General features: G+C 32.2%; 8 protein-coding genes across 11 annotated transcripts; 4 read left to right on the top strand and 4 right to left on the bottom strand.

Moving 5' to 3' along the window:
* The first annotated feature begins 13,088 nt into the window (after positions 1–13,088).
* LOC139489195 (zinc finger CCHC domain-containing protein 24-like) lies at positions 13,089–26,105 on the top strand. Its single transcript, XM_071275381.1, has 4 exons — positions 13,089–13,617; positions 17,148–17,312; positions 18,561–18,725; positions 20,557–26,105. The coding sequence occupies exons 1-4, from the start codon at positions 13,372–13,374 to the stop codon at positions 20,665–20,667; spliced, it is 687 nt and encodes a 228-aa protein (XP_071131482.1). The 5' UTR covers positions 13,089–13,371; the 3' UTR covers positions 20,668–26,105.
* A 1,049-nt stretch (positions 26,106–27,154) lies between these two features.
* Positions 27,155–52,566, bottom strand: LOC139489201 (microsomal triglyceride transfer protein large subunit-like). 3 transcript variants are annotated; one of them, XM_071275389.1, is made up of 20 exons: positions 51,983–52,186; positions 50,732–50,779; positions 49,455–49,627; positions 47,566–47,775; positions 47,040–47,156; positions 46,453–46,592; positions 45,599–45,687; positions 44,401–44,477; positions 43,806–43,966; positions 42,819–42,987; positions 42,102–42,212; positions 41,350–41,565; positions 40,510–40,727; positions 39,633–39,730; positions 39,107–39,228; positions 38,327–38,527; positions 37,608–37,762; positions 36,470–36,640; positions 33,849–33,999; positions 27,155–28,175 (listed from the first exon to the last, which is right to left on the bottom strand). In XM_071275389.1, the coding sequence occupies exons 1-19, from the start codon at positions 52,053–52,055 to the stop codon at positions 33,852–33,854; spliced, it is 2,697 nt and encodes an 898-aa protein (XP_071131490.1). In that variant the 5' UTR covers positions 52,056–52,186; the 3' UTR covers positions 27,155–28,175; positions 33,849–33,851. The 3 variants fall into 3 exon arrangements, with proteins under 3 accessions (XP_071131490.1, XP_071131493.1, XP_071131491.1); XM_071275392.1 differs by lacking the exons at positions 50,732–50,779; positions 51,983–52,186 and adding an exon at positions 52,469–52,566; XM_071275390.1 differs by lacking the exon at positions 50,732–50,779 and having other exon boundaries at positions 51,983–52,337.
* Positions 52,242–119,112, top strand: LOC139489205 (tRNA methyltransferase 10 homolog A-like). 2 transcript variants are annotated; one of them, XM_071275401.1, is made up of 6 exons: positions 52,242–52,872; positions 55,942–56,107; positions 56,639–56,782; positions 116,577–116,723; positions 117,789–117,894; positions 118,505–119,112. In XM_071275401.1, exons 1-6 carry the CDS (start codon positions 52,685–52,687, stop codon positions 119,008–119,010), a joined length of 1,257 nt encoding a protein of 418 aa, XP_071131502.1. In that variant the 5' UTR covers positions 52,242–52,684; the 3' UTR covers positions 119,011–119,112. The 2 variants fall into 2 exon arrangements, with proteins under 2 accessions (XP_071131502.1, XP_071131500.1); XM_071275399.1 differs by lacking the exons at positions 116,577–116,723; positions 117,789–117,894; positions 118,505–119,112 and adding exons at positions 97,132–97,278; positions 97,804–97,909; positions 98,526–99,159 and having other exon boundaries at positions 52,567–52,872.
* Positions 88,274–90,113, bottom strand: LOC139489202 (uncharacterized). Its single transcript, XM_071275393.1, has one exon. The coding sequence runs from the start codon at positions 90,107–90,109 to the stop codon at positions 88,403–88,405; it is 1,707 nt and encodes a 568-aa protein (XP_071131494.1). The 5' UTR covers positions 90,110–90,113; the 3' UTR covers positions 88,274–88,402.
* Positions 105,543–106,899, top strand: LOC139489208 (tRNA methyltransferase 10 homolog A-like). Its single transcript, XM_071275408.1, has 2 exons — positions 105,543–105,649; positions 106,266–106,899. The coding sequence occupies exons 1-2, from the start codon at positions 105,547–105,549 to the stop codon at positions 106,802–106,804; spliced, it is 642 nt and encodes a 213-aa protein (XP_071131509.1). The 5' UTR covers positions 105,543–105,546; the 3' UTR covers positions 106,805–106,899.
* LOC139489203 (uncharacterized) lies at positions 113,357–115,206 on the bottom strand. The gene has a single exon (XM_071275394.1). It carries the CDS (start codon positions 115,178–115,180, stop codon positions 113,477–113,479), a length of 1,704 nt encoding a protein of 567 aa, XP_071131495.1. The 5' UTR covers positions 115,181–115,206; the 3' UTR covers positions 113,357–113,476.
* A 2,014-nt stretch (positions 119,113–121,126) lies between the features above and the next one.
* LOC139489199 (dynein beta chain, ciliary-like) lies at positions 121,127–176,749 on the bottom strand. Its single transcript, XM_071275385.1, has 47 exons — positions 176,240–176,749; positions 173,546–173,730; positions 172,640–172,829; positions 171,950–172,049; positions 170,870–171,081; positions 169,738–169,971; positions 169,113–169,280; positions 166,754–166,870; positions 166,052–166,317; positions 165,301–165,369; positions 164,425–164,807; positions 163,497–163,741; positions 162,638–163,225; positions 162,062–162,231; positions 161,447–161,669; positions 160,456–160,659; positions 159,501–159,902; positions 158,645–158,890; positions 157,910–158,134; positions 156,726–156,944; positions 155,585–155,737; positions 154,175–154,408; positions 152,852–153,144; positions 152,249–152,405; positions 151,345–151,607; positions 150,665–150,896; positions 149,510–149,704; positions 147,915–148,125; positions 146,002–146,278; positions 143,954–144,236; positions 143,467–143,640; positions 142,262–142,735; positions 141,607–141,846; positions 140,287–141,072; positions 138,742–138,903; positions 136,083–136,577; positions 135,420–135,566; positions 132,988–134,448; positions 131,561–131,731; positions 129,742–129,864; positions 128,953–129,146; positions 127,511–127,787; positions 126,978–127,205; positions 125,844–126,155; positions 124,523–124,765; positions 123,185–123,373; positions 121,127–122,495 (listed from the first exon to the last, which is right to left on the bottom strand). The coding sequence occupies exons 1-47, from the start codon at positions 176,597–176,599 to the stop codon at positions 121,878–121,880; spliced, it is 13,398 nt and encodes a 4,465-aa protein (XP_071131486.1). The 5' UTR covers positions 176,600–176,749; the 3' UTR covers positions 121,127–121,877.
* A 12,774-nt stretch (positions 176,750–189,523) lies between these two features.
* Positions 189,524–228,932, top strand: LOC139489194 (CDP-diacylglycerol--glycerol-3-phosphate 3-phosphatidyltransferase, mitochondrial-like). The gene is made up of 9 exons (XM_071275380.1): positions 189,524–189,714; positions 195,369–195,549; positions 196,603–196,680; positions 222,047–222,336; positions 223,405–223,586; positions 224,961–225,370; positions 225,842–226,067; positions 226,502–226,584; positions 227,478–228,932. Exons 1-9 carry the CDS (start codon positions 189,644–189,646, stop codon positions 227,595–227,597), a joined length of 1,641 nt encoding a protein of 546 aa, XP_071131481.1. The 5' UTR covers positions 189,524–189,643; the 3' UTR covers positions 227,598–228,932.
* Positions 228,933–230,769: the final 1,837 nt, after the last annotated feature.

Raw genomic sequence — 230,769 nt, 5'->3', positions numbered from 1 at the left:
AATTGTGTCAGTGTATATAGCTTTTATTGTGTCCATCTTTTTTAAGATTGCCTTCCATTTACATTATAATAGGTGTTCAGACAGCATTTGTTGTACCTGCATATTTAAAGTAATAGTTTGTTGATGTTGTTGTTAGCTCACCTGGCCTAAAAGGCCATGTGAGCTTTTCTCATCACTTGGCGTCCGTCGTCGTCGTCGTCGTCGTCGACGTCGTCGTCGTCGTCGTCGTCTGTCGTCGTTAACAATTTTTCAAACATCTTCTCCTCTGAAACTACTGAATGGATTTGAATGAAACTTAACATGATTGTTCCTTAGTATATCCTGCACAAAATGTGCGCTTCGATTTTTGATCCGTCAAAAAACATGGCCGCCGTTACTTAAAATAGAACATAGGGGTCAAATGCAGTTTTTGGCTTATATCTCAAAAACGAAAGCATTTAGAGCAAATCTGACATGGGGTAAAAATGTTCATTAGGTCAACATCTATCAGCCCTGAAATTTTCAGATGAATCAAACAAACCATTGTTGGGTTGCTGCCACTTAATTGGTAATTTTAAGGAAATTTTGCAGTTTTTGGTCATTATCTTGAATATTATTATAGATAAAGATAAACTGTAAACAGCAAAAAAGATCAGCAAAGTAAGATCTACAAATAAGTTAATATGACCAAAATTGTCAATTGACCCCTTAAGGGGTTATTGTCCTTTAATGACAATTTTTCACAATTTGTTCATCATATTTGCTAACTTTAAAAAATCTTCTCCTCTGAAACTACTGAATGGATTTGGTTAAAACTTAGCATGGTTGTTCCTTAGATTATCCTGCACAAAGTGTGTGCTTTGATTTTTGATCCGTCAAAAAACATGGCCGCCGTTACTTAAAATAGAACATAGGGGTCAAATGCAGTTTTTGGCTTATATCTCAAAAACGAAAGCATTAAGAGCAAATCTGACATGGAGTAAAAATGTTCATTAGGTCAATATCTATCAGCCCTGAAATTTTCAGATGAATCAAACATCCAATTGTTTGGTTGCTGCCACTTAATTGGTAATTTTAAGGAAATTTTGCAGTTTTTGGTCATTATCTTGAATATTATTATAGATAAAGATAAACTGTAAACAGCAAAAAAGATCAGCAAAGTAAGATCTACAAATAAGTTAATATGACCAAAATTGTCAATTGACCCCTTAAGGGGTTATTGTCCTTTAATGACAATTTTTCACAATTTGTTCATCATGTTGACTTACTTTAAAAAATCTTCTCTTATGAAACTGCTGTATCAATTTCAGCCAAACTTAGGCTAATGAGTTTCAGAGTTTCAGATTATCTAGTATAAATTTTATATTTCATTTCCTTGTATGTCAAGAAACATAGCTCCTATGGCTAAAATAGAACATAGGCGAAAATGATTTTTTTTTGCTTTTGAAGAAAATAGGACGATTCAAAGAACATTTAAATAAATTGAAAAGCCAAAATAATCATTGATGAGAGATCAAACCAAAAAAATTCAGGTGAGCGATTCAGGCTCTTGAGAGCCTCTTGTTTCAAAACGTTACAAGTTGATTGTGCATGTTGTTCTGGTTGACCCACTTTTGATAGAGTTATTGCCCTTGTCCATATCATATGACACATTTTTGACCGATTTATTGTACTTGTCCATATCATATATACTGCAAGCAGATACTATTGTGTTGTTCTTAAACCATAAGAAGTTTTCAAGCCAAGCTTCTAACTATGAACTTGCCATCAACTGATTGGTTAATTGTCTGTAAGGCTTCCGAGTTTACATATTTGTTAATTGTAGAAGTTAAGTGTTACCTAGATCACAGGCCTACGGTTAAGTGAGATATAGTTTTTATTTTGTGGTAATTTTAGGTGCCAGTTAAAGCTGGCCTCTTATTTTGTGGTAATTTTAGGTGCCAGTTAAAGCTGGCCTCTGGGTACAAAATTGCACGTTGGGTTGAAGACCAACTGGTGACCGTAGGCTGTTTTCTGCTGTTTGGTCAGGTTGTTTTCTATTTGGCATATTCACAGTTTCCATTTTTCATTTCATTCTTTCCTAAATAAATAATTTTTGATTGGAAAAGAGGAAAAAATATTTCAACTGGAAACATATCACAATTCAACTTAGTCAATTATCAAATTTCTTTTGAACTAGATTTTATAAATGATCTTCATTGCCAACCAAGTATTTATTTGCGGTGAAATTTGTCACAAAACACTTAGAAAATTTGTTTATGATATTATATTTTTTTCCCGTTATTAATTAACATATAGTGATAGGTTCGATATTTTACACAGGAAATTCAATGATTAGGCTTATGTGCGTACTTTAATGTGAGTTTTATAAGAACAAAATGCTTTATTATCCAAATGTATTTCTTAAGGTATTTTAGTTAATCAATAATCTTAAGTGCAAGTCTGTGATTTTTAAAATTTTTAAGCATACTGGTAGTTTTAAGAAAGTAGTTGTTAGTACAAATGTATTTACTATTAGTGTTGTAATTTATTTATTTTATGATATTATATTTCACTTTTTATTGTTATATTATGCACATTATAAAGGGCTTTCTATTTATATTTCTGTCTCTCATGTTGACACTTTCTTTATGTTTATTTTTTTATATTATCAAATTATATTGGTATTGTATTAGTGGCATAATGTATATTTAATTTTATTGGTATTGTAATAGCGGCATAATGTTAAAATTTAAAAAAAATATAAAGCATAATGCTGATTAAAATTGGATGTTGTGCTATAGGGAGAACACTGGAAGTTGGTTGTTTACAAATACTGGCATATTTTTCACCTTAGATTTGGCATTACAGGATGCTTGTATTACTTTTCAGGAAGGGAGATAACTTCTATCAATTATAATAACAAAGCTAATACAGAATTAAGGAAATTACTTTGTAAAAAGAGCTTTTTAGAAAATAATGTAATAAATAATATATTTTAATATATTATCAAAGACATTTTAAAGCTTTATTTAATTCACTATAACTAACTAATTTTATTTTGGAATTATATTTTTCATATTCTTAATTGGAAATTATCCGCTTTTTCAGTTAAGTATTTAAATTTTAATACTTATTCAACTAGTGGAGTGCTCCAATAAAACCAAGGAGAGAACAGAATAAAGAAAATGCAAATGTTATATAAGATCTTGCTATCAAAAACATAAATTAAGGTGTAACATCTGCATATCTTTCCTCATATAGAGAATTCTTATAAATTGTCAAAATACAGATTTACCAATGCTTTTTTCAAAATTATAATTCAAAGTATGGGTACAAGTTGTGCAAAACTGCTCCAAATTGTATAGATTATTCATGAAAAACACTTTTTTGTGAACATATGAAAATCTAGAGAAAAGAAAAAGAAAAAATTGTGTCATCGAACTTGTTTTCTTACTAATATTAAAATGTTTATCATTCCTTTAATAAAAAAAAAAAACTATTTAAGTTATCTCCGCTTAAATGGCTAGATTGAAAATTTGATTTGAACAAACACAAATATTTGATATTTGTTAAAACAGTCTGAATAATGCATAAATCAATTGTTTTCTTTTTGAAATAAACAGTCTCACACATTCATCGCCAACTGTATCAATATTTGCAGATTTATACATAATAGGTTATAATGTTCTAATGTTCTAATTGAAGTATTTTGCATTTGTTCTTCTCATGTACATCCAGTCTCTTTTGCTCTACCAATATTTTGGGCAAGGTTGGCTTTCTCCTTCTACAGATTGTTGTTTTTTGATTGCATAGGCTAAAGTATATGGTAACAGTGTTCAAAATAAGTGCCCTTAAGATTAAATCAAGTTTATGGTGTTTGTAATTGAAAATCAGATGTTTTGTCAATTGAAAGGACAAGGAAATAAAAGATGGTATTTATAAACCTTATGTATTTTTTTGAAGATTTGTAGCATTGCAAAGAGTAAGAAGTCATTTCTTATCACTGGTCAAGAAAGGTTGTAATTTTACCATTTATTTTGAACATTTCTTTACTGAGCCATCTACATGTTTAAAGCTTATTTACTTTTTATCAACACTGCTTTTTGGTATTGGTGTAATATTTTATATACATATCGCCCTTAGTGTTTTATTAATACCCGGTAGTGTTGGGGTTATACTGTACGTACATATGTGTGATCCTATAAATAGATTTTACAAATATTTACTCATGTTAATTGTGTTCAGTTGTTTTGCTTAAATAAAAATATTGCCTTCAAAGTTATTATTTATTTTTTTGTCAAAGGAGCAAACTTTAAAAAAACAAGATGTGTCAAAACGACACGAATGGCCCGTTCCCAAAAAATTAGAAAAATCTGCAACTTTAACAACACATGCTGACACAAACAAGATAGTAGTCTCACATATACTAAATCTGCTCAAATCTTAAGGCCTTATTTTAAGTTAAAAAATCCATATAACTGTGATTTTCAACAATTTCTCAAAAGTCCAAAGCCCGTAATTTCGACAAAAACTAGTGAAGCAGAACGAAACTCAAATTTGATCTGTAACTCATCATGGTTAACTCACATATCAAAAATCAGTCCAATATCTAAAGCCATTTAGAAGGAAAAAAACGTAAAATGGTTTGTTGCAGAATTACGGAATTACGTAATTTGGACAAGGGTAAAACTATATGTCCCCGAAAACTTTGTAGCAGGGCCATAAGAATAATAGGGAAAGTGGAGTAAGGATCAACAAGACAGCAATACAAATACCGCAATCAAACTAAAATAGACACCTAGTGGAAAATATGACAGGACACACGCAAATACCTTATGACAAACTCTAATATAAGTAGGTGTACTGTGAATTCATTATTTTTTGTTTGATACCAATTCTTGTTGAAATCATTGGTATAGGTGAATCACACATTCAAATTTTCAACAAAGTACAAAATTTCTAAAGCCAGTAAAGGCTGATATGAACACTCTGGCTAAAGGACGAAAATTGGTACCCAAGAAAATTGATGGTATTTTCGCCAATATGCATGAAACAATTGTCACTGGACATAAAGCAAGCATCAAACCATAATCAGAATCCTCAGTAAATAAATATGGTAGCTTCATTTTCACATTGTTGGAGATGCTACCTCAACTTTTCACTACAAATGAAAGGACATGTTGTGTATTAGTCAATGAAACTGTAATAAGTTGATAAGGTAAGTCAGGAAATTGTATTTATTATTTAGATTGTTAGAACAATGGACATATGACCCTGACTTCATTTTCATTGTTCAGTGGATAGTTTCTCAGATACTTCAACAAACAGTGCCTTTATATTAGGTATTGTTTATGAATGATTATAAGGTGTACATGTCTGACTGGCAGGATTCATGGTTCGAGACCAGAATGAGTTTAAATGTTTTATTTTTTTTATAGAAGAATTTGTTATCAGGTCTTCTTTGTCACTTATGTTCTATCAATTTCTTGTGAAAGTGTCGTGTTACTCTTTCTACAAAGTAAAAATGTTTGTTTTATTAATCAAAGTTTAAAGTATATGCACGGCAGCAGCTGCAGTGTTCAAAATAAGTACCCACACAATATATGTTGGACTAATAATCCTCTATAGATTTTTTCCCACTGTATACACTGAGTTCGAAAATAACATTGACATTTCATTTCAGACCTGTGTGTACCAGCAGTTCTTAACAGTGTTCTCACCCATTACCACCATCAGATTAAATAGTTCATTTTCAAAGATGACACCTCATAAATACTCAGTTTGGTATTGTCTAATAACCTTAGAATATGACCACCTAACTCAAAAATAAGAAGCTATGATATGTTTGCCAATGAGACAACTCTCCACCAGAGACCAAATCATAATGACATACAAGTATTCAACCCTTGTTTGCCAATGAGACAACTCTCCACCAGATACCAAATGACATATACAAGTATTCAACCCTTGTTTGCCAATGAGACAACTCTCCACCAAATACCAAATGACATATACAAGTATTCAACCCTTGTTTGCCAATGAGACAACTCTCCACCAGATACCAAATGATATATACAAGTATTCAACCCTTGTTTGCCAATGAGACAACTCTCCACCAGAGACCAAATGATATATACAAATATTCAACCCTTGTTTGCCAATGAGACAACTCTCCACCAGAGACCAAATGACATATACAAGTATTCAACCCTTGTTTGCCAATGAGACAACTCTCCACCAGAGACCAAATCATAATGACATATACAAGTATTCAACCCTTGTTTGCCAATGAGACAACTCTCCACCAGAGACCAAATGATATATACAAATATTCAACCCTTGTTTGCCAATGAGACAATTCTCCACCAGAGACCAAATGATATATACAAATATTCAACCCTTGTTTGCCAATGAGACAACTCTCCACCAGATACCAAATGACATATACAAGTATTCAACCCTTGTTTGCCAATGAGACAACTCTCCACCAGAGACCAAATGACATATACAAGTATTCAACCCTTGTTTGCCAATGAGACAACTCTCCACCAGAGACCAAATGACATATACAAGTATTCAACCCTTGTTTGCCAATGAGACAACTCTCCACCAGAGACCAAATCATAATGACATATACAAGTATTCAACCCTTGTTTGCCAATGAGACAACTCTCCACTAGAGACCAAATTACATATACAAGTATTCAATAAAATTGAGAATGGAAATGGGGAATGTGCCAAAGGGACAACAACCCGACCATAGAGCAGACAACAGCAGAAGGTTACCAACAGGTCTTCAATGCAACGAGAAATTCCCGCAACTGGAGGCGTCCTTCAGCTGGCCCCTAAACAAATATATACTAGTTCAGTGATAATGAACGCCATGCTTAACTCCAAATTGTACACAAGAAACTAAAAGTTAAAATAATACAAGACTAACAAAGGCCAGAGGCTCCTGACTTGGGACAGGCGCAAAAATGCGGCGGGGTTAAACATGTTTGTGAGATCTCAACCTTCCCCCTATACCTCTAGCCAATGCAGAAAAGTAAACGCATAACAATACGCACATTAAAATTCAGTTCAAGAGAAGTCCAAGTCTGATGTCAGAAGATGTAACGAAAGAAAATAAACAAAATGACAATAATACATAAATAACATCAGACTACTAGCAGTTAACTGACATGCCAGCTCCAGACTTCAATAAAACTGATTGAAAAATTATGTCTTCATCATATGAATATCAGTCACAATCCTCCCGGTGAGGGGTTTAGTATCATACCATCATAAAATATATGAGAAGAACATAACCTGTGTCATGCCAACAACTGGTTTATTAATAATAAATGTGTTTAGTTCCGATGCAAAGACCCTATAAGTGAATCAATATTAACACCAAAATATGCAATCTTTAATGAACTGACAACAGTATCATAACTATATCCCTTCTTAATAAGTCTATTTAAAGGTTTTGTTAGCTTCTGAGGTGAATACTGACATTTTTGTGCTTTATAAGGAATATTTCCATAAAATATTGGCTGTGAAATACCTGAACGTATAAGAAGTCTGCATGTTGAGCTATATTTCCCAATGATGTCCTTATACTGATGATAAAATTTAGTAAATGTTTTGACTAGTCTGTGATATCGAAAACCCTGGTGTAATAATTTTTCAGTAATACATAAATTTCTCTCGTTAAAATCGTCACCATCTAAAAATGGATAATTAACGATAGGAAATGAAAAATCATCTCTTTTATCATAAATTTTAGTATTAAGCTTTCCGTTAATGATATATATATATCAAGATCGAGGAAAGGGCAGTGGTCATTGTTAGTACATGTATTAGCTTTATTTAAAGTAAGTTCAACAGGATAAATTTCTTTAGTATACATACTGAAGTCGTCATTATTGAGAGCCAAAATATTATCCAAATATCTAAAAGTATTATTAAATTTATGTATCAGATGTTGTTTCGATGGGTCTTTGCTGATTTTTGTCATAAATTGTAACTCATAGCAATACAAAAACAGGTCTGCAATAAGTGGCACACAGTTAGTCCCCATTGGAATTCCGATAACCTGACGATATACGGAATCTCCAAAGCGAACAAAAATGTTATCTAGTAAAAATTCAAGGGCAGATATAGTATCAAAGCATGTCCAATTGACATAGTTTTTTTGTTTATTGCTACTAAAATATGACCTAAAAGAGTTTGAACATATATATTCACATTCTGACTTTTAAATGCCCATTTAATTAGGTGTGTGGATTTTTTCTTAATGAGAATGTGAGGCAATGTGGTATTTAGGGTAGAAAAGTCAAAACTTTGAACAGATTCAAAATCACCAATATAAGCATGCAATTTATCAAGTACTTCCAACGAGTTTTTGACACTCCACCAGTAATTAATTCCACTATTTTCGAAGGCCTTATTTGAACAATTTATTATCAGGTTTTTGATTGTACCAAGTGTACTGGTAAGAAGAATAGATAATTTAATAGTGGAACAATGGCTTGAAGACGAAAAAAATCTATATTTGTAAGGTGTTATGTGTAGTTTCGGAAGCCAATACATAGTTGGGACTTTCATTGTTTTTGGTTCTGCTTGTAAAGCCCTTGTTGTCCAATGAGACAACTCTCCACCAGAGACCAAATGACATATACAAGTATTCAACCCTTGTTTGCCAATGAGACAACTCTCCACCATAGACCAAATCATAATGACATATAAAAGTATTCAACCCTTGTTTGCCAATGAGACAACTCTCCACCATAGACCAAATCATAATGACATATACAAGTATTCAATTCTTGTTTGCCAATGAGACAAGTCTCCACCATAGACCAAATCATAATGACATATACAAGTATTCAACCCTTGTTTGCCAATGAGACAACTCTCCACCATAGACCAAATCATAATGACATATACAAGTATTCAATTCGTGTTTGCCAATGAGACAACTCTCCACCAGAGACCAAATGACATATACAAGTATTCAACCCTTGTTTGCCAATGAGACAACTCTCCACCATAGACCAAATCATAATGACATATACAAGTATTCAACCCTTGCTTGCCAATGAGACAACTCTCCACCATAGACCAAATCATAATGACATATACAAGTATTCAATTCTTGTTTGCCAATGAGACAAGTCTCCACCATAGACCAAATCATAATGACATATACAAGTATTCAACCCTTGTTTGCCAATGAGACAACTCTCCACCATAGACCAAATCATAATGACATATACAAGTATTCAATTCTTGTTTGCCAATGAGACAAGTCTCCACCATAGACCAAATCATAATGACATATACAAGTATTCAACCCTTGTTTGCCAATGAGACAACTCTCCACCATAGACCAAATCATAATGACATATACAAGTATTCAACCCTTGTTTGCCAATGAGACAAGTCTCCACCATAGACCAAATCATAATGACATATAAAAGTATTCAACCCTTGTTTGCCAATGAGACAAGTCTCCACCAGAGACCAAATCATAATGACATATACAAGTATTCAACCCTTGTTTGCCAATGAGACAACTCTCCACCAGAGACCAAATCATAATGACATATACAAGTATTCAATTCTTGTTTGCCAATGAGACAACTCTTCGCCAGAGACCAAATGATATATACAAGTATTCAACCCTTGTTTGCCAATGAGACAACTCTCCACCAGAGACCAAATGATATATACAAATATTCAACCCTTGTTTGCCAATGAGACAACTCTCCACCAGAGACCAAATGACATATACAAGTATTCAACCCTTGTTTGCCAATGAGACAACTCTCCACCAGAGACCAAATCATAATGACATATACAAGTATTCAACCCTTGTTTGCCAATGAGACAACTCTCCACCAGAGACCAAATGATATATACAAATATTCAACCCTTGTTTGCCAATGAGACAACTCTCCACCAGAGACCAAATGATATATACAAATATTCAACCCTTGTTTGCCAATGAGACAACTCTCCACCAGATACCAAATGACATATACAAGTATTCAACCCTTGTTTGCCAATGAGACAACTCTCCACCAGAGACCAAATGACATATACAAGTATTCAACCCTTGTTTGCCAATGAGACAACTCTCCACCAGAGACCAAATCATAATGACATATACAAGTATTCAACCCTTGTTTGCCAATGAGACAACTCTCCACTAGAGACCAAATTACATATACAAGTATTCAATAAAATTGAGAATGGAAATGGGGAATGTACCAAAGGGACAACAACCCGACCATAGAGCAGACAACAGCAGAAGGTTACCAACAGGTCTTCAATGCAACGAGAAATTCCCGCAACTGGAGGCGTCCTTCAGCTGGCCCCTAAACAAATATATACTAGTTCAGTGATAATGAACGCCATGCTTAACTCCAAATTGTACACAAGAAACTAAAAGTTAAAATAATACAAGACTAACAAAGGCCAGAGGCTCCTGACTTGGGACAGGCGCAAAAATGCGGCGGGGTTAAACATGTTTGTGAGATCTCAACCTTCCCCCTATACCTCTAGCCAATGCAGAAAAGTAAACGCATAACAATACGCACATTAAAATTCAGTTCAAGAGAAGTCCAAGTCTGATGTCAGAAGATGTAACGAAAGAAAATAAACAAAATGACAATAATACATAAATAACATCAGACTACTAGCAGTTAACTGACATGCCAGCTCCAGACTTCAATAAAACTGATTGAAAAATTATGTCTTCATCATATGAATATCAGTCACAATCCTCCCGGTGAGGGGTTTAGTATCATACCATCATAAAATATATGAGAAGAACATAACCTGTGTCATGCCAACAACTGGTTTATTAATAATAAATGTGTTTAGTTCCGATGCAAAGACCCTATAAGTGAATCAATATTAACACCAAAATATGCAATCTTTAATGACCTGACAACAGTATCATAACTATATCCCTTCTTAATAAGTCTATTTAAAGGTTTTGTTAGCTTCTGAGGTGAATACTGACATTTTTGTGCTTTATAAGGAATATTTCCATAAAATATTGGCTGTGAAATACCTGAACGTATAAGAAGTCTGCATGTTGAGCTATATTTCCCAATGATGTCCTTATACTGATGATAAAATTTAGTAAATGTTTTGACTAGTCTGTGATATCGAAAACCCTGGTGTAATAATTTTTCAGTAATACATAAATTTCTCTCGTTAAAATCGTCACCATCTAAAAATGGATAATTAACGATAGGAAATGAAAAATCATCAAATATTCAACCCTTGTTGGCCAATGAGACAACTCTCTACCAGAGACCAAATGACATATACACGTATTCAATTCTTGATTGCCAATGAGACAACTCTCCACCAGAGACCAAATGACATATACAAGTATTTAACCCTTGTTACCTTTAGGTCCGACTATAATCTATGATCCGTATATCATACCTGAAATTAACTTGCACTATACTTATTGCTTCCCTAATTCGCGAGAAATCTCTTGAAACAATAACTGATGAATCAATTGCCGATTAAAAATTCCAGTGCTAACTTTGAACATGTATTTTTTAAGATAACATGATAGTAGTTACACGTGCTATACTCAAACCGCCTCTTGTATTTTTTCTTTTTAATTTCGATGTGAATTTGGAAAAAACGAGCTCTGAGTCAGATTTGCATGACGTTTACAATGTAACTAGTTTCTACTGATCGGTTGTAAAATAATGTGTTATGTGTAACTTGGGCATTTGTTTGGATGTGAAGCAAAGTTGACAAGGATAAGTGGTTTGATTGCCAAAAACAGGCACATACAGAATATGGCGGGCTTTGTTTTTAAAGAAACATTACGTGAAATTTGTATAGGCGGTTACCGTAAATTAATCAAAGTAAACTTTTGCTGAAACATTAATAGACGTAGAAAAATTTAAAATCATGGAAGTATTACGTTGACATGACTTCCAGTGTTTAAAAGGTGTTACCGTATTAAAATCTAATTCGTGTTGGGACAATCCCCATTTATTTAGGTCACTTAATTCCATGAACAAATACAAGTCATGGTCCGAGGAATATAGCAATTATGCTTATAATTCATAAAAAAAGATATTGAAATGTAAATACATAATTGCTAGGATCATTGGGAAACCTTTGCATTTCATACCTAAATTCCATTGCACTGAAAAGTTAACTCTTTTTGGTAAATCATATCATTGACAATCTTTTCGGGGCAATATCTCCTATCATGGAGTCAACGGTGCTTGACATAGTTCTCTTTCATTCACAACGAAAGAAACAACAAACTAGCTTTTAGTTACTTGGTTGTCGATATTGGTGTGTTTCTTATATAAATTTCAGATGAGTAACACTGTGATATACGACTGATGAGGACATTGAAATATTTGGCTGGAGTTTTTGATTGACACATTGCTACATTGTTGAATCGATCTAGTATCAAATTTGTTGTTCATTTGTTTATTTGTTTACTCCAAATTTTGTCTTTGGTATTTCAATCATAGAAAACTATGAATTGACAAAGACCACATTTAATATTTATATTTTTAAAAATTAAATTAATAAGTTCAAAAAAGCCGGGCTAAACAAATAATAAAAATTGTGGAGGAATTCTTCTGGAATTTTCGAGGCGAAAATAACATAGTCTTGTCATTATATTAACCAGTTTCTATTCAATCTTTTTTTTTTTCTCAAATCAATGAGGGGAGTTCATATAGGCAGGCGCTGTTTACAAAAAGAAGTTTTAATTTGTCCTCTTTCGTCGGTTTTTTGTTTTTATTTCTGTCTGTTTTACCTTCTTAAACTATTACTTCTTTAATTCAATTATCTATATTTTAATAAGTTTTTAATGCTTTTTATTTTCAATATATCTTCTTTCTGGCGTTTCTTAAAATATTTATATTGTTTCTTTCAATTTGTTAATTAAATTTAATTCACTTTCATAACTTTTTTTCTCAATCAACCGAAAAAGTTTGTATTTTTACTATTTTGAGTTTTTTTTTTGTGTTACATATCGGATCAACTTGATACAGTCCTCGGTGACTGTCACACAGTCAAACAACTTAGTATAAACTTGTAAAAGTATCATATTACTAAATCTTACGATATCTTAAACATGTATTAATTATTTCGATAAGTAGCCTATTTGTTGTGATTATGGTGAGAATGTCATAAACCAGATGTTGGAAAACTTTTCAACAGTTGGATCCGACATCACGGGGTTACTTATCGTCTGCTGAAACAGACTTGTCGCTCGTAGCAACGGTACCTCCCTCTCTGCCGAATTTAGAAAGTTCAAAGCTGTAATGGAACTTGATTGGCAGGCGTGTAATATTTTGGTATTTGATAAGTTGACTCGTTGGCCTCAGACTCCCAGAACAGGGGAACATCGGGGAAGGAAAGATGACAGGCATGATCGAGACCAATTATCAATATCCCCAGATGGTTATGAACTGGGGTGTGTACCTTACTATGCCCGACGGGCAGGGTGGGGTACCACAGGCTGGACAAAGCCTCTATAGTGATCCATGGTCAAGCCCAGTTTCGACAGTAAACAGCGTTAACACCGTAACTTCGCTGTTAAAAACTGGACAAAATTATTTCGGAACCGACGCCTGGTCATCGATGCAACTGAATGGAATAAATCCGGTAAGAAATCTTTATCATCATCCTCCCCCATCTTGTTATTTTCTTTTATTTCCGTTGGTGAGTCATATGATTTATATATATCGCTTGTCTTACGAGAATGAACCAGATATTTTTCCTAAATTCTAATATTTTTCCTGGACTAGAAAATAATGAAGTTCGGGATTTTGTGTTCAATTTTTTCTCTCTTTCAATTTTATAAAACCTGAAAGAAATGTATGTTTAGATTATTTTATTCATGATTGTACAACAGTGTTTTAAAATTAAAACGTATAAACAAGTTTGAAACTTTCAATTCGACAAAAAATCAGTGCGCACATATATATGGTTTAAGTCTTTAGAAGATAGCAATCGTCTATGCACTACATACATGACATAATGAAACACTGTGATGAAAAAAATGAAGACATTCATATCTTTCTCGAGTGTTTGATTTGCTGTTGCAATTATATTGTCGATTCGTTAGAGTTGGTTCTGTGATCTGATAGATATAGTGTCGATCATTGGTATGTAACAATCTTTTATGCAAAAAACAAAACAAAAACAACAAAAAGACGCTGTGAAGAAAAAATTAAAGACATTTATATAATTTATTACTTTTCTTGCAATTTGGTTTCTCTCGTTATTGTGTTACTGCCTGAGGTTACTGCTGCATTTCAACATCATCCAATTTTGCATTTTATACTAGAAGCATTAAATAATATAAGTTTTTAAACGAAAAATAGTAAACAGTTAATTATGCAAATTAATTTTCAGATTTGTCGTATTTATTTTAAGACAACATATTTGTCTTATCTTTTGCCCTCGTAGTGTTTTATCAGCGGGATACATATCATTATAATAATCATACAGTTACACACAACTCAGTCTCTCATCTGGTATTCATTAACTGAAGATAAACATGACCCACTCTTTTGACGGAAGTGTTAGCGGGGGATTAATTCAAGTTCGTCACCCTGTAGTGACAACTTATGTCATGGTATTTGTCCTTATAATCCGACCCTCGGGATCTAACCACACAAATTTGCATTTTATATCATCTGGGGTTCAAAATATCAACAATTTTCAGGGTTGCGACACTCTACGTCTCATCAGTTCCATGATAGTACTAAGTTTACAATAGAGTCAATAATATAATTACTTCCATGTCGTGTACCTATTCCCTTCAGGCTTGTAAGATGTAACAATTCTTTTTAAATTCAAATCAGCATGGTTGTTTATCTGTTAATTCTACTGTATCTCAAATTAATAAAAAAAATATTTAAACATTTTGAAAACTATGTATATATACTTGTATTCTTCACAACAAATCTAGAAGAAATGTTACAAGAGTCAACAACTTCCGCTCAAGGGGATGTAGAACCTTTTTAAAAAGATATCTAGTATGAGTACCGATGAGACAATTATACCAAACGACAAAGATGTACACTGTCACAAGTCACTGAAAAGCATTCAACCTCACCTTCAACAATTAGACATTTGTTAAAATTAATAAGTTCAACACAAACTGAACTTCTAAACAGTTGTCATGTCAGTATTGAAACTTACATCCGATGACATCCAGTATTGAAGTTACATCCGATGACATCCAGTATTGAAGTTACATCCGATGACATCCAGTATTGAAGTTACATCCGATGACATCCAGTATTGAAGTTACATCCGATGACATCCAGTATTGAAGTTACATCCGATGACATCCAGTATTGAAGTTACATCCGATGACATCCAGTATTGAAGTTACATCCGATGACATCCAGTATTGAAGTTATTCATAAACATAATAAATGTAAACAATATTTAAAAAAAAAAAGGATTTTATGTTTGGACTAAAGGCTTCTTCGTTTTGTAATAAATAACTTTTCTTTTTAAATTTAAAACCATACTCATTATTAAAAACGAATATGTAATAGCTGCTATTTTGAGGGAAATATTTTTAATAAGCATTTGGTAGATAAATAATTTCTAATGGCACCAGATTTTTTATGCAAAAAAAAAGAGCTATAAAGGTTCATGGGTTGATAATTTAGAAGATTAATTCCTGTCAAAACAGGATTTTTGTTTAAAAAAGCAATCAGCAACTATAGGCGAAAGTCATTCCCTGTTATCTGTATGGATATACACTAGAAAGTAAGAAGACGTAAGAAAACGCGTCTTAAAAAAGAGAACAGTTTGCACTTATTTTATAATTGCTCTTTATCGTACTGATTTTACATTTCTATATGATCTCCTTTATCTTTTTACAACATATTTTGTTAAATGTAATCAAACATGTCTTTATTACACAAATTTTACTTTACTTTTAAATTCTAACATATAACGTATCTCCAAATCTTTATTTACGGCTGTTCAAATCAGAAAATAGCAAAATTCTGAGAGCATTTATCCGAAGTGTGATCTCACAGGCACTTTTGTCTCAGAAAAAAATTCCTATATACGTTAAGATGTGCTAAGTGCTGTTTATTTTCTATGAGAGCAGTCTGAATAATGAAGTAGTGAAATATAAAGTATAGCAAAAAATACGTAAAATTTATAAAGAATAAAACAAAGTGCTTAAAAAATTAGAATATACAGAATCGAAGGACCGTAATAAAAGGGGTTAATTGTTGCATCTTAATGTTAAACTGTCAGCAATGAAAATGTCACCGTTGTAATTTGTGATCTTCTCTAACTTTTTAATGGGAAAAACATTCGAATACAGTTCATATGGGGAATCTCTAGGTCGTTATTTATTTGAAAGAAAACAGTCGTAACGGGCCATCACCTGCCGTGATCCATAATGAGTGCCACATCTTTCACCGCAGGGACTCTTTTCTCCTGGTGTTGCGGTTTGCTTGCGTTGTCCTAAACACTCACGGCTAATATTTTCTTCTTCTAAATAAATATTAACAGAATATTTAGATTTTTCGCAAACCAAACAGTCCAAATAGGCTGCTTTAGCGGCCTTTTCATCGAAACATGCACATGAAAAACTGCCAGGAAAACGTTCTTTATGCCAAGGTAACTGAATCATGTGTGGTGATACAAGAAAAAGGAGCAATTCAGCACTCTGAATCTCTAAAGTAATGATAAATTTATTTCCCATCTTTGTATTTTTAATCTTTTTCTGTTTTGGTAAAAAGGCAGACATATTGGAGGTTGATCTTACAGGGGCGGATCCAGCCATTTTAAAAAGGGGGGGGGGGGGGGGTCCCAACCCAGGACAAAGGATGGTAACAGCTATATGTCCCCATTCAGATGCATTGATCGGCCAAAAGGGGGGGGGGGGGGGGGTTCCAACAATGTCTTATTAAAGAAGAGAATCAAAGAAGTGCAATGTTAACATCCAAAACATGTATGTCAAAATATAGGTTTTATATGGCATGGGAAGTGCCTTATAATAAAAATAAAACAATGGTATGCAATTATATGAAATTAAGTGTGTAATCGAAGAGGTAAGCATAGACGAATGAAGCATTTATAATTATATATGTAAAGTGCATTAACATAAGATTAAAGTTTTAGTATATATTTTATCTTCTTTTATTTTCTAGGCACCATTCCACACACACCAGCTTTCACCTTATGGGTCTATAAACGATCTAGTGGACCATTTCAGTGACCTAACATTAGACCGCAAACCAAACAAAAGACCACCATCTACATATTTGTGTCATCTCTGCTTTACAAAGGGACACTACATCAAAGACTGTCCTCAGGTAAGTGATATAATCCAATAAGAATTAGCACAACACATGGTAATGTCATAACGGATCCAGGGGGATGCTGGTGGCCCCGGCCCCCTCCTGTGTTGGATTTGATTGTTTGATTATATAGGAAACCATTGAAGCCTGACTGGGGCGGCCCATCTCTTAAGGTCAGTAAGTGGGTCCCCTTTTAAAAAAGTTTTAGATTCACCACTGAATGTTAGTAAGATGGTGTTGCAGTCTTGTAGTCCATACTAAAATATAGTATATGTTACTTTAGTGTGGCTTGGTTGTATAGAAATTTTGCCATAGCTTCCTAAGTGAGCCTAAATATAAACCTGCTTTCGAATTATTTCTGTGCGACACATTGCAAGTCGTTATCAGTGAGTAAGAATATTTACAATGTGATATAAATATTACATTTGATGACAATGTTTAAAATTGCAATGATAATGTTTTTAAATTCAGTCAATTAATGACATTGTTATTAAATATACCAGTAACCGCTGGCTGTGGATAGAAAAACGCGAAAATAACAAGTAAATTAATAGAAAAAATAAGATAAAATAACGGATTTTGGAAAAAGGTGATTGGCTACAAAATTGTCCTTCCTTAAATACTGATGTACCTTCATAGTCTGTTGGACCATTAGTTCCAATTATGAGTTTACAGCATTTTTTATTCAATCAGAATAATTTGAAGAATTTTGTAAACATTTATTGCCATAGATATATTATATATGGAGGTGGCTTATTTGGAAAAGTCTTTATAAGTCTTTAAGATTTTAATTCATTGTAAAGAAAATGACAAAATTAATTATGTTCTCTCTACTCTCTCGAACTCCAAAGAAGTAGTATGTAAGCGTTAGACTGAGGACAGAGGACGCTAAGTTTATTTATCTAATATATCTATATATATTTTTTATTTCGTTCTGTGCATATTAAGTTTTCCATTAGTGTTTGAGAGATTTTGTTGATTTTGTTTTTTTTAATAATAATACATTCATTTTGTCACAAGCTTCTATGATTTATATGGTAATAAAGGGTTTGAATTTATAAATGTCATCACATTATGTTAACATTAGCAATATGGAATTTATTTTTTAAATAAAAAAAATAACAACCTAAAATATTCGGCAAATTACTACAATCCAATTATTTTGATTCATATCTAACAATGTCTAATAAATTCATTACTTTAAAATGACTTTTTAATTTCAAATATCGATTTTTGTGTAGTTTTAGTACATTTCTATTGCAGGCTAGGCCTAAGGGCGAAGGATTGACTCCATATCAGGGTAAAAAGAGATGCTTCGGAGAGTACAAATGTACTAAGTGCAAGAGGAAATGGATGAGTGGTAATTCGTGGGCAAACATGGGCCAAGAATGTATAAAGTGTCATATTCTGGTGTATCCCCATAAACAGGTTAGTATGGACAAACATAGACCAAAAATGTATAAAGTGTCATATTCTGGTGTATCCCCATAAACAGGTTAGTATGGACAAACATAGACCAAGAATGTATAAAGTGTCATACTCTGGTGTATCCCCATAAACAGGTTAGTATGGACAAACATAGACCAAGAATGTATAAAGTGTCATATTCTGGTGTATCCCCATAAACAGGTTAGTATGGACAAACATAGACCAAGAATGTATAAAGTGTCATATTCTGGTGTATCCCCATAAACAGGCTAGTATGGGCAAATATAAGCCATTAACATATCCTCATATTCTGGTTTATCCCTATTTACAGTTAGTATAGGAAAACATGGGCAAAGAATATGTAAAGTGTCATATTCTGGTGTATACACATAAACAGGTTAGTATGGGCAATCATTGACCAAGAATGTATAAAGTGTCAAATTCTGGTGTATACACATAAACAGGTTAGTATGCGCAATCATTGACCAAGAATGTATAAAGTGTCATATTCTGGTGTATCCCCAAAAACAGGCTAGTATGGGCAAATATAAGCCATTAACATATCCTCATATTCTGGTTTATCCCTATTTACAGTTAGTATAGGAAAACATGGGCAAAGAATATGTAAAGTGTCATATTCTGGTGTATCCCCATAAACAGGTTAGTATGGACAAACATAGACCAAGAATGTGTAAAGTGTCATATTCTGGTGTATCCCCATAAACAGGTTAGTATGGACAAACATAGACCAGGAATGTATAAAGTGTCATAACTGGTGTATCCCCAAAAACAGGTTAGTATGGACAAACATGGGCAAAAATGTATAAAGTGTCATATTCTCGTGTATCCCCATAAACAGGTTAGTATGGACAAACATAGACCAAGAATGTATATAAAGTGTCATATTCTGGTGTTTCCCCATAAACAGGTTAGTATTGACAAACATAGACCAAGAATGTATAAAGTGTCATATTCTAGTGTATCCTCATAAACAGGCTAGTATGGGCAAATATAGGCCATTGACATATCCTCATATTCTGGTGTAACCCCATAAACAGGTTAGTATGGGCAAATATAGGCCATTAACATTTCTTCATATTCTGGTGTATCCCCATAAACAGGTTAGTATGGACAAACATGGGCCAATAATATATAAAGTGTCATATTGTGTATCCCCATAAACAGATTTATGTTTAGGAAACATTATGGTGTACCCCAATAAACCAATTTTCTCGTTTATATATTAAGGGCCTTGTTGGTGTCCTATTTAGTTTTTCTTCTGGGACCAATACATATATTTACTAATTCCTGGCTTTCTAGAACGCATTTAAGCTTTTATGTATCATCATGATAATCTACTCATTGAAAAAATATAATTATATCTGTGAATAGAAGACATTTACACCACAAATGTAATAAAACAAAAGTAGTATTGAAGTAAATTAAACATACACAATGTATGTGGTTTAATGGTAATTGTTCAAGATAACTTTTATACTAGGGTATGGATGGGAGTTTCAGAAAAGACAATAATGGGCAAAAATGTAAAGAATAGTAAAAATGGACCAAAAAATAATGAATAGAGAAAATTGGGATGATAAATATTAAAGCATAGAGAATAAAAACAAAAAGACAAATCTAAAGAGTAGAGAAAAATGTGGTGCTTAAATATAAAAGAATAAAACATAATGGGTAAACAAAATGGCCTATTGAATTAAAGATATGAAGACCTCATCGTCCATAAACACCATCTTACTTACATAATAGCTATACAGACAGTATAATAATACAGTTGCAGATAACCTGATTCATTTCATTATTTATTTTGTAGAGACCCCTAGAGAAGCCTGACGGATTAGACGTTAGTGATCAGAGTAAGGTGCATCCCCAACATCTCTGTGAGAAATGCAAGATGTTAGGTTTCTATTGTAGAAGAAATTAACACTATAAAAAATAGAAGCAAAGAAGATATTTTTCTTGAGGAAATTGGATTAAATCAACATGTTCAATATAGAAATGTGTATGGAATATATGACTTCAGGTATATTGTCATTTTGTTAGTCCACAGTGAACACATTGAAGATGAATTTCATGTATTTATAGGATGTTCTATGATAGTATGGTATGTCAGGATCTTGTATTCCCCTTATGATTTTTTCTTTGTCAACCTTCATGAAGCTAATATAAAGATGAGAAAGTTAGATTATATATTAATATCTAATAACTTAAAAATTTTACAAACTAACAAGTCAGAATAAAAAATATGAGACAGGTTTACCAACCTTTCTTTGAAGATTTATTTATAATTAAAAAGGTGTTGGAAATATATGGGAAGACTAGTACATATAAGTATATTTTTCTTTATAGTTTATAAAAGAAAAAATGTATTATACATGGGTTTCATTGAAGGAAGTGACAAAATAGATGTTTTTCAAATGTAAGTGTGTCAAGTACTATCAGTTCATAAGTTTATGTTGAGAGCTAAAACCTTGATTATATATGCAGTCTGAAATGACATAAGTGTGTGTTATACATGCAAACACAGTGCAGTTGTCCTGCCTGTAATGATCTATCATATTTGTTAATGGAAAAGGGTATCTGTGGTTGTGTCCAATGATTAAATTTAATGTAAAAATTCAGAAACTATATAGATCTCTTCACATGTTATATACTTTATGTAAATTCATAAAGTTTTGTCAATCTTCTTAATGTAGGGACAACAATTTTACATAAATTGGTGTAATTTAAGGAAAAAACAATGTACAACAGTATTTATCCTGTCACTTATTTGCTCTATTTGAAAAATTACAAAATGTATCTGATTTTACAGTATGTAAATCATAGGTACATGAAAAGCCAAAAAACACATGTCTGTTTATATTGTTTATGCAACCTACCATAATAATTTTAATTGAACATTTGTGGTTGTAAAGGTTACATAGAGTGTTTATATTGTTTGCCCTTTGTACTGACAATGTCAAATATTTCTGAAAAATCCAATTATTCTGTATCCCTCTCTAATTTTGATAATAATTGAATATGCATAGGTTATAATCTGCAATTGCAAAATTTTAGTTGAAATTAAAATCTTAACAAATCATTTTGCGGAACCAATTAAAACTGATGATAAATTTTGAGATTCTTTGTCTCTCAGTGGCGGATCCAGAGGGGGGGGGGGGGGTTTCCAGGGTTTAAACCCTCCTTTTTTTGGACAATCAATTCATTTGAATGAGGACATATAATTTGAAACCCCCCTTTACCATGGGTTGGGAACCCCCCTTTATCATGGGTTGGGAACCCCCTTTTAAAATGACTGGATCTGCCCTTCTGATAGCCTGCCCTAAACTATAAGCAGACATGTCTTTTTGTTGTTGTGGCCTTAATGAACCTGGTTGTGAAGAGCTGATTAATATTTCATATTATTATCATACATTGAAATACAGATGGTTTTAGAATCAGTTTACTATCCATATGGGAATTACATAAACATTATAAGCATGTTAAAATATGAAGATATATTGCTCAAAGATAATTTACATGACTGTGTCTCTGTTTTGTACTGATGTGGTGTTGATGTGCAAGTTGGGGGTCCTTGTTAGCAGGAGGTTTTTTTTTAAATTTCCAATTAAGGTCCAAAAGAGCATAAACATTTGACATGGTAATATATATATAGAGAGGGTTCAGGCAAGTAATAAGTAAATAAATAAGTCAAGTATATAACATTCAATAAAATCTTGTGATAGTAATGTCCAAAGTTCAAATAACATAAGAGGACATTAGACATGGCAAATTATTCATAGGTCTAATGTTTCACACAGACAGAAGTGTTTTTCTTTGAAATTTTACTGATAGCTTTAAAATATCATCATTCTACTATTTCATTGAATCTGTGATGGACAGAAAAATAAATTTGCTAACACCTCCCCAAGTCTAACAGTACAGTGGCGGATCCAGAACTTTTCCTTAGGGGGGGGGGCTCCAGTCATGCTTCAATGATTCCCTATATAATCAACCAAATTTTTCCCATGAAAGGGGGGCCTGGGCCCCCAGGCCCCCCCTGGATCCTCCTATGCAGTAATGTTTTTATCAACTCATCATACAAAATCAGTACAAAACCGTGACAAGTATATATGTGTATAAACTGGAAAAGGACCAAACTAAATCACCTTAATATAAGTGATTAGTTACATGGGAAAGTCAACATTCATTATATCACTAGCATTTATACATATGGTGCAAATATATATATTATCTACCCAAAGACTGAGGCTCAGTAGGGGGTAGAAATGTTATAGGGTTCTATTTAGGGGATATTTTATTGTAATTAAATGTCCTACATCTCAACCAAAAAAATTCAAAAAAATTATTAAATTGTGTTTATTTTAATGCACTCTTATTACAGATTCAGTTTATCAAATTAATGGTCTGTGTTTGAGGTAAAAGAAGGTAATGTTTTCTTTGAATCTATAGCTTACTGATTTACAAGATAAGAAATATTAGTCATAGGCATACAAACTCCTTCCATTAACATATGTTATATTTAGATGGATAACAAAGAAAAGTCATCCATTTCAATTTTCTACAGCATCTTTCAGTATGCAGTGAAACTATGTCAGTCTCTTATCTTTAATCAGCAAAAAAATCAAAACAGAATGATTTAGGGGGAGGATTATATCTTGTTGTTTACTTCAATCATCAAAGAATCCACCACTTAAAAAAACTATTTTATCTTAAAACTCACTAAAGTGACCTGGGTATATGATTTAACCAAACAAAATATTTTGGTATAGTTATGATATTTGAGGAGATATAATATTGACTAGTTTTGTATTTACATGGGTTGACCTTAAATGTAAGTAAAATGACCTGGGATGTGCTTTACAAGTACTTCAATGTTGTGATGGATTCATACAATAATTAGGTCATTAACATCGTCTGATGAAGACTGACTTTCCTATGTAACAAAGGGGAATAACTCTAAAGATTCCATCGATATATCAAGAAAGAATTTTTTATCTGTAAATTTATGAAATCAGTGATCATGGTTATTATTTGTAAATTTATGAGAAAGAAGAGAAGGAAATTTTATAGTATTTTATGTATATCATATATAAGAAATGTTGTATTTTGAATGTATTTTGTGTATATGATGGGAAAAGATTTTTTAATATAAAGAGAAGGTCAGAACTATCTTTGTAAATTTTGGTACCATTTGAACATTTTTATACCAAGGAAAAATTTTATTATTATTTATTAAATGAAATATAATCTTGAAGGGAATATTTGTATATATTTATAGTTTTTATTTTAAATGTTGAATATTTCAGGTTTTTGTTGCAAATATTTGTTCTGCTTTGTTTTGTGGTTGCCATTTTTTATATTAAATTGCATACCTCACTTGTGTTGTTTCAAATCATTTAAAGCACTTTTTTTTAATCAATTTTTGAAAAGTTTTATGCATTTTCTGTAAAAAGTCATTTTATTTTTAACATTTTTATTAAATAACTTATGATCAAAGCTTTTTTTCATTCTAAGCTAATTCTTATCTATGTATTAGAAAAAAGTTAAAATACAGTATAAATTTGGCGGTCAATCTAAATTTAAGGCTCAATCTGTTGTTGAAAATTTCAAGTGAATTTTACAGAAATCTGGGCCTCTGACTTATGAGCTGAAATAAATTTTAAGCACAGTCTAAACATGCTTGTAGTTTTCGTTAAAACAAATTTATTAAAATTCTGGTTTTGTAGAAAAATTTATTCAAATGGTTATATTTATCATCAATTATGTATGTATGTTATTTTGATATTCTCACAAAAAAGTATATATCTATATAATGAGTTTATGCATGTTTTGTATATATTTGAACTTTAACATGTTTAATATTATTGCCTTTGTGATATGTGTGTTACATTTTATTTAAATGGTTGTCAATGTCAAACTTAATTTAAAAAAGTTTAAGTCTTTCTTTTGCTTGTATATTTTAATACAATGGTATTTTTGTTACAAAAACAACCCAAGTTTAAAACTGTGATTTAAAAAAAAAAAATGTAGCATTTATTTCTAAAAGGTTGTAAGAAAAAGGGACTAGAATAATTGTAACAATTCATATTTACATAAAATATTGTGATATAAAAAATATGTAGAAACAAGGTTGAAATTATTCTAATTTGATCATTAGAATACTTTTATTATAACTTGGACATATTTTCAAACTTAATTTGTTCTTTTGTTGTTCAGTGTATTGAATGATTATTTAAAATTGGATATATAAAGGAGTGAGGGGTGAAAAAGGGGGGATTTCATATTTTCTTTTAATAAATTAAAATTTCCACATTTTTATTTAATAACAATTAATATTGATAAACATATATGAATTTATATTAATTCATGGTCATTTTCAAACTACAAATCAGTCGTCAATGAAAACCATAAAGGAATCTACAAGTCAAATTTGGTTAATAACCTAACAAGAGATAAAGGACAAGAAGTTTAAAGATGTTTACTTTTTGAAGAATTTGTTTTTAAATAGTATTAACAAAAATGTCAAATAAGACTTAGTTATACATTGCATATTGTTTTCAAATTAATTCTGTCAATATATTATCATTATAAGTTTAGACAACAGACATCTGAAAATAAACATCATAAACAAATTCATTCTAAAACATTCTTTATAAATTTAAATTTATATTAGGTCAATTTTTTTATTCCTGTCTGTCCTTTTCAGTAGAAATGAGACTTGTCAGACAGACTCTGCCTTTACTGGAACCAGTCCCACGGCAATGGAATTTATTAATTATTTGAAAAGAAAAGTCTGTGACCTTTTGTCTAACCCATGTCAATGTTTAAATTCACAAGTGATGAAATTTTAATAATTTTTGTTGAAAATACTGGATTCAATTTGTCAATGAAAGAATGTGCGAACATTTTTCCTTTTAGTCGCATGCTGTAATTAATGAAAAATGACGGAAAATGCTGTTACAAAATTCATAAGATGCTATTTTGATCATCATTGAAAAAAACTTTTTTTTTAAACACTTTAAACCATTTAGTGTTTCAATCATTCAACTTGTATAGATCAGAAATGTTAAATACATGTCATTTTTTTTTAAATCATACATGATTATCTTTTCTTTAGTATCAGTATTTCAGAAACAATTTATAATTGATTCATAGTTGTAAAATAAGTTTTTTTGATACTATATCACTTTGTTCATATAAGGTTGTATTTGTATATATGCCTATAATCCTGTGTTATTGAGTGTAAACTCTAGTCAGATACTCCACAGTGCCAAACTGATGTAAAATACTCTTTTCTACTATAATATATTTTATGCATGGTTTAGCTTTAGTGTGATACAATAAATTTATCAGAACAAGTGTTTCTGTTATCTGTTATTTAATGTGAGTGTTTAGAGGTGTGTACTCTAAAAACTTGATTCATCCCGCCCCTGTCCAGAAAATTCACCAGTTGTTGCCTCTGTTATAACTTAGTTTTCTACAATCTTTATAACCAATTTTGTGTTGGTCAGAGATCTAAGATAGTTTAAGCAATGGTGGAGAAATGTAAAATGTGAGACTGAGTTGATATTTTTTAGAGTGTTTTAACATATCCTGTCCCTTTGTTGCCATAATAAAAACGTGGCAAAATAAATCATAATTTATAGTTTGACCTCAGGGTGATTTACTACTTACCATATGATAGGATTAAGACATTAATATATTGTAATAATGTATGAGGCTGCAGTAGTTGACCAATGTTTTAAACTCTTAAAACCATTCTAGAGAAAAGCCAGAGGAATTTACATTAACTCCTAACATAGCTAGAATGTATGAAAATGTCACAGATTAGGCCACAGTAAAAAAATGTTCAATTAGGTAACTATTGAAGACAGTATGCTGCCCTCACTCTGATGTCGTTCTGTTTTACTGTTTTCATTGCTGTATACATTATTGTTAGGGGCCAGCTGAAGCCCTCTCTTGTGTGCTGGATTTTCTGGCTCCATTGGTAGCTTTGAGCTGTTTTCTGCTTGCTGATCAGGCTGTTGCTCGTTGACACATTCCCCATTCTTAATTCAATACCTAAACTGAGCTTTATTAGTAAACCATGAGAATGAGGTCAGATCAGATGAATCTTACCAGACAGATATAAACACCTTACAGTCATTCCATATAGTTGTCTTATATTATCTGAGAAAGACATGAAAAAGGTCAAGGTCAGGTGACTGATGGACATGTATACCTTGTTAAGATTATACCCACCAAATGTACTGGTGTAGTTCCCCTATTACTCATAAGTAAGCAAATTATGTGATAAAAAAATATACCTTTTTTCCAAGCAGTTGCTAAAACATGAAAAAAGTGGCATTTCTGGAATTAAAACCACCATATACTAGGACTATCTTTGCAGACAAACAATAACACAAGTATTCATATAATTGTAAATATACAAAATTCAACAATTTATTGCAAAACATGATTATTTTTGGCACATTATTTCATAAAAATACAATATTTTATAACAAAGAGTATTTGAACAGTTATTGCAAGTTGTCATGACAATCAAAGAAAACAACAAAAGTATACATTATGGACTCATATTTTATATAAAAAAAGAAAAACTTAAATGGAGTGTCCAATTATTGCTATTGAAAAGTTTTAGTTATACATGTATAAGTTTATTAACACGATTTTATTATTTACTTTTTCTCTGATTTCTTGTTCATTCACTTCATACAAGTTGTATGTTTACTGTATGTTTATGTAAAAACTCAAGTTAAGCAAAACAAACCATTGAACAATCTAACATGACATTATTGTCTCAAGAATAAACAAAAACAAAACTATTCTAAGATCGAAGCAGTGTCAAATGATGAAGACAAATATATATTTTAACAATAACAGACCTTCAGAAGTCTGTAAAACAAAATAAAAAATGCAGAAGGTTTAAGTTTTGTTTTGTTCCTTGGATCCCAAAATTCCAAAATACTATAAATCTATGAAATGATGTCACCAAGGCGTTTGCAAGTCATCATTTTAGTATTTCAGATATTAGTTGTTACAACCCTGATCTAATCAAAGATATTTGTATTAAAAACTGCTATTTTTTGTCAAATATGCCGACTGTGTTTTCGTATTAACTAAATAAAAACCATAACTGCACTAAAAAAATGGAACTTCAACTAACATAACATGAAGAGATTGAAGATTCCCCATCCCCTGAAATAAAAAAGCAAACATAATCCTTAACATTTAAAAAACCACAACATGTCATTAATAAGTAATGTAATGGCAGCCCATGTTTTAAAAATATTTCTTATTTTAAAAAAAAATGACTAAAAGATAATTTTAAAACAAAGATGTAACATAAAAATAAAATTTGAGAGAATTCTGCCAAGAAAGTGGTGTTCCTCATAAACTGGAATGACTTCTCTGGTTTAGGACTTTTGCCTGAAAAAGAAAGATAGAAACAATTTTAAAGCTGTAAATAATTACAAAATGTATATGAACTCACAAATGACTAATAATTTAAAGATTGAATAGACAAATCTCAAAATATTTGTAGTGGTTGTTCATGTAGTAGCTGATAAAACTTTTCCCCTACTCAGCTTTGCTAGCAAAAGGTTACAATTCAGTCCCCTCCATCCACCCTTGGCAGATTAAGCAAACATTTGTGATAACAATGTTGCACCATCTATTGTTTGATATAAGTCACCCCCAATGGGAATACATTATTCTTGACCAATGGTAGCACTTGAAATCTTTTCTGTGTGGAGGTGTAAAAATGCAAAAATGGTAGTGTCTAGAATTTACAAACTTTGTGAAGCAGGAACCAACAAGAGGCTGTCACAACGACAGCAAACCGGATTTATTAACATTTATTTGTGTCCTGGCAATATCACAAGAACCATTACTGATGAATGGTGAAAGTGAAAATCGTCAATATCAAATTTGACCTCCATTTTGTCATCAGTATCAACATATTAAAATTTGAAAAGCTTAGATTGAATGGTTCATGAGTAAATGCAACAACCTGAATGGAAACGCCATTTTACGATCTTTCAAGAACCATAACTCCTGAACGGTAAAAGTCAAAATCGTCATTATTGAACTTGACCTCTATTTTGTCATCAGTAACAACATATTAAAATTTCAAAAGCTTTGGTTGAATGGTTCATGAGAAAATGCATGGACACGACGGTAAAAACCATTTTTCAATCTTTCAAGAACCATAACTCCTGAACGGTAAAAGTCAAAATCGTCATTATTGAACTTGACCTCCATTTTGTCATCAGTAACAGCATATTAAAATTTCGGAAGCTTTGGTAGAACAGTTCATGCATAAATGCACGGACACGACTGGAAACTCCATTTTTCAATCTTTCAAGAACCATAACTCCTGAACGGTAAAAGTCAAATTCGTCATTATTGAACTTGACCTCCATTCTTTCATTAGTAACAACATATTAAAATTTGGGAAGCTTTGGTAGAACAGTTCATGCGTAAATGCACGGACAACTCCATTTTTCAATCTTTCAAGAACCATAACTCCTGAACGGTAAAAGTCAAAATCGCCATTATTGAACTTGACCTTCATTTAGTTGTCAGTAACAACATATTAAAATTTTAAAAGCTTTGGTTGAACGGTTCATGAGTTAATGCACGGACAACATTTGATTGCCGCCCGCCCGCCCGCCCGCCCGCCCGCCCGCCCGCCGTACATCCCCAAATCAATAACCGACATTTTTGTCACAAAAATCTGTTTAAAAACGTAAGTTGACATTCGACATTTGTGCAAGAAACATAGATCACCTTAGCTGTATTTGGCAAAACTTTAAGGAATTTTGGTTCTCAATGCTCTTCAACTTTGTACTTTATTTGGCCTTTTTAACTTTTTAGGAATCGAGCGTCACTGATGAGTCTTTTGTAGACGAAACGCGCGTCTGGCGTATATACTAAATTTAGTCCTGGTATCTATGATGAGTTTATATACTATTATGTAAACAGCATGAAATAGGTTATTGTATTTATTACTGCCTGTGTTTGGCAGATAATTAACTTGAAATTACAAAACAAATGCACTGCAATTCATTGGGTTATTTCCCTTTACAGTATTTTCTTTGTGCATTCCAAATAATAAATGTAACTCATATTTCCAGTGAAATAAACAATGTCTTATGATGTTACTTTGCATTCTGCCTTTCCAAGTTCCAACAATGTATCACCTATTACTTGATTTTAAGTTACATTATAAGTTTTGGTACATTAGTGTCACAAAAAATTGTCAAAAACAAAAAGATTGTAGTAAAATATTTTAATATATTAATATTCAACAAAAGAGTTTGGGACTTTGGGTAAATATCTAATTTCTGAAATATTGTAAATTAAAATAAATTAAAGTGTATAAAAAGAGAACATGAAAATGTTAAAATTAACACACAAAAAACAACATTGAAGTTTTGATAAGCAAAAGAACTGTCAGCCACATATAATTTCCTGTCAAAAAGTTACATAAATGAGATAAAATGTGGCCATTACTGGTGTAAGTCACCCAGCCTTTATCAGCACCCTGTCTCTCTGTATTATCATCTCAGACATCTGGATAAACAGTCTGTATACAATATCTGTCATTGACATGGGAGTCTGTTAATTATCCATAACAAGATAAATGGAGTTTGTTTCTCAACATGTGACCTCTAGGAAAAGGTGTTATATCAAGTGTGTGTTATGATAATTTTAAGGCAGAGGAGTTATAACTTGTGTCCAATCCCTTTTGCTACTTTTGCAAATAAAATATGTTTTATCCAAAACTCCTAATAGGTAAAATTTATGATTATCAATATCAAACTTGACTTCATGAGCAAATGCACGGACACAACATTTTTTAAACTTTCAAGAACTGTAACTCCTAAAAGGTAAAAGTCAAAATCGTCATTATTGAACTTGACCTCCATTTTGTTGTCAGTAACAACATATTTAAATTTTAAAAGGTTTGGTTGAACGGTTCATGAGTAAATGCACGGACACAACATTTTTAAAACTTTCAAGAACCGTAATTCCTGAAAGGTAAAAGTCAAAATCGTCATTATTGAACTTGACCTCCATTTTGTTGTCAGTAACAACATATCAAAATTTTAAAAGGTTTGGTTGACTGGTTCATGAGTAAATGCACGGACACGACATTTTTTAAACTTTCAAGAACTGTAACTCCTGAACGCTAAAAGTAAAAATCGTCATTATTGAACTTGACCTCTGTTATGTTGTCAGTAACAGCATATTAAAATTTTAAAAGGTTTGGTTGAATGGTTCATGAGTAAATGCACGGACACAACATTTTTTAAACTTTCAAGAACCGTAACTCCTGAACGGTAAAAGTCAAAATCGTCATTATTGAACTTGACCTCCATTTTGTTGTCAGTAACAGCATATTAAAATTTTAAAAGGTTTGATTGAACACTTCATGAGTAAATGCACGGACAACATTTGGTTGTCGCCCGCCCGCCGTACATCCCCAAATCAATAACCGACATTTTTGACACAAAGATCCGGTTAAAAAATGATTTGAAAGTTATGTTTACTCTTTTAATTTTTCAGCAGGTTTTTGATTTGACATTATTCTTTAGCAGTGGCTCATACAGAACATATAATTAAACAAGTTTTGAATTTTTTACCTTCTTTCCTTAAAAAATAAAAATTATATATGATAAATCAATAAACTCCACAGATAATGTGCCTAATATTTCTAAGAGCTGTCACAATGGCACAAAATGAAGATTCAAGCAAATTTTATTTGAACAATGAGTGATATTTGCTATTTGTAAAATAAAGAACCTCATTCAAAATTCTGAAAATATAACCAGTCTGTTAATACTTCATACAGAGTACAATGTATTTAAATTCTCAATTGACATATTCACATAGGGTAATTTTTTTGAGCCAAAATAACTTCAATTAGACACATGTGAAAACTTTCCCTATATAAGGTACTAGTACATTCATATTCACCAACCGTGCGATGGCTGAATAGGCAGTCAAGCTCGTTAAAAACTTCCATCCACATCATATGACAAGAAAATATTATTGTTTAATATACATTATGCTGAATAGGCTTTGCTCATTGTTAAGAACATACAGTTACATGTAGTTGCTATATTCTGTGTCATTTGGTCTCTTGTGAAGAGTTGTATCATTAGCAATCATACCACATCTTTATTTCATTAGTAATATTTCCTGCTGGACATAAGTATACATCAACAAATTAATGTATGAATAAAACAGACATGGGATCTATATCAATACACCACAACTCAATGATACACACATTAAACAATATCTAATGATCCACATATTGTCTTTAACTGTCAAGCTAAATGCTACTTTACTTTCTGGTTTTGTGCATTATATATATTATATGCTCATCAGTGGGGTGTTGAGCAATTTCTATGAAGTTGATATTTAATTAGTGAAAGGTCTGGCCTAATTAGAATGAAAGAACATTATTTTTCCAGTTCAATTCTTAGACAATTTAAACAACAAATTTTAGAAGGCTATGTTTAATAGTTTATGTTTAGAATGATTTCGAGTATATATAAAAACAAGTTGCAAAATAGTTTCAACATTTAAAATGAGTACTGTTAAACATTGTTTTATATCAGTTGCTAAACATTTCTGATTCTATTGCTTGTCGTAGTTTTTCTGATGAAATATCAAAACAATGAAAAATGAACATAACATTTTCCTGCCATTCTTGACTTGATGAGGTGAAAATTACATCTTTTCTTCGCTTTCTTTCCATTTACAACCTTGAATGTCTTTACAAATATTTATTCTTTATAATCCTTACTTTTTTTTGGTAGCAGCTTAAAATACTGTTAAAAGAATTACTTTTTTAAGAATTCATTACTAAGGCAATACTTCTTTTTTGTATTGAACTAATGAGCAGAAATCCCATATAACTTTGAGTTGAAGGACATAATGGTTGTGAGGTAGATGCCACTATTTTTTTATTTATTAAAAAATCAAATGTTAGCTTGTTCATCAAGGGGAAGTAATTCAAAACTTATTTGAAGAGAAAGGCTGAATTATCTCCCATTATTACATTGGTTGTAATGAATCATACTGATTTCCTATTGAAATAAAAACTCACATATGAAATAAATCAGCTAATTTTACTCCTCTGACGACAAAACATCACAAAATATACAAAATTTTCAATACTCAATAATAGAGATAGTTATAATAAAATAATAAGGTTCCCTCATAAATTGCCTTTTTTCTGTAATTTCAATTTTTTAAACTCCTGAAATTGGGTTCATCATGAATTTTAAATGTACAAAACATAAAATAAATAAATTGATTTTGTCCGAATTTTGAAATCACTATCATTATCAAACAGCAACCTTTGGATGTATGAAAAACTTTAGTAGCCAAAAATTGGATAGGGCACAAAAAAGTAAGGGTCAGCAATATTACATCAAAACATTGAATATTTTATTTTTATTATTGGATTATTTTGATGGAAACAAGAGTTTTAGTCTCAATAAAATTTTATTCTGTAAACTTGGTCAAGATAATAGAAAATTCATCAGCTCTAACTCAACATATGGACTGTTTTATATTAAGGGGTCTTAAAATCATTTGACAGCTTACGAAATGCTAATTTTTAACATTTTTTCAGCTGGACCAAATCAATACTTTACTTTAAAATTCATGTTGAAACTTTTTTTAGTAAAAATACATCAAATATGAAGTAAAATTACAGTTTTGTTACTTTTTTAGCATTATGATAAAGTAATGTCGATGCTGTTAAGATTGAAATAAACAATTAATTGGCGATAATGATAGCCTTTTTCGAGATACAGATGTTAGAAAACTGATTTTTTTTTAACAAAACCTTGCTAGAATCAAAGAAAAATGTTTTAGACAGTATTTTTTGGTCCCAAAAATACAGGTTCCTGTGGCTTTTCTTAAGTAATTGGAACTTATCTCCCATGTCTACCGATTTTGCACTTAAAAAATATGTGTCTAATCTTAGCGTTGAAAAGACATCTCAGTTCTAATATAAGGGAGATAATTTAACTGTATACTACTGCAAATTGACAATATTTTCCACATAAATCTTACCTTTTATTCATTAGCAAACATTCCTGTACACATTTCTGAATTTTTCTCATTTATAAAGAATGACTGTGGTGATATTCTCGTAGATCTTCTAACTTTGTGTCGATATCTTTTCTTCAAAAATCTGGATTTTTCAAATTTTTCTAAATTATATCTGCAAAGAAATATTTTATGTAATACAGAGTTGAATGACTTCATTTCTCAAATCATGGAAGTAATATTTAGAAGGAATAACAACGACTAATAAGCATGTATTTATAGCATGCTGAGCTCTGTACTAAAGTCATACGATTTCATCCAATTATAGTCTCAGCGGTAAGACGCCTTTGGTTACTATCTGCGTTACCGCGGTTGTAAAAGGCATCTGGAATTTCTTATCAGTCACGTGGTTTTATCGAGTCCGGTAATTATAGCGCACCTGTGGGAAATCCCTAGTTTATTAATAACAAGGTAGCGCTGTATCACATAGAATATCTACCTTTAGAAAGAAATCGAATGGTGAAAAAAACTTGAAAAACGGACGAGAATTGTTCAAACTACAGCAGTTTAACATGGAAAATTGTATTTAATTTAGCATATTTTTGCTTTTTACCGTTTGTTTTAAACTGTTCTAAAAGTATTTTCCGGTTAAAAGCGGATCCCGAGTTAAACAGTTAAATACCGATGAATCGATCAGGTTTCACATGATGTTTAACAAAATAATGTAGGCAAATGTAGGCATAGATTTTTTTACTGTTGAAATGTGCAAAGTTTATCGAGATTGAATGAAATAATATTTACTTTCAAGTATTCTAAATTTATGTATGTGTCATAAATGTCATTGATTGCATTATTGAAACTGGACAACTAAAACGGGGATAATATTTTCGTAAATATATATTTAAAAAGTGTTTATTGTGGAATGCTTGTATTAATATAATAAGCTATACAGCAAAAAATATAACAAACCGACGAAATGGGCTTGCATCTATCTGTCTTACGGTAAATTCATTTTTACACAAATTAGTTTATGTATCAAGAACTTAAATTGAAGGATAGAACCGTTTAGAATTGTTAATAATTTAATTGACTATAAATACACGAGAGATTTAGATTTTTCATATTTAATAAAGGGTGTCCAAACGTATTTTTTGTACAGTCATCTTCTTAACTTTATACGGAAATGGTTTTTTAATTGTCTGTAAATTTTAAAATTGAAATGACACAACTTTGTTCTCCAATTTCGTATGTGATAGCTGTCGGTTTTAACTATTAAGTTCAAACTAACCAAAAATAGGGAAAAATTGGACTAAAATAAAAATTGAACGAATGACTCTTTTCGGCAGCGTACATCAACGGAATGTAACGAATGGACTATTCGGGTTACTTCGCATGTATATTCGACAAAAACTTGTCTGTTCGTAGTTCTCCGTGAACACGAAAATGACCGATAAGTGTCAGTGATTTGATCAATCACATGCGGAGAATAAACTTCCATGCCAGATATTGAACCAATTAACGAGTTATTGAAAGATGGGCGGTAACGCAGATGAAACCTTTGAAGTGACGACGATGTTATTCCTTCCAATATTACTTCCATGCTCAAATTAACTAGTATTCAGCTTTTTAATTGTGTGTTTTGCTTTTAAGACTGAGGTCAAGATAAGCAAACAGGGAGGTTTGTGTTCGCACATTTCTGGCTCATGCATTGTTTGTATTAATCACAAATACATCATTGGTGGTGCACCTGACATTGGCAGAACTTACAGATTAGCTAACATATAACAGATGTTGTATGTGTATCTATTTAATTTTCAAGGAGTCAGTAGGTTGGTCTGTTGTATTGTCCAATATTGGTAATTCATGATAAGGAAGATTCCAAAAGAAGCAGAGCTATCTTCAACAATATTATTTATAGCTTAAAATGAACCAAAATCAAAGAATTTAGTATGCAAACTATGCAAAAAATTAATGGAAAATATGTTTGATAACCTTTAGTTAACTTGCTACAGCATTTGGTCTTTTAAGGGAGCTGTTGCATTACAGCTTCTTATTTCTACAATGACTGACAAGGATGGGCTAAATAACCTCCATGGAAATCCGGGGGATACCGGGGGGGGGGGGGGGGTTGGAACCCCCCTTTTTTTTGGCCGATCAATGCATTTAAATGGGAGCATATAGTTGGAACCCCCCCTTTACTCTGGGTTGGGAACCCCTCTTTTTCAGATGGCTGGATCTGCCCCTGAAATCAGATGACCTAATCACAAACAATGTATTATGTAATCAGAATGTTGATGGAGTTCATGCCGATGATAGTATGCATAACTTCATAGACTTAAAAACAGACAAGAGAAAAATTGAACTAAATAAAACACAGAACTGTAAATTCAGAAATTGTTGCGATGTTTTTATTATTGTGAAAAAAGTGACATGATTATAATCACAATAATTTAAACTCGAATTTTGAAATTTTTGATATGAATTAAATACAGTACATGGGGGCTATTTGAAATTATTAAACTCTTGGTGTGGTATTTTCCCAATGTGTTGAAGACCCATTGGTAGCCAAGAGCTGTTATCTGCTCTTTGGTAGGGTTGTCTCTTTGACACATTTCCCTATTTCAATTCTCTATTTTATCACTTACTTGTATTGTAATGGAGGTCTCATCATTTGTAAACACATTTTAAAAGGCATATTTGAGAAATCTACATCTGTTTTAAAGTCTATAACTGCTTCTGATTCTGCTGTAAAGTTCATTCCTCCTTGTAAAACTTCAGATTCTAACTTCATCCAGCCATTTATAATCATAGCACCACTGGAAAAAACATATTTGTTAAAAAATATAACAATAAAACATTTTGGGACAGTAAACAATGTTAATAGGACAATAATCATAGCAGAGGCACAATTTTTTCACTATTTTTCTGAATCTGAAACAACCAAGCTAGAAATATAAAGTCAGTTCACATTAGAGTTTTATCTCTATTTTTGCTAATTTTGTTTTATTAAATATGTAACAACTAGACTAGAAATCCAAACTGTTTTTTCAAAATGTTCATTGTTTCACTATAAAATATATATCAAATCATACTTTTTCAAAAATCATATTGTCATTTCTAGTTGAATTTTCATTATGTAAAAACTCAGAAAAGTTTACAATTTACATTGCTACTGCTATTTATGTCCTGATAGAACTAGTCAACATTTTTCAATTTTTATAAAAGCTGATTTATGGCTAATTTAAAACAGTAAGGGCTGTTCCAGAATTTTTATGAATGGTTGTTATTTTGAGAAAATTGCTTGAACTAATATCCAATCAAAAATTTATACAGGGTGGGGTCAAATAAGAAGTGCCTTCTGACATCCCCCCTTCCCCCCATACAATTTTTTTTTGGAACAGCTCTAATATATAATTTGTTTTTATATGATTTTACAGAAAAAAGCCTGATTCTTTACATTCTAAATCATCATGTTCTTACATTTCTACCTAAATACATAGCTCATAATTTTGAAAATAATATTAACAGTCAATTCCGATTCAGTATTATTTGTTGGATACCAATTTTTTTGATTTCCATACAGGGGAACCACAAATTAAAATTTTAAACAAATTATCAATTTGTTCATAGGAATATATGCAGACTTTTAAAAAAATTGCAAAAATCCCATATCCATGAAAATGCAATTTCCCCCCTAATTCAAGGTAATTGGTAACCATGAGAAAAAAAGAAACCAGAGTAATACAGTTATGATTAGAATCAAGTACTGTCCAATACACTTACCTTGTTTTAATTAATGAGTTTGAGTTTTTATACCATAAACTAATACTAATGCTGCCGGAGAGATCAATGGAGGCTACACCAGTCACTTGTACATCTATTATTAATCCATTTGATAAATGTAGTTTCTGGGAATGGTCATGTAGTAAAAGATTTGCCTGAAAAAACAAAAATTGAAAGTCGCTACAGAATTTTTTTTATTCATTTTGTAAGGAAAAGATTTTGAAATGTATTTTAACTGTCAACTAAAAAATTCTCAAAAATTCTGAAAAACTAGAAGCATCTCCTATAAACAAAGAACTTGGAAAGTTTTATCTTTTTTTTTTATTTCCTAAAGTCAATGAGAATTCAATAATGGTACAACACTATCTATTCTAATAATCAGTGATATCTTGGTTTACATTGGTAACAGTAGGATATAGTAGAACTATTAATATACTCACAAAAGAATTCTCTGTTTTTTTAATATGGTAGATTATTAACAAATAATGGAATATTGAAATAAGTAAATTCGATTATCTCCCTTTAATATGAAGTGTAAGGCTTGTATTCAGGCATGAACACCAGCAATAGGTAATCTGTAAATGTGAAATGTTTCATCGATAACATGCAAGCAGTTAAGAAAAGTATTTTCTCACAGGAAAATAAACTGATTCTTATATACCTTCGTAAACTTTTGTTTTGTGGGGGTCATAAAATCACCAATATTAATTTTCCTGTACCTGTAATGCTGAGATTGGTTCAGAGGGTGCATTCCATACAGCCGACATAAGTCCTCCAGATCCACGGAAAAATTCTATTGGTCTTAATAATACATCCATCAAAGACAAAGTCATGCCTGCTGTAGCCTCAGGTCCTCCTTCTGGTACCTCCTCATCTCCCCCTCCTATCAACGCTTCTAATCCTTCTGCATACAGTTCAAACTACAATATAAAGGCATATAGAGTTTAGACATGATATCAAAACTCTGTATTGTAATCATGTTTTGAATCATGAAAACAGTTAATTCAAAAATTTGTGTGCTTTTATTATTGCAATTTTTAATCTGCCAACCTCTGAAACCTTGAAAGAGGTTGACCACTGAGAGGCAGATTTTGGGGAAACCACATTTTCAAGCTAAATATATTACCTGTACACTTATTTTTCTACAAAACACCAATAAGAGTTAATAAATATATATTATTTCTTTAATTCATGGTTGTAATCTATACAAGTCCCCCCCTCCCCCTTTTCTGCAGAAATGATTTTCAATTACAAATAAATCGAACATAAAGACAACTGATCATTGATTATTAAATTACTTTTTATTATTGGGAGATTCTATACTCTTTATTTATGAAGTAACTCTGTTTTGTAGTTAGTGAGAAAAATGTGTGAAAACATTTTGTTGGGAGGATAGTATGTATATATAGACTGAATAAGACAAGGTGATGGCAAAATAGCTCCCACTTTTATGGCGGCAATATATTATGCATCTAGCGCCAGTATATACAGCTACTTACATTAAATACAGGCTGTATCATGACATCATTGTATACTCCCACATCCATACCACTTCTCTTCATCACACCAGTTCTGGCTGTCTCTTGATGGAGGTAGTAGGAGGAATTCATATCTTTCATAGCTGAAAAATAAGTTTAGCAATTCAGGCTGAAATGTGTGTAATAACCTTAGGCTATGTAACAGTATTTGTCCTTACCAATTGTTATTTTCAGAATTTAAACTTTTAATTGTTGTCTTTAAATTGTTTCATGATGTTTAAAATTTGTGGCTTATATATAGACACTTTCAAACTAGAATATAGTTAAAATGGCAAGGTGGCAGGCTTTTATTGTGTATTGTACCATTCAAATGAATTAGAATATAGTTAAAATGGCAAGGTGGCAGGCTTTTATTGTGTATTGTACCATTCAAATGAACTAGAATATAGTTAAAATGGCAAGGTGGCAGGCTTTTATTGTGTATTGTACCATTCAAATGAACTGTGATTCAGTCTATTTTCAGAAGTAACAAGCATTTCATCTTTACCTGCCATTAGTCCTGTATATGCACTTGATTTTCCTCTGTGACCAAAGAAGTTATAGTTGTTTATATCATATCTCTTCAAAGCTGTTAAGAATGATTCCCTGTAGATACAAAGTAACTTATTACAGCAGAGACCAGAACAAATGTTCTTGTAAGCTGTCAAATCTATCTAGACTGTTACTGAAGCTTTTAAAAAATGTGTGTGTTTATTGTGAGATTTTGGGTAATTTGCATCAGGTTTTCAGATTCCTGTAGAAATCAGTTTAGTATTTAAAAGATCTTGTAATATTTTTGAACAGATATTACTACTTATAATAAAAAAATACATTAAAAAATCTGTGAACATGTATATTATATAACTTCTTTTGTTTTAAATGACTACTTATAATAAAAATTTACATTAATAAATCTGTTATCTTTTTTTTGTTATTTCTGACGTTGAGGATGTATACTTCAATTTTGTAAAAATATTAAAACATTTTGTGGCATTAAAATTAAAGGAATTCTCAGCTTTTTATTTCCATGCAAAATTTTACAAGGAACAATCCTATTTTAATACAAAACCTTCTTATGAAAACAAGAATGTGTCCTCAGTACACGAATGCCCCACTCGCACTATCATTTTCTATGTTCAGTGGACCATGAAATTGGGGTAAAATCTCTAATTTGGCAATAAAATTAGAAAGATCATATCATAGGGAACATGTGTACCAAGTTTGAAGTCGATTGGACTTCAACTTCATCAAAAACTACCTCGACCAAAAACTTTAACCTGAAGCGGGACAGACGGACGGACGAACGAACGGACGCACAGACCAGAAAACATAATGCCCCTCTACTATCGTAGGTGGGGCATAATAAATATTTACAATATGCATACCTGACATTGTTATTAGAGTTAACCATATCTAAAACTCTTTTCATGGTATATAAAGACAACTCAAACTCCTTTCTATTGTCTAATGCTGATTTTAATATACTATAGACTTCTTCTGGAGTAGGACTAAGCTGTACCAATAATTCAAGGGCAGCAACTCTGACACTGGAATCATATTCTCTGGTAATTTGTAGATACATCTTAACCAATCTAACTTTTGCCTAAAATGGGAAAGCAGTTTACTATTCATGGAGGAATTTAAATATTGTGTACCAACCTTAGGTCAAGGGTAAAATCTGAGTTGAAATTATGTTAGAACACATGGTATCATCCAAAGGAAGATATGCCACCTGCTGAACATATCATTCAGATTGCCAATTTAAACTCTAAAATACAGCGTTCTTGGAGCAGAACACTAACTTTAAAGTCTGCCTTCAATGGATTGTCCCAAAAACTTTCTTGAGAAGATACTATCAACATACAATGAGACCCCATGGTAATTCAGTCCTAATGAATGTTTAGATAGGAAGTAAAAATTATGACATCAAAGCTCATATTAATAATTTGTGATCAGTTACATATTGTATACCAACTAAGTTTTAATATCACTTCCTTTAATATAAACTTTTAAATATGTTTAACTGTCATCTTCTTTTATATGACGACATCATTTTAGTTAAAAAATATTGAAAATGAATTTTAGTAAACATGGTTCAAAGAGTTCACTGAGGAAAAAAATCTGTAAAAATAAAAGGTCTTCATTTATTTTCATTTTGCTTTTTGCCAGGTTGCTGTAATGTTAATATCTGTATCTATTTTTTATTCCTAGACAAACATTGTTACCTGATCTTTAAGAAAATCTTTGTCCATCCTTCTCAAGGCTTGTACAGCAGCCAATGATATGGCTGGGTTTTTATTGTTTTGAGCAATAGTAAGTAACTCTGGTAAGAACTCAGCTAACCCTGCATTCCCTACAGATCTAAGGTGTCTCAATGTACAAGTGTCGTCATCACAATCCTTTAACATCTTCCTAATTAATTGTTTGTATTCTTTAACTATCTGTGAAGAAAATATAAATGATATACCTGAGGGTCACATGGCGTAAACAACATTGATCATTGGAAAATTGGTTCTTACTGTGAGATAATATCAGAAGCAATTTGACGTAGGAAACTTATTATGGGAAGGTTGTCTGTGTTGCATGGACATTTTTTAATTCAAAGCTTAATCAAAGTAAAGAACTTTGGTAAAGTGATGGCTTGAGAGCTATGTTATCCCTGACACGTATGTCTTTGTCCATTCTGATTTTTGTTGTCTTTGGTTATCTTGTCTGTATATGCACTTGATTTTCCTCTATTTTCATATTCTCATCCCAGGGCTTTTTAGTGCTTATCATATACAGTACAGGTTTTACTTATTGTTTAAGAGTGTACATTGACCTTCAATCTTTCTCCCTCTTTTTATACAAATTTATGATATTTTCACGGAAAAAATATGGAACCAGTAATCTTAAGCTGACTTTTACAAATCTCTTATTTATAAGTTACAGATTCAGAAGTCTGACACAAGTCTCTTAAAACTATAGACTATATTACCTCATGCTGACATTGATCTGGGTATTGACAGTATGTATGTATAACAGCTCCAGTTGCCATGGCAACAGATTCTTGAATATTAACATTTGGTAGTTTCTTCTTCATTAAATTCTGAAAAGACAAAATTTATAAAAAATCAAAAGGGACTTTACCTCAATAGATATGAACAATTCACCAAATTTACATGAAAACTGCTGGAAATATTTTTTAGTAATTGTCCGAAAACTGCAAATTGTGGAAAACCCCCCTTTTCTAATAAAACCCCATAACTCGGAAATTTCAAATCTAAAATTTAGTAACTCACATTAATAGATTAGTTCACCAAAGTTTCATGCAAATTAATTAAAAGCATTTTTGAGTTATTGTCCTGACATGTTGGCAACAGAAAAACAGACAGAGGGACAAACAGACAACGGTATACCATAATATGTTCCATAATGGACATATAAAAACTGCTGTATTTTAGGACGTGATTAATTAAAATGCATAAAATCTAGTAATCAGTTAATCAGTATACAGCATACTTTTATACACTACAGCACAAATAGCTTAACCTCATGTCTAGTGATACAGACCACTTAACCACATCTGATACATAAAAATATAGTAAAGTTAAGTCATTGGAATTAAGCTGTGATCAGGTATTGATTATAAAATAAAAATATTGCTATTTTCTGCATAATCTGAACAAAAGTGTTTCCATATTTGATTACATACAATTAAATCCTTTAAGAGGTATTCCCCCGGATGAGTGCTGTAAGCCAGAGCCAGTAACAATCTCTCTGGGTATTCTGTAGAATAGTCCTGTTCAAACTGGACCAGGTCCATCATAGCTCTCTGTGCAAATGGGGTCTGGGTAGCTGCTCCTACATCTATTAACTGAGGACTAATAAAGAATAAAGACATAAAATGAATGAAGTCAAATATTAGTTATTTATCTAATTTATTGCAAAGCTTTAAATACTCCTCAAAATAAGTCTTTGTGAAAACTGCTCTTCGTGTAAAAATGGTCAGCAATATACAGTGAACTAAAAATCAATAAGCATTTGTTGTTTTAAATTTTTTGAAGTATTTACTATTGTTCATTAGATGAAATTTGAGGAACATGTATTATAATTGCTCAGTACTGTAAAAAATCAACATAACTTTAGATGTATTTGCTTTTTAATTGATCCTTCTGAAACTTACACTTTTAAATGTGTACATTAGTGTCCTTAATCAGAAACCTCATGCTAAAGCAATTGCCTAATGTTTAATGTCATTTGGATATTTGTATTGATTGCAGATATTGGATTGTCTCCCTTAGTCTGGGAATGATTTATAACTTTGCATATTGTATAAACACTTATCTAATGATTAAGACCCCAAAAGATGTGGCCCTTTAGTGTGGTTTTTGTATCTTTTAGTTGATGTCTCATAAATGTACACCCCACATTGTTTTTGTATTGTTTTTTATTTAAACATGCATGAAATATTTGCCACTGGACATAACATAAACTACAATTCATCAATCAAGTATACTCCAAACCTCCTTTTATTCAATCAAAAAGAAGATAAAAATATTCTTGGTCGTGTAAGATGTTATTCTGTTGTTTTATGTTTCTACTGGAACCAATGTAAACATTGATCATCTATAAACAATGGTCATCTATAAACTTGTTAGTACTTACACAATATAATAGCTATAAACTTGTTAGTACTTACACAATATAATAGCTATCAGTGTTGGTGAGAATCTCTTCAATAGTTAACTTCCCTGTGTTTCTAAAGGTTCTCAACAGTTCTATAAACGCTTTGCCAGATTCAGCTGTAGCTAATTTGTCACTTACTAAGCTTTCTTTTAAATTTCTTAAAACATCTATAGGCTGTAAAATAAAAATATCTCAGCTAAAAATAATTTTATAATCGTGGAATTTTCTTGTAAAATCTGAGATATAAGGATTTAAGACATAAAAAATATGAACAGAAGGAGAGGTGTTGAAGAAAAAAAGATATCCACATGAGGAGAAAAAAATCTGATGTAGGTTGTTATTTTATGTGACATACCTCTGACATCTTAGTTGATTTAATGTTTGTTGTATATGATTCTGCTATTAGGTTATCAAATATATTTCTTTAATTAACAAAACAGTCAAAGTAAGTCATTTCATTAACAAGTGTTAAAAACTATAATTTTGCTTTTTTTTCTGCATAATCAATGTAAACTAAATCATAGCAGGCTTTTGAAAGTAATCACAATATATTAAATAATAAAAAAAAACAACATTACAAATCTACTTGAGTATAAAGAGATTCAAACCTTCTGACAGTTATCTAAACATGTTTGTACTTCTGTACCACTTGGTAGTAGTGTTGATGTAAGACTCAGACCTAAATCTGAAAAAAAAAGAAATTTTCTCATGAAACAAACAACTTTGTAATTTATCAATGGACCTGGGTTATATGATCATAATGGGTATTACCGGTAATCAATCTTGCAAATATTTTATTCACATGAATACTAGTATTTTTTCAAATTCTTCAGTAAATGACAAGAGACTGAGTAGCTTAGTGGTAATCCTAGCCTTCTTATTTGCAAGGAAGTGGTCTATCTGAACCTTTGCCATGTCAATTAAACAACTTTGAAACTTGTATTTGTTGATTTCTTAACTAAGTATGCTGTATTTTTTGGAATCGGGAACAAACAAAAAAAACATAACCACTGATGTTAATTTTTTTTCCATTCAAAGTAACTTTTGATAAAATATATAAAAACTTAAAATAAAATGTGTTTTCAACCAAAACTGCTTAATTTAAATTTGAATTATATAATTTGTTTCATATTCCTATAAAAATTTAAATTTATTTTTGCTAATATACATAACATGATGTTTTATTGCATAATCTTATCCATACTTAAAGTCATATGAAACAAGTGACTGGTGAAAAATAATGTTAATCTATTTCTTGAACCAATGCATACAATCATCATAAACTTATTCTTCCCTGCACAATTTTATCATTTTTTTCACATAAATTATGTATAATTGTCAAAAAATATTTAAATCAGTCAGTGTTGTTGTGAAAATATGGCAGCTAACTAATGGTCGTGTTTTAAAGCCAAAGTATAATGATTGTCACCTGTTTGTAAACAATCAACAAAGAAGCATGGATATTCAGGTAAGCACATGTATAACAGGTACAATAAGATGTAGTTTATCTTGATGACAGAGAATGTACTTTTGGTTTTCCATTCGCGTATTGCGATCACCAGATTCTTACGAGAAAAGTTACGCTGTATACAGAAAACATATCGGCAAATTGTTTGCTGAAAGCAAGCAAATTTAAAAAAAGTAAACTTCTCCTAAATTTGGACAAATTATAGAGTTTTCTTGAGAAGAAAGTGAATCTACATAAGTTTTATTATAAAAGCTAGCCATTTAGTTATAAAAAACATATGCATAATTTTTTTTAATTTGAAGTTTCATTTAAACAAAGAATTTTTATATATAATTTACCTTTACCAAGATGGGTGACCTTATCATCTATAGATGAACCTTGTTCAGTTGGCTTCCCAACCAGTGAACTTATATGTTGTAATGATTGTCTACAATAGAAAAGAAACAATCAGTACTGTTGTTTTTCCAAGTAAATAAGAGTTATTTCCCTTGAGGCATTCATTTTTCTTAAAGCTTTACACATCATTTTTCAAAATTAAAATTTTTAAGCTTTTGGCTTCACTTTCTCATCAAATTATTATATCATCAACATGGCTACAATGAAAAATGTAATTACTAAGACAAATATAACCAATATTTCAAATATTAAGTGAATCTAGATATTTAATTCTTCTGTCTTGTACAACAAGTTTTGTCAAGAATTTGTCAATGGCAATGCATCAAAAAGAAATGTGAAAGCATAGAAAAAGATAAAGTTCCTTGTATTTTCAATATTCTTTACAAAAAGGTCAATGGAATAAAAAGACTAAATACAAGAATACAAATTTAGAAAACCATTCAAAGAGTGATAATTCTGAGTGTTATTTCTGCTGTGACTTCCTAATATTGAACTTATTTGTTAAATAAGTTACTAACTCAATTTGTATTTTGTTCTTGTTTAAAAGTGTTTTTCATGTGTCCATCGTCTAGGAATTTGAGTTGAGCCTCCACTAAAAAAAAACATAAATTTCTACTTAGTTTTCAGAGTAACAGACTTGTGCGCAAAAAGCCGAATCCAGTATTTTTATTTTATTTATTTCTGAGTCCGAGTACAATAAATCTTACACAACAGTGTTATTAATGTAAGTCTTGAATTAGTGGTAAATAGAAATTATTTAGTTTGTGATCATGTTACAGTATCAATTGTATCTTACTGAGCTGTAGCTGCCGTGTTTATAGATGACTTGATGTTTACTGTAGCTACACTGTGATGTATGCCTTGAGCTGTCTGTATAACAGTGCCTAACATTTCATACTGTGTTGTGGAGGTGCTTGAAACTGATACTCCAAATAGCTGAAATTTAATCACAAACAAAACTATTTTAATTTCTGGAAATCATGGAGACCTGGGATGATATCACAAAAATTAAGGTTTACATTTTGAATTAAATAACTTGAATTAAATGCAAAAATAGAAGTAAAATGAAACAAATTTTCTGACATTTTCTATTATTTTGAAAATTATACAATAACTTCCACACTAGGTACTTCTGCTACTAATATAAACAAACAAAGCGTGCTATGGGGTACAAGTTTTTGTTCATTGCTGAAGGTTGTACAGTGAACTGTAATTGCTATTATCGCTATTTTACAAAATTTTCCTTAGATCTTGCTGACTAATAATTTCCCTTAACGTATTTCTGAATGCAAATTTTCATAAGAAGGCATTAAATAATCTTAAATTTTGTCCATATTTTAAAAGTAAAAATGAAATGCACACAACAATTTCCAATCAGTATACCTTATTAGGATTTATATACTGTCCAGCGATCTCTAGATTCTGACAGCCATGTTTGGTCTTTGTAACTGTGGACCCTGTTTTTACATAGGAAACTTTGCAATCTCCTGACACATCAAGCTGAAACAAAAACATTTAAGACTTTATTATTAACTTAATAAGTATGTTTCATGTTTTGTAAAAGGTCATCATATACAACTGTAGTTGTTTTCTTTTTTTCTTTTGGTGAATAGTTGTCCAATTGGCAATCATACCTCCTCTCCACATTTCTATAAGGGCTGCTCCAAAAATAAATAATATATGGGGGATCAGAAGGCACTTTTTATTTGACCCCACCATGCACAATTTTTTAATTGGATATTTCCTTTAAATGCTTGATTAAATAACCATCACCCATCAAATTAATTCTAATAATAATGCCTTTGCCTTCTGCCCCCCCCCCCTACATTTAGTTCATCTATTGTAATTCAATGGTAAATTATAAAGCATTGAGGGTAAAAATCCCTGATTTAGCTTTTTCAATAATTACCTCCTCTCTATTCCCATCTTTATTTTGCATTTGAAATAAAGAAATTATTCCTTTCTTCAAGTTGCTGCAGAAGACACTTTCTTTCTCCGGCCCAAATACTCTTCCCACAGTACCATCAGATACTTCAAAGTATACTGGGTACTTCAGTAGGGTGGCTAAGGCATTTGTAAGATCTGGTCTAGATACACTTGACAATACTGCACTAGTAACCTGTGGACGAAATATATTACAAGGTAAGACTCCATCAACATACACATACAATGTTTTCCATCAACATACATATACAATGTTTATCAAATTCAAAAGAAGTGTGAAAAAAGTATTATAAGTAGCTAATATTTCATTGGCAATTATACAACATCTCCTTATTTCATTTTTATGAAATTTTCTTACAATAAAAAAATCAGAGTTATCTCCCCTTGGCTGTAAAAATTTGATGAAAATTCACCATAAATATTTCAGCAAAAATTAGACTCTAGGGTTATCACAGTCAATAAGCATAGTTTACCCTGGCAAACATTTTACTTGACCAATTGTGGAATTCTGGGATAAATTAAATCCAATTAAAATACATTTTAGTCTTGTTCGGTATAGTATATATATATATAGAATAACCATACATTGTCTCGAAATATCAATGTTATTTGTACAAGGCTTAAAAACAGGTAGAAAGCAAGGCTGTGCCGAGCATTTCTACCTGTTTCTAGCCGAGTACAAATAACAGATTGATATTTCAAGACGGTAAAAACCGTCATTCCATAATTGTAGGCGGACAACGTAAAATTGCTGTGAACCTGTATGTTTTATTGACGTCATAAATAAAACTCTACGGAAACACATTGTCAACGTCATAAACAAGGTGATATCAGTCAGTGACTGTATATCACATATGAATATACGGTGAATGCAATTTGACTGCTCAAATAGCACAGCTGCAGTATATATATATATATATATATATATATATATGCAACTCGTCTAAACATCAACCCAACAATGTTAGATCTGTAAATTTGCTTTCGCAAATTTTTGGTTCTTCCCTCGCCGGGATTCGAACCCATGCTACTGTGATATCGTGACACCAAATCGCCTGCACTGCAGCCGTCCCGCTAGACCACAAGACCACCTGGGCTCTCAAAAAAAAAGCTTTCGCTGGCCGTGTGTTACCTTTCCTCGTCAGTTTTAATCTAGCGGCGTACTACAGTACATGATATATAAGGCATGAAGATGTTATTGTTACAGATCAGCTAAATTATCTATAGATCTGTAACAATAACATCTTCATGCCTTATATATCATGTACTGTAGTACGCCGCTAGATTAAAACTGACGAGGAAAGGTAACACACGGCCAGCGAAAGCTCTTTTTTTAAGAGCCCAGGTGGTCGTGTGGTCTAGCGGGACGGCTGCAGTGCAGGCGATTTGGTGTCACGATTTCACAGTAGCATGGGTTCGAATCCCGGCGAGGGAAGAACCAAAAATTTGCGAAAGCAAATTTACAGATCTAACATTGTTGGGTTGATGTTTAGACGAGTTAAATATACATTATGTACACAGCCATGTATCACCATCATTGATGGCGATCCGATGGATACATCTGTTGTAGAGTTGTCACTGACTCAGACGTACTTATATATATATATATATATGCTATGCTACCTTGTAAAACATTTTACAAATTATTTTTTTTAGAGAAAATCCAAATGATCAGAAGTTATACACAATAGTCAATATCATTCAAACTTGTCAAGTCAAGCTTATTCAAATATCAGATACAATTCAGAAGTCAAAATATAATCTATTTATGTCTTTTGTCAAGTTTTGGAAACAGCATCCTCATGTTTAAGTTTCTGTTGTTTGGACATATAAATTTCAAGATTCCATTCTTACCTGTAGTTTCATCAGCTGTTCATCACCTGCTTGGAAGACAGGTGACAGATCAAATTCTGTACTTAAGTAATATCCAACATCTTTCTTCCCTCCTGAGTTAGCTTCATTGAACACAACATTGGTGGAGTATGAGTATTTATGAGTTTTTCCATTTTCAAATGATTGTGAATGACCTGCAAAAAAAGAAACATTTTTCTACTTCTCAAATATAAAATAACACTTACAGAATATGAAAAGAAGCAACAATTTTTATTCTATTAAAAAAACTTAAGCCACACCAAAATATTATGGTTGTTGTTCTTATTTGATAAAACAAAATCTGATGACAGTCTGAAATAAGATGAGGATATGACATATTCATTTGTTTTTTTGTTTTTGTTTTTAGTTGGTATATTTTTTAGGACTTTATAGGGCAAGAACTTTCTTTTTTAATTCTAATTTCAAATTTGATAAAAACTTAGTTAAAAAGTCACAATGAGGACTGAGGTAAACTTTTGCATCAACATATCTAATTCAAAGAAAAACAAGCTAATGCACGTGGTGTGACCTAACTTTAAATCCAGATATTTCCTAAATGTTAATAAAAAAAGGAAAAAACTGGGCTACTTGGCATTCAGAGTTAAATATATAATAAATTATTATAATTTGAAGACAAAAACAATAAATAACATTTTGCACCATATTATGTAAGCTGTAACAAGGACATATAACTAGCATACATCCTTGGCTTTAACAAATATAAAAAGATTAAGTTCTAATATGTTTTAAAAAGTCTGAAAATGAGTTTATACAATGATGAAAAATATTTTGCAGTTCTTCTGTCCATGCATACATGTATCATTTTTTTGTATGTAATTAACCTGCAAGAAAATCAAGTGCAGTGAACCAGGAAGAAACTGTGCAAGGAGTCTTTTTAAGTTTGAGTAAATATATTAGTTATCACAGTAACAGTGGTTCCCAAGGCTCTGAGAAATCATCTGGACATTTGGTCCTGTAAATAATTCATCTTGACTGGATCAGACTTTTTTTACAGGATATTTACACAAACGATTGGGACAAAATAGAACATTTCTCTGGTCATTCGGTCCAGTAATGCATATCATTTAGCTGATCAAAACCATTTTTTACTGGACTTTGCAAAATGTCCTGCGACCTTGGGAATGACTGTATCATGCTTATGGATTGGAATAATATTTATCCTGGTTAAAACTTAAAAGAGATTCATGTGAAGGCCTTGCAAGTATACATGTTTGTATTTTGAATGGTGCCCTACCTACCTACTGGCCTAGTACCCAATTTTGGCATAATACCCCGACTCAGTACACCTTTAAAAATAACCAAAATACATTCATGTGTATTTTCATAATAAAAATTTTGTTGTTTTGACAGCTTTTTAAATCTAATCTTTGCTTTTTGAAATTTTTCAAGACATCTTGTTATTCTGGCAAATAATAACATTTTAGCTTTAACATTAGTCGTCATCATTTTATCACAGTATTCAGTTATCATAATTATACTAACTCCTTTTTTAAATCTTTAATTTTGAACAAACTCTTCTTATTGTATAGCACACGGCTTTTGATATCAGTATTTACATTGATATAGCAAGCATAAAACTTCTCAAATTTGTCTAAATACATGTTCTTAAATCATTATCAAGGATCATGCCATAAACAAAAAAAGAATGTCCAATGTCAAAATAACAATACATTTGAATTGTTAGAGCTGAAAATAGACTGTTTATTTTACATCATTTAATGTTTTCTCATAAGCAAAGGCAAAATATAAGAAGTGGGACAGAAAGCACAAGGGTTGTCAATTATAACACCACAATCCATAAATTAAGAATGAGAGTCCATTACACGTTTTTGTTAATTAATAAAATTTCTAATAAAAATAACCATTTAACAATGTCAATGAATGTTTAAATATTTAATTAAAAAAAAAAGACCTTATGTTTTAGTATTGTTTTCTATCATATCTTTATATGTATCAATATTTATTTTCTACATTAAATCAAATAATTTGATTAAATCATGAATATCTGAATTCTTTAAAACCACAAAACAGTGATGCAGAAATATTTTTGTCATGACCGAGTCCTAAGATATTTATCCTGAGCATCTATATACATGATATTTAAGTGTATGACATGCTTAATTATAACTCCGCTATCTATAAAATTAAGTTTGAATAAATTTTTTTTTTATCATTTTATTATTTATTTGTTTAGGATATTCAAATCAAAGGATGTAATTTAAAAAAAAAAAAGGGGGGAATGACCGAATAAATTTCATGATTTTTACACCAAAAATATCATAAACTATTTGATGTCAGCATACTTAAACTGTCCATTGGACTATTTAATACACACATATTTCAAACTATTAGTAAGTACTAAACAATGGCATGCAAGTTAATCAAGTATACATGGATGTTGTGTGTGCCAGCATCATCATCAAACATGTGCATCAAAGTTTTAGTGTACTGTGTATTTTTGGAGAAAAAAATATTTTGTTTATACTCACAGTGTAATGTTAATAACAAAAGAAGTAGAATTACTCTTATATCCACTAAATTTCTACCAGCCATAATTAACATTAATTTAAAGTGCACAGGGAAATAATTGTGTAAAATATGAGTGAACTTTTATAAAAGTCCTCAAGTCCACGACTGTGTGTTCCAAAGTTCATGAGGAGATTAAGCCAACCCCGAATCTACACGTTATTTGTTAATCATCCCTGATAACACGACTGTCAAACAATCAAATGTTTTGACAGGGCTGTTAATTGTGTTATATAACAAAGCCATAAAACTGATATCAAATTGATCCGATTGGAAACCATTGGGGTACTGATCTGGCGGCGTGATCTTTTTTTTTTTATCTCTCGCTCAGTTGTAATGCTATATCAAAATTAAAACTTTTTGATGGGATCAAAATGAAACATTCCCAAGATTTCATGCCTTAAATAAATGTTCATGTAGTCCTTAACAATTGAAATCAATTATATTACAAAATTTATGTCTGCTGTTTCTCTAAAATCATCTTGTAATCTCTTTGATGTACATGCATCTTTTTCATGCAGACGAATTTTGCTTTCAGTTTCGATATGAGATCTCACGAGAGTTGACGCGATCAAAGATGTCAGCCTCCATGAAATAACTCAGAAAACACAATTTCATAATATTTCATCACAAATCTGTGTCTATTTGTGATTAAAGACGCAAGGATGGATGCTGTAGATAGCAACTCTAGTGACGATGACTATGATGACAGCAGTCAGCATTTAGACTCTCAGGAAAACAATACTGATCAAAATAACGAAGCAGCTACCAACTCTCTTGGACACTTATCAAAAAGACAACTTAGAAAATTAAAGAAACATGAAACATGGCTCGAAAAGAAACCCGAAAAAAGGTATTATAATGATATGTCATATGTTTCTTTGATTTTGATTACTAGCAATAATGTAGAAATGAGAAGCCTACCAAAAATTTGATTTTGTAAAACATTGGACCATATGGCTTTCATATGGTATCATAAACATCTGTCTGGACTCATCATTATCAAAATTAGTGAGCCCATATATACAAGAAGATTGTAAAATCTTGTTTCAACTGAGCACATATATCATCATTTTGACATTTTAAAGCAAGAGTTAATATTAGATTGAGAAAAAAAATCTAAATTTTATGTAATTTCCTGGGTAACACGAATGACCAAATAACACTGTACTGTTATTATCCAAATAACACTTGTAATGACCAAATAACACTTTAGATTTTAATATTAGCACATATTGGTAACTTTTAAACATTGATTATTAAATAATAATATATTAAGGATGCAGTGGTCTCGCTAGCCCAAAATAGAAGGGCGCCGCGCCCTGGGTGCCCTCAGCCGCGCCCTGGGTGCCTTCATCCGCGCCCTTCTGCCCTGACGTCTTTTCCCCAAATTATCTTGTGCCGTTTTTGGCGTATGACACCTGTGTGATTGCCCCCAGGTTAATCATGTCATTACAATCAATTACAATGATAAAGACTTCAAAGGTGTTAATAACTAGGTAATTTAATTAGGACAATGTATCTTTTTGTCATACTTTTGATGAATGTGTCAGCGAGTGTGTTTAGCTTGGGTCGGCATTTTCGATCTCCAAGTCACAATGGAAGAGCGTATATAAATGAAGACTTTCATGACTTTAGAATTGAATTTAAGTCATCAAAATAAAACTATGCCTTTACTGAAATGCCTTCCATCTCAACTTGTTAGCGACAAGCACAGTTTTTAAATAACCCAAACGTGGTGGAAATTGATTTTGGAGTTACTTCCCCTGTTTTAGCTTATTACAAATTTGTGCTCTAAAAATATTATCTAGTATCAAAAAAAGGAATAAATTACCAATTGAATATATAATAACATAATAATGTTACCTTAAAGATATTAACTGTCTTTGAACATATTAAAAAATATATATTGCAATTTCTACTTGATAATTATACTTTTAGCAATCCATGTTCTAAACATTATTAAATTAGTAATGCTCTCAGTTTCGGTTCTTTTAAGATGTATTAAAAGCTACAATTCCTAAATAGATAAAAAAACACAAAAAAACTCACATATTCTTTGATAATGGGTAGAGTGAAGTTAAACTGTAAAAACATAATATGTTGATGACGATGTACTATATCATTCATAACTACACAAACAAAGAACATGATGAAATAAAGACTATAGTTGAAAAGCATCTTTATTTAAAAAAAAAACCATATACAGTAAAAAAAAAAAAAAAAAGATTCGTTAACTCGTGATACACACGGAAACATAGACAAAAAAATGAGCAGTGCCTTTTCTTATCATAAAAAGTGCCCTGCCCTCCACTGGCACCCTGCCCCTTTTGATTTCTAGCTAGAGCACTGAGGATGTATTTAATAACTTAAAATGATTTACAGAAAGCGGATAAGTTCATAAAGATCATTTTAAATATAGCGTGTAAATCAAACATGGCGGCCATTGTGATTTCCGTGGTCACCATATTGGATGTACACGCTAAATTTTTAAAGTTTTTTACGAGCTTATCTTCTTTCTGTAAATCATTTATAAGTTATAAAATACATCGATAATATACTATTATCTAATAATCAATGTTTAAAAGTCACCAATATGTGCTAATATTAAAATTTCAAGTGTTATTCGGACATTACAAGTGTTATTCGGACATTACAAGTGTTATTCGGATATTAACAGTGTTATTCAGTCATTCAAGGTACCGTAATTTCCTTGCTATATTTATATATCATGGCGATTGAACTAATGTGAGACAGGCATTACCTGTCGAAGGGGATGAAGTCTGTATTAATTATTTTTTGAAATTCAAACATTTTAATGTTTAAAAAGAAACAGAAATACCGTAATGTTTTCGATGTTGGTCCTTTTGTTCATTGTTGTTACGGATTTTAGATTTTATGTCATTTTAGTCATTACATCATTTTCAATGTAAACAAAGAAATCAGGTAACGTTTATATTTCATATCAAAGAATAATTAAAATGAAATTAATAGGCTATTATTTGAACTTGGAATTATTTTTAATTATGGAATTCGCATAATTTCTTGTGTTTAATTTTTTTTATAAATTCCATGTTTATTTTGTATTATGATCTTTTAAGCGGTTAATAACACTTTCCACACATCATGCACATGTTCCATACAATGTATTTTGGTTAGATAGTGTTGTGCGCAGCACAGTACATTCTATTGAAAATATACTATTTTCTTTGTAATAGAAAGTGTTGTGCGCAGCACAGAACATTTCAGGTAGAATTATCATGGAATTTATTACAAATTTCAATAACAAGAAATCAAGAAAATTCTATAGTTAAAAATAATTCCAAGTTCAAATAATAGACTGTTAATTGTTATTGTGCTCATTCCTATATCATGTATATATATATATATATATATAACTCACTGTCACACTTAGCATGCTTTTAAATGTTGTACAGACAACCAGAAGCATTCAAAAAGTTGATTGGACATAATATGCACAATAAACATTCATTGTGCTTAGTGAACTTGGTTGCTAAAATTGACAGTAAAGGAAACTCCTGTAAAATATGAATGCAAGGGGATTTCCAAAATATTGTCGTATTTGTGGGAGACTCCTGCTCAAAACATGATGATGAGTCTTTGCACTATCCCTCTAAAAGTTTAGTGGCATTGTATCTTCTCCCCCTTTATTAGTATTTATAAGAAAAATTGACAAAGAAACTGTGTGGTAAGATACTCAACTTTCTACATGTTTTAAAACAGTTTGCGTTTGTCTCACTAGAAAGTCACAGGAACCACATGCATCGATCGACATATTTTATTACAAATTAAGTTATACTTAGAAGTTAATACATATTATTTAATTATATTAAGACCTACTAATTAACCTTATACTCATTCCCTGTAAGAAATATTTCCTTGTTTACATTATTTTTTTTAGAGCCAAAGAAAAATTGAAGAAGAAGCAAAGAAGACAAGAGGCTAGAGATAGAGGAGAAACCCTTGGTCCAACTCGTAAAATGTTAAAGCTGAACAGTATGGAGAAATCTACATGTAAAGTTAAGGTTGTACTGGATTGTTCATTTGATGAGTATATGAATGATAAGGTAACTAATTATGAGTTAAACTATCTAGTGTGTGTAATACATGTACATGTTTTGAGTCATACATGATCATGATGATATAGGACAATGTAGAAACCAATCTTCACACAAATAAAAAATCATCAATTGTTCAGATTCAGCACACTTTGAAAGAATAACTTCTTCAAACTTTACAAAAGCAGTAATTTACAGTTATTGAGTTTCAGTAACATTTTCTGCCTTTTTTTTATTGATTTGAAAAAAAATAATGTAAAAGTTATTTCCATATTAGACAAATCCATGAGTCATATGAAAAAATGTCTTGACATCATTTTTACAACTGGTGAGTCCAAAGATGCTTTAAAATTGAAAAAAAAAACTGAGCACATATAGAAAGGCATGTCTGGGGTACCCAGTTGCAATCCTGATATCTTTCAGATGAGTTTATATGATTATATCAACCATAACCATGATAACCAAGATTGAACTATGCTTGACTTACATGTACCAATGCGTTTAAAATTCTGTTGTAAAGGCCCTATCCTCTTATTTCAGGATATAATGAAACTAACAAAACAAGTAGGATTTTGTTACTCAGCCAATAGAAGAGCAGAAAATCCTCTACAGTTCTATGTATGTGGTTTACATGGTCAGATGCAGCAGAGGTTAGAATCTATAGGAGATTATAAAAACTGGGATGTAAGTTACTTTAGAATTGTTTTAGGTCCTTGTTTATCTTTCTACTACAAGATCAGTAAAAAATTCTCTTTCTATTAAATAAGGCAATTTCAAAAGAAAGTTCACCACTGTGGAGTTTTTGTTGAGCCTGTGACTTTTGGCGCAGAAAGCTCAACATAGGGATAGTGATGCGGCGGTGTTAGCTAACTTCTTAAAAACTTTATATTTTAGAAGGTGGAAGACCTGGATGCTTCATTATTTGTAAATAGATGCCTCATAATACAAAGTTTCTCTCTGTCACATGTCCATTGACTTTGACCTCATTTTCATGATTCAGTGACTACTTGAAAAAAAAGTTAAGATTTTTCGTAATGTTAATTTCTTTCTTATAACAAGTGATAGGATAACTATATTTGGTGCATACCTGTCAATGTCCTTATGCCCGTCACAGTTTTCACCTTACCTCGACCTCATTTCATGGATCAGTGAACAAGGTTAAGTTTTGGTGGTCAAGTCCATATCTCCATTACTATAAGCAATAGGTCTAGTATATTTGGTGTATGGAAAGACTGTAAGGTTTACATGTCCAACTGGCAGGTGTCATCTGATCTTAACCTTATTTTCATGATTCTGTGGTTATAGTTCAGTTTTTGTCGAGCCTGCAACTTTTGTTGCAGAAAGCTCGACATAGGGATAGTGATCCGGCGGCGGCAGCAGCGTTAGCTAACTTCTTAAAAGCTTTATATTTTAAAAGATGGAAGACCTGGATGCTTCATACTTTGTATATAGATGCCGCATGTTACGAAGTTTCTGTCTGTCACATGTCCAATGTCCTTGACCTCATTTTCATGGTTCAGTGACCACTTGAAAAAAAAGTTCAGAATTTTTGTAATGTTGAATTCTCTCTTGTTATAAGTAATAGGATAACTATATTTGGAATGTGCGTACCTTGCAAGGTCCTCATGCCTGTCAGACAGTTTTCACTTGACCTCGACCTCATTTCATGGATCGGTGAACAAGGTTAAGTTTTGGTGGTCAAGTCCATATCTCAGATACTATAAGCAATAGGGCTAGTATATTTGGTGTATGGAAGGACTGTAAGGTGTACATGTCCAACTGGCAGGTGTCATTCATCTGACCTTGACCTCATTTTCATGGTTCAGTGGTTATAGTTAAGTTTTTGTGTTTTGGTCAGTTTTTCTCATACTTTATGCAATAAGTCTACTATATTTGTTGTATGGAATGATTGTAAGGTGTACATGTCTAGCAGGCAGATGTCATCTGACCTTGACCTCATTTTCATGGTTCAGTGGTCAAAGTTAAGTTTTTGAATTTTGGTCTTTTTATCTAATATTATATGCCAAAGGTCAACTATATTTGGTGTATGTAAATATTTTATGATCTTTATGCAAGTTCCACAGGTTTTATTTGACCATGACCTCAATTTCACGGTCCATTGCACTGTGTTAAGTTTTTGTGTTTTGGTCTGTTTTTCTTTAAACTATAAGTAATAGGTCAACTATATTTGTTGTATGGAAGCATTGTTAGCTGTACATGTCTGCCTGGCATGGTTCATCTGACCTTGACCTCTTTTTCATGGTTCATTGGTCTTTGTTTAGCTATCTTGGTTAATGTTAAGTTTATGTGGCAGTTGTAATAAGCTTTATACTTAGGACTATCAACGTAATATCAATGATTAGTAAAGAAGGCGAGACATTTCAGTGTGTGCACTCTTGTTAAATGATTGCAAACATTTTTTGGGGTTCTTATAATGCTATGTTGTTGTCAATTCACAAGAGCAGAGTGTATTGTATGAAAGCAAAAAAAGGGGGGTTGTTTTTTCATTTTTTTTCAGGGGGGGGTCAATTTGTAACAGCATTGTGTATTGCACAAAAGCAAAAAATTGAATATAAATTCAAGTCTTATAAAATTGAGAATGGAAACCAATTCTAAGTTCTTTGACTACAGTTATTCTGTGTCAGAAACCTACTATGTGTCAAATATTTAAGGTCAAATAAAAAAGATGTGTGATTCCAGTTACATACCTTTATAAAATAGGGTCTGTAGGTTGGCAATTTCTTTTTTGTGTCCTTTTTTGCCCCAACTGTTCAGGGTTTGACCTTTGGGGTCATATCAAGCTGCTCTTGGTGAAGCAATTTATTGTGTTTTGGTCTGTTTTTCTCATACTGTATGCAATAGGTCTACTATATTTGGTGTTTAGAACAATTGTTAGGTGTACATGTCTAGCTGGCAGGTGTCATCTGATCTTTACCTCATTTTCATGGTTCAGAGGTCAAAGTTAAGTTTTTGTGTTTTGGACTTTTTTCTTATACTATTTGCAATAGGTGTATGGAAATATTTTATGATGTACATGTCAGTCTCGCTGGTTTTATTTGACCCTGACCAATTTCATGGTTCATTGCTCAGTGTCAAGTTTTTCAACTACATTTAGTGTATTGAATGATTGTAAGATGTACAGGTATTTCTTGTTTGGTTTATATTAGCTTGACCTCTTTTTCTTGTATCATGTTTATTTTTATATGATATAGTTGTAGTAAAGCTTTATATTCATGTGATATTTAAGACTATCAACATAATATCAATGATTAGTAAATAAGGCGAGTCATTTCAGTGTGTGCACTCTTGTTATGCCCCCTAAAGTTGTAGTTTTATTTGTTGTTTGTGGCTGTGTTATGATATGATGATGTCCTCCTCTAGTTACTTGACTATGATTTAAGAATAAGTCATTTGATCAGTATCAAGCTTGAAAATTGTGTCCAAATCAAACATGCCCCAACTGTTCATGGTTCAAACTTTGCTGTCTTATCAGGATTTGGGAATTAGTGGGATTCTTTAATATGCTCAATCTAACCATGTATTTATGTTTTTGATTTTGGGCCTCATTTTCAAATTGGTCCATATGATTGTCCTAAGGGTCCAAAATTAAAAGCTTTTTATTTGTTTTCAAAGTCTTGGTATTTTTTTATATGCTAAATCTGACTGTGCATACAGATATTTGATTTAATTTAATATTGGTTTAGGTTGTTCTCATTGTTGAAAGCCAGACCGTGGTCTTAAATTGCAAAATACCAGTCTTATTGGCAATCATACCACTACTCCTTTTTGTCTACTTTCATCACTATTTAATATTGATGTGATCAAGGATATATATAATTTACAAATCCTTGCTGTGATAGAGTCTTTTACCACTTATGCGCTGTCAAATAAACATCAACCAAACTTCTGATGTAAATAGATAAATTAAGATCAGTCTGTCAATTCTAATTTTATTAAAAAAATACTAACTACTTATGTTAATATACAAAGTAAATAAGACATTATTTCCAATTGGTAACTAAATTAACAGACATGAACAAATTTTACATTATAAATGTATAAACCAACCTTCCAGAGAGTAAAACAAAACTTGAAAGAGTATTATACAGAGCAATCTGGGTGTCAATTCTGGAAGGATTGAATTGTAGTATAAAGCAATTCAATTGTAGTCAGCAATACTTTAAAAGCATAATGCACTAACATAAATAATGCACCTTGTTGATAAAAAATCTGCTTATAATATGATTATTCAAGATTAACAATAATTTTAGCTAAAGATTTCATGAAATGCAATCAAAACCCAATATAGGCATAAAATATAAAGAAATAAATGTGGTAGGTGTTTGCAAGTTATACATTATCAACATGCTAAATATTATATATTTTAAAATGATCACTTTACTGCACTATTTTAATACTGAGTCAGTACTATTGGGTAAGACATAAGACATAAACAGACCTGCCAACTATCCCGATTTTCGCGGTATCATCCCGATTTTTATCCCTCAACCCGAATCCCGATATCGGGATCGTAAAACTAGTCAAAATCCCGATTTTCACCATATACCCGAAAAAATTATTGTTTACCGATTTTGAAGTTTTTCTGATCAATTTTAAAAAATCTATAATTTTACCTGGGGAGAAATTATGACAAGTTATAACGACCCTACGCTAATCAACAGTCACAACAGGTGTCATAATTAGTGGTTGTATGTAATCAGATTACCTAATGGGTCGTAACAGTCCTCAAAATTAATTTGTATACACAAATTTGGTAAAACAGCCTTTCAATTTTAATCAATTTATCATACAAGCACAATTTGCAACATTTGCCGTAGTTCCACAACAAAATCATAATTAATAGAAAGATGAGAATTGTAATGAACTCATCAAGAAAACATCGTTGATCTTGAAATCCGTTTAATTTTTGAAACCAGACGTCGTGTGTCTGTTGATTTAAAATCGACGCCATTTTGTATTCACTTCTACTGTGTTACTGTATCACTAAATTTTAATCACTAAATTTAGAATAAGTGATCACTCCCGCTTGATTGAAAAGGGGAGATATTTTAAAATCCCAAGAGAGGAACGTCTTTGCCATAAATGTAAAATACTAGAGGATGAGAAACATTTTTTACTATATTGTGAGTATAATAAAACTCTAAGAAATGACTTTTTTCATCACATATGTACAGAAAAAAATAACTTTAATAATTTAAATGAAGATGAAAAAATTCATTATTTACTAAATCCATCATCGCCTTTACAAACAAATAAGTTAGGATCCTTCTTGAAAAAGTCATTAGAACTGAGGGCAGGGGACTCTTAACAACTTGTTTGTTGTTATAAATTTTAATGCTGTTGATATTTTGTATGTTTAATATGTATGTATATATGTTTATTGTGTTTATTGTATTAATATATGTTGGTCACAAACTGTAAAGTTTATATGACAATAAAATATTTGATTAATTGATTGTATAAGCCTCCCCCGGTAAGAGCACCTCTGAATACAAAGAAAGATAACTCAAAGGAGTAGGGGCAATAAGGCCCTTATTTGGCCCAAAAATTACTGCAAATTTAAAAGTTATCATACATATTTTTTAATTACTGTACATTATCTATGGTACAAGGTATTCAGAAAAACAAAACAATTTTGGACATTGAACAAGTTACCATGGCAACAAATTATGACTTAATTTGCATATTTTGTAAAATTTCGCGATTTTCTTTGTTTTTCATCAAATTTTTAAGTATATTTTAGATTGAAAAAGTATGTGCGCACCCAAGAAACAACTTGATATTTAGTGAGATTTTGTCAATAGTTATAATAAAGCTACTGTTAAATTATTTTGTTGTTTCTTGGCTGCGCACGATGTTTCCACAACAGAATCGAAGATAGAAAACTGCATAAATTCTGTATTTTTCATCATTTTTGTGAAACAGTACATATTATGACGTAATTGTGACGTCATCACATAACAATCTTAATGTTTTTCATTGATATTTCTTGACCCTATGCATTTCTAAACATTATGTACTAATTTGAGAAAGTTATCAAACATTTTATTTTCTTGGGCCAAAACCAGGCCTTAATGCCCCTACTCCTTTTATCTATTTTCTCATTGATACTGATAAGACCATAAGTAAGACTAAATCAAAATCTGTCTTCATCCTTCTAACTTTAGGACATGTAGTTTTAAGTTCTTTTGAGTCAAGGTTCATAGATAAGAAGGTCTTTGGAGGGGGAAAAGGGGGGGGTCTCTACTTTGAATCCTTTATTTTTAATGCCATTTTTCTCTATTCTTCAGTTATTTTGTCAATTTTTTAATTTAATAATACAAGAATCATGCAAATAAAAGAAATCAAGGCCTACAAGCTCATCATTAGAATACTAAAAGAAAAAAGAAGAGAACTTAGACTATTTTAGGAGTAAAAAACAATGCACACAGAAAAGTCGCTAAAATTATAACCCTTAAAAATCTGGTCGCGCGCTAAATCCCCCATGGAGATTTTCAAAAGTTGGCAGGTCTGCATAAAGCTTTATTTAGAGTCGGTTTGTAATTGCTTGCTTATACTGACTCTAAATAAAGCTTTATGTCTTATGTATGTCTTATGTCTTACCCAATAGTACTGACTCAGTATTAAAATAGTGCAGTAAAGTGATCATTTTAAAATATATAATATTTAGCATGTTTAGATCTTGGTCCTGGGACATAGTGGTTGTCCTTTGATTTTTCATTGTCTACAAATAGAGTCCCTAATGTTGATAATGTATCTAACTTGCAAACACCTACCAAATTTATTTATTTATATTTTATGCCTATACATGTAATAGTAAGTAGGGGGATATGTAAAAAAAGAATGGCATGAATTTTTAGGGAAAGTAGTTATTTGGTCCAGTTTGAAAAGGTAAAAATTAATATGTTTGAAGCTGTCCAAATGAATAACATAAAATAATAGACTTTTCTATGATTTTGATACAATTTTTCCTAACATAGTGTTTTCTGGTCTGCTATTCAGTTGTGATCAATGTCATGCAAATTATTGATGATATTTGATAGTATAATGGTGTGTATTTGAAATATGGTCATGACAGTACTTGTCATTTTTTTTTTTTTTTTTATTGACAATTACATAATTTTTGCATAGTGTGTGAATCTGTTATAAAAATAGGTTCAACTTCAAATGGACAATCATGAACAAAGGAAGATAACTCAAACTCAATTTTTAATTTGCCAGAGCAAAATATAATCAATAATTGATTTACAGCAGAATGCATTGAGTATGTAGCTTTGGTTAGCTTGCCTTGTTAGCTGAATGGTGAACTAATTGCAATAACAAGTTTAAATGTAGATAGGATAGGAGCTTTTATATCATTTGTTTAATTTTTTGGTTGAGGAGGGGGGAATTATTGCGTAAACCCCTGAGGGTTTACGCAGTATATATTGGACGAGTGATGTAGTCTTTCGGAACACCGGATGTTAGTCGGAACACTTCTGGTCTTTCTATGACCACCTTTCAAATACATGCGCAATAGCTATGACCACCTTTCAAAGGCATGCGCAATAGCTTACTAATCTGTTGAATATGCATTAGCATCTGAAGTTGCTATAGAGATATTTTACGTATGATCTGAAATTTATTATGATATAATATTTTCTTGCACACGATTACAAGCTGCTAATATTAACCTACATGCGTAGTATTTTAATTAGTCAAACGATGTAACCAGCTGTGTTTAGATATGAGATAAGATTTCATGTAAACAATGCGCTTTATATTCTGAACGAGAATAATTAAAAATAAAATCTTTAGAAAGAGTTTTAGTAGCATTTTATTTTAGATTTTACGTTTAGTGAAGATGTACATGTTGTAAAAAGCAAGCTATTTATTTTTTTATACTGAAATTAAAGGGAAGTCTTTCTTGCATATGATTAAATTACAGTTATTTTTTTTTGGTTAAATATTGCAACTTTAATAAAAAAAAAAATGGTTATTAAAAATAAAATTAAATAGATATTGAATATGAAAAAATAAAATATTTTGAACTAGAACAATTAAAAATAATATCTTTAAAAAAATGTATTAGCACTTTTTGAAATTTTACGTCTAGGATAGACCAAGGACATGGAAATATAATCATAAATACGTGCCTCAAATAGGTGTAAAAACGAGGATTTAACAAAAAAAATCGTTTATTGAAAATAACGTTAAAATTAATTATGAAAGTTATGTCCGTATTTATTTTCATTAATATTGCAAATTTAAAGTTATTTTCTTTGTTTAAATATTGCAACATTATTTACTTTTTTTAATAACCTCTGAATCCTTTTCGTCATTAAAATGCGACTGATAAGTATAGATATTCAATATGAAGGGGGAAAAAATAACCGTGACTGAAATCTAAATCTAAAATTTATTTTAAAAAAAATACACATTTGACCATGCAGATGTAAGAAATGATACTTCAAGCAATGAATCAACGAATTACATGTGCCACTTTAATTACGACTGATAACCTAAAAATGAATCATGCATGCATTTTTGGCAGACTTAACCAGGTCGGCGATAAGATATGAATATAAAAAAAGAAGATATCGGGTTTGGTGTTAATGAGACAACTATCTATAAGAAACCAAAATAACACAGAAATACAAACTATGGGCCACCGTACGGCCTTCAACAACAGGCAAAGCACGTACCGCATAGTCTGCTATAAAAGGCCCCGAAATGACAATGTAAAACAATCAGTCAAAAAAGAAAATTAACAAAGTCCGTATCATCGTATGCGTAACTAAGTTGCTCACCAGAGGAACTCTACGCAAGCGTTTAAACATGCGTTAAAGTATGAAGTACGTCGAAATGCAAAGGTATACGCTTGGTGAACGCTTTTACTTCAGGAAAATTTTAATGGAACATAAAAAAAATCATTCAGCTCAAGCGTTTGTCAAACGTATATACCTGTAAACTACATGCACATAATATACACGCTACACGAGCGTTGAAAACGCTACAGATAAGTTTTAGACACGTTAAGGGCACATTGCATACAAAAATACTCGTCGCCTTAAAGCTTTCATTTAGGAAAAGAAGTCCGATACGGGTGAAACTTCATCAAACCTACAGAAGATATTACACCCTCTCCAACCATGCAACATGGGACTAGACATAGAAGTACAGGAACTACTCACATTAGTTTGAGCTGTACAAGATCTTCAAAAATATCCCGCCTGCCTCAAAGGTGCATATAGGATCGACCATGGTCCAGCACTAATGATACAAATACCAACCAGAGTTACAATGACGTGGTAGTAAGTCTTTAAAGGCCACCGAGCGGCCTCCAAAAATGAAAAAAAAACACTATTTAGTCGGCGATTAAATGCCCCGACCATTAAGATTTAAAAACAAAAATCAAACAAAACTAGATTTGCCATTGCAAGCAATAGCTGAGGATGTCACCCCGTTCTGGACATTGTCACAGTAGCAGCAACCAGTTTGAGTGTACAAAAGTCAGATGACACGTCCAGTATACATGCCTTTGACACCCCCCCCCCCCCCCCCCCCCCCCCCCCCCCCCCCTTTTCTCTTTTCGTAGACTAAGAGTGATGTCTATATATAGTTAGGGAACTCTTTAAAATCTTAAATTAGACAAACGCGCGAGGAAGATAGGTGGTGTCACGTGATACTGAAGTATATTATCGTGGACTTAGAACATTACTATTCTTTTTAGAGGGGACCTTGGACAGACAACATGTGTATAGATTGACGGAGCGGCATACTAACTGTTCATTTTATTCTTCAATTACTCGCGCATCACACGATACATGTATCTTATCTTGTACAATTTAATTACACGCTTATCGATTGATTTTTAGCTCATGTGTATATAGTAGCAGGTGTTCGATTAACGGATGTGTACTTTAGTGCAAGTGCAGAAATGTCACTTATGTGTACTCTTCGTGTTTCTCTCTCTCTCAGTGGCGATTCTTTCTTCAAAGCACGATTTATGTATAGAATAGAAGCACGTTAAATTCTATATTAGTTTTCTTCTAGCATATTCTAGAAAATGTTTTGCAGTACAGATTTGTATTTGATCGTATGCACACAGTCATGATTACAGAATTTTGCCTGAAAGTTGCGATTTTTTTTTTTTTTTTTTTTTTGCTGTTTCCATGACAACGACGGCCATTTTGAAAATTTCAAGGACAGATGACGTTTCAATAGCATTTTACCGGGAATGAGCTTAAAATTTGCAAGAAAATGATACTTTGACGTTTTTTCCTATATGGGTCAATATTGCACTTTTAGCCTTTTCTCCATGGTAACAGCAGCAATCTCAAAAATTCCAACGGCAATGAATTCTACAGTTCATACTCTTGTTACAAAGGGGGAGTATTAGGGGTCGTATCTGTAACGGTTGATTTACTATGAATTAATTAAGGAATTATTTTCGTTTTTTTCACGTTTGGACTGTTTCCATGGCAACGGTAGCCATTTTGAAAGTTTTTAAGATGGATTTCACGCTTTCGCCTGACCAGTTACAATGTCTGAAAGTTTCGTTTATTTTGGACCATTTTTTCGGTTTTTCACATTTTTGCCGTTTCCATGGTAACGGCGGCCATCTTGAAAATTCCAGACCCTAACTGCACATCTGTACATGGGGATTGTCATTATGGTACAGTTTTATCAATGTATGTCAAGTCATCTCCGAGAACTAAGCTGGACAAAAAGTGTGGAAGAAAAATTCGGAACAATAACAATATATCACCCCTATTTCCATAGGGGTGACATAATAATACGCAAAAGTCGATTGTTCAACAGAGAATTAGGGCAGCAACCATTTGATTTTCTGGGGGGGGCTATGGTTTTTTTGGGAAAAAAAAGTTTGTTTCCAGGTTTTGGTGAAAAAAATAATTTGTTTTGGACCCTGAGTAAAAAAAATTGTTTGTTTCACCCTCAGCTGCCACTATATGTAATGCTAAAATTGAAAGAAAAAAATTGTCTTCGGTTTGTCGCTAAAAAAATAGATTGTTCTTCGCCGAAGGCGAAAAAAAAAGTTTGCACAGAAAAAAAAACCATAGCCCCCCCCAGAAAATCAAATGGTTGCTGCCTAAAGGTATTTTCTTTCATAAACTCAACGTAAACGATATGTGGATTGGTTGATTGATGGTTTGTGATCATGATTGATCAATCATTGATTGATTAATCATTTGATTGATTGACTGATTGACTGATTGGCAGTTTGAAAAATGGTACGGGGACTTTTTTTTCGATATCTGCACTTGATTCATTACTTGTTTGATATCAAAACTTGATTGATTGATCTCTTATCATGATTTGATCACTTCAATCATGATTTGATTGATTGATCAATACTTTGTATAGCATAAATTGACACAGTTTGCATTGATTTATTCCTTTTCTGTACGTTTTCTGCTGTTCAGTGACAAATATCAGTGCACACATTTACACGTACGATTGAGAAAAATACTCTATTTTCTCTTTTCTCATTAGAAAATATGAATGGCGAATGAGTTATTCTAACACTAGATTTGCCATTGCAAGCAATAGCTGAGGATGTCACCCCGTTCTGGACATTGTCACAGTAGCAGCAACCAGTTTGAGTGTACAAAAGTCAGATGACACGTCCAGTATACATGCCTTTGACACACACACCCCCCCCCTTTTCTCTTTTCGTAGACTAAGAGTGATGTCTATATATAGTTAGGGAACTCTTTAAAATCTTAAATTAGACACACGCGCGAGGAAGATAGGTGGTGTCACGTGATACTGAAGTATATTATCGTGGACTTAGAACATTACTATTCTTTTTAGAGGGGACCTTGGACAGACAACATGTTACAAAGGGGGAGTATTAGGGGTCGTATCTGTAACGGTTGATTTACTATGAATTAATTAAGGAATTATTTTCGTTTTTTTCACGTTTGGACTGTTTCCATGGCAACGGTAGCCATTTTGAAAGTTTTTAAGATGGATTTCACGCTTTCGCCTGACCAGTTACAATGTCTGAAAGTTTCGTTTATTTTGGACCATTTTTCGGTTTTTCACATTTTTGCCGTTTCCATGGTAACGGCGGCCATCTTGAAAATTCCAGACCCTAACTGCACATCTGTACATGGGGATTGTCATTATGGTACAGTTTTATCAATGTATGTCAAGTCATCTCCGAGAACTAAGCTGGACAAAAAGTGTGGAAGAAAAATTCGGAACAATAACAATATATCACCCCTATTTCCATAGGGGTGACATAATAATACGCAAAAGTCGATTGTTCAACAGAGAATTAGGGCAGCAACCATTTGATTTTCTGGGGGGGGCTATGGTTTTTTTTGGAAAAAAAAGTTTGTTTCCAGGTTTTGGTGAAAAAAATAATTTGTTTTGGACCCTGAGTAAAAAAAATTGTTTGTTTCACCCTCAGCTGCCACTATATGTAATGCTAAAATTGAAAGAAAAAAATTGTCTTCGGTTTGTCGCTAAAAAAATAGATTGTTCTTCGCCGAAGGCGAAAAAAAAAGTTTGCACAGAAAAAAAAAACCATAGCCCCCCCCAGAAAATCAAATGGTTGCTGCCTAAAGGTATTTTCTTTCATAAACTCAACGTAAACGATATGTGGATTGGTTGATTGATGGTTTGTGATCATGATTGATCAATCATTGATTGATTAATCATTTGATTGATTGACTGATTGACTGATTGGCAGTTTGAAAAATGGTACGGGGACTTTTTTTTCGATATCTGCACTTGATTCATTACTTGTTTGATATCAAAACTTGATTGATTGATCTCTTATCATGATTTGATCACTTCAATCATGATTTGATTGATTGATCAATACTTTGTATAGCATAAATTGACACAGTTGCATTGATTTATTCCTTTTCTGTACGTTTTCTGCTGTTCAGTGACAAATATCAGTGCACACATTTACACGTACGATTGAGAAAAATACTCTATTTTCTCTTTTCTCATTAGAAAATATGAATGGCGAATGAGTTATTCTAACACTAGATTTGCCATTGCAAGCAATAGCTGAGGATGTCACCCCGTTCTGGACATTGTCACAGTAGCAGCAACCAGTTTGAGTGTACAAAAGTCAGATGACACGTCCAGTATACATGCCTTTGACACACACACCCCCCCCCCCCCCCCCCTTTTCTCTTTTCGTAGACTAAGAGTGATGTCTATATATAGTTAGGGAACTCTTTAAAATCTTAAATTAGACACACGCGCGAGGAAGATAGGTGGTGTCACGTGATACTGAAGTATATTATCGTGGACTTAGAACATTACTATTCTTTTTAGAGGGGACCTTGGACAGACAACATGTTACAAAGGGGGAGTATTAGGGGTCGTATCTGTAACGGTTGATTTACTATGAATTAATTAAGGAATTATTTTCGTTTTTTTCACGTTTGGACTGTTTCCATGGCAACGGTAGCCATTTTGAAAGTTTTTAAGATGGATTTCACGCTTTCGCCTGACCAGTTACAATGTCTGGAAGTTTCGTTTATTTTGGACCATTTTTCGGTTTTTCACATTTTTGCCGTTTCCATGGTAACGGCGGCCATCTTGAAAATTCCAGACCCTAACTGCACATCTGTACATGGGGATTGTCATTATGGTACAGTTTTATCAATGTATGTCAAGTCATCTCCGAGAACTAAGCTGGACAAAAAGTGTGGAAGAAAAATTCGGAACAATAACAATATATCACCCCTATTTCCATAGGGGTGACATAATAATACGCAAAAGTCGATTGTTCAACAGAGAATTAGGGCAGCAACCATTTGATTTTCTGGGGGGGGGCTATGGTTTTTTTTGGAAAAAAAAGTTTGTTTCCAGGTTTTGGTGAAAAAAATAATTTGTTTTGGACCCTGAGTAAAAAAAATTGTTCGTTTCACCCTCAGCTGCCACTATATGTAATGCTAAAATTGAAAGAAAAAAATTGTCTTCGGTTTGTCGCTAAAAAAATAGATTGTTCTTCGCCGAAGGCGAAAAAAAAAGTTTGCACAGAAAAAAAAACCATAGCCCCCCCCAGAAAATCAAATGGTTGCTGCCTAAAGGTATTTTCTTTCATAAACTCAACGTAAACGATATGTGGATTGGTTGATTGATGGTTTGTGATCATGATTGATCAATCATTGATTGATTAATCATTTGATTGATTGACTGATTGACTGATTGGCAGTTTGAAAAATGGTACGGGGACTTTTTTTTCGATATCTGCACTTGATTCATTACTTGTTTGATATCAAAACTTGATTGATTGATCTCTTATCATGATTTGATCACTTCAATCATGATTTGATTGATTGATCAATACTTTGTATAACATAAATTGACACAGTTTGCATTGATTTATTCCTTTTCTGTACGTTTTCTGCTGTTCAGTGACAAATATCAGTGCACACATTTACACGTACGATTGAGAAAAATACTCTATTTTCTATTTCTCATTAGAAAATATGAATGGCGAATGAGTTATTCTAACACTAGATTTGCCATTGCAAGCAATAGCTGAGGATGTCACCCCGTTCTGGACATTGTCACAGTAGCAGCAACCAGTTTGAGTGTACAAAAGTCAGATGACACGTCCAGTATACATGCCTTTGACACACACACCCCCCCCTTTTCTCTTTTCGTAGACTAAGAGTGATGTCTATATATAGTATGGGAACTCTTTAAAATCTTAAATTAGACACACGCGCGAGGAAGATAGGTGGTGTCACGTGATACTGAAGTATATTATCGTGGACTTAGAACATTACTATTCTTTTTAGAGGGGACCTTGGACAGACAACATGTTACAAAGGGGGAGTATTAGGGGTCGTATCTGTAACGGTTGATTTACTATGAATTAATTAAGGAATTATTTTCGTTTTTTTCACGTTTGGACTGTTTCCATGGCAACGGTAGCCATTTTGAAAGTTTTTAAGATGGATTTCACGCTTTCGCCTGACCAGTTACAATGTCTGAAAGTTTCGTTTATTTTGGACCATTTTTCGGTTTTTCACATTTTTGCCGTTTCCATGGTAACGGCGGCCATCTTGAAAATTCCAGACCCTAACTGCACATCTGTACATGGGGATTGTCATTATGGTACAGTTTTATCAATGTATGTCAAGTCAAAAGTCGATTGTTCAACAGAGAATTAGGGCAGCAACCATTTGATTTTCTGGGGGGGGCTATGGTTTTTTTTGGAAAAAAAAGTTTGTTTCCAGGTTTTGGTGAAAAAAATAATTTGTTTTGGACCCTGAGTAAAAAAAATTGTTTGTTTCACCCTCAGCTGCCACTATATGTAATGCTAAAATTGAAAGAAAAAAATTGTCTTCGGTTTGTCGCTAAAAAAATAGATTGTTCTTCGCCGAAGGCGAAAAAAAAAGTTTGCACAGAAAAAAAAACCATAGCCCCCCCCAGAAAATCAAATGGTTGCTGCCTAAAGGTATTTTCTTTCATAAACTCAACGTAAACGATATGTGGATTGGTTGATTGATGGTTTGTGATCATGATTGATCAATCATTGATTGATTAATCATTTGATTGATTGACTGATTGACTGATTGGCAGTTTGAAAAATGGTACGGGGACTTTTTTTTCGATATCTGCACTTGATTCATTACTTGTTTGATATCAAAACTTGATTGATTGATCTCTTATCATGATTTGATCACTTCAATCATGATTTGATTGATTGATCAATACTTTGTATAGCATAAATTGACACAGTTTGCATTGATTTATTCCTTTTCTGTACGTTTTCTGCTGTTCAGTGACAAATATCAGTGCACACATTTACACGTACGATTGAGAAAAATACTCTATTTTCTCTTTTCTCATTAGAAAATATGAATGGCGAATGAGTTATTCTAACACTAGATTTGCCATTGCAAGCAATAGCTGAGGATGTCACCCCGTTCTGGACATTGTCACAGTAGCAGCAACCAGTTTGAGTGTACAAAAGTCAGATGACACGTCCAGTATACATGCCTTTGACACACACCCCCCCCCCCTTTTCTCTTTTCGTAGACTAAGAGTGATGTCTATATATAGTTAGGGAACTCTTTAAAATCTTAAATTAGACACACGCGCGAGGAAGATAGGTGGTGTCACGTGATACTGAAGTATATTATCGTGGACTTAGAACATTACTATTCTTTTTAGAGGGGACCTTGGACAGACAACATGTTACAAAGGGGGAGTATTAGGGGTTGTATCTGTAACGGTTGATTTACTATGAATTAATTAAGGAATTATTTTCGCTTTTTTCACGTTTGGACTGTTTCCATGGCAACGGTAGCCATTTTGAAAGTTTTTAAGATGGATTTCACGCTTTCGCCTGACCAGTTACAATGTCTGAAAGTTTCGTTTATTTTGGACCATTTTTCGGTTTTTCACATTTTTGCCGTTTCCATGGTAACGGCGGCCATCTTGAAAATTCCAGACCCTAACTGCACATCTGTACATGGGGATTGTCATTATGGTACAGTTTTATCAATGTATGTCAAGTCATCTCCGAGAACTAAGCTGGACAAAAAGTGTGGAAGAAAAATTCGGAACAATAACAATATATCACCCCTATTTCCATAGGGGTGACATAATAATACGCAAAAGTCGATTGTTCAACAGAGAATTAGGGCAGCAACCATTTGATTTTCTGGGGGGGGCTATGGTTTTTTTGGAAAAAAAAAGTTTGTTTCCAGGTTTTGGTGAAAAAAATAATTTGTTTTGGACCCTGAGTAAAAAAAATTGTTTGTTTCACCCTCAGCTGCCACTATATGTAATGCTAAAATTGAAAGAAAAAAATTGTCTTCGGTTTGTCGCTAAAAAAATAGATTGTTCTTCGCCGAAGGCGAAAAAAAAAGTTTGCACAGAAAAAAAAACCATAGCCCCCCCCAGAAAATCAAATGGTTGCTGCCTAAAGGTATTTTCTTTCATAAACTCAACGTAAACGATATGTGGATTGGTTGATTGATGGTTTGTGATCAATCATTGATTGATTAATCATTTGATTGATTGACTGATTGGCAGTTTGAAAAATGGTACGGGGACTTTTTTTTCGATATCTGCACTTGATTCATTACTTGTTTGATATCAAAACTTGATTGATTGATCTCTTATCATGATTTGATCACTTCAATCATGATTTGATTGATTGATCAATACTTTGTATAGCATAAATTGACACAGTTTGCATTGATTTATTCCTTTTCTGTACGTTTTCTGCTGTTCAGTGACAAATATCAGTGCACACATTTACACGTACGATTGAGAAAAATACTCTATTTTCTCTTTTCTCATTAGAAAATATGAATGGCGAATGAGTTATTCTAACACTAGATTTGCCATTGCAAGCAATAGCTGAGGATGTCACCCCGTTCTGGACATTGTCACAGTAGCAGCAACCAGTTTGAGTGTACAAAAGTCAGATGACACGTCCAGTATACATGCCTTTGACACACACACCCCCCCCCCCCCCCTTTTCTCTTTTCGTAGACTAAGAGTGATGTCTATATATAGTTAGGGAACTCTTTAAAATCTTAAATTAGACACACGCGCGAGGAAGATAGGTGGTGTCACGTGATACTGAAGTATATTATCGTGGACTTAGAACATTACTATTCTTTTTAGAGGGGACCTTGGACAGACAACATGTTACAAAGGGGGAGTATTAGGGGTCGTATCTGTAACGGTTGATTTACTATGAATTAATTAAGGAATTATTTTCGTTTTTTTCACGTTTGGACTGTTTCCATGGCAACGGTAGCCATTTTGAAAGTTTTTAAGATGGATTTCACGCTTTCGCCTGACCAGTTACAATGTCTGAAAGTTTCGTTTATTTTGGACCATTTTTCGGTTTTTCACATTTTTGCCGTTTCCATGGTAACGGCGGCCATCTTGAAAATTCCAGACCCTAACTGCACATCTGTACATGGGGATTGTCATTATGGTACAGTTTTATCAATGTATGTCAAGTCATCTCCGAGAACTAAGCTGGACAAAAAGTGTGGAAGAAAAATTCGGAACAATAACAATATATCACCCCTATTTCCATAGGGGTGACATAATAATACGCAAAAGTCGATTGTTCAACAGAGAATTAGGGCAGCAACCATTTGATTTTCTGGGGGGGGCTATGGTTTTTTTTGGAAAAAAAAGTTTGTTTCCAGGTTTTGGTGAAAAAAATAATTTGTTTTGGACCCTGAGTAAAAAAAATTGTTTGTTTCACCCTCAGCTGCCACTATATGTAATGCTAAAATTGAAAGAAAAAAATTGTCTTTGGTTTGTCGCTAAAAAAATAGATTGTTCTTCGCCGAAGGCGAAAAAAAAAGTTTGCACAGAAAAAAAAACCATAGCCCCCCCCAGAAAATCAAATGGTTGCTGCCTAAAGGTATTTTCTTTCATAAACTCAACGTAAACGATATGTGGATTGGTTGATTGATGGTTTGTGATCATGATTGATCAATCATTGATTGATTAATCATTTGATTGATTGACTGATTGACTGATTGGCAGTTTGAAAAATGGTACGGGGACTTTTTTTTCGATATCTGCACTTGATTCATTACTTGTTTGATATCAAAACTTGATTGATTGATCTCTTATCATGATTTGATCACTTCAATCATGATTTGATTGATTGATCAATACTTTGTATAGCATAAATTGACACAGTTTGCATTGATTTATTCCTTTTCTGTACGTTTTCTGCTGTTCAGTGACAAATATCAGTGCACACATTTACACGTACGATTGAGAAAAATACTCTATTTTCTCTTTTCTCATTAGAAAATATGAATGGCGAATGAGTTATTCTAACACTAGATTTGCCATTGCAAGCAATAGCTGAGGATGTCACCCCGTTCTGGACATTGTCACAGTAGCAGCAACCAGTTTGAGTGTACAAAAGTCAGATGACACGTCCAGTATACATGCCTTTGACACACACCCCCCCCCCCCCCTTTTCTCTTTTCGTAGACTAAGAGTGATGTCTATATATAGTTAGGGAACTCTTTAAAATCTTAAATTAGACACACGCGCGAGGAAGATAGGTGGTGTCACGTGATACTGAAGTATATTATCGTGGACTTAGAACATTACTATTCTTTTTAGAGGGGACCTTGGACAGACAACATGTTACAAAGGGGGAGTATTAGGGGTTGTATCTGTAACGGTTGATTTACTATGAATTAATTAAGGAATTATTTTCGCTTTTTTCACGTTTGGACTGTTTCCATGGCAACGGTAGCCATTTTGAAAGTTTTTAAGATGGATTTCACGCTTTCGCCTGACCAGTTACAATGTCTGAAAGTTTCGTTTATTTTGGACCATTTTTCGGTTTTTCACATTTTTGCCGTTTCCATGGTAACGGCGGCCATCTTGAAAATTCCAGACCCTAACTGCACATCTGTACATGGGGATTGTCATTATGGTACAGTTTTATCAATGTATGTCAAGTCATCTCCGAGAACTAAGCTGGACAAAAAGTGTGGAAGAAAAATTCGGAACAATAACAATATATCACCCCTATTTCCATAGGGGTGACATAATAATACGCAAAAGTCGATTGTTCAACAGAGAATTAGGGCAGCAACCATTTGATTTTCTGGGGGGGGCTATGGTTTTTTTTGGAAAAAAAAAGTTTGTTTCCAGGTTTTGGTGAAAAAAATAATTTGTTTTGGACCCTGAGTAAAAAAAATTGTTTGTTTCACCCTCAGCTGCCACTATATGTAATGCTAAAATTGAAAGAAAAAAATTGTCTTCGGTTTGTCGCTAAAAAAATAGATTGTTCTTCGCCGAAGGCGAAAAAAAAAGTTTGCACAGAAAAAAAAACCATAGCCCCCCCCAGAAAATCAAATGGTTGCTGCCTAAAGGTATTTTCTTTCATAAACTCAACGTAAACGATATGTGGATTGGTTGATTGATGGTTTGTGATCAATCATTGATTGATTAATCATTTGATTGATTGACTGATTGACTGATTGGCAGTTTGAAAAATGGTACGGGGACTTTTTTTTCGATATCTGCACTTGATTCATTACTTGTTTGATATCAAAACTTGATTGATTGATCTCTTATCATGATTTGATCACTTCAATCATGATTTGATTGATTGATCAATACTTTGTATAGCATAAATTGACACAGTTTGCATTGATTTATTCCTTTTCTGTACGTTTTCTGCTGTTCAGTGACAAATATCAGTGCACACATTTACACGTACGATTGAGAAAAATACTCTATTTTCTCTTTTCTCATTAGAAAATATGAATGGCGAATGAGTTATTCTAACACTAGATTTGCCATTGCAAGCAATAGCTGAGGATGTCACCCCGTTCTGGACATTGTCACAGTAGCAGCAACCAGTTTGAGTGTACAAAAGTCAGATGACACGTCCAGTATACATGCCTTTGACACACACACCCCCCCCCCCCCCCTTTTCTCTTTTCGTAGACTAAGAGTGATGTCTATATATAGTTAGGGAACTCTTTAAAATCTTAAATTAGACACACGCGCGAGGAAGATAGGTGGTGTCACGTGATACTGAAGTATATTATCGTGGACTTAGAACATTACTATTCTTTTTAGAGGGGACCTTGGACAGACAACATGTTACAAAGGGGGAGTATTAGGGGTCGTATCTGTAACGGTTGATTTACTATGAATTAATTAAGGAATTATTTTCGTTTTTTTCACGTTTGGACTGTTTCCATGGCAACGGTAGCCATTTTGAAAGTTTTTAAGATGGATTTCACGCTTTCGCCTGACCAGTTACAATGTCTGAAAGTTTCGTTTATTTTGGACCATTTTTCGGTTTTTCACATTTTTGCCGTTTCCATGGTAACGGCGGCCATCTTGAAAATTCCAGACCCTAACTGCACATCTGTACATGGGGATTGTCATTATGGTACAGTTTTATCAATGTATGTCAAGTCATCTCCGAGAACTAAGCTGGACAAAAAGTGTGGAAGAAAAATTCGGAACAATAACAATATATCACCCCTATTTCCATAGGGGTGACATAATAATACGCAAAAGTCGATTGTTCAACAGAGAATTAGGGCAGCAACCATTTGATTTTCTGGGGGGGGCTATGGTTTTTTTTGGAAAAAAAAGTTTGTTTCCAGGTTTTGGTGAAAAAAATAATTTGTTTTGGACCCTGAGTAAAAAAAATTGTTTGTTTCACCCTCAGCTGCCACTATATGTAATGCTAAAATTGAAAGAAAAAAATTGTCTTCGGTTTGTCGCTAAAAAAATAGATTGTTCTTCGCCGAAGGCGAAAAAAAAAGTTTGCACAGAAAAAAAAACCATAGCCCCCCCCAGAAAATCAAATGGTTGCTGCCTAAAGGTATTTTCTTTCATAAACTCAACGTAAACGATATGTGGATTGGTTGATTGATGGTTTGTGATCATGATTGATCAATCATTGATTGATTAATCATTTGATTGATTGACTGATTGACTGATTGGCAGTTTGAAAAATGGTACGGGGACTTTTTTTTCGATATCTGCACTTGATTCATTACTTGTTTGATATCAAAACTTGATTGATTGATCTCTTATCATGATTTGATCACTTCAATCATGATTTGATTGATTGATCAATACTTTGTATAGCATAAATTGACACAGTTTGCATTGATTTATTCCTTTTCTGTACGTTTTCTGCTGTTCAGTGACAAATATCAGTGCACACATTTACACGTACGATTGAGAAAAATACTCTATTTTCTCTTTTCTCATTAGAAAATATGAATGGCGAATGAGTTATTCTAACACTAGATTTGCCATTGCAAGCAATAGCTGAGGATGTCACCCCGTTCTGGACATTGTCACAGTAGCAGCAACCAGTTTGAGTGTACAAAAGTCAGATGACACGTCCAGTATACATGCCTTTGACACACACACCCCCCCCCCCCCCCTTTTCTCTTTTCGTAGACTAAGAGTGATGTCTATATATAGTTAGGGAACTCTTTAAAATCTTAAATTAGACACACGCGCGAGGAAGATAGGTGGTGTCACGTGATACTGAAGTATATTATCGTGGACTTAGAACATTACTATTCTTTTTAGAGGGGACCTTGGACAGACAACATGTTACAAAGGGGGAGTATTAGGGGTCGTATCTGTAACGGTTGATTTACTATGAATTAATTAAGGAATTATTTTCGTTTTTTTCACGTTTGGACTGTTTCCATGGCAACGGTAGCCATTTTGAAAGTTTTTAAGATGGATTTCACGCTTTCGCCTGACCAGTTACAATGTCTGAAAGTTTCGTTTATTTTGGACCATTTTTCGGTTTTTCACATTTTTGCCGTTTCCATGGTAACGGCGGCCATCTTGAAAATTCCAGACCCTAACTGCACATCTGTACATGGGGATTGTCATTATGGTACAGTTTTATCAATGTATGTCAAGTCATCTCCGAGAACTAAGCTGGACAAAAAGTGTGGAAGAAAAATTCGGAACAATAACAATATATCACCCCTATTTCCATAGGGGTGACATAATAATACGCAAAAGTCGATTGTTCAACAGAGAATTAGGGCAGCAACCATTTGATTTTCTGGGGGGGGCTATGGTTTTTTTTTGGAAAAAAAAGTTTGTTTCCAGGTTTTGGTGAAAAAAATAATTTGTTTTGGACCCTGAGTAAAAAAAATTGTTTGTTTCACCCTCAGCTGCCACTATATGTAATGCTAAAATTGAAAGAAAAAAATTGTCTTCGGTTTGTCGCTAAAAAAATAGATTGTTCTTCGCCGAAGGCGAAAAAAAAAGTTTGCACAGAAAAAAAAACCATAGCCCCCCCCAGAAAATCAAATGGTTGCTGCCTAAAGGTATTTTCTTTCATAAACTCAACGTAAACGATATGTGGATTGGTTGATTGATGGTTTGTGATCATGATTGATCAATCATTGATTGATTAATCATTTGATTGATTGACTGATTGACTGATTGGCAGTTTGAAAAATGGTACGGGGACTTTTTTTTCGATATCTGCACTTGATTCATTACTTGTTTGATATCAAAACTTGATTGATTGATCTCTTATCATGATTTGATCACTTCAATCATGATTTGATTGATTGATCAATACTTTGTATAGCATAAATTGACACAGTTTGCATTGATTTATTCCTTTTCTGTACGTTTTCTGCTGTTCAGTGACAAATATCAGTGCACACATTTACACGTACGATTGAGAAAAATACTCTATTTTCTCTTTTCTCATTAGAAAATATGAATGGCGAATGAGTTATTCTAACACTAGATTTGCCATTGCAAGCAATAGCTGAGGATGTCACCCCGTTCTGGACATTGTCACAGTAGCAGCAACCAGTTTGAGTGTACAAAAGTCAGATGACACGTCCAGTATACATGCCTTTGACACACACACCCCCCCCCCCCTTTTCTCTTTTCGTAGACTAAGAGTGATGTCTATATATAGTTAGGGAACTCTTTAAAATCTTAAATTAGACACACGCGCGAGGAAGATAGGTGGTGTCACGTGATACTGAAGTATATTATCGTGGACTTAGAACATTACTATTCTTTTTAGAGGGGACCTTGGACAGACAACATGTTACAAAGGGGGAGTATTAGGGGTCGTATCTGTAACGGTTGATTTACTATGAATTAATTAAGGAATTATTTTCGTTTTTTTCACGTTTGGACTGTTTCCATGGCAACGGTAGCCATTTTGAAAGTTTTTAAGATGGATTTCACGCTTTCGCCTGACCAGTTACAATGTCTGAAAGTTTCGTTTATTTTGGACCATTTTTCGGTTTTTCACATTTTTGCCGTTTCCATGGTAACGGCGGCCATCTTGAAAATTCCAGACCCTAACTGCACATCTGTACATGGGGATTGTCATTATGGTACAGTTTTATCAATGTATGTCAAGTCATCTCCGAGAACTAAGCTGGACAAAAAGTGTGGAAGAAAAATTCGGAACAATAACAATATATCACCCCTATTTCCATAGGGGTGACATAATAATACGCAAAAGTCGATTGTTCAACAGAGAATTAGGGCAGCAACCATTTGATTTTCTGGGGGGGGCTATGGTTTTTTTTGGAAAAAAAAGTTTGTTTCCAGGTTTTGGTGAAAAAAATAATTTGTTTTGGACCCTGAGTAAAAAAAATTGTTTGTTTCACCCTCAGCTGCCACTATATGTAATGCTAAAATTGAAAGAAAAAAATTGTCTTCGGTTTGTCGCTAAAAAAATAGATTGTTCTTCGCCGAAGGCGAAAAAAAAAGTTTGCACAGAAAAAAAAACCATAGCCCCCCCCAGAAAATCAAATGGTTGCTGCCTAAAGGTATTTTCTTTCATAAACTCAACGTAAACGATATGTGGATTGGTTGATTGATGGTTTGTGATCATGATTGATCAATCATTGATTGATTAATCATTTGATTGATTGACTGATTGACTGATTGGCAGTTTGAAAAATGGTACGGGGACTTTTTTTTCGATATCTGCACTTGATTCATTACTTGTTTGATATCAAAACTTGATTGATTGATCTCTTATCATGATTTGATCACTTCAATCATGATTTGATTGATTGATCAATACTTTGTATAGCATAAATTGACACAGTTTGCATTGATTTATTCCTTTTCTGTACGTTTTCTGCTGTTCAGTGACAAATATCAGTGCACACATTTACACGTACGATTGAGAAAAATACTCTATTTTCTCTTTTCTCATTAGAAAATATGAATGGCGAATGAGTTATTCTAACACTAGATTTGCCATTGCAAGCAATAGCTGAGGATGTCACCCCGTTCTGGACATTGTCACAGTAGCAGCAACCAGTTTGAGTGTACAAAAGTCAGATGACACGTCCAGTATACATGCCTTTGACACACACACCCCCCCCCCCTTTTCTCTTTTCGTAGACTAAGAGTGATGTCTATATATAGTTAGGGAACTCTTTAAAATCTTAAATTAGACACACGCGCGAGGAAGATAGGTGGTGTCACGTGATACTGAAGTATATTATCGTGGACTTAGAACATTACTATTCTTTTTAGAGGGGACCTTGGACAGACAACATGTTACAAAGGGGGAGTATTAGGGGTCGTATCTGTAACGGTTGATTTACTATGAATTAATTAAGGAATTATTTTCGTTTTTTTCACGTTTGGACTGTTTCCATGGCAACGGTAGCCATTTTGAAAGTTTTTAAGATGGATTTCACGCTTTCGCCTGACCAGTTACAATGTCTGAAAGTTTCGTTTATTTTGGACCATTTTTCGGTTTTTCACATTTTTGCCGTTTCCATGGTAACGGCGGCCATCTTGAAAATTCCAGACCCTAACTGCACATCTGTACATGGGGATTGTCATTATGGTACAGTTTTATCAATGTATGTCAAGTCATCTCCGAGAACTAAGCTGGACAAAAAGTGTGGAAGAAAAATTCGGAACAATAACAATATATCACCCCTATTTCCATAGGGGTGACATAATAATACGCAAAAGTCGATTGTTCAACAGAGAATTAGGGCAGCAACCATTTGATTTTCTGGGGGGGGGCTATGGTTTTTTTTGGAAAAAAAAGTTTGTTTCCAGGTTTTGGTGAAAAAAATAATTTGTTTTGGACCCTGAGTAAAAAAAATTGTTTGTTTCACCCTCAGCTGCCACTATATGTAATGCTAAAATTGAAAGAAAAAAATTGTCTTCGGTTTGTCGCTAAAAAAATAGATTGTTCTTCGCCGAAGGCGAAAAAAAAAGTTTGCACAGAAAAAAAAACCATAGCCCCCCCCAGAAAATCAAATGGTTGCTGCCTAAAGGTATTTTCTTTCATAAACTCAACGTAAACGATATGTGGATTGGTTGATTGATGGTTTGTGATCATGATTGATCAATCATTGATTGATTAATCATTTGATTGATTGACTGATTGACTGATTGGCAGTTTGAAAAATGGTACGGGGACTTTTTTTTCGATATCTGCACTTGATTCATTACTTGTTTGATATCAAAACTTGATTGATTGATCTCTTATCATGATTTGATCACTTCAATCATGATTTGATTGATTGATCAATACTTTGTATAGCATAAATTGACACAGTTTGCATTGATTTATTCCTTTTCTGTACGTTTTCTGCTGTTCAGTGACAAATATCAGTGCACACATTTACACGTACGATTGAGAAAAATACTCTATTTTCTCTTTTCTCATTAGAAAATATGAATGGCGAATGAGTTATTCTAACACTAGATTTGCCATTGCAAGCAATAGCTGAGGATGTCACCCCGTTCTGGACATTGTCACAGTAGCAGCAACCAGTTTGAGTGTACAAAAGTCAGATGACACGTCCAGTATACATGCCTTTGACACACACACCCCCCCCCCCCCTTTTCTCTTTTCGTAGACTAAGAGTGATGTCTATATATAGTTAGGGAACTCTTTAAAATCTTAAATTAGACACACGCGCGAGGAAGATAGGTGGTGTCACGTGATACTGAAGTATATTATCGTGGACTTAGAACATTACTATTCTTTTTAGAGGGGACCTTGGACAGACAACATGTTACAAAGGGGGAGTATTAGGGGTCGTATCTGTAACGGTTGATTTACTATGAATTAATTAAGGAATTATTTTCGTTTTTTTCACGTTTGGACTGTTTCCATGGCAACGGTAGCCATTTTGAAAGTTTTTAAGATGGATTTCACGCTTTCGCCTGACCAGTTACAATGTCTGAAAGTTTCGTTTATTTTGGACCATTTTTCGGTTTTTCACATTTTTGCCGTTTCCATGGTAACGGCGGCCATCTTGAAAATTCCAGACCCTAACTGCACATCTGTACATGGGGATTGTCATTATGGTACAGTTTTATCAATGTATGTCAAGTCATCTCCGAGAACTAAGCTGGACAAAAAGTGTGGAAGAAAAATTCGGAACAATAACAATATATCACCCCTATTTCCATAGGGGTGACATAATAATACGCAAAAGTCGATTGTTCAACAGAGAATTAGGGCAGCAACCATTTGATTTTCTGGGGGGGGCTATGGTTTTTTTTGGAAAAAAAAGTTTGTTTCCAGGTTTTGGTGAAAAAAATAATTTGTTTTGGACCCTGAGTAAAAAAAATTGTTTGTTTCACCCTCAGCTGCCACTATATGTAATGCTAAAATTGAAAGAAAAAAATTGTCTTCGGTTTGTCGCTAAAAAAATAGATTGTTCTTCGCCGAAGGCGAAAAAAAAAGTTTGCACAGAAAAAAAAACCATAGCCCCCCCCAGAAAATCAAATGGTTGCTGCCTAAAGGTATTTTCTTTCATAAACTCAACGTAAACGATATGTGGATTGGTTGATTGATGGTTTGTGATCATGATTGATCAATCATTGATTGATTAATCATTTGATTGATTGACTGATTGACTGATTGGCAGTTTGAAAAATGGTACGGGGACTTTTTTTTCGATATCTGCACTTGATTCATTACTTGTTTGATATCAAAACTTGATTGATTGATCTCTTATCATGATTTGATCACTTCAATCATGATTTGATTGATTGATCAATACTTTGTATAGCATAAATTGACACAGTTTGCATTGATTTATTCCTTTTCTGTACGTTTTCTGCTGTTCAGTGACAAATATCAGTGCACACATTTACACGTACGATTGAGAAAAATACTCTATTTTCTCTTTTCTCATTAGAAAATATGAATGGCGAATGAGTTATTCTAACACTAGATTTGCCATTGCAAGCAATAGCTGAGGATGTCACCCCGTTCTGGACATTGTCACAGTAGCAGCAACCAGTTTGAGTGTACAAAAGTCAGATGACACGTCCAGTATACATGCCTTTGACACACACCCCCCCCCCCCCCCCCCCCCCCTTTTCTCTTTTCGTAGACTAAGAGTGATGTCTATATATAGTTAGGGAACTCTTTAAAATCTTAAATTAGACACACGCGCGAGGAAGATAGGTGGTGTCACGTGATACTGAAGTATATTATCGTGGACTTAGAACATTACTATTCTTTTTAGAGGGGACCTTGGACAGACAACATGTTACAAAGGGGGAGTATTAGGGGTCGTATCTGTAACGGTTGATTTACTATGAATTAATTAAGGAATTATTTTCGTTTTTTTCACGTTTGGACTGTTTCCATGGCAACGGTAGCCATTTTGAAAGTTTTTAAGATGGATTTCACGCTTTCGCCTGACCAGTTACAATGTCTGAAAGTTTCGTTTATTTTGGACCATTTTTCGGTTTTTCACATTTTTGCCGTTTCCATGGTAACGGCGGCCATCTTGAAAATTCCAGACCCTAACTGCACATCTGTACATGGGGATTGTCATTATGGTACAGTTTTATCAATGTATGTCAAGTCATCTCCGAGAACTAAGCTGGACAAAAAGTGTGGAAGAAAAATTCGGAACAATAACAATATATCACCCCTATTTCCATAGGGGTGACATAACTAAACAGCCTTATTGATAACAAAATAATTTACGAAAACAACTTGACCGACATGAATTATGAACAACAACCAGTGTACTACATGTTTTTGGCTTTAGAATGGACATTGGCACATAAACAATGTGGTGGCCATAAACCCAACCCTCCCAAATGAACCAAACCTTAAGGACAACACATCGCAAGAAAAAACTGTAAAATATCAGTTGCAATTCGCGTCCCTAAAATTATGGGTACGGTGCACTATAATCACTTACATAAAAACAATAGACACAAATCACTGAAATAATCGCACTTACCGAAAGCTATTTCAAAGCTAGTGAACATGTAGACGAACCAGTGGACATAGACGGACGGGTAAACATGTAAACAGACGGGCGAATGTGACAGACTTATTGACAAGCATTCATATATAGACAGACCTGCAGTTGGGAATGTAGGTTGACTAGGAGAAACGCTATGGTACGCTTTACGCACACCCAATACACGCTTTAAGCTCGTTGTGCACACGATACAGATATGATTGACAGGTTGAATGCATCAAAATTACTAGCGTTTTGGTAGCGTGCATGATTTTTTTTACCTTGGCCGACGTACGTCGGATCTATACGTTGATGTGTGAAGCCGGTATTACATTATTTAAACCACTAAACAGGCAATGTCAGTTTCTAATTCTTATGCACAACAAAAGTAATATAAGACAATGCATCTTTATTAAACAATTATCTAATATATATAATGCCAAACAAGCATTTGGGTTTACGATTGCATTTCTTTTTTTTAAAGAAAGCAACTTGTTGTACATTGTTTAACCAGTCAGACATCATGATGATCTGATATCAAAAGACATATGTTGCTTGACATATTTGCATTTTTGTTTTTTTCAAAAATTAATCAGCCTCATTATTTCCCTCAGAATGTAAATCATTTGTGTCTCACAAAGGATAGCTAAAGTTTAAAAAAAGTTATAACACTTATTTAAAACATATCTATAAAAAGTACAATTAAATGTTTTAAACAAATAAAAAAAAATATCATCATAACATAAATAAAATTGAGAATGGAAATGGGTAATGTACCAAAGAGACAACAACCCGACCATAGAGCAGTCAACAGCAGAAGGTCACCAATAGGTCATATATTTGTTATTAATAAATAAACATATGGCAGATAACAAAACCCTGTTTAATTTATATAAAAAAAATCAAAATACTAGTTAAATTTTATTGATTATAATCCTGTCACATTATTCGCAATAAAAAAAATATTGCAATAATAAAAATATTGCTATGATTTCTGAATTTACAGTATCTATTCAAAAACCTTAGAAAATGTTTAATCATTGTAAATCTAAATTTTTGGTTTACAGAAAATATTTAGTATCATTTAATCAGTTAACTGGGTTATGTTTCTAATCAAGTTCAGAATTATCTGATCCATATTATCATATAATTATCAAATTTATATTTTTCACTGTCAGACATTTAATGTGTCTATCAACAATGTTCATTTACTACCTAATTTTTATACGACCGCAAAATTTGAAAAATTTTTCGTCGTATATTGCTATCACGTTGGCGTCGTCTGTGTCGTCGTCGTCGTCGTCGTCCGAATACTTTTAGTTTTCGCACTCTAACTTTAGTAAAAGTGAATGGAAATCTATGAAATTTTAACACAAGGTTTATGACCACAAAAGGAAGGTTGGTATTGATTTTGGGAGTTTTGGTCCCAACATTTTAGGAATTAGGGGCCAAAAAGGGCCCAAATAAGCATTTTCTTGGTTTTCGCACTATAACTTTAGTTTAAGTTAATAGAAATCTATGAAATTTTGACACAAGGTTTATGACCACAAAAGAACGGTTGGGATTGATTTTGGGAGTTTTGGTTTCAACAGTTTAGGAATTAAGGGCCAAAAAAGGGCCCAAATAAGCATTATTCTTGGTTTTCGCACAATAACTTTAGGTTAAGAAAATAGAAATTAATGAAATTTAAACACAATGTTAATGACTACAAAAGGAAGGTTGGTATTGATTTTGGGAGTTTAGGTCCCAACAGTTTAGGAATTAGGGGCCAAAAAGGGACCCAAATAAGCATTTTTCTTGGTTTTCGCACCATAACGTTAGTATAAGTAAATAGAAATCTATGAAATTTAAACACAAGGTTTATGACCATAAAAGGAAGGTTGGTATTGATTTTGGGAGTTTTGGTCCCAACAGAATAAGGGGCCCAAAGGGTCCAAAATTAAACTTTGTTTGATTTCATCCAAATTGAATAATTGGGGTTCTTTGATATGCCGAATCTAACTGTCATAACTGTGTATGTAGATTCTTAACTTTTGGTCCCGTTTCCAAATTGGTCTACATTAAGGTCCAAAGGGTCCAAAATTAAACTTAGTTTGATTTTGACAAAAAATGAATGAGTTAGGTTCTTTGATATGCTGAATCTAAAAATGTACTTAGATTCTTGATTATTGGCCCAGTTTTCAAGTTGGTCCAAATTGGGGTCCAAAATTAAACTTTGTTTGATTTCATCAAAAATTGAATAAATGGGGTTCTTTGATATACCAAATCTAACTGTGTATGTAGATTCTTCATTTTTGGTCCTGTTTTCAAATTGGTCTACACTAAAGTCCAAAGGGTCCAAAATTAAACTTAGTCTGTTTTTAACAAAAATTGAAATCTTGGGGTTCTTTGATATGCTGAATCCAAAAATGTACTTAGATTTTTTATTATGGGCCCAGTTTTCAAGTTGGTCCAAATCAGGATCTAAAATTATTATATTAAGTATTGTGCAATAGCAAGTCTTTTCAATTGCACAGTATTGCGCAATGGCAAGAAATATCTAATTGCACAATATTGTGAAATAGCAAATTTTTTTTTAATTAGAGTTATCTTTCTTTGTCCAGAATAGTAAGCAAGAAATATCTAATTGCAAAATATTGTGCAATAGCAAGATTTTTTTTTAATTGGAGTTATCTTTCTTTGTCCAGAATCAACTTAAATCTTTGTTACAACAATATACAATGTATATTCACTTTTTACTACCAACTGATAAATTAAAATAATCTTTACCATTCAGTGATAACAAGCAGTTTTTTTACATCTTAATATTTTATGATGTATTTAAATGAGTAGTTATTGTTGCAAACTCCATTAGAAATTTTAATTGAGATTAGTTTTGGAATAAGGGAAAGGGGGATGTGATTAAAAAAATTGGGTTCAATTTTTCTCATTTGAAATTTCATAAATAAAAAAGAAAATTTCTTCAAACATTTTTTTGAGAGGATTAATATTCAACAGCATAGTGAATTGCTCTAAGAGAAAACAAAAATTTTAAGTTCATTAGAACACATTCATTCTGTGTCAGAAACCTATGCTGTGTCAACTATTTATTAATTTTAGATTTAAATAAGTTTGAAGAAGAAATCTTTAATTGATTTGTAAAATCTTGACATTTGTTTTGTGTAAAAAAAACCATGTAATGTCAAAAATTTGATCACAATCCAAATTCAGAGCTGTATCACGCTTGAATGTTTTGTCCATACTTGCCCCAACTGTTCAGGGTTCGACCTCTGCAGTCGTATAAAGCTGCGCCCTGCGGAGCACCTAGTTTTGGATTGCTGTCAATCTATAGTTTGAAAACCACATTACAAATTACTTGCGAAATTTGTTTTTTTTATAGGATATGACAATATTTGTATAAGCTGAATATCTTTTTCATAAATATTTTTTATTTTTTTTTTATCCATTTGATACATGAAAAGTTTCATTGAAATTTCTGTTCCGGTATTCCTTAAAGTTTCAGATAAAGAATTATTTGATTTCCCACAAATTGTTATTAGAATCCTGAACACTGAATCTCATAGAGTTTTGCATTTGTTGTACTCTTCAGAGGCAGTGAACATCCCAGGTAGAATGTTGTTGGACTGGTGAAAAAAAGGCAATATGGACTCTGTATTCCTATATCCATGGTATTGTAGTAGAATAACAAGTTACCAGAACTGTCAAGGATGTGGAGGTGATTGTAATGTTCTATTACAATTACCTTGTCTGATGGGGTAGTTGTTATACTGACTGGTTTAAATGGTTTATCTTCTGTATTTATATCTTGACCACAACCAGTGTATACATTTAAAACATCACTACTCTTACCTAATACCAAAATACTTCCTCTTTCATCATATGAAAGGCAATCAACAACAAAGATATTCCTATTACTAATGGTAGTAATACGATGAGGGAATGCAAATATTCTTTGTTTATGTTTATCTTGTTCATACACAGTGAGTTGATTCCCCTCATGATCCATAACAATCACCACTCTTCTTCCTGTCACAGGGAAGATTTTACCAGGACTCATTGCACCCACAATAACCTTGTGATCACTGGTTATATGAACAAATATTATCAATAATGGATCCACACTGTACTTTGAGTCACTGACTTTCCCAGTCTTTCCATTGATAAGTTTAAGCTTTGATGTTGCATCTGTAATCAGTAGATCATTACTATGTGTGACTGCTATACCTCGTAGTGCAGTGTTTATGGTTAATACTGTTGTGAGAATGTTCCCCTCTAGCTTTACTTTTTGCAAGAGCTTAGATACACTATCACCTATCCACAATGACCCATCAGAACAACCAGATATATAGTGACACATTTTCAATCCAGTGGTAAACTCATTGTTAACTTTAAAATCTGTTACAGTATTGTTGGAACTAATGTCTCCGAACAATGTCACAATATTCAATTGTGACATGCTTCCTGGCTTAAACTTTGGCACATTTTTATGGATAACGTTGACCCCATCTTCATCATCATCTATGGATTTTGCTATGATGTTAACATTTTTAAAGAAAAACGATGTGTCCATTGTTGTAAGAATTTCCTCTGATGTCTTAGAATTATTTTTCACTTTTTGTCTGTTTGTTTTGACTTTTTTCTCCTCTTCAGAAATTGAATCTTTGATGGCTTTTGTTTTCTGAGTAACTTCTTCTATTAGTTTGATAGCATATTTATCCACCTCTTCTTTTAAAGCTTCCCTTTGATGTTGAATATCTTGAATGGTTTTCTGACAATTGGAATTCTCCCGGACTGTTACTTGATCAAGTGTTTTCTCAACATCATCTATCTTCTTCTCCTTCATTACTAATTTTCCTTTCTGACTTTTTAGCCATTCTACTTTCATTTCATACGCTTCTTTAATTTCAATGAAAGTATGTCCAGCATGACCTTTTGTAATACAGCTTGGACAGGCAGGTTCATCGCAATTACTACAGAAAATACAACATGATTGGATTGTGTGTACTTGGCACTTAATGTTTGTAAAGTCTAAGTATCTATTGGTACCACCGATTCCTACCTGCTTTATATCTACTATTGTGTGGTCTTTGGCATTTTTAAACTTTGGATGAACTTTGTCACAACACTTATTACACATTAGCAAGTCACAGTCAAGGCATTTCCATTTCAATTTGGTTTCTGATTCACAAAGGTTACAAGAAATAATATCCTGAGCTTTTATGACAGATTTTGATAACGCCATCTTGTACAGGTATTCTTTTTCCCTGGTTTGAAAAATTTTAAAACATTATATAAAATCTATGTAAAGGTGCAATCAGTGATATTGTAATAAATGAATGTATTGATTCTGTTGGTTTAAGATTTACAATCTATTTTGAATGGGAAAGTAAACATTCAGGTAATTTACAGGTTGCATTTATGCAAACATATAGACAATGCAAATTCCCATAAAACTTCCTTTGCAGCTAAAACTGTGACACTTTTACTATGAAAAATTATGTCCTAAAATGGAAAGTTAATTTGCACTACTATTTTATTCAAATAACATAGGGCTGTGATGCATATTTTCAACATTTATATGCCCGAAATTGTTGGATTTTAAACTAATACTAAAATTATCTACTACCACTACCTTTACTTTTTGCCTACTTCAGAATTCATTTTTCACTGCAGAAGTATGTTTTCTTGTTGGTTACATTTACGTCTCTTTGTGATACAACATATAGATCATATCTGGGAAGCAGTATGTCAACAAACCAAATAATCTATGAATATTATATATCTCCCCCAAAGAGGCGTTGTTTATAAAACAGCTGTATTTTCATAGTGCAACCTAGACATTTGCATATCTTTTTCACTAAGTAAAAAGTGAAATAATTAAATTACTGAACTCAATGGAATTTTCAAATCTGGAAGTCTCTTATCAAATAGCAAAATCCAAAGCTTAGACACATCAAAACAACTGTCATATTCCTGACTTAGTACATGTACATGCATTTCCTTATGTAGAAAATGGTGGTTTAAGTCTGCTTTTGTAGCTAGCTTAACATCTCAATTCTCATCTGAAATTACAAGACCATTCCAATTTCAATTCAACTTGATGAGTTGAATGATCCTACGGGTAACTTAAATAAAGTTTTTATATGGCCGCAACAAAAAATTTGCTTCCGTATATTGGTATCACGTTGTCGTCGGAAGACAGTTGGTTTCTTGACAATAACTTCAGTATAAGTAAATATAAATCTATGAAATTCAAACAAAAGGTTTATAACCATAAAAAATAGGTTGGGATTGATTTTGGAGATGATGGTGTGAACAGTTTAGGAATGAGTTTCTAGACAATAACTTGTCCAGGTTACAAACTATAACTGACGGAAACACATCAAATATAAGAGAACTACAACACAACAGAAACACAACATTAAATTGTAACACATACAGAGACGAACTATAATATAACAATGGCCATGTTCCTGACTTGGTACAGGACATTTTAAAAACTAATGGTGGGTTGAACCTAGTTTTGTGGCATGCCATACCTGCCACTTTTATGACAATGTTAAAAATAACATTAAAATGACAACATTAAAAGAGGGACGAAAGATACCAAAGGGACAGTCAAACTCATGAATCAAAAACAAACTGACAATGCCATGGCTAAAAATTGAAAAAGACAAACAGACAAACCACAGTACACATGGCACAACATAGAAAACCAAAGAATAAACAACACAAACCCAACCAAAAACTAGGGGTGATCTCAGGTGCTCCAGAAGGGTAGCAGATCCTGCTCCGCATGTGGCACCTGTCGTGCTGCTTATGTGATAACAAATCCGGTAAATAGTCTAATTTGGTAGGTCACATTCATGAAAGGGAAGGGGATTGTAGTTACAACATAAGGATCATATCTGATATCATTTGTGAAACCTTTATTCCATAAGGTTAACCAACTTGTGATGGCATCCGTAAAATTTACAAAGCAATGATTTCAACTTCACCATTTGGAACTCTTGGTTTTAACAGCTTCCTTGTAACATTAAATGACAGGACTACAATACAAATAAATGGGAGAACATATAGGACAGAGAAACACATGAATAATAGCTAACCGAATGTACCAGGTTTTAATTTTAATATGCAAGACTCACATTTCGTCCAAACAAGACTAATCAGTGACGCTCAGATGAAACAAGTTTAAAGTGTATATATGGATCTCTCTGAACTTATACCTCAAGTTTCCATAGGGAGGGGGGGGGGGGGGCTCAAACAGTTTAGGAATTAGGGGCAAAAAAGGGGGAAAAGCAAGGGTTTCTTGGTTAATAGACAATTAAGGTGGTACCCAACACCTTCACTGAAATAAATTTGGCTTGTTTAATTCTCTTAAAATTTTGGCAAAAATTTACTTTGACCCTTTGAAAAAAATATAAAAATTTCAAAAAACATTTGAACCAAGCATTCTTTCAGAAAAATTACACTGCTTATATAGTAGTTTGTCAAACACAAAATTTTATCATTGAGAAGCTTAATATTCCATTAACAACTTTTTACTAATTTACTTTGAGAAGTTATATTAAATTTATGCTGATTAATGAATATCTTTTTTTTTTTTTTGAAAAAAGGTTGGGGGAGTAATTTTCTCTAAATTTTGGGACTTGGGAAGGGGGCAATTCGCAATAGCATAGAGTATTGCACAAAAGCATAAAATTGAGTATAAATTCAAATTATATAACCAATTCTAAGTTTTTTTACTACAGTTCTTCTGTGTCAGAAACATATTCATTTTTAACCGGATTTTTGTGACAAAAATGTCGGTTATTGATTTGGGGATGTACGGTGGGCGGGCGGTCGGGCGGGCGGGAATCAAATGTTGTCCGTGCATTAACTCATGAACCGTTCAACCAAAGCTTTTAAAATTTTAATATGTTGTTACTGACAACTAAATGAAGGTCAAGTTCAATAATGGCGATTTTGACTTTTACTGTTCAAGAGTTATGGTTCTTGAAAGATTGAAAAATGGTGTTTCCAGTCGTGTCCCTGAATTTACGCATGAACTGTTCTACCTAAGCTTTCCAAATTTTAATATGTTGTTACTGATGACAAAATGGAGATCAAGTCCAATAATGGCGATTTTGACTTTTACCGTTCAGGAGTTATGGTTCTTGAAAGATTGAAAAATGGAGTTTCCAGTCGTGTCCCTGCATTTACGCATGAACTGTTCTACCTAAGCTTTCCAAATTTTAATATGTTGTTACTGATGACAAAATGGAGATCAAGTCCAATAATGGCGATTTTGACTTTTACCGTTCAGGAGTTATGGTTCTTGAAAGATTGAAAAATGGAGTTTCCAGTCGTGTCCGTGCATTTACGCATGAACTGTTCTACCTAAGCTTCCCAAATTTTAATATGTTGTTACTGATGACAAAATGGAGGTCAAGTTTAATAATGACGATTTTGACTTTTACCGTTCAGGAGTTATGGTTCTTGAAAGATTGAAAAATGGTGTTTCCAGTCGTGTTCGTGCATTTACGCATGAACTGTTTTACCAAAGCTTCCCAAATTTTAATATGTTGTTACTGATGACAAAATAGAGGTCAAGTTCAATAATGACGATTTTGACTTTTACTGTTCAGGAGTTATGGTTCTTGAAAGATTGAAAAATGGAGTTTCCAGTCGTGTCCCTGCATTTACGCATGAACTGTTCTACCTAACACTACAAACCATTAAAAGTCTGAAATGGCCTATATCTGTACTCGACTGTACTGATTTTTACTCGACCAGTCTGAATTCGTCTGAGATTTACTTGATGATACTCGACTGTAGTCTGAACCATACTTAACAGTCTGAATGTGTACTTGACCAGTACTTAACCGTTTTATACGAATCTGAACCGTACTCGACCTAGTCTGAACCGTACTCGACCTAGTCTGAACCGTACTCGACCTAGTCTGAACCATTCTCGACCTAGTCTGAACCATACTCGACCAAGTCTTAACCAAACTAGACCTATTCTTTGTATCTATCAACTGAATTTTATCAATTTAGTAATTTTCTAAATAAAAATTAAATTTGAACAACACCTTAAAATTAAAATTAAAATTCAATACAGCATTGAAATTAAAATTTCACAATAATCAATCATAATATAACTTCAACTCAATAGTAATCAACACTAACATGATAATATATATCAACTTTTAAAATATAAATGAAACAAACTGATCAAATAATCTAAAAAAATGAATTGTGACTAATATTTTCGATATTATTCAAAATTTTATGAATATTTCGGAAGTATTTTATGGTAACTGGACTATTTTCACCATTTACTTAAGCCTAGTATAAATTTATGGTGTCAATTAAGTTCAGGTAATAATGCAGTGAATGTTTTTTATTAAGATATATATAAAATAGTATATAAAACAACTTAATAAATTTTAAAAAAATGAGAGCTTAATTGTTTTGTTTTATTAAACCAAGAATTTAATATAATCGTTATAATAGAATTTCCATAGCAATCCTTGATAACCTTTTCAAATAAGGAAATGTATTCCAAAGTATTAGTAAAAAAAAATTTCAATTAATTTAAGTATTTTTTTGTCAAATTAACATGGCATACATAAAGCACTTTAATATGTTCTAATTACCTCAGTACATGTGTGTTTTACAGGTAAAAAGAAAGCCCTATTTTCTTAAATTCGTGTATTACTTATCTAGTACATACATGTATATTCGAAAGGCCTTGTTAATTAATTTAAACAGGATGTTGCAATTTTGAATCAATGTTATTTAGAATTTCATACCACTGACCAGGTGTGATCTTATTTATAAGTTTGCCCCAAGCAGAGGTTATATTTTATGTTTTACCACTAATCAGAAAAACAATTTTATTTATTTATTTGATTTTATCCCTTTTTGATATAAGTTATATATAAGATATTTTTTTTTATCCTAAATATAATCAGAGATATATTTCTTTTATAAGGTTAAAATCTTTTATAAATTTTGTTGGCTGTTGTTATATATGTCAGTTAAAAAGAAATTTATTTTAACAGTGGAGAAAGTAGAGGTTTTTTGGTCTAGTATGGTTCAGACTGGTCGAGTATTGTTCAGACCTTTGGTTAAGTATGGTTAAGACTGGAAAAATAGGTCGGGTACATGTCGAGAATGGGTTAAGACTGTTTTAGACTGGTCGAGTAATAGTTCAGACTATTTTCAACGGCAAAGATAAGGGTCAAGTACGATTCAGTACAGTCAAGTATGGTTCAGACTTGGGTCGAGTAATGTCAAGTAAAAGTCAGACCAATTCAGACTAGTCGAGTAAAAATCAGTACAGTCGAGTACAGATATAGGCCATTTCAGACTTTAATGGTTTGTAGTGTAAGCTTTCCAAATTTTAATATGTTGTTACTGATGACAAAATGGAGATCAAGTCCAATAATGGCGATTTTGACTTTTACCGTTCAGGAGTTATGGTTCTTGAAAGATTGAAAAATGGAGTTTCCAGTCGTGTCCGTGCATTTATGCATGAACTGTTCTACCTAAGCTTCCCAAATTTTAATATGTTGTTACTGATGACAAAATGGAGGTCCAGTTTAATAATGACGATTTTGACTTTTACCGTTCAGGAGTTATGGTTCTTGAAAGATTGAAAAATGGTGTTTCCAGTCGTGTTCGTGCATTTACGCATGAACTGTTTTACCAAAGCTTCCCAAATTTTAATATGTTGTTACTGATGACAAAATGGAGGTCAAGTTCAATAATGACGATTTTGACTTTTACCGTTCAGGAGTTATGGTTCTTGAAATATTGAAAAATGGTGTTTCCAGTCGTGTCCGTGCATTTTCTCATGAACCATTCAACCAAAGCTTTTGAAATTTTTATATGTTGTTACTGATGGCAAATTAGAGGTCAAGTTCAATAATGACGATTTTGACTTTTACGGTTCAGGAGTTGTGGCTCTTGAAAGATTGTGAAATGGCGTTTCCATTCACGTTGTTGCATTTACTCATGAACCATTCAATCTAAGCTTTTCAAATTTTAAGATGTTGATACTGATGACAAAATGGAGGTCAAATTTGATATTGACGATTTTCACTTTCACCATTCATCAGTAATGGTTCTTGTGATATTGCCAGGACACAAATAAATATTAATAAATCCGGTTTGCTGTCGTTGTGACAGCCTCTTGTTTATACATAAATTAGGCAGTTAGTTTCCTTGTTTGAATTGTTTTACATTGTCATCTCAGGGCCTTTTATAGCTAATTATGCGGTATAGGCTTTGCTCATTGTTGAAGGCCGTACAGTGACCTATAGTTGTTAATTTCTCTTTCATTTTGGTCTCTTGTGGAGAGTTGGCTCATTGGCAATCATACCACATCTTCTTTTTTTATATTATGTGTCAAATATTAAAATTCAGCTTCAGACCTGTATCAAGCGAGAATATTGCGTCCATATTTGCCCCAACTATCTAGAGTTAGACCTTTGCGGTCGTATCTAGCTGCACTTGGAGAAGCTATTTTTTAATTCTTGTTTAAAAGATACATTGCCTGCATGGCTTAAAATGAAACATAAGGGTAAATACATTAAATCTTTTAAATCTTGAGAATTATAATAGATAGAGAAAATGTGATGGTGCAAAAACATCAAGTTTGCTACAAAAGTATTTGATAAATCCATTAGAGTTAACTCCCTTTAATGACAGCTAGGTTTTGGATGTCTTTAATGTTTTACTCAAAAACAGTAGTAGGTAGGCATATTGAGGTTAGCTTTAAGCTCATTCAGGTTGTAAATATTAACACTTTATAACACTATATAAGAAAAAAATAACAAATTAAACCAGTTCTGTTTCACTTTCTTTTGTGTCTTGTCATCAACTAGAAACAATTGACTTAGTGAGCAACCATTTAACTTCAAAGGTGGAGGGAGGAAAGGATATATTTATTTTGTCTTGAGTCAGGTTTTTCTTTCAGGCAATACATAAAAGTTTGTTTTTTAGTTTCTAAATGATATCAATCAAGTTATTTTTTTTTTTAAATTTAACACCATCAGGATTGGGGAAAATCAAAATTCTAAGAGCGGGATCAAAATATCATTTTTAGGAAAAAATTTCATTTTAAATGTAAAAATAGCTTTTAGTATCATGATAACTTTTATTAATTAGATACCTGTTTCATAAATGAGATGATAGCCAGAACAACCATTTTTGATCCACCTTATCAGAAGGGACATATCTGAAATTAATTTTGTTTATTTCCATTTTTAGGTGAACTTTACAGAGAATGATTATCATGAAGAATTTGACAAAGACAAGATTATTTACTTGTCAGGTGATTCCCCTAATGTACTTGAAGATCTGTCTGATGACCATGTGTATATAATTGGTGGACTAGTAGACCACAACCAATATAAGGTTTGATACTGCTTTAATTAACTCAGATTATTATTATTTTCTACAGGGGCAAATTTAGGGGTGGGAGAGGAGGATATCTTGTGGGAAAAAATTGGTTCCACCCCAGATAATTATATAACTACTGAGGATTCATTATTGTGTAAATTTTATTTACTATGTTTTACCATATGCAGGAATCAAAATCTGCAAAAAAGACTCCTTCACAATATACATAAAACTCTTTAAGAAACAGAAAAAATATCATATTCTTTTTATTGTAGCAATAATTGTCTATTGTTATTATATTTTTAACGCCATTTTGATCCTGCACTATATTAATAAAAAGAGAAATTGATTGTATTACTATATTTTATGTGAAACTGTTTTATGTTACCGGGTTTTTCAGGGCATGGGGAACAACACTATATTACCATACTGTTATCTGAACGTTATTTGATGTGTTGTTTTATGTTATTTCATCATCTTGCAGTAGAACAAATCTGAATTTCCATATTGTTTCCTGAATGTAATTTGATGTTATTTCAGGGCATGTGTCATCAGCTTGCAGTAGAACAAGGAATGTCACATGCACAGCTACCTATTGGACAGTATATTGAGATGAAGTCTCGTAAAGTACTCACAGTTAATCATGGTATTGAAGATTTTTATATGGTTTATTAATGGGATACCAAACTTGAAAGGGAGATAACATTTTACAGATCATCATAAGACTTTAGATGCATTGTCAATTTAATGCCTCTAGTTACTTGTACAACAAACAAATGTTTTAAGCAGACAACTTCTTATAGTTTCGCTACTGAAGATTTTTTTGTCATTTGATTGAGTAGAAGGTGTTTAACACTGCTTTTAGCATAATTTTTGGTGGAGAAACTGGATCAAGTACCTATAGGGAATCACCTCCCTTTTGGTAGGATTACTTACAATTGTTGTCAATTTAGATTACAGTACAACATATTTTACCACTAGCTAGTTTTGTTGAATTTATTCATATTCAACCAAAGCATTCAAAAACTATCACAAGAAATTGATTTAAAATATGCAGTAATATACAGAAAAAAAATAAGTTTTTATTCTTGAAAATGAGGACGTTAATTGGTAATATGCTGTTTAACTGCCAAATAGAGACAACAGTTCTGACTTATGACTAGTAGAAACTGAAATAGTGGTATTATTTGGCACTCATGATCATATTTTTGATATTCATTGTGCTTCGTTAATTATAATTTATACTATATATTTTTTTTCAGTTTTTGAAATTCTTTTGAAATATTCTGAGACAAACGATTGGAAAGAATCGTTCTTTTCTGTGATACCTCAAAGAAAAGTGGTCAAGAATCCTGAAAAGGAAGAGACCAACTCTAGTAAACAGGAAACAGATGTGGAGAATGTTCCTTTAAATGAAAATGGCAGTGACAGTAACCCAACAACAGCTGCTAGCAGTACTAATGAAGCAGGGGACACGCTTAGTAATAAACTTGAAAAAGACAATGTGAAATTGACCAAAACTGGTTGTGACAATACTGCAATGAATGATACAAGCTGTAGAATGATATCTGATATAAAACAGGACTTTGAACTCTTGAAAGTATCTAGTGATAAAGACATTTCAACTTCTTCTGACGACAGCCATTTTAAATGCAATTCCGTAAAAAGCAGACATTTTGAAAATGGTTCTCAAGGAACAGAGAAGACAGATTTAAGCACTTTTAATTGTGATATTGAACATGTTGAAGAGAATAAGCAAACAAATTTAGATAATACAAATTCTTATAAAATGAAATTTTAAAGATTTGATTATATATGTATGTGATATAACATAATTCAAGGGGACACATGGGAAGATGATGTAATGTTTTTTAATTAAAAATGAATTCATAAATATTCTCTATAGTCTTTGACTGTGAAAAAGAAGCAGTATGTATGTATGTATGCGAGACATGGGTATTAATATTTGGCAATGTAAATATTTGTATAAAGCTTTATATTTCAGACGGACCAGTGAACAAGGTTAAGTTTTGGTGGTCAAGTTCATATCTCAGATATTAAAAGCAATAGGGCTACTATATTTGGTTTATGGAAGGATTGTAATGTGTGCATGTCCAACTGGCAGTTGTCATCTGACCTTGACCTCATTTTCATGGTTCAGTTGTAAAAGTTAAATTTTTGTGTCTTGGTTTGTTTTTCTAATACCTTATTCATTAGGTCACCTGTATTTGTTGTGTGAAAATATTGGTAAGTCTGGCATGTTTTATTGGACCTTGGCCTCATTTATACAGTTCATTGCTCAGTGTTAAGTTTAGTTTTTTGGTGTATTTTTCTTATACTATAAGCAATAGATCAACTATATAAAGGGTATGTATTGATTTTAAGGTGTATATGTCTGTCTGACAGGGTTCATCTGACCTTGGCCTCATTTTCTTGGTTCATTGATTAATTTTGTAGTTTTCCTGGTTAAGTTTGTTTCTTAGAATTGCAAAAGGTCAACTATATTTGAAGCATATTTGGTGTAAGGAATGATGTTAAAGTGTATATATATTCAAATTAGGTTCATCTGACCTTGACTACATTTTATTAGATCATGTTAAGAGTATTTGATAGTTGAAGTAAACTTTTATATTTAGGACTATCAACATAATATCAATGGTAAGTAAAGAAGGTGAGATATTTCAGCGTGTGCACTCTTGTTTTTATATAGGTTAGACCTTTGGTTTTTCTTTTTGAATGGTTTACACTAGTAATTTTTGGAACCCTTTATATGTTGCTGTTCGATGTTAACCAAGGCTCTGTTTTGAAGACCATACTTTGACCTATAATGGTTTACTTTTACAAATTGTGACTTGGACAGAGAGTTGTCTATTTGGCACTCATACCACATCTTCTTATATCTTATTGGCATTCATACCACAACTTCTAGGTTATTATACGCTTACATCACTATTTTATATCACTGTGATTAAGGATTCATATTTTATAAATCCTAGCTGTGATATAGCTTTTTAGATGCACCGTCAAACATACACCAACCAACATGACCAAACTTCAAATTAAAATAGATAAATTAATTCTAATTTTATTAACTAAATAATTATATAATGTTGATATACAATGTACATGTATATAAAATTATTTCCAATTCTTTTGCAACATAAAATAAGTTCACAGACATGAACAAATGTTACATTATAAATGTATAAACCATCCTTCCAGAGAGTAAAACAAAACTTGAAAGTGTATAATACAGAACAATCTGATTGTCAATTATTGTAGGATGAATTGTAGTCAGCAATACTTTTTGCATGAGTAAAATGCACAAAATGCAATCAAAATCATATGGTACTGACTTGATATCTAAAGTTAATCACTTTTTTTGAGATACACACAAAATAGTGCATTTATCATAACATTCTACACATCCTATCCATGAATATTTCATGAAAATTATCAATGTAATATATGCTCTGCTATTCAAGTTACGAAATGATGATGATGAGTTTATTTATATTTGTCAAGAAAATTGCAAAGCTTTTGCACAGTGCAGGAATCTAATATCTCTTCTAAAAATATCAATGATGCAGACTTGGGGTCAATTACATTGGAATGTAATTAATTAAATTACACATTACATTGCAAAAATGGTCAATTACACTAATTACACATTACAGTTTTTGAAATGTAATTAATTAAATTACAATTACTTTACTAAAGTAATTAATTAAATTACACATTACATTTCATCATGATATTTTTTAACAATACATGATATTTTACATGTTTATATAATGCATGTATGAAATGTGTAAAATATTCATGTAAGCATAGTTTAAGCATTGCATTTGATAATCATTTAATTGAGTTATTTTAATGTTTTGTCAATTAGTCTGAATCTTCTGGTCTGAAAACAGCAATTGTAAATAGTCTTTCGACAGGAGCTAATGTTGTGCAAGATATTGCTTGATCAGGACATGGAAGTTTTATGATTAGAAGATCATTATATTGATAGAAAAGGGAATGTGTTCCTATTTACTTGCCAATACATCAAGGGGTATTTTAACATCTCAGAAATGAACTCATTTGAATTAAACGTAATATGAATAAAGAAATTATAAATGAATTTAAAATTAATTTTTTTTTACTTTAAAAAAATTAAAAAGTGTGCTTGTCACAATATTGAAAATAATTTTTAGTACAAACAATGTATATAATGTCTAAATATTAGCAATATTTTGCTAATTAGATAAAATATCTGTAATAGTGGCATTGCCCCTGGACATTTTAATCTGATTAATTGCTGTTTGTTTTTACAGCTGTTAATTTTTATTCCTATAATCCTTTTGTGTATACTAATTTGACAAAATGATTGTATGCAGTGATTTTAAATTCTATATGAACTGTCTCAGAAAGATGTTTCACAGTGACACATTTTATTGTTTTTGTTTAACAAGGGGTTTATTACATATCAATCTATTTAGTTTAAGATCTTTCTTGAAAACTGAACAACCCTCATATATGATTATCACATTTTTTAAATCATAAGACTATTTAAGAAAATCTGTAGGTCAAATAAATGATATAAAAACTTCAGAATAAATTACAGACTTCATATATTAAAAAAGCATTGATATTAAAAATATTTGAAAAATTTATATAATTTTACAATTTATATTATTAAACACAAATCCTTAACTGTAACACCATAAAAGTACATGTAATTCAAATGTAATTCAAAAGTAATTGAGCATTACATGCTTTTTTCAATGTAATTAATTAAATTACCATTACATGTAATTAAAAAAATGCTCAATTACACATTACATTCAATTACATGGAAAACTGTAATGCATTACACTTAATTACCATTACATTTTTAATTACCCCATCCCTGCAATGATGTAATTGTTGTGATCATCTTTCAATATTTGAATTTTCTTCCTTTGTTTATAATTGTATTTGAATCATCTACAACCAATGCGTTATATAGTAATATTTAATTTAACTTCCCCACTGATAAAGTAAGGGAAGCACTTTGGTTTAGCATTTTACACTAAGTCTAACATGAATTATGCACCTTGATATAAAAAATGATAAAAAATTTGCTTATAACATAATTTTTCACGATGAACAAAATAGATAGCATTGAAACTTTTCTTTCTCAGTTGATATCACTACTAGTGTTCTGATGAAATGTCATAAAAATACATTTGTATATTCTTTTCCGCTTTCATAAGGTTTTGGAAAACGTTTTTAGAAAAAGCAATATATAATAAGTTTTCCAAATAAGACAAATTGTTTAGTTATTTTCAAAAAGACTTGTAAATTAAATAAATTATGATGTATTGTTTTAATGTCCAGACTCCAGACTGATGATATTCCTTCTAAGTTTTAATTTATCATAGGACATGTAGAAACGTCCCTTCCATTTGGAACAAATCTGAACTTCAATAGTGTTATGCATATGGGCCCTGACAATAAATCTTGGCCAAAGATAGCATGAAATGCATTTAAATCAAGATAGTACTGACTTGATATGCCAGCTATGCTGGCACTTATGGTAGAAGCATCGTTTTGGGACAAAGAACGATAACTCTTTCTAGACGACCCATCTGAAAAGTTTCGTCACTCCCGCTAAATCTCGTACGATTATTTTTTTTAATGGCGGCCGAAGTTAACGTTTTAACGCGATCTTGAAAAAACGGGACAGATCGGAATAATTTCTATGTTAAATACGACATGAATTTTTATTTGTTTTCAAAAACAAGAATTCAGAAATGTTGGCTACTTGTGTAGCTTATTTGAATTTTATTGTACCACGGAAATTACCGAAGTTATGACAACAACATCTGACGCCATGTTTCGTCTGCTTCAACATTCCATTATCAGTGAGGTCAAAGCAAATGTCCTAAATAATCACAGGTACTTCATTCAAGAGTCACAAAATCATAATTAACGATAACATATTTAGCGTAAAAGTACCGTCCAGCCATGGGAACAAAGAAAAAAATTCTACAAGCAATACATTTCGCATTTTTTTTACAAATTGGCCATGCCGGGCAAACTCCGGTGCACTGGTTGACCATGACTCCTTATGTTCATCTGCCACATATCATTATTCCCCACACCAAGGAACAGTGATAATTATACAGTTGAATGTGATCACGGTTATTCATGTAGTCAATGGCGAATCCAGCATTTTTCATAAAGGGGGGGGGAGGGTGACGGTGCGCTCCAGTCATGCTTCAGTTATTCCCTATATAATCATCATTTTTTTCCCAAGAAAAGGGTCTCCCTCTGGATCCTATGGTAGCCCACAGACTAATTCAAAACTTAACAAAAGTTAAAACATTCAAATAATTCACAATCTTCTAATTCTGTACTTCCTAAATGGCAAACTCTCAAGACATCTTTTCATTGATTATGTCACACCTTATACAGTCCCAGGAAATGGAAACTGTTTTGTTTTCTCTCTCTAAGTTTAATCGTAAAAGGAGACTTGAGTCTGAGTAGTACATTTAGAACTGACTACTGTATATATTGTATGCTTCAATATTGTCCAAAATTGGATTTTATGGGAAGATGGAGTTATTAATATGATAACCCATGAGAATAAACCACTGTCCATAATAGGTATATACAGGGCATGTTACTTGGAAGAATGTGGGCTACATCCTTTAAAATTCAAGCTGCAGCAGTCACCTGCATATTTTATGCATCAGTTTATCCCTGATCAAAACATTTTTACTCTACCAAGTACTTTATCACTATATCACTATCAGGTTCACATTTCAACCTATTTAGCAATACACACTTATGATATAACATCACAGTACCAAAATTGTACTCAGTAACCAAATTGCACCTTTTCAACAAAAAATACCTGCATGTGCAATTATCTTATTATCTTCTTTTTACTCTGGTAGATTAATTAATGAGTGATAGATTTCTCTTAGAAGAAATTTAAAGGTCTGAGTGACTATAAACTATACAGAGAACAATACCTGTTGTATTTGTTCAATGGGACAATAGAACTGCAAAAAGTTTAAATGGACAGGTCACTATCAGGTGAATCTATGGAAAGGTTCAATTGGGTTTCAATAAAATGAGCAAATTAGATGTGTTACCATGAATATCCTTTTCTTCCAAAAATAATAGTTACAGCATGAAATAAAACAAAATCTCTGTTTATATCCCAGTTTAAAGGATTTGAAATTAACCATACATGTAATGATGTATGGAATTTGGGTACTGGTCTCATTACAGGATCTTGGATTGTTTGGATGTAATTTCAAACTCATTTTTCAATGACTCTACATGGACTCAAAATTAAATTGGTGTAACTCTATTGTAAACAAGGGAAGTCTACAAAATAAGCACAGAATAAACTTTTGTCTGGTACATAAAAAAGTTTGGTAAAAAAAACTAACAATTTAGGTAAATTAGAGTATTCTCATGTTAGCAACTTCACAACAGACTTAAAAATTTATTTTCATGACCAAAAAAAAAAAGTACAAACCTAAAGGCAATAAAATGCTTTGCCATGCACAGCCTGATACGACCGCAGATGTATATTGAGCATATAAATAACACCATTTTTTTTTTATGTCAGTTGAAATCAAACATATTTTACTTTCGGATCCTTCAATATGGACTAATTTGAAAACAGGAATCAGGTAGACCCACATATTTCTATTCAGCAGAAGTCTCGAACTACATGTACATATCTCCTTAATTTCATATGATAGTAAGTCCTACAAACTATTGAAAATGTGTACATTTAATTTTTTTTCTACAGGGGCAAATTTAGGGGTGGGAGAGGAGGATATCTTGTGGGAAAAAATTGGTTCCACCCCAGATAATTATATAACTACTGAGGATTCATTATTGTGTAAATTTTATTTACTATGTTTTACCATATGCAGGAATCAAAATCTGCAAAAAAGACTCCTTCACAATATACATAAAACTCTTTAAGAAACAGAAAAAATATCATATTCTTTTTATTGTAGCAATAATTGTCTATTGTTATTATATTTTTAACGCCATTTTGATCCTGCACTATATTAATAAAAAGAGAAATTGATTGTATTACTATATTTTATGTGAAACTGTTTTATGTTACCGGGTTTTTCAGGGCATGGGGAACAACACTATATTACCATACTGTTATCTGAACGTTATTTGATGTGTTGTTTTATGTTATTTCATCATCTTGCAGTAGAACAAATCTGAATTTCCATATTGTTTCCTGAATGTAATTTGATGTTATTTCAGGGCATGTGTCATCAGCTTGCAGTAGAACAAGGAATGTCACATGCACAGCTACCTATTGGACAGTATATTGAGATGAAGTCTCGTAAAGTACTCACAGTTAATCATGGTATTGAAGATTTTTTTATGGTTTATTAATGGAATACCAAACTTGAAAGGGAGATAACATTTTACAGATCATCATAAGACTTTAGATGCATTGTCAATTTAATGCCTCTAGTTACTTGTACAACAAACAAATGTTTTAAGCAGACAACTTCTTATAGTTTCGCTACTGAAGATTTTTTTGTCATTTGATTGAGTAGAAGGTGTTTAACACTGCTTTTAGCATAATTTTTGGTGGAGAAACTGGATCAAGTACCTATAGGGAATCACCTCCCTTTTGGTAGGATTACTTACAATTGTTGTCAATTTAGATTACAGTACAACATATTTTACCACTAGCTTGTTTTGTTGAATTTATTCATATTCAACCAAAGCATTCAAAAACTATCACAAGAAATTGATTTAAAATATGCAGTAATATACAGAAAAAAAATAAGTTTTTATTCTTGAAAATGAGGACGTTAATTGGTAATATGCTGTTTAACTGCCAAATAGAGACAACAGTTCTGACTTATGACTAGTAGAAACTGAAATAGTGGTATTATTTGGCACTCATGATCATATTTTTGATATTCATTGTGCTTCGTTAATTATAATTTATACTATATATTTTTTTTCAGTTTTTGAAATTCTTTTGAAATATTCTGAGACAAACGATTGGAAAGAATCGTTCTTTTCTGTGATACCTCAAAGAAAAGTGGTCAAGAATCCTGAAAAGGAAGAGACCAACTCTAGTAAACAGGAAACAGATGTGGAGAATGTTCCTTTAAATGAAAATGGCAGTGACAGTAACCCAACAACAGCTGCTAGCAGTACAAATGAAGCAGGGGACACGCTTAGTAATACACTTGAAAAAGACGATGTGAAATTGACCAAAACTGGTTGTGACAATACTGCAATGAATGATACAAGCTGTAGAATGATATCTGATATAAAACAGGACTTTGAACTCTTGAAAGTATCTAGTGATAAAGACATTTCAACTTCTTCTGACGACAGCCATTTTAAATGCAATTCCGTAAAAAGCAGACATTTTGAAAATGGTTCTCAAGGAACAGAGAAGACAGATTTAAGCACTTTTAATTGTGATATTGAACATGTTGAAGAGAATAAGCAAACAAATTTAGATAATACAAATTCTTATAAAATGAAATTTTAAAGATTTGATTATATATGTATGTGATATAACATAATTCAAGGGGACACATGGGAAGATGATGTAATGTTTTTTAATTAAAAATGAATTCATAAATATTCTCTATAGTCTTTGACTGTGAAAAAGAAGCAGTATGTATGTATGTATGCGAGACATAGGTATTAATATCTGGCAATGTAAACATTTGTATAAAGCTTTATATTTCAGACGGACCAGTGAACGAGGTTAAGTTTTGGTGGTCAAGTCCATATCTCAGATACAATAAGCAAGAGGGCTACTATATTTGATGTATGGAAGGAATATAAGGTGTGCATGTCCAACTGGCAGTTGTCATCTGACCTTGACCTCATTTTCATGGTTCAGTTGTAAAAGTAAAATTTTTGTGTTTTGGTTTTTTTTCTAATACTTTATTCATTAGGTCAACTGTTTTTGTTGTGTGAAAATATTTTACAATGTACATGTAAGTCTGGCATGTTTTATTGGAACTTGACCTCATTTATACAGTTCATTGCTTAATGTTAAGTTTTGTTTTTTTGTGTATTTTTCTAAAACTATAAGCATTGGGTCAACTATATAAGGGGTATGTATTGATTGTAAGGTATATGTGTCTGTCTGACAGGGTTCATCTGACCTTGGCCTCATTTTCTTGGTTCATTGATTAATTTTGAGTTTTCCTGGTTAGTTTGTTTCTTAGAATTGCAAAAGGTCAACTATATTTCAAGCATATTTGGTGTAAAGAATGATGTTAAAGTGTATATATATTAAAATTAGGTTCATCTGACCTTGACTACATTTTATTAGATCATGTTAAGAGTATTTGATAGTTGAAGTAAACTTTTATATCAACATAATATCAATGGTAAGTAAAGAAGGTGAGACATTTCAGCGTGTGCACTCTTGTTTTTATATAGGTTAGACCTTTGGTTTTTCTGTTTGAATGGTTTTACACTAGTAATTTTTGAGACCCTTTGTAAGTTGCTGTTCGATGTTAGCCAAGGCTCCGTGTTGAAGACCATACTTTGACCTATAATGGTTTACTTTTAAAAATTGTGACTTGGACAGAGAGTTGTCTATTTGGCACTCATACAACATCTTCTTATATCTTATTGGCATTCATACCACAACTTCTAGGTTATTATACGCTTACATCACTATTTTATATCACTGTGTTTAAGGATTCATATTTTATAAATCCTAGCTGTGATATAGCTTTTTAGATGCACCGTCAAACATACACCAACCAACATGACCAAACTTCAAATTAAAATAGATAAATTAATTCTAATTTTATTAACTAAATAATTATATAATGTTGATATACAATGTACATGTATATAAAATTATTTCCAATTCTTTTGCAACATAAAATAAGTTCACAGACATGAACAAATGTTACATTATAAATGTATAAACCATCCTTCCAGAGAGTAAAACGAAACTTGAAAGTGTATAATACAGAACAATCTGATTGTCAATTATTGCAGGATGAATTGTAGTCGGCAATACTTTTTGCATGAGTAAAATGCATAAAATGCAATCAAAATCATATGGTACTGACTTGATATCTAAGGTTAATCACTATTTTTGAGATACACACAAAATAGTGCATTTATCATAACATTCTACACATCCTATCCATGAATATTTCATGAAAATTATCAATGTAATATATGCTCTGCTATTCAAGTTACGAAATGATGATGATGAGTTTATTTATATTTGTCAAGAAAATTGCAAAGCTTTTGCACAGTGCAGGAATCTAATATCTCTTCTAAAAATATCAATGATGTAATTGTTGTGATCATCTTTCAATATTTGAATTATCTTCCTTTGTTTATAATTGTATTTGAATCATCTACAACCAATGCGTTATATAGTAATATTTAATTTAACTTCCCCACTGATAAAGTAAGGGAAGCACTTTGGTTTAGCATTTTGCACTAACATGAATTATGCACCTTGATATAAAAAATGATAAAAAAATTTGCTTATAACATAATTTTTCACGATGAACAAAATAGATAGCATTGAAACTTTTCTTTCTCAGTTGATATCACTACTAGTGTTCTGATGAAATGTCATAAAAATACATTTGTATATTCTTTTCCGCTTTCATAAGGTTTTGGAAAACGTTTTTAGAAAAAGCAATATATAATAAGTTTTCCAAATAAGACAAATTGTTTAGTTATTTTCAAAAAGACTTGTAAATTAAAAAAATTATGATGTATTGTTTTAATGTCCAGACTCCAGACTGATGATATTCCTTCTAAGTATTAATTTATCGTAGGACATGTAGAAACGTCCCTTCCATTTGGAACAAATCTGAAATTCAATAGTGTTATGCATATGGGCCCTGACAATAAATCTTGGCCAAAGATAGCATGAAATGCATTTAAATCAAGATAGTACTGACTTGATATCAAAATAGTGCAGTGAAGTGATCATTATTTAGATCCTAGTCCTGGTCCTGGGACATAGTGGTTGTTCTTTAGATTTTCGTTGTCTACAAATAGAGTCTCCAGTTTAGATATTGTATAACTTGCAAATTTTGTTCATTTACCTAATAAATTTATTTCTTTATATTTTATGCCTTAAAGTTAGGAGGGGGATGAAATTACATGAAAATTGGGGCATGAATTTTTAGGGAAAGTAGTGAGTTCAGTTGGAAAAGGTAAAAAAAACTAGTTTGTCTAGAGCTGTGAAACTGAATTACAGACCCCTTAACATTAAATTATCTATATGTTTTGTTAGAGCCGAAAAGTTTTCTATAATTTTGATACATTTTTTCAAAAAAGTAGTACACTGTATATAAAGACAACAGTAGTATACCACTGTTCGAATTTTTAAATTGATGGAGAAAATAAACCAAATCTGGGTTACAAACTAAAACTGAAGGAAACACGTCAAATATAAGAGAACTACGACACAACAGAAACCCAACACTAAAATGTAACACACACAGAAACTAACTATAAGATAACAATGACCTTTTCCTGACTTGATACAGGACATTTAAGAAAAAAATGTTGGGTTGACCCTGCTTCCTTGCCAAACCTCCCACTTTTATGGCAATGTTAAATATAAAATTAAAATGACAGGACTACAATACAAATAAATGGGAGCACATATAGGACAGAGAAACACACAAATAAAAGCTATCAAAAAGTACCAGGTTTATAATTTAAAAATCTTATTAGAATGGACAAGGTGCAATTATTTTGATTTGAGTTTTTTGTCTTAAAGAATTAATGCAATAGGAAAACAGCTGTCATGACTGTTCTTTGGCTTCTATCCAGTCATGAGTTATGTCATTCAAATTATAGGTGATACATGACTATGTAATAATCTGATATTTAAGATACAATATGGTGTGTATTTGAAATACCGTACAATATTTTTATGCACCACCTACAATAGTAAAGGAGCTTTATGTTTCTGGTATATGTGTCCGTTCGTCAGGACATTCGTTCGTCCGTTCGTCTGACCGTTTGTTAGTCGTACCGTCCATCGGTTCGTTCTTCCGTCCATCTGTCCCGCTTCAGGTTAAAGTTTTTGGTCAAGGTAGTTTTCGATGAAGTTGAAGTCCAATCAACTTGAAACTTAGTACACCAGTTTCGTGTGATCTTTCCAAACTTAATACCAAATAAGAGTATTTACCCCAATTGCATGGTCCACTGAACACAGAAAATAATAGTGCGAGTGGGGTATCGGTACACTATGGACACATTCTTGTTATTTTTAATTTCAATAACATCATTTAAGGTGGTAACTAACACTACAGGGAGATAACTCTGTAAAGTCAGCTAAACGTTTGAATTACGTTGTGTTGTAATGGGAATATAAAGCTTCTCAATGATCAAAATAGGTGTTTGTCAAACTGCTATATAACCAGTGTAATTTTTCTGACAAAACGGTTGCTTCAAAATTTTTGAAATTTTTATATTTTTGTGAAAGGGTAAAAGTCAATACTTTGTTAAAATTAATGAAAATTAAACGAGCCAAACTAATTTTAGTGAAAGTGTTGGGTACCGCCGTAAGCGTATTGTATGAATAAAACAAATAGTTTCAACTACAAATTGACAATCACAAACAAAGGAAAATACTAGTAACCCCAACCTTATTTTTAATTTGCCTAGCAAAATAAAATTCAATAATTGATTCACATTTTAAAACTCACAAAATTGCATCTTTACCTGTAGCGATTGATTATTTTTCAAGAATTAATGGGGAAAAAATGCATTATAAAAATTAAAATGTGGATAGGAGATTTTTATCATTTTTTTTTTTTTTGTTTAGGGTGGAAGAGGGTGGATAATTTTTTTTATTGTACATTGTTTAATCAGTCATCATGATCTGATATGAAAATATGTTGCTATCAATATTAGCTTTTCATTTATTTATTTTTTCAAAAATTAATATAAAACTTGCTTGCTTTGAATATTAGATCAAGCTAAACAGTTATTACATTAATTAAAACTAATCTATTAAAATTACAATTAAATGTTTAAGAAACATTTTTTAAAACAAAATCATCATAACAATTTGTTTCGGATTATATATTTGATATTAATGAAAATACATATGTACCAGATAACAAAATAATTCACAAATATCATATGTAACTATAAAAATTGGTGTATTTTACAACCTTCTCCTTTTTCTGAAACAACATCACTATGAAACAAAAACATGAAATTTGTAAAGAGATACATGTAGTGATAACAAAAAATATATTCTGAGTTTCGAAAGCATAATTAATAACTTGTTATCATATGCTTAATATCTAATAATTATCTTGCAAACAGAAAAAAAGTGGTGCAATAACGAAAAAAGAAAAAATAAAAACCAATCAGAACAAAATCAAAAGGGGTTTCTATGAAAAGTGGCGAGACCTGATTTATTATCAAACACCTTCCAATAAAAAAGTATATGCACTAAATAGTAGCTAAACAACAAAAAAACATTGTATGTACAAATTGTTAGTATCAGTAAAAAATATTTACAAGTGACACAAAGAAAAATACAATATCCATTCATCAAACTTTTATCCTTGATAAGTATAATGTATACCTTTAAATAAACAATTCTTGGTTTACATATACCTACTAATTCCAAGAAAATTGATATCCTACAAATTATTATGAAATCACAGTATTTGGCAAAGTTGAAAAAAAAATTAAAACAAGCAATATTCTATGTTTGCAAAAACAGTTGTAAATATAACATAAAACCTAAAAATTCCATTCTAAATAAATCACATTCCTCTCATAATTTGTGCATTTCGTTACGATCTAAACCAATTGATTTCTTCTTCTTAAGTACAATACAAGAGAGTGAAGGACACCCATATTCCTTAATATTATTATTCTATTGAATAATTAAAAGGTTTAACTTCAACATCATGAATACATTCTTCAATATTCACAAGTAGTGTCAAAAAATATTCTGTATCATTTATTGTAAATTCAGAAATTATTGTGATGTTTTTATTATTGCAAAAATGCAACAGGGTTATCATCGCAATAATTAAAACTTGCGTTTGAATTTTTTTTTATATCAAACAGGATTCTTCTGAATATCTCAAAAATTAAAATCACATTTTAGTCTAAAATGAGAAAATCGCATTAATAAATGCACACAATAAATTCTGAATTTTCAGTAATCAGTTAACTTGGTTATGTTCACCACATAGTTTTCATTGTCAGACATGATGTTTCTATCAACAAAGTTCATTTTATGCCCCATCTACGATAGTAGAGCGGCATTATGTTTTCTGGTCTATGCGTCCGTTCGTCCGTCCGTCTGTCCCGCTTCAGGTTAAAGTTTTTGGTCAAGGTAGTTTTTGATGAAGTTGAAGTCCAATCAACTTGAAACTTTGTACACATGTTGCATATGATCATATGTTGCATATGATATGATCTTTCTAATTTTAAAGCCAAATTAAACTTTTGACCCCAATTTCACGGTCTACTGAACATAGAAAATGAAAGTGCAAGTTTAGGTTAAAGTTTTTGGTCAAGGTAGTTTTTGATGAAGTTGAAGTCCAATCAACTTGAAACTTAGTACACATGTTCCCTGTGATATTATCTATCTAATTTTAATGCCTGATTATATTTTTTACCCAATTTCACGGTCCATTGAACATGGAAAATGATAGTGCGAGTGGGGCATCCGTGTACTTTGGACACATTCTTGTACTTTCAAATACAAGTGAGGTTCTAAATATTCTAAGATTGAAAACCACATTTAAAATTAATAGGGAAATTTATATTTTATAGGATATGAAATAATTTGTATAGCTGAATATCTTTTTCATAAATATATTTTCCAAATTAGAAAAAAAATTGTACATTTTATTTGAATACACAGCAAGGGTCTTTTGACCACAATGTATGTTTTGTGGTTCTTGAAGATACATGTATACTTAGAAATCAATCAAAATTGAATATTGAAGTGTAATAAACTAGCATAAATACCAAAACTTCTCTTAAACCTTAAGACTTGTCATGGATTGTTGTTACTTTATCTGAAATCAAAACTTTAAAAAAATGACCTTAACAACAGTTTCATTGGAATTTCTGTTCAAGTATTCCTTTAATTTTCAGATGAACAGTTTGATTTGCCACTGAAAAATAGAATCAAATCCTTTTGGTAATTTTTATAGGTAATTTGTTATCAAAATCTTGAACACTGAATCTCATAGAGTTTTGCATTTGTTGTACTCTTACGAGGCGGTGAACATCCCAGGTATAATGTTGTTGGATTGGTGAAAATAAGGCAGTATGGATTCTCTATTCCAATGTCCTCGGTATCGTAGTAGATAAGCAGGTTACCAGAGCTGTCAAGGATGTGAAGGTGATTGTAAGCATCAATTACAATAACATTGTCTGATGGTGTAGTTGTTATTGTGGTTGGTTTAAATGGTTGATCCTTTCTTTTCATATCTTGACACCCTATGTATTCATTTAAAATATCTCTACCTTTACCTAATACCAACACTCTTCCTCTATAGTCTTCTGAAAGCATATCAACAACAAAGAAATCCCCATTACTGTTGCTGGTAATACGCCGAGGGTAAGAAAATATATTTTGTTTATGTTTATCTTGTTCATACACGGTTAGATGAATCCCCTTCTTGTCCATTACTATTACTACCCTTCTTCCTGTCACAGGGAATACTTTAACAATACTCATGGCACCTACAATAACCTTGTGATCACTGGTTATATGGGCAGCTATAATCCCTAAAGGATCCACATTGTACTTTGTATCACTGACTTTCCCAGTCTTTCCATTGATAAGTTTAAGCTTTTCTGTTCCATCTGAAAGCAGTAGATCGCTATTTTGTGTGACTGCTATATCTCGTACTTCAGTATTTATGGTTGATACTGTTGTGAGAATTTTCCCCTCTGGTTTTACTTTTTGCAAGACATCAGATGTACTATCACCTATCCACAATGACTCATCAGAACAAGCAGATATGAGATGACAATATTTCAATCCAGTTGTGAACTCCTTGTTAACTTTCATATCTATTTCGGTATTTCTTGAACTAATGTCTCCAAACAATGTTCCAACTTTTGATAGTGAAATACTTCCTGACTTAAACTTTGGCACAATTTTATGGATAACACTGACCCCATCTACATCAACATCAATGGATTGTGCTATAATGTCCGCACTGTCAAAGAAGAAAGACATGTCCATTGTTGTTAGCATTTTTTCTGCCGTCTTAAACTTATTTTCCCCCTTTTGTCGAGTTGTGATGACTTTTTTCTTCTCTTCAGAAATTGAATTTCTGATACTTTTCATATTCTGATTAACTTCTTCAATGAGTTTGAGAGCATATTTATCTACCTCTTCTTTTAAAGCTTCCCTTTGATGTTGAATATCTTGAATGGTCTTCTGACAATTGGAATTTTCCCGGACTGTTATCTGATCAAGTGTTTTCTCTCCTTCATCTAGCTTCTTCTCATTCATCTCTAATTTTCCTTTTTGATTTTTCAGTCTCTCTACTTTCGTTTCATATGCTTCTTTAATTTCTATGAAAGTATGTCCAGGATGACCCTTTGTAATGCAGATTGGACAGGCCAGTTTATCACAATTACTACAGAAAATACAACATGATTGTGATGTATGCACTTTACATTTGATGTTTGTAAAGTCTAAGTTTCGGACACCACCACTCACTCCTACCTGTTTTATATCAACAACAGTGTGGTCTTTGGCATTTTTGAACTTAGGATGAACTTTATCACAACACTTATTACACATTAACAAGTCACAGTCAAGACATTTCCATTTTAACTTTGTCTCTGATTCACAAAGGTTACAAGAAATAATATCCTGAGCTTTTATGACAGATTTTGATAACGCCATTTTGTACAGGTATTCTTCTTCCTTGGTTTCAAAGGTAAAAGTCCAGACAAAATTATTTTTTTATCTATTTTTACATGTATATAAAAATTTGAATATCAAGTATATTGAGTTACATTGTGAACAATAATAGCTGTTGTATCTTTGGTTCAAAGGTAAAAGTTCAGGAGACCAACACTTGTATTTAAATCTAAGTATAGATTTATTCAGTGATACTGTCTCAACGAATTTGATTAACTCTGTAGGTTTGAAATATACTATTTACAGATCTATTTTGAATGTTATTAGTGTATAAGAATACGAAAAAATAAATCAGAATATTATTGTTCTAATATTAAGGGCCATTTAAGGGCAGTATGACATTTGTATTCACAAAACAATATTTAAACTCATTTAAAAAAAAAAATAATTAAATTGAATATTTTTCAATGTAAATATACATGATATAGTAAAAATTGCATATATTCCTTCATCTTATATGAATCATGTATATCAATTCATATTTAGGGGCCTCGATGGCAGAGTTGTCCAAGTAGTTACTACTGTACAACTGAGGTTGTGAGTTCAAACCCCGTTCATATGGATGCACTGGACTTCAACCTTAATTGACTAGGATTGTCAGTTTTTCTATCGAAGGTCAATGGTTTTCTACGGCACTACTGCTTACTACACCCATAAAAACTGGCTTCCGCAAAATAGTTCAAAAGCAGTGCTAAAAAGTGGTGTTAAAACACAAAAATCAAATCAAATCATTTCATGTTTTGTTTAACATTATAGTCATTTAATTGCTTCAGTTGAGATATCTGAAAAGTTATGACAAATGTGGTTTATCTCTTTGAAAAATATCTCTCTTATTAAAAAAACATTGTATGTTTTGTATAGTATTGTTCTACAGTCAGGCGTAACAAAGATATGTTGACATAGTAAGCTATGAAAGACAGGGCCAATTACAAAATGGGAAACAATTCAAAAGAGACACAAATGTCTGTTTTTGGCCATTTACAGTTATTAAAATAATAGGGGGGCCTTGGTGGCCAAGTGGTCTATGTAGTTCTACTACTGTAAACACTAGCCAGTCTTTAGGTTGTAAATATTAACAATTTATAAGAAAAAATTGACAAAAAAGTTCTATTTCACTTCATATACATGTCATGATGTGTCATGTCATCAACTTAAAATCACCATTTATTTTTAACAGACCTCATGTAATAACCAGCTGTTGCACCATAACTTTCCATTATTAGATATATTTTCGTGTAAATTGACAGCAATTGAGGTAGAAGATGGTTGATTATTATCCAATTTTAATTAGATAAGATGACAGGCAGAACAGGATATATATCATCAACTTATAAGAAGGGAGATAACTCAATTTAATTTGGATTATTTTTATTTTCAGGTCAACTTTACAGAGAATGATTATCATGAAGAATTTGAAAAAGACAAAATTGTTTACTTGTCCGGTGATTCCCCTAATGTACTTAAGGATCTGTCTGATGACCATGTGTATATAATTGGAGGACTAGTGGACCATAATCAGTACAAGGTTTGAAACTGTTTCATTTCAGATTAATTTTTTTTTTTAAAGATAATTCTATAACTTTGTGGTATGATTTGAGGACTCCTTTCATTTTTGATATGTTTAATGTACATTTTATATTAATCTGTTAGTCATTCCTTTTACTGTGGATTCATCCTTATTAGTTGGATTACAGTTTTTGTTGCTTTATTGGGTACAGGTAAACTACAAAATTAAATGTTCAACAAAGAACAGATTTTCTATAGGCTTATATGCAGACTTCAGCAAAACCAAGAAATTAAATATCCACGAACATACAAGATTTCCGTAATCCACGAAAATAAATGAATTCATAGTAAAACAAATTACAAATAGTTTTCACACAAAGAGCTGAATTGAAAAATAAAATAAAAAAAGAAGTTTAATTTTGAGATATATGTTTTTATGCCCCACCTACGATAGTAGAGGGGCATTATGGTTTCTGGTCTGTGGGTCCGTTCGTTCATCCGTACGTTCGTTTGTCCCGCTTCAGGTTAAAGTTTTTGGTCAAGGGTAGTTTTTGATGAAGTTGAAGTCCAATCAACTTGAAACTTAGTACACATGTTCCCCATGATATGATCTTTCTAATTTTAATTCCAAATTAAAGTTTTGACCCCAATTTCACGGTCCACTGAACATAGAAAATGATAGTGCAAAGTTTAGGTTAAAGTTTTGGTTAAAGTTTTTTGTCAAGGTAGTTTTTGATGAAGTTGAAGTCACATCAACTTGAAACTTAGTACACATGTTCCCTATGATATGATCTTTCTAATTTTAATTCCAAATTAAAGTTTTGACCCCAATTTCACAGTCCACTGAACATGGAAAGTGATAGTGCGAGTGGGGCATCCGTGTACTATGAACACAAATTCTTGTTTGACTTGTTTTAAATTGTAACAATATACATAAAATTCTTTAAGAAAAAGAGAAAATACAATTATTTTTTTATTGTATTAATAATTTTAGTGTGTTATTATATTTATGAAGCCATTTTGATCATGTGCTATACTAGTAAAAGAGAAATTGATTGTATTATCATATTTTATGTTATTTCAGGGCATGTGTCATCAGCTTGCAGTAGAACAAGGAATGTCACATGCACAATTACCTATCGGACAGTATATTGAGATGAAGTCCCGTAAAGTACTCACAGTTAATCATGGTAATGAAGGTTTTATTGTTGTTTATTCTTGGGGGTACAACTTTTTAAGGGAGATAATACTTACAGATTAACATGGTGCTTTATTGTGAAATTAACGCATCAAGCCAAATGTACCACAAACAAATGTTTTAAGCAGATAATATCTTCTTGTTTCCAAATTGTTTGGTGATTGATTGATAACCAGGTGTTTAAAGCTTCTTTTTGCAGACATGACTGCATCATATCTGGTTTAAACAGCTGGAGTACCAGACAGAACAATGACCTTTTGCAGGAATACAGTTTACAATCACTGTCAATTAAGATTACAGTAAAACAAACTTTACCATTAGCTTGTTTTGTGGAATCTACATATGTTTGATCAAAGCTTTAAAAAACAACCAAGGTTTGCTGGGAATTGTTTTAAGAATTCTTGTGAACTAATACATTAATTGAATAATATGCTGTGTAAATTGTCAAATGAAGAGAAATAACTCCATTGTTTTATCCAAAATAACAAACAGTTCCGACTTTTGACCAGTGCAAACTTAAAAGTGGTATTATTTGTGACACTCATGATCATGCTTTTGATATTCATTGTGCTTCATTAATTAATCTATATATTTTATTTCAGTTTTTGAAATTCTGTTGAAATATTCAGAGACAAAAGACTGGAAGGAATCGTTCTTTTCTGTGATCCCTCAAAGGAAAGTGGTCAATAATACAGACAAGGAAGAGGCTAACCCTGGTAAACAGGAAACAGATGAGGATAAAGCTCTTTCAAATGAAAATGGCAGCGACAGTATCCCAACAACAGATGATAGTAGTTCTAAAGAAGCAGGAGACAAATGTAGTAATATACTTGAAAAAGATAACAAGAAAACTGGTTGTGACAATAGTGCAATGAATGATACAAGCTGTAGAATGATATCTGATATAAAACAGGACTTTGAACTCATGAAAGTAAATAGTGATAAAGACATTTCAACTTGCTCCAAGGACAGCCAGTTTAGATGCAATTCCATAAAAAGCAGACATTTTGAAAATGGTTCTCAAGGAATAGAGAAGGAAGATTTGAACACTTTAAATTGTGATATTGAAGAAAATAAGCAAACAACTTTAGATTATTCAAATTCTTAAAAAATAATAAGTTTTAAATATTTGATTATATATGTATGTGATTTTAAATGATTCAAGGGAACACATGGGAATATGATATAATTTTTAATTAAAAAATGAATTAATGAATATTCTCAATAGTTTGTTTTTAACCGGATTTTTGTGACAAAAATGTCGGTTATTGATTTGGGGATGTACGGCGGGCGGGCGGGCGGCAATCAAATGTTGTCCGTGCATTAACTCATGAACCGTTCAACCAAAGCTTTTAAAATTTTAATATGTTGTTACTAATGACAAAATGGAGGTCAAGTTCAATAATGACGATTTTGACTTCTACGGTTCAGGAGGTTTGGTTCTTGAAAGATTGAAAAATGGAGTTTCCAGTCGTGTTCGTGCATTTACGCATGAACTGTTCTACCAAAGCTTCCCAAATTTTAATATGTTGTTACTAATGACAAAATGGAGGTCAAGTTCAATAATGACGATTTTGACTTTTACCGTTCAGGAGTTATGGTTCTTGAAAGATTGAAAAATGGTGTTTCCAGTCGTGTCCGTGCATTTTCTCATAAACCATTCAACCAAAGCTTTTGAAATTTTTATATGTTGTTACTGATGACAAAATAGAGTTCAAGTTAAATAATGACGATTTTGACTTTTACCGTTCAGGAGTTATGGTTCTTGAAAGATCGTAAAATGGTGTTTCTATTCACGTTATTGCATTTACTAATGAACCATTCAATCTAAGCTTTTCAAATTTTAATATGTTGATACTGACTACAAAATGGAGGTCAAATTTGATATTGACGATTTTCACTTCCAGCATTCATCAGTTATGGTTCTTGTGATATTGCCAGGACACAAATAAATGTTAATAAATCCGGTTTGCTGTCGTTGTGACAGCTTCTTGTTTACTATATTCAAAAGGCTACACATTTATTTTATGTATTTAAGGGTACATCAATTTGTAAATAAACCACGCTGAACAAATGCATGTTTGAATATATTGTTCCATAACACCAATGGTCATGTTTGAGTTACATTCAAAATTTATTGATGGTTCTGATTGATTGGTTGCCTCTAGTAAGGCTAAGTTGTGGTCTGTTGTTTACCTGGCCTAATTACAAATTTGATTTAATGTGAACCCATGCAACTCATAATCTCCTCTATTGAACTGCACTTGACGACAATATAGAAATAAGATGTGGTATGATTGCCAATGCGACAACTCTCCACAAGAGTTCAAATAACACAGAAATTAAAAACTATAGGTCACTGTATGGTCATCAACAATGAGCAAAGCCAATAATGCATGAACAGCTATAAAAGGTCATGATCTTGTCCTGAATATGAATATTAATTTGCTGTTAGACATTAAGCAGCTATCCATCACCATCTGTTCACTTGATCTTGACACATAATGCATTATTATTTCTGAATGCCACATACTTCATCAAACTGCAGTTTAAATTCTTATATACCATATTACTCCTGAATAGCAACATTTAACTGTTCCTGGATAGAAAACTTATTTTTCATATTTAATGCAAAATGTTATATTTATAAGGTTGACCCTTGAAATAATTTGTATAATCAGTGCCAACAAGGGTAAATCTTTAATTAAAAAAGATGCTTATTTATGTTAGAAGAGTATATGTTTCTGTAGCAGGAAAACTCCCCTCTTCATCAAACGTTATTACTTCAAATTCATTAAAGGTTTCTCATTACAAAATGGTGGTTAAGTTCAGATTTGATAATTTTGTAATATGCTGTTCAAGAGTTATTGCCCTTGATTACTTTAACAATGACAAAGATATGACAATTGCAATTTTATGATAATAATTCATAGTGACCATTGGATGAATCTTCCATTACTGTCGTATTATGACTCTCTATTATCAATACATTTCTGACTTCTTTGGTATAAATGTAGAATTCTTTGAAACTATTTATATTCATGCACCCAATTGTCATTCTTTAAACATAGCTTGGTTTTCCAATGTGTAAGTATGAAGTAAGAGATTAGAAGTTACAAAACTTTAGAAAGTTTCTTTAAGTTTATGTAAGTGTCAACTTTGAATGTTTTAAATGTGTTTTCTGACAAACAGATATATTTTTCCAGAGAAAATAATAAATAAAGTTTTATTGTATTAATTTTTAATAGACCTAGAATATAAATAAACATAACATATCTATGATAAGTTACAGAAAACATATACAAAATTGATAACTAAAAATATATATATATGTAAATTATAGATAACAAAATAAGTTGGACGGAATGTACAGGTATAAAACTTTACCAGAACTGTTTTTGTAAAATTATATATAAATATAAAGCTTTCAAAGCTTTTATACACATAAAGAGTAAACACAAAACTTAACATATGCATAAAAATAATTCACCAATTAGTGTTTCTAGACATGTATAGGGTCAACAATAAAAGTTTTCACATTTTAATGTTTATTAAATCCTTTAGTGTTAATTGAAAAATAAATAGGTTTTAAATTAACAAAGTTCTATATTTTAATTGACTACAAAAAGCCAGTACTTTTATCCTTTCTCAAATGATAAAAAATAAATGTTAGAAAAAATAGTCTTAAACAATTTAATGTTAACATTCTACCAACAAAATAACTAACATCCTATTTATTTCATATTTGTAACGTAATATGCCAATATAACTATCGCCAAAAAACCCAGCTTTAGGTAACTGATATTGTCATTCAAAAAATTGGTAAAAATCTATTTCACCAATATAAATACCGGTATGTCTGAATGGAGTTCAATGCTCTGACTGGAATGTTCATAAGTACAGTTTGTAATGTCAAATGTGTAAGTCATTTAGAACAAAAATATTCATTGAATAAATAAATGCAGTCCTGATTTCTTAAACTTGGAGCAGAAGGGCCACTCCACCAAGGATCCATTTACTGGCCTTCTCCTTGGACTTGAGGTTAAAGGTCCAGACAAATGTTGGTCCTCTTGTCTTGGTCTTATACACTGGACACTCATAAATATTCCTGGTGTCCATGCGGTCAACAGGAATAGCCTTGATGAAAATAACAGGCATAGCTGGAGCAAGGTCTTTAAGACGGGCCTCAGAAATTAAACTGGTCTGCATATCCCAGCGGGCACCTTCCATGAAGAGACCGTGGACATAAGCTCCTTCCCTAGGAGGTCCAGCCATATCTTCTCTGGTCTTTTTAGTGACGTCACATTGTAGCGCCATACGATCCAGTGGCCACTCGTTCTTTCTAGCCATCTGCTGCATAATAGCAGTTAAGAATGACTGTGGATTGAAGAAGCCACCAAGCCAGACAGCTGCAGGGAGTTGGAAATCTGAAACCCATGTTTCAAGTTCTTTAATTCTAATCAGTAAGTCAGCATACCATGCTGCTAGACCATACAGAGACGGGTATGCTTTCTTGGACCAACCCTCTGGAACCACATCCAAGAACAAGGAATTTCCTAAGCTCTCCATATCAGCCGTGATGGTCAACTCTCCCTGGAAAATGATGAAATAAATCATTGAAGAGTTTATATAATCCAAATAAATTATTAAAGAGTTTTTATTAAGGTTATATATATCAGGTTTCTAAAGTATTTCTCAGATGTGCAAAAACAAATGCCTTTAGTTTTATCAGATCTTCAAGGATGAAACCAACTTATATATCAGTGTGGTAAATATCTTTTTTTATTTAACTTCTTTTTTTTAGCTTGTAGATGTACAGTAATTCAGCTATTCTTATTCACCTCAATTTTCCCATCGTAAATGTTCTGGTTATGTGTAGCAACAATTCAGCCCCACCTGTATATGGACTATTCACCAATTGTTAAGACTCTGGACAATTTAGAGCTTGACACCTATTCATTATTTGACCTCTACAATTTCATTTGTTAATTTGTGTCATTGGGTCTCTTTTATTTATACTTCCTACATGACAACTGGCTGTTCTACAATTCTGCATTCTTTACTTTTTTTAGCCATTTCTCTCTATATTTTTTAATATTTTTGGCCCATGTTTCTCTATTCTTTACATCAATTTAACATCCCATTATTTCTTGTTTTTTTGGGTCTATTTTTTTCTATTCTTAAATTGTTTGGACCATTTTTTCTGTAATATTAGCCCATTATTCTCTAATCTGTTAACCCCAACCAGGTCCTTGAACATATGAGATAATAAAATTAGGTACCTTTAATCCAAGGTCCAGTTCTTTAAGTGTACGTCTAATTTCTGAGGTCAATCCATTCATTCTCTCAGTCTCCTGGAAAGCTACAACAACATATGGCGTCCTCTCTTCCAGAGGAACTTTAGCCATCACCTCTACCATGTTAAACTCATCAGGTAGTTTCTCAACGATCTCATCTAAAATACTCTTGATCTAAAAAGTAAATTGAAAATACATTATAAAATTGATATTTCCAGTTGTGTATTACAAAAAATGTATACGATTTTGATATTGTAATATGGTGTGGCCATGTTCCTATTTTCATTTATATAGTAGTTAACTTTTTAGGGTTGTTTGATGATTTACACAATGATCTCCCTTTATTCATACAAAGACAGATTTTTATCAGAACGTATTATTTAGAATTATATCTACCACAGTAATTTGTGCATTCCTCATGGATTTTTTTTTAAATAGGTGTATCTTCCTTCTGAAAATTCAGTTGTACATGGTTCAAGGGCAAACTATTTCAATTTATTTTAAATAAATCCTCCCCTCACACCATTTTAAGTTAGAGAAGGAATAATTTTAACAAATTGCAGACAACATGCAAAAGTTGACCAATTACATGTGATCCTAACTGTACCTGATTTGATTGTCACTTACAAGTAGTAGAAGTATACTGTTGACTAATTACATGTGATCCTAACTGTACCTGATTTGATTGTCACTTACAAGTAGTAGAAGTATACTGCTTACTATGGATTCATTTATATTCTTTGGTTGCAATGTTGTGAATGGAGAAAGATTTAATTTTTAATAGATACTTGTTTTTGGAGTCTTGACAAATAGTGCATACATGCCTAAATGAAATTTGTACTTTATCAAACACTTAAATTTGATATTTAAGGAATGACTGTAATACTGTTTCTGTCTATGAAGAAATAACATAAAAAATTTGGTGCACACCGAATAATATTTGTAGCCGGTTATTTAACAGTGTACACCACATTTTTTATGTAATTTCGAATAGACAGAAACAATATTACAGTCATTTCTTATAATTTAATTCTAAATTTCATTTTAAATTGTAGAAAACAATGAAAAAACGTTGTTGACGTCACGGTCACATGACTACATTATGTCTATGGGCAGATAACAAAATAATGTCAGCCAATCAGAAGACGTTTTACATCCAAAATTAAATTATTCAGGTCTATCCACAATATTTACAAGTATAAATACCCCACAAATTATAATAAATCCACAGGAAAGTCTAGATCAATGTCTATTATCTAAAAGGAGTGTGATGAAGGGTTTAATACTAGACCAGCTTTACATATAGCTTAGATATATACTAACCTTTTCTTCCCTACTAACTCCAGTACCAGCAGAAGCTCCAGCATCTCTAGGCTGCATCTCAAATACAGTTCTGAACAGGTTCTCAGATGTTGTGGTCAAGAACTCAATCTCAGCATTAGGATGGAGACCATATAAATATGGACTTTCTTGTGGTAGGCATTCATCAATGAAAGCGTGGTAACCCTTGTAGTCAGAGTTTGGTGGAATGGGGAATCCTGGAGCAAGGTATAATTCACCATCAAGCTAGAAGAGAGAATTTATAATTAGTTTGTATGTAAAACAGTTAAACCTGTAAAACTGAACCAAGCATCAAACAGGAACCTGTCTAAAATGAACTAGTTTCAATATGTACAATGAAAATTGTGCAGTAAAAATTTAACCTGTGTAATCTGAAAATATCTTTAGCCCCTCAGGGGGTTCATTTTAGACAGTTCAAACTTCATTAGTTAAAATTTTCAAAGATATCATGTTATGTTAAAAATATAGTTCTTTCCACACACACATTGGATTTAGCCAAGGAACAATCAATCCGTTTTTACTTTTTCTGATGCTTTTATGTTGTGTGTACTTTCTGACAAATCTGATAACTCTGTTTAAGGTGGTACCTAACACTACAGGGAGATAACTCTGTAAAGTCAGCTAAACGTTTTAATTACATTGTGTTGTAAAAGGATTATTAAGCTTCTCAATGATCAAAATTGGTGTTTGTCAAATTGCTATATAACCAGTGTAATTTTTCTGACAAAACGGTTGGTTCAAAATTTTTTATATTTTAATATTTTTGTTAAAGGGTCAAAGTAAATACTTTGGCAATATTTTATGAAAATTAAACGAGCCAAATTAATTTTAGTGAAAGTGTTGGGTACCACCTTAACAAACCTACTTCTTCTCTACCAGATGTCATGCACACTTTTTTCTTCCATTTTCAGACATATGATGTTATAAGATGTGTAGTGATGTTTTTGGTGGTCTGATTTTAAAATTGTACAGTATAATTGTAATCTACTAGTATTGGGAAACATGAAAAAAACTAGCCTTTATTACTGTGACTTATTAAAATCCCTTTTTGACCCTTATATTCAGTGCCTTTACACATATTAAACATATTTTCATGCATTTAGTCAATTTAACGTTCATCCTGAGCTTTAAAAAAAAAGATGAAAGTGTACAAGAACTGCAATAAACCTGTAACCTGAAGCAAGGTTTTCAAAAAGACAATATTTAGTTTAATATATGTAACTATTGTTTAAAAGCTTTCAATAGAATGACTTTTAAACAACCAGTATCAGGAACACATAAAAGTTTTATGCTATAATCTTACCATATCAGGATGCATGTAGACTTCTAGGTAAGTCTTACACAGACGTCTGTCCCAATCATCTGTAATATGTCCACCATACATAATCTCTCCAAACAGGTACCTCAAATCTTCCCATGGAACCTTGGTGTTAGCCTCTAAGTAATTGTATAAGACCATAGCACTGATGGTCAAGTCTCCAGTATTGTATGGGTAGACTCTGTTCCAGCCCTGGGGTCCAAACTTACGTCTCTCACAGACAACGGCATGGAAGTAACATAATGAGAACAAGATGCTCTTGAACTCACTCTCTCGGGCACACATTTCCAAAGTGTCCTAGAAAAAAAGGAAAAGTTTTATTTTAACTTGGAAAAGTTTAATATTGTTAATTTTAAGGTATTTGTGCATTTTTTACAAATTGTCCATTTTAAAATTAAGAGTAGGATATTGGCTTGAACATTCATTAAGCTAAGGGCATGCATTTCAGCTTCTCATTAGAAAATGTTTGCCCATAATCTATTCAATAAATATTTCCCTGCAAAATCTACTTAATTCATGTTTATTTTTTTTTAAAGATTTGACAGTGAAATTTTTCTTCACAAAGTATAGAAAACTTTTGTTTCTGTCCAAATTTTTTAAATGCTAATAGTTATATGTCAAAAACAAGAGAATGGAAATGCATGTTTCATTAAATTCATCATTATAGGCTCAAGAACATAACAAATAAAATTGTGAACCAATTTGTTGAATAGGGATTAAGATACATGTAACATGCTAGTAACAATGGGGTGGGGGAAGAAAGGGGTCTCATCCCAAAATTCCTGAAAAAATAAATGCCAAATCCTTAATTCCAGTGAAAATAATTTGTCTCTTTTTTCAGGTTTGACTTAGCTTAGGTTCAAACAATAGATGATGTGCACTTGAGGAGATCATTCTAATACTCTGGTGGTTCTCTTGCTTAGGTTTAAACAATAGATGATGTGCACTTGAGGAGATCATTCTAATACTCTGGTGGTTCTCTTGCAGTTTAAATAGAAGAAATAATATGTACAAGATTTTTTAAAATTTCTATTTAAAACCTTCTTTAAAGAATAAGGCACAATTGGTCTTTAGTTTTGATTACGCAGACAATTGTTCTGTTCTGGAATGAAAAATTACCTGGTTAAAGTTGTCCAAAGCTTTATGAAGATTAGCAAACATGCCAGTTGGTGGTTCGTTGGTGATTTTAATGGCAGCCTCTAGGATACCTTGTGGCATGATATGATATTCAACAGAAGCTGCTGGCTCAGCACTTATAAACACACGATAATCTGCATGGCTTTCTTCGCTGTAGGTTTCAAGTTTCTTCTCTAGTGTAGATAGCCAATTTTGCACTAAATGGACATTCTGAAATATATGATAAAACACATTAAAAAAATTCATAAGTTTCAGTGAGTGGAGAAATTATGAATGAACACTGTCAGATTGTTATTGCATAATTATACTGTAGATTTTGTGAGAAAAGCAATAAACGCAAAACACATTATTATTTTATTCTAGACAATTTTAACAAAACCTTCTATTTTTCTTTTATTCAAAGAAGGCAGTGTTTTATTGGGTTCTTTTGTATTTAGATTTCACAAATATTGTCAAATTTAGAAAATAATATTTTACAGAATAAACACTAAATTTCTCAATATGAGCATGCATACCTGTAAAATGACCCAGTGTCCATCTTTGGCTGCAATATCTAAAGCCTGTTCAGCAACAACTTCTTGACCTTGTCCTAATGAAATGTTATGGAAGTTCTTGTTGTCGTCTGTAAATCCGATCTTTTTACCATGCATTTCCACATCCTTCAGTGGATTGACACCAGGAGACAAGATAAAGAATATTGGTGAGGATGGACCAGATTCTTCAAATGATTTGGCAAAGTCCACACTTCTGCCTTCAGTATATTTTACACCAAGCTTTTCTGTTACAAAGTCACTAAAAAATAATGATAATGTTTTTTAAGAATAAAAAAACCCTGTTGGAGTGGTGAAGGGGTGATTTACATGAACTTGTTAGCAATTTTTATTTCACATGTTTTTGGCTTATAGCTCATTCACTGTGTTGCATGTAAATTAATAATATTAACTCATCTCGAAAATGCACATACCCCTTTTACGATCCTCACTGTTGTCCATAAGGTTTCAAACTATCATTTCTTGTTGTTTGTTTTTTTTGAAATACAGACAAAATCTTAACTCTATAACTTTTGGCTGAACATATTTTTAAGGATTGGCTATTCATAAGCATAACATTAGCTTTTTTCAGATTTTTATTTTGTATTTTGATGCATAAGTATTTTTTAGTCCCCTACCGACAAAGTCAAAGGGGACTTTAGGTTTGCACTTTGTCTGTCTGTCCATCCGTCAGTCCGGCAACTCAGTTTTCCACACTTTTTTTCTTCGTTCTTGAAGATATTGATTTGATATTTGGTATATAGTTTTATCATGACAAGTTATAGATCAAATTCGAATTTTATTCAGGTCTGTTGATTTTGTGCAGAGTTATGGTCCTTGGACTTGATAAAATTCACTCATATATTCAGTTTTCCACACTGTTTTTAGTCATGCTTGAAGATATTGACTTGATATTTTCCTTTTAGATTGCACCATGACAAGTTATAGAACAAGTTAGCATTTTGTTCCAGTATAATGATTTTTTACCCGGTAGGGGACTATGTATTGCTATGCATTACTCTCAGAATGCTTGTTATATCATATTTTCAATATTTAATGACATATACAAGTTAAAATTAGGTCCCGTGCTTTGTTGCGATCTGAAACGGAAATATTCCACATCAATTTCTGGAATAATTTTTAATTAGTATCACTGTTTCATTTTGACATTGGAAATGTACAGGAAAATGCATGAACAAGAAAGACGTCTTTAAACAGAAGGAATATGTCTTTGTCTGACAGCAGAAAACTATCAATGAGTTAATATCTGGTCAGTATATTTAATATTTATCAAAAGCTTTAAATAAGGTAACTTTACTGAAAAATTGTTTATCATAGAATTAAAATAAATTTGATCATTTGTATTAATTGAGTTAACACAGGAATGGTTTCTAGTGTAAACTCAACAGGTTTCCTTGCATACTTACGTGACAGCATAAGTCATTCTGTCAGGTCTCAGAGCTCTCATCATACAAAGTTTCTGCAGGGAAGACTTGTTTTTCCATTCTTGTGGGAATTTTTCCTTTTCTGGTGCCTCACTTTCTACAAACTTTTTCCATCTCTTTGCAGATCCTTCAATGTCACGATCCAAATTACGGAACTCCTCCATGTTAGCCATTGCCTGAAATAAAATCAAAATTTTAACCCTTTAAAGTACAGGTATTTGAAATTTTTGGACACGTTTTTGATCTCGAATCATACACATATTATATCAAATGACTACTTAAATTTTGTTACTTGAACAGAACCAATAAGTAGAGATTTAAAAATTGTTTTTTGTTTTGCATTACACACAAAGAGTTCATTGTTCCAAAACATTAAATCAATCCCAAAATGCTGAGTCCAGTGGACTAAAATAGTGTGCTATGATAACCCGTAAAATATTAGAGTTCATGTTCACAAGGTAACAATTCCTACAAAGACTAGGCTACTTAGGTTCATTATTCCAACTAAGAGTTTAAGGTTATCAGTCTCTTTCTCACAATGTTGCAGGCTGAGTGAAAAAAAATAGAGGGATTTAGATGGGGGCCTGGGAACCTCTTATGAAGCTTCAAAAATGATAAATGCATAGGCTTTTTACAAGTATCACTCCAAACATTGGGTTGTGAAAGTGCCCTCAACTTTTTGAAAATCCTTGGTCTGTACCTGTCCATAATTGGTTCAATCTTGTTGGGGATAAAAAAAAAATCCCACTAAAATATCAATGATTTACAAACCTTAATTCCTCCCCAGCTGCTATTATTCAAGAAATCTACAGGACTGGTAACATTCTGTACGATAGGGAATCGTAGAAGGAAATCCAGTTCTGCTGGGTTTATGTCTTTAGACATCAACAAAATCTGAAAGATAAAATCATCAATTTAAATTCACTATGGGTATACATTTCAGTTATGCAAACAGCTTTTCAACCCCTCAGGGGTCATGTCATTGCATTATTTTACCCATCAGTAATAGATTTCTTAATTATTTTTTTTAACAAAATGCTACAATTGATTCTAACAGTCAACTAAAAATTCTTGTATTCCAGGATGGTAGTTCATGCAAATAACATGTGTTATGCATGGTTATATCAATCTAAATAAATACAAACATTTCTTTCACTTAATCTTCTCTATCTTTAAACAAGTTTCTGAGCTCACTTTTTTTTTTAAGTTTGACTCTTTTTTTTTCTTTTTTTTCTTATAAATCCTGTGTTTAAACGTAAATCCTAAGGCATAGAGCCAAGTCTGACGGTCCATACATCTCTTATGTAACATGTTTTTATCAAATAACCCTCATTAGATATGCTCAAGACTAAAATTACTCAGAAACCAAATTTGTAAAACAAGGACACTATATTAATGTGATATAATTACATAGAAGAACATAGAAGTTAACATCATATCTTATAAACAATTACGGACTTTGAAGTCAGAATAATTTAACATGTTCTTATTATTATGACAAGAGGCTGTCACAACGACAGCGAACCGGATTTATTAATATTTATTTGTGTCCTGGCAATATCACAAGAACCATTACTGATGAATGGTGAAAGTGAAAATCGTCAATATCAAATTTTACCTCCATTTTGTCATCAGTATCAACATTAAAATTTGAAAAGCTTAGATTGAATGGTTCATGAGTAAATGCAACAACGTGAATGGAAACACCATTTTACAATCTTTCAAGAACCATAACTCCTGAACGGCAAAATCGTCATTATTGAACTTGACCTTTATTTTGTCATCAGTAACAACATATAAAAATTTCAAAAGCTTTGGTTGAATGGTTAATGCACGGACACGACTGGAAACACCATTTTTCAATCTTTCAAGAACCATTACTCCTGAACAGTAAAAGTCAAAATCGTCATTATTAAACTTGACCTCTATTTTGTCATCAGTAACAACATATTAAAATTTGGGAAGCTTTGGTAGAACAGTTCATGCGTAAATGCACGGACACGACTGGAAACTCCATTTTTCAATCTTTCAAGAACCATAACTCCTGAACGGTAAAAGTCAAAATCGTCATTATTGAACTTGACCTCCATTTTGTCATCAGTAACAACATATTAAAATTTGGGAAGCTTTGGTAGAACAGTTCATGCGTAAATGCACAGACACAACTGGAAACTCCATTTTTCAATCTTTCAAGAACCATAACTCCTGAACGGTAAGAGTAAAAATCGCCATTATTGAACTTGACCTTCATTTAGTTGTCAGTAACAACATATTAAAATTTTAAAAGCTTTGGTTGAACGGTTCATGAGTTAATGCACAAACCACATTTGATTGCCGCCCGCCCGACCGACCGCCCGCCCACCGTACATCCCCAAATCAATAACCGACATTTTTGTCACAAAAAACCGGTTAAAAATTGCAACAGAATAGATTTAGCAACAGTATAAACTCTGATAGCATTATTTGTATGTATAATTTAATGAAATCCAATTAATTAATCTCACATTTTTGTCCATAGTTCGCAATTATCAAAGCACATAATGATATCTGAATAAACTAAACATTAATGTAATTATTGAACTATGTTTACCTGGAATGTCATCTGTGCTGTGAATATAATCTTGTCTCTTGTAAACAGACCTCTAGCGGTATACATGAACACAGAATATGTTATACAGTCAATCAAGTTGTCCACCCTTATTTTCAGTTCTTCTGAGGCTTCAGCTCTGTCTATAGCTTTCTCAAATACAATACTGAAGGCCTGAAAAAGAAAAAGAGTTTTAAAAAATTCGGAATTGGTTTCAAAACCACATATAAATGTTCCAGACCATATGAGTATTTGGACCATATGCGTACGGTCTGGACCGTACGCATACTTTTTCAAAATATGCATACGGTCAGACTACACATACGGTCAGACTAATTTTAAGAAGTTGGTCAAGTTTATTACATACAAATGTATATTACTGATCAACATAACTGGAATCTCAAATTAATATAAAAAGTTCAATTAATTGAAATAAAAACTTAATATTTAAGCTATTCAAAGAGTCACATTAATTTAATCTGTTAATCTCCCGTAATATGTCAGTAATACATGAAATTGAATTATGCTCACTGAAAATGAAGTTACCGGAATTAAACATAATGTGAGAAAAAAAGCCTTGGGCGAGAGTGCCAAAATAGGATTCAGATAGACATTAAATAAATATTTCATTTCAATTGAATGAATGCTCTCTTATTCAATTCATTCAATTAATTGTAATAATATAAATTTGTAAAACTCTATAAAATATTTCAATCTAAAATTAATCCATATGGTAATATGTATGGACCAGCACTACTAGACCATACCAGTATACATATATAGTCCTGCCCATACGCGTACGGTTCAAATACTCATATCGTCTGGAACATAAACATTGCTTATTCTCATTGCCAGTATGATTGAGGTCTTATTGATTCTGTTATAAATTGAAGTGGAAGTATCAGTAAATGATCTTTAGTTTTTTTCAACTTTATGTTTGAAGGAGGACTTAAAGCAAACTCAGGTATCAAAATTCCTCTACAATAATGCAAAATAACAGTAACGTAGCATTATTGTTAGTTACTGTCAGTCACAACTTTTTCTAATTGTTTTTTTGTGATTTTGACTTATTTTAACACTCATGAAATGTTCTAGAAGCATTTTAAACTTCTAATTTACATGAAAGTTCCGCAAACAAACACACACGATTTGAAATTACTGGAGTTTCATTAGACGTTTTTAAAAAGTAACTGTTTTTTTTTCTGTATTCACATAGCGAAAAAGGAGGTGCAGACAATGTACTAGTGGATAATTTTAAGGCTGATTAGGATATCTCTTTCTATACTTTGTCCTGAATATGCATGAAATAATTGCAACTTGACTATAGCAAACAATACTCAATCAATCTGCACAAATGCACAAACTAAGATTTACTTTTTAGCAATACCTTTAAAATATGATTGGAAACGAGCCTTTTGACAACAACTTACCTTGAGTGAGAACTGGTACATTGGATGTATTTTGTTCAAGTCGTTCAATATGAAGTACAATAATGATGCCCTAGCTGCAGCAGGTCGGTAATTCTCTCTTGCCAAGTTAATGTCTATTTCTGTTTTCTTAGCTTGTTCAGCTTTCACTTCAATTTCTGCTGCAGTTCTTTTCGTATGTTCCAGATTTTCAACAAGAGCATAATCACCCAGGAAGTTGCCTTCAGCGGCAGACAAACGAGCTAAAAGAGAATCTTCAAGTTCTTTCAGCGTGATCTTAAACTGATTCTGTTGTCTGGTCAAATCTCCTTTAAGTTTTTCTAAATCGGGTCTTTCCTTGCTGACAACAGCTGCCAACAACTGGTCTTCCAGTCCATCTCTTGTGACGGTAAAGTTAATGAGAGTTGTCTGAGCTTGCATTTCTGGTTGGTAATGAGGGTTTGCCAATTTAGTCTGTAAGATTAACTTAAATTCTGGATGGTAATCTACTTCTTTGTCTCCGATCCTTATAGCACGACCTTTCTTGATAGTGTTACGACCAATCAAAGGATCTAACACAGGATCCATGGTTTCTCCAATGTTTTCAATAAGAACAACGTCCCCATTAGACACAGCCTTTTCAATGGCATCAAGATAACCCTTCTGGCCAAGACGAACGATTTTAAGATCGTTTCCATGTCTGGTTTTGATCCATTTAATACCTTGTAACTGAGGATCTATCATCAGAGGCCATCTTTCACAGTTGGTCAAAATGGTGGCATTTTCAGATGACATTCTGTCACTTGGGAGATTTTCATTGTTCCAAGAAGCTATCTGTGCATCATCAGTTAGTAAAAAGAGTGGATCTAAACCTTCAGTAACGGGAATTGGGAACTTGAGTCCTTTCAGGAATGGAACCCAATGTCCGTCCATAAGATCTAAACGGTACTGTTTTGTGAAGCATCCCACATATGATACAAATGCCGTAGTAAGTAATACATCACCAGGAAGAGTTTTCTCTTGTTCTTTGAAGTTACCGATTGACTCAGCCCAACGAACATTCTCTGATGCTAACCCTCCAACTAATCTATTGGCCAGCTCAATAGTTTTGGCAGTCATATCTGCTTCTTGTTGGCATTTGATTTTTTCATTGGTAGCTTTTTCAAATTCTGCTGTCAATTTGGCCAAATCTGCTTCCAGCTGAGCCAATTTTGCTCTAATTTGACGTAATTTCTCAGTTGCAGCTTGTAACTCAGCATTAGCTTGTGCTAAGGCAATACGTTTTGGTTCAACAGTACAGTAAACTTCAAAGTAGGACATGATATTTATGACCCATGAACAAAGACCTGAAGCAGCGAAGGACTTTCCTCTGACAAAATCTGGATTGAATTCTGGGTCAGCGAGATAAGGTTGGACTGCCTTCTGACAGTTCTCATGGATGTTGTCTTTGTCATAGTTCACTAGATTGTCCAGGAAAAGATCGATCTGAAATACAAAAATTATCGATCATCAATCTGTTAAACCATGAATCATTAATAAATGACGGATAATCTACTTTATCAATAATACATTTCCTTAAAAACTGTTAAAAACAAATGCAAAAAAATTTTGAATTTCATTTGAATAAAAAATGAAAACACTTTATGAATTGCATGCGTGTGAAGTGTTTTTTCTGGATTTACCTTCATCAGGATTGGTCAAAGCTGAATATTTGTAGCCAAAGATGTAACAAAATAACTTGAAGAACTATATGACCAAAAAAATATTACATAGGTTCTTTTACACTATTATCATGATTGGTTAATGAATTCAAAGCACAGTTAGGTGGAAGAGACGGTATTAAAATATTGTTGACTGTACTTTTTAATATTATTCATGACTGTTCTTTAACTTTCATTGTTACGTGAAATGACTTTTCTCTAGTTTTCATTGTTTATGACTGTTCAAGGTTTTAACATTTATCATGACTTCTAAAGTTTAATTTTTTCATGACTGTTCTGAAGTTTACATTGTTTATGACTGTTCTCCCGTTTACATTGTTCATGACTGTTCTCTAAGTTAACATTGTTCATGACTGTTCTCCAAGTTAACATTGTTCATGACTGTTCTTAAGTTTTCAATTTTCATGACTGTTTTCAAAGATTACAATGTCAAGACTGTTCTCAACTTTACATTGTTCATGACTTCTCAACTTTACATTGTTCATGACTGTTCTCAACTTTACATTGTTCATGACTGTTCTCAAGTTTACATGATTTATGACAGTTTTCAATTTTACATTATTATGACTGTTCTAAAGTTTACATTGTTACTGATTTTACTACAACATTCACAACTGTATTCTAATCTTCCTCCTACTTCATATCTGTTCTATTACTTATTCTTATCACATCTATAAATGTTCTACAACACTATCTGTAATTTTACCTCTACCTCATTCAAGACAATACTCTTACCTTGTTCATTACTGAACTCTTGGCAGCTTTCCAACTTTTATCTTTGGGTACTTTTCCTCCTGGTGCAAGTAAACACATAACAGCACCTAATGTGTTGATGACAGCTGGTGGAGGAGAACCAAAAGATTTCAATTCTGTTAAATTTGTCTAAAAAAAGAAAAATCTAGCTATAAATTACATCAATTTGACAATGCATTAGCTGTTTTACCATGCTCAGTAGTTTCCTTGCAATTTTTAGGTACTGTCTTTTTATTGAGAAATTTATTTTCAAAATTTATATGTTTATATGTAATATGTTATATATTTCTTGAAAAGTACAATTAAGATTAAGTTGTTCATATCATTCATTTCTTCAAAAAGAAAGAGGAACAATTGTCTCCATTACAGCCCCTCAAACTTTTCTCCAAGAGAGGTGTTAACCTAATTCTGAACATTTTCAATGCATTAGTACAATTTGAAAGCAATTACTTTTTCTCCATAGAGTGCAACTAGTTTTATAAAAGAAGGTGTAAAAAAAAAGAACCTGAAATATAATTAAAATAGAAATAGCTTCAAGTGTATACATCTGGCTGTAAACATGGTAAACCCTGCTTGTGTTAACATATGAAAAAGATAAACAAGAAAAAACATGAAATAAACTGTCCTATAAAAACTGTAGCTTACCTTGTTCAGAGTATTCAAAGCTTCTACAGCAGCTGCCAAAGCTGGTTCAGCCTTCTCCAAATCTTTCTCACATTCTTTCTGTTTCTTACTGACTTCTTCGTTAATCTTTGTAACTTTCTTTTCTTCTCCATCAGCAATAGCTTTCTCTTTCGATACTTTTTCTGTCTCAGCACCAACAACAGTAATAAGTTTATTTGCATCCTCGTTCTTCTGGGCTAATTCTACTTCCTGTGAAGCTAGTTTAGATTTCAGATCAGATACTTGTGTTGCTGTGCTCCTCAATTTTTCCAGACCATTTTCTAGACGGACTATTTTGCCTTGTAAGTCTACGTTTTGTTTTTCCAATAAGTTCTGGTAAAGTTTGATCTGTTCTAAGAAGCTCTTTGGTGTGGTGTAATTGTATCTTCGTTCATTGGAAAGATAAGTATGGGACATTTCATTTACTGATGTATGCACATATCCCATAAACTTAGAAATAGATTCTCTCATTTCAGGCTACAAAAAAATGGACAATGGTGAATTACAATTGTTTGATTTTTTAATAGAACATTTTAAATAGTAATTTTTCATTTAATGGACGCCTTTATACTTCCTAATATTCAGGGAAAAAAGGTCAGATAAATTTAAAGAGCTACAAATGTATTTATAAATGGAAATTTTCTACCAACAGCATCATAACATCAAAATACCTTTATACAGAAATTTTTACAATATTATGGAGATTTTTCAAAATTCATGTAACACATATTTATTGAGATGTGAAAAGAAATTCATGAGAAAAGATCAAGTTAAAGTTGAGTTCTGAAAACGACACCAAAATAAGTAATACATACTAGAGGCTCTAAAGAGCCTGTGTCGCTCACCTTGGTCTATGTGAATATTAAACAAAGGAAGCAGATGGATTCATGACAAAATTGTGTTTTGGTGATGGTGATGTGTTTGTACATCTTACTTTACTGAACATTCTTGCTACTTACAATTATCTCTATCTATAATGAACTTGGCCCAGTAGTTTCAGTGGAAAATGTTAGTTAAAATTTACAAATTTTATGAAAATTGTTAAAAATTGACTAAAAAGGACAATAACTCCTTAGGGGTCAATTGATCATTTCCGTCATGTTGACTTATTTGTAAATCTTACTTTGCTTAACATTATTGATGTTTACAGTTTATCTCTATCTATAATAATATTCAAGATAATAACCAAAAACAGCAAAATTTCCTTAAAATTACCAATTCAGGGGCAGCAACCCAACAACAGGTTGTCATATTCATCTGAAAATTTCAGGGCAGATAGATGTTGACCTGATAAACAATTTTACCCCATGTCAGATTTGCTCTAAAGGCTGCGGTTTCAGAGTTATAAGCCAAAATTTACATTTCACCCCTATGTTCTATTTTTAGCCATGGCGGCCATCTTGGTTAATTGGCTATGTCACGGGACACAATTTTTAAACTAGATACCCCAATGATGATTGTGGCCAAGTTTGGTTTAATTTGGCCCAGTAGTTTCAGAGGAGAAGATTTTTGTAAAAGATAACTAAGATTTTCGAAAAATGGTTAAAAATTGACTATAAAGGGCAATAACTCCAAAAGAAATCAACAGACCATTTTGGTCTTGTTGACTTATTTGTAGATCTTACTTTGCTGAACATTTTTGCTGTTTACAGTTTATCTCTATCTATGATAATATTCAAGATAATAACCAAAAACAGCAAAATGTCCTTAAAATTTTAATAAAATTACCAATTCAGGGGCAGCAACCTATCAATGGGTTTTCCAATTCATCTCAAAATTTCAGGGCAGATAGATCGTGACCTGATAAACAATTTTACCCCATGTCAGATTTGCTCTAAATGCTTTGGTTTTTGAGTGATAAGCCAAAAACTGCATTTTACCCCTATGTTCTATTTTTAGCCATGGCGACCATCTTGGTTGGTTGGCCAGGTCACCGGACACAATTTTTTAACTAGATACCCCAATGATGATTGTGGTCAAGTTTGATTTAATTTGGCCAAGTAGTTTCAGAGAAGAAGATTTTTGTAAAAGATGACTAAGATTTACGAAAAATGGTTAAAAATTGACTATAAAGGGCAATAACTCCTAAAGGGGTCAACAGACCATTTTGGTCCTGTTGACTTATTTGTAGATCTTACTTTACTGAACATTTTTGCTGTTCACAGTTTATCTCTGTCTATGATAATATTCAAGATAATAACCAAAAACAGCAAAATTTCCTTAAAATTACCAATTCAGGGGCAGCAACCTATCAACAGGTTGTCCGATTCATCTCAAAATTTCAGGGCAGATAGATCTTGACCTGATTAACAATTTTACCCCATGTCAGATTTGCTCTAAATGCTTTGGTTTTTGAGTTATAAGCCAAAAACTGCATTTTACCCCTATGTTCTATTTTTAGCCATGGCGGCCATCTTGGTTGGTTGGCCGGGTCACTGGACACAATTTTTAAACTAGATACCCTAATAATGATTGTGGCCAAGTTTGGTAAAAATTGGTCCAGTAGTTTCAGAGGAGAAGATTTTTGTAAAAGCTAACGACGGACGACGACGACGACGACGCCGGACGCCGGACGCCGGACGCCAAGTGATGAGAAAAGCTCACTTGGCCCTTTGGGCCAGGTGAGCTAATAAAAACTTACATTTAACATTTCTATATCTTCTAAGAACCTTGCTGACACAGAATTGAGAGCTTCAACAGGCCATTCATGGAACCAATCAATACATGTACAGTTGGTTACGGCTGGGAACTTACGACTTCTGACACGGAGAGTGGAACCGACAGGAGAGAAGCACAAAACAACCTACAAATAAACAAGTAATGAATATATGTCTGTCCTTTTTCCTCTAACTGATTGTCCACTAGGTATTTCCTTTCTTTTTCAAATCTGATTTTAGTTTGTTTATATGTATTTGCTATTATATTTTCTTAAAATATTCCTGAAAACAGAATTGTAATTGTACTACAATTTAAAAACAGAAATTAACACTTGAAATTACTCAGCTAAAAAAATCACATTTTCTTGTAAACAAAATATTGTGTACATTGTACTAGATATTGTAGTAAATAAGATAGTAATGTAAGGCAGTGTTTTTGAGGAAGCTATTTTATATTTAGGTTTGTCAATTATATTTTTTTGCTGTATTTTGAGCAGATATATAGGATACTGTGAAAGTACTTTTATTCGTGGGGTACCAATTTTCGTGGATGACTTTATCCACGAATTTAAGTGTCCAACGAAATAAAACAACCATTGTCCAAATCAAGACATGGAAAGATACCCATCGGTAGGTTTGACTACTGATATTGATCTAGAGAATATAACGAATAACGTCAAATCTGAGAATACTTTAAAAGCAGTCATGGAACTACAACCGCATGCAGGATTATACCCATTTAATCTTTAATAACCTAAACTGTACAACTTTTGATCTCATAAATTTATTTTTTTAATCGACGAAAGTCAAATTTCCAGTTTTGATATGCTAGTATGATAAAGTGTTCATTTTATATCCTCATAGTTCTTGTACATATGGGAAATAATAATTTCATGCTGGGCTTGATTTTGAATTATTTGACAATTCAAGATACGTTTATAGCATTTGTTTATGTTACTGTTTTCTTTAGGTGACATGTTTATGGCCTAATTAACACCTTTGATGGTCTTTAATCTGTTGATCACTTTATCATGGGTTAATTAGTGTTATCACTATGATTTACACAGATCAATGTTTACTTTGCAATTTCCTTAATCCAGACTATTTGTAACCTTCGTTTCTAAAGGCTTTAATTATTCAATTATATTTTTTTTAGAAAACTAAAATCCACAAATTTAAAAACCCACGAACATGTAAATATTGCTCAAACCACAAAAATTGATACCCACGAATTAAAGTACTTTCACAGAAGTTCATCTTTTTTAACAAACTGAGTTGATTTTGAAATGACTTTGACTGAAACTACACATTGTGGTAAACCAACTTATTTTTGCTATAAAAAAAATTAACATAAATAAAGGATTGTTACAAAAATGTCATTTTTTTTTATAAGAATACACATGAAGAAAATCAGTAAACTGTAAATATAAAATCACCAAAAAGTTAGCTAAATAATGGATTAATGCAAAATCAAGTATCTGTAACTGTAAGTTGGTTTACAATATATTAAACTTGACAATCTTGTATACCTTCAACATCCTTCTAACTCTATCAATGAAAAAGTTCCAGCAGTTTTCCCGGGAATCTTCCAATCCCATGCCTTTAACTTCATTTCTTACACCATTTATAATATTTTCAACTTCGTCATCTGGGAAAAGATCAGGAATTTCACCGGAAGCTAACAGATCGTTGATCAATACCAGAAACCTTTCATCGGCTACTTGGGCATCAGTCATTAAGAACACCATTCCCATGCCCTTCAAACCAGTCTTTAAGTATAGGGCAGAAATATCAAGTTTTAAATCGGCAATGCTATAACCTTTTCTCAGGGTTATCTGGAACACATCCAAACTGCTGATGAAGGCTGCTAGACGAGATAAACTCTGCTTACCGCTACCACCTACACCAATCAATAGAGCGTTACCACGAGGTGATTCTAAAATTCTGTTGATTCTACAAATATGGCTCATAGCGTCTGCAAAAAGTACAAGATTCATAGCCGCATTTAGTTCATTGTAATTATCCAAGGATTCAACCAAGATTTTATTTAAGCTTGCGTAGTCATCCACCAAAAAGTATTTCGGATCTCCTATACCCTGAGCAAAGTGACAATAAATAAGAGGATTTTTAACCAAAGCTGCTTCCTCAATGTCTTCAAATGATTTTTTTATGACATCTTTGACAAGTTTGTCATAAGCCTCCAAGTCCTTTTCATCGACTAGTTTGTCCCTATACACTCTTTCAGCCTCGTGTTGCCACAATCTGACCAGGTCTACTTGGGTTTTAGCAGCATCAGGCATGGCAAACAGAATTCCCTGCAAAATATTAAAACAATAGTCAATATATAAAATTAATTTATCTATTTGGCCATTTGATTGGACTTTCCGTTTTGAATTCCACAAAGTTCAGTTCTTTGATGATTTAAATTTTATCCAGTTTGATGTATATATATATCAATTTTAGAATCCTATTTTTTGTGGATTTGTAAATTCAAGTGTTGTCTTTTTCTGATTTTTCAAGGTATAACAATGATGCAGGGAATACAATAAAGTAAGCACATTGATTTTCTCCCAATAACTCAATACCCCTACCATAAACTAATGGAACTGTTGTAAATTCCTTGTTGTTACATTAAAATGAAAATGATTTTGTGCCATTGGTAAGATATCCATCGTAAAGGACATTATTAGCCAATCAAAAAGTTTGGTGTAAACCATTAAAAGTAGTACCCAGAATACATTAGACTCTGAAACCACCCTTTTATCAAAAGAAATATTACGCTACTCATTTGTGGAAAACATCTAAAAATCTGTTATATTGTCACAAATATTTGTGCCGATTTCACTCACCTGGAAGATATTTGATAAATCTCTCAAATTGAAGATGTAGTGGAACTTGATTGCCGTTGGAAGGAAAGTAGTAGTTACTCTCGTATGGAGAGTTACAGCTCCCTGGATAATTGTTCCTGCATATTTCTGTACTCCAGCGGCAAAACCATTGATGGCTAGATGTTGTTGTAAGATGTTAGTGTAGATAGTTGTTAAAGCATCCAAGCTTGGGAAGTTGACGGAAAATACACAGAAGTGTCGCTGAAAAATTTAAAATGTTAATATATATCTCAAAAAATTATTCAAACAAAAACCTTAACAAAAAAAAATTTGTATTTTACAACTTAATCAAATAGGTGTTTAATATTTTTTCTTGCGAGTTGGCTCTATTTTAGTTTTATGAAGAGCTATTTAAAAAAAATATGGCAGTTGATTTTCACTTGATTGATATTGTTTGATTTTGTCTGTCAGTGTTTATGGACTTCCATTTTAATTTGACTTGGAGTATTTTTGTTTATACTTTTTTGCATGTTTTCATACCAGAAATGTGTAGTGCCTGAAAAACCAAAAATTATTTTTACATAGCCAAATAAACAATAGCCTTATATTGCATCCTGTCCTGTTTATTTTGAACAGTGGGCACTCTCATAGCATAGCCATAAATCTAAATCATTACCTGGAGACGGGAATCAATAGTAAAGCTACCAGCTGTGGGATTCATGCAAGCTACATATTGAGTATTGTGGATTTCTTTCAACGACAATTTCTGCCTATCGTACCAATGACCATGATCAATATGCTGTCGGATCAAGGTATGTGGTTGTACTGTGAAGTACTTGTCAACCTCTGGCATGTTCATATCGTCAACAAAATAGATCAGTCGTCTTGTTCCCGGAGGACCAAAGTTTCTACCAGCTTTCTTTTCTAATGGTTTCTCAAGTACACCTTGCAACATATGTGATGTGGTGTAGAAATTAAATGGAACATTAGCTACCATGAAATCTTCCGTCAAACTCCTAAGTTTGTCCTGCATGAGTACAGTTTTACCTGTACCTGCATTGCCCACTAACATTACTGGACGTTTCTTCTCAATCAACATGTCCAAAAAGAATTTGACTCTTGTTGTTTCAGCTGTGTGTACCAATGCAGCCTGTTTAAAAATAAATATCATGGTCAAAATAAATTCATTAAAAACAAAAATATGTGTCCATAGAAAATTGTCCCTGCTGGATTTAAACACTTATTTAGCTTATATCTTAAAAAGTTCACATTGTAATGAACATGATTTTTTTTGTGTGTACTAAGTTTCAAGTTGATGTGACCACAACTTCATGATAAACTATCTTAAACCAAAATTTTATCCTGATATTGGACGGACAAACTGATGGACCTATAGACAGACGCAGTCAGGCAGGAAGACATAATACTCTCCTACTACCATAGTAGTCATAAAAGTGTTGATTAGATCAGACAACTAACATAATTATCAATTTCATCTACTGGTACATAAGGACATGTAAAAATAAATTTTAATGAGATAAAGAAATGTTGTGGCTTGGCAGGTTTTATTGTTATGTTTTTATTTTATATTAATAATCACCCACAATGACAAGTATTCTCCATTTCACATTTTTGACTGATCAACTTAAGTTTCTGGGTTATCCATCATAAAACTTTACTTTGAGTGAATACTCGGAGTACAAAATTTGTACTAAAAACACAAAATCCAGTATTTTGATTGGTTAAATTCTGAGTCTGAATAAGATAATCGTACTTCTTTGATTTTACTTGGTCTATTTTTATTGACTGGCAGATATTAAAAAAAAACAAAAAACGAAAGACTTAGATTTTAAAAAGTAACTAATTATTTTTTAACTTTACCTGAAGTGGTATATCTGGGTCCAATTCAAATTTCTCAATTTTCTTGGTCCATGGTTCAAATTTTTTGGATTCTGGGTCTATGTAATAATCAAACACTGTACCAGCTCCTGGGAATTTTACAGTTTTAAATTCAGTAATCCACCATTTAGTGAATTCTACTCTGTAGTCAATCAGCTGTAATGAAAATAAACAATTATCAAAAAGTTACACAGGAAATAAACAAACTGTGGGTAAAAAAAAATGAAGAGGAAATTAAATAAAGATTTGATGAATTACATTTTTCATCATTTTTTGGTGTTTTTTTTTTGTGGGTATTATTGACCAGTATTTAGACTCCTACCCTGATGACAAGCTGTGGCCTGAAATTTTTCCCTAAGTGACAAGATGCTTAATTCTAATTTGTTCTCCCTTGGTCGCAGAGAAGTCTTGTGCTAACTTTCACAATGTATTTTTATGGGTGCTTTAGTGTTATTATACCAGCAATTACCTGATCTTGGAACATAACAGCACCAAAAGCCCAAACACAGGCAAATACAAAGTACAACTCATACAGTTCTTTATTACAATCAGGTGGAGTGTTTTCTACTGTCAGCAGACATTCCAGTAAGAAGGTCAACATTTGAATATGGCTGACTTCGGCAACAGGTGTGATCTTCTTGAATCTGGTCCGTAGTACATCTAACAGGACAGGAACATATTTGTCAAACAGGATGGTCAAATTAGCTCTTTCTGACTGAACTTCTCTGGTATCAATCCAACTCTGTACATATCTGATCAACAACAAAAATTAGAAATGTTACAATCATAAACTGTTAACACAGATATCTGTCTCGCCTATTTGTTGTTCTGATAATGCAAATGTTGAAATTAAAATAGCAATACTTTAATATGTAAGTTATGCAATTATTCAAAGTCAATGAACCATGACTGAATGTACAGGGCTAAACAATCTCCAAGGAAATGAGATGTGCCAATACTTAAATACAACTGTATACCAAATATCACTGAAATCTCATAAGTCGTTCCCATTAAACAAACCTAAACACAAACATTATAATGTAAACTATGTAAAAGTTTCAAAGTCAATGAACCATAATGAGGGTGTGGGGTTATATAGTCTCCATGGAAATGAAATTTGCAAATGCCAATAAATTTGCATACCAAGTATCATTGACTTAACATTAGTGGTTCATCTTATACTGACCTAATCACAGACTAATACATGTAAATGAAGCAAAAGTTTCAAAGTCGATAGACTATGACTGAGAGGGCAGGGCCAAATTATCACCATGAAAATGAAATATGCCAATGCCTATGCAACTGCATACCAAAGATCATTAACCTACCACTAGTGGTTCCCCATAAACTGACCTAATCACAGACTAATACATGTAAACTAAGCAAAATTTCAAAGTCAATAGACCATGACTGAGGGGGCGGGGTCAAATAATCTCCATGGTAATGAGATGTGCCAATGCTTATACAACTGCATACCAAATATCATTGACCTACCACTACTGGTTCCCCATAAACTGACCTAACCACAAACTAATACATGTAAACTAAGCAAAGTTTCAAAGTCAATAGACCATGACTGAGGGGGCAGGGCCAAATAATCTCCATGGTAATGAGATGTGCCAATGCTTATACAACTGCATACCAAATATGATTGACCTACCACTAGTGGTTCCCCACAAACTGACTTAATAACAAACTAATACATGTAAACTAAGCAAAGTTTCAAAGTCAATAGACCATGACTGAGGGGGCAGGGCCAAATAAACTCCGTGGAAATAAGATGTGCAAATGCTTATACAACTGCATACCAAATATGATTGACCTACCACTAGTTGTTCACCATAAACTAGACCTAATCACAAAATAATACATTGTTGACGCCGCCGACACCGGAAACAGCATACCTATGTTTCGCTTTTTGACTCCATCAAGGCGACACAAAAACCAGACACATGTTTACCAATATTCTGGCAAAAGGTTAATTCTATTTTAATTATATTAAGAACTGTTTTAAAAATGTCAGATGCTGAAAAAATGTTGTTTAGGTGGAACTTTAATTTTTTATTAAAAAAAACTCTTCATAAAATGTTGGAAAGACCACTTGCAAAATAATTAGTCAGCATGCATATGGTTTAAGCAGAAAGTTGGAAACAATTCATATTTCAATGATTGTTTTAATATTCTTCTTTCATGAGGCTGAGTCTAATCAAGTATATTGGAAAAGATTTTAAAAACAATATTCAAAACAAAAGAGACATTGACTAAAGAAATTTAAAAAAAGAAAGTTTCATATACATATACAATTCTAATGCAGGTTTTATCCACCACTTTGTATGGTTATCCGTTTATAATTTTATTATGCTTTAAATGAATGCTTCTTGGTTTAAATTCATAAGGTACAATTTATAAGTTTCTTAATAAGTATGTATAATAAAACAAAGCTATCATAGAGTATAATCAAACTTGGTCAAATAAATCTAACCTAATAGCATGGAAAATATTTATATGTGTACTTACGGATTCCAACCCACATCAGTAGGGTTAATGAACAGGATACCAGCTCTAGACACAGTAGCAGGGGTAGCTGTCCTCAAGTGGCTGATCTCAAAAAGCAGTCTCATGCTGTTAGTCAGGGGAATTCTCTCGTTACTGGCAAGTGTCAATACCTTGTTGTCATCCATAACAGTGTTGAGGGATTCAATCCACATGGGATCAATGTCTCCATCAAGAACAATCCACTTTGGACTGTCGGTGGTCATGTTAGCAAGATCTCTCATGATCACAGAGAACAAACCTAAACAACAAATTGGGATAATTAGTCCAGGAAAAGTTTTAGGGAAATGCTAATGATAATCAGCTGATTGACGTGATGTTCCAATCAGTTCTCCTTTCATAGCATTTAAGTCTTTATCAATTATTTGTTATACAGTGAATCCACTGTATATAGATTCCTGTGTTAACCAGAAATTGAACTGAACTATCAGAACAAACTTGGAATAGGATGCTGGCCAGTAAGTTTGTTCATCCCATTCACAGATATTCATTAGCAGAATTTGGAATTTATTTGTATTTTCTGAACTTCATTTGTCCATTTCGTATAAATTTATAGATTATAAAGTTTTTTGGACTGAACAGCTTTAGGTTATAGTAATTGTTTAAAACTGTATGATGACCTCTAGATGTTATTTTTTTTTTTGTGTTGAATGCGTACTGTCTCTGATATCTCAGCTTACTCATTTATGTTGTCCAAAACTGTATTGCTGGTCAGAAATAAGTAACCTGGTAGAATAGTTAGGACAAACGCAAAACTAAGAGGGCAAATATTATGGTCTGTGCTAAATATACCAAACCTTATTTGCTAACAACAAATTGATATATAGGTGTGGTTATAAAAAAATAATACGGAAATTAAAATCAATCATTATGATATATTATAAGTGTACAATCAAGTCGACTGAAATTTAAAACCAAGTGACTGAATGCTATCATTAAACAGAGGAAAACTATAAATCTTTCAAAAAATCTTCCCCGTATATATTTTGAATTACTTTCATTAGTAAAGACGAACACAGCAAATTATGCAAGCAAATAAAGAAAATTATATGGCCTACCTGACTGTATGAAAGAAAAAAGAAGAAATATATGATAAATACACCATGACCCATCAATAAATAAAAGGAATAGGACTTGTATTGCCGCTCTAAATCAAGATGTGAACTAGCCTTCTAAAAGATAATACTTTTAACAATGGGTTAAAAAAACATCTGATTCTATCAGAACTACTGCAACATTAAAGAAATATGTGAGGTTTTCATTTCAAAGTTTTAGACTGTCCAAAAATCAAATTTTTAAAACAATTTTGTGTGTAAAACTGTAAAGAGTACTTGTTCAAGATGTAAAGGGTGTGTGTTTTTTCTATTAGATTTCACTTTTTGATATTTCAATTAATATTTATCAAAATATCTTCTAATGATCTTTACAAACACTTAAATTTTTTGTTTTATTATACAATCTGAATACAGATAATGTGTCCTTCATCACTTAAAAGGATTTGAAAACTTTGATTTTCTTCCTGTTATAAACACATTTTTAGGATCCTCTGTTTTTTCAATACCGGTAATGCTGAATTAACACCATAAAAAATTTGGATGCAGAAATTTCGTTTGCTGACGTAGTAAATATAAGGACTAAAACAAGAACTATGTCAAATTCTTGTAAGTGAGGCAATGAAATAGGACCTTTATATCAATCAGATTGATTAATCTATATCTCCAAACTGGAAAAAATTACAAACTCTTAGTTTAGTATGTTTATTCTTCCCTATTTTTATGCACAAAGTTATTCAGAATTTCGTTTCAAATTAAAGAAATACATAACACACAGGAAGATATATTTTTGTCAGTGTAATTTAACAAAGAAATACTATTTACCATCTTTCCACTCTCTGGTTGCTGGGTTAATGATACCAAAAAGTTCATTGTTTGTGACAGCCTTGGGATCCAGATCAATGGCCTGTGGTTTCCTGCCAGCGTTTCTGTACGTCCTGATAAGGGAACCCCAAACTTTACTTTTACCAACCCCAGCATTACCTAGACAGAAGACAGAGTGACGGACATCGAATAATTCCTGCAGCTGTACAACCTGTAGGTAAAACAAGATAGAATTACATTAATTTGAAATCAATGATATTTTTGAAACCATTACTTCAAAAAATAAAATGCGTTATTTTTCAGTAGCTATATCAAAATACGAGACTTGTGATTACTACAGAAGTTATTTTGTTTCAAGAGAGTACGCACTTTATAACTAATATTTAAATAAGGCTCATATGAAATATATGCAATATGAAAGTATTTCTTGATGGATTTGTTGACATCAGAGTCCTTTCTAGATCCAAATACAGATTTTAGGGCATAGGGGCACAGTTTTTAGATGAAAGGTATAGTTTCTTGAAAAAGACAACTTTATCCTGTTTATTGATAAGAAATAATTGAATAAATTTTGTTTTCTGCTGGATTTAACCCTTTCAACGCTACACAAAAAAATAGAAAAATGGCTGCTGCTGCTGCATTTTTTTTGTGTTCATTCATTAGAACAGTATATTCCTTTTCAGACTGCTGTATCTTTTTTATTTTAAGAGATACAAAGAAAGTTATTGCATGAAAAATGCTCAGGAGAGTATGAACTGTAATGTTAGACAGTTATTTCAGTAAAATTTTTATCAGGTTACCTGCATTTTCAGGTAATTAACAGGTAAAAGGTGTAATTTATTACATTTGTGTTGAATTTTGAATAAAAACTACTTTTAGTCTTCATCTATTTTGTCGTTTTATCTGCTATAATTAAGAAGACACCAATTGCTTGATTCCGTAGCGTTTTGCACCATACACAACGTATTATGTAATCGTGGCACAAATCAGTGGCTCGGTCCTCAAAATTTTCAGTCAACCTCCGTTTTCCCCCCTTTTTTTACCTCTCGTAATGATCGATCAAATCATATTTCCCACACGAATTGAATGTAATAAACACATTGAGATAACAAGAAACCTTTTTAACTAATCCACATTGTCAGTTTTGCCATAGGAATGCTGAAATATTTCCATATTTACAGCTTCGTTTCCGATTTCCGCCATTTGCATTTGTCAAAATATTTGTTTTTATTTTCCTTAAATTTTCTTTCTACTGCATGATTTTACAATAAAAATTGCCAGGATTTCAAGGGCAAATGAGACCTTGCATATCCTCGATTCATACAAGGAAAAATTAGAGAGGACCCGAATGAAAACCGAATGGTTTAATAGTCCTTATGAAAAATCTGTTGTCATTGCGGCATATGCCGCGAATAGCAGTGGCTGATGGCGTATGTCATCGCGGCATATGCCGTGTATAGCGTTGAAAGGGTTAATGTATCTTATTAAAAGTTTTTTCTAGAAAATAAAACTAATAGGGATTTTCAGATTCCTATTAAAATTCATATGCAAGCAAAAACAAATTTCATTTATATAGTTTTAAACAGATAACCTACCTTCAGAATGAAATTATCCTCTGGCTGAAGTTTCTGGTCAAGGACAGCTTGTCTGATTTTCTGTTCAAAATCCATGTCCCTCTTCCTTGGTACATTGAGTGCTGGGAACAGATCACCAATCAGACCCATGATAATTGGCACATCATCAGTAACAATCTTTGGAATATTGAAATCTCTCAAGGCTCTCATCAATACCTAAAGTAAAAGACATGAAATTAGTGTTAATGTTTCAAAATATTTCATGGAATGCATAAATTGTCATGCTAAGCATACCAGCACTAGTAATTCATAGATTCAGAAAACAGGAAGAAGGTGTCTGACTGATCTAATAAAGCGCTAACACGTTAATACTCATTACTATCTGATCAGATATGAAGTCATTCTGTTAGGTAGTATTGGAGAAATGTGTGATTTTTTTTATAGATCATTCAAAATATTGAAAAATTCAAAGTTTCAGCAAAGTATAGCATTTAAAAGAATGAAAGAAAACTTTAAAAGGTCCTCTGACATTTCTAAGCAGCATGTAGAAATAACATAATGTAATGTATTCCTTATCCATATTTAGGTAACTGTCTCTCTGGTATCAAGGGAGGTCTGAGTGGCCAAGTGATCTAAGCAGTTCTACTACTGTAACCACTTGCCAGTCAACACTGAGGTTGTGAGTTCAAACCCCGCTCCTGCGGGTGCACTCGACTCCAATCTTAATTGACTAGGATTGTCAGTTTTCCTATCAAAGGTCTGTGGTTTTCTCCGGGCACTACGGCTTCCTCCACCTATAAAAACTGACCACCATGAAATAGCCCAAATTTGGTGCTTAAAAGTGGTATTAAAACACCAACAATTAACAATCAATCTGGTATCAAGGTAGCATGATTGTCTCAAGTGCTGGAGGTCAATGGTTTTAATCACTACCCAGACTGCTTGGCTCAGTCAGAATAATGTGTCAGAGTAGGGTGAAATGTATTCCTGCAAACTGTTACCTTTTGAACAAGTTCATAAAAAATCTGGCTCAAAGTGTCAGTCTTGTATAAAGCAGGGTGCACATTTACATTGAATTAACATGGTCCTGTCCTGAATATGCCTTTGGATGTTTAACAGACACCTATATAATCATCCATATTTAAGCTAACAAATTACAAAGTAAACACAACTCACCTGATCTTCTGGTCTGTCAGGATCACTTCTTTTCAGTGAACCAGCCACTACTAGTACAGATTTGATGGCTCTTAGACCCCAATCGTAATGGTCCTGTTTAGACAAAAGTTCTCTACACAAAGTGTACAAGGTAATAAACTTTCTGGCCAAGAGACGTGCATCAAGAAAACCTTCAGCTACCAACATGATTTCACAGATCAGTTCAAAATCTGGGACAACCATAGCACATGGTCTGTAAATAAAAGATATTGTATTTATAAAAACATAATTTACATTACTTAAATATATATATATGTATTTGCAGGAACTAGAATAAAATGCTTAGGTAATATAATTTTAAAATTTTGGGCTGTGAACAAAAACATAGTTTCTATCTCAAACTAATCTTTTCTTCTTTTTCAAACATAAAATATCTTTAATGTTTGTTACTTTTTGCTTTTGTTTATAATCCTAATTGTAACACACTGACTAACAATGCAAAGTAAGGGTTGTAGAAATTTTAATGTGGATTTCAAGATGTTCTGTTTGGCAATAAAATATAGCACACTTTTTGTTTTATTGACTTTTCTTTTTCAACTAATAATAAATGATGTACGATGCAATCTGCACAAAACTCACAAAATGTCAAATGTAAAACCCTGTAACTTTTGTGTAACTTCAAAATTAATACTAAAAGGTACCTGAATAAGGCCTTAAGATTTTCTGGTAACTCTGTTCTTCCTGCGTAACCAGGGTTCATGGTGATGAACAGACCTACTGTCCATTTAAGTTTGATAATTCCTCCCTGGAAGTTGAATTCAGTTTTCTTTTCTCTGATGGCGTCCTGAATACATTTAACCTGTACGGCCACTACTGACAGCACTTCAACAGCTATACGGTTAAATTCATCAAAACATCCCCATGCTCCTGACTGGGCCAGACCTTTGTAGATGTTACCAATGGACTAAAGGAGTATAAGTGTAGGTAGTTATGTCAAAATAGCACAGTTTATCATATAAGAATACCTATTTGTGACAATTCAAATCTATTAATGATCTCAAAATATATTTTTATGTCAAAATAGCACAGTTTATCATATAAGAATACCTATTTGTGACAATTCAAATCTATTAATGATCTCAAAATATATTTTTATGTCAAAATAACACAGTTTATCATATAAGAATACCTATTTGTGACAATTCAAATCTATTAATGATCTCAAAATATATTGATCAATACAATTTGTGTAATTTCTAATTATGGAAATAATTATTGTAATTGGAAGACAAGTGCACTGTTTTTTTGTTGTTGTTTTATCAATATAGCATATGTAAAGACTATTAAACAATGCTCATTACAATACTACCAGTAACTAATTAAGATGTATGAACATCTCCTAAATTAAATAAACCTTTAAATGACCTTCAAGGTAAAGGTCAGCACTAAAGGCAGTGGTCATTATCTTATTTATACTGTCATCTGAAACTGTTATGTTCATTCTAATCTGAGATAACAATTTTCTGATTTTTAAGTCTGATCACAAATAAACTTCCCACTGAAGTGACTTTATGCAGTTATCAACCAAGTAACCATGAATTTTACCTTGTAGTCCATCTGTTCTGAACAGTTAAACACATATACCATGACACCAAGAGCACGTCCCAAATCTTTGGTGGTCTCAGTTTTACCAGTTCCAGCTGGTCCAGCGGGGGCGCCACTCATGATCAAATGGAGAGACTGGGTAAGAGTGATGTAACATCTGTCAAAAAATGAAATCAGTGACTTAGGCTTTTCATTTTAAAAAAAAGAAGTAAACGACACAAAGTGTCAAAAAGTATTCTTTCGTAAACTAAGTTTTTTGGTTTTTGTCTAATGGACATTTACCAACGTTTGAATTAACTTGAAGATCAAAAAAATATTTCAACTATAAGCTACCAATATGCAATATCCATACACCATGTTAAATAGTATTGAACTATATTTCAAAAACAAATTCTTTAAAATGTCTTTGATAGAAGTAAACAAATAGATGTAAATACACTACATTTTTCTATATCAAAACAATTACAATTACAATTAGATATCATGAGTTGCAGTTCCTTAAAAAAAAAAAGGACAATTTATTTTGAAATGATTTTTTTTATAACTTCAGGAAACAAAATAAAGGGAGATATCTCTTTTTCAATAGAAGAGAAAACAACTAACCTATCAGTGAGTGGTGTGATGACAAGACGTGGTGTGTTGCCGAGATATTCATGAGAATATCGGAACTGAGCATCACAAATGTTAGCAAAACAATCTCTCTCATTGTCATCCCATCTGTGACGAAGCTGACTCAGCCAGCTGAAGGCCTGGGAGCTGTCTACCTTCGTTGTGATTAATTTTGTGATGACATCACGAGCGTGTACATCGATAGTACAGATGGTCATAATCTTTTGACGATCACCAGAACTCAACTTTCCAATCAACATCTGGATAAGTGAATTCAATTGCTGGACCTAAAGTACACATATTAGAAATTTATATGAACATTTTTTTAAAATATATAAAAATAAATGGAGAATGTGTCTGCGGGACACAGCTGATGCCCCCCTTTGCATATACTGTTAAAAAGGGACAAAACTCTAGAACGATGAAAGTGAAGCAACCCAAATTCAAACTTGATCTGTGTTTTGTGGTAATAAGCATTGTTTATAAGTTTCATAACATGTGGTTGAGGCAAGCTAAAGTTAGAGAACTGAAACTAAATTTGGGATGTACCCTGAATGCCCCCTTAAGAAAATAAAAATGCACACATGGATATAGTGGATGTATTGACTTTCCTGGATTCTGGAAATGTTGTTTTTCTAGGATACTTGAATTTTATGGTTTTTGAAAATTCTACAAACAAACCTATAGAAAATTTGTAATATTTAAATTCATAGTTGATCTTTCCCCATGAAATCCATATAAAATAGAAACCCACGAAAAATAATGAATTCACAGAATATAAAAATTTATGGTCTGGAAAACAGTTTAAAAAAAGATGAAATTTAAAGAGTAGAAATTGTAACAAAATACAAATCCCATTTGACATGTTGAGCCATGCTGTCTTATATTTCTATAACAACAAAAGTTATTTTCTTTATCTTGCTTACTGATGACCCAAAACAAATCTGCTTTTAAAGAAAAGTATTGCTTCCATGGTCCTGTCAAACATATATGGTACTTTTTGTAAATATCTCATTATAAAAATAATGAGATTTGGTATGATTGCCAATGAGACAACTTTCCATAAAGACAACAAAGGACAAAGATATGAACAATTCCAGGGTCCTGTACAGCTTTCAACAATGAACAAAACCCATATATAGTATGTATAAAGCTATAATTTTCACCGTTGTAACAATGAAATGTAAAATAATCTTAAAAAGAAAACATCTCCACATTTTTGCCTTTCTAGTATTTTTAATGTATCTTATGTTGTATCTTTGTTAAAATGCTACATTTTAACTTTAAAGAATGATTCAATATTATGCTATATATTACCTGTTTTTTGTTGTAATCTTTTAAAGCATTTTCATAACCTTCCTCCAGTCTAGCAAATGCAATATTAACTTCAGTAGTCCACCAGATCTGTGTGCCACACAATGCCACTTGAGCAGGGAAGTCAAACAGCCACTGGTCTCTTGGTTTTTCTTCATATGAGGAAACAGCTTCAGTCATCTGATGTCTGACAGTGCTACACTGGGCTTCAAGAAGTCTCATCAACCATACCTCTACCTGCAGAAAAGTCAAACATTTTTGTTAATGGTATTTCTCATCCAATAAATGAGGATCTGGATGGAGTTTACATAATAATAGGTTAATACTACACAACAAAAATGTTAAAAACTATAAAGTGAGGATCTGGATGGAGTTTACATAATAATAGGTTAATACTACACAACAAAAATATTAAAAACTATAAAGTGAGGATCTGGATGGAGTTTACATAATAATAGGTTAATACTACACAACAAAAATGTTAAAAACTATAAAGTGAGGATCTGGATGGAGTTTACATAATAATAGGTTAATACTACACAACAAAAATATTAAAAACTATAAAGTGAGGATCTGGATGGAGTTTACATAATAATAGGTTAATACTACACAACAAAAATATTAAAAACTATAAAGTGAGGATCTGGATGCAGTTTACATAATAATAGGTTAATACTACACAACAAAAATATTAAAAACTATAAAGTGAGGATCTGGATGGAGTTTACATAATAATAGGTTAATACTACACAACAAAAATATTAAAAACTATAAAGTGAGGATCTGGATGGAGTTTACATAATAATAGGCTAAAACTACACAACAAAAATGTTAAAAACTATAAAGTGAGGATCTGGAAGGAGTTTACATAATAATAGGCTAATACTACACAACAAAAATATTAAAAACTATAAAGTGAGGATCTGGATGGAGTTTACATAATAACAGGCGAATACTACACAACAAAAATATTAAAAACTATAAAGTGAGGATCTGGATGGAGTTTACATAATAATAGGCTAATACTACACAACAAAAATGTTAAAAACTATAAAGAGTATAATGGGGTTTAAAATTCAAAGATGAGAGTAATGGACAAAACATCTCAAGATAGGACATAGAAAAATTAAATTAAAATTTAAAGAATACAGACATAAAGAATTTATCATTGCTATTTTTGAAGAAAGTGGGAAAATCTAAAAATGTGATTTCGGGAACAGCTGCATAAAGATATACATGTATTAGATATCACAATGCAAGTTCTATTTATTGCTATACTCACCCAGAGTCATTATTCACATTTAAAAAAAACCTCACAATAATTTCTGAATTCACAGTAACCAATAGCTGTTTAATATGCTCTTCTAGACACCATAAAGACTACAGAACTATATATTATAATAATGTACATACCTGACCATTCAAATCACATGCTTTTTCCATGTCAACATATTCACCATCTTTGCTGTGCATGCCGATGGCAGATTTCAGTTTATTCCCTTTGCTATCTTCCTCAAACTTCAAGTTAGCCATGCTGTCAAAGAGTTTGGTCAAGTGACGAGCAACCTGAAAACAAAGACAACTAATTTTGAACTATTTTCTTAAGGCTATTAAAATATAAATGATTAATTGTTGGTGTTAAAAATTACTTTCAGCAAATTTGAGCAGTTTCTATTGGTAGAGAAAGTCAGGGTATCAAGAGAAACCCACAGGGTAGGAAATCTGGAAGTCAAATTATTATAACATATAAGCTGTAGTTAAGTTAAAAGATGAACTTGTCAACACATTAGCATGGTTTGCAGATAGCTAACAGTGCAAGTGCTCACAGCATTCTCAATAAGTACTTTTGAAGATGAGTCCAACAAGAAGAAAATGAATTCTTATTGCTATATAATTAAGCGTTTCTGTTGCCATGACAAAATATAGCATACTTGGAAATGACACCAAATTTTGACTCTTTGAATTTTTTGTTATAAAATGATGATATATATGTGCTCAGATGATACAATTTACAATTTCTATGCATCTTAGGAGTCACAAATTTTGAAAATGATGATCGAGTCCTCCAGACAGATTTTGATGAGTTCAGGACTCATGGACTGCCAAAGTGATGAACCTGTGCTCAACTAGTTTTAAAAGCTGTATCATCCTGTTTTTAAGATCATATTTTGTGTTTAAATTTTTTTGTTGGGTGGCTGACAATGACAATTTCAAAATTAACATCAATTCACAATTTTTCATTTGTAAACAACTCAGTTTGAATGTTTAAGGTCTGATTTAAAAGTTTGAAGTTTATTTCAGCGTTTTAATTTATCTTGTGAATACTGTAAATTCAGAAATTAATGCGAGGTTTTTATTATTGCGAAAAATGCGACTGAGTTGTAAACGCAATAATTTAAACTCGCATTTTGAAATATTTTATATGAATTTAATAGGATTTTTCTCAAAATCGTAAAAATTAAAATCGCATTTAAGCCTAAAATGACATAATCGCAATAATAAATGCACGCAAAAATTTCTGAATTTACAGTAGGTAGATGACTTTTATACTTACAACTGGTGGATTATTTCCATTAGACAGAATATCTAACAAATCTGCCGAGGAGCAGAAGTAAAATCTTGGGAATGCCAATCTCTTGGTCTCTAAATACTCGGCCAATGCCTTCTCACAGAGTGTAAGTTGCCCCTGAAGAGCCTCTAGTCTGTCAAACAAGTTAGGCTGGTTAGTAGCATCAACAACATTCTTTGTCTTCTCCACTTCAGACACTAATTCCTGCAAAACAATAAATACGGAAAAATTTAGCATAATTTTGAAGAAAAAAATGACTGTGGATACATTATTATTTGTGGAATATCAATATCAATTTTCATAAATTTCATGGGTACAAGTGAAAATCATGAAATCAAATATCCATGAAAATTCAGTTTTTCCTAAATCGACGAAAATTGGTACCCACCAAAATAATTGAATCCATAATACACCAAATTTTGAATATATATAAATTGCTTTATACATTTGTAGTTGTGAAATGACATTAAGAATAATACAGTCAATCAAATTGGTAATAAGTGATCTCAAGAGCTGTCATATGTGACACAAAAGAATTCAGTAGTAAGAAATCTATTTGTTTCAATATGAGAATTCAATGTGTATTTCTAGGTCTTGAATTACTGTTTACATGCAAAATCACATTGAAAAGATTCTTAAACGTGGCAAAATTTCAAAATTTATTATGTAGTAATTCTAAGATGACTAGTTATGTTTGTTAGACCATGATCTGGTTGAATTATCACAGTGCAACTTTTTATAAATTTTGATTATCTCCCTTTTTTTTTTTTTTTTTGAAATGGCTTTTATTGATTGCTTTTTGGTATTTAACAGCACTTTCAGCACTATATGCTATTTTGGGGAGGGCAAGTTATATTGGTACAGGAAGGTGGGGGCCTGGAGAAACTACAACCTTTGACAGGAAAATTGTCGTTTGTTGGTGTGGTTCATTAGTGTTTCTCGTTTTTTATATATAGATTAGACTATTGGTTTTCCTGTTTTAATTGTTTACACTAGTAATTTTGGGGCCCTTTATAGCTTGCTGTTGGTTTGAGCCAAGGCTCTGTGCTGAAAGCTGTAATTTGACCTATAATTGTTATACTTTTTACACATGGTGGCTTGGACAGATAGTTGTCTCATTGTCACTCATACATCTTCTTATTCATACACCTAGAAAACAATAAACTTACCTTGAAATCACTGTCAATTCCATCAAATCTTTTGGAATCTTCAGGCAACTGATTTCTGATATCTTCTGAGCCAATGAAAATACTTTCTAAATGTGACCAAGTTCTCTGAACTTCCATCCATATTTGGATAACCTGATCAGCTGTGGACAGTTTCTTTTGCCAAGCTGATACTTCTTGTAGGAAATGGGCAATGAATTTGGATGATAGCATATTTTGCAGTTGTACCTGAAAGATTATAACAGAAATTAATTGAAATTTATAGAAAACAAGAAAGCATCAATTGTTATGACAGGCAAACCCCCACTCATAATACAAAGTAACAATAAAATGGAACTGGTGTTTGACATTTAGAAAAGTAAACACCGGCGACAAATTATCATCAATGAGCTGCTCACAATATATTATTAGTCATTCTGTTCAGCATTATTAAAGAAATGTGAGATGAAAAATTCAAAGTTCATCAATCATTTTGAAAAAAAAAGAGCAAAGTATAGGAAAACAGCAAATAGTGTCCTGATAGATTCACATATGTTGTCATTATGTTTTGTACTTTCTGAGAAAATTTGTTTGATATACATCAGACATATAGCCTCTATTACTAGCATATAATTCATAAAAACTTACCTCTGGAAACCCCTCCCCCCCCCCCCCCCCCAAAAAAAAAAAAACCAAATAAAATTGAATTTAACTCTATCAATCCTATCTTTGTTCCAATATTTCCCCATAACTAAGTACCTGATTATCCTCAAGTGTGTCAATCAACTCTTCACTTGTTCTGAGAGTAGTAATCTTTGTTCGTGGATGTGGATCATGTTCAAACTCCATCTGTGACCAGGTTACATCCAGCTCCTTAAGTACCTTCTCCATACTCATTTCCTTCACAGCTTTGTCTACAATAGTTCTCACTTCCTCCTCAAAATTGTGAAGATTCAAGGAGAGCAAGTCAGCAAGAGTAGTGCTTTCATCCATAACAAACCGTACCTGTTAATAAATTGGTTAAAATTCTAAAGTTATTCAAAACTTTCACAATTTGTATTTCAATTTTTTTATTCAAATATCTTCATTTTGTAACAAATTTTATGGGTAATTTTATGAAACATACATAATCATTAATAGGCATAATATTTAAATAATTTAATACAAAATTGAAGTAAGATTAATTTGTCCTGAATGTGCAAATGATGGATCATTCAGGATAGGAAAGGGACTAATAGGTAAAAAAAAAATGCGCTTTTTAGAGTCAAAGGTTACTGGTATTCAACACACAGCTGTAAAGTGGAAATTTTTCCGAGATTTATTTTCCCTTAGTTCACAATTACGAAAAAATTACGAAAATTTAATCTTCCTCAGATTTGATCATTAAGAGGTAGTGACATAAAAAATACCAAATTAAAATTTTGCATCAGGTGTGATACGAGAAATCAGGGAAATGAACAAACTTTGCTTTGCTTAAGCATGTCTTAACAGGTTTAACATAAAATCCTGCCTACACTTACAGATACTTTATAAGAAAGTCAAAGCACAAATTCAATTACAAGAACATAGTTTTTTAGAGGAAGTTGATAATAAGAATAATAAATTAAATGCCAACCTTAGTGGCAGCCATAAGTTGTTGCCAATGGCGTTCTCTAATGGCATCATTCTGTAATTCACTGACAGCTCTGAGAGATGTCAACATGTTCTTTACGCTGTCTTCTACTCCTGTGTAAGAGTCCCAAGCTCTCATTTCTTTGTCTAACTGACGGATATCTTTGGCGAACTTCTTACAATCCATGTCCATCTGTTCTACGTTGATTTCTTTCCAAGGAGTTGTCTTCCAATCCTCAAAACTGCTCCTCACCATTACGATATAATCCCATAAAGTTTTAAGTAATTTGATTTCTTTTCGACACTGTTTCAGCTGTTTGAAGTCTGGTACATTCACCTCAAATAAACCGGCTGCATCTAAAAGTTTGGCCATTTCTTTCTCCATCTCAGCAATTTCTAAGTGGTACTACAAAAAAGATCAAAATTTATTGACTGTGGTATTGATAATAGGTACACTGATCTTTTGTTCAAATGTCATTTAAGCCTAGCCTTTTTTTCGATGAATTTAACCGTTTTTTCTATAAGTGAACTGTATTACACTGCTGTTAGGGTAAGATCATAAACCATATCAGAGGCTTCATAAAACTACATTATACCATTGTTAGGGCAAGATCATAAACCATATCAGAGGCTTCATAAAACTACATTATACCATTGTTAGGGCAAGATCATAAACCATATCAGAGGCTTCATAAAACTACATTATACCATTGTTAGGGCAAGATCATAAACCATATCAGAGGCTTCATAAAACTACATTATACCATTGTTAGGGCAAGATCATAAACCATATCAGAGGCTTCATAAAACTACATTAATGGACCATAAGTAATTTAGCACAAATATCTATGAGAAAATCAATACTTAGACAATATCCAGACAAATGAAGTTTCTTTTAAATACAAACATGAAAAATAATTTGTATTCTAGAGGAAATATTTAGAGCAAAAATGACTTACAGTATCAATGCTATCATAAGGCTCTTCACAGTTGTATCTGAATGGTGGTATGGTACGGAACGTTTCCCTGAACTTGTGTTGGTTGACATCAAATGTGGCAGTTTTACGTCTGATATTTGCCACTTCTGTAGCTTGCAGTGGTGCCACTTGTTGTTTCACAGTTATTGCAATCTTCTTTGTGTTTTTCCATTGCTCAGGTAATTCCTAAAATATAAACATTACATTCTGACAGATTTCATACTCTATACTATAGATGTGATATTTCTTATCAAATTCATAATTTTGTCAATTTCTACTATTTAAAGCAAACAAAACATATGGTTTGCTCTTTTGGTTTCTATGTTGTATTTTGTATCTGTTGTTCGTCTTTTGGTCATTTTTATTTTTTTACCATGGCATTGTCAGTTTGTTTTTGAATTGTGAGTTTGAGTGTCCGTTTGATATCTTTAACCTCTCTTTAAAATACTTGTCAAAGGTTTATTTCTGTTTGTTTTTTCCTGTGTATGTACTGATTATGTGTCATGGATGTTTTTATCCCTCTCACATTAGTAATATTTCACTAATGCTTGTTTATTCATGGGGTTAGACATGAGTCAAGGGAGATAACCCTATAATTAATCAATAATGTGTTTTTATAGGCAGCTTCATCAAAGCTTTTCAATCTCTAGTGAAACAGTATTAAATAATCTGAGTAACTTAGAAGCTATGAATATATCTATGACAATTGTTTACCAAAACTTCCAAGTGATTTGTAAGAGTTATAGTGGTTATTCTCATCGGATTTTGTCTAATTCTTAGTCCGTTTCTGTGTGTGTTACATTTTAATGTTGTGTCGTTGTTCTCCTCTTATATTTAATGCGTTTCCCTTAGTTTTAGTTTGTTACCCTGATTTTGTTTTTTGTCCATAGATTTACGAGTTTTGAACAGCGGTATACTACTGTTGCCTTTATTTAAGACCCTTACCCTTGGTGTAACATTTCCCCTGTCCTACCTGTAACTGAAGATGAACTTCTTCAGGCATTTCTTGATCGTAAGTTTTCAGCAATTCTATGGTTTGTTTCAGTGGTTCAAACATCTCATCAGTTGTAGCTTGTCGATCTTTAACAGCCAGTAGATAACCCATACACTGGACCAAACCATCGTAATCACCCTCTTCAACGGGTTTCTCTAATCCTCCATCGGTTGTCTTGATAAAGTCAGTTAACTCCTTCAAACTGTAATATAAAAAAACACAGATTTTACTCAAGAAATACAGAAAAGTACATATTGTATTTGAACTATTTTTAATATTTTAAAAGTACTCATGGTTCTATGATTATATCTTTTTAAAAACCATAACATTTCAGTTCTTTATGATATTTTATAAAATATAAGTAACCATAGAAGTTCACTTATGATAAATTACTATTTACTATTTATAAAAGAAATCATTAATTTTAAAAAACTTAAATATGTATCAAATACCTTCTTAAATAATTGAAAATTAATATTAGTTTGAATTTCAGAAATCTATCAAATTGTGAAATCGCAAATTTCATCATATTCAAATGGCAAATGAAACAAAATTTTTACTTCATAATTGACCAAAATTATGAAAATGGCAAACCTGTTAGTGACATGATCTATGAGATGTTGTTTAAACATGTAACTCCAACGTTTGATGGTGTTGAGTAAAGCTTGTTTGAATGGTTTAGAATTGACTCTAAACCAGCTCTCAAACAATCGTGTTGGTTGAATTTGTTCTGCTTCCTCATATATCTTCTCATAGGTGTCAATCTGCAAAACAAAACCACATTCTGATGTTTACAATAATTTCTTAGGTTTTAAATGAAAAAATGGCTGTTGATTGATTGTTGGTTGCTTAATGTAAATAATGCTGTTGAAAAAATCTTCCTATTTGTATGTCATAAAAGTCAATAGAAATATTTTATATTTGATTACCAAGTTAAACATCAAAACAACAACAAAAAAATTAGAAGAAACTAAATTAGACACTAATATTCATTTTTTATATTGACAATTTGTATTGAGCAAAACATTTTGAGATTTTAAACGTTTATTTTTAATGAATATACATGTACAGTACTGTATTCTTATTGAACAATTGATAATCCACAAACATCACTTTTTTATATAAATTTAAACTTGTCAATAGCTGAAGTACAATAGTTTATAAAATTACCTGTTCTTTAAATTGTTTGAGTGTTGGTGGATTTTCCGGTACACTGTCATCAGCATGAGCTTCTATCTCTTCCTGTGTGAGAACATGGTTGTACAGTAAGAACTGTCTCATGAACTCGTTCCTATCATCTACCCACAGGTACGCATAATTATCAAAAGAGTTCCTATACTCAATAGCCTTATTCATAATATTATTAATTCTGTCCATAAGTTCACTTCTCATGTCAGACAATTCCTCCATTTCCTCCAAATCAGGTTGATAATTTTCCTGTCCGCTATGAGCAGCAAGACGTGGAATCAATGACGCTTGCTTGTAAATGTCTCCAACGAGTCCATCAACCAAATCGTAAAATCCATCAGCAACTCCATAATCGAGAGAGGGAATGAACACCATTTCTGGTACCTGCAGTTCTAGCTGTGCTTCAAACAATGGATCAACCTCAACCTTAGGATCTGTGTTGTCTAAGACAAATTTTATACTGCAATGTATGGTGTTAAAGAATCCATCAACTACCATCTCATCTATATAATCAACATAAGCTTTCCAAATGTCTGTGTTAGCATCAGCATTGAAAAATACACAGTTGTTCTGAAAACAGATTTAAAATGTAACACAAATAAAATTGATATAAAAAATGCCATAAAAATCTATTTGATTTTAGTAACTGAAGTCAACGTTTTCTGTGATTTCATGTCCTATTTTTCATTTTTCTTTAGTCCTTTTGTTTTGGTATGTTTTTTTCAAAATGTTAAAATATAAACAAATCTTAATCAATTCATGTCTATTTTTAACTAGAACTTTAAACGTATAAAATAAAAATACACATCCACTTTCTTTCTGACACCACTATAAGTCATACCTGTAAAAGTTCATGTATCTTTTTGCCAATATCTTTAATATTAGAGTAACGTTTTTCAAGTCTTTCTTTTCTGTCATCCAAGTTGAGGAGTGTTTCATGTTTATCTTCCTTTCTTTCAAACAATGGTGTCTTGCTCCAGGTTGACATAAGTTTCTTAATTTCTTCCACATTATCTTTAGCCTTCTGTACGCGTGATTCTAGATCGATCACTTGATCTCTCGTCTTTTGAATATATTCCCATACACCTACAAATTTATCAGAAAAATTTTAATAAGTTGAGTGACTAGAAAATTGATCATGCAACATCATTTTATACTTGAAAATAAACAAGACTTAAGGTGGTACCTAACACTACAGGGAGATAACCCTGTAAAATCAGCTAAATGTTTTAATTACGTTGTGTTGTTAAGGGAATATTAAGCTTCTTAATGATCAAAATTGGTGTTTGTCAAACTGCTATATAACCAGTGTAATTTTTCTGATAAATTGGTCGGTTCAAATTTTTTGAAATTTTTATATATTTGTCAAAGGGTCATAGTAAATATTTTGTGAAAATTTTATGAAAATTAAATCAGCCAAATCAATTATAGTCAAGGTGTTTGGTACCACCTTAAACTAAATTAAGAGAAAAATTTTATAATTTTACAAATTTTACTGAAAGAAAGAATTTGGACAAAAAGAATTCCAAGCACCGAACTTTAGGTTGACAAATGAGGAAACAGTCATAGTCCATTATACTTTAAATGCAGGAAAAATCATTATTTGACAAGTGAATGAAAAATATTACCATTTGAAAAACTCTGAGCGTTTTCTTATGTAATAAAGTAAAAATGAAAACATGCCAAATAAAAGTTTGACAAATATTACCATTTTACAAATTATAACACTTCATTATGTGAAATAAAGTAAAACTTTAGGATACACTTACCATGACTTTCCCAGTTCAGAGATTTCTCAGCCTGTTCAAGTTGGACATCAATGTCTTGTAGTTGTCCTTCAACCAGTGGAAATTCAACTTCCAGGATAGTATTTCTTACTTTATTATACAAATGGACTGTCAAATCTAAGTTGGTAACAAAACGCCACAATGTATCATTCTTAGCAAACATTTCTTTGGCAGATTCTGGAATTTCTTGCTCTCTGTTTTCATCTAAGTACTTGACCTCACGTAACACAGCAGTAAGTTGAGGGTCAAAGTTTACAGTGATGAGTTTGGTCTCCTCGTTCCTGACAACCAATGGCTGACTCATGTTAAACGAACATGCTTCAGTTACACCAGCAGTCCATTCACTGTACACCTCACCATTCCAACTAAAATCATATTAAAAAGAAACAAAATTAATCAACTTTATCAATTTGAAAAAAATTGTTTCATTAGTTGTATTAGGTTAAATAATATCCTGTCCTCACTAAAATGTTACTTCCATTCTTGTGACAATATCTAAAATACTAAACATGCCACCTAAATATACATTTTCGTTGTTTCTTAAGTATATTTTTTAATGTTCTGTGTTCAAATTATGTGAGGCATTTAATTTTGCACAACTAAATTTTAGGCAAATTTTATTACAGTTTACAGAAAAATTAATCTGTCATTGCTATTCCAAGTTTTCAGTTTCAGATTCTAAAGACATGTCTTTTGATTAAAACACTTTTGTTTCTTTTCCTCTTTTGGATTTATTCCCCTACATATTCCAAAACTTCATATCTACATCAATATCAAATAACAGCTGTTTTTTAGTTCTTAAAATACAATTTGAAATGAATTTAAATAAGTTGAAACTGACCAACAAAATGAACCTACCCATTCAGAAGTTCCAACATTTCTTCGTACTTTGTATAAACTAATTTAGCTTCTTCTCCTTGCATACATCTGAAAGTAAAAAATACAGTATTTTTAACATAAACTAAAGCCAATTATGATCACTTTCTAAAGAAAGTACAAAACTTACATAGCACAAAATCAAAATTTTCACTCTCGATTTACAAAAAGTTATAGGAAGAGAAAGAAAGTTATACTAATATCTTGAAAGTCATAAAAAGATAAGACTCAATCTCAAAAAAAGAGAAAAATTGTTTGTTTCTTTGAATTTTCATCTTGCTAACACATATTTAGATTTTTTTATAATTTTCTGATTGCATTTTCTCCTTGTCGAAATTTGCGATTGCAGACCATGTGGTATTAATCATGTCACAAGTGACAGCTTGGGGTATTCGTATCCAACCAGTTATCACCCATAGGGCAATTAACACCTATTTAATCACTCTAAATTGCCTCTATTGTCCGACTTGAAGGGATTACAACTAACAGTGTTTTTTTTAAATTTTTTTATCATAAGCGGTAATTAGATGAAAGTTCACAATTTAGGACATGGCTTTGCCATAAAGAAACGAGAAAAATAACATCCTGAAAATAATTATAGCATCCCGGAAATTATTATAGTGTCACGGGAAGAAAATATAGCGTCGCTGTACCGTGACGCTAAAACAGCCTGGGGAGAACACTGATAAATTAAACCTATAAACATTGAGCTACTTTATAATTATATACTTACGAGTGTTCAATATGCTTGAAGTCTCTCATCGGAACAGAGATTCTTTCCCTCAGTTCGTGTGCCCATCTTAAGCCACCAGCAACTTTTGGCATGTTTTTATGCATCCTAGCTTTTCCTCTTTCTTTCTTTAGGGCCACTTGTTCATCATAAATAGCCTTAGCAATATCTAGTTCATTACTCATCATCTGAATAATAGTGGGGTATTTGCACTCGAAGTCGTTCTTGATCAGCTCTCTGTCCAATAAAGATCCCATAATATCTAACAACTGAAAAAAATTCAGATTATTATACAATTAATTCCTGTAAAATCAGTATGTTTTTGTTATTTTGTTATTTTTTTATAGAAAGGATTGATTTTGCAACAAAGAAAACTCACATTTAAAAATTTGATAGTTTTTTGGGGCAATACCAATAAATCTAAACCTATTCTGTTAAAAATAAGTGTAATAAATGTGTATAAACAATAACACAGAAATCTTTAAGTGGAAGTATGAACCTTTTTTTTCATTTTTTTTTTTTAGCTAAAAACACTTTTTCAATTTTGTTACTATTGATAAGCATATGTCAATAATCTCCAATTAATACAACTTTTAATTCGGAGAAAAATATAATAATATCAAAAATAAACTTAGTCTTGACATCTTATGAAATGACAAATAAATAATTTATAAATGTTATCAATTGCATTATTATTTAGCCTACCTTGAACACAGACTCGGTAGTAGCGCAGTCATCAAATCCTTGACAAATAATTGTAGCAAGACGTCTATCAAAGTCACCAATCTTCTCCTGAAATCTGGCATAGTCATCCAAAAATTCCTAGAATTATAGGTATAGTTACGTTATTCATGTATGAGAGCAAATTTAAACAATTAAGTTTAGAGAGAATAACAAGAAAATATAAGGTTCCACAAAAAGGTTTCAAATCTGCTGACTAAACTAAGACTCATTTATTACTAGTATGACCTATGAGTATTTTTTTAACAGCCAAGAATCTGAAGATTGAATTGTTTTCCTCTTAAACCGTTGGAAAACAATCCATTGCAGGAGGGTCTAAAATCATTTTTCCTATTATATATTAAATTTAAATGACAAAAAAATAAATTTTCATTAGAATTCTTGTGGGATTAAATTCCTTGCAAGTGAATTTCAGTATAAATGAAAAAGATGGGAAACTGATGGAAAAATACATACAAAATTTAAACAAGAAAAAACTCCAAATTTAAATATTATCTTAACCTGCCACATTTCAGAATTGATAACATCATATTTACAGTTTTCTTTAAATAACTCATGATAAGTTAAAAAAAAGTGTAGTTGCACAAAATAAGCTAACATATACAAGTCTGCTTATAACATTATATGCTTGAATTCTAGCTCAATTTAATTGATTGATTGATTGTTGGTTGCTTTACGCTGCATTATTTAATTTAAAGATTACTTGCTCTACTTATATTTCAATTGAGATCAAGTCCTTACTACTCTGAGTAAGATTTTTTAAAACCATTCAAATGGAAATGCAATAATTTTACCAATGTTGCAAAATTTTCATTTGTAAAAAAGACTGGCAGCTGTTACTCTATAGTACAATTCTCACACCATTTATTTACAAAATAAAAAAGGAAGAACTATGAAATTATTTCAATTTATTTCTTTACTATATGAATGATTATACAAGCAGCTGCTACTACAGATACAACAAAAATTGCATTAATACCTTACATTGGATCATTAAAAATTGTACATTTATACAAAAATAGTGAAATACATGTGTCTAGTAATAGCCAAACCTGAAATAAAGAAATATTTACAGCAGAATAAATTCATCTGTTAAGGCCATTGAAATAAACAGAAAATTTTAAAATCAATCTCATGAGAAGGGGTTAACAGATGAATAGATTCAATTGTAATGAATGATATTTTTTTCATCGCTGCATTTATCTATTAGCTAGCAATGGCATTAAACTGGCATCAAAAATTTCTTGTTCATGGACAAACAGAACCTTTTTCATTTTTTTCTGTTTAAGTTTTTATTTTCATTTACATTGATTTCAGTTTTTTTCAAATTATGAATTTCATTTGAAAAATTTCTAATTTTCGTTCAAAAAAGCAAATTAATTTAATAATATAAAAGATGAGTTTATCAGCCTGTGTAATCGGAAATAAACAAAAAATTTTTTCAAGTGTTACAAGTGGCTTTTCAATACAACAAGAAACAAAGAGTGGAATCGTGTTTATTTATTGTTACATGAATGTACAAGTACTTTGTGTCCATAAACAATATATTTCACCTCATTAGTTTTTTTACACAAAACATAAGGTCTCTTTAAAACATTATTATGAGCCAGCATAATCAGTGTCAAGCTTACCTTATCTACTTCCTAAAGAAATTCATTTAAATAAATAAGTGTAATAAAAATATATCTTCACAAAAACATAGCTACGAAGGCCAAACAGAATGACATTTATCAAATTCTTAAAAGGTAATTTTTCGACTTCTACTGCCGGTACTGGTGCCAATGTGAATTTTATCATCATGCATGAAAAATTAACTTTAACGTTATTTGGCAAGATTATCTATAATTTAATTGTATTCATCATGAAAGTACACCCTTTACAAACCTCCAGAAATGGTTTCTGTATAAATATAAATTTTAAATGCAACTATCTAATATGATTTGAATACATCCGCTGTTACTGGAGCTATGATTATCTTAGGAAAGCCATCTAAAAGGATTTATTAAAAAAGATCTTATTGGGCCCTGTAGATTGTTAATAAAAGATAAGACTAAACATGCAAAATTACGAATATAAAATAAATTTAGTATTATTAGATCAATAAACAGGGCTCTTTAAACATAACCATAAATAATTATGACAGAGCCATTCTTTCAGGGGATAATATAATGTTTTCTTATATATAGTAGTTTAATTTCATCAATTATTTGCGAAAAATGATTATTTTACTATTCCATTTATAAAAAGATGAAATAAGTCAATATTAGATAGAGAAAAAATGTCTAAACGGATAAAAGCAAAGTATGATTAAAAAAAAACCTACTGGATTACTTGGGTCCAGTGGATCATAGGTCCTTGTTGTAAATGTATTATACACTGCATTGAATTCTTCAAACAACTGTATAACTTGTGCACTGAGTTGCTTCCCCTTAATTCCACCAAGTTCTATCTTCTCAAGCTTGAGGAACTCCATGGCAGTTTCCATCAATTCCTATATAATATACATACATTTTGCATTATTATTTTAATCTGTAAAGCTACTTTGATTGTACAAAAGGTAGATTTAACTAAAATAAAATTTATATATGTGTGTACCATTTAGTGTTAGTTGTTTGTATGCAAGTGCTGCCCTAGAAGTGTTTCAATTCTTCAAACAACTGTATAACTTTTGAACTGAGTTATTTCCCCTTTATTCCAAATCTGATTGTATGGCCTTCAGTAGTCAGAAGGTACTTGGAATATATAAATGGTGGGTCATAGTTTTCCAAAGCAATCATCACACAGAAGTCAACATTTTATGTTATGATTTGCAGGTATTAAAAAGTGCATCCCTCATTTATTAATGGAGAAATCCAATATTTTTTTGTAATCCATTTGTTTAAATGTAACAATAAATTAATTTGACGTGAACATAAAAACATCTATAAGATGTAAATGAAACTACTAACCAAAATAGTTTCAACCCTTTCTGTGAACTTGTCGTAACGAGCAAAGACAAGCTTAGGAGCAAACTCCCATTCTCTAGCATCTTCTCCATCTCCAAAGTAGGACTTCATTTTATCTTTGTGGTCTTCATATGTCTCTCTGTAAACATGGAGTACATTAACAGACTTTCTGACCTTCTCTATGGTTTCTTCCAATTCACCTTTAAACAGCTCTGTGGGATCCAAGAAAGTTCTGGCCTGAAAGAAAAGATTGGATTTCTAAGATTGCTATAAGGATTATCTGTGATATATTTGTTTATCTTTTAAAGGTTAATTATGTTTATGATAGAACAGTTTTTATGTTGTCAATTATAATACATTGTATATCGGCACTAATTCTGGATATTATAAAACCATATTTCCAAAAAGATTAAAGATGTTTGGGCATATACACTGTAAATCAACTTATTTTCAATTACTTTATTTTGTGTTAAGCCCTATCCAGTCTTTCTAACGGTGATTTTATTTAGCTATTTTTAAATTCACTTGATGTAGTTAGATATGGAAAGATTGAAGCTTTAAATTTTTGTGACAATTCTTGTTCACGGTATTTCTCTAAATACAAAAGTTGCGAAAATAAATCTCTTGCAAAAAGTAGTTTGTTAAAAGTGTTTAGTATCTTTCATTGATTTTTGGCCTTTAAATTTTCATAATGTGTGAGTTAAATAATACACTGAGTACCTGATAATAAGGTCACATGGAACCAGGCCAATATTGTTTAGAAACTTTAAACAAATTTATTTTCCCTTGAAATACATTTGATGATTAGAAATAAAAACAACTTGTTCATTCTTATGAAAGCGATAGATTTTTTTCATTCAGAACCAATTTACTAATGAGAAATTTCACTCCAACTGAGATTTTACAATTTTACAATTCAAAGTCATTTCTGCAGTTGAACATAATTCTGAAATACTTATACTAGCATAATCTATAGATTGGATTAAACTTTGAATTAACACAATGTAAAATCCCAAAGTTTTGGTAGTATATCACATAGACTGGTAACAAAGGTAAATTAATTGAGGTCATCCTACTGGTCAGTTAATTGTTGGGATGTAATTAACAAAGGGCAGATAATCCAAAATCTATTTACGTGATTGATAATCATGTTGCACATTTCCTGAAGCAGTACAATAATTCTAGCTGGTGTATTGTAGTACTGAGAGTGGACCCATATCAAAGCAATTGTATGCATCATAGGGGCCATCAATGGACCACTTTCATCAAATTCAGACTGTTCATAATCCTCAAAGTGATGTCTGGCTGGTCTAAGGTACATATTTATGTCCTTGGCTTCCTCAAGTGCTAAAAAAATTAAATTAAACATTTTAAATCTTAAAAATGCATAGATATCTTTTCTAATATGTCTTATATCACAAACTCTAGGTGGGTAAAAATTACTATTTCCCCCAGACTTCGGCACTTCATGTCATTTAAAAAATGTGCACATTGGTACTTAATTTGGTCTCCATCTAAATCCTCTCCTCTTCCAATTTTGTTTTTGCAATATTCATTAAAGGAACCTTTACATGCACTTTAAGAATAATGAATTTTAATGTGCGTATTGTTATGCGTTTACTTTTCTACATTGGTTACAGGTATAGGGGGAGGGTTGAGATCTCACAAACATGTTTAACCCCGCCGCATTTATGCGCCTGTCCCAAGTCAGGAGCCTCTGGCCTTTGTTAGTCTTGTATTATTTTAATTTTAGTTTCTTGTGTACAATTTGGAAATTAGTATGGCGTTCATTATCACTGGACTAGTATATAATTGTTTAGGGGCCAGCTGAGGGACGCCTCCGGGTGCGGGAATTTCTCGCTAAATTGAAGACCTGTTGGTGACCCTCTGCTGTTGTTTTTTATTTGGTCGGGTTGTTGTCTCTTTGACACATTCTCCATTTCCATTCTCAATTTTACTTTAAGAATAAGTCTCAGTTGTTCCAACATCTTATGGCTATATTGTTGCATAATTCTGGTGTCAATTGCCAAAATATCATATCATGGCTATTGGTTTATATATCTAGTATGCAAAGAAGTTCTGCAGCAATGTTGTATTCTTAATATGTAAAAGTAATATTTTTTTAAATTGTTTTGACTTTGGTAACATAACAGTAAATCTAAATGAAAACCATTATTAAATAAGATTGAATATTACATGACAGAAGGATACAAACCTGCTACTACGTCCCTGAAAATATCCTTGAAAACTGGGAAATAGCTGCTTTGTGTTCTCTCTAAAAGTTCAGCCATCTTTCTTACTTTTGGGTCTCTCAGCTATAACATTATATAGAAAAGGTGAAAGGTATATTTTAGGCTTGATTAACAATCCTAATAGAATAACAAAATCCTAACTTATTATGTGTGTTGGGTTTTTAGAGATTAATAAATGAACAAAAAGTCATCTATTTAAAAAGGTGTGTTTGAACAACAATAAGCCCAGCTCACACAATTACGTGTCCATGTTTAGTGAGCAGTAATATTTTGATAAAATCCATAATTTGGCAAAAGAAATTTTTATTTTCCTCACAATGTGTACAAATTTTCAAATGATAAAAACACTAAGCCTAATTTAAAACAGCCTTTAACCTACTAGAATTTATATATTCTATTTGTATCCAAGATTCTGTGTTGAGATTTAAGGATCACCTATATCAAAACGGAAAACCATTATATTTATAGTCCTACTTAAACTGGAGGTTGCCTAATTCAAACTCCATATCAGAAAAAATTGTCGTTTCAAATTTCTTTCATTTGATTTATGATCAATTATATGTATAATTATTCTACTAAAAACAAATCTCGGTATCATCAAACCTAATCGCTCCAAAAAATACTGACACATGTTATACAGGGTAGCCATTTACCTGCTCATAAATACATTCAAGATTAGTTGACTTGTTTTTCCAGAACTCAATTTCTACAAAAGGCGTAGGATTAAGACCCTCTAACAAAGGCTGAGCTGAATCTTTCTTCAGTACATCTCTGATCTGATGAGTCCACTCGATCACCACTGATTCAATAGCATGGATCAGTTGTCTATCCATGGTGTCAGTTCTGAAAAGACATATTATTATTTGAGTTATATAATAAACAATCATATTTCAATTGACTTATTCAGAAATCTGTGTGTTGTTTACTATTTAAATATATATTCTTGGATCAGCAAAACATTTAAGGTGGTACCTAACACTACAGGGAGATAACTCTGTAAAATCAGCTAAACGTTTCAATTACGTTGCCTTGTGAAGGCAATATAAAGCTTCACAATGATCAAAATTAGTGTTTGTCAAACTGCTATATAACCAGTGTAGTTTTTCTGATAAACCGCTTGGTTCAAATTTTTTGATTTTTTATATTTTTGTAAAAGGGTCAAAGAAAATACTTTGTCAAAATTTTAAGAAAATTAAACGAGCCAAATTAATATTAGTTAAAGTGTTAGGTACCACCTTTAGGCCATTCTGATGCATGGTTTTTAGCAGAATAACTTTGTCATGAGGTTGTGCGTTCTGTATGATAGGTTAGATAATAACAAGTTTTAAACTTGAATCATGTCCACTTCACACTAGAAAGTGTGGTTTTTAATTGAATTGCTTTGTGTGTTCTGTATGATAGTGTTGTATATCAAAATCCACAAATCAGAAAGTTTAAGATTTTTAAGAAATTTTTATTAAAACAACAAAAGAAACAATAGATATACACAGTGATCCAGTGATTTTATTGTAAAGATGTATAATAATAAACTGTAACACTATAAGTGTAAAGGATTATACCTGTCATCTTCATCATCCACTTGATCAGCGCCAACAGGAAGTGGCAGTAAGGTTTTCCCTTTGGCTTGTCCTGAGACAACATATACATCACTTTTAAGTCTGTGGGAGTGTGTTGTGACATCAGCAGAAACAACTTGTGGCCAGTGATCATGGTTTCTATCATTGGACAATAATGGAACCAAGACCTAGGGAAAAATATAATATAATAATTATGTTAGGTTCTATGAACAGAATATTTACAATGAAACTAAATAACTTAGAAAAGCTTTTGCCTAAGATTAAAAAGGCAGAAAAACTAGTTGAAACGTTGCTAAAATCATATGGCTGGAAAACAGCAACTTTAGAAAAAATATGTTATCACCAAATTAATTTTAATGTTAAAAAACATATGGAATGTATATTTATATATAGAGAGACTTTTTCTTGAACAAGGAAATTCAGAATTTATTGAAGTACAATTTACAAAATAAAATGAAAATGTATCCAAGTTTAAATGTCATGTAATGTATGTATCATGAAATATCATTAAATATGACGACACAAAGCTTTAAATGTAAACAGATCGGGAACTTTTAAAACTTCATACATGTACAAATGTACAGTTCATTTTAATAAAAAAAAAAAAAACTTTTAATATGATTGATACAATGATTTATTAATACAATAAATATACGATCTTTTCGTGTGATTTGTTGTTTTCATTTGGTATGTTTTTGATTTTTACAGTCTGTCATACAAAATTGTTTTATGTTCTGTCCGACATACATGCACATTTCAGATTTTTCTGCTTTATCAAAATGCTTTTATGAGAGTATGTAAAGGTTGGTTAACATTTATTTGGTCATTTAATAAAAATCAATTTATAAATACACCCCCATGAAAAGTTCATAAACTATATCAATTATTTACCAAAGCTCTTTTCTGTTTTAGCCAATGAGAATAAAAACATTTATAATTATACCATATTTCTACAAAGTTATAACCACAGAAAAATTACAGCTTTTTTGCAAGAAAACCCTATTAAATTACTATAACTAATTTCTGGAATTATTTTTTAATTCAGATAATATTAATGATAAGAAAAATATGATAAAAATTAACTAACCAAACTTAAAAAGGGTGAGTCATGCAAGCATTGCTAAGGATAATATTACTTTCACTTGTAAATCAGTATGAACTAACTAACCTTCTTAGCCATGCATGCCTAACCCTCCATAATTGAATTAAATTCCATAATACATTTCGTATTAATTTTTCAGATTTCAAAATTATTTAAGATTCAAATAATTCCTTGTTATAGATTAAAAGTATTTTTAATAGTTTTAAAATGGTTAAAAAAGTGACTTTATCATATCTTTTCCTAAAGCTGCTACCCAAATGGTTTTTACTGAATGTCAATAAATATATTTGCTAATATTAGACTACAATTAGGTGTTGATAATTTTACTTCAGACACATGTATCATCCTGACTGTTGTAAAATAATTTTCCCACCAGTTTGATTATTTTTTAAATGCACAATTGCAATTCAACATGATATACATGTAGCATGTCTTGAATACATTTACATTCAATTTATTATTGCTAAATTTTGTCTAGCAATCAACACTACATGCAACCCTAGCTAGAAAATAATTCAAGGTATACAGTCTAAAACTAAAAAGTCCAAAAAATGAGAAAGAACCGTGAAACAAAAACTACTTAATGTGGTTAGAGGAACGAACTTTTAATGATGTATTTATGTTCTTTGAAATTTTTTACTGTTTTACATGCCTGAACATGCGTGAAATATTTTCCACTTGATGTTAAGCAACTATTAGTATTAACAATCAATCTTTTTGTAGTCTGTAGTGCTAACTTAATCTCTCCCTACCACATGCACCATTCCATTAATTTTTTTCAGACTAAGAAGCCCAAAAAGGTTCCTTAAATTCATATGGCTTGTTAATTTTCTTATTTTTCGGTAAAATTTTACCCGGTACCTCGAACAACCGAATAACACTGTTAATATCAGAATAACACTTGTAATGACCGAATAACACTTGTAATTTCAATATTAGCACATATTGGTGACTTTTAAACATTGATTTAATCATTATTAATAAATAGTATATTATCGATGTATTTTATAACTTATAAATGATTTACAGAAAGCAGATAAGTTCATAAAAAACTTTTAAAATTTAGTGTGTACATCGAATATGGCGACAACAGAAATCACAATGGCCGCCATGTTCGATGTACACACTAAATTCAAAAGTATCTTTATTAACTTATCTGCTTTTTGTAAATCATTTTTAAGTTTAAAAATACATCGATAATACATTATTATTTAATTATCAATGTTCAAAAGTCACCAAGATGTGATAATATTAAAATTTCAAGTGTTATTCGGTCATTACAAGTGTTATTTGGATAATAACAGTGTTATTCGGTCATTCGTGTTACCCAATTTTACGTCCTGTAAGGCTTCTGATAATAAAGTGATGTGAAGGCTTAAATTGAATATATTATATATTATATTTACTGAACTAAAACTAGCCACTAAAAGAAAGAAATAAAGATAGGGTTAAGAGTCTAAGTTCACTAATGAAAAGAACCCGCACTAAAGTAAAGACAGAGGATCTACTAAAGGTATGATAGAACATCATGCAGAAACTAAACTATGAGGATTATAGCATGCTTGAATTACTACCTCGTCCACGAAAGCTGACAATTGGTCAAGTGGAGCATATGAAAGATCTCCATATATCAAAGCTGTTCTCAAATTTGCGTCTTTGCTGATGGCTTCACGAGCAGTCTTGACAAAATAGCAAGCCTTTGCTTTTGGTTTATTTGGCCATGTAAATGAGGTGATCAGAGTTCCTGCAGGTTGACCAACAACAAGAGACATGCATTCAGGTTTTTCAAAGAAATCCATGTACATTTGTCTAGTATCTTCAACTCCATACATCTTCCCGAATCTGTCAGGTTTGATCTTCAGAGTTTTGATGACATAATCTGCCATGAAATCCACACGGGAATCATTCAGCTCTAATTCTTCCACCCCCGACATTGTGGAAATTTAAGATGCCTTCAAAAGCGCTATAAATTTTCTGATATAACTTAGGAGCTGTCCATGAAACGCTCAATTCGTCGATATTTCAACAAGTGCTTGTGTTTGCTATTTGTTACCAGGAGCGTTGTCATGTAAATAGATGTCACTGCGATCGGGGTTACACTAATGACTGGACCGAATGACAGGACCGAATGACAGGACCAAATGAAAAATGCTAATAACTTTTTCATTTCGCAAAGGATTGATCTCAAATTTGAAATATAATAAGATTTCATCATTTGATAAATAGATTTAAGAAAAAAAATTAAAAGTTTTGTAAGAAACTTTAGAAAACGTGACATGACCGGTACGCACTGAAACCCGGACCGGACCGGACTCCGGACCCGGACTTTGGTATGAAACCCGGACCCGGACCCGGACTGGACGCCGGACCCGGACTGAATGCCGGACCCGGACTGTGGGTTTTTACCACTTTGATTTTTTTTAAAGATTACTGTCATATAATATAAGTAATAGTATAATTTCAAAAAAATCCCCATTCCGAGCGCAAAATTGAACAAAAAAGAGTAAAGTAAAGTAAGGAAGAGATATATAATAATTCCTTTGTCGTTATTGTTTTATGGAAATTAATAAAATCTTTTTATTATCAATGAAAACCGTTGAAATTAAATAAACAATAAACAGTTTACATACAGTTAGTCGTCATAATGCAATACACGCAGGTATAGTAAACTTCAAACTAGTCCGGGGTCATGTCAGGTCACAGTCCGGACTCACCTGTTCAAGATTGTGTATTACATGGGTGATCGCTGCTTTAATGTCGTTTATTGATTTTTCGGATGACTATCGAATAATTTAAGAAATAGAGAAATGAATAAAGGAAAAGCCAAAAGCAAAAGGTGAAAAAAAGTCTTTCAATTTAACAAATAATTTAGTATATTTATATTCAATCCGTATACTCCCAGTCCGGGGTTATTTAAGGTCACGGTCCGGACTCGTCTAATATTATTTTGTTGATTCTCGGGTAAACGTCTTTTATTGATGTTTCAAACGACAATACAATAAGCAAAAAGTTGAATGAATAAAAATGATAAAAGTTCGTTTCATCAAATAATTTGTGAAGTTTTATATCTTTATCGATGTCTATAGTTTGCGAATACACCTAGTCCGGGGTTACTTCAGGTCACCATCCGGACTCGTCTATTACATGTAATTTTTCGTTAAATGTCCGATAAATATCTTAATTTTTTTTTTTTGTATTACATGCTTGATCAAAGGTCCCGTCAATATACTTTACGACAATAAACAGTTTACATACAGTTAGTCGTCATAATGCAATACTCGCAGGTATAGTAAACTTCAAACTAGTCCGGGGTCATGTCAGGTCACAGTCCGGACTCACCTGTTCAAGATTGTGTATTACATGGGTGATCGCTGCTTTAATGTCGTTTATTGATTTTTCGGATGACTATCGAATAATTTAAGAAATAGAGAAATGAATAAAGGAAAAGCCAAAAGCAAAAGGGGAAAAAAAGTCTTTCAATTTAACAAATAATTTAGTATATTTATATTCAATCCGTATACTCCCAGTCCGGGGTTATTTAAGGTCACGGTCCGGACTCGTCTAATATTATTTTGTTGATTCTCGGGTAAACGTCTTTTATTGATGTTTCAAACGACAATACAATAAGCAAAAAGTTGAATGAATAAAAATGATAAAAGTTCGTTTCATCAAATAATTTGTGAAGTTTTATATCTTTATCGATGTCTATAGTTTGCGAATACACCTAGTCCGGGGTTACTTCAGGTCACCATCCGGACTCGTCTATTACATGTAATTTTTCGTTAAATGTCCGATAAATATCTTAATTTTTTTTTTTGTATTACATGCTTGATCAAAGGTCCCGTCAATATACTTTACGACAATAAACAGTTTACATACAGTTAGTCGTCATAATGCAATACACGCAGGTATAGTAAACTTCAAACTAGTCCGGGGTCATGTCAGGTCACAGTCCGGACTCACCTGTTCAAGATTGTGTATTACATGGGTGATCGCTGCTTTAATGTCGTTTATTGATTTTTCGGATGACTATCGAATAATTTAAGAAATAGAGAAATGAATAAAGGAAAAGCCAAAAGCAAAAGGGGAAAAAAAGTCTTTCAATTTAACAAATAATTTAGTATATTTATATTCAATCCGTATACTCCCAGTCCGGGGTTATTTAAGGTCACGGTCCGGACTCGTCTAATATTATTTTGTTGATTCTCGGGTAAACGTCTTCTATTGATGTTTCAAACGACAATACAATAAGCAAAAAGTTGAATGAATAAACATGATAAAAGTTCGTTTCATCAAATAATTTGTGAAGTTTTATATCTTTATCGATGTCTATAGTTTGCGAATACACCTAGTCCGGGGTTACTTCAGGTCACCATCCGGACTCGTCTATTACATGTAATTTTTCGTTAAATGTCCGATAAATATCTTAATTTTTTTTTTTGTGTATTACATGCTTGATCAAAGGTCCCGTCAATATACTTTACGACAATAAACAGTTTACATACAGTTAGTCGTCATAATGCAATACACGCAGGTATAGTAAACTTCAAACTAGTCCGGGGTCATGTCAGGTCACAGTCCGGACTCACCTGTTCAAGATTGTGTATTACATGGGTGATCGCTGCTTTAATGTCGTTTATTGATTTTTCGGATGACTATCGAATAATTTAAGAAATAGAGAAATGAATAAAGGAAAAGCCAAAAGCAAAAGGGGAAAAAAAGTCTTTCAATTTAACAAATAATTTAGTATATTTATATTCAATTCGTATACTCCCAGTCCGGGGTTATTTAAGGTCACGGTCCGGACTCGTCTAATATTATTTTGTTGATTCTCGGGTAAACGTCTTTTATTGATGTTTCAAACGACAATACAATAAGCAAAAAGTTGAATGAATAAAAATGATAAAAGTTCGTTTCATCAAATAATTTGTGAAGTTTTATATCTTTATCGATGTCTATAGTTTGCGAATACACCTAGTCCGGGGTTACTTCAGGTCACCATCCGGACTCGTCTATTACATGTAATTTTTCGTTAAATGTCCGATAAATATCTTAATTTTTTTGTTTGTATTACATGCTTGATCAAAGGTCCCGTCAATATACTTTACGACAATAAACAGTTTACATACAGTTAGTCGTCATAATGCAATACACGCAGGTATAGTAAACTTCAAACTAGTCCGGGGTCATGTCAGGTCACAGTCCGGACTCACCTGTTCAAGATTGTGTATTACATGGGTGATCGCTGCTTTAATGTCGTTTATTGATTTTTCGGATGACTATCGAATAATTTAAGAAATAGAGAAATGAATAAAGGAAAAGCCAAAAGCAAAAGGGGAAAAAAAGTCTTTCAATTTAACAAATAATTTAGTATATTTATATTCAATCCGTATACTCCCAGTCCGGGGTTATTTAAGGTCACGGTCCGGACTCGTCTAATATTATTTTGTTGATTCTCGGGTAAACGTCTTCTATTGATGTTTCAAACGACAATACAATAAGCAAAAAGTTGAATGAATAAAAATGATAAAAGTTCGTTTCATCAAATAATTTGTGAAGTTTTATATCTTTATCGATGTCTATAGTTTGCGAATACACCTAGTCCGGGGTTACTTCAGGTCACCATCCGGACTCGTCTATTACATGTAATTTTTCGTTAAATGACCGATAAATATCTTAATTTTTTTTTTTTGTATTACATGCTTGATCAAAGGTCCCGTCAATATACTTTACGACAATAAACAGTTTACATACAGTTAGTCGTCATAATGCAATACACGCAGGTATAGTAAACTTCAAACTAGTCCGGGGTCATGTCAGGTCACAGTCCGGACTCACCTGTTCAAGATTGTGTATTACATGGGTGATCGCTGCTTTAATGTCGTTTATTGATTTTTCGGATGACTATCGAATAATTTAAGAAATAGAGAAATGAATAAAGGAAAAGCCAAAAGCAAAAGGGGAAAAAAAGTCTTTCAATTTAACAAATAATTTAGTATATTTATATTCAATCCGTATACTCCCAGTCCGGGGTTATTTAAGGTCACGGTCCGGACTCGTCTAATATTATTTTGTTGATTCTCGGGTAAACGTCTTCTATTGATGTTTCAAACGACAATACAATAAGCAAAAAGTTGAATGAATAAAAATGATAAAAGTTCGTTTCATCAAATAATTTGTGAAGTTTTATATCTTTATCGATGTCTATAGTTTGCGAATACACCTAGTCCGGGGTTACTTCAGGTCACCATCCGGACTCGTCTATTACATGTAATTTTTCGTTAAATGACCGATAAATATCTTAATTTTTTTTTTTTGTATTACATGCTTGATCAAAGGTCCCGTCAATATACTTTACGACAATAAACAGTTTACATACAGTTAGTCGTCATAATGCAATACACGCAGGTATAGTAAACTTCAAACTAGTCCGGGGTCATGTCAGGTCACAGTCCGGACTCACCTGTTCAAGATTGTGTATTACATGGATGATCGATCGTTGCTTTAATGTTATTGGAGCAATTCCAACTTTGTATCATCCAATCAGAAGCTGCAGAAGATTTTATTCAGAGTACCATCTTGGGGTAAAAAATATTCCGGTTAACGTATACGGCCTTTGTAATATGCCACTCATTATATATAACACAAGATTATTTCTGTATTTCTTACCAAAGGAATACTACTGATACGGAGATAACAAGTGAATAATTCATAAGCGAGATATCTTAGCTTATTTTGACAATGGATGCTCAAATAGAATTATTTCACTATATTGAACATTTTTATTTATTATTTCATTATATCTCGTAGCTAATGCCCCTTTAAATCTTACTTCTGTACATGCTTGATTATGATTGATAGTGTAGTCTTTGACACCTATTCACATGTGATTGTTTGATTATTTTAATAGACTTTGTGATGACAATCAAATAAGCAAGTAAATCTTTTTTTAATTTTGCGGCAGAAAAAAATTGAGTAATTAAAATAGTAAGTAAGTAAGTAAGTAAATTCTATTTAGAGTCGGCATATATATACATAATAACAGAGAAAACATGAGCTCTGGTGAGCTCTTTAACCGACTAAATACTATGTAATTGACCAGTGAAACTTTATTTCCGATGTTGATATAAGAATAAGAATGATGTGATGTGATGTGATTGCAAATGAGAGCTGACAAAGAAGACCAAATGACACAGACATTTACAACTCTAGGTCATCGTACGACCTTCAAACATGAGCAAATTACATACCGGAAAGTCAGCTATAAAAGGCCCCATAATGACAAGAGGAAAAGAAATCACAATAATGAAAGATAAACAAATGTAATTACATATCAACAAACGAAAACCACTAAATTGCAGGCTCCTGACTTGGGACAGGCACATACTTAATGTTGCAAGTTTTGAAGGCGCCAACCCTCCTCTAACCTGGAACAGTGATGTAAAATAAGAACAAACTATTAAACTCAGTTGAAAAAATATTAACTCATCAGATGGATACAAATAGAGTTCCTAAAAAAGAGTATACTTGGGTTGGTACTTATACTTGAATGGGTAATTATACAACTTGTACAGCCACACAACAGAACGACACCAACTACAGATATGGGAATACGGTCTCGCAATTACTCGGTCCGTTTCTGTGTGTGTTACATTTTAATGTTTTGTCGTTGTTCTCTTCTTATATTTAATGCGTTTCCCTCGGTTTTAGTTTGTTACCCCGATTTTGTTTTTTTGTCCATGGATTTATGAGTTTTGAACAGCGGTATACTACTGTTGCCTTTATTTACTGATCACAGCTAGTACGTGGCTAACAACTAAAAGTAAAAAGCAATCCATCATGGTTTATACTTTGATTGTTTAAACACTGAATTACCAAAAGCCGTAATGTATTTTTTTAAGTAATTCCTGGTTGTGTCTTCTTTTTGCATGAACCCCCTGAGGGGTTCATGCTTATATACTGGCGAGTTTTGGATGTGTCTATGGGCCACTCGATATCTCTCGGCCGGAAGTCAGAATAAATTTCTCGGAACGTCTCGAGAGTTTTCGGTTATTTAAACAGGTCTTAACAGGTCGTTATCAAGTCTTTAATGTGGTCCCTTGATGGCCCTTGACGATGCAATTATATGTTTTCAAACGACCACTGCAAACTGTGTGTATCTAGGTCAATTATTACGTGGTAGTGTCTGTTGTCTCGATAACATGTAAACTAATTATGTTTGAAGATTGAACCACGGGATACTGTGTATTTCATCATAGACTTACGAGAGAGAACATTCTGGTTAGAATATTAATATTAGATATGAAAACAGAAAGATAATAGTCTTATCAAATTTATTATATTTAATCCGAATTAAAGACATATATATAAAATATATACTGTATTTTATGTTTCTGAAGGAACTAACAAAGATTGAAATCAGAATGTTTTCAGAGTTGCAATTAAGAAATACGCATTTTATACGACAAAATACTCTGCTGTGGTATTTTAAAATATTCATTTGTACAGGAAACATAAAAATGAAATCTTAATAAATTCTTGCATCATACAAAAAAAAAGATTATTTATATATAAACAATAATCCTTATATTTCTACGTTATTTATTTCATATCATTTTCTTATTTGGGTTTTATGAGTAATTATTATTATTTTTTTGTATTATTATATATCTATAAAAAACGGAAAGTAAGACAAATTTATTAAATATTAAAATTTTAAACGGTGGTGAATAAAAATACTTGTGTGTTTTCAATTCATTAAGCATGATTTTAAATCCTTGCAGCTCACACCTACCGTAAAAATAATTTACAATTACATGTATCACAACAAAATTTAATTACGACCATAATGTTGATTATTTTATACTGTTTTAGTATGGATTTAGAAGACTTTGTTTATATTTTGCATAGTAATATATTCACATAGTGGAATGTTGGAATTTGAAAATAGATTCATTCGATAAATAAAATGTCCACCCGTAAATACTTGACGTTCGTGTTTATTGATATTATATAGGAAAAAAAAGGATTTGAAAAAATTACTAACAGGAACGTTAGTTTATTATGAAATTCAAATTCAAACTTTGTTTGTTTGTTTTAATGATTTAACCTTATATAGCAGCTACATACTTGTACAATGGTATGGTATGGTTTTGAAAATTGTATTCATTGTGTTGACCAACTATCCGACATGTCTTGATTCATTTACATTATAGATCACATTTCAAAAGCACAATATCGGTTTGCGTTCTCTAACATTCTGGATAACTTGAATGTCAATGAATCCGGAGTCAAAACATTTAATATAGACCGTTTGACATTCGAATTCAACTATTATATTTTCCTGAGTATCAGTGAGATTCTTTCTATTTACTATTTCGTGCGCTAAAATATTACTTGCATGCAATACTATTAAATTCATTTGTGAAAGTTTATGTTCGTTTTTGTCATCTAAATACAGGACACGGCAGAAAGAGCTTTACATGTGACTTTTAAGCACGGTCATCATTACCAACGGTATTCTGACCTCGAATTTTTTCTATTTTATTTCTTTTTTGAGTCGCTGTTCTATTATAAACTTTGACCTGTTCGAAAAGCTAAGGATTGTCTACCCAAAGAATAGATTCCTTAACTTTGTAATGTACATATATTTAGCCTTTTAACTTTTTTCACTCGAGCGTCACTGATGTTTTTCTTGTAGACTTAACTCGAATCTGGCGAACATCATTTTAATTATGGCATCTTTTTATATCTACATACCATTTTATATAAATTGGTTATTTCGAAAGTGTGTAAAGGTATTCATAAACTCCTGAATAAAGAAATTCTTCGGCAAAACTAAGTTTTCCTGTATAATGTTTGAATTGATTAAAGTAAAATCAGGAAATCCTTAGAATTTGAGATGTTTTATGAGACCAAAATAAGTCTCGTCATAGGAGGTCCCAACCAATTGCATGCCACAGGTTTTACCGCATACAACATCTACCATGAGAACAAAATATAAAGATATGATAGATAAAATAAATGCATCCAAAATTCTAGATTGAAACTGAGTGCATAAATTAATATTGCGATAGATTTCTGCAATTTGCATAAATCATCCGGTTGGTAGAAATTAGGATTTGCCAAAGAGTTATAATGGAAACATTATGTACATTCCCAAGTAAAAAATACAATTGTCGAGCTTTAAAATAACTATTTAAATAGAAGCTGTAAATATATACTTTCAACTGGCTTCTTCTATTCTCAGTCAATTATTTCAATTCAAAAGCAAACACAAATTCAGCAACAATCTTTTGGTGACCCGGCAGTCAGCGGTCTTAGGTTCATGTATTGCTTTTCTTTTTTCAAAGAAAGCAACTTGTTTCTTTTTCTTTCAATTAACCCGATATCCTAAAGCGAGTCTGTGTAAACATTTGTCAATATTTCAATCTGAGGAACAGTAAGAGATCATGATAAGAATTTAGAGGAACTATTAAAAGTCATAAGAGTTCGGAGGAACGATAAGTCTTAGAGATTATAATAACTCTGAGGAACAATAAAAAGTCATAAGGCTTCTGAGGAACAGCAAGAGGTCATAAGAATTCGGAGGAACAAAAAAAAAGTCATAAGAACTCGGAGTAACAATAAAAAGTCATAAGAATTCGGAGGAACAATAAAAAGTCATAAGAATTATGAGGAACAAGACGATATTATAAGAATCTAGAAGAACAATAAGATATCATATATATATATATATATATATATATATATAAGAATTCGGAGGAACAATAAGATCTTATAAGAATTTGGAGGAACAATAAATTATCATGAGAATTCGGAAGAACAATAAGATATCATAAGAATTCGGAGGAACAATAAGATATCATAAGAATTCGAAAGAACAATAAGAGATCATACGAATTCTTATGATACTAGTTGACAATGTATAACATGTGTATAACTGGCTAACGAAAGAGGTTTATATTGATGAATAGAAAGTGTATTCACCTGCAATTGAATGATCGAAACTCTTAAAAATCGGCGCAAATGTCAAACACCCAATTAAACACGAGACTTTCATTACACAGTGACATAACAACGTTTAATTGATGTTCTCATGACAGAAAAATTGATATTAAAAGTGATTAATTAAGACTGCCAAAACAAGAAAAATCAAATTTCTTGTCCAATTGCATGTAAAGCACAAGTAAAGGCTAAATTCGTAAATTTCGATAAATGTTTATGAAGAGGGAGAAATTAAACGTCATATATCATTTATAGAAGTAAGACATTGAGTCATAAGACAAAAAAAAGTCGTAATAACTCAAAATCTATTAATACAGTTTCTTAGAGAAATATAAACACACGGGCGAATTATTTAGAAAAGCAGGAATTCTATTTTCCCCCTAATGTCTAGAAGAAGAACACAATACAAAGAAATAGAATACTCGAATGTTTCACACTATTGCGCTTCAGTCTTCCTATGAAAAGAATTTAATTTCAACGGTTTTCATTGATAATAAAAAGATTTTATTAATTTCCATAAAACAATGACGACAAAGGAATTATTATATATCTCTTCCTTACTTTACTTTACTCTTTTTTGTTCAATTTTGCGCTCGGAATGGGGATTTTTTTGAAATTATACTATTACTTATATTATATGACAGTAATCTTTAAAAAAAATCAAAGTGGTAAAAACCCACAGTCCGGGTCCGGCATTCAGTCCGGGTCCGGCGTCCAGTCCGGGTCCGGGTCCGGGTTTCATACCAAAGTCCGGGTCCGGAGTCCGGTCCGGTCCGGGTTTCAGTGCGTACCGACATGACCAACTCTGATAATGACAGGACCAACATCGAGAATGACAGGACCAAATCAAATTGCTAATAACTTTTTTGTTTTTCAAAGGAATTATTTCAGATTTGAAATATAAAATGGTATGTCATATTTTGAAACCAAAATGTTATAAAAATTATAGATTTATTTTCAAAAACTTTTGAAAACGTGACATGACCATCGCTGATTGACAGGACCAACATCGACAATGACCGGACCAGATGAAATTGCTAATTTCCCTTTTATTTCTCAAAATATTTTTCTAAAATTTTAAATATAATAAGATTTCATCATTTATCAAATAAATTTTAAAAAATTATATAAGAAACTTTAGAAAACGTGACATGGCCAACTCTGATAATGACAGGACCAACTTCGACAATAACAGCACAGGCACTTGTCTCAGAAAAAAAATTTCCTATTAAGGTATATAGGAAATTTTTTTTCTGAGACAAGTGCCTGTGAATAACAGGACCAAATAAAAATGCTAATAACTTTTTTATTTTTCAAAAGAATTATCTCAGATTTGAAACATAAAATGATATGTCACATTTTGAAACATTTATGTTATAAAAAATAATAATTTATCTTCAAAAACTTTCAAAATCGTGACATGATCCCATCGCTGACTGACATGACCAACCTCGACAATGACCTGAACAAATGAAATTGCTAATTATTCTTTAATTTCGCAGAATATTTCTCTGAAAATTAAAATATGGGAAGATTATACCATTTTATACATAAATATAAGAAAAAGGTATAAAAAGCTTGCTGAAATGTGACCTGGTTAACGTTGTCAATAACAGGACAATCCTCGACAATTAATGACAGGACCAAATAAAAATGCTAATTATGCATAACATTTGTCAGAATATTCCTCTCAAATTTGAAATAATGACAATTAAGACCATTTTGCACATCATATAAGAAAAATATAGAAAAAAAAAACGTATTGAAAGCTTGCGGTTGGGTGACCTGACCAACATCGGCTATGATCTGGCCAATGATTTTACCGAAATTGTTCAATTCTGATCCATAATTAGTAAGATATATCTTATAAATTCAGGAAAATATATTCTATGGTGGTTAAAATTCTTGACCTAGCTACTGAACATGCTAAACGTTTGTTGGCAGAGTCACAGGACAAAAAGACACGAATGATCACTATATTTATAAAGAAAGAGATCTTGAAATATTTATATGTAATTACATATAATCATTTTATAGTTTAAGAGATTGTTCATTAAACTATAGATAAATTCAGATTTATTGAATTGTCATCATAATATTTCTTGACATCATGAAGCCCAATTTAAGCCACTTTGAAAAGGTATCAAACCTTTTAAAGTAGTCCGTGAAAATGTTTGATTCAGTATATTTTATGAAAATATTTGAAACTACCAAGAAATCATGCATGCAAGGGTCGGGCATACTTCAAGAAATGTTTATTTGTTTATTTATTATGAGGGAGAAAAACTATCAAGATATACCCTGCATATACTCAAGCATACATGGAAATAATTATTTAATGTTCTGAAAATATTGAATAAAACAACGACATGAACTATTATGTGATTTTAATTACTGTCATCACAATCTTTATTGGATTTATCAACTTATTTATGGCTTATGTCACACCTTTTGTTTGTTATCTTATAATTGTTTTCAGACGTGTCAGATTATGTCCGGTAATTAATATACAAAATAATCTGAATGAATGAATGAATGAATGATCTTTATTCTCAACCCAAATACATAGTTAAAGAGTTAAGATATAGCATGTGTGAAATATCAATTAATATGATAAATATTTACACCAAAGATAAATAAAGTTAGCTTTTTCCCTTATTTTCTAAAAACTTATAAATCATTCAATCTTAATGTGTGTTTTTTAATTATTATTATTAATTTCAACCAGGATTTCTATAGTAGTCCTGAACTATGGTCATTTCACGTTTTCGCAATAAAAAAAATCTAGATTTTTTTCCTTTAATTGATGTTTTAAAAGATGAGATCACATTTTATTTTAAATCTGACATAATTCCTTTTCAAAATTAAAAAGTGAATAGCATTTTTATTTGGTCCTGTCCTTGTCAAGGTTTGTCCTGCCATTGTTAGTGTTGATCAGGTCACATTACAGCAAGCTTTTAATATTTTTTTTTCCTATATCATTCCTATTTTTATGTATAAAATGGTTAAATCTGACTATATCTCAAATTTCAGAAAAATATTTTTTAGAAATAAAAAGTAATTAGCAACTTCATCTGGTCCTGTCATTGTCGAGGTTGGTCCTGTCACTCAGCGATGGTTATGTCACGTTTAAACTTTCTATATTTTTTATAACATTTATTTTTCAAAATATGACATATTATTTTATATTTCAAATCTGAGAGAATTCCTTTGAAAAATAAAAAAAGTTATTAGCATTTTACTTTGGTCCTGTCATTGTCGATGTTGATCATGTCATTATCAGAGTTGGTCATGTCACGTTTTCTAAAGTTTCTTACAATTTTTTTAATTTTTTTTTCTTAAATCTATTTATCAAATGATGAAATCTTATTATATATCAAATTTCAGAAAAATATTTTGAGAAATAAAAGAGAAATTAGCAATTTTATCTGGTCAAGTCATTGTCGAGGTTGGTCTTGTCAATCAGCGATGGTCATGTCACGTTTTCGAAAGTTTTTGAAAATAAATCTATATTTTTTACAACATTTTGGTTTCAAAATATGACATACCATTTTATATTTCAAATTTGAAATAATTCCTTTGAAAAACAAAAAAGTTATTAGCATTTTTATTTGGTCCTGTCATTCTCGATGTTGGTCCTGTCATTATCAAAGTTGGTCATGTCACATTTTCTAAAGTTTCTTACAAAACTTTTTAATTTTTTTTCTTAAATCTATTTATCAAATGATGAAATCTTATTATATTTCAAATTTGAGATCAATCCTTTGAGAAATGAAAAAGTTATTAGCATTTTTCATTTGGTCCTGTCATTCGGTCCTGTCATTCGGTCCAGTCATTAGTGTAACCCCTGCGATCGTCATTTCCGGTAGGTGCTCTCTTGACTTTACGTTATAACACTGGAATCGGGATTTACACTATCTTTCTGTAAACAAAGTTTCATCATGTGCTACTTTTGAGCAGACAGGTGAGGGATGGTTTTACAAAGAATCTATCGTTTTGGTCAGCGCTTTGTTGGATTTATGGGAGTTTTCACTGGTGTCAGGTAATATATAGATATTTTAATGACAATCACTTTTAGATCAAATCTGAGATGAGAAAAATGTCTTAGGCAAGACAGAACTTAGGGGTCTCTGGCTTATAAAAACTCAACATTTTTTGTCTTCAAAATTATGATTGATATTTTGGATAAAACTTATACCGAGCGCTATAGCATATAGACTATTTTTCGCATTTATGCATTTCCTACTACAATGTCAGAGGGTTTGGATGGGGTTAAATGATTAAAAATAAAGAATAATGCCCTTAAAAAATGAAGATTATAGAATAACGGCAAAAAAATTAAGATTAGAGAAATGCATGGTCTAATTTTTTGAAGATTAGAGAAAAAAGGGGTGAAAATTAAATGTTTACAGAATAACAGACCCCTTCCAATCCAGACCCTCATGTCACAATGCTTATGGCCAATTAAAATTAATTGCTAGATTTTCATCCCCGCCCGCCCCTCTGAAATCGTCCCGCCCCGATTTTTTTTATTTAACAAAAATACGATTTCCGGATTTTATCATGTCCATTACCGGGAACCATTGATAATTTCGTTTCATTCAACACTTCCTGTTTCAAATTTCGTTTTTGTATTTCTCCGAGTAATCTAATAACGATATGATTGAGTCGACATATTCTGCTGCTCTATTATGACAACATCTACCGAGAATAGAGATTGATAACGAGAAGGGCATGAAATATTCGAGTAACGAGTAAAACGCCTTGTCATTTAAAGCAAATTGCGGTAGTCACAAGTGAATCGAAAACCGTGTTTTTTCTTTATTTATACGATGACTTTGTGTCAGGAAATTTGGACTGTAAATGATATCCAAAGCGCAAGAATCGTAGAACAAATTGGTACAAAAAACATGACTGGATTAAAGAAATTGACACAAGCACGAATTTGTTTGATTTATGACCGTATATTGAGAAAAAAAAGTCGACAAACACGCATTTTAATTCCCTTATATTTACCCATGGCTGTTGTTTTTGTTGACAAACAGCAAACACCCTCTGTAACTGTCCCAATACCCTCAATTTAGTCATTAAAAAACTACTTTTTGGTTAAGTTCATGTTTTACATCACATAATTATTTTCCACGCTGAGTTTACATTTTATTCTGTACTCATAATACTTGTGTTGCATACAATTTGGTGTAGGTCTAGTCCAACTGAAGAGAGCATTTCTCTTCCCTTTGATGTATACTATAAATAGGTTTCTAAAGCGGCAATTACATATATAACGTACAGTGGTTGCCAATCAGGGATTTTTATTTAAGAGTTTAAAAAATAGTGTCAGATTCCTTATACAACATGTATATACATTATACAAGCTTGTTTTCCACTAGCATATACCCCGCGGTATGAAGAACTTGTGACAAGGGTTTCATATGAAATAAAATTTAAAAAATAAAATCCTCCCACCCGCCCCATGTTTTTCAAAAATTTGAATGAAAATCTACTAATTAATTTTAGTTGGCCTATCGCTTATTTAATTAAATTTCAGATGTCCACATATATATAGTCCAATTAATTATGACGTCTTGAAAGGCTATTATAATTTTTTTCTTTGACGCCTTAATTTGGACTAATGTCCACATAATAGACATATGTACCCTTTTGGTATTTCACTGATTTTGTCTCTGATTAAAGCAGAACAGTCACTTTTTGATAATGTGGGTTTCATTGGGGTTTACAAGCGTGACGCGGGATTGCAGATTTTTTGTAAGCGTGACACGTGAAAGTCAAATTATTGTGTCGTGAAAACGGGAAATGAGGTCTTGCGGACCCAGGAAATGACAAAAAAATGAGAATTGCTTACGTATATATAGTGTAAGTGGGAATCTGACAAAACAGTAAGCGGGATCCGGGATCGGAACCCCCCAATGAGACACCCAATTATGGCATCGAATGTAATAATAATAATAATAATAATAAAATTCTTTATATAAATTTAACAATGGTTAATTGGATGTAAAATTTGCAATTTGTAATTTTAACAAATTAAGTTGAGAAATTATTGTACACAAGTAGAAATATGTCTTTTAAGTTGTCTTGTATATATAAGCAGTCTTCTCGCTGAACTGCACAATCTACAGGCCCGCAGCTCAATTTTTGAAAAATTTTAGTTAGATTCTGTTGGCCTGTAGGTCTGATTTTTACAGGCCCGAGAGCAATTTTACCAGCCTGGGCTGCCTGGGCTGCCACTCGGCGTGAAGACTGTATAAGATTCAATTATTTGTCTGCTATGGAACTTAAATCTTATTTATAGGTGATGAAAGTTATCTATTCAAATTAAAACTCAGTATTTTAAACATAATATAGTCACAATTAATTCAAACAGATTTTTTTTAACTGAAATTGTCTTGTCCGTAGACATTTCCACAATATATTTGTATCCAATTTCCTTGAGATCACTTATGAAATGATGTACAAATGCACAAGAAAATTTGCATAAATTTTGTAATTGATTTTCACAGAATGAAGATAATTAAAGATTTTTTTTAAAGTTTGGACCATTTCTAAGATATCTGAACTTATCTAAAAGAAATATTTGGAATCTCTTATATTTTACAAGATTTATAATAGTTATATATGTTTACTTATTTTTGAAAATGTAAACTTGATTTTTTTAATCCTTTGGTACATAAATGTTCACATATCTGGAGGGGATTATATTCTTCTTCCTAAACGTGTGGTTTGACTGATTACATGAGGTAGTTATACGGAAGGAAGTTTTCTATAATCTATAATCAATCATATCTGTTTTAGAATTTCATGTATAAAAATATAGTCAGGTCAAATTTTATCTATAGGACATAAAATCCAATAAGGATTTAATAAGGGATTTAGGCTTATGATCATGCACATGTATATATTGGCCTAATTTTTCATTTGAATTTGCACTGTATTTTAAAGATTTAGATTTATCATCTAAAGCTGATATAGTACATCTCTAGAAACAATAAATATAGAGACTTATATACACATATATTTTATATCTATATTATACACTTTTTGGATAGAGAGTTGTCTCATTGGCACTCACACCACATCTTCCTATATCTTATTAATGTTATGTTGTAGGATATATTATTGACTTAAATAAAATATTAAAATATAACAACACATTATAGATTACAGAAATCTAATAACATAAACATATTTTAGAGCCTTTGGCACTGTCATCAGGATAAAAATCACCAAAGAAGGAAGTGGTAACATTTATAACAGAGTCATTCTTCACACATAACCCTACAATATTGCAATATGGCTTGTAAAACTGCTGTCAGGCCTGTAAAATTCTTCTCTACAAGCCAACAGAATCCAACTATAAAATAAAAAAATAGCTTCTGGTTAAATGTTGACTCAAAAGTTAAGCGTGAAAACTGCAGGTTACCATAGTTTGGGCGTAGTAAAACAATTGTTAAATAAAATTTATTTGCCATGAAAACTCAAATGTTATAAATAAAGAAAAATATGTGAATGTTTATTGTCTATTAAATTAAAAAAATTTATCCTTCAAATGAATACTTTATCCAAGTTGAAAATCTCTGAATTTGCATGAAATATTTAAAAGTCATTGTTTAGGGGCCATCTGAAGTCCACCTCTGTGTGCAAAATTTTCTTGCTGTTGAAGACCCATTGGTGTCTGCTTTCTGCTTTTTGGTTTGGTTGTTGTCTATTTGACTCATTCCCTGTTTCTTTTCTGTAATCTCTTACCTCATCTGCTGCAGTCTACAGATAGATATATTGGCCTGGAGATAAACTGTTTTTGAGAAAAATAAATACATAAAATTCATCAATTTAAGTGTTGCCATTAGAAATAACAGTTAGTATAAATTTAAAATGTTTAACAAAATGTATGTTAACGATACTGGGCCATTGAATACAGGCTGCCTTATATTATTTTGAGTATCTATATAAAATTCACCAGTAGTGGTATTAATGCAGTCATTAACAATCATCAGGATTGCTGAAATACACTGTACATGGAAGGAAAGGTGGGGGAGTGTTGAAGCGAGTAAACCTATCCAACAGCACAATGGTTATTAGACCAATGAGTAGGAATGGGTAAAAGTAGGGGAGAAATATATACTGTTTTACCTGAAGGCTTTAAATCGAAAAATATCAGATTGAATTATGAATGACTGCTAAATATACTCAAAGCCAGGTCTATTTAATTTGTAGATAAACTTGTAAGTTCATCATGCTAATTTTTACATGTTCATACAGATTTTGATATCTGTTAATATGACTAATAGATAGTTTATATGTCTCAATGGCATCAATATTCCCTATAATATTTGATCTGTGAAATTTGTTCAGAGTTATCTCCCATCTGGCTTGATTTTGAAAAAGTTATTAAAAATAGATTAAAGTTTATAATACTCAAGATGAAGATGTATTTTATTATTACATTTGGTTAATACTATCTTCATGTAAACAACATTTACATATAACAGGCTATTATTTAAAGTTGGAATGATTTTTAATTATGGAATTTGTTAAATTTTCTGTGCTGGAAATTTTTAATAAATTCCATGTTTATTTGGATTAATAATGTTTTGAGCGGTTCATAACACTTTCCATATAATGTATTTTGTATAGATAGTGTTGTGCGTGGCACAGTACATTCTATTGAAAATGTACTATCTTCTTTGTTAAAGAAAGTGTTGTGCGCAGCACAGACCATTGAAGTACAGAATAAGCATGGAATTTACTAGAAATTTCAAGCACAAGAAATTATAAAAATTCCATGATTAATAATAATTCCAAGTTTAAATAATAGCCTGTTATATGGAAGTTTTTAACGACCTTGTCTGGCTTTACAGCCCTTGCACGGTTGGTTATTTCATTTCAAGGACCAACTATGCATGATTTTATACTCTGTGACTACCTGTCAATAAAAGATGCATATGGCTCCAAAATTAAAAGGGAGACAACTCATGTTTGGTAAAGTTAATTACCATATCTATCTGTGACACATTACAATAAAATGGAGAATGGAAATGGGGAATGTGTCAAAGAGACAACAACCCGACCAAATAAAAAACAACAGCAGAGGGTCACCAACAGGTCTTCAATGCAGCAAGAAACTCCCGCACCCAGAGGCGTCCCTCAGCTGGCCCCTAAACAAATATATACTAGTCCAGTGATAATGAACGCCATACTAATTTCCAAATTGTACACAAGAAACTAAAATTAAAATAATACAAGACTAACAAAGGCCAGAGGCTCCTGACTTGGGACTGGCGCAAAAATGCGGCGGGGTTAAACATGTTTGTGAGATCTCAACCCTCCTATTGGGTCTTTTAAAACGATACAGATGTTCTTGAGTGCGTTTAGATAAATATCGTCCAGTTTCTCCTACGTACTGAATACCACACCCGGTTTGTTTCATGTGAGTAAATAAATTATACTGTTTGTTTTTCAAGTTATATCAGTTTCAAAATTTAAAGAAAATGTGCGACCATTAAACGTGGACCTTACCGTATTGTTGGTGGAAAGACGGGGACATGTAAGTCATTTTTTGGCATGACACTTATCGATAGAAGGGTAACCACAAAAATTGGTTGGTCAGTTAATATTGATGAAAATATGAAACCTTTAAGAAACAATTGTAAATTGTTATGATATAATTTCTTTCTTCAGATTAGTATCAAGTCACAAGCCAAAGAATGAATTCCTCCGAAGTAAAGATTTGTCATCTCATGGTCCTGTATCAGCACCTCATGCTTTCTCATGGTTGGGAGATATAGCACCATGTTTTGGTGTAAATGGTAACAATGTTCAGATCATCGATGAACCAAAACACTTTCATGAGATCTTAAAGGTATTTATTATCATTATCTATTGAATAAAACTGTATGAATCATTGCTGACATGTAATTACTTTAGTTAAAATGATTGTAAACTCTGTTTTTGTGGCTATAGTGTTTCATAGATATAAGAAGATGTGGTATGAGTGCCAATGTGAAAAAAACTGTCCATCCAAGGCACAAATTGTAAAAGTAAACCATTATAGGTCAAATATAAAAAAGAAGATGCAGTATGATTGCCAATGAGACAACCTTCCACAAGAGACCAAAATGACACAGACATTAACAACTATAGGTCACTGTACGGCCTTCAACAATGAGCAAAGCCCATACTGCATAGTCAGCCATAAAAGGGCCCGATAAGACAATGTAAAACAATTCATACGAGAAAACTAACAGCCTTATTTATATAAAAAAATGAAAGAAAAACAAATACATGTATCTAACACATAAACAAACGACAACCACTGAATTACAGGCTCCTGAGTACAGTCTTTCATTTGCTGTAAAGCTATAAAGGGTCCCAAAAATGACAAGTGTGAAACCATTCAAACAGGAAAACCAACGGTCTAATCTATATAAAAAAAATCAGAAACAAGCATGATCTCTCTATTATTTTTGAAGAACTAACATATTATACATGTACCACAAAATGACTATAAATTTATGGTAATTTTTTATGGTATAAAATGTTAGATCTTCAAAAACAGTAGCAAAACATGTGAAATCTACATTTCAATATTATTGATTTGTACTAAATAATGATCTTTCTTGGCACAAACTTTTTGCCAACCTTAATCATTCTTTGCAATCTTATTTTTGTTCTCAGTTTTCTGCAGTTTTTATTTAGGCATCTGGTAATTTTAAAACACACACACACACATATGTTGTATCAAAAAAAAAATATTGATAAAAAATTTAGAAAAAACATGTATTTATTTTTTAATAAATTACTATTCCAAGGATTAATCATAGTAGCATTTTTCATTACTATAATACTATTAAAGGAACAACAAGATCAAAATATAAGCAAGACTTAGGCTTATAATCTTCTATTTCTTTTCCAGTCAAATGCTAGAAAAGCCACCCAAAGGATTGTATTTACGTCTCTATACTTGGGTACAGGTGAACTAGAACAAGAACTAGTAAGTTAGTCTTTAAGTCAAAAGGTTAAATTTAAAGTCCAGCATTTAATCTTTTAATCATATTCAGGACTGGGAAAACATAGACTCATTAATAATTTGGTACACAAGATGCATGTTTCAACTTCATAACATGCATACATTGTAAGACTCATCAGTGGCTCTCAAATCAAATATGATATTATAAAATAGCATTGAAAACAAAAAAAAACCAGAAAAGTTGTGCTATACAGGTGATATTAATGTACATTGTATCTCCTGTTATGTTTATTTCAAAATTTGAAATGCAATAAAATTGAGAATGGAAATGGGGAATGTGTCAAAGAGACAACAACCCGACCATAGAAAAAACAACAGCAGAAGGTCACTAACAGGTCTTCAATGTAACGAGACATTCCAGCACCTGGAGGCGTCCTTCAGCTGGCCCATAAACAAATATATACTAGTTCAGTGATAATGAACGCCATACTAATTTCCGAATTGTACACAAGAAACTAAAATTAAAACTAGTATCTCAATTGTTTGTAAAACAATTGAAAGGTCTTTCCTGTAAAAGTGATGTTTTCGTATTGTACTTTGTACGACCTTTTGTTCGATATACGACAAGCATACCTTCTGAAACTTTTCGCTTTTTACACTAAATGACCTCATCCGCCTACATTTTTGAGATCGGAATTATGATATATGGAACAGAGTAGATGAGCTTTCATTTGATATGCGACAACACCATGTTCTAGAAAGTTTGATTTTTGCACTTAATAACCCTATCCAACTTAATTTTGGAGGTCTGGAATTTGATATTTCAAATGTACACATCATGACCTTTTATTTGATATACAACAACCCTATCTTAAAAGACAATTTATTTTTTGCACTCAATGACCCCATCCAACCCATTTTTGGGAGACGTCAATTTGACATTTGAAATGTACGCTTTATATTCTTTCCTTTGATATACGACAACCTTACCATCTGTGAAATTTGAATGTTTGCACTAAATGACCCCACCTGTCCCCCTTGGATGAAAAGGGGGTTTAAAATTTTCATTTTTAAGTAGAGTCTCTGAAGACCTTCAATTTGATATATCAGATGACCCCATTTGACAAAGTGCAAATAATGATGCAATATCAACTATATAAATAGAAGTTATGAAACTTACAAAGTCAATGCAAAACTTGAAAATTTCAAATTGATTTTTTGGTGTTTTTTTCAATGGAATGTTTTTGGTATTTAGTCAAACATATACCTATGTCAACCTCTTCAATTTCTAAAACATTTTAAGTGGTAAGCTCTTGATGATTCAGAAATACATGCCTCCGCTCGCAAAACTTCAAACTGCATTATCTCCAAAACGACAATAGATATCTCAAAACTGTTAAATGATAAATGATCTACAGTTGAAGGACAACATTATAGAAAAAGAATTGGGACAATTTCAAAGTTCACCAAGGTCACAATTAATCATAAAATATATGATGCAATACAAAACTTGAGAACCGGAAGTCGTAGAGACATGGGACTATCACCATTCAACTTAGGACCACTTGATCTTTCAAATATCACAAGGTCAAGGTCATAGTATAATGTGAAGGTCAAGGTGAAATTTCATCATGACCTGACATTGATCTCAAATTGAAGGTCTTGAACTAATGTTCATCTTTGCAGTTTATAGTAGGTTGATATCTGTTACCTTTAAAAAGATATACACATAATACTATACTTTTAAGAATCATCCCGTCGTAACTTTTGAACAGACAGTCGATCTCTTTTGAGCTCAGTGTATTAAATGTAGAGCTCGTCAAGAGGAACATTTTTTATGCTGTAAGTATGCAGGAAACTCTTATCTTTTTCTTAATATGAAAGCTTGAAATTGCAGCGAATTTTTTGCACTCGGTGACCTTTGACCTTGGGTGCAAATTAAAGGTCACATGAACTTAAGATTATTGGTGTAGGTCCCAAGTCTTTATGACTTCCGGTTCTCGAGATACAATTTATCAAGAATTATGTAATTTTTTTCAAGGGAAATAACTCCTTATAAGGGTTAATTACAAAATGATTGTATATGTTAATTAACATTGCCATCTGGTCTTGTACGTGTTGCCGTTTTCAAATGGATTCTATCTTGAATACTTTTTGAGAAAAACGTAAAAGAAGGAAATTGCTTCAAAGGGACATAACTCTCATAGGAAATGATGAAATCCTTAGCAGCCTCATATGGTAACACATCATGATGAGATCTAACTATTGTCCAAATAAGGTCATGATATCTTTAAAAACAATGAGGGGGGGCCATGTCAAAAAAAACAATAAAAGGGAGATAACTTCTAAAAGGGATGATGAAATCCTACACAGCCTCATCTGGAAATACTTCATGATGAGGTCTACCGATGGTTCATATTTGGTCTTGATAAGTCCAATAGAATCGAGGGGAGGCCATGTCAAACAAATGCTGGATGAAAAAAAAAAACTAGTATCTCAATTGTTTGAAAAACAATTGAAAGGTCTTTCCTGTAAAAGTGATGTTTTCATATTGAACTTTGTACGACCTTTTGTTTGATATACGACAAGCACACCTTCTGAAACTTTTCGCTTTTTACACTTAATGACCTCATCCGTCTTCATTTTTGAGATCGGAATTATGATATATGGAACAGAGTAGATGAGCTTTCGTTTGATATGCGACAACACCATGTTCTTGAAAGTTTGATTTTTGCACTTAATAACCCTATCCAACAAATTTTTGGAGGTCGGGAATTTGATATTTCAAATGTACACATCATGACCTTTCATTTGATATACAACAACCCTATCTTAAAAGACAATTTATTTTTTGCACTCAATGACCCCATCCAACCCATTTTTGGGAGACGTCAATTTGAAATTTGAAATGTACGCTTTATGTTCTTCGTTTGATATGCGACAACCTTACCATCTGAGAAATTTGAATGTTTGCACTAAATGACCCCACCCATCCCCCTTGGATGAAAAGGGGGTTTAAAATTTTCATTTTTAAGTAGAGTTTATTAAGACCTTCAATTTGATATATCAGATGACCCCATTTGACAAAGTGCAAATAATGATGCAATATCAATTATATAAATAGAAGTTATGAAACTTACAAAGTCAATGCAAAACTTGAAAATTTCAAATTGATTTTTTGGTGTTTTTTTCCATGGAATGTTTTTGGTATTTGGTCAAACATATAACTATGTCAACCTCTTCAATTTCTAAAACATTTTAAGTGGTAAGCTCTTGATGATTCAGAAATACATGCCTCCGCTTGAAAAACTTCAAACTGCATTATCTCTAAAACGACAATAGATATCTCAAATCTGTTAAAAGATAAATGATCTACAGTTGAAGGACAACATTATAGAAAAAGAATTGGGACAATTTCAAAGTTCACCAAGGTCACAATTAATCATCAAATATATGATGCAATACAAAACTTGAGAACCGGAAGTCGTAGAGACATGGAACTATCACCATTCAACTCAGGACCACTTGACCTTTCAAATATAACAAGGTCAAGGTCATAGTAAAATATGAAGGTCAAGGTGAAATTTCATCATGACCTGACATTGACCTCAAATTGAAGGTCTTGAACTACTGATCATCTTTGCAGTTTATAGTAGGTTGATATCTGTTACCTTAAAAAAGATGGGGGGCCATGTCGAAAAAAAACAATAAAAGGGAGATAACTTCTAAAGGGGATGATGAAATCCTACACAGCCTCATCTGGTAATACTTCATGATGAGGTCTACCGATGGTCCATATTTGGTCTTGATAACTTCAATAGAAACAAGGGGAGGCCATGTTAAACAAATGCTGGATGAAAAAAAAAAAAAAAAACAGGAGAAAAACTAGTATCTCAATTGTTTGTAAAACAATTGAAAGGTCTTTCCTGTAAAATTGATGTTTTCGTATTGTACTTTGTAAGACCTTTTGTTTGATAAACGACAAGCATACCTTCTGAAACTTTTCGCTTTTTACACTTAATGACCTCATCCGCCTACATTTTTGAGATCGGAATTATGATATATAGAACAGAGTAGATGAGCTTTCATTTGATATGCGACAACACCATGTTCTAAAAAGTTTGATTTTTGCACTTAATTACCTTATCCAACTAATTTTTGGAGGTCGGGAATTTGATATTTCAAATGTACACATCATGACCTTTCATTTGATATACAACAACCCTACCTTAAAAGAACATTTATTTTTTGCACTCAATGACCCCATCCAACCAATTTTTGGGAGACGTCAATTTGAAATTTGAAATGTACGCTTTATGTTCTTTCATTTGATATGCGACAACCTTACCATCTGAGAAATTTGAATGTTTGCACTAAATGACCCCACCCGTCCCCCTGGTATGAAAAGGGGGTTTAAAATTTTCATTTTTAAGTAGAGTTTATTAAGACCTTCAATTTGATATATCAGATGACCCCATTTGACAAAGTGCAAATAATGATGCAATATCAACTATATAAATAGAAGTTATGAAACTTACAAAGTCAATGCAAAACTTGAAAATTTCAAATTGATTTTTTGGTGTTTTTTTCCATGGAATGTTTTTTGTATTTGGTCAAACATATAACTATGTCAACCTCTTCAATTTCTAAAACATTTTAAGTGGTAAGCTCTTGACGATTCAGAAATACATGCCTCCGCTCGCAAAATTTCAAACTGCATTATCTCTAAAACGACAATAGATATCTCAAATCTGTTAAATGATAAATGATTTACAGTTGAAGGACAACATTATAGAAAAAGAATTGGGACAATTTCAAAGTTCACCAAGGTCACAATTAATCATCAAATATATGATGCAATACAAAACTTGAGAACCGGAAGTCGTAGAGACATGGGACTATCACCATTCAATCAGAACCACTTGACCTTTCAAATATCAAAAGGTCAAGGTCATAGTAAAATGTGTAGGTCAAGGTGAAATTTCATCATGACCTGACATTGACCTCAAATTGAAGGTATTGAACTACTGATTATCTTTGCAGTTTATAGTAGGTTGATATCTGTTACCTTTAAAAAGATATACACACAATACTATACTTTTAAGAATCATCCCGTCGTAACTTTTGAACAGACAGTCGGACTCTTTTGAGCTCAGTGTATGAAATGTAGAGCTCGTCGAAAGGAACATTTTATACGCTGTAAGTATGCAGAAAACTCTTATCGTTTTCTTAATATGAAAGCTTGAAATTGCAGCGTAATTTTTTTTTGCACTCAGTGACCTTTGACCTTGGGTGCAAATTAAAGGTCACATGAACTTAAGATTATTGGTGCAGGTCCCAAGTCTTTACGACTTCCGGTTCTCGAGATACAATTTTTCAAAAATTGTTTATATTTTTTCAAGGGAAATAACTCCTTATAAGGGTTAACAACAAAATGATTGTATATGTTAATTATCATTGCCATCTGGTCTTGTACATGTTGCCGTTTTCAAATGGATTCTATCTCTTATACTTTTTGAGAAAAATGTAAAAGAAAGAAATTGCTTCAAGGGGACATAACTCTCAAAGGGAATAATGAAATCCTTCGCAGCCTCATATGGTAACACATCATGATGAGATCTAACTATTGTCCAAATAAGGTCATGATATCTTCAAAAACAACTAGGGGGGGCCATATCGAAAAAAACCAATAAAAGGGAGATAACTTCTAAAGGGGATGATGAAATCCTACACAGCTTCATCTGGTAATACTTCATGATGAGGTCTACCGATGGTCCATATTTGGTCTTGATAACTCCAATAGAAACGAGGGGAGGCCATGTCAAACAAATGCTGGATGAAAAAAAAAAAAAAAAAAAAAAAAAAAAACAGGAGAAAAACTAGTATCTCAATTGTTTGTAAAACAATTGAAAGGTCTTTCCTGTAAAAGTGATGTTTTCGTAATGTACCTTGTACGACCTTTCGTTTGATATACGACAAGCATACCTTCTGAAACTTTCCACTTTTAACACTTAATGACCTCATCCGCCTACATTTTTGAGATCGGAATTATGATATAAATAACATAGAGTAGATGAGCTTTCATTTGATATGCAACAACTCTATGTTCTAGAAAGTTTGATTTTTGCACTTAATAACCCTATCCAACAAATTTTTGGAGGTCGGGATTTGATATTTCCAATGTACACATCATGATCTTTCATTTAATATACAACAACCCTATCTTAAAAGAAGATTTATGTTTTGCACTCAATGACCCCATCCAACCCATTTTTGGGAGACGTCAATTTTAAATTTGAAATGTACGCTTTATGTTCTTTCATTTGATATGCGACAACCTTACCATCTGAGAAATTTGAATGTTTGCACTAAATTACCCCATCCGTCCCCCTGGGATGAAAAGGGGGTTTAAAATTTTCATTTTTAAGTAGAGTTTATTAAGACCTTCAATTTGATATATCAGATGACCACATTTGACAAAGTGCAAATAATGATGCAATATCAACTATATAAATAGAAGTTATGAAACTTACAAAGTCAATGCAAAACATGAAAATTTCAAAATGATTTTTTGGTGTTTTTTTCCATGGAATGTTTTTGGTATTTGGTCAAACATATAACTATGTCAACCTCTTCAATTTCTAAAACATTTTAAGTGGTAAGCTCTTGATGATTCAGAAATACATGCCTCCGCTCGAAAAACTTCAAACTGGATTATCTCTAAAACGACAATAGATATCTCAAATCTGTTAAATGATAAATGATCTACAGTTGAAGGACAACATTATAGAAAAAGAATTGGGACAATTTCAAAGTTCACCAAGGTCACAATTAATCATCAAATATATGATGCAATACAAAACTTGAGAACCGGAAGTCGTAGAGACATGGGACTATCACCATTCAACTCAGGACCACTTGACCTTTCAAATAATACAAGGTCAAGGTCATAGTAAAATATGAAGGTCAAGGTGAAATTTCATCATGACCTGACATTGACCTCAAATTGAAGGTCTTGAACTACTGATCATCTTTGCAGTTTATAGTAGGTTGATATCTGTTACCTTAAAAAAGATGGGGGGCCATGTCGAAAAAAAACAATAAAAGGGAGATAACTTCTAAAGGGGATGATGAAATCCTACACAGCCTCATCTGGTAATACTTCATGATGAGGTCTACCGATGGTCCATATTTGGTCTTGATGAACATTTTAAGTGGTAAGCTGTTGTTGATTCAGAAATACAGGCCGCCGCTCGCAAAATTTCAAATTGCATTATCTCTAAAACGACAATAGATATCTCAAATCTGTTAAATGGTAAATGATCTAAAGTTAAAGGACAACAATATAGAAAAAGAATTAGGACAATTTCAAAGTTCACCAAGGTCACAATTAATCATCAAATATATGATGCAATACCAAACTTGAGAACCGAAAGTCGTAGAGACATGGGACTATCACCATTCAACTGAGGACCACTTGACCTTTCAAATATCTCAAGGTCAAGGTCATAGTATTATGTGAAGGTCAAGGTGAAATTTCATCATGACCTGACATTGACCTCAAATTGAAGGTCTTGAATTACTGATCATCTTTGCCGTTTGTAGTAGGTTGATATTTGTTACCTTTAAAAAGATATACACACAATACTATACTTTTAAGAATCATCCCGTCGTAACTTTTAAACAGACGGTCAGACATATTTGGGCTTATTGCATAAAATGTAGAGCTCGTCGAGAGGAACAATTTACACGCTGTATGTATGCAGCAAAGTCTTATCGTTTTCCTAATATGTATGCTTGAAATTGCAGCGTAATTTTATTTTGCACTCGGTGACCTTTAACCTTGAGTGCATATTGAAGGTCACATGAATTAAAGATTATTGGTCAAGGTTCAAGGTCTCTATGACTTCCGGTTCTGAAAATAGAATTTTTCAAAAATTATTTATAATTTTTAAAGGGAAATAACTCCTTATAAGGATAAGTAACAAATTAATTGTTTATGTTTATAAACATTGCCATCTGTTCTTGTACATGCTGTCATTTTCAATTACATTCTATCTCAAATACTTTTTGAGAAAAATGCAAATATTAAAAATTGCTATAAGGGGATATAACTCTCAAAGGGGATGATGAAATCCTATGCAGCCTCATGTGGTAATACATCATGATGATATCTACCTATTGTCCATATAAGGTCATGATATCTTTTAAAACATTAAAGGGGGGCCATGTTGAAAAAAATCAATAAAAGGGAGATAACTTCTAAAGGGGATGATGAAATCCTACAAAAGTTCATCTGGTAAAAGTTCATGATGAGGTCTATCGATGGTCCATATTTGGTCTTGATAACTTCAACAGAAAGCGGAGAAGGCCCTGTCAAAAAAATGTTGGAAGAAAAAAAAGAAAAAGAAAAAAAAGACTAGTATCTCAATTGTTTGTAAAACAATTGAAAGGTCTTTCCTGAAAAATTGATGTTTTCGTAATGTTCTTTGTACGACCTTTCGTTTGATATACGACAAGCATAGCTTTTGAAACTTTTCGCGTTTTACACTTAATGACCTCATCCGCCTACATTTTTGAGATCGGAAGTATTATATATGTAACACAGGGTAGATGAGTTTTCATTTGATATGCGACAACGTCATGTTCTAAAAAGATTGATTTTTGCACTTAATAACCCCATCCAACTAATTTTTGGAGGTTGGGAATTTGATATTTCAAATGTACACATCATGACCTTTCATTTGATATATCAAATATATGATGCAATACAAAACTTGAGAACCGGAAGTCGTAGAGACATGGGACTATCACCATTCAACTCAGGACCACTTGACCTTTCAAATAATACAAGGTCAAGGTCATAGTAAAATATGAAGGTCAAGGTGAAATTTCATCATGACCTGACATTGACCTCAAATTGAAGGTCTTGAACTACTGATCATCTTTGCAGTTTATAGTAGGTTGATATCTGTTACCTTTAAAAAGATATACACACAATACTATACTTTTAAGAATCATCCCGGCGTAACTTTTGAACAGACAGTCGGACTCTTTTGAGGTCAGAGTATAAAATGTAGAGCTCGTCGAGAGGAACATTTTATACGCTGTAAGTATGCAGCAAACTCTGATCGTTTGCTTAATTTGAAAGCTTGAAATTGCAGCGTAATTTTTTTTTGCACTCGGTGACCTTTGACCTTGGGTGCAAATTGAAGGTCACATGAATTAAAGATTATTGGTGTAGGTCCCAAGTCTTTACGACTTCCGGTTCTCGAGATACAATTTTTCAAAAATTGTTTATATTTTTTCAAGGGAAATAACTCCTTATAAGGGTTAACAACAAAATGATTGTATATGTTAATTAACATTGCCATCTGGTCCTGTACATGTTGCCGTTTTCAAATCGATTCTATCTTGAATACTTTTTGAGAAAAATGTAAAAGAAAGAAATTGCTTCAAGGGGACATAACTCTCATAGGGAATGATGAAATCCTTAGCAGCCTCATATGGTAACACATCATGATGAGATCTAACTTTTGTCTAAATAAGGTCATGATATCTTCAAAAACAACGAGGGGGGGCCATGTCGAAAAAAAACAATAAAAGGGAGATAACTTCTAAAGGAGATGATGAAATCCTACACAGCCTCATCTGGTAATACTTCATGATGAGGGCTACCGATGGTCCATATTTGGTCTTGATAACTTCAATAGAAACAAGGGGAGGCCATGTTAAACAAATGCTGGATGAAAAAAAAAAACAAAAAAAAACTAGTATCTCAATTGTTTGTAAAACAATTGAAAGGTCTTTCCTTTAAAAGTGATGTTTTCGTAATGTACTTTGTACAACCTTTCGTTTGATATACGACAAGCATACCTTCTCAAACTTTTCGCTTTTTACACTTAATGACTTCATCCGCCTACATTTTTTGAGATCGGAAGTATGATATATGTAACACAGGGTCAATGAGCTTTCATTTGATATGCTACAACGCCATGTTCTAAAAAGTTTGATTTTTGCACTTAATAACCCCATCCAACCAATTTTTGGACGTTTGGGAATTTGATATTTCAAATGTACACATCATGACCTTTCATTTGATATACAACAACCCTATAGTAAAAGGAAAATTTATTTTTTGCACTCAATGACCCCATCCAATTAATTTTTGGGGGACGTCAATTTGAAATTTGAAATGTACGCTTTATGTTCTTTCATTTGATATGCGACAACCTTACCATCTGAGAAGTTTGAATTTTTGCACTAAATGACCCCACCCTTCCACCTGGGATGAAAAAGAGGTTTAAAATTTTCATTTTTAAGTAGAGTTTATTGAGACCTTCAATTTGATATATCAGATGACCCCATTTGACAAAGCGCCAAAAATGATGCAATATCAACGATATAAATAGAAGTTATGAAACTTATAAAGTCAATGCAAAACATGAAAATTTCAAAATGATTTTTTGGTTTTTTTTTTCATGGAATGTTTTTGGTATTTGGTCAAACATATAACTATGTGAACCTCTTCAATTTCTTAAACATTTTAAGTGGTAAGCTTTTGTTGATTCAGAAATACATGCCGCCGCTCGCAAAATTTCAAACTGCATTATTTCTAAAACGACAATAGATATCTCAAATCTGTTAAATGGTAAATGATCTACAGCTAAAGGACAACATTGTAGAAAAAGAATTGGGACAATTTCAAAGTTCACCAAGGTCACAATTAATCATCAAATATATGATGCAATACCAAACTTGTGAACCGGAAGTCGTGGAGACATGGGACTACTACCATTCAACTCAAGACCACTTGACCTTTCAAATATCACAAGGTCAAGGTCATAGTATAATGTGAAGGTCAAGGTGAAATTTCATCATGACCTGACATTGACCTCAAATTGAAGGTCTTGAATTACTGATCATCTTTACAGTTTATAGTAGGTTGATATCTGTTACCTTTAAAAAGATATACACACAATACTATACTTTTGAGAATCATCCCGTTGTAACTTTTAAACAGACGGTTGGACATTTTTGGGCTTATTGTATAAAATGTAGAGCTCGTCAGGAGGAACAATTTACACGCTGTATGTATGCAGCAAAGTCTTATCGTTTTTCTAATAGGTAAGCTTGAAATTGCAGCGTAATTTTCTTTTGCACTCGGTGACCTTTGACCTTGGGTGCATATTAAAGGTCACATTAATTAAAGATTATTGGTGAAGGTTCCAAGTCTCTATGACTTCTGGTTCTCGAAATAGAACTTTAAAAAAAATATCTATAATTTTTAAAGGGAAATAACTCCTTATAAGGCTTAGTGACAAATGAATTGTTTATGTTTATAAACATTGCCATCTGTTCTTGTACATGCTGCCATTTTCAAATCGATTCTATCTCTAATACTTTTAAAGAAAAATACAAATAAAAAAAATTGCTTCAAGGGGATATAACTCTCAAAGGGGATGATGAAATCCTATGCAGCCTCATATGGTAATACATCATGATGATATCTACTTATTGTCTAAATAAGGTCATGATATCTTTTAAAACATTTAGGGGGGGTCATGTTGAAAAAAATCAATAAAAGGGAGATAACTTCTAAAGGGGATGATGAAATCCTACAAAAGTTCATCTGGTAAAAGTTCATGATGAGGTCTATCGATAGTTCAAATTTGGTATTGATAACTCCAATAGAAGCGGTAGGAGGGCGTGACAAACAAATGCTGGAAGGAAAAAAAAAAGAAAAAAAAACATTAGAAAAACTAGTATCTCAATTGTTTGTAAAACAATTGAAAGGTCTTTCCTGAAAAATTGATGTTTTCGTAATGTTCTTTGTACGACCTTTCGTTTGATATACGACAAGCATACCTTTTGAAACTTTTCGCTTTTTACACTTAATGACCTCATCCGCCTACATTTTTGAGATCAGTGGTATGATATATGTAACACAGGGTAGATGAGCTTTCATTTGATATGCGACAGCGCCATGTTCTAAAAAGTTTGATTTTTGCACTTAATAACCCCATCCAACTAATTTTTGGAGGTTGGGAATTTGATATTTCAAATGTACACATCATGACCTTTCATTTGATATACAACAACCCTATCGTAAAAGATAATTTATTTTTTGCACTCAATGACCCCATTCAACCAATTTTTGGGGGACGTCAATTTAAAATTTGAAATTTACGATTTATGTTCTTTCATTTGATATGCGACAACCTTACCATCTGAGAAATTTGAATGTTTGCACTAAATGACCCCACCCGTCCCCCTGGGATGAATAGGGGGTTTAAAATTTTAATTTTTAAGTAGAGTTTATTGAGACCTTCAATTTGATATATCAGATGACCCCATTTGACAAAGTGCAAATAATGATGCAATATCAACTATATAAATAGAAGTTATGAAACTTAAAAAGTCAATGCAAAACTTGAAAATTTCAAATTGAATTTTTGGTGTTTTTTTCAATGGAATGTTTTTGGTATTTGGTCAAACATATAACTATGTTAACCTCTTCAATTTCTTAAACATTTTAAGTGGTAAGCTGTTGTTGATTCAGAAATACAGGCCGCCGCTCGCAAAATTTCAAATTGCATTATCTCTAAAACGACAATAGATATCTCAAATCTGTTAAATGGTAAATGATCTAAAGTTAAAGGACAACAATATAGAAAAAGAATTAGGACAATTTCAAAGTTCACCAAGGTCACAATTAATCATCAAATATATGATGCAATACCAAACTTGAGAACCGAAAGTCGTAGAGACATGGGACTATCACCATTCAACTGAGGACCACTTGACCTTTCAAATATCTCAAGGTCAAGGTCATAGTATTATGTGAAGGTCAAGGTGAAATTTCATCATGACCTGACATTGACCTCAAATTGAAGGTCTTGAATTACTGATCATCTTTGCCGTTTGTAGTAGGTTGATATTTGTTACCTTTAAAAAGATATACACACAATACTATACTTTTAAGAATCATCCCGTCGTAACTTTTAAACAGACGGTCAGACATATTTGGGCTTATTGCATAAAATGTAGAGCTCGTCGAGAGGAACAATTTACACGCTGTATGTATGCAGCAAAGTCTTATCGTTTTCCTAATATGTATGCTTGAAATTGCAGCGTAATTTTATTTTGCACTCGGTGACCTTTAACCTTGAGTGCATATTGAAGGTCACATGAATTAAAGATTATTGGTCAAGGTTCAAGGTCTCTATGACTTCCGGTTCTGAAAATAGAATTTTTCAAAAATTATTTATAATTTTTAAAGGGAAATAACTCCTTATAAGGATAAGTAACAAATTAATTGTTTATGTTTATAAACATTGCCATCTGTTCTTGTACATGCTGTCATTTTCAATTACATTCTATCTCAAATACTTTTTGAGAAAAATGCAAATATTAAAAATTGCTATAAGGGGATATAACTCTCAAAGGGGATGATGAAATCCTATGCAGCCTCATGTGGTAATACATCATGATGATATCTACCTATTGTCCATATAAGGTCATGATATCTTTTAAAACATTAAAGGGGGGCCATGTTGAAAAAAATCAATAAAAGGGAGATAACTTCTAAAGGGGATGATGAAATCCTACAAAAGTTCATCTGGTAAAAGTTCATGATGAGGTCTATCGATGGTCCATATTTGGTCTTGATAACTTCAACAGAAAGGGGAGAAGGCCCTGTCAAAAAAATGTTGGAAGAAAAAAAAGAAAAAGAAAAAAAAGACTAGTATCTCAATTGTTTGTAAAACAATTGAAAGGTCTTTCCTGAAAAATTGATGTTTTCGTAATGTTCTTTGTACGACCTTTCGTTTGATATACGACAAGCATAGCTTTTGAAACTTTTCGCGTTTTACACTTAATGACCTCATCCGCCTACATTTTTGAGATCGGAAGTATTATATATGTAACACAGGGTAGATGAGCTTTCATTTGATATGCGACAACGTCATGTTCTAAAAAGATTGATTTTTGCACTTAATAACCCCATCCAACTAATTTTTGGAGGTTGGGAATTTGATATTTCAAATGTACACATCATGACCTTTCATTTGATATACAACAACCTTATCGTAAAAGAAAATTTATTTTTTGTACTCAATGACCCCATTCAACCAATGTTTTGGGGACGTCATTTTAAAATTTAAAATGTACGATTTATGTTCTTTCATTTGATATGCGACAACCTTACCATCTGAGAAATTTGAATGTTTGCACTAAATGACCCCACCCGTCCCCCTGGGATGAATAGGGGGTTTAAAATTTTCATTTTTAAGTACAGTTTATTAAGACCTTCAATTTGATATATCAGATGACCCCATTTGACAAAGTGCAAATAATGATGCAATATCAACTATATAAATAGAAGTTATGAAACTTAAAAAGTCAATGCAAAACTTGAAAATTTCAAATTGAATTTTTGGTGTTTTTTTCAATGGAATGTTTTTGGTATTTGGTCAAACATATAACTATGTTAACCTCTTCAATTTCTTAAACATTTAAGTGGTAAGCTGTTGTTGATTCAGAAATACATGCCTCCGCTCGAAAAACTTCAAACTGCATTATCTCTAAAACAACAATAGATATCTCAAATCTGTTAAATGGTAAATGATCTGCAGTTAAAGGACAACATTATAGAAAAAGAATTGGGACAATTTCAAAGTTCACCAAGGTCACAATTAATCATCAAATATATGATGCAATACCAAACTTGAGAACCGGAAGTCGTAGAGACATGGGACTATCACCATTCAACTCAGGACCACTTGACCTTTCAAATATCTCAAGGTCAAGGTCATAGTATTATGTGAAGGTCAAGGTGAAATTTCATCATGACCTGACATTGACCTCAAATTGAAGGTTTTGAACTACTGATCATCTTTGCAGTTTATAGTAGGTTGATATCTGTGACCTTTAAAAAGATATACAAACAATACTATACTTTTAAGAATCATCCCGTCGTAACTTTTGAACAGTCGGTCGGATATTTTTGGGCTTATCATATAAAATGTAGAGCTTGTCGAGAGGAACATTTTATACGCTGTATGTATGCAGCAAAGTCTTATCGTTTTCCTAATATGTAAGATTGAAATTGCAGCGTAATTTTATTTTGCACTCGGTGACCTTTGACCTTGGGTGCATATTGAAGTTCACATGAATTCAAGATTATTGGTCAAGGTTCAAGGTCTCTATGACTTCCGGTTCTGAAAATAGAATTTTTCAAAAATTATTTATAATTTTTAAAGGGAAATAACTCCTTATAAGGATAAGTAACAAATTAATTGTTTATGTTTATAAACATTGCCATCTGTTCTTGTACATGCTGTCATTTTCAATTACATTTTATCTCTAATACTTTTTGAGAAAAATGCAAATATTAAAAATTGCTATAAGGGGATATAACTCTCAAAGGGGATGATGAAATCATATGCAGCATCATGTGGTAATACATCATAATGATATCTACCTATTGTCCATATAAGGTCATGATATTTTTTAAAACATTAAAGGGGTGCCATGTTGAAAAAAATCAATAAAAGGGAGATAACTTCTAAAGGGGATGATGAAATCTTACAAAAGTTCATCTGGTAAAAGTTCATGATGAGGTCTATCGATGGTCCATATTTGGTCTTGATAACTTCAACAGAAAGGGGAGAAGGCCCTGTCAAAAAAATGTTGGAAGAAAAAAAAGAAAAAGAAAAAAAAGAAAAAGAAACTAGTATCTCAATTGTTTGTAAAACAATTGAAAGGTCTTTCCTGTAAAAGTGATGTTTTCGTAATGTACCTTGTACGACCTTTCCTTTGATATACGACAAGCATACCTTCTGAAACTTTCCGCTTTTAACACTTAATCCGCCTACATTTTTGAGATCGGAATTATGATATAAATAACATAGAGAAGATGAGCTTTCATTTGATATGCAACAACTCTATGTTCTAGAAAATTTGATTTTTGCACTTAATAACCCTATCCAACTAATTTTTGGAGGTCGGGATTTGATATTTCCAATGTACACATTATGACCTTTCATTTAAGATACAACAACCCTATCTTAAAAGAAAATTTATTTTTTGCACTCAATGACCCCATCCAACCCATTTTTGGGAGACGTCAATTTTAAATTTGAAATGTACGCTTTATGTTCTTTCACGTTTTTCCTGTAAAAGTGATGTTTTCGTAATGTACTTTGTATGACCTTTCGTTTGATATACGACAAGCATACCTTCTGAAACTTTTCGCTTTTTAAATACACTTAATGACCTCATCCTCCATTTTTTAGAACGAAAGTATGATATATGTAACACAGGGTAGATGAGCTTTCATTTGATATGCGACAACGCCATGTTCTAAAAAGTTTGATTTTTGCACTTAATAACCCGAACCAATTTATGGAGGTCGGGAATTTGATATTTCAAATATACACATCATGACCTTTCATTTGATATACAACAACCCTATCTTAAAAGAAAATTTATGTTTTGCACTCAATGACCCCATCCAAACCATTTTTGGAAGACGTCATTTTGAAATTTGAAATGTACACTTTATGTTCTTTCATTTGATATGCGACAACCTTACCATCTGAGAAATTTGATTGTTTGCACTAAATGACCCCACCCGTCCCCCTGGGATGAAAAGGTGGTTTAAAATTTTCATTTTTAAGTAGAGTTTAATAAGACCTTCAATTTGATATATCAGATGACCCCATTTGACAAAGTGCAAAAAATGATGCAATATCAAATATATAAATAGAAGTTATGAAACTTACGAAGTCAATGCAAAACTTGAAAATTTCAAATTGATTTTTTGGTGTTTTTTTCCATGGAATGTTTTTAGTATTTGGTCAATCATATAACTATGTTAACTTGTTCAATTTATAAAACATTTTAAGTGGTAAGCTCTTGTTGATTCAGAAATACATGCCTCCGCTCGCAAAACTTCAAACTGCATTATCTCTTTAACGATAATAGATATCTCAAATCTGTTTAATGATAAATGATCTACAGTTAAAGATCAACATTATAGAAAAAGAATTGGGACAAATTCAAAGTTCACCAAGGTCACAATTAATCATCAAATATATGATGCAATAAAAAACTTGAGAACCGGAAGTCGTAGAGACATGGGACTATCACCATTCAACTCAGGACCACTTGACCTTTCAAATATTACAAAGTCAAGGTCATAGTAAAATGTGAAGGTCATGGTGAAATTTCATCATGACCTGACATTGACCTCAAATTGAAGGTCTTGAACTACTGATCATCTTTGCAGTTTATAGTAGGTTGATATCTGTTACCTTTAAAAAGATATACACACAATACTATACTTTTAAGAATCATCCCGTCGTAACTTTTGAACAGACAGTCGGACTCTTTTGAGGTCAGTGTATAAAATGTAGAGCTCGTCGAGAGGAACATTTTATTTGCTGTAAGTATGCAGCAAACTCTTATCGTTTTCTTAATATGAAAGCTTGAAATTGCAGCGTAATTTTTTTTTGCACTCGGTGACCTTTGACCTTGGGTGCAAATTAAAGGTCACATGAACTTAAGATTATTGGTGTAGGTCCCAAGTCTTTACGACTTCCGGTTCTCGAGATACAATTTTTCAAAAATTGTTTATATTTTTTCAAGGGAAATAACTCCTTATAAGGGTTAACAACAAAATGATTGTATATGTTAATTAACTTTGCCATCTGGTCCTGTACATGTTGCCGTTTTCAAATCGATTCTATCTTAAATACTTCTTGAGAAAAATGTAAAAGAAAAAAATTGCTTCAAGGGGACATAACTCTCATAGGGAATGATGAAATCCTTAGCAGCCTCATATGGTAACACATCATGATGAGATCTAACTATTGTCCAAATAAGGTCATGATATCTTTAAAAACAACGAGGGGGGGGCCATGTCGAAAAAAAACAATAAAAGGGAGATAACTTCTAAAGGGGATGATGAAATCCTACACAGCCTCATCTGGTAATACTTCATGATCAGGTCTACCAATGGTCCATATTTGGTCTTGATAACTCCAATCGAAACAAGGGGAGGCCATGTTAAACAAATGCTGGATGAAAAAAAAAAAAAAAAAAAAAAAAAAAGAAAAAAAAAAAAAAAAAAAAAAAAAAACAGGAGAAAAACAATAAGGTCTTTCCTCGCGGAGAGGAAAGACCTTAAAAAAACAGGAGAAAAACAATAAGGTCTTTCCTCACGGAGAGGAAAGACCTTAAAAACTTTGGGAAAAACAATAAGGTCTTTCCCATGTTGGGGAAAGACCTTAAAAAAACATTAGAAAAACAATAAGGTCTTTCCTCGCGGAGAGGAAAGACCTTAAAAAACATTAGAAAAACAATAAGGTCTTTCCCATGTAGGGGAAAGACCTTAAAAAAAGCATTAGAAAAACAATAAGGTCTTTCCCATGTAGGGGAAAGACCGTAAAAAAAAACACTAGTATCTCAATTGTTTGTAAAACAATTGAAAGGTCTTTCCTGTAAAAGTGATGTTTTCGTAATGTTCTTTGTATGACCTTTCGTTTGATATACGACAAGCATACCTTCTGAAACTTTTCGCTATTTACACTTAATGACCCCATCCGCCTAAATTTTTGAGATCGGAAGTATGATATATGTAACACAGGGTAGATGAGCTTTCATTTGATATGCGACAACGCCATGTTCTAAAAAGTTTGATTTTTGCACTTAATAACCCCATCCAATCAATTTTTGGAGGTTGGGAATTTCATATTTCAAATGTACACATCATGACCTTTCATTTGATATACAACAACCCTATCGTAAATAAAAATCATTTTTTGCACTCAATCCAACAATTTTTTGGGGACGTCAATTTGAAATTTGAAATGTACGCTTTATGTTCTTTCATTTGATATGCGACAACCTTACCATCTGAGAAATTTGAATTCTTGCACTAAATGACCCCACCCTTCCACCTGGGATGAAAAAGAGGTTTTAAATTTTCATTTTTAAGTAGAGTTTATTGAGACCTTCAATTTGATATATCAGATGACCCCATTTGACAAAGTTCCAAAAATGATGCAATATCAACGATATAAATAGAAGTTATGAAACTTACAAAGTCAATGCAAAACATGACAATTTCAAAATGATTTTTTGGTGTTTTTCTCAATGGAATGTTTTTAGTATTTAGTCAATCATATAACTAGGTTAACCTCTTCAATTTCTAAAACATTTTAAGTGGTAAGCTGGTGTTGATTCAGAAATACATGCCTCCGCTCGCAAAACTTCAAACTGCATTATCTCTAAAACGACAATAGATATCTCAAATCTGTTAAATGATAAATGATCTACAGTTGAAGGACAACATTATAGAAAAAGAATTGGGACAATTTCAAAGTTCACCAAGGTCACAATTAATCATCAAATATATGATGCATACAAAACTTGAGAACCGGAAGTCGTAGAGACATGGGACTATCACCATTCAACTCAGGACCACTTGACCTTTCAAATATGTCAAGGTCATAGTAAAATGTGAAGGTCAAGGTGAAATTTCATCATGACCTGACATTGACCTCAAATTGAAGGTCTTGAACTACTGATCATCTTTGCAGTTTATAGTAGGTTGATATCTGTTACCTTTAAAAAGATATACACACAATACTATACTTTTAAGAATCATCCCGTCGTAACTTTTGAACAGACAGTCGGACTCTTTTGAGGTCAGTGTATAAAATGTAGAACTCGTCGAGAGGAACATTTTATACGCTGTAAGTATGCAGCAAACTCTTATCGTTTTCTTAATATGAAAGCTTGAAATTGCAGCGTAATTTTTTTTTTGCACTCGGTGACCTTTGACCTTGGGTGCAAATTAAAGGTCACATGAACTTAAGATTATTGGTGTAGGTCCCAAGTCTTTACGACTTCCGGTTCTTGAGATACAATTTTTCAAAAATTGTTTATATTTTTTCAAGGGAAATAACTCCTTATAAGGGTTAGCAACAAAACGATTGTATATGTTAATTAACATTGCCATCTGGTCCTGTACATGTTGCCGTTTTCAAATCGATTCTATCTTGAATACTTTTTTTAAAAAAATGTAAAAGAAAGAAATTGCTTCAAGGGGACATAACTCTCATAGGGAATGATGAAATCCTTAGCAGCCTCATATGGTAACACATCATGATGAGATCTAACTTTTGTTCAAATAAGGTCATGATATCTTTAAAAACAACGAGGGGGGGCCATGTTGAAAAAAATCAATAAAAGGGAGATAACTTCTAAAGGGGATGATGAAATCCTACACAGCCTCATCTGGTAATACCTCATGATGAGATCTATCGATGGTCCATATTTGGTCTTGATGACATCAATAGAAACGGGGGGAGGGCATTTAGAAAAAATGTTGGAAAAAAAAACATTAGAAAAACAGTAAGGTCTTTCCCCACGTAGGGGAAAGACCTTAAAAACAGGAGAAAAACAATAAGGTCTAGACCTTAAAAAAAAAAACAGGAGAAAAACAATAAGGTCTTTCCTCGCGGAGAGGAAAGACCTTAAAAAAAACACTAGTATCTCAATTGTTTGTAAAACAATTGAAAGGTCTTTCCTGTAAAAGTGGTGTTTTCGTTATGTTCTTTGTACGAACTTTCGTTTGATATACGACAAGCATACCTTCTCAAACTTTCTGCTTTTAACACTTAATGACCTCATCCGCCTACATTTTTGAGATTGAAAGTATGATATATGTAACATAGAGTAGATGGGCTTTCATTTGATATGCGACAACGCCATGTTCTAGAAAGTTTGATTTTTGCACTTAATTACCCTATCCAACTAATTTTTGGAGGTCGGGAATTTGATATTTCAAATGTACACATCATGACCTTTCATTTGATATACAACAACCCTATCTTAAAAGAAATTTTATTTTTTGCACTCAATGACCCCACCCAACGATTTTTTTGGGGACGTCACTTTGAAATTTGAAATGAACGCTTTATGTCCTTTCATTTGATATGCGACAACCTTACCATCTGATAAATTTGAATTTTTGCACTAAATGACCCAACCCTTCCCCCTGGAATGAAAAAGGGGTTTAAAATTTTTATTTTTAAGCAGAGTTTATTAAGACCTTCAATTTGATATATTAGATGACCCCATTTGACAAAGTGCCAAACATGATGCAATATCAACTATATAAATAGAACTTATGAAACTCACAAAGTCAATGCAAAACCGGAAAATTTCAAAATGATTTTTTGGTGTTTTTTTCAATGAAATGTTTTTGGTATTTGGTCAAACATATAACTATGTTAACCTCTTCAATTTCTTAAACATTTTAAGTGGTAATCTGTTGTTTATTCAGAAATATATGCCGCTGCTTGCAAAATTACAAACTGCATTATCTCTAAAACGACAATAGATATCTCAAATCTGTTAAATGGTAAATTATCTACAGTTGAAGGACAACATTATAGAAAAAGAATTGGGACAATTTCAAAGTTCAATAAGGTCACAATTAATCATCAAATATATGATGCAATATCAAACTTGAGAACCGGAAGTCGTAGAGACATGGTACTATCACCATTCAACTCAGGACCACTTGACCTTTCAAATATCACAAGGTCAAGGTCATAGTATAATTTGAAGGTCAAAGTGAAATTTCATCATGACCTGACATTGACCTCAAATTGAAGGTCTTGAACTACTCATCATCTTTGCAGTTTATAGTAGGTTGATATCTGTTACCTTTAAAAAGATATACACACAATACTATACTTTTAAGAATCATCCCGTCGTAACTTTTGAACAGACAGTCGGACTCTTTTGAGGTCAGAGTATAAAATGTAGAGCTCGTCGAGATGAACACTTTATACGCTGTAAGTATGCAGCAAACTCTTATCGTTTTCTTAATATGAAAGCTTGAAATTGCAGCGTAATTTTTTTTTGCACTCGGTGACCTTTGACCTTGGGTGCAAATTATAGGTCACATGAACTTAAGATTATTGGTGTAGGTCCCAAGTCTTTACGACTTCCGGTTCTCGAGATACAATTTTTCAAAAATTGATTATATTTTTTCAAGGGAAATAACTCCTTATAAGGGTTAACAACAAAATGATTGTATATGTTAATTAACATTGCCATCTGGTCCTGTACATGTTGCCGTTTTCAAATCGATTCTATCTTGAATACTTTTTGAGAAAAATGTAAAAGAAAGAAATTGCTTCAAGGGGACATAACTCTCATAGGGAATGATGAAATCCTTAGCAGCCTCATATGGTAACACATCATGATGAGATCTAACTTTTGTCCAAATAAGGTCATGATATCTTCAAAAACAACGAGGGGGGGCCATGTCGAAAAAAAACCAATAAAAGGGAGATAACTTCTAAAGGGGATGATGAAATCCTACACAGCCTCATCTGGTAATACTTCATGATGAGGTCTACCGATGGTCCATATTTGGTCTTGATAACTTCAATAAAAACAAGGGGAGGCCATGTTAAACAAATGCTGGATGAAAAAAAAAAAAAAAACAGGAGAAAAACAATAAGGTCTTTCCTCGCGGAGAGGAAAGACCTTAACTAGTATCTCAATTGTTTGTAAAACAATTGAAAGGTCTTTCCTGTCAAATTGATGTTTTCGTAATGTACTTTGTACGACCTTTCGTTTTATATACGACAAGCATACCTTCTGAAACTTTTCCCTTTTAACACTTAATGACCTCATTCGGCTACATTTTTGAGATCGGAAGTATGATATATGTAACATAGAGTAGATGAGCTTTCATTTGATATGCGACAACGCCTTGTTCTAGAAAGTTTGATTTTTGCACTTAATAACCCTATCCAACTAATTTTTGGAGGTCGGGAAATTGATATTTCAAATGTACACATCATGACCTTTCATTTGATATACAACAACCCTATCTAAAAAGAAAACTTATTTTTTGCACTCAATAACCCCATCCAACCCATTTTTGGGAGACGTCAATTTGAAATTTGAAATGTACGCTTTATGTTCTTTCATTTGATATGCGACAACCTTACCATCTGAGAAATTTGAATGTTTGCACTAAATGACCCCACCCGTCCCCCTGGGATGAAAAGGGGGTTTAAAATTTTCATTTTTAAGTAGACTTTATTAAGACCTTCAATTTGATATATCAGATGACCCCATTTGACAAAGTGCAAATAATGATGCAATATCAACTATATAAATAGAAGTTATGAAACTTACAAAGTCAATGCAAAACTTGAAAATTTCAAATTGATTTTTTGGTGTTTTTTTGCATGGAATGTTTTTGGTATTTGGTCAAACACATAACTATATTAATGTCTTCAATTTCTAAAACATTTTAAGTGGTAAGCTCTTGTTGATTCAGAAATACATGCCTCCGCTCGCAAAACTTCAAACTGCATTATCTCTTAAACGACAATAGATATCTCAAATCTGTTAAATGATAAATGATCTACAGTTGAAGGACAACATTATAGAAAAAGAATTGGGACAATTTCAAAGTTTACCAAGGTCACAATTAATCATCAAATATATGATGCAATACTAAACTTAAGAACCGGAAGTCGTAGAGATATGGGACTATCACCATTCAACTTAGGACCAATTAACCTTTCAACTATCACAAGGTCAAGGTCATTGTATACTGTGAAGGTCAAGGTGAAATTTCATCATGACCTGCCATTGACCTCAAATTGAAGGTCTTGAATTACTGATCATCTTTGCACTTTATAGTATATTTTTTGCACTCGGTGACCTTTGACCTTAGGTGCATATTGAAGGTCATATGAATTAAAGATTATTGGTGAAGGTTCCAAGTCTCTATGACTTCTGGTTCTTGAAATAGAACTTTTCAAAAAATATTTATAATTTTTAAAGGGAAATAACTCCTTATAAGGCTTAGTAACAAATTAATTGTTTATGTTTATAAACATTGCCATCTGTTCTTGTATATGCTGCCATTTTCAAATCGATTCTATCTCTAATACTTTTAAAGAAAAATACAAATAAAAGAAATTGCTTCAAGGGGATATAACTCTCAAACGGGATGATGAAATCCTATGCAGCCTCATATGGTAATACATCATGATAATATCTACCTATTATCTAAATAAGGTCATGATATCTTTTAAAACATTTAGGGGGGCCATGTTGAAAAAAATCAATACAAGGGAGATAACTTCTAAAGGGGATGATGAAATCCTACAAAAGTTCATCTGGTAAAAGTTCATGATGAGGTCTATCGATGGTTCAAATTTGGTATTGATAACTCCAATAGAAGCGGTAGGAGGGCGTGCCAAACAAATGCTGGAAGGAAAAAAAAAAGAAAAAAAAACATTAGAAAAACAATAAGGTCTTTCCCATGTAGGGGAAATACATGGGAAAGACCTTAACAATCTTTCCTCGCGGAGAGGAAAGACCTTAAAAATACAAGACTAACAACGGCCAGAGGCTCCTGACTTGGGACAGGCGCAAAAATGCGGCGGGGTTAAACATGTTTATGAGATCTCAACCCTCCCCTTATACCTCTAGCCAATGTAGAAAAGTAAATGCATAACAATATGCACATTTAAAATTCAATTCAAGAGAAGTCCGAGTCTGATGTCAGAAGATGTAACCAAAGAAAATAAACAAAATGACAATAATACATAAATAACAACAGACTACTAGCAGTTAACTGACATGCCAGCTCCAGACTTCAATTAAACTGATTGAAAGATTATGATTTCATCATATGAATATCAGGCACAATCCTTCCTGTTAGGGGTTTAGTATCATACCATCATTACATATATGAGAAGAACATAACCCGTGTCATGCCAACAACTGGTTTTTTAAGTCTTGCTCATAAGAGCATAATTTGACTCCATTTTTAATTGACAAGTATTGATGGACATATGTATTTAGAGAATAAAAGGAACCTTTTTATAGTTAAAAACAAAATCACTACAAAAGGTTAACTTTCCCCTATACATCTGCGTTACTTACCTTATTTAAAGTTTATCAGCCCCTTATCAACTTAAAAATATGAAAAACTGCTTCTAACATACAAATTAATATCTACAATATCATGAAAAGCATTGAAAAGTTTATTTGTGTAGACCATAGCATTTCAGCGTTACCACCATTGAACTTGGGCATAACTATCAACAAGATAGCGTCACAATGCCACTGTCACACTTCAGCACGATAAAAAAAAAAACACATCTGCTTCAAACCATCGCATCTTAACATGACCATCTTTGTTCAGCGTCCTACATATTAGAACTTTATCATTTGATCAATACTTACTCTGCATAACTTTCTTTGTAGCATCGGGTATACTTTTTATAGTTCTGCGTACAGAACTTCAATTCTTTACCTTTTTGTATTTTAGGTAGATGCCATTAGAGAAGCATGCCATACAGCAAAAACAAATGGCAACAATAATTTAGAAGTACATATCTTGCTGGACTACAATCGTGGGTCTCGTGGTGTGGAGAAAACTTCTCGGACTATGTTGACACCACTGTTGAAGGAGTATAAAGATATAATCTCTGTCCATCTATACCATACCCCTGATTTAAGAGGGATATGTAAGAGACTGCTCACGGGAAAAATGAGTGAAGTCATTGGACTAAATCATATGAAGATTTATTTGTTTGATGACAGTTTTGTTATTAGTGGGTAAGGGCAATATAATTAAGAACTACACAGATTGTTGTCTCTTGCAAATAATGTAAACCAATTTATTTTCACAAGCAATTTATTTCAGTGACTTTCGTGAGAAGGAAATAAATGCAAAAATAAATCATTCTGAATATTTGTAAATTTCATACCTGCCAACTTTTCAAAATGCCCATGGGGGTTTTACCTGAAAGATGGTTCTTATAGTCCTACAAAACCTTCAAGGGGGCCTTCATATATATTATAATGAGGTTTTTTGGTTTCTTTGTGCTTTAACAAGCTCATAGCCATTGTTAAATTAATTGTTTTCTTTAAAATAGTGGACAAAATTGCTCTTACAAAATTTCCACTTGGGAGCCTCCATGGGGGAAATCCCCGCAAATAGTGGCAGTTGGCAGGTATGAAATTTTACCTTTGTGAAATCTACTCTTATAAGAATACATCATAAAAAGTAGAAAATTATGAAAATGAATCACAGCAGACAGATGGACATAGAATAGACATAAAAGTATGGCTGAATGGGAGGGGTTCAAATCAAATGGGAGGGGTTCAAATCACTAATTGATTATATTCCAAAACTGCTAAGTGCTAAGGTTTTCATCTTCGGAAGTTCATTATTATTTGCTCCATAAAATATGAGCTATTTTTTGAAAGACCCAATGTTAATTTAAGACTTTTTATTGGTTTGAAATCAGCAGATATTTCAAAGTCTTCATAAAATTTGAATAGTAATATTTAATAGAATAAACACATCTAATATGTACAACTTTCTGTCAAAGATATTTTTAAAACTCCATTCTCTTGCAGATATATCATGCATATGCAGGGTGTTAATTATACAATTATGAACATATCTAGACTGTTTATTATTATGTTGATATAACAGACCAAAAACAATACAAAATGAACAATACTTAAAATACTTTATCAAAGGAAGAATGACAGCTACTGCAGATAAGTTATTGTATTTGTGATTTTTCAATTCATTCATGCACATCTATTTTAAAGTTAGAAATTATTATTCCCTTAATTAATGTTATTTAGCATTTCTTATGTTTTCTTTTTCAGCGCTAATCTAAGTACTGATTACTTCACAAACAGACAAGACAGATATATCCTGTTTAATAACTGTTCAGAGTTGTCTAACTTCTTTACAGACTTAGTGAAAACAGTTGGTTCATTTTCATTCCAACTAAAGGAAGATAACTCTGTTGAACTTCATCCTCAGTGCAATATTCATCCATTTGAAGGTAATATTGGTTTTATGAATTGGTACCATATCATTAATATAAGACTGAATTATAAATAACTCTGTGACAGTTGAAATTCAGGTACTAAGTGAAAGTTCTATTTCAAAATCAACATATTTTTTTAATCCAATTAATTTCAGGAACTTACAGTTGCCAATGTGAACTCTGCCATAGCTATACAAAAGGGGAATTGGGACTTTATGAAGCAGCAACAGTAAATATCAATCTATGTGCAGTCTGCCTCTGTGTTCCTTGTTATAGAAATAACCTTAACTAAAGGTGGATGTTTATGAAAGTCTTTTTATGCAGGGGCATCATCTGTGTCCTAATGAAACATTTTCAATTTATTTGCTTTTGTAATACTATGCCTTACCTGGTCTTTGTCTCTGCTACAGTGAGTTGACTGTTAGTGTTGCTCTCCACCAATTGCAACTCATTCAAAATTTTGACCAAATTGCAATTTGTTTTATAAAATCAAATTGTTCAACTGGTCAGAAATTTGAACCAACTGCTGTAGAAAACCACAGCCAAGTCATGAAAGTGCAAGGTGATAAAATAAAACATACTTACAATCCTATAAGACTTTAACTCCACTTTAATGATGTTGTGACAAAATTAGTTTATCAGTTTGTATAGTTATATTATATTCATTGCCATGCTGAAGGGGAACTGTTTATTTAGAATTGCTATTAAATTGTCCAAACTAAGCGTTCATATAGTTTTTCTTTCTAAAAGTATTCTATATTTATAAGAATCAGACATTATGTGAATTAAAACATTTCATATTCAGTAAAATATGTGTAAAATTGCAATATATGTTTGTAGGAAGTTTCCATGGTGGAGATAATAACTTTTCTTTCAAAAAGTCTTTATTCAAAAGAATAATATTTTAGGTTATCTCCCCTGAAAACTTATCAATAGCATATTATTATTTCACACATATTTTACTGAATATATGATGTTTTATTTAAAATGATATCTGATTCTTATAAATATAGAATACTTTTAGAAAGACAAAAACTATATGAAAGCTTAGTTTGGACAATTTTATAGCAATTCAAAATAAACAGTTCCTCTTCAGCATGGAAATGAATATAATATAACTGTACAAACTGATAAACTAATTTTGTCTCAACATCATTAAAGTGGAGTTAAAGTCTTATAGGATTGTAAGTATATTTTATTTTATCACCTTGCACTTTCACATTTTGACTGAACAATTTGTTCAGTATTCTGACCAGTTGAACAATTTGGTTTAATAAAACAAATTGCAATTTGGTCAAAATTTTGAATGAGTTGCAATTGGTGGAGAGCAACACTAACAGTCAACTCACTGTAACAGCTTTTATAATTTCATACTTATCTTCTTTACAGGTTCAGATTATGAATTCAAAATGGAAGCCAAGAAAAGAATTTTGAACCTTTTGAAGAAAAGAAATGACAATGAAAGTGTTCAAATACCTGAGATATTAAATCCAGACGGTTTAGGAAATTTAAAATCTTTTGACCAATCAAATGTGACTATAAATATTGATAATCATGTGACAGGAAGTGATTCAAATTCAGAACAAAGTGAAATAGATACTTGGATTTACCCCTTGATACAAATGGGACCATTTGGTATTGCAGACGATGAAGTGGCTATGAAATCTATTTTTAGAACTGCTGAAAAAGGAGAGGAGATATTTTTAGCATCTGGTTATTTCAATTTAACGGATCATTATCTACAAGTCATTTTACAAGAGTCACAATCAAAATATAATATACTCATGGCATCACCAGAGGTAGGTTTCATGCAATGGACTTCAATCAGTATAAACCAATTTTGAGTTGTTTTGAATGAATGTGAGACATCGGTTCACAAGGTCAATCGTCGTAAATGAAGTCATTAAACAATTGGTTCTTATTGTGCTTTACAAAGTATTGTGACATAGGAAATTTACGGGAAAACGCACACATTAGGAAGTTGTCTTCTGACCATACACTGATAATCAAATTGATACATTTTGGATATTTTCAAATTTGTTTAAACAAAACTAGATCTGATAATTGCACAATCAAAAACCCATTAACGTGACATATTGATTAATACCTGGCACCAGGAATTTTACTGGACTAAGAAATCAACCAATCAATATGCTGGATTTTGTGATTCAAGAATAAATGTTGTACGCCGAGTGATGAGTAAAGATTATCAGGCCAGATCATTTTTAAACTTATTTTGTAGTTATAAAATAGCATCTAATTCTTTACAGGTGAATGGATTTTTTGGTGCTAAAGGTTTTGTTGGTGCTGTCCCAGCAGCCTACATACATATAGCGAAGAGGTTTTTCAGACTTACGGGTAAATACGAACAACATGACAGGATCAAATTACGAGAATACTTCCGAGATAAATGGACATTTCATGTGAAAGGATTATGGTATTACCTAAAGAAAGACTCACTACCCTCAATGTCTATTGTTGGATCTGCTAATTTTGGTAAGAAATTTTTACATCAAGGATTTCTCCTCATATTAAAAGTTGTTATCTATAGAAAGGCTTAAAATGGTATTGAAATTGCTTTATAGATATAAGAAGATGTGGTATGAGTGTCAATGAGAAAACTCTCCATCCATATCAATATTTAATTAGTAAAAAGTAAACCATTATAGGCAAAAGTACAGCCTTCAACACAGAGCCTTGGCTAAGGTTAGTTTCATTATATTTTGGCTATGACCCTACCTTGACTTGTAGGATAATTGTCATATAAACCTCTTTATTTAATTTTATTTCCAATTTTTTCTTCTTTACTGTGTATTTTGTATTATTCTTTATGTTTCTTTTATTTGAATCCATGTTTTTTTGGGGGGTGTAATATGTGAATGAATGGGATTTTGCAGATGATATTTTAACTTCTTGACTCTCTATTTTAGGATATAGATCTGTATACAGAGACTTAGAATGTCAGTGTGCAATAGTAACTAATAACAATCAACTACAGCAACAGTTAAAGGAGGTAAATATGGGGTTTTAAAACTTTAAAGTATTCATTTATTTACTGGTAGAGTGGTGAAACAGTTTCTAGGATATATCTAGTATAAAGTCAAATATCTGAATATTAGTCAACAATCTTTTCCACAAGAGCGCTGGATCGTAACGATACATGTACACAAAAAATAAATTATATAAACACTTAAAGAATGTACAAAACAATACCAATAAAAAAGGAAACATTTATTGTAATTATCTTTAAATATTTCAGATAACAGAAAGTCTTCATCAGTATGATTATGATGTAAAATGAATCATATCAATCTCTTCTGATTCAACTATAACAATCTTGATATTGATACAATAAAACAGTCAAGAATAAAGTATATATAGTTGAACCTAGTAATCAAAACTACAGAAATAATGGCTAATAATAATACATAAGGGTATGTCAATTATCATGCTTATTATGCTGCTTTTCAATAAAGATTTAATTTTGATTCTGTAGTTGCATGTACTCTTAACTTGATTGAAAATTACCCTTTTTTCTCCAATGAAAAAATGACTGCATTACTGTTGAACAGTAATTTGTCTAGAATAATGAAATGCAAACTAAACTAGGAAATTCTGGTATGTTTTCAGATAGCTGAATGAATGATTGTTTGTTTTAACAATGTGCTACTATAACCCTGTAGGAATTTTTTGTTTCATCTTAGAAATTCAATGTTAGAATAAATATTCTCTGTGCATATAATTGCTGGAATAGATTTGTTTGAATATTGTGTTAATAGCACATGTTGATTCATAATTTTATTATACATAATTAAGTTGAATGACATTAAATCCTCGGGTATATGTCAATTTTATTAAAGTATTCCTGTAAAGGAGCTTAACTACATTGTACATCATCTTTTACAGGAACATATCAGACTTTACCAGGGTTCAACTCTTGTTTCCAGGGAGACATTCTTACAGCAGGATAGACATGTGCCATTATGGATTAGAATAGTGACACCACTGATCAGACATTTCTTTTGACAGCCTTTGAATACTACAATGCTGTGGGTCAGAACAGAGACACCACTGATAAGACATTTCTTTTGAGGCAGAAAACAGTCCTCTGGATGTTCTGAAAGAGTATTGATACCTCATTACCATTGATATTACTGCTGTAATTTACCTTGTGTGTAATTTGGCAACAGATAACTATTCACAGTATGACCAAGTGAAAATGAATGTAAGGAGGGATTCCAAAGCCAAAATTGGTGTGTGCTGATTTTTCAACAAGAATTAAATTGAATTGAAACATAAAAATTGATCAAACATATTTTAACTGCTGAGGATTTTGATGCAGTATTTTAACATTTGTTACTTCCCCTTTATAAAACTAATGTAGTTGCTACTGTGATACAAAATGAATTAACCAGAAATGCTGACCAAACATATAGGCTGTGAACTGCTAAGGTTTTTAAAGCAGTATTTTAACATTTGTTACCTTAACTTTATAAGACAGATATATTTGCTATTGTGAACAAAATTTGAATGTAAATGCTGATCAAACATATTTTTGAACTGCTGATGATTTTAAAGCAGCATATGACATTTTTACATCCCCTGCATAATACTGATGTAGTTTCTATTTTGATTCATATGTGAACATATCTTTTGATAGGCTAATATTCTCATAACTGCCAAGGGACAGTTTACTGAAGGATGGCAGTAAAAATGTCTAAAAAAAAAATCAAATTAGATTGAAACTTTAATAAGAACCAGTACCTCAAAGATAAAAATCAATATAATGAAAATATGAACTTTTTTTAATGCATAAATGTAGAATTATGCATCAAATGATATACATCTACAGAAAAACTGCATGCAAACAAATGATTTTTGTTAACATATCCTCAAATTGTACTGTTATTAGGTGACAAATGATTAAGAATTAAAAAAAGAAAATTCATAATTTTTGGGTTACCCCTGAAAGTGTATTTATATCAAAAACAAATTTTTGTGTAATGATAACGTTTCAATGTACTCCAATTAGATTGACAATGATTGATGATTAGATTTACAAATATTTCATTTAGAAAGACACAAAAACAAATTTCTCATAAATCCTATGGTGTTCTGTGTCAAATTGGCATGATAAGGGATTTTGTTTTGAGAAAATAAAATATCTGTGAGGTAGATGCAATTCAGATACTTTGTTTTAATCATTATGAATTCATCTGCTGGTCAGATCATTTGTACAAGAAGTTATTGGCACCTGACTTTACTGACAATACTTCACACAGAGAATTTGTAATACTGGGACTATTTCCCAGAGTTTTAGTCTTGATGTTTTTATTAAAAAAATTCTCAAAAAGAAACAAATATTGGTGTTGCATTTGAATATTTGTTTCTGCTGATATTAACAAAAGTCAACTAAGAAAAACCAAAGTCCTGATTCATGTCAAAATAAAAAAACAACATATACAACAGGCAACAACTAATGACAACCCCTGATTTACTGGTTTCTGACTTGAGACAGGTACAGACAGAATGTGGTTTATCAACTAATGACAACCCCTGATTTACTGGTTTCTGACTTGAGACAGGCACAGACAGAATGTGGTTTATCAACTAATGACAACCCCTGATTTACTGGTTTCTGACTTGAGACAGGCACAGACAGAATGTGGTTTATCAACTAATGACAACCCCTGATTTACTGGTTTCTGACTTGAGACAGGCACAGACAGAATGTGGTTTATCAACTAATGACAACCCCTGATTTACTGGTTTCTGACTTGAGACAGGTACAGACAGAATGTGGTTTATCAACTAATGACAACCCCTGATTTACTGGTTTCTGACTTGAGACAGGCACAGACAGAATGTGGTTTATCAACTAATGACAACCCCTGATTTACTGGTTTCTGACTTGAGACAGGCACAGACAGAATGTGGTTTATCAACTAATGACAACCCCTGATTTACTGGTTTCTGACTTGAGACAGGTACAGACAGAATGTGGTTTATCAACTAATGACAACCCCTGATTTACTGGTTTCTGACTTGAGACAGGCACAGACAGAATGTGGTTTATCAACTAATGACAACCCCTGATTTACTGGTTTCTGACTTGAGACAGGCACAGACAGAATGTGGTTTATCAACTAATGACAACCCCTGATTTACTGGTTTCTGACTTGAGACAGGCACAGACAGAATGTGGTTTATCAACTAATGACAACCCCTGATTTACTGGTTTCTGACTTGAGACAGGCACAGACAGAATGTGGTTTATCAATTAATGACAACCCCTGATTTACTGGTTTCTGACTTGAGACAGGCACAGACAGAATGTGGTTTATCAACTAATGACAACCCCTGATTTACTGGTTTCTGACTTGAGACAGGCACAGACAGAATGTGGTTTATCAACTAATGACAACCCCTGATTTACTGGTTTCTGACTTGAGACAGGCACAGACAGAATGTGGTTTATCAACTAATGACAACCCCTGATTTACTGGTTTCTGACTTGAGACAGGCACAGACAGAATGTGGTTTATCAACTAATGACAACCCCTGATTTACTGGTTTCTGACTTGAGACAGGCACAGACAGAATGTGGTTTATCAACTAATGACAACCCCTGATTTACTGGTTTCTGACTTGAGACAGGCACAGACAGAATGTGGTTTATCAACTAATGACAACCCCTGATTTACTGGTTTCTGACTTGAGACAGGCACAGACAGAATGTGGTTTATCAACTAATGACAACCCCTGATTTACTGGTTTCTGACTTGAGACAGGCACAGACAGAATGTGGTTTATCAACTAATGACAACCCCTGATTTACTGGTTTCTGACTTGAGACAGGCACAGACAGAATGTGGTTTATCAACTAATGACAACCCCTGATTTACTGGTTTCTGACTTGAGACAGGCACAGACAGAATGTGGTTTATCAACTAATGACAACCCCTGATTTACTGGTTTCTGACTTGAGACAGGCACAGACAGAATGTGGTTTATCAACTAATGACAACCCCTGATTTACTGGTTTCTGACTTGAGACAGGCACAGACAGAATGTGGTTTATCAACTAATGACAACCCCTGATTTACTGGTTTCTGACTTGAGACAGGCACAGACAGAATGTGGTTTATCAACTAATGACAACCCCTGATTTACTGGTTTCTGACTTGAGACAGGCACA

Source organism: Mytilus edulis, chromosome 9, assembly GCF_963676685.1.
Source record: "Mytilus edulis chromosome 9, xbMytEdul2.2, whole genome shotgun sequence".
Taxonomy (NCBI): domain Eukaryota; kingdom Metazoa; phylum Mollusca; class Bivalvia; order Mytilida; family Mytilidae; genus Mytilus; species Mytilus edulis.
Note: the sequence above shows the minus strand (reverse complement) of the source record. Positions and strands in the feature narration are given on the sequence as shown.

Excerpts from the sequence above, each read along its gene's own strand:
- LOC139489195 (XM_071275381.1), top strand. The coding sequence starts at position 13,372 with ATGACAGGCATGATCGAGACCAATTATCAATATCCCCAGATGGTTATG. Across the intron at positions 13,618-17,147 it reads AACTGAATGGAATAAATCCG|GCACCATTCCACACACACCA; the intron begins GTAAGAAATCTT and ends TTTATTTTCTAG. Across the intron at positions 17,313-18,560 it reads ACATCAAAGACTGTCCTCAG|GCTAGGCCTAAGGGCGAAGG; the intron begins GTAAGTGATATA and ends TTTCTATTGCAG.
- LOC139489201 (XM_071275389.1), bottom strand. The coding sequence starts at position 52,055 with ATGTTAATTATGGCTGGTAGAAATTTAGTGGATATAAGAGTAATTCTA. Across the intron at positions 50,780-51,982 it reads TTTGTTATTAACATTACACT|GTGTACTGAGTCGGGGTATT; the intron begins GTGAGTATAAAC and ends TTATTTTTAAAG. Across the intron at positions 47,157-47,565 it reads AAGATGGGAATAGAGAGGAG|CTTGATGTGTCAGGAGATTG; the intron begins GTAATTATTGAA and ends TTTTTGTTTCAG.
- LOC139489205 (XM_071275399.1), top strand. The coding sequence starts at position 52,685 with ATGGATGCTGTAGATAGCAACTCTAGTGACGATGACTATGATGACAGC. Across the intron at positions 52,873-55,941 it reads GAAAAGAAACCCGAAAAAAG|AGCCAAAGAAAAATTGAAGA; the intron begins GTATTATAATGA and ends TATTTTTTTTAG. Across the intron at positions 97,910-98,525 it reads AGTACTCACAGTTAATCATG|TTTTTGAAATTCTTTTGAAA; the intron begins GTATTGAAGATT and ends ATTTTTTTTCAG.
- LOC139489202 (XM_071275393.1), bottom strand. The coding sequence starts at position 90,109 with ATGGCGTTATCAAAATCTGTCATAAAAGCTCAGGATATTATTTCTTGT.
- LOC139489208 (XM_071275408.1), top strand. The coding sequence starts at position 105,547 with ATGTGTCATCAGCTTGCAGTAGAACAAGGAATGTCACATGCACAGCTA. Across the intron at positions 105,650-106,265 it reads AGTACTCACAGTTAATCATG|TTTTTGAAATTCTTTTGAAA; the intron begins GTATTGAAGATT and ends ATTTTTTTTCAG.
- LOC139489203 (XM_071275394.1), bottom strand. The coding sequence starts at position 115,180 with ATGGCGTTATCAAAATCTGTCATAAAAGCTCAGGATATTATTTCTTGT.
- LOC139489199 (XM_071275385.1), bottom strand. The coding sequence starts at position 176,599 with ATGTCGGGGGTGGAAGAATTAGAGCTGAATGATTCCCGTGTGGATTTC. Across the intron at positions 169,281-169,737 it reads AAAGGGTTGAAACTATTTTG|GAATTGATGGAAACTGCCAT; the intron begins GTTAGTAGTTTC and ends TATATTATATAG. Across the intron at positions 138,904-140,286 it reads GAGTTAGAAGGATGTTGAAG|GTTGTTTTGTGCTTCTCTCC; the intron begins GTATACAAGATT and ends GTTTATTTGTAG.
- LOC139489194 (XM_071275380.1), top strand. The coding sequence starts at position 189,644 with ATGGTTTTACAAAGAATCTATCGTTTTGGTCAGCGCTTTGTTGGATTT. Across the intron at positions 195,550-196,602 it reads ACTTTCATGAGATCTTAAAG|TCAAATGCTAGAAAAGCCAC; the intron begins GTATTTATTATC and ends TTTCTTTTCCAG. Across the intron at positions 225,371-225,841 it reads TACTCATGGCATCACCAGAG|GTGAATGGATTTTTTGGTGC; the intron begins GTAGGTTTCATG and ends AATTCTTTACAG.